This window comes from Podarcis muralis, chromosome 12, assembly GCF_964188315.1.
Source record: "Podarcis muralis chromosome 12, rPodMur119.hap1.1, whole genome shotgun sequence".
NCBI lineage: Eukaryota > Metazoa > Chordata > Lepidosauria > Squamata > Lacertidae > Podarcis > Podarcis muralis.
This window is the reverse complement of record NC_135666.1, coordinates 38,756,578-38,998,716: the sequence shown is the minus strand read 5'-3', so window position 1 is coordinate 38,998,716 and position 242,139 is coordinate 38,756,578. Positions and strand designations below refer to the sequence as shown.

At 42.5% G+C, this 242,139-nt stretch overlaps 4 protein-coding genes across 9 annotated transcripts; 3 read left to right on the top strand and 1 right to left on the bottom strand.

Moving 5' to 3' along the window:
• Positions 1 to 59,857: 59,857 nt before the first annotated feature.
• ANKRD28 (ankyrin repeat domain 28) lies at positions 59,858 to 146,558 on the top strand. 2 transcript variants are annotated; one of them, XM_028751589.2, is made up of 28 exons: positions 59,858 to 60,198; positions 93,846 to 93,929; positions 108,900 to 108,978; positions 110,685 to 110,755; positions 113,299 to 113,499; positions 114,276 to 114,363; positions 117,631 to 117,773; positions 119,793 to 120,005; positions 121,513 to 121,591; positions 123,119 to 123,233; positions 123,886 to 123,968; positions 127,774 to 127,837; positions 128,924 to 128,992; positions 129,391 to 129,531; positions 130,997 to 131,108; positions 131,921 to 131,947; positions 133,559 to 133,633; positions 133,882 to 134,083; positions 134,964 to 135,051; positions 136,393 to 136,510; positions 137,082 to 137,301; positions 138,017 to 138,104; positions 138,191 to 138,274; positions 139,871 to 140,016; positions 141,402 to 141,484; positions 142,722 to 142,804; positions 143,552 to 143,643; positions 144,609 to 146,558. In XM_028751589.2, exons 1-28 carry the CDS (start codon positions 60,172 to 60,174, stop codon positions 144,893 to 144,895), a joined length of 3,162 nt encoding a protein of 1,053 aa, XP_028607422.2. In that variant the 5' UTR covers positions 59,858 to 60,171; the 3' UTR covers positions 144,896 to 146,558. The 2 variants fall into 2 exon arrangements, with proteins under 2 accessions (XP_028607422.2, XP_028607421.2); XM_028751588.2 differs by lacking the exon at positions 59,858 to 60,198 and adding an exon at positions 91,582 to 93,020.
• A 451-nt stretch (positions 146,559 to 147,009) lies between these two features.
• BTD (biotinidase) lies at positions 147,010 to 167,356 on the bottom strand. Of its 3 annotated transcripts, none has more exons than XM_077937050.1 (4): positions 167,220 to 167,356; positions 153,022 to 153,247; positions 151,709 to 151,858; positions 147,010 to 149,693 (listed from the first exon to the last, which is right to left on the bottom strand). In XM_077937050.1, the coding sequence occupies exons 2-4, from the start codon at positions 153,241 to 153,243 to the stop codon at positions 148,545 to 148,547; spliced, it is 1,521 nt and encodes a 506-aa protein (XP_077793176.1). In that variant the 5' UTR covers positions 153,244 to 153,247; positions 167,220 to 167,356; the 3' UTR covers positions 147,010 to 148,544. The 3 variants fall into 3 exon arrangements, with proteins under 3 accessions (XP_077793176.1, XP_028605747.2, XP_028605748.2); XM_028749914.2 differs by lacking the exon at positions 167,220 to 167,356 and adding an exon at positions 165,124 to 165,259; XM_028749915.2 differs by lacking the exons at positions 151,709 to 151,858; positions 167,220 to 167,356 and adding an exon at positions 165,124 to 165,259.
• Positions 165,130 to 194,828, top strand: HACL1 (2-hydroxyacyl-CoA lyase 1). Of its 3 annotated transcripts, XM_028749909.2 has the most exons (17): positions 165,130 to 165,265; positions 170,531 to 170,635; positions 174,949 to 174,989; positions 175,667 to 175,747; positions 176,746 to 176,818; positions 177,958 to 178,035; positions 179,860 to 179,954; positions 181,793 to 181,905; positions 182,861 to 182,996; positions 184,980 to 185,085; positions 185,675 to 185,758; positions 186,866 to 186,967; positions 187,451 to 187,605; positions 188,705 to 188,863; positions 188,984 to 189,091; positions 190,667 to 190,853; positions 193,735 to 194,828. In XM_028749909.2, the coding sequence occupies exons 1-17, from the start codon at positions 165,194 to 165,196 to the stop codon at positions 193,765 to 193,767; spliced, it is 1,728 nt and encodes a 575-aa protein (XP_028605742.2). In that variant the 5' UTR covers positions 165,130 to 165,193; the 3' UTR covers positions 193,768 to 194,828. The 3 variants fall into 3 exon arrangements, with proteins under 3 accessions (XP_028605742.2, XP_028605744.2, XP_077793175.1); XM_028749911.2 differs by lacking the exon at positions 190,667 to 190,853; XM_077937049.1 differs by lacking the exon at positions 174,949 to 174,989 and having other exon boundaries at positions 165,222 to 165,265.
• A 4,258-nt stretch (positions 194,829 to 199,086) lies between these two features.
• Positions 199,087 to 238,522, top strand: COLQ (collagen like tail subunit of asymmetric acetylcholinesterase). Its single transcript, XM_028750865.2, has 17 exons — positions 199,087 to 199,464; positions 209,006 to 209,136; positions 214,071 to 214,169; positions 215,477 to 215,521; positions 216,950 to 216,976; positions 219,272 to 219,343; positions 221,234 to 221,296; positions 223,332 to 223,358; positions 224,443 to 224,487; positions 225,478 to 225,513; positions 226,074 to 226,154; positions 229,283 to 229,379; positions 230,922 to 231,061; positions 231,911 to 232,030; positions 233,543 to 233,663; positions 234,017 to 234,119; positions 236,259 to 238,522. The coding sequence occupies exons 1-17, from the start codon at positions 199,359 to 199,361 to the stop codon at positions 236,326 to 236,328; spliced, it is 1,383 nt and encodes a 460-aa protein (XP_028606698.2). The 5' UTR covers positions 199,087 to 199,358; the 3' UTR covers positions 236,329 to 238,522.
• Positions 238,523 to 242,139: the final 3,617 nt, after the last annotated feature.

Here is a 242,139-nt window from a genome sequence, read left to right as displayed (position 1 = left end):
TACCACTGTCTCCCTATGCTCTCCTTAGTTGGGAATATTTGGAGATATTATTTGCCTTTACCCATCACCCTTCTAGATGAGAGTCAAAACAATAATGTTTGCTCTGCAGACAGTTTTATGGGTCCTTTCTGCACTCGTTGGGTGTCATCCAGAATGATTCAGGCACACTTAGAGTCCTGTTGATTTCAGTGGGATGTAAGCATGATTAACTATCTTTGGCTAGTACCTTTTTGCCGTTGTTACCAAAATTGTGCCAATTCGGTATTCTGAGCAAAGACACATGCAGCATCCAAGCTATGCGCTCCTGTGAAATGGGAGCATTTCTAGCTTTCGTCCAGTCAGGGAGGAGCCAACTGGGAGGGGGAATGGGGGGCCATGTTGAGATCTGGGGAAACCAAGCTTCCAAATTTCCCCTCCATTTTCCACCCTTCATGGGAGTCTAGGAAGAAGGTCAGAATGATGTTCGTTCAAGTTCTTGATAGTTTTGAACAATATTTTCTCTACCTAGAAGTTCTGTGTGGTTGGATGTGTCATTCATGTGGACTGGGGAACAGATATGAAATAATCAAGGAGAGCCCTACCATGAGTTATCAACTTTATACCAACTATATAAGGTAATTTTATGTTATGAGGCAGTGTACAAATTATGTTAATAAATCAATGTGTCCTTGGCCCTACACTAGATCTTTTTCTTTTTTCACGATAAGAGACCAGAGTACAGTTGTACCTTGGTTTTCAAACAGCTTTGTTCTCAAACGTTTTGACTCCTGAACGCCGCAGTGACTGTTTTTGGAAGCCGAATGTCTGACGGGGCTCCTGCAGCCAATCAAAAGCTGTGCTTTGGTTTCCAAACGTTTTGGAAGTCGAATGGACTTCCAAAATGGATTCCGTTTGACTTCTAAGGTACAACTGTAGTTCTGACCAGATTACAGAACACACTGACAAGGCCCTGGCTCAGGGGTCCTGGTTTTCAGAATAAGGCACTGCTGATAAGTACAAGCAATTTGCTATTCAAGGGTCCCCAGCAGCCTGGCCCAGGGTCTGTAGCGATGATCATAACGCAGCAGCTTATTAAGGGGTCTACTGAGTCCCACAGCAGTGTTCAAGAGGTCCATGGAGGGAAACGTTTTAGAACAGCTGCTGTCCTCAGTTCAAACATCTGGATCTCCCAAGTTAAGCAATGGGTGAAACCAGAAAATCATATCCATTTACACTTCAAAGTCAGGCTCTGGAAAACAATGTCACTTTAGAATGGGCGGGAAAAGAACAATCTAGAAAGCTCAAGCCAGAATAAATAAATCCAGGCTAACTGAGGTAAGACTTGGCAGGTAGCCTACACCTGCTGTGTGGATACATTAAGTATGTCTCGTAAATGTTTTATATCATCCTGCGTTGAGTTACTGTACACTTTTAAAAAAGGAAAGTCTTCACGAACCATTTCAATAAGATAAATAAATGTACCCAACAGAGAAAGATTTGCACAAAGCTTCATATGCAGGGTGGAGCTGGCCAGTTTTTGTTGCTGCTGTTAGGTGAGTTCTGAATGGTATTATGATTATGATTATTAATTGAATTTGTTAGTTGCTTTATCCGCCCAAAGCAATCTAAAGCAACCTACAGTCAAACAAACAAACTCCCGCATAAAGGTAAAGGTAAAGGGACCCCTGACCATTAGGTCCAGTCGTGGCCGACTCTGGGGTTGCGGCGCTCATCTCGCTTTATTGGCCGAGGGAGCCGGCGTACAGCTTCCGGGTCATGTGGCCAACATGATTAAGCTGCTTCTGGCGAACCACAGCAGCGCACGGAAACGCCGTTTACCTTCCCGCCGGAGCGGTACCTATTTATCTACTTGCACTTTGAGGTGCTTTCGAACTGCTAGGTTGGCAGGAGCAGGGACCGAGGAACGGGAGCTCACTCCGTCACGGGGATTTGAACCGCCGACCTTCTGATTAGCAAGTCCTAGGCTCTGTGGTTTAACCCACAGCGCCACCCGCGTCCCACATAGGTACATTAAAACCAAAAGGGCAAAATACATTAAAAATATCCCACTCCAGTTTTGAATAGAGGGCTACAGAAATAGTTCTGTTAGGCTTACATTTGCCTTTAAAATCTAAAATGAATAATTAAATCGTACTTATTTAAATCCATATCGATACATTTTTGTTATTTTTATTACATTCTGGTGGAACCACTGAAGGGTGGCCTAAAAATATTTTAATAACATAAAAATGTACATCTTAATTAAGTACATAGTTTACGTATTGCCTCTGCATAAAGAAGAACTTCAAGAAAAAAAACCTCCTATTTATAATAAGCTGTTAGTTTAATGTTGCCTGTGTTGATTGATGGTTCATTGCGACTGCGCTTTTCTTTTTTTTTAACGAACTCAAGAGGCATTTTCAAATAAATATCACATTCAAAGAAAGAAGGGAGAGGCCTTTATGGTTACCAACTCTAGACATGTAAATTGCATGCAAGAGCTCAGTGTGGAATGATCAGTGATGCTCCCTGCTAAATTCCCACCCCAAAATGGCATAGTAAGCTGTACTGGGTGTGTTCTTTAGTTGGCTGGTTGAAAGAAGCATTTGCTGTTCTGGCTCTCCTTTAAGCCCCCCCCCCCCCCCGTTAATATGCAGTATTCTAAGGGGGAGGAAAAGGGGAATATAGAAGCGGCTGAAAATAAATGGGAGAAAATACTGAAATAGAAAAGGCGGTAGAGACATTTGGTGAGCGGTAAATCAGACATATTTATCAACAGCTGGACATTACTGTATGGCGAAGAGCTCATATATTTGATAAGATAGAATAAGAGCTGGCTAGGGAAAATGGGGGTTGGAATGAATTGCACTTGCGGGACAGTAAACTCTTCTCTATAGAGCAAGGCTGCATTAATCAACGTGGACCCTGTTAATAACACCAGGGAAGGAGGCAAAATATAATCAAGCGCTGAAAAATGACAAATGAGACAAGCTTGCCCAGTTCTTCTGAATAGTGTGGGAGCACGTTGCTCAACACTCACTGAAATGAAAATACTGAATCGTTATATTAATTTGCAGTCTGCCTTATGGGAGGGGGACCACCAAGCCACGTTTAATTGTTTTGCAAAACTGATTTCTGTAGAGACAGAAAGCTTTGCTTTGTCAGCCAGTCGTCCCTGTGGGGTTTAAAAGAAATATTTAAAAGCAATTAAAAGGGGAAAGAGCAACATTATTAGAAGACTTGGCAATGCAGACCTCTACTGCCTCTGCAGTAGTAATAGCAATTCATCTAAAGTTGGCTGCAGGAAGAATATTGGGGAGGCTATGAGTTCCTTCAGACTAGGGTTCGGGGTGCTTTTGGCAAGTATATTCTGCAACATGTAACTGATGCAGTAAAAGCGTGCTAGTGGAAGATTTATAATGGACTGTCCACACTTCATTCTGTAATCATCATCATCATCTTCATCTTCATCATGCTTGGCTATCAAGTACACTGAAGATCTTTTAAACTAACATTGTAGGTGCATTATTATGGGGGAGAAGAAGGGACCCTCTTTACAATACAGTGGTACCTCTGGCTGTGAACGGGATCCCTTCCGGAGGCCCATTCGCAACCTGAAAGGAACACAACCCACGCCTGTGCATTTGCGCAAGCGTGGGTTGCGATTCGCCGCTTCTGCGCATGCATGTGATGTCATTTTGTGCATCTGCGCATGCGCGAGTGGCGAAACCCCGAAGTAACCCTTTCCGGTATTTCCGGGTCACCATGGGATGCAACCTGAAAACGCTCGACCTGAAGCAAACGTAACATGAGGTATGACGTGTTTGAGTCCCAGAGTTTGTGAGTGCAAAAGGCCCCCATAATTCTTGGAGTTAGCAAATGCCAAAGAATACTAAATATTTATTTGGAATTACTAAATGCTTGGAGTCTTCGCCTGGGTGAGAGACGGCTTAGCAGTGCAAAAATGCAGGGTAAGCTGTTTTTTTCTGACCGGGGCATTTCCTGGTAAAGAAGCCATTAAGGAGAACGAAGGAAATGATGGGCAGTCATCAACCCATCAAAGGAAGAGCCTTGAGTCTGTGAAAACAGGGGTTGCCAGGAAAAATTGTGGCCTTTTGCAAAAGGCTTAAAAAGTGGGGCTGGGCAGACTCTTGGGGACTGGCTGAGACAAGCTGAGGCAGAGACACAGAGGTGACATTTTGGCTGCCCTGGAATCCAAAACTGCGCTCCTGCAGGAAGCAAGCCTCTCTCCAGATGGGAATGCTCTGAACTCTCTCCACAATAGATGCAGGTGTAACTAAAACCACATATCTTAAAGACACTACAGTCTCTGCTGTGCCTCATTCCAAAGCAAACGCAAACCCTGGTTAAGTACCAAGACCCCTGGAATCTTGCATCATGCGGCAGAGATTGGGGGTGGCCTGTAACACTACAATAAATGCCTCATGAAGAATCTGCTGCTCTAATGTTCTATTCTCTTCGGACTGAATTTCTGGTACCTGCAGGAAAATGTGCACCCACTGGGTCAAGGACGGGGAAACCATGACCTTTCAGGTGCTGTTGGACTACAATTCCCATAATCCCTGACCACTGGCCTTGGAATTGGGGAGTTGGAGTTCTAATAATAATAATAATAATAATAATAATAATAATAATAATAATAATAATAAAAAATTATTTATTATTTATACCCCGCCCATCTGGCTGGGTTTCCCCAGCCACTCTGGGTGGCTTCCAACAGAACACTAAAATACAATAACCTATTAAATATTAAAAGCTTCCCTAGACAGGGCTGCCTTCAGATGTCTTCTAAAAGTTTGGTAGTTATTTTTCTCTTTGACATCTGGTGGGAGGGCGTTCCACAGGGCGGGTGCCACTACCGAGAAGGCCATCTGCCTGGTTCCCTGTAACTTGGTTTCTCGTAGCGAGGGAACCGCCAGAAGGCCCTCAGCGCTGAAAGGGCCACTTTCACATCCCTGTTCTAGGCCGAGGATTAAGGGATTAAAGATATACAATAGCAAGGTTCCACTGAGATGCAAAGTACAACTTTACAGGGATCCAGGCTGGTGTACACAACCCTGCAAATTTGGAAGAGAAAAGGAAAATAGAAAACCAAACCCCCATTCCCGAGCCTGTCATCTATTGTGCATCTGATGTGATGCCTTGTAAACAAAGTTCAGTACGTGAACCTCTTGGTCACAAGCATCACAGCACAGAGGCAAGAGGCCAGGCTAATATTTCTCTCAAGATCATAAATAACTCTAAATGAATGCCTTCCCACTTGTTTATTCTGTGGTCATTCCAGTAATAGTTCCCTCCCCCCTTGAAAATCACAAGTACTCAGCAAATGCCTTTCTGTTTTTTTTTTTTTATTCTGTGGTCATTCCAGTAAGCAGAAAAACAACATGGTCCAGGAAAATGTCCTCATGTATTTGTCTGATGGAATGTGATACGAGATGAAGAGAGGAATAATCTAAAATGATACACTGGTCTTAGAAACAAACAAGAGAATGTCCCTAAATATAGACATATAATACAAGTATATTCTATCAGAGAGAAAGTGAAATGTTTGAATTCGGAAAATAGCTTTGAATTCTCTCTCTCTCTCTCTCTCTCTCTCTCTCTCTCTCTCTCTCTCTCTCTCTCACACACACACACACACACACACACACACACAGACACACAGACACACAGACACACACACAACCTTGATTAGACAAGGTCTTAAATCAGACCAGAAAAGTGCATCAGTGCTCAGTCTGCAAAGGCTTTATATGGGGTGTATGGCCATGCCAAAGTTGGTTTCTAGTTTCTTATAGAATATAGTAGCAGTCTGTGGAAGTCCGTCCGAAGTTTACAATCTGAGCCTGTTTATGCTGAAAAGATTAATGATGCTGTGAGGAACCAAATGTGAGTGCATCAGTCATCTGCTGCAAAAAGCCAGCCATGGATCAGTTCTTACCAGCAGAAGATGTGCTACTACCAGGGTGAGCAGCCCGATGCCTTCAAGAAGTTCTGGACCACAAATCCCATAAGCCCCAGACAGCATGGCCAATGGGTAGGAATGGTGGATGTTGTAGTCAAGATTATCTGGAGGACACCAGGTTGCCTACAACTGTGCTACTAGAATCACGAGTCACACACACACAAAAAGGCTGAGATCAATTTTGGAGAACCTATTCTAGTAATATCAAGGGCACCACCCAAACAATCCCTATGGTGTTTGTAAGAGGTGGGAACCTTTTGCAGCCCAAGGGCCACATTTCCTTCTGGTCAAGGTTCCAGGAGTCACATGCAGGTGGGGCTAGACACACACACTAACACACACACACCCTCTTCCATCCTGTCAACCAAGAGGCATTACCAAAGTGCAAGGTCACATTCCAATCAGGCAAAAGTATACAAAGAGGGAACAAAGCCGGGTTGGTGAGGTGTGAGGGTCGGGAGGTTATGTGACCTGGGGATAGTCCTGTAGGCCACATGGAGAAGCCTTGGAGGGCCTCATTGTTAGGAGCGAGCCAGCAGTAAATCACACCATGCAAGTTGGAGTTAACTCTTTATTAGCAAAAGCATGATCTGCACAGGAGTGTCAGGCCTAATGAGCATAGCAACCCATCACTGGTAGGTCTTGCCTCCATGAAAACCAGTTGCTGAGACTGAAGGTCCCCACCTCCTCACAGCAGCCTAAGTCCCCTCCTCACCAGGGTTTTTAACAAGCAATCAGAGTCTGTGACTGTGTGTCACCAATCTCTCCTCTGCCCTTTTTATGCCTCCTCTGGTTCTGGGAGACAAGGGGAGGGGAGCTTGTTGTTGCAGCAGGAGGAGGAGACAACAACTGTGCCTCTTCACCGGCCTGTCTCATCTCTGCCTCTTGGCCTCTCTCCTCCCACTCTCCTGCTTTAGAAGAGTTTGGATTTGATATCCCGCTTTATCACTACCCAAAGGAGTTTCAAAGCGGCTAACATTCTCCTTTCCCTTCTTCCCCCACAACAAACACTCTGTGAGGTGAGTGGGGCTGAGAGACTGCAGAGAAGTGTGACTGGCCCAAGGATCACCCAGCAGCTGCATGTGGAGGAGTGGAGACGCGAACCCGGTTCCCCAGATTACGAGACTACCGCTCTTAACCACTACACCACACTGGCTCTTTAGCTTCAACCTCTGATTCTGGACTTCTCTCTGCCACACTCTCCCAGCTCACTAAGCTCTGTTGTCTCCTCGGCTTCTGACACCTTCTTTTCCCTGTCTTCTTCCTCTGACCGCTCATGGTTGTCCCACCACAACCATGCCCTGGGCTCTGAGCTTTCTTCGCTTGGTGCACTGAAGTTCTCACCCTGGGCCAGCAGGGGAATACTGTAGATAGTTCAGGTCCACATATGCAAATAAGGGATCGAAAGTGACATTCAATGATTGGATAGTTACAGAAAGTTGTTACAGTTACGTTGTCCTGGAGCTCTATATAAGCAGGCTGGCTGAACCCTTCAGTTCAGTTCTGTTCTGGCCTGTGAATAAACAAGAGCTGTTTGAAGAATCGCTGTGTCGTCTGATATGTTCACTTTCTTCTCTTGGTGGTTCCCTTGCTGGTTCCACTGCATCCCAACCAGTCCATGACATTCATTTAGCCCTCCGGCTTGAGGTTTCCCATCCCTGCTGTATGCTTTCTGTAATACGTATGGGATTGCTCGTGCGTAAGCTGCCGCCTCTCCAGGCTAAATTGCCTTGTTAAACCTTTCTGACTGGACAGCCCTTCTCTCCATGGCTGCCTCAGTCGCTGGCAGAATCCGTCAGTGGGCGTTTCTTAAACCTCTTCCAACATAAAAGTTGTTTGACGCCCAGTCTCCTCCTACTCTCACTGCGTGGAAGTCTTCTGCGCAGAGAGGGCGTGGGTAGAGGAGGACCTGTGCTCTCCCCGCTGGTGTCCAGTGAAGAGTCCTGGAGCCCTCTCGCCGATTCCCCCCCTGCCCCCCTTTATCCCTGGTGTTGCGCTGATTTGCTTCCCCCTCTACTGAGCTGCCTCTCTCCCTGCTGGGCCCTTCTCCAGCATCATCTGAGAGCCTTCTCTTCGCCTCTAGCTCCGATGTCAGTTCCCTGACACTTTCCAAACCTCTTTTAACGCAGTGACAGATTATTTCTCCCCCTGGCAGTTTATTATTCTGGAGGGTTAACATCTTCTCATACTGCCTTGGGATGGTACTGCCTCTGGCCATAAAAACCAAAGCGGCGGCATGACGTAAACACAGCTGGTACAATTTGGCCATCAGTACAAATATTACACATCCATATATAACCCTCTCTCAGGCACTCTGGGAAAAGTCTCCACCGTCTGTTTCCTCCAGCAGGATATACGTTTTAGCATGACTACTAGAACTGAATGGTTTTCAAGGGATTTCGTGCAGATTGAATCATTTGTTTGTTTGAACAAAACATTAAGCATGCAAGCATATGACCATGTAACGACTTGCTGCATGAGAAACTGTCTTGTAGGAGGTGAACGCTCATTTGGGCTGCAGCTGAATTTCTAACAGTTTCCCCCCTATAAATCACCTCTTTAGGCTTGTGTAGTGTGCTTGGAAGCATGGCAATAAAAGATATTGAAACGGGGGAACTGACTTGCAGAGGCGGAACAAAGCCAAGACAAAATAATGCTGGGAAACGTTTCCAGAGGCAGGTCGCTGCTGTGTGCAATGAACCAAGGGTACCCCTCTATACCCCCACCCCCAAATCACAAAAGGAAGGCCAGAACGAAGTTATAAGCAATAGAAATTCTTATACCCTACAGTTGCAGTCAGGCAATCCAAACTTCGTTCATTCATTACAGACACAAAATGGGGGGGGGGGGAGTCTGAAAGCATTTATTCCCTGTGTCAAGGATGAGGAACCTGTGGCTTTCCAGATGTTTCTAGACTCCAACTCCCATGACACCTGAATACAGTGGTACCTCGGGTTACATACGCTTCAGGTTACAAACTCCGCTAACCCAGAAATATTACCTCGGGTTAAGAACTTTGCTTCAGGATGAGAACAGAAATTGTGTGGCGGCAGCAGCAGGAGGCCCCATTAGCTAAAGTGGTACCTCAGGTTAAGAACAGTTTCAGGTTAAGAACGGACCTCCAGAACGAATTAAGTTCTTAACCCGAGGTACCACTGTATAGAATAGCTGGGGTGTGATTCTGACCTTTCCCTCTTCCATCTATCAGATACATTGGCGAAATAGGGGCAGCAATTGGTGCCAGACATACCACACTAAATTCCTGAAGTGTTCTGTCACCCCTAGCAGAGTAACTGCCAAGTCTGTCCTAGCTTAATCTCACTCTATCAATGCTTCTCCATTTTGTAGCAGATCTGTTGTTGTGACCTAGCCTAAGAGGGGATTTGTTGCATCGACTCCTCTGATAATAATCTCCATAGAGGATCATCTGTCCAGGAGGTCTCATGACACCACTGAACCTAGTCTTGATATGGAACTTCACAAACATCTCTCTGAGGAGGAGGGGTGAAGTTACCAGACCCCCAGGTCTTGAAACTGCACCTCAGATGTGGTCTGAATTAACTCATCCATCAGCTGGGCTCACTATTTAATAAAGTGCTAAGTCACATGCTGAAAAAATACCAATAAGTCTCCGTCAGAGAAGACAAATGTCTCAGGACCGCAATACCTCAAGGATATAGACCTTCCCAAACTCTGCATTCATCATCTGAGGCCCTTCTTTGTGTGCTTCCTCCATGAGAGTTCTTCTGGAGGGTGGCAACACGAGAACAGGCCTTCTCTGTAGTGGCACCACGTTTGTGGAGTGCTTTTTTGGCACCAGGCAAAAAACCATTCCTCTTCAACCAGGCCTTTGGCTGATATATCCTACAACCTTTTAAATGTGTTTGTGGGAAGGGAGGGTTGTAATTGTTTTGCTGTTTTAATTATTTATTTGTTTTTATCCTGTATTTTATTCTGTGAACCGTCCTGAAATCTTATGATGAAGGGTGGTATACAAATCAAATCAAATCAAATCAATCAATTAAGGTAAAGGTAAAGGTAAAGGTACCCCTGCCCGTACGGGCCAGTCTTGACAGACTCTGGGGTTGTGCGCCCATCTCACTCAAGAGGCCGGGGGCCAGCACTGTCCGGAGACACTTCCGGGTCACGTGGCCAGCGTGACAAAGCTGCATCTGGCGAGCCAGCGCAGCACACGGAACGCCGTTTACTTTCCCGCTGTTAAGCGGTCCCTATTTATCTACTTGCACCCGGGGGTGCTTTCGAACTGCTAGGTTGGCAGGCGCTGGGACCAAGCAACGGGAGCGCACCCCGCCACGGGGATTTGAACCGCCGACCTTTCGATCGGCAAGCCCTAGGCGCTGAGGCTTTTACCCACAGCGCCACCCGCGTCCCTAATCAATCAATTAGTACAAGCCAAAACCATTCAGTTGGTGCCACAAGGCAGAACTCTAGAATGGTACCACTTTAAAGTCTCCATCATTTCACATGAAGGACAGAGCACCAGTAGCCATCAGGCTCTGCTTCAGAAGCCTAAGTACTAGGTTTTTGACCTTCTTGGACCAAGATCAATCTTACCTCCCTGGGAATGACAGCTCCCTGTATCCCCTGACCTGGACTCTGAACTGTGTTAACTCTTTTCACTGAAAGGCAGGCTTCTCTTTGCCTTGTGCTTACAGCACAAGGCTTACAGTCTGGCCCAAACAGGGTATTTGTCTGGGATATTATTATTTTTTCCAGCAAGTCAAGCTGCACATGATGTTGTGTGGATATGATTACATTATAGCAACCAAAGATCCACCCAAAAAGAAAGAGAGTAGTTTAGATTTGATAGCACCATGGGAAAATAAAAATATGAGAAGGGAAAGTCCCAATGAGTCATGGTGAGGAAGGTCATTTCCCATAAGACATTTACTGGGGGGAGAGAGAGCTAGAGAAAACATGTGGTTTTGTTGTGATTTAAGGTTTTAGTGGGCTTTTAAGAACACCAGCCTTCAGCAAAGAAATCCTTTCCCTGATTGAAAAAGCAACTCAGCAGAGTGGTTTGATCTGCCGTGTTTTTGGAGTTTGGAGTTTATTCTGCTGTGGTTTCCTTGGCTAATTCCCGTTGTTGATGTGAACCCGAAGCTGCTGGCAGATTTGTTAGTTTCCATTATGTAAAGAGGAAGGTGTTGGGGGGGGGGCAACAGGTATCGGTTTACAGCCAGCAGAATTTCTGATAGTTTCTAAGTCATGTACTGGGTCCCCAAATAACTTCTCCCCCCCCCATTAGTTTCTCTCTCGCCGCCACCTTCGCTCAGTGCAATAAACCCTGAGAAGTTCAGATAATTTATTTGCTTTAAAGTAACGAAATGAGCCCAAGGAGCATTCTGTTGTGTCATGAACTTGGCAATAATTTAAGAAAACAGCGAGAAAGAAGGCAATAGTAAAGGTATCCGCTACAATTGATGAAAGACGAATGTGAATGAAAACTATGATGGTTCTGAATTAGATCAGGCATCCCCAACCTTCGGCCCTCCAGATGTTTTGGACTACAATTCCCATCATCCCTGACCACTGGTCCTGTTAGCTAGGGATCATGGGAGTTGTAGGCCAAAACATCTGGAGGGCTGGGGATGCATGAATCAGATTTATTTTCACTGTACTGAATCCAGGCAGACAGAGCAATCCTAATCCCAAATCTGTGCTATTCAGATTTGGGGGAAGTGTCCCTCTGCTGGACTCCACTAGTGAGGGATCTGCCACCATCGAACATCCTGCTAAGCCACTGAAAGTATGATTGACCACATATCACCACCATAAGGACCTCCTCTGGGGCAGCTGACATCTTGCCCTGAAATGGGATGATTTATTGGTGGGGCAGTGACAGAGCAAAGCTGGTGATGGAGTCAATGGAGCCAAAGCCAATCCAGTTCCTGGGGACTGCTCCGACCTGGGGCCCTACATTGTACTAGCCTGGAATTGGCCCTGCACAATAAACACAAAACTGCCTTCCACCTGCCTGCCTAGCCAGGAAGAGGTAGCAGGGCTGCAGATGTGGCAGGGAATCCACCTCTCTGCTCCCCACTCCTGCCACCCCCTTAAAATTTCTCCTTAAACTAAGGTAAAGGTAAAGGACCCCTGGATGGTTAAGTCCGGTCAAAGGCGACTATTGGGTTGTGGCGCGCATCTCGCTTTCAGGTTATCTACTTGCACTGGTGTGCTTTTGAACTGCGAGCTTGGCAGGAGCTGGGACAGAACAACCAGAGCTCATTCCATCACAGGGATTTGAACTGCCAACCTTCTGATCAGCTAGCCGAAGAGGCTCTGTGGGTTAGACCACAGCGCCAACCTAGCAGTTCGAAAGCATGCTAGTGCAAGTTGATAAATGGGTACCACTGCAGCGGGAAGGTAAATGGCGTTTCCGTGCACTCTGGTTTCCGTCACGGTGTCCTGTTGCGCCAGAAGCGATTTAGTCATGCTGGCCACATGACCCGGAAAGCTTTCTGTGAACACACACCAGCTCCCTCGGCCTGAAAGCGAGATGAGCGCTGCAACCCCATAGTCACCTTTGACTGGACTTAACTGTCTGGAGTCCTTTACCTTTCGTTTCCTTAACCTAGTCATTCCTCAAAACCATTTATGGTGGACAACTCAAGTTCCATTGTTTTAAGCGGGACTAAAGTATGTCTTAGTCTGTATCCTCCACATTATATTCTATTCTTTAAACTGTTTTATTTTTTCCTGTGTGTGCTTTTTTTTAAAAAAAAAACCTTCAATGACTTACAAAATTAAATAAATATGTAAATTACAACACAAATGTATCTTCTATTTTAAGAAAGAGGTGTTGTGAATAATTACAATATGACCGTGTAATAACAGTAGATGCTTGTTCTTTTTAGAAGAATCATTTGTTAATAGGCAATGTTCTTCGAGATGCCTTATTAATGATGTGAACTATTTCTATTGCTGTCTGCCAAATACAAATAATTCAGATTTTTTTTAAAAAAGCATAAACGAAGAAATAGAAAATACTATGAGATTATAGATGCAATGTAGTGATTACATATTATCATTAGCTCCGTTTTCCAGAAACATCAGTAATAAAATAAGTCTGCCTTCCTTCATATGCTACATAATAGTTTAAATGAACTACTAAAATAATGTTCCATGTAACCAGTTAGTTACTGCAGACTATTTTTCTCGCCACACCACAGCAATCTTAGCCATGGGCAAAAGTTGGGTAATAGTTTCTAAATTCCCAACATAGAATTAAGGGTAATTGACTGAAACACATCATCTTGGACCAGTGTTCTTCCATGTTTGTTTTTGGTGTTTATTTTTATTATTATTATTATTATTATTATTATTATTATTATTATTATTATTATTATTAAAGAGTTTCCTCGTTTACATGCAATGTAATGCATATGCATTGTCTCTTTCTTCAGGTTGTCTTTTCTACAGATCAGTTGCTGGTACATTTGTTGTGAGACATTGATGTTATATGCAGTACTGTATAGAGTTGGGAAGAAAAGAAGTCCAAAACAAACTAAGGTTCTTCCATTTTTATTATTTGCTTTGGTTACATTCTCAAACCTGTGAGGAAACGGAACAATATGGTTAAGCACCTATTTCAGTATTTGTGTTGAATTAAGGTACAGTCATACCTCGGGTTACAGACGCTTCAGGTTGCGTTTTTTCGGGTTGCGGACACGCCAAAACCTGGAAGTACCGGAACAGGTTACTTTTGGGTTTCGGCGGTCACACATGCGCAGAAGCTGAATCTAACCCACACCTGCGCAGACGCGGTGCTGCGGGTTGTGAACATGCCTCCCGCACGGATCATGTTCGCAACCCGAGCATCCACTGTACATATTTTGGAGATAGAGGAGAAATGCCTGCTTTTTTACTGCATTCATCTTGTATGTAGGCTACTTTGTAAAAAGGTGTTTGCGTATACTTTGTGGTTTTTCTTTGGATTTTATCTCATCGTTATAGTGGAATGCAGTTCAAGAATACAAGCCTGGACAAAAGCTTTGTTTTAAATTCACAATGTACTGTCTCTTTACACAGATTGGACTTGATGATGGGCATATGTTTTTCTTCCCCATCTCTAAACACCAACTTGTGTAATTCAGTGGTACAGAGAAATCAATCAAGTTGATGGAACAGAGGAATCATTCTGGTTCTGAGTTAATCAGTTTTCCCTATCTGGTTATATGTATCCTTTTTATTTATTAATTGTATTTCTGTGCATTTAAAATATTTATATGTTGCCTTTGAAAGCAAACTTTTTCAAGGTGCTTTCCAATAGTATAAGAACACACAATACACTATATAAAACAACCAACCCACTCAGAATTAATTAAACTCGACTTAACCAGCAACAGCTAAACACCAATAATTAAACCTCCTTCAGGAGAAAACCAGAAAGAAAAAAAATTGTTTTAGATTCTCACAGGGAGTTTGCAAGGCTGTAGTAAAAAATAGCAATCAAGTCTCTCTAGAATTACTCAGATGGGCCTGAAAGGAACATTGAAATGAAGTTAAATTATTATTCTAATGATAGCTGTGAATTATAATGGAAGAAGTTACAACTGGAATCCCTGAGTATGTCTGGTAAAGAGCTACAATGAGAGAATAAATGCAGCAGGATTTCTAATCTGTGGGGTCTTGGTTGTATAGGATAGAGGTATAGGCACCTGTGGCTGATGTTGATTGCCTTCACTGATCTTCTTTTTTCCAAAGGAAAATCTCATTTTAAAAAATGTGAACGGTGAAGCACATCTTGGAGAATAATGCCAAAATAGGTGTTTTGGCTTGCCCAGTAAATGGCCCTGGAGGAAAATATATACATAATTTTTCCCCCATTTAGAAAATTCTCATAAGTGCAAGAACTACCCATAAAAGATGGTGCCCAATTATCTACAGTTATTTGGACAGTTATTTGGCATCAGCAGGATCTACGCCTTTATGATCATAAGCCAAGGAAGCCCAGATGTCAGAGCTGAATAAATCCACATTGAGCGACGCCAATGCCAACACCGCTTTATGATTTGTGAAAACACCGTTGACCTAAGTAGGGAAACTATTACCTCACACGAGTGCAGCATCTCAATCTATAGGAACAAGGCCAGTTGCCAGCTTAAGTCTGCGGTAGTGCAAGGAGTTGGAACAGCTCCGTGGGAAGAGAGGTGGATTGTTAAACCACTCTGGGAACTGTGAGGGGGATAGGGGTCTCCTGACAACTCTCAACATCCTACAATCCTCAGGCTTCTTAGGGGTGGGGTAAGCTATAACTGCTACAAGTGATATTATGCTGGCTTTAAATGTATAACATGGATGTGGCAGCATGCCTCTATATCAAGAGTCAGGAGCCCTTGTGTTGTGGTCCAGCACCAAGTTCCAGAAAGTTCCTCCACCCAAAGTTCCAGAAAGTTCCAGTTCCCTCCACCCAAAGCACCTGTCTTCATTCCTCATGGCCTTGACCTCCTCTCAGTGTGCAATGGTTCCTCTGTGCACCTTATTCCAGCCGTCTCTGCTGCACCTTCACCCAACACAGGTCACCCTCTCTGCACCCCAGCATCCCACATCCCCTCCTTGGTCTTCACAATACTCTTCCTCCTCACACCTACCCTGGAGAGTTGTGTCGCCACTTGAGGGCCTGCCTCTCTCATACCCCTCAACTGCCCCAGGAAAACTGGGACATCCTGTTTTCTCGCACGAGAGCACAGCGGCCATTTGGGGCACCCCAATCTCATGATCTTGCCCCCTCAAAAGTGCTTTTTTGGGGCGCCGATCTCTCGCAGGTTCAAGGGTATGGATTTATGTGTCAAGGTTCTACCGAGGCTTCAGGGAATTACAATTCCCCCCCTGGTGGCAGTCAAAAGGCAGATAACCGAAAATAGTTCTTACCATGTAATTTATTCAGTATTCACACAGAGAGACAAAGGAACAATGCCTCCGTTAATGATGGCGTTGCTCAAAGTAAAGTCCCACCCCTTCAGTCCCTCCTAATTTACGTAACTCCTGCACCAACTGGTCAGTGCTTTCTGTCTCTGAGATTTCTCTTCTATCACCCTCAGTGCCTGCCTAGTTCTGGGAGAGGGGGGCTCAGCAGTGCTCTCCAAAGACACTCCAAAGTCTGCCAGCTTACTCTCCCCTGGTGCTTCTTCTTGCTGCTGCTCCGCCTGCTCCTCCAATATTTCCCAGCTATTTCCCTCGTCAGCCTCTGAACCATGCCCTTCTGCAAACCACTGTTCTAAATCTATACTGTCCTCCTCTTCCCGGGAAGGTGCAGAGAGAGGGGTGACTCCCACCATTCCTCCTCAGTCCAGCCCCTGACATTATGTGACCCCTGAGCAAAGGAGATAAGTAACTATACAACCTTTAGAAGACATCTGAAGGCAGCCCTGTATGGGGAAGTTTTTAATGTTTGATGTTTTATTATGTTTTTATATCTGTTGAAAGCTGCCCAGTCAGATGGGCAGGGTACAAATACAATTATTAACAACAACAACAACAACAGAATACCCACAAGACAACATGGGCCGCAGCAGAAAAAAGGCTCCCCAGCCCTGCTCTCTGTGTTATGACATATTAAAGCAATTCTGGAAATTCTTTACTTCTTGGTGCACATAGTATGTTTCATTGTACGAAATAGTTCAAGACGCCATTGAGAGAGCACTTGAGACAAAATGGTAGCTAGTCGTTCAGAGGTAGCTTTAAAGCCAGTTGTTTTTTTTTTAAAAAAAAAACACCAACTATATATATATATAGATAGATTGATTGATTGATTGTAGTAAAACCTTTACAAGAAATATTAAAATTATCAATACGAAACAGAAACAACAGAAGTGAATACCCCTCATAGTCACTTGCATGGTGTATTTCCTGACACAGAATTTCCTGACATCCTTACTCATGAGAGAATATCACCCTTGGGCTGAAATATTTCCCTACCCCTGCAATATTGTAAGGCTCAAAACACAACCAATGACCTGCTTTCCTCGTTACAGATCATCTTACCTGTCCTATTATCCTCTTCCTAACACTATCTCCTCCATATCTTCCCCACAACCATGCATCAGTTACCTCCTAGTGATGCTAGGCCCTCAATCCGTTAAAATGACCAGATCGTTGAGGAAGAGGCTGAAGCCATCTTCAAAACTTTGTAGTTGCCCCACCAAGCAGATAGACCACGTAGGCCAGAACTGGGGCTCAACAGTCATAGTGACAGGTACTCGGGAGGTTAGGCATCTGGGGCAGAGATTTAAATTGATTCAAGAAGCCCTGCTAATCCGACAGGTTCATAATTTCAGGGCAGTTCGAATGTTATTTTTATTATTATTAAAGTTTAAAAGGGGAACAGAGTGCAGAGAAAGTTCAGACTTCAGAATAACAGCATTTTTCCAGGAAAGTGTTCTCTTTCATAACTCCTGCCGTCACCAGACTCCAAGATTCCTGAAGAAAACAGAGTCTAATCCAGCGTAATTTTAAACTCTCCCTGGTTTTCCAACAGGTGTAGTACATTTAGTCTTATACCCTGGCACAGCCTTGTACTCTTGTTCCAGGGCACTGAAATAAATAAGCTGTATTTCATGTGGCAAGCTATGACTGGCCTTAAGACATTTTATACTCTCAGCCTGGTTTGAGATTTTTTAATATTTTTTTATTTTAAAACAGCACACCAGTTAGGTAGGATAGTAAGCCAGCAAGGCATTCCTAAAGTAGCCCAAGAAAGTCGAAAGTGGTATAAGGTAGCTTTGCGTTCACAGGTTTGGGGAAGGGGTAATTTTTGGCAGAAAAATGACACAGGGAAACTCTCTCCCATTGCGTCATAGCCTGGATCCAGATTCTATCCTCCTCCCAAAATGCTTTAAAAAATAATAATCAAAGGGACATGGGCAGTTCTAAGCATGAGCCATTTAAAACAATGAAAAAATAATAATTTTGAGATGTCAAAAAGTAAAAGGCAGTGATTGCATCCAGGAAACACAAAGCAAGTTGATAACGAATTCTGGGTCGCTTATATAAACTTAAATTGCAAACGTATAATTTCTATAAACAGAGAAAAATGTTGAGTTAAAACCCTTCCATTTAAAGATTAGAGAGCTGTCTGAGAAATGGTGAGGCACAAATGATACTGTCTGAGGCCAGATGTTTATCTGGAGTTTGGTGGGTGTTCAATCTATAACCCAACGTTAAAGTTTTGCTAATCAGTTAGTGATCAGTACATTTTGTGTAAGAAGTGTGTAAATATGATAAGCTGAGTATATGTTCGCTATAATTAGGTGGTAGCAGAAGCTAAGATTTGTCAAAACCTCTAATTCAAAATTTAGAATCATAGAACGGTAGAGTTGGAAGGGACCCTGAGGATCATCTAGTCCAACCCCCTGCAATGCAGGGATAGGCAGGGATCGAACCCACAACCTTGGCATTATTAGCATCACTGAAACTATACATTGATAAACCCAGCAAAGCTTAAGTCCATAACAACAGAATCTCAAGACTTTGAGGGAGTTGTGGGATGCCTGAGATACTCGTACAAGTGGAACTCGGATGGTACAAGCCTCCCTCTGCTGCAGCCAGGATTTCTGGCATCTTCGTGTTTCTGCTTAGGGAGCTCCCTTTGTTGGTCTTTTGCTTTGTCTCCCACAGAGTCAATAAAGGAGTCAGGAGGGAGCACAATCTTTCCTTTCTCTCGGCAAACCTATACAAGGACGGCCAAAAAGACAGCACTAAATCAGGAGCATGAATCGCACCAGTTGCAACGCTGTCACTGACTGATTGCCACAGCCAGCTAAACTTTGACCCAGCCAAATATTGTTGTGCTCCTCCTCCTCCACCACCAATTCAGGCCAGTCTGTGTTAAGCCACTATTCTAATTCGCTAGCATGTGAATTAAATAAATCTCGCTTTACCAGGTGAGGTTTTCTTCATCCAATAGCAGAGCACTTATTGTAGACTGTGTATAGCTCCTTCCCAAGGCACCTCCTGCCGAATTGTATCCATCTACCAAAACTCGAGTCCTGCATTACACTTAGAAGTGAACAAGTTTGTAAGAACACATTGTTCCTTTACAATTTCTAAAGGATTGGTTGTTTCGTCCAGAGGAGTAGCAGACTTGCAGGGGCCAGCTGTCAAGGGACTCCGTCAAAATACAGCATTATAAATGTGTTATAGCACCAGATGGCGCTGTGGAGCTGAAATGACAACTCAATAATATTTTCAATTGTGAGCTTTATAACTTTTTTTTTTTGCAGAGTGTTTTTTATAGCTGTGTAGACCTAGCCAAGAACACAGTACAGTGGTACCTCGGGTTAAGAACTTAATTCGTTCTGGAGGTCCGTTCTTAAACTGAAACTGTTCTTAACCTGAAGCACCACTTTAGCTAATGGGGCCTCACGCTGCCGCTGTGCCGCCGCCGTGCGATTTCTGTTCTCATCCTGAAGCAAAGTTCTTAACCCAAGGTACTATTTCTGGGTTAGTAAAGTCTGTAACCTGAAGCGTCTGTAACCCGAGGTACCACTGTAGTAGTAGTCCATTTCCTGCACCAGCATGGGGTTGGACTAGATGAGCCCTGAGGTCCCTTCCAGCTCTCTTTTTCTATGAAACCTCACAGTGATTTGGCATGGCACTCACTGAAAACCCTTTGTTTGTTTTCCAGTGTGGAGAGATCAAATGCAATAGCAGAGGGGTAGAATTTAGAATAACAAAAAGAAACAAGCTTGTGCCAAAGAATTTGCAATAACCAATGCACACAGCGTTGCTCAGGCTGATGAAATGTGGAAGTACTTTATACAGTTGAAATAGTGATTATTTTGCCAAGGAATTCTGTCCCCATTGATTAAACTTTTTATGCCAAGCGGTACATCTTTACCAGGTTTGATTGTTTCCACCCCATCCCTTCCCCTCATCGTTCACTCTCCTCCTCTTGAATCACCCAGCTCCCATTTTCAGTCTTCTCCTCGTCATGCCTGGAATGTGCCTGATATATGTTCCAGAGCAATAGAAACATTCACAATCCGCTTCTTTTTGTTTTGATCATTGCTTGCTGTGAGATGCCAGAACTCCACCCGGACTTGGCTGAACATGAACTTGGTTGGGGAGAGAGACACTGTCAACAAGTAGCAATAGCTTCTAGACCTTATTCAAGGAAACGGGGGGGTTATGGAGGCGAGGAGGAAGTGGCCACAACCATTGGTGGAGAAAGGGGCTGCAGTAGGTGCGGCCTGCCCAGGGTGTCATCCCTGAAGGGGGGTGACATCGCCGCGCCACCCCCCTGGGACACTCACTGCAGGTGACGCCCCCCCTGGGACACTCGCCCTGCCCCTGGGTTCATAGCTCTAGGTGCTGGAGCAGCTAGCTCCGCCTCTGGCCAGAACATCCAGGCTTTTCTTCAAATGCACCCACAGTGCACTGCTCTCAGCATGACCACAAGCCAGCTGCAGCTCTTATGAAAAATAGCAATCCTGGTAGAAGCCAGTCATGAGGGAAGACCAAGTCTTGGATTCCACAGGGTCAACCTACTATTGTTCCTTGAGCCCCAAAGGCACAGCCAGCCAAAAAACGGAGGGGGACATTTCCATGGAATTCTAATGAGCTTTCCTCAACCTAATGCCTTCCATATGTTATTGGACTACAGTTCCCATCAGCCCCTGGTGGCATGGCCAATGGTCAGTGAAAGTGGGACTTGTGGGCCAGCAAAGTTTGGAGGGCACCAGGTTGAGGAAGGCTGGCCTAGATGAAGGAGACGCTTCTCATCGGAAAGAAATGTGTGTGGTTGGCAGTAGCAGCTAGACCAGGGTTGTGTCCTCGGAAGCAAGAGATTAATCAAGAGAAGGGAAGGGAAGTTGCTAAAGTGCTGGCACACCCACCCATTTTGTGGAGTTATGCCTGTGAGTCACCAATACTGCTGTCTCTCCCTTTTTAGAGTGCTTTTTTGAGGGAATAATAATAATAATAATAATAATAATAATAATAATAATTGTAATCGATGGATTGATAATATTTTTTAAAATGACATGTCAACCTTTCCTCTTCTCTTGCTTCTCATAGAAATATAGTTATAGAATTGCATGTACAAGTATTAGCTATGTGAAGATGTGATGTCAGTACGCTGTTAGTAGGCTCCCTGATTGGCTGGGGCAAAATCACACAACCTTGCCTACCTTTTCTGCTTGTCTTTCCACTTCTGTTTGCATCTGTTTCTTTTCCAAATGTGCAGGTTTTGCATCATGAATTAAAAAAAAGTAGAGCCTTCGTCTTGAGCCAGCCCAAGTCAATCAGGGATCTCACCGACAACACATTGACCTCACATCATCACACAACCATTCAGATTTGGCTCAGACATTAAATTCCTGCCCTCATTCTGGATGCGGGAACATTTTCACCCCGTTTTGCAAGCCCCTCAAACCATTCTGAAAAAAGACAGAAATACACACACACACACACACACACACACACACACAGCCCATTCCAAGTCATCCTTAGTTGCATGTAGGATTGCAAAGGCCCAGTAACCATGGGAAGGAAGCCACAAATCCAGGTGAGAAGAGAAACAAAGAGGCAAGGTAACACCCCATAGAGACAGAAGTCTTGAAATGTTTGTGCAGTTCCAATACAGCCATACATATACATAAACACACGCACACACACGGGTTTATAAAGAAAAATACAAAGATTATCATCAAATATCTTTTTTATTTTGTCCAAATTAAAACATTAATCTAAAGGCAAAAGAAAGAAAGAAAGAAAGAAAGAAAGAAAGAAAGAAAGAAAGAAAGAGAAAGGAAGAAATTAAGAAAGAGTACGAGAGAGATAAGGGACGCGGGTGGCGCTGTGGGTTAAACCACAGAGCCTAGGACTTGCCGATCAGAAGGTCGGCGGTTTGAATCCCCGCGATGGGGTGAGCTCCCGTTGCTCTGTCTCAACTCCTGCCAACCTAGCAGTTCAAAAGCACATCAAAGTGCAAGTAGATAAATACGTACCGCTCCGGCGGGAAGGTAAACAGTGTTTCCATGCGCTGCTCTGGTTCGCCAGAAGCTGCTTAGTCATGCTGGCCACATGACCCAGAAGCTGTATGCCGGCTCCCTCAGCCAATAAAGTGAGAAGAGCACCGCAACCCCAGAGTCGGCCACGACTGGACCTAATGGTCAGGGGTCCCTTTACTTTTACCTTACGAGAGAGATAGAGAAAAAGGAACAGAAAAAGATTTAAAAGAGAGGAGAGAAAGGTTAAGAAGCTAAAGAATGACTGATTCTTCGTCTGACTGCTATATACAAACATTATTCACTTCATCCACTCCAGACTTTTCAAATTAAGCAATAGTTTTTGTGTGAGAGACAAATCTAATGGAATTTGCTAGGATATAAAAGAGGGCAGTAAGTAAGACCTGAAATCAAAGAGCAGAGCAGAACTGTGAAGTGATGTTGCAAATTACTGGAATTCAAATAAACCTGCAGTACACCTGATGATTTCCCCACAGAGATCATTTCTGTGTGGCGAAAAGCCAGGTATGACATCATTGAAGAAATGAGATGGAAACGTTTGTTTTGCTACAACTTTAGGTAGATCATCTATGTGCAGAGAGAGAGAAAATGTATAATAGCCATATGATGCTCTTGCCTTTAAATAAGTTGCCTTTAAAGATTTTGTTTTTTACATTGTCACAAAATGTACTTTCTTTAAAACATCAAGTCGGGGCATCTACAATCAGTTTAATTGTTCACATGTGGAGTGGAGTTTGTGTGCAGTTTCAGCAAGAACAATGTGTGCCGGCTTTCACCTGCAGCAGAAACTATTCGGAATATTTCAGTATAGCCATGATTTTTGTTCCCGAATGGGCTGACAAGAATGCAATGAAAGAAATTCCCAGGCCTTGGTAGACAAACACAGCGTTCTTGATGTATGTCTGATCGTTGTTCAGTGCCTGAATAGCTGTAGCAACCTAGACATTCACAAGCCCTTCCTTAAGTACTCTTTGTTGGTTTTGTATTCATTGCAAAGCCCCGTGAATTTATTCAAAGGATTTTCAAGTCTTATCAACAGACTTCCCCTACAGTAGCGCAAGTTGCCTATATTTCTCCCTAGAAAGTCTTCCCTTGGGAGTAAAAATCCAGAACTAATGGTGGAAGGTAAAATAAAATAGATAATATAATTCCTAAATCAAGGATTAAAAAAAACAAAGCAGTATATGCATACACTTAAAAAAGAAAATTATTTAGAGTACGAAATAGCCATGATTTTCTGCATCTCCATTCTTGAAAAAGTTACTGATCCCAGGAGCCTGAGGATCACCCAGCAGATGCCACTCTGGGCAGCTTCCAACAAAATATTAAAATACAATAATTCATCAAATATTAAAAGCTTCCCTAAACAGGGCTGCCTTCAGATGCCTTCTAAAAGTCAGATAGTTGTTTATTTCTTTGACATCTGGTGGGAGGGCATTCCACAGGGTGGGTGCCACTACTGAGAAGACCCTCTGCCTGGTTCCCTGTAACTTCGCTTCTCGCAGTGAGGGAACCACCAGAAGGCCCTCAGCGCTGGACCTCAGTGTCCGGGCAGAACGATGGGGGTGGAGATACTCCTTCAGGTATACTGGATAGGATTTTCAAGGGCCATTGGTCACAGACCATAGGAAATGTCCAATGTTTGGGGGGCAGCAGTTGTGGATCCCTATTGCCTTCATGCTCTATTGTGGGTTTTTGGTTGACTACTCTTAGAAAATAGGATTGGGATTAGATGGAGCTTTGGTCTGCTCATGTATGGTTCTTCTTATGTTCTTAACCAGACCTTACACACTCCTGCTCAGTCCTTGTTGTGCACTGTGTTTGGGTTTTTTAATAGCTCAGCCTACAGGGGAGATAACATGTGCCAGATCCTAACTAGGGACAAGGGATTAGATTTGACGAGTAACTAGTTCATTTCAACTTTCTGCTTCCATGAAATAGGCCTTCCAGGGCCTGGTCTTGAAGAGTCCTCCTGCGATGGCTATAACTTCAGCTCTCGGGCTGGAGAAATGCCATCCGACTATTGTCTGACAGCATGTGCAATTCCAAGGTCCTGTTTGCAAGTCAAGAAAGTTGTCATTGTATCCAATGAAGTGTACAGAATTCATATGGTGTTGAGGCTGCCCTCGATGATTTGCTTGTGGGGTGGGGGGAAGCTTTCTAGCCCACAAGCCAAGTTCCCAGGTCCAGATCAGTTGGTTAGTGCACACTAGGATAAAGATAATATCGCACCGGATGATTGAGTTATCATTTGAAAGCCATTTCTCCCACAGACATAGAACTGCAGAATTTGCAAAGTTGGAAAGGACTTTGTGGTCATCAGACCGACCCATGTATCCGATAAATTGTCTAGACTCAAAATCTGCATGTGAGTGATATGTTTTAGTCAGCAAGTTGATCGAACCACTTCCTTGGGAAACTTCTTCCACTGCCAATTGGTTGTAACATTTTTCTTTGCTATCCAGGCTAAATCTACTGTTCTGCAATTTGAGACTATGCATTGCATTGTCCCCTTGGATGCCCATATAAACAGTTGCTCTCCCTTTTCTTGATAGTAGTGTTTTAGGTATCTGTGTGTGCCACTGGATGCTTCCCTTAACTTTCCCAGGAGCAAGGAACTGGAGGTCTCAATCAGCACAGAGCCACAGATCTGTGACCAAATTTCGCCTGTACTGCTGTTTGCAGCGTATCAAAAACATTTCTTGCTTTAGAGTACGCAAGGGCTGCCCCCTTATTAAAGACAAATTTATCATAGAATTTCATAAGTTTCAGTTGATTAATCAATCAGTTAAATTTGCCTGAATTTGCATGGGAGTAAAAGTTGTTCTGAAACAAAAGGCATCTCTTTTATATTTAAGATGAGATACATACACAGGCATCTTCCCAGAACAGACACTCCTTGCTGCATGTGACAGAAGGAATTGCCTGTTTTAAGGTGATGTTTCTTTCATTGCATGTCATTTAAACACACTCCCTACAATTAACCCCCCTATGTATACAGTACAGTGGTACCTCAGGTTACATACGCTTTAGGTTACACACGCTTCAGGTTACAGACTCCACTAACCCAGAAATAGTGCTTCAGGTTAAGAACTTTGCTTCAGGATGAGAACAGAAATTGTGCTCCGGTGGGCAGCAGCAGCAGGCCCCATTAGCTAAAGTGGTGCTTCAGGTTAAGAACAGTTTCAGGTTAAGTACGGACCTCCGGAACAAATTAAGTACTTAACCTGAGGTACCACTGTACATTATTCTGTACTAAGGGTGGTGTTTTATTTATTTATTTTTGTAAGTGTTTGTGCTTATTTATTTTTGAAAAAATACGCTGTCTGAGTTATGGGGGGACGACGACACTATTTTAGTCAATTGAAGTACAAGTGGAACCTACAATAAAATGTTGAACTGTGGAATATGCTGGTTCAGGGTTCCAGCCAGCTATGCCATCCCCTTTTCCAGGATATTCCATTCCATGCCCTGCCCTATTTCCTGTCCATCCTTCCTTGTGAACAGTCAGAATTACATGGCCAGTGAGCATACTCAGTCCTGATTTGACACAGCAGATACCATTTTGGCTTCACTGGAGCCACACTCAGGGAATGGATTTGCTAGTAGCTAGGATTTTAAATAACTAATCTAATTGATTCTGGTTGACTATTAAAAAAAACACACCACTGCCTGGCAGGGCATCATTCGGGGAAGAAAAAGCTAAGGAGTAAACCCTACAGAAATCGAGAGTGGAGTCCCTAACAGTTGGATGAAGCCAAGCTGCAGGCAAGCTGGCGTCAAATGCCTTGCTCTGCTTTTCTTTGGACTTCATCAGCGAGGCTGATTGTGTGTTGGGAGGGCGTGTTAGGTCTTGTCTAGGCAGCCCAGAACCACCAGGTTTGCGCCACAGAGGGGTCACTTCAGTGCTGCTAACACAGCAAAAACAATGTGGGAGGCAGCAGTTACAAGTTATGGGTCTCTGCAACCCCAGCAAGCGCTGTGATTCTCCAGTAGTTTGACTTGCTCCTAGAAGTGCATTCTATTGCCTCTCGAAGCAGACGGATGCCAACAACAACCCCAAAATGGGAAATGCAGGTCTGTATACAGTCGTACCTTGGAAGCCGAATGCCTTAAAAGTCGAACGTTTTGGCTCCCGAACGCCGCAAACCTGGAAGCGAGTGTTCCGGTTTGCGAACATTCTTTGGAAACCGAATTCTGCTGCTTCCGACTGAGTGCAGGAAGCTCCTGCAACCAATCAGAAGCCGTGCCTTGGCTGTTGAACATTTTCGGAAGTTAAAGGACTTCTGGAACGGATTAAGTTCAAGAACCAAGGTACGGCTGTACTAAGATTCCAAAAGAGAAACATCTGTACATAGTTTTGTTCATGGACTGGAATGCATACTTGGAGTCAGATCATACAAAAGGGGCACTGATCCATTACTAGGACAGTGGCAATTTGCTTGTTTTTCTGTCTGAGCAGCCACTTTAATATTGGACACCAATTTATTGCAATTTGCGTGAATATCAAAGACACTTTAAACTGTTATGTTTGCATTCTTCACAGTATACACCTGCCAAGTAGGGTTATTGTTGATTTCTTAAGTGTAAAAAGAACACCCAAATAAAATCAACCTGACAGAAAACTCCATGGTTTTAAGTGACATGTCATCTCGAATCTCGGGCTGGCTCAGCCTCACCCAAGTGTTATTTTTGTGGTTATTGGTTTCTCATATTCTTTCCACTGAGTCCTCGGAAGCCAACGCACACCCCATCCTGCAAAATATCTGTGAAGGGAGGAGAAACAAAACACAACAACTACGTACTACAGCAAACGCACAAAATTCAAAGTAGACACAAGGCTGCTTTTGGCACAGTTTTGCAGTTTCTGTCCTCAGCATTCCTCGAGGGATGGAGAAGAAGTTGAGGCACTTGTGTAACGTTGCAGCCAGAGCTATGCTGATCCATAACATACAAAAAGCAAAACAGGATGAACAATCAATATTGTTCATTCGGCAACAGGGGGGATGCCAAGGGACCCTCTGGCAGATCTAGCCTCATGCATAATCCAGGCTGGACTGCTGCAATGCTCTCTCTGTGGTGCTGCCTTTAAACACAGCTCAGATACAATGCACGGCTGTTCACCAGATGGTGATGGGACCATGATGGTCCAGAGCACATTACATCTGCCCTATAATAATTGTGTTGGATACCAATTTGCTTCCAAGCTCAATTTAAAGAGCCAGTAATAATGTTTAAAGCCCCCAATTTCCTGAAATAGGTTGCCTCAATGATTGGGGTGTATGGGGTGTTAGCGGAGGGCTTAGCACCTCTGGAGGGAGACATACCATGCTCCTCTGGGATAGTTTGTCTACCTTTGGTCTTTTATTTAGTGTACCTGCAGCTGCAGATTAAATATACAATGCAGACGGGTGATACTTAAATTGCTAATATGTCTTAGGACTCAGCTATACAGCTGCAGATATGTTTTAAGCGCATTATACAAATGTGACACTAGATGGCAGTGATGAGCTAATGGCAAATTCCATATATATTTCACAACGTTTTTTCTTTAGAAAAGCATTTTCACAGCGTGCGATATATATATATATCTGTGTAGATTCAGCCTTGTTGTTTAGTAGTTTAGTCGTGTCTGACTCTTTGGACCAGAGCACGCCAGGCACTCCCGTCTTCCACTGCCTCCCGCAGTTTGGTCAGACTCATGCTGGTAGCTTCGAGAACACTGTCCAACCATCTCGTCTTCTGTCGTCCCCTTCTCCTTGTGCCCTCCATCTTTCCCAACATCAGGGTCTTTTCCAGGGAGTCTTCTCTTCTCATGAGGTGGCCAAAGTATTGGAGCCTCAGCTTCACGATCTGTCATTCCAGTGAGCACTCAGGGCTGATTTCCTTAAGAATGGATACAGTTTGATCTTCTTGCAGTCCATGGGACTTTCAAGAGTCTCCTCCAGTACCGTAATTCAAAAGCATCAATTCTTCGGCGATCAGCCTTCTTTATGGTCCAGCTCTCAGTTCCATACATCACTCAGTATTTTTTTATTTATCTACAGCATTTATATCCCACCTTACATACAATTCAGCCTTACATGGATTAAACTGTTACAGACTACCTAACTCTGAGGCAGCCAGCAGCACAGCACAACATAGCGGCTGCTCTACCTGTTAAGACTGTTGTACCAACTGCCATAACTCTACAAACTGAAAATAACTGCCTCAAGCGTATGACATCGCAGAGTTCTACAGCTCTTGCAACTGACCATTTACAATATGCATTTGGGATGCTAACATCCCAGAAATTCTGCCCAAAGCAAACCACTCCCCAGCCACCTACTTCTGCCCCAAGGCAGATGTCAGTCAAGAGAGGTGCCACCTGGATCAGCTGCCCATGCTCCTGGTCCTTGGTGGAGCATCTTTTCCCACTGATGGGGACTGCGACTGCAAGTCCCCAAATCCCTGGCAGGAAGGTGATACTCTGAGCATCACCAGCAATAAGAATGCAAGCAACACAGGGACTCTTTTGAGTATTCACTCTGATGCTCCAAAAAGGCATCTTTTTCTCCTGGGCAAACAGGAGTTAGATGTCCCCAGCCCTATTGGATGCCTCATAGAGACATATTATAAACTCTCGTTTCATTAGAGTTAAACTTAACACAGACATGGTGGCTTATAGCCCTAAAAGACTTGGGCGCTGACAGATCCCAGCACTGCGGTTTTGCTTGTAGTTTCAGAAAAGATTAGATTTCTCATCAACACAAGTGTCTCAAATTAGTGTTCATGAATCACATATGTGTTGTATCACTTGAAATTTTCTTCCCATGGGACTCTTATGTGTCATCCTTTTCTTAAAAGCACGGGATAACCAGCTCATTATTTTCAATCTTTCTTCTCTCTTTCTTTTTTGCAAGAACCTCAAGACTCTGTTCCTCTGGCTCCCTCTGGTGTTAAATGTCCCATCACTGCAAATCTTTTTCTTTTTCTTTTTGTTCTGGTCTCCTCTTTCAATTAATATTACACCCCACTGCACACACAAATAATTTTTTTGTGGGGTGGGGGCAGCCTGTCTTGAAGACAAAGAAAATAATACTTATTTCTCAAGTTTGGTAATTTTTTTCCTATATAATTTTTAGGAGTGGGGAGAAAAATAAAAAAGTAAATGAAGAGAGTCACATACGCCACCTTGAACTCCTTGGAGAACTAGGTGGGATATAAATGCTGTAGATAAATAAATAAATACTGCTAATATTGTGGGGACTACAGAGAGCAAGTATTCTTTTGCCATGGTGGTTGGGTTTGGGTTGTTTTTATTTTTATTATGTATTTTGTGGTTTTATATCAGACATAGGCAAACTCAGCCCTCCAGATGTTTTGGGACTACAACTCCCATCATCCCTAGCAAACAGGACCAGTGGTCAGGGATGATGGGAATTGTAGTCTCAAAACATCTGGAGGGCCGAGTTTGCCTATGCCTGTTTTATATCTTGGTTTTATTCTGTGAACCGCCTTGAGACCCCCGGGTATAGGGTGGCATATAATTTCAATTAATAATAATAATAATAATATTGGAGGGGGGAGATGAAAATAATTTTTCTAGGTTAAAGACACCTTTCAGCTTGTACAACTTGAGGGTGTGGGAGACCTTGTAATGCACCCTAAGACAGATGGAAAGAGGTTCTTCATGTGCGGTTCTTCATGTGCCTGCCCTGTCCAACTATAAATGAATGCGTTGAAAGGGTCACTCCGGGGAAGGGTTCAGAATGGGGCTGGGAATTAAGTACCCTGTATAACAGAGAGACAGATGGTTCAGCTCCTTTCGCCCATGTGCCTCACTGGAATCAATATCGCTAATTTGATGAAAATTAATAAATGAATAGATGAAGAACCTTTTCACATGACAGACACAAAACCCTGCACATACACTATGCAAAAGAAGGAAACATCTTAACCTCACCTTCCTTTCTCCCACCTCTCTCTCCCAATATCTTTCTTCCCCTCCCAACCTCCCAATGCCTATGATAGCAATGTCCCGCACCAAATGTCACTGACTCTATGAACTGAAAACAGATATGTTATAGGTACCTTTTGTTATCCATGAAAAGCTTTTAAGAAAAGCAATTAATAAAAAGAAAGAAACACGTGTGTGTGTGTGTGTGTGTGTGTGTGTGCAGTCTCCCTCTTTATATATGCATGAGAAAAACAAACAAGGATCCCTCGATCACATCGAGTTTAGGAAGCAGGCGAACGCAGGCTGAAATTCCACCGACGCAGATATACAGCAACATGTTGGTTTCCCAAGTAACAAAGCAGGGTGCACGCAGGCTATTTTTAACTCCTTTGAGTGGGTGCTATTTGGTCTAAACTACTGACAGTAATATAGTTTGACACATGGAGGAGGGAGAACCAAAAGCATAATGCTTAATGGAATGGATGGAAAGCTCCACTCACTTGTTCAATCACCCATAAAACCTATGCATGGATACAGTGGCGGAGCAAGCCGTATTGGGGCAAGCCAAGGTCAGAGTCTGCCTGCCTCCTCCCACTCAGCCACCAAGGGCTGGATTTAGATGAAGAGAGGCCCTTGGCTACTCCACTTATGAGGCCCCTCCCCATCCCCCACCCTCACAACTACAAGAAAATGGAAGAGTGTTATAAACAAAATTGAGTGAAGCCAAGGATGATGACGGGTATTGAAAATTCTACAATTCACAATTTCTCGTTGAAAGGATATAAGATATTATTGTTAAATACAATGGTGATTTTAAAAAATGCATAAAATTAACAATAAAAAACTTTTGCAATAACTGAACTTTGTAAACCTTTTACGGCCTAGGCAGGCCTGGAACTAGTTCCCATGTCTTGTTCCTCTCTAAGGAATCAAGTTCAGCCTTCATGGCATTTGACCATGGCTCAGCAAGATTGGGTGCAGGCCTGGCCAGGACATAGACGTCCTGACTGTGACAAAGGTGACCTGTGTGCTTGCTTGCTTAACAGCTGTTGGGAACTTCAAGGTCCCTGCTCTCGCTTCTTATGGTCATTATATTGGTCCTGGAGACTCCAATAGAGAGCATTCCATGTCAAGAAGGAGGGCAAGTGGGCACCCTATCAAATGACAAGGCAGGAGCTACACAGAGCAGGGCCTTTTCACTGGTGGTGCCCATTGTATGGCTCACTCTTTCCAGACCTGCTCTCTTTTGGCCTGTATTTTGGAGCTTTATAATCTAGGAAGATTTTGGAATAACAGGTTGACAAGTCTTATCAGTCGCTGACGTATGAGCAGAATTTATTTGCTGTTATTCTGGGTTCCTGGTGCACCAGGCTTTACACCAGCGTAATAGAGTTGGCCAGGACGAAAGAAGGGATACAATTTATGAGCTTTCTCCATCATCTGCAGAGCAGGGGGTGTTCAGTCAACAGTTCAAAGGCTGAGCTGAAGTGTTTCCTGCTGGTTACCTGCTTTCAGCAATAAGGGTCGCTGTTTGGTAGTACCCAATTGGTTAGCTATCAGATTCTAGAGCTCCCTATTGGTGGCTCTTAGATAACTCCAAAAATACAGAGTCCATTAATAAAACTGTCAGGGGACTGGCATATGAAATGGGAAGGTGCCGCCCCAACTCACCACAGCTCAAGCCTCCCTTTTTACACATATACAGTGGTGCCCCACAAGACGAATGCCTCGCAAGATGAAAAACTCGCTAGACGAAAGGGTTTTCCGTTTTTCGAGCTGCTTCGCAAGACGAATTTCCCTATGGGCTTGCTTCGCAAGACGAAAAAAATTCTGGGTTTGAATTTTTTTTGTCATGGACACATCACGCATAATTTAATGAGACTGTCTTCCACTTTAAGAAATGCAAATGTAGTTTTAAAAAATTAGCTGTCCATGATTGCAGCAGAATAGAAGGAAGGAAGGAAGTCAGTGATCCCCATCTAGCGTCAGGCATTAATGCCATGGTGTACCTTGAGTCCAAATTATGGCTGTGTTGTGGCACATGATATACTATCTTGTTTCCCCCTCTGGCTGATGAATGGCACCAAGTGTAGCATGCCCATTTGCATCCTGCTAAACCTGTTCTTAGAGGGCAAACAGCCTGTTGACCTGATGGGAATTTGCTGAATAAGGTCTGCCTACATGTCCAATGCAGTTGCTCTGATGCAAAGCTTTAAAGCCTAAAGATTTTGTTAATAAGTTACCCTGCCCAATGGTGCAAGTGCCCAAATGCCCTCTGAGAGCCCTCAAGGTCAGGGAGTCAGCTGATTGCCAGGCCTTCCATACATAGGCTTCTTTCCAGCACAGAGATGAAGAAAATATTTGTACAATGTCACTCCTGAAGTGTTGTGAGACTATTTATTTCATCAGTGGCAAAACAAATGCTTATCCCGAGGACAGGTGTGTGGGCATGCAGATGGTTTCTCTTTCTTTCTAAAGACTTGTCACTGTTGTTACAGGAGCGTGTCAACAAGAGCTGCTTAAATCAGTCATGACAACTTGTTAAACTTACCTTCTGAGGAAGTCCTAGCGATGATTATGGTGAAGAAAGAACCAGAAAGACTAGCCAAAGAGGCCAGATTTTTAGAAGTCCCCTGTGAGTGATCCCAAGAAACTGGGCAATCAGAGAGGCAGTGTATTATAATGGTTAGAGTGTTGGGCTAGGACTAGACTCATGAAACTCACTGGATAACCTTGGACCTGTCACATGCTCTCCACCTTACAGGGTTGTTGTGAGAATAAAACAGGGGACATTCTACACTGCTCTGAGCTCACTGGAGAGACACAAAATGTAATAAATAAAGAGATAATCACTGGAAGCAGTACATTTCAGGGGGGTGTTTTCCAATCCGTTATGCATTGAAACATAGGAGGCCCAGCAGGGCAATACAGTGGTACCTCAGGTTAAGTACTTAATTCGTTCTGGAGGTCTGTTCTTAACCTGAAACTGTCTTAACCTGAAGCACCACTTTAGCTAATGTGGCCTCCTGCTGCTGCCGCGCTGCCGGAGCATGATTTCTGCTCTCAACCTGAAGCAAAGTTCTTAACCTGAAGCACTATTTCTGGGTTAGCGGAGTCTGTAACCTGAAGCGTATGTAACCTGAGGTACCACTGTAGCTGGGATGATATGAGCAGGGGGAGGGATGGCCAGCTTAGAGTACTTACTTTGCCCCATCCAGGATTTTATTTTGAAATCCTACAATCATAGAACTGTAGAGTTGGAAGGGGCTAGTCCAACCCCCTGCAATGTAGGAATGTTTTGCCCAACATGGGACTCAAACCCACAACCCTGAGATTCAGATTCTCATGCTCTGCCGACTGAGCTGTCTCCAACAGCCTGGGATCTAATGCTCGAAGGCTGGTTCTGATCCCAGAACAACGAGGGAAAGCTGTTCTAGGCATGCTCTAAGCAGCGTGTTCGTTATTATTGCTTTCTTCTTCCTTTTCCCCCATTAGATTTCCATTCCATCCTTTCTCCTGTTCTTCTTGAGTTTACACGGTTACCTGCCATTTTTATCCTCACAACAATTCTGTGAGGTTTATCAAGCTGAACAGTAGCGTCAGGCCTGAGGTAATCCTGTGAGTTTTCATGGCGGAGTGGGGATGAGGAAAAAGGAGCCTCATTTGACACTCTACCAAGGGTAACCAATATGGTGTCCCTCAGGTGCTGTAAATAAAGACCCCTCCATAATTTCTGACCATTGACCATGCTGGCTAATGGGACTTGTAGTCCACGACATCTGAAGCGAGACACATTGGCAAGTATCAGATGAGTTCAAATCTGTATTCAACCATGAAACCTGGGCAAGCTGAAGCTCCCAGGTCTGTGCACTGAGATTATTTCTTTTATTAAAATATGTGACATTATGTGAAAACTTACATTCTTTCCCCCCTTTTTTACTGACTAGCAGCCAGTGTTCAGCAATAAACTACTGCCCACGCTTCTCAGAATACCAAGATGCTTCAGCTTGAACTTTGCAAGTGCCTGTTTCAAACTCCTGATTATATTCGAATACCACTTTTAAAAAATCCTCCGTAAAATCAAAAGCACCAGATCGCCTTAGAAATGAACAATGAGTCATACAATAATGTCTGAAAACATTTCTATGGAACATGGTGAATGCTAGTACCTCAATTAAGTTTCTGAGCTACCACAAACACTTCAGGAGACTGGGCATAGGTTTGAGTTCTTCTTAGATGGTTTTACCTTTACCTACCTAGATGATTTTCATTTAAATTGAGAAAGCTGACAGTTCACCTTTTGTGCTTTCTTTAAATCAATATCTAAAAGCTCGTGTCAAAACATAACATTGTTAAGACTGCAGTTTGACACTTCTTAGCACTGAGCTGGATGTGACACTTGCAATCAACATGCAACAGATTTTGTTAGGTAAATAGCAGCTGTAAGGAGGCCCAAGCAACCTTGGAGGCGGGATAGTGGAGGAGAGTTTAACTCTTTCTGTCCCTGACACAGTCCTCATTCACACACCCAAAAACTGATCACACAAATGCACTTCAGCAAACCCACAACAGGGTAATATATGATTGTGAATTTGATTTTGTTTCCTTACCAAATGACCTCACTGATCAGGAAAATCTGAATCAAAAGGGTGGGAAGTGTGGACCGACATTTGGATGAGGACACTGCCCTGTGGATGCCACAAAAAGGTGCACTCGTGGTGTTATGTATTCAATGGTCTGTGTTTGCCTGAGCTTGAGTCTGGACTAAGGATTCTGAGCCCGTGTTCTGATTCGATACATGATATCCAATCACAGAACATTTCAGGATTTGGGCCTCTGCCTTTGGCCCTTAAACTCTGAGTCATGATTCGCAGCTTGGAAGTTTAGACAGCCAATCACGTTGGGAGTGGGAGTGGCCCAGGCCTTCAGAAATGTATATAAGCAGTTGCTTTGCCCCTGTTGTCCAGTTCTGTTAATTCAATAAAGGTTCTTGCTGTTATCACTGAGTCTTGCCGCATGGGAACCCACCTACACATCACATGGGATGTACCAAAACCACTTTAAAGTGTGTACAGAGCCACAGTCTTTTTCTGTTGGCTTTGCCAGTGGCAAACCTGCTTCTAAGGTTCTTGGCCTGATGTCAGAAAAGTCTCCTCCATATTTTTTAACATCCAGTACAGAAATTTAGCTACTTTTCCTAGGGTGGAGATGGGATGACAAGAAAATGAAAAAATGGGGGAGCAGAAGAAGCTTTTCCTTTTGGATTTCTGACTGGCAACCGCCAATAGCTCTTAAGAACTTTGGTAATAAAAGGTGACAGCTTTATTGGACGCTGAAAGCAGGTATGGTGATCCAATGTCGATCTTTTTCCAGATTTGAAAAGTGTAAGCGGGAAGCTGCTGGCTAGAATAGGCCTACTGAGTATAAATCTGACTTTTTTTTCAACCTATGGAAAAATAATTTCAAAGCCCTAGATTGTGCTCTTGTATGGCAGGAATGATATAGAGCTGTAGCAATTACTATAATGAGCTTAGGATGTTCCACATACATCTAGGAACAATGATAATTATTTGGTTGCAATAGCAAGGGCTTTCTTCCCACACGATCTTGAAAAGTGTGTCGCAAGGACTTGTTATCCAATGTGACAAGTAATTTTTCTGTGGCAATATTGCAATATTGTACCGCGTGTAAAAGCACCAACAGGGTTTTCTGGGCCCAGCGCACTGTATATGGATCGGGCCCTCTGTCCTACTTGCAAAAGAGGGTGCAGATTTACATAACAATTATATATGCAAATTTGTATTTTCTTTAGCAGGTGGAGTGGAGGAACCAAAAATCAGTGGCTGCACATGTAATGAAATGCCTGACACAGGTGAAGTCCCCCCCACCACGAACTGCATTTTTATACTAGGAAAGGCTAAACCTGCCAAATTTCTGTCTACCATACAGCTTGTAAAGGCACAAGAACTCTGCTTTTCCCCTAGTGCCAATCCTAGGCTGCAATCCTGTACCTGCCTACCTGGGAGGAAGTCCAACACAAAAGAGTCGCTTCTGAGTAGAGATATACACCATTGTACTGTAAGTAAGGGAGCGGGTGGCTACTGAGCCTCTTGGGCTTGCCAATCAGAAGGTCAACAGTTCGAATCTGTGCAACAGGGTGAGTTCCCGTTGTTCTGACCCAGCTCCTGCCAACCTAGCAGTTTGAAAGCATACCAGCGCAAGTTGATAAATAGGTACCACTGCAGCGGGAAGGTAAAGGGCATTTCTGTGCATTCTGGCACTCATCACAGTGTCCTCTTGTGTCAGAAGTGGTTTAGCCATGCTGGCCACATAACCCAGAAAGCTGTCTGTGGACAAACACCGGCTCCCTTGGCCTGAAGTGAAATGAATGCCACACCCCATAGTCAGCTTTGATCGGACTTAACCATCCAGGGGTCCTTTACCTTTACCTTTGTACTGTAATTTAATGATACATTGAGTTTTTAATGAGTGCACAGTACAGTCATACCTAAGTAGGATATGCAGAAAATAACTGCTAGAGTGTACCTCATCTCAGAAAAATATAGCTTAGGAAAGATGCACACTGGTTGCTAGTGAGAGGGAAAGCAAACTACAGAGATCTCAACATCTAGAAAATGAGACAGAAGCGGTGCACTAGGCAAACAACTGCTGTTTAGGACCCCACGAATTCATATTGCCTTGTATCCAAACGACCCAATTGTCAGTCATTCCACTCATTGGCTAGAAACCCTGATAGGTGGGAGCTGCCAGACTGGCACATTTTGCTTTATAACTTTCTTTCTAGACAGACTAGAAACTTACTTAAAAAAACAAAAACAAAAAAACACACAAACGCTCATATTCTTGGGTCCTTGCTGTACCCTCCTGGTAGCCCTGTGTAAAAGCTAGTGGAAAAACTATGGTATTTTTCTAGGTAGATGAGCACTGGACTCTTGCGTGGGAGCTGGCCGTAAAAAGCTGTCTTATACTATATATCCATCTAGCAAAGTATTATCTACCCTGTCTGACAGCAGTTCCCAGGCCCTTCACATCACCTTATACCTACCCCCTTTAACTAGAAATTCCAGTGATTGAATTGGGGCTCTTCTGCATGAAATACAGCCGCTCTATTGTTGAGTTGTGGCCCTTCCTTAACGAGGAGGGCTGAGCAGCTGGCAACGGCAGAGTATCCAGAGAATTTAGAACAAATAGAGAAAACAAAGGCTTGGGTTGTGTTGCTCATCGCTAACCGCTTCATAAACCATATGAATCCACTCAAACTGCATTATTGACACTCAAGCAACGACGTTCCTCACAGCAGTCGCAATATTCACGCATGCGCTCTCTGGATGAAGGATTAAACTTTCCAAGCACGCACAATTTGGCACTTTTAATGCTCTGAAAATATTATCTCCCCGCAACATAAGCACCACCTATGGGTACAATTCTCGGGATTGTGCACAGAAAAATGGAAATACATTTATGATACAAACCTGGACCCAGACCATATGGGGAAATAGTAAAAGTTGGTCAAAGATCGCAGTGCATGACAAATTGTGCTTGATGCAATTTTCCTGCTTAGGAGCTAGGAGCATAACATCTATCGTTATTGTGGTTACTCCATTTTCTCCACCGTTGAGGAAACTTTCCCCCTCCCCCTTTCCGTTCTTTGTGTGCTTCAGATATAGCTCCCAAGGCTGAGTTAGCGTTTGCTTTTGCTTAATACTCCTGGCAGCTATTCAACAGCTTTTAAATGCTGTGCTTGAAAGAGGAAAATGCAACACCTATATGTGTGGGGTGTGTGTCCCACTGTTGTTGGGTGTTCAGTTGCTTAGAGCACCCAAATGTCTTTCATTGTTCAAATGTTTCAGAAAAACAGGAAGAATGAAGTCCTAACGAAACAGGTATGAACACAGGCATGTCGACCTTTCTGTAGGAGTGCTTCGGTTTGAAATTTACTGATGAAATTTACTGCACACAATTTGGTACTTGATTTCTGAAGAAAATAAGAGAACATGATAATGTAAGTATGATTCTCTCCACAACAGGTGCCCAAGCCTGACATTATCAGCAGAAATACATCTTTTTGAGGATCATTATATCAATGTGCCAAATATGAATGCATAAAATAGTTGCTCTCCAGTGACTGGAAGCAGCATAACTCCTGCAGCTGTAGTCATTCAATAGATTATGTAGTTTTTGGTTTGATAATTTTGCATGCTTTTAATGATTGCAAGCTGACTAATGGCAGAGTTTGATATGTAATTCCTAATGTGCCATTCACAGATCCTTTGGCCTAAGGCCAGTCAGTTCCTGTCTCCCCACCGTGCCCTGATCCATACCTTAATATTTGCTGCTTGGAATCATGTCATTGTTGCAAGCTAGCATCTTGTATACTTGGTTTATTACAAAAGCTCATGATGGCAAAGGCTGATTAAAGTCTTATTTAGTTGTGACCATGGTCATCTGGTTCTGGCTACTAAACTGCAGTCGGCAGGTGTGGCCTTCCACATGTTCCACTACCATCAGAACTATGGTTTGTGGGAAAAGCAGAAAAGGGTCTTATCTGTGGTGTAACCCAAATACGGAACACTGTGCTGCAAGAAGAGTCATCTCTTGCCCTCCTTGAGAGTCTTTCATTGCCATCCAAAGACTGTTCAGTTTAAGTATGCCTTCAGATTGTACTCTATATAGTTCCATTTTCTCTCTCTCTCTCTCTGGTTGCCGCCGCCACTCTGGGCACATATAAAAAACATAGGTAAAGGTAAAGGGACCCCTGACCATTAGGTCCAGTCATGACCGACTCTGGGGTTGCGGAGCTCATCTCGCTTTATTGGCTGAGGGAGCCGGTGTACAGCTTCCGGGTCATGTGGCTAGCATGACTAAGCCGCTTCTGGCGAACCAGAGCAGCGCACGGAAACACCGTTTACCTTCCCGCCGGAATGGTACCTATTTATCTACTTGCACTTTGACATGCTTTCGAACTGCTAGGTTGGCAGGAGCAGGGACCGAGCAATGGGAGCTCACCCCATCGCGGGGATTCGAACCGCCGACCTTCTGACAGGCAAGTCCTAGGCTCTGTGGTTTAACCCACAGCGCCACCTGCGTCCCACACAAAAAACATAACCAAGCATTAAAACCTTCCCAGTACAGGGCTGACTTCAGATGTCTTCTGAAAGTTGTATAGCTATTAATCTACTTGACATCTGATGGAAGGGTGTTCCATAGGGAGGTTGCCACTGATGAGAAGGCCCTCTGCCTGGTTCCCTGTAAAGGGGGAGCTTGTAGCAAAAACAATTTTTTTAACATAATGTACTGATTACATTCGAGTAATTAACTTCATGCCTAATTTGTCCCTCACTTTAGAAACTTATTGCTATTAACACCCTCTGTTCTACCCACCCACCCAGTGATAGGAGGAATGAAAGTGGCTGGCAAACCATCATGTTATTCCAGAAGAGTAGTTTTGCTGAGTATTTGTCCTAAGTGAAATAACAGCTTGTGGGATTACAATAGGCACCTGGGGTGGATATGGGGCAGGCCTTTGGCCTGACCTAGTGAGGCTCCTCTTTACAAATATCCTCACCGTACAGGACAAATTTGCACTGCTATCCTGAGTTTTCTCCGAACTGACAAAAATAACAGGGAAAACGAATTAGTAAACTATAAAAATGTTTCTATTTCTGAGCTCTTATACAAAAAGGTGGTTGCCTTAGAACCACCCTGCAGTCTTCCTCAACGCCTTCCAGTCATGTGAGGAGCCTAAATTTAGAGCATTACGTTAGAAAATTGACTTTGATGCGAACCACTTAAAACTGAAAGAGAGGGAAAAAAGGAAATGATTGCAAGATAACAAGGAATTAAATGGGCCTGTTCCTCCCTCCCCCCTCTTTTTGGTCGTTTCAGCATTACACAAGATAGAAGGAATTTTCATTAATGAGCAGGGTTTAATGACCAAGATATAAACTAACAGAACACAAAGAGAAAGTTGTGAGTCTCAGAAATGAATTGAGGAATGCTTGACATAAATTAAATGACTTGGAGTCTTAAGATTTTTAAAACACCATCATAATCATTCTGCCCTTACCATGGGATAGTGGTGGTACTTCCTTTTACTACCCAATCCTAAAAGAAGAAAAGCACATGCAAATAGGCACTTGCATGGATCATAAAGTATCATACTGCAATAATCAGACTATGCTTGCTACTGTTTACTTTCCATTTGGTGGGTGGCGATAGAAGGCAAAAACGAAGGCTGAATCTATACAGATATAAAAAAACGCTGTGGAAATGCTTTTTTAAAAAAATGTAAAATATATGGAATTTGCCATTCGTTCGTTGGCACCATCTCGTGTCTCATTTGTATAATGCACTTAAAACATACTTAAACATACAGTGGATGCTCCGGTTGCCAACATGATCCGTGTGGGAGCCATGTTCGCAACCTGCAGTGCCGCGTGTGCACACATGCAGGTCGCGATTCTGCGCATGCGCAAAGCACGATTTAGCTTCTGTGCATGTGCGAGCACCGAAACCCAGAAGTAACCTGCTCCGGTACTTCCGGCTTCAGAGCGGTGCACAACCCGAAGACACGCAACCTGAAGCATCTGTAACCCAAGGTATGACTGTATTTGCATCTGTATAGCTGAGTCCTTGATCTGTTTCTCCACTATGTCTTCTTCTCTGAACAGATGATTAAAGCTACTTAACATAATATGATTGTTAAGGTGTGGGTGAACATATCAGACGACACAGTGATTCTTCAAACAGCTCTTGTTTATTCACAGGCCAGAACTGAACTGAACTGAAGGGTTCAGCCAGCCTGCTTATATAGAGCTCCACTAGAACGCAACAGTAACCATTTTCTGTAACTATCCAATCACTGAACGTCACTTTCAATCCCTTATTTGCATATGTGGACCTGAACTATCTACAGTATCCCCCTGCTGGCCCAGGGTGAGAACTTCAGTACATAACAATGATGGCTACTGAAGTGGGCTTTTAAGTTAAGAGAAACACACTCATTTCATCCTATGGGTTTGGGGTAACTGCACAGAGCATGCTGGTCAGCAAATCACACGGTTCAAAGTTAGAGTTAACTTTTTATTAGCAAAAGCATGATCTCCACAGACTTGGCTCAGTGTCAGGCCTAATGAGCACAGCGGCTCATTCCCTGTGGGTCTTATTCCATGAAATCACTTGCCAAGACTAAAGGTCCCTGCCTCCACACAGCTGTCTATGTCGCCTCCTCTCCAGGGCTTTCTCCGAGCAATCGGAGACGGCGCCTGCATGCAGCCAACCTCTCCTCCGCCCTTTTCTTGCCTCTCCTGGTTCTGGGAGACAGGGAGGAAGGAAGGCAGGAGGGGGAGATACCCATAACTCTTCCCCAGCCTGACTCATCTCTGCTTCTTGACCTCCTTCCTCCCACTCGCCAGCTTCAGCATCTGATTGTGGACTTCTCTCTACCACAGACTCTCCCAGCTCAGTCAGCCCTGTTACCTCGTCAGCTTCTGATACCTCCTCCTCTCCATCTTCTCCCTCTAACTACTTGTCATTGTCCCATCACAACTCCCCGGGCTCTGAGCCTTCTTCCTTTGGTGGCTCCCTAGCTGGTTCCTCCCACCGTTCCTCTGCATCCAACCACTCCACAACATCTACACTTATTTTTCTTGTGGTGTTTCTATGGGTAAAGGTAAAGGTACCCCTGCCCGTACGGGCCAGTCTTGCCAGACTCTAGTGTTGTGCGCTCATCTCACTCTATAGGCCGGGAGCCAGCGCTGTCCGCAGACACTTCCGGGTCACGTGGCCAGCGTGACAAGCTGCATCTGGCGAGCCAGCGCAGCACACGGAACGCCGTTTACCTTCCCACTGGTAAGCAGTCCCTATTTATCTACTTGCACCCGGGGGTGCTTTCGAACTGCTAGGTTGGCAGGCGCTGGGACCGAGCAACAGGAGTGCACCCCGCCGCGGGGATTCGAACCGCCGACCATGCGATCGGCAAGTCCTAGGCGCTGAGGTTTTACCCACACCGCCACCCGCGTCCCTATGTTTCTATGGGAGGGGTATCCAATTTGATGCCCTCCAGATGTTTTGGACTACAGCCCCCATTATCCCTCACAATTGGCCATGGTAGCAAGGGCCGATGGGAGTTTTAATCCAAAAGGACTAGGAGTCATCATACTGGCCAGCCCTGTTCTAAGGGTTCTGCCAAAATCATGTGTTTTCAAACAACTGAGTATGATAATTAATATTTAGAAACCGGAATGATGAGCTCTAGAAACCTGCCCTTCAAAAATAATAATAAAACCTCAGATGATCAAGATTATTTTAACAGCTGCTAGATCTCATTCTCCATCTCAGGTTATATCCCGCAATCCACAGTAGAATTGCAAACCATGCAAATTTCCAGTGCATGACTGCCCAAGAACGGTTTTAAAAAAAAAAGTCCTGTACACCACAACATGACAAAGTACATGAAAAGAATTGCTGCCAGCTCAGAATGAGTAATGCTAATCACTATAATTATATTTCTTAAAACTACACTGAACTGTGCCTTTCTTTCATTGCAGGAATGTGAACTAATGAGCTGTGTGTGTGTGTGTGTGTGTGTGTGTATCTCCTGAGGCGGAATTTTTTTTTGGTGTTGGGATGGTCAGCAGTGATTTCAGCAACTGCTTGTTTAATTATTTCTCACTTTTCTTGCACTGCTGACAGAAACAGAGGCTGCGTAATTATTGCCTTGTTCATTTAACACATTTTATTTAGGCTTTTCTCAAAAAGAGGCCAACACAAGATGCCTTGCCCGAGTCTCATACTGGGCTGACCCATAGCAAAATCCCCCCCCCCTCAAAACCCTAAATCAGGATCAATATACCCTTTGTTCTTTGAAATCCCAAGGAGATACATTTCCCCCCAAAGTATGTTAGCATTTCAAAAAATGACAACTCCCCCTGCCTCCCCCCCAGTTCTTTAATGGGGAATATACAGTATTTTTCGCTCCATAAGACACACTTTTTTCCTCCTAAAAAGTAAGGGGAAATGTGAGTGCGTCTTATGGTGCGAATGGCACTGCGCAGAGAGGGAGAGCTGCGCAGCACCTCTTTAGCGAAGCGGGAGGAGGAACGGAAGGGGCTCCTTCTGTGCAGCGCCCCTTCAGCGAAGCGCCTCTTCTGGTTTCTGCCTTAGCCACGCGCAGCCTCTTCGGGCAGGGGGAGCCTTCATCCCGCTGCCCGGGAGAGGCTGCGCACGGCTATCCCATAAGCCAGGACAGCAAGAGGGATCACTGCGCAGCAATCCCGCTTGCTGTCCTGGCTTCTGCCTTAGCCCCGCGCAGCCTCTTCCGGGCAGTGGGAGCCTTCATCCCGCTGCCCTGAAGAGGCTTGGTGCGGCTAAGCCAGAAGCCAGAACAGCCAGAGGCTATCCCAGAAGCCAGATCCCTCTTGCTGTTCTGGCTTCTGGGATTCAGAATATTTTTTCCCTTGTTTTCCTCCTCCTAAACAAGGTGCGCCTTATGGTCTGGTGCGTCTTATGGAGCGAAAAATGCGGTACTACTCAGGATCGAAATAACACTGTTGTGAGATTGCTGGATGATTACTGCTGATGCGAGTATCATTACAGCTCGTCTCTTGACTAAACAGTAAGTTAAAGGTAAACGTTGCCTGTCTATTGTGACAGATTCTAATTGTCGGGGTCATTTTGATAGCTGTGAGTTGCTGAATTTGCAGGAATGCCCTAAAGCACACATTAAACAAAATCCATAAATAGAGGGGGGTTTTTTCTGTCTTATGAGCCTAGTGCAAAGCATTAAAAAGCAAAATACAAAATCTTTCCCGTTAAAACAAACAAGCAAACAAACAAACCTTCCCTCACAAAGCATATTTGTACCATTGAAAATTAAATTATTCTCCTGGTTTTACGCTATTATAAACAGAGCTAGAATGAAGCCGCCACCCCCCCAGAGGCTTTGCAGCTGTGACATTGCCCCTAGATACACCACCCAGCTCTTTAGATGGCCTTTCTTGCGGCCTTGTCTGCTTGGATTTATTAATTTAGTTGTCTTTGATGCCAACAGGAATGTAAGAGGACGACCTGGCCTGCCCAGGCCCCACAGAAACACTTGAGAACCCCCAGAAAAAAGCACTGGTGCAGGTACAGTATAAAAACTGTTAAACCAACTGCATATGTAAAAACCAATTCATGTAACTGTTCGAAACAGAAACAGCTCATATATAAAAGCAATTCAATACTGATATCAGCTGACTAAGTTGTATACAATAGACATTAAGTCAACCTATTTAAGTTAATAGACCTAACTGTTTGAGGGAGGTCCATTTATTTCAATGGGTTCAGTCCCAAGTAGTCAGGCAATGTTGGGGTTTTGGTTACCCTTTGACCCCTGGGTGTGAGTGGCTATTGCTCCATTTGTGGAGCACTGCAAAATGTGGGGTTTTTGCTGCAAAATGCCTGCAAAACTTTGGCACTGGTTTTGAGGCGATCCCAGATATTGGTGTTCATAGTTAATGAAGCCATAGGGGATTTCCTTTTTCAATTTTCTCCCAAGCTTCCTATCATCTTCTCTGTAATTGTAACCAAACTGATGGCGATTATATACCTCACTGAAGACAATGTCAACACCCAGGTTTTCTGTCATTCCTTGTGGGGATGTAATTACATTTTCAAATCTGTTTTCTCTGTAAGCCACAACAAAACAAAGACAGCATCTCTTCAAAGTAGTAGTGGTTGAGAAGCTGAGGTTGGCTGCAGTTGTGATGCCTTGCTTACAATGTTTACACAGAACATGGTATCATGCCAAACCACAATGAGACCAGAAATTGGAAGTCAGTGATGGTTTGATTCCTGTCTTGGCTTGACTGTGCTACTCAAACAAGGGAACATGAACTTTAGTCAGCTGGTACTTCACTGCCTTTACACTGTCAATGTAGTTTCCCCAGCAAGTGTCATTTAACACCTTCATGGTCAGATCTGTAATATTGTCTGTGAAAATCCTCCATCTGATTGCTGATGCTGAAAACAGGATTTACCGTATTTTTCGCACCATAGGGCGCACCGGACCATAGGGCGCACCTAGTTTTTAGAAGGGGAAATCAATAAAAAAAATCTTCCCCCCCCCGACCCAAAGAGCAGCGTACAGGCTGCGCACAACCTCTCCCTGCCGGAGGGGTTGCGCGCGGCTATGGAACAAGCCAAGGCAGCCAGCGGAATGGATCCTTGAATTTAAGGTTGGGAAAATGAGAATCTAACAAAACTGAAGTGGACAGATCCTTCCATCTCTATTTAAAGGTAAAAGTACCCCCTGACCGTTAGGTCCAGTCGCAGATGACTCTGGGGTTGCGCGCTCATCTCGCTCTATAGGCTGAGAGAGCCAGCGTTTGTCTGCAGACAGCTTCTGGGTCATGTGGCCAGCATGACTAAGCCGCTTCTGGTGAACCAGAGCAGCGCACGGAAATGCCGTTTACCTTCCCGCCGGAGCGGTACCTATTTATCTACTTACTTGCACCTTGACATGCTTTCGAATTGCTAGGTGGGCAGGAGCTGAGACTGAACAATGGGAGCTCACCCCGTTGTGGGGATTCGAACCGCCGAGCTTCTGATAATCAAGCCCTAGGCTCTGTGGTTTAGACCACAGCGCCACCTGAGTCCCTCCATCTCTATTTAGGACTAACCAATTCAGACTGCAGTCTTGTATATACTTATCAGGGAGAAATCCCCATGGAATTCAGCGCAGCTCACTTCTGAGCAATATACAGTTATTGCATCACAAACTCACATTATAATTTGTGACAGCAGGGCCCCCTTCTGAACAATGTTAATACACTTTAGGTTCTAAGTGTTAATAAAACTACAATGTTTAATTGTCCACCGTTTCTTGGCAAGGGGGAAGGATGGGGAGAAAACCAGAACTTGCCACTGTGGCATCTCATTGGCCACACCTCTGTGACCTCATTGCAACCTCACCAGCTTGAGGGAGCACTAACCAACACAGTACAAATCAATACAGTGGCACCTCGGGTTAAGTACTTAATTCGTTCTGGAGGTCCGCTCTTAAGCTGAAACTGTTCTTAACCTGAAGCACCACTTTAGCTAAGGGGGCCTCCTGCTGCTGCTGCGCTGTCGGAGCACGATTTCTGTTCTCATCCTGAAGCAAAGTTCTTAACCCGAGGTACTATTTCTGGGTTAGTGGAGTCTGTAACCTGAAGTGTATGTAACCCGAGGTACCACTGTATAGCATTTGCCCACAAAGAGCGAAATGCAGAGGTAATTAACACATGAACAATGCAATAGTCCCTCTGAGTCCAAAGGGAAAACTAGAAGTGCATGGAGCTTCGTAAGCAGCCAATCCTAACTTTTAATAACAAACAAACAAACAAACAAACAAACAGCACCAAAGTAATGGGCACTTATCATTTGCCCCTTGAAGGATAAAGACCTGCAGCCACGACACAAATATAATAAATAATGCCATATGCACCACAAACTTTTTCTCCATCCCCCAGCTAATTAGTCATACATAGACATTATTTCCATTTTCATTATGCAAGGTAATAAGAGCTGAGAAATACTATTGAGCTTTCAATCCTTCTGGGCTGCACCAACCCACGCATGGGGGGGGGGGTTTACACTGACTCATAATTCCACCACCTCCAACACACTTCTAGATCAGTTAATTGCATCTAAAGTACAGATAAAATGGGGTACCAAATGACCTCATTAAAAACCTTGCGTGTGCAGGCTGATGCTAATCTGACTTTCACCAGACCTGCATTATCTACATCAGTAAGATGCAGGAATTGGCACAGGCCACCCTGGTTGTCTTGTGATGGGAACTTGGAGCTGTTGTGTAAGCAAGAGCTCTCCTAGGCACTTCAAGGGAAGCTTGGCGAGCACACAGGGCTGTAGATGCAGAGCTGCCCCCTCAGTAAAACAGAACATGGCATACATATTAAGAATTCCTCTTCTTGCAAGAAGCTGATTGATCTGTGTTGACTGCGTTGAAAGTAGTTCACTGGATTTTCTGATCTGTTTTATCTGAATTAAGCAGTTTAAAAAACAACAACCCTAAATGCAACAAAAGCTGGACATTCCAAGATGAACAAGGAAGGAAATGAAATCACTACAAGGAATCCATAGCTATATACTTCACATTCCTGGGAGCCAAACTAGGCTTTGGACAAAAGTGTTTGTTTCATCCTTAATAGACTATGGCTGCAGTCTGGAACGTATTTACCCAAGAGTAAACTCCACTGGAAAAAAGTGGGACTTTCTTCTGAGTTAGTATGCACACTAGCGCCCTCAAATGTTTGCATTGCTTCAGGTATGAAAGATAAAATACATCTTTTTCAGACAATAAATACTGTGATGAACTGATGAGGCAGTGTATTCTGTTGGGCAAGCAAGTCTTGAGAACACCAGAAGCAAGATTTGGAAGCATGCATTTTGTGACAGGCTTAGCCTTCAGAGGGAAAAAAATTAAATAAAAAATAATAATACATGTTATACTCACTTTTAGGAACTAACTGCCTGGAGCCCAAGAGGCAGAGGGTCTATGGATTCAGTCAATATTTTAGCTTTCGCACCATACGCCTGCATATTTCTGTTCAGTGACAATGCACATGGGACCGGACTTTGATTGGCTCTGCTCTCGCTGACAGCCTCTTTGTTCCTTTGCATCCTTTTTATGTATAAATAAAACGCCTGGCCATCGGACACGCTTCCTAGAACAAATGGGAGTTGTAGTTTGGCAACAACTGTGGAAGGCCAAAGACAGTCCTGTACAGGGAAGTTTTTAGTGTTTGATGTCTTACTGTGTTTTAATTTGTTGGAAGCCGCCCAGAGTGGCTGGGGTAACCTAGTCAGATGGGCGGCATATAAATATATGTGTTTATTATTATTATTATTATTATTATTATTATTATCATCATCATCACAGTCGTACCTCATGTTACGTTTGCTTCAGGTTGAGCGTTTTCAGGTTGCGTCCCGCGGTGACCCAGAAGTACCGGAAAGGGTTACTTCCGAGTTTCACCGCTCGCGCATGCGCAGACATGCAAAATGACGTCACGCGCATGCACAGAAGCGGTGAATCGCGACCTGCGCATGCGCATACACGCAAACACAGGTTGTGTTCCTTTCAGGTTGCAAACGGGCCTCCAGAACGGATCCCATGCAACCAAAGGCACCACTGTATTATTATTATTATTATTATTATTATTATTATTATTATTATTATATTCCCCACACCTGCATTAGTGCAAGGAGTTCCACATGTACAACAGGACTTCTCCCACTTATCTCTCCACCCACCTCACACACCTCCATACCTGTTGTAGGGGTTTCCCCAACCATCCAGAGCTGGAGGAGGGGGAGAGAAACTCCTTGAGCACACAGGATGTCTTCATTGGATACACCCCACAGTGTTTTAGGCTGCAAACCAATTCACATTTACCTGGTGGTGTATCCTATTGATACAACAACAAGGCTTACTTCCGTGTAGATATGTATCTGATTCCACTGTCAAATAGATGTTCTATGCCCTTTGAGAGAGATCGCTTTTTAGGTGCTGTATCTGCTCAAAAGCTGATTAGAATTTAAATCAAGAATGTTAAGTTGTCTGACATCTAGGCAACTTATCAGACATCTTAGGCAGTTTTTCTCAGACAGCTACATACAGTAAAGAAGGAAATGTAACAAAACATTTTTACAGCTAATTGTAAATGAGGAGGATACAGAGATTTTGATCTGATCCTCCCTTCTTGTTTCTGTTCGGCGTACTGTTAAATCTCTTAGCATGAACAAAGAGAGATCATTGTGGAAACAGGAACAGGTTTGTCAGGGGGGAAAACGCAAAGATAAGTAAAAATGGTTTGTCTGCTTGCCTGTGCTGCCATTAGTCCCCCCCCCCCCCCCGTCATGGCAGTGCTTTTATCTTCTATGAAACTCCACACAATGGCACCTGCTTGACAAATAATATTCATCATAGACGTACATTTATAAGAGATGCCCATCTTTTGCCAGAGGCTCTTTAGCTCTTACGATCGTATTTATCTGAGAAGACGTACAGCAGTGTAACTCTGTGCATGCATAAACATATTTAACAGTTTCTATCAAGAAAAAATGGCACAGTTTTGTTAACAGTGCAACGCTATATGTGTCTATGCAGAAGCAGGTATGGGATTGTAGTCTAAATATCTCTTCTTGGTGCTATTGTATTGTTATGTGCTAGCAACTTCTGTGCACTAAGAAATTCTGGGGGTATTGTTACAGGGCTTAGTTTATTTGGATGGGAGAGCACAGCAGTCTCTTTGTAATTATTTATTTTACAGAACTACAGAGAATAGTGGAAGCAAACTGCACTCTACTACAAACATCAAATTGCTGAACTTTGCATCAGAATTCCAGAGATGGACCGTCTGTTCAACTTCCAAAACGTTTGACTTCCAAAGCACGACTTCTGATTGCCTGCAGGAAGCCAATCAAAAGTCGTGGAAGCCCCATCGGACATTTGGCTTCCAAAAGAACGCTTGGAAACCAGAACACTCACTTCTAGTTTTCAATATTCGGGAGCCAAAACGTACGAGTTCTGGGGCATTCGAGAACCGAGGTACGACTGTATAGGTTTAGAACAGTGGTTTGCAGAAGGACATAGTTCAGAGGCTGCAGAGGGGAGAAGCTGGGAAATATTGGAAGAGGAACAGCAGGAAAAGAAACACCGGAGAAGAGAGAGAGCTGACAGACTCAGTGTCTTTGAAGAGCATTCCTGAGCCCCCTTCTTCCAGAACTAGGCGGGCACTGAGAGAAGCCAAAGAGAAAGCTTAGAGACAGAAAGCGCAGATCAGCCGGCCCAAGGCTAGCATAAGAGAGCTGAAGGGGGGGGGGGGTTGGGCTTTACTTGGAGCACCGCCATTTCTAGAGAGAGACAGCATTCCTTTGTCTCTCGCTGTGATTATTGAATAAACTAATAGGTAAGAACTCTTCTACTTTTATATCTGCTTCTTTGCTGCCACCGATTCCCCAAAGCCTGACAGCACCACAACAAAGCATGCACTACAACCTACTTACTCTACTGGCTGCAATAAAGTGCTTCTTCGATGTGGGAAGAAGGTCCTGCGGACACCAGGGAAGACCTGTGCAGGCACATGTGTGCCAACGAGCACCATATTGTATACCCCAGAAAGCACCGAAATGGATGGTGTAATTGTCTGATTCAGCACAACAGCTTCCTCTATCTCCATATCCACAAGCCTGCACCCCAGTTTCCATCTAACCCTGGCGAGAAATGTTCAGCTCATTGCCCCTTCCTCTCTGACTGCTTTTTGGTATTTCTTTGCCTGTCTACTCACTTGAAAGGGCGTCAGTTCTGATGGGTATATCGCTTGTCAAAACCTAGAGAGCGCTCCCAGCTATCAGGAGACTTATTTCATGCCATTATTAACTATTGATGAGACGTCAAGAGGTTATATATTATCCAGCAATCAGCCTTAAAAATATATATATATTAAAAAATCTGTAGCCATAAGACTACCCCCTTTCCAGAAAATGTATTGCTAACATTCCCATATGGCTGAAATTATTTGTGGCTGGAGGTTTTTCTAAAAAGAAAAGCTCCATCATCCTTTCGCTTCAGTTATATTTAGTGACTTTGTTACTTAGGTGGTTTCAAAGCACAACAAAAAATATGCTGTTTATATTTTGGATTCTACAACTTAGTTAATGTGTAGATTTTGTGGTTGGGAGTTAGGAAAGGGGACAGAGGTGGGCGAAAGAAATGCCCCAGTATATTAGGAAACATCATTAGGAAAACAAGCGTGACCACCAAAGGCTAGACTGAATGTCTCTTGTAATGCATACCAGCCTAATGACCATCTCCACTTGGAAGCTCAGGCTTTGACTCCCGCATTGAATTTCACAGGTTTTGCACACCTTTCAGCATCTCACCTGGCAGAAAAGAACTTAAGTCTTTACAGTCCACAGAGCTTTGTTTTGGGAAGAGAACACTAATTCCCATATACAAAAATGATGGACCTTGGTTTGATTAAGACAAGTAACACATAGTGAAAAGGTGCTGCTCTGAAAAAGGCATATGAAAAGCTGACAGATTTGACCAAAATAAAGATAAAATAAAAATGCTATTATGGTCTAGAGACCCAATGTAATTGGAAGGTGTTATGGTACAGACCCCATTATAATTGGAAGCTATGAGTGTCAAAAGCAAATTGGTGGAGCCTCAGAAAGCAATCGCTGCGCTGGAAACCACTGTCACTTTGCAGAAAAGGATACCATTTGAGGGAAACACCCCCCCCCCCGCAAATTGTTACAAAATTAGAATGCCTTCCCTGCAAAAAAGCACATCTCTGACAATGCAACTACGGTGCTTTACTGATGAATAAGTCATTACAGTGTGTTTTTTTAAGAGTCCAATTTTAAATATGGTCTTATTATGCAAACATGGTTTCTCTCTGTAACTCGAAAGAGGAATCAAACCGTTCTCATATAGGCTGCTAAACCTTTGCAGAAACAACGTGGGTGAAAAATATAAATGCTATATAAACAATATTTCCTGTATTCATGTGTTTTGAACAATGGGCAATTGTCATCCATAGTATAAGGACAGCATTACTATATTTACTGCGCAGTTCTGTGTATGCACACACAGTAATAAGTTGCAGAGTGTTCAAAGCAATTTACTCCCAGCTAAGTTGTGTACACAGGATTGTGCTGTTAAACCAATTTGTTGCGGAAAGAGAAAAAAAATCTGAATTGCTTTGAGAGCCTTATATTTATTATTTATTTCTCTGAACTTTCGGGAATCAAGATACACTAAAAGTGTCTCACAAATATTTACAATACACAGTAATCAAATAAAACAACAGACAATTACAGCAGCTGATTTAAAAATGAAGTCCTATGTGTTCTTATTCAGAAGTACCGTAAGTTCCACTGTGTCCAGTGACGCTTCCTCCTTAGAAAGGATGGGAGAGAAATTTGATTTTGTTGGCATTTCATGAGAAAATATCTAATTCATACTTCTCAGACCACAACGTGAGCCGAAGCACAACTGTACTTGGCTGTTTACACTTCTCTGAATTTTGAGATGCAATTCTCCTACCAAACAGTGTTTATATTAGGGGAAATATATTGCATATATTAGTGAAGATAACATAGAAAAATGCATTACATTAAGAAAAATTGCTTGCAAAAATGTGTCAATCCCTCAAAACCGCATAAAAATATATGCATATTGGGAGGAATTTGCACTAAATGCTGTTAATTTAGTCACTGACATACTGATGAATTTTCATGAAGATTTAAAAACAAAACAAAAATTGCAAATTGCTGCCCAAATGTGGATAACCGACTTTAAGGTTAGAAAATGAGAAAGTGAGATGAACCGAAACCGACATATTCATTAATCTCACACCTTAGTATGTGTGTTTAGGACTGTGGCCAAAGAGAAGGAACTAAAAGATGCCCACTGAAGCAAAATTGTTTTTATACCCTGCCTTGAAGCAGAAAAAAGAAGGGGCCAGGAATATAATTATTCGATGGCCATTCCACAATCTTGGTGCCACCACTATCTTTTGAATCCACTCAGTGCACATCTATCTGAGAGGCAGACCTTAGATGTGGCACACAGTTCCTGGACAGGTTTGTCCAGGGAGAGGTAGTTCCTATGATTATCTGGTCCCAGTTTAATGCTTTCAAGATCAAAGCCAGCAAGTTTAATTTATCCCAGAAATAAATTGGCCACCAGTGAAATCTGGTTTATATCAAGATCTGGCTTGATAGCAACAGATAGGAGTGAAGAGTCCCAGGGAAAAAATATATACAAAAACCCTGGCAGCTGCATTCCAGACCAAGTGAAATTTCTGGACTTTCCTGAAGGGCAGCCACGTTTCAACAGCTAGTACTAAATAAAAGGTATAATAATAATAATAATAATAATAATAATAATAATAATAATAATAATAATTTATTATTTATACCCCGCCCATCTGGCTGGGCTTCCCCAGCCACTCTGGGCGGCTTCCAAAAAAAATATTAAAATACTGTAATACATCAAACATTAAAAGCTTCTCTAAACAGGTACTATTAATTCATAACAAGCCTATAAAACCATGCTGTTTACATAAATAAATACGAACTGATGGGCAGACATTTTGGGTTCAGTCTCAAAAGTTGTGTCGTTGTCCCGTCCCGTACCCTGCCCCCCGGTCAATTGTAGTATATATAATCATTTTTTTCCAGTTGTAGCACACATTGATTAAGGATATCTGCAGAAAGAATGTCTAGCCTTTTGCAAAAATTTGTGGATCTGTTCTACTAGGAACACAGCAGTTTGCTGAGTTTTTGGCAGCAGAACACATCTGCCTATGGAGTAATGCATGTGGAATGATGCATGTGCCCCATGTGGCAGCCAGCACATAAGCTTAAGCACTGAAGTCCATGTGAACAGCCTTCTGCAGCTTTCAAGACTGACCTGGGCATCATGATAATGAATTACACTGGTCAACAACAAATTTGTTGTCTGCGTTTTTTCAGCTGATTTAGGATGAATCTGATGCGCTGAATCCAAAAATCACATTGGTTTTGCTCAATCAGGTCAAGTTTTTGAGCTATGGCCACATGTCTTTTTTTACGTTTTTGTTCACATGTACGCTTGTGTGGAGCATTTTAGAAGAAGTTGGTGGGGGTAAAATGCCTTGTCAAATAATTGTTTTCATTGGAAATGATTATTTTAATGACAAGAAGTATTCAGGTCCGATAGTTCTGGTTGATTATGTCGAAAAGGGATCAGTTTGAAGTCATAAAACCTCGAAATCTTCCATAAATTGGTCCAGCAAAGCATAAAGTTGGGGGATCAAAACTACGTTAATGGGGCAGCCGCCCCACGAAGTATCCTGATCTTCAATCAGCACGTCGTCCTGTAGCTCATTGTGATGAAATTCCAGTGCCTATCTTCGGAGAACTTCCTGACATTAGTGACGAAGATGCCTCCAGTGTTGAAGGACATGAAGAAGAAGTGGTTCTTGAAGATGATGCTCCACATCCATTTTCCCAAAAGGAGTTGAATGATCTAATTCGCGACCTCAGCTTGTCAAAGGACTCTGCCGAACTGTTGGCATCCAGATTGAAGGAAAAAAACCTCCTCTCTGACAGTGCTTGCATCAGCTTCTTGCGCAACAGGCATCAAGAGTACCTCCGTTTTTTCTCGGAAGAGGAGGACTTGGTGTACTGTGCAGATATTGCGCAGCTGCTGTTCAAGCTTGGAGTGCCACAGTACGAACCCAAAGATTGGAGACTGTTCATTGACAGCAGCAAGCGATCACTGAAATGTGTTCTGCTACACAACGGCAACCAGCTTGCCTCTATACCCCTGGCTCACTCGAGTACACTGAAGGAGAACTATGAAGCGGTGAAGTATGTGCTGGAGAAAATTGGTTATGATCAGCATAAGTGGTTTATTTGTGTTGACCTGAAGATGGTGAACTTTTTGTTGGGACAACAGTCTGGCTTCACCAAGTACCCATGTTTTCTGTGCATGTGGGATAGTAGGGACCATGCTCAGCATTACACGAAGAAGGACTGGCCTGTGTGGGAGGAATTGGTGCCTTGCAAAGAAAGGAACGTCATCAACGACCCTCTGGTGGACAGAGACAGAATACTCTTCCCACCGCTGCACATCAAGCTCGGCTTAATCAAGCAGTTCACCAAGGCTCTGGACAAGGATGGTGACTGCTTCATTTACTTGTGCCAGGCTTTTCCAGGATTGACCATGGAGAAGTTGAAAGTTGGCATCTTTGACGGTCCTCAGATCCGTCAGCTCATCAGAGATCCAGAGTTCGGAAACTCAATGAACGAAGTGGAACTGGAAGCGTGGAAGGCATTTGTTCTGGTAGTGAAGAACTTTCTTGGCAATAATAAGGCCAGAAACTACGCAGAACTTGTCAACAACATGCTGACCTGGGTAGCTTGTAGCCAGAGCTGTTGCAGCAAACAGCTGTGTAAGCCTTTGGGAGGAAGAGGGCATCAGAGGAGGGAGGAAAGAAAAGAGGGCCAGGGGCCAGCATTGCCCACAGTACCCCTGACCATCATTCAAGGCACCTCAGGGTGCCCCGGCACACTGGTTGAAAACCACTGACCCTAGTATCTATTAAAGGAAATGGGGACCTGGATATTAATTGTAAGCATGTAATTGTGATGAAGATGTACATTGTTGTACGATTACAAATTTGGATAGGAGAGGGTTAATGGAGCCAGAAATAATGGTCCTAGCAAATCTGCCAGGCGTAATTTTGGATGGGAAAACCATGGATTAATAGCCCAGGATATGCCTGTGATGTGCCTCCATGGGAGATGATGATTATACAATTTCTCTTAAAAGCTCTATTTTCCTTAAGTTTTCTCAATAAGGAAAAAAACAGACCTTGCCCCCGTGTCCCATTGAAGAATGGCGTAATGTGAATGATGTAATATGTCACAGGAAAGGGAGCAAAGGGCAGACTGCAGTTTTTGAGTGCGACACAAAGGCAAAGGCAGAGAGAGCGTTGGGTTTTGGTGGATGTAAACTAAAAGCGGCGGGGGGGGGGCTGCCTCTCTGGATACGAGATGTGGGGCAGTGGATTTGTTGGGAGTGTTAAGCTGTACCTCCACCTATGCTCAAGCTGCATTTACTACCTGACTCCACAAACTGCCCTCCACTGAAGGAACACATTTGTTGTCTCCAGTCCCAATGTCCCTGCTTCTCCTGGTGTCTCGTCCAGACCCCTCCGTTTGGCAGTAGGTCTGTAGGGAGAAAGTATGCAGTGACACAGAGGAGCTAATGGCCACTCAGCCAAATGCAGCAAAGTCCCTCCTTGAGAACTTTTGTCTAGGGCAGGGGTCAGCTCTCCCCATTCCTCCTCCACATGTTTGGAACATGGGGAGGGCAAATTCTGAAGGGGCTTTCAATAAAATGTTTGCAGGATGTGGCTTGTGGTCCTTGTCTACGCTGAGAAATATTTTGTGTTGGATCCAAGTGCCTTGTGAGACTCTACTATTTATTCTGGACCAGAGTTCAGCTGCACAGTGTTGAAATGTATCCTTGTCCTTGATCAAAACAATAAGAGCCTCCTGCTGAGCAGTCCATGGTAGCTGCTCTTGCTTGTATTAGCATGGTGAATCAGAAATAAATGAAGAGTGAATGTGGTTATATCCTTTAAGTGCCCAAAATAAAGAATTTGATACAGAGCTTTATTGAATGTGTTGATCCCGGAGAAGGCCAGAAACAAAGAAGGTAAGGTGATACCTGCAGACTAACCTATGGTGGTAAGAGCAATTAAAGGTATTATCTTACTGCCTTTGTGTACTCTCAGAATCCAGCAAACACAGACAAGTAAAGCTAGAACTAGACTTCGGATATTTTTTTGCCTGTAAAAGAGCCTCCAACTCTTTAAAGGCTGATTCCTCGAACAGGATTCAGAACTTCAGTTTTTAATTAATCAGGAAGAATTAACTAGACACTGTTGTTGTTTTTAAAATACATTTTATTTTGTACTGTAGAACTGTAGAATAGTTTGGATGATATGCCACCTTGGCACCCTTGAATAATTTGAAATTATCAAGGACAACCAACTTAGTTTAACAACTAAACTGGGGGGGGGGGGGGAGAACAGGAAGTACCATACACTACTGGGATGGGGACGCTGGTGGCACTGAGGTCTAAACTACTGAGCCTCTTGGGCTTGCTGAAGGTCAGCAGTTTGAATCTGCGCAACAGGGTGAGCTCCCGTTGCTCTGTCCCAGCTCCTGCCAACCTAGCAGTTCGAAAGCACACCAGTGCAATGAGAAGGTAAACAGCCTTTCCGTGTGCTCTGGCTTCTGTCACGGTGTCCCGTTGTGCCAGAAGTGCTTTAGTCATGCTTGCCACATGACCCAGAAAGCTGTCTGTGGACAAATGCCGGCTCCCTTGGCCTGAAAGCGAGATGAGCGCCGCACCCCATAGTCGCCTTTGACTGGACTTAACCGTCCAGGGGTCCTTTACCTTTACCTTACCTTATACACTACAACGTGTTTGAATGTTTCATTATATTTAAATTTCCTTATTTCAAATACACATCACTGAGCAATTTTTTTTAAAAAATGGCATTTTCCACATTTTTTACAGGTGAATGAGATTTTTTTTTTAACTTGCAGTTTTACTTGCCCAGAAGAGCATGCCACTATTCTGCAGATCACCCAGAAACCTAATACTGTATATCTTGACCTACCTTCACCCACCAGTCTTCCTTCTCCTGCTGTCAACCAAAACTGCAGAACAGAACTACATTCAACCTTACTTATTCCTGGTTTTTCCAGTTATTCATTTTAGACTAATTGCCTTTGAACATGACTACATACATTGCTTCCCACTCAGGATTCTCTGAATGGCAACAGATTCCAGGGACAGCAGTACTTTAATTCTGGTTTCTTTTCGAGGACAGCACTGGAGAGTTAGTTAGTGTTTTGAAATATTTGCCCGTTTACAGATATACAAATAGAACAGAGGTCAAGGCAAGCAGCATTTCATTCGTGACAGCAGATGCACTACCAACAGATTATTTTCCTTCCTTCCTTCTTAATATATGAATTTATATTTTATCCTTCAAATAAATGCCAATGCTGTTTTACAATATAAAACACCAACATATGCACTAGATAAATCTCATTAGGAAGAGTATTTCATAATCAGGACACCACTTATTAACTTTCACATATAGCAGGGGGAGCTATAGAAGGATCTCAGATCAAATACTGGAGCCCTCACTGTATCCATGTGATGACATGCATACAGAGCGTTCATCCTGTTTCACTTGCTAAGCTTTCAGAGAGGTTAGATTATATATGGTCTTTTATTGAATTTTAATTCTGATTTCTTTACAGGAAGATTATGGAATAAGCATTCATCCTGATTTGCTTCTGAAGTGTTTAAATGTCTTCCTGTTAATAATTTGTTCAGCCTACAATTCTATGCATTTTCTTGTCACTTTCCTAACTACATAGGGAGGCATAGCGGGTGGCACTGTGGTCTAAACCACTGAGCCTTGGGCTTGCCGATCAAAAGGTTGGTGGTTCGAATCCCCGCAACTGGGTGAGTGCCTGTTGCTTGGTCCCAGCTCCTGCCAACCTAGCAGTTCGAAAGCATGCCAAAAAGTGCAAGTAGATTAATAGGTACCACTCCAGGTAAACAGCGTTTCCATGCGCTGCTCTGGTGTCAGTGTTCCATTGCGCCAGAAGTGGCTTAGTCATGCTGGCCACATGACCTGGAAAAACTGTCTGCGGAGTGGACAAACGCCAGCTCCCTTGGCCTGTAAAGCGAGATGAGTGCCGCAACTGGAGTCGTTTGCGACTTGACTTAACTGTCAGGAGTCCCTTTACCTTTACCTTCCTAGCTACAGAAAGCTTATTTCCATAAAAGTGAGTTTGTTATAGTAGGGCAACAGAGCACTTTAATACAATTTTGATTGTGCAAACCTACATCTCCAGGCATGCACTTGAAGGCCTTCTGCAAAATACGGACAGTCAGCAGGTGCTCTCAGTCTATTTACATAAAGGTAAAGGTACCCCTGCCCGTACGGGCCAGTCTTGACAGACTCTAGGGTTGTGCGCCCATCTCACTCTAGAGGCCGGGGGCCAGCGCTGTCCGGAGACACTTCCGGGTCACGTGGCCAGCATGACGAAGCTACTCTGGCGAGCCAGAGCCACACACAGAAACGCCGTTTACCTTCCCGCTAGTAAGCGGTCCCTATTTATCTACTTGCACCCGGGGGTGCTTTCGAACTGCTAGGTTGGCAGGCGCTGGGACCGAGCAGCGGGAGCGCACCCCGCCGCGGGGATTCGAACCGCCGACCTTTCGATTGGCAAGCCCTAGGCGCTGAGGCTTTAACCCACAGCGCCACCCGCGTCCCTATTTACATACAGTACTACAATTTATCATGTGTTCAAAGGAGTTTACGGAAAATAAACTCTGTAAATCCAGGCAGTCACCCCATGTTTTTCCAAGGTGCTTACAGCATTGTTGCTGCCACGTTTATTTATTTCACATATATACATACACACATCCAAACTTGGGTGGCTATTACAATCCAGTTACGGTATCTCAGGATGAAGAAACCACCTTCTAAGAATTAGAATTATTAAAACATCCACCCAGCCATTTCCAACCTACCCACCAAATTAACATGATCACAATTCTCACATGATGATTTCAGCTCTCATGGGGTAGCCTGGCCACTTGCAACTTTAATAACCTATTTCGGCTAAGCTTTTTCATCCCGTGTGGAAGCAGTAGCTGCCATCAGCCACAGGGAAACTCCTATCATCTTGTGCAGTTGCTAAAAATACGTTCTCTTGGGAGCCATAGCGAATTTTGACCGAATTTCCATGAGTCGTGCTTTTAAAACCTGAACTGAGACCTATCGATTTCCAGCTAGGAAACCATGCACTAACTATAACGAATCAGCTGCAGAGGTATGAATCGGATTCTGCCTAAACCTGGATAGGGAGGCTGCAGGCAATAATACATTATTTAGGGTTCCACGGTGAAGCCCAGGAAAGGGCGAGACATCTCCACCTTGCCCTCACTAATCTCACCTCCCCAGCCCTCCTTCTCCCAGAAGCCACTGGCACATCTTTCGCGCCCAGCGCGCGCACTCTGTCTCTCTCTTTCTCTGTGCCGACCCTCCTCTCTCCCTCACCTTCGTTCCTGCCAATCACACGCGCACTCCCACCCGCACACGCCAACCTGCCTTCCAATCAGCCTCGGCGCTCGCCGCGCCGCGCCCCGCGCCCAATCACCGCCGCCTTTTGGTGGTGAGTGACGGGCGTCGCGACCCTCATCGGGAGGGCGTTAGGGAGAAGAAAGGGGAGGGGCGGATCAAATCGACTCGCTCTCCGTGCCACATTATACCCTTTAGTGAAAGGGCAAGATTGAAAGAGAGAGACTCTGTGTGTGTGTGTTTTAGCGGACAGGAGTGGAAGAGGAGAGGGGGCGGGGCGAAGAGGTACCTCGCGCTCTCGCCCCCGCCCGGCCCCATCCGCGCGCCTCGCAGCAGAGGCAGCCGCCGTCGCCGCCGCGCCAGGAGGCGGGGGCGTGGCAGTGGGCGTGGCCTGCCGAGCACGGGCTGAGCGGCCCAGGCGCTGAGGAGGCGGGGCTGCCGAGGGAAGGAGTCGTTGGCGGCGGCGAGGAATAGCAGCGGTGGCCCGTGAGGAGGCGGGGTAGTAGTAGCGGCGGCGGCCTCGCCATGGTTTTCCTCAAACTACGCGAGCAGGTGGGTGCCTCAAGCGCGGCGGCGGCCTTCCCTTCGCCGCCCTCAGCCTTAACGTTTTCTGAGGGGGCGAGTCCCCCTCTTTGGTGAGGGTGACAGGCTGGGGGGCGGGAGAGGCACTATGGCGGCATTAGGGGCGGACGGAGGTGGGTGGGTGGGGATGGCGTGGCCCCGCCGTGGCCCTCTCTCTCTCCCTCTCAAAGGCTTCCGGCGTGGTGGTGACAGGGTGCGTGTGTGGCTGAGGGAATACGGGCCGGAGGGCGTTGCTTCTCCCTCCCCTCCCCCCCGTGCGCGCGTGTGTGGCGGCAGTGTGCGCGCCCGCCTGCTAGGAAACGGCGGGGGGAGTGGTGCTGCTGTTGCTGCTGCTCACTCCTCCCCACCCCCTTTTCCCTTTACCTCCTGGTACCTCCTGGCTCCTCCTCCTCCTTTCCCAGGTTACTCTGTGGCTCAGGCCTAACAGGTGGCAGCGAGTCGTTTTTCCTCTCCACCCCCCCCCTCCACCGCCACATTTCTCCTCTCCTTTCCCGGTATACTCGTGTGCTGAGAGCCGCCGCCCCCCCAGGCACATGCACGCACGCCCCCTTTATTATGCCGTACGGCTCTGCCCGCCAGCTCCCTGCACACACACACACACACACACACACACACACACACACGGTGTATAAAGGTGCAAGCAGACAACACACACACACATCTCTGTATCTATATATGCATTTCGGCGTTCTGTGCTTGCATCTTTATGTACTCCTCTGCAGGCGGCTGCGCAGATTGGACAATGTGGTACCCCTTTGCCCTACATGGCTGTGGCTGAAACTGTGCTGGGAACACTAGGAAAAGCCCTGGTGGGTCTCAGAGCAAAGGTCCGCCTCGCCCCCACTCCGTTCCAGTGGGGGCCAATTAGGGGTCTCTGGGAATGCTGCTAATGGGAGCTTGTTCTATTTCTGACATAAGAAAGGGTTTCTTCCATCCCAGTGTCCGATATTGGAGGACCCCGCCACAAGGAACCATTTAATTTAACATCGACAGTCTGATATCACTCGGTGTTGTACATGTATCTAAGGGGCTCAAATAACATACTGGCATGCCTTCCAGCCTGATCTATTTAAAATGATACTCATCCTTCTCTCTAGCATTCATGCCCTTAACTCTCTCATATCCTAGTCCATTTTAATATTACATTTGTGGCCCATCACTCAAAGGCCTTGATTTCGTGTAGCTTACAAAGGCCCGTTTCATTTTGTTTTCATTGCAACCCCCTGAGAGAGATCTGGCTGGCTAAAATTTAGTGACTTGTGCTGTCTACACACTATACCTTTAAAACATATGCTTTCCCTCAAAGAATTTTCAGCACTGTAGTTTAAGGGCTGGTGGGAATTCTGAGGAGTAAACTACACTGCCCAGAATTCTTTGAGGGCAGGAGTGTGCTTTAAACGTATACTGTGTGTACACAGCCTTGGCTGTTTTGTGTTGACTTTTGTGGATGAGCAGAGATCTGAACCCAGTCCTCCCTGCTGCTAAGCCAGCATTAATCACCACACTCACTTCTACCACAACAGCCATATCTGCTTCTATAGTTTCCATTTGCAGAACAATATAATTCTATATTCATTTCCTTAGCTGATGTATGAAGGTCAGAAAGATCAAAATTTTGCAGTGTTTAAGTGTCTGCTTGTCTCTCTCTGCCTCCCATTAATGTACCTTTTGTAAAGTTTTTTCCTCAGAAGTTCTTTCCTAGTGGGAAGCATTGGCTTGGGTTTTTTCTTGTTAGATTGTAGACTCGTATCTAGATAGATTTGCTACATAGCAAAGATTTTCATTTATCACAGCCGTGCTTTTACTGCGTATCTCACCACCTCCTTTTCTAGCCTTGACTTGTTGAATGTTGGCTTGCTTATTCAAAGTTGTTACAGCCTTCTGGCCTGATTGCTATATTGCCTTTTAATCTGTAAAATACATGTTTGCAGTATACTAGGGCTCTTTCTAACACTATTCTGCTGATGAACAATTGCTTAGAATATTCCAAGATCTGCTTAATGGTAGGTTTTTGACTTGCTGTTTATAATTCTCTCTCTCTCCCCCCCCCCCCCCGTTGTGCAATACACATCCTTACTCATAGGCACAAGAAGTACTTAAAATATGGAAAAGCTCCATTGCACACTATTTATGTCTACTCGTTCCTTCACTGTGTTCTTATTAGCTAAAATCTTATACATATATTTATGGATTTAGAAACCTAAATCTATTTTCATGTTAATGTGCCAATGTAGCGGTAGTGGAAGAATTAGTCCCATTTGGGCAGGGGGGCGCGATAGAAAATATATCAAATTATACGTATATGTATGAGGTCATGAGTTAGATTTCAGGCTAATAACTTCATATATTGAATACTGTAATGCGAGCTTTGGAGGTTCAGTGGCGCAGGTAGTCAAACCCTGAGGAGTGGGAGGAGCTTGGGGAGTTTGATCTGTGTCTCTCATTACCTACCTTCCAGACACTCCTCCCATAACTTTTCCAGCTGGTGAGCCACCTCTGGCACTTCCTCCTGTTATATAGGAGCCTTTGTTCCCCTCCACAGGAAGCAACTCGGACTAAATCTGATGCTGCGCTGGGACCCGCCCTGCCTCTACCACTAGGATACGAGAAGCCAGCATGCACAAACCTCACTTTGCCAGCCCACTAAAAGGAGTGCCTATTTGCTTGGGACTCCAGCTGCCTTCCAGACTACATTCTGTGCTCACCCCGTCCTTCAAAAGAAAGGTGCAAGGGCATGTGACTTTCTGGTTCAGCATCTTAGCCCACAAACTAGCCATGCCTTCCACCTCTCATGTAACTGCTAATCCTTGCAATTTTTGATGTGTCTTCTCTACCATTCTAATCTGAATGCCTTTGGCAAAACTGGAGTCATGAGCTCCAGCATCGGTTGGGGAGAGCCAGGACAAATACTTAGTATTGTACTTCCTGAACTTGTTCATTTCACAAAAAGTCAAACATTAAACAGTAGGATGGAAGAAACCACCTGAAGTGCTGTTAAGGTACTTGGTGATTGGAACTGCAAAATTCCTGGTATTAAATGGGTATTGGAACTTGTTAACAATTTGATGACATAGTGTAGGTGTACAATGGGTTTAACTGAAAGTAGCAATAAGGAGATTGCTCTGTCCGCAAAAGCATTTCTGCTCCCTGATGGAATTATCTTCCTTCTCTCCCTGCATGCTGTTTTGGGGATCTCCTGACCCCTTAGAACTGATTTGAGGGGTGCAAGGGAGGAGTTGTCAGGGGGTAGCCCTGTTGCACTAGTGGGACTCGTTTCACTGGAACCAGCTAGCACAAGTATTTACAGTGGTACCTCGGGTTACAGACGCTTCAGGTTACAGACTCCGCTAACCCAGAAATAGTACCTTGGGTTAAGAACTTTGCTTCAGGATGAGGACAGAAATTGTGCAGCGGCTGTGTGGCGGCAGCGGGAGGCCCCATTAGCTAAAGTGGTCTTCAAGTTAAGAACGGACCTCTGGAATGAATTAAGTTCTTAACCTGAGGTACCACTGTAGTTGAATACAGCCGAATTATTTATTTAAATAATTTGTAAACTGCCCACTATTCAACAATACCATGATGCAAAAAAGAAAGAAAAAAAGATTTGTAAAGGTGCAGGAGCCTTGTGAGGAAATGAATGTGGCAACTGTACAGAGGAATGGTTGGATGCATACTATCCATTGTTGCTGGTCTGCGTTGCACTGGGAATCTTGTTGAAGAGCTGCCTCAAAATAGCCTAAAAAGACACAGGGACTGTAATACATAATGCTTGCCAGCTCCATAGGTGGTAATGAGCAACTGAGAGAAAGCTCAGTTCTTATTCCTCAGCCATACTCTCCACACTCTTCTTCTGTTAGGAGAAGGACGGAGGGTTGAGAAAATGGTCACTCAACTCAAGGAATTGCAAGGCAGTGCTGCTTGCACTTTTTGTTTCTGCTCTGTGTGCCCAGTTTGTGATCCTGTAGGTGAAAAGTTGGAGTGGTGAGCTAGGTGTTCATTAATAATGAGCTGATCCGAATGTCCCCACCTAGGCATGAGCCCCACCTCCTTTTCTGTGCAACACTATTAATGGTTAAAAGTGAAGTGCCTGCCAGTCAGGGTCAGCCTTTCTGCTTAATGCATATTGAACATGTATATGAGAGAGCCCCCCCCCCTACTTCCTATGGAAGGAGGAAGGTTTGATTAGCCAGTGCTATTTTTAATAGGAAGTTGATAATGAGATGTGATGATGATGATGCATGCATTTATAGCAGTCTTCATTTGAACCTGTGCATCCCCAGAGCAGAATAAGTCATTTTGGGTGTTTGTGTCTTCGGGTCCCTGGGAAAGTGTATCTATCTATAAGCAGGGCTTTTTTTCAGCTGGAACTCAGCAGAACTCAGTTCCAACACCTCTCTGGCACCATTGCTATTATAAGAGAACAAGGGAGGCATTCATGGTGAGTTCCAGCACCTCTTTTTCCAGAAAAATAGCACTGCCTATAAGGGTTCTATACTTATACAGGTGGCGACCATTTTGTATGCGTTCAATTGGTGCGCTACTGGTGGAATGGGAAGTTTTTGGCCCCGGAATAGGGTTGGAATGGGGCAGGCGCGGGGTAGGCTTATGGTAGGTTTACATGTGCTCCACTAATGCATACAATGATCCAGAATGCAACTCCCATGCAAATGGGGGCATGCCTGTATAGTAAATTTCTAGCTTGCACTTCATCACTGATCTTAGAGGGAGTTACAAATGATAAAAACCTCTAAGCTCTTAAGCAAGTCAGTATAACCTCTGAAAAGATATATTACAGAGTGCTTAATTGCTGAAGGATTAATTGAGTTCTGTTATCCTATAAAAGCCTGGATGAATAGGTACATTTTCAGTTGGTGTCAAAAAGCAAAGCGAGCAATATGTTGTTATATTCTGAGGCTGAGCTTATGCAAAATACTCTGTCGTCATCTTTCCTATTACCAGTATTCTACCTCTTGTGCTCTTGGTGTAAAAGGTGGTTAGACTGATACATGCATCCTTATAATTTTAGCTATGCATTCTGCGGCAGGGGTTTATATGTTGGCAGTAGTCTGCCATGATTCTTTGCAGGGTAAGTTAGAATCCTGTCCTGTTTGCTGTAGAAGTAGAGTGGGAGGAAATGGGACCAGTGTTTGCTTTCCTGAAATGTAGCTGATGGACTTGCTACAAACTTTAATTTAATTAAACTATAAGTTTAAATGTAAACTTTAGTTGTGCTTTCTATATACTGTTTACACTGTACATTTGTATGGACTGGGAGTTGATTTTTGTTGATCTTTGAAAGCATGGAAGCAGTTAATGCATAAACTCTAGAATTCAGGGGGCTGAGAATTTCAGTTTTGGGTGGTTTCACGCTCCATTGTTATGACTTGAAGTTCTCTTTCCCTTCCCACATTCAGTCTGCAGCAGGGGTGTCAAACATAAATGTGTTGCAAGACTAAATTCCTTGCTCAGGAGCTACACCCAGAATTTTGCAACAGAAATATCAGTTTCACCTGCTTCCAACCAATTAGACATTTTTCTTCAAATAAACACTAAAAAGACTTCTTGCTTCTTAAAACATTTACAGTGGTACCTCAGGTTAAGTACTTAATTCGTTCTGGAGGTCCGTACTTAATCTGAAACTGTTCTTAACCTGAAGACCACTTTAGCTAATGGGGCCTCCTGCTGCCGCCGCGCTGCTGGAGCACGATTTCTGTTCTCATCCTGAAGCAAAGTTCTTAACCTGAAGCACTATTTCTGGGTTAGCGGAGTCTGTAACCTGAAGCGTATGTAACCTGAAGCGTATGTAACCTGAGGTACCACTGTATAGCATGAATACAAGCAGAATGTGTGTATATAAACAGAATTGTCTTGCTTTGCCCTCAAGAATTAAGCTTCAGTAATGTAGCTGCCTTGAAGATCAAATATTTTCCACCCATCGTCCCACAAAAGTTAGGCTTCTGTCAATGCTGTGTGAGAAATGAGTATTCATCCTCATATTCCACACCCCCAGATTATCACCAGCACTTAGGTTTAGAACAGGGGTCGGCAAGGCTTACCGGGCATAGGCCGGATCACTCCCGCAGAGATCCTCCGTGGGCTGGACTGGCACAGTGCGACACTGGAAATTGCATCTGCGCATGTCCGTGGCGCTGGAAATCGCTTCTGAGCATGCCCAGATGCCAAAAATTGCCCCTGCGCAGAAGCAATTTCCGGCATCTGGGCATGCACAGAAGCAATTTTTGGAGCCACAGAAGAGAGGCGCTGCACTGATTTAGCGCAGCGCATGGGGACTTGCCGAGCGGGCGGCTTGGTTCGGGGGCAGCTCATGGACCGGTTAAGCAATCCTCATGGGCCGCTTCTGGTCCATGGGCCTTAGGTTGCTGACCTCTGGTTTAGAAGGTTACAGTAAGTAGAACTCAAAATTGGCAGAATTCCCCTGACAGGGCTATATATGCTTTGTCCCATGCCTTCCTCACTTGCTTTAGGATTTCCTTTTTGCAGTAGTACACCCCCTTGTACTGCTAGGTTCTGTATGCCATGGGTGGTGTATGCAATGGCCTGATCTGGTTTTCCTTGGTGGTCAGTCCCAGTCTTTCACTGGTGGCAGCACTGCCACTTGGGAGATAAAGTGTGCAGAGCTCCAGCAATTGTGATTTCTCATAATTAACCCTGAGCAAAGGGGTTTCCAGTCTCTCCACCCAATCCAGTGGCATAGTGGGTATGCAAATGTACCCTCCCCCATCTAATTGATCATCTAATAAGTGGGAGAGGGAGCAATTGTCTTTCTAATCACAGCAGTTTTTCTCACTGCCTCCTGGATTTCTGTAGGGTGGAATTGTAGTGTTGGAAGGGACCAACTCCCTGGCCATCCAACCTCTGCTTAAAAACCTCCAAGGAAGGAATGTCCGCCACCTCTTGTGAGACTGTTGCACAGTCAAACAGCTCTCACTGTCAGAAAGTTGTTCTCATGTTTAATCAGAATCTCCTTTCTTGTAACTTGGATCCATTGGTCCTAGCCTTCGGAGATAACAAGCTTGCTTCATGCTTCATGTGATAGCCTTATAGATGGCTATACTATTTCTCTCAGTCTCCCCTATACCAGGCTCATTAGGGGAAGAGATCAAAAGCTTCCAATTTTGGTTTTGAATGAAAATTGTTGCATAATACATCCAAACTTGGAAACTCTGGTTTATTCTAACTGGTTACTGCAAGAAAACCAGGATGAAGTATTAGTTTCAGATGCAACAGACAGTTGCAACAAACTACAGTTGGATTAACTGTATTAACTGTGAGACCCCCGGGTTTACTTTGGCAGGTCTACTAATGCTAAACCATGAGTGCTGATCCTTTTTTTCTGTTGAGGACTGCATCCTCTTGGTGGTAATCTGTTGGGGGCTGTTTGCTGGTAGTGAATGGGATTGCTGCCAGGTGTAGGCATGGCCTGAGCCAAAAATAGGTAGAGCCATCCATTTTGTCTCTAATGCTCCTCACCATGCAGGCTGCTCAGAGTGGAACAGATTGCTTTTATAGTAGGTCTGAACTAATTACTTGGAATGGAATTTCCCTCCTTCCATGATTCCATCCATTTTGCTTTGCCCTCCTTTCCTTTGTGAGTTTTCGTTAGTATAATGAAACTAGGTTGCAGGTTACAGGTTGTACACCTGAGTGCTAAATCATGATCTGAACTGGACCAATATGTCCTTATAGCCCATTTGTACCGGGACATCTTCACTTGGTCGCTGTTGGCCAATAGCCAGGTGCAAAATGCCGCCGTCTAATTTTGAACACCTGTCTAAAATCGACGTGTAACTGTGGAGTGGGATCATCCAGTGTTTGGGACTGCTTTGTTTTCAGTGTGCTGATGGCATTCAGCTCTATCTCTCCTTTTAATCTTCAGGCAGTGAGTCAGTGGATGTGTTGAATTGATGCCTGGCTTCATTAGTGGACTGGATGAAGGCCAGTTAACTGAAGCTCAATCCTGACAAGACAGTGATGCTGTTAGTAGCTGGTTCTTCTTACTGGATGAGGTTGTGCTCCCCCTGAAGGAGTAGGTTTGTAGTTTGTGGGTTCTCCTGCATCTTATCACTGCTTTCTATTCCTTAATCATGAGGATGCTGGCCTGGTATGCATTACCAAGATAGGGGAGCATATCTTACCCAGCAGCATCAACCCAGGCTAGAGGGTCTGGGAGCTGGGGCTGCTGTGAGTGCTCTGATGGAGGACTTTTGGTGGTTCCCCATACCACTGAGATTCAGCTGGCCATCAGAAAGGACCATCCCTACCAGCAGCCGTTGGTGACAGCCATCCTTACTTTCATTAAGACGTCTCTTGAAGACTTTCATATTTGGACAGGCCTTTGCAACATGAACTTCCTTTTTAATCCTGTCATAATTTATTGATGTTTTAAATTATGCTTATGGATATCGTTTTTGATGTTGTATTCCACCTTGCTATATTTTTTATTGAAAGTGTGGCTTATAAATTCATTCATATACTGTATATGAGAACACAAACTTGGGACTTGAGGGCATGCTTTTTCTGCTTTAGAGAACCTTTGCCTTCAAACTATGTATGCTTCAATGCATGCTTTATTAGTCAAGGTAACCATGAGAATTACCTTAATCTTACGTAGCATGCCTACTGTTGAAAGTCACAACACTTACGGTCTTTCTATTAAGCTTTAGCTGTGGTAATATGATACAGTACTTGCATATTCTAACCTTGGCAAGTGGAACAGAGCCAATCCAGCTTTTCTGCCTGCTTGAGAAACTTGTTTTATTTTATTTCTATAAAACCACCACCAACAATTTTGAGGGCGTCTCCCTCTTCACACCTTATGTTTTTCAAGTTGTGCTTTTAAAATGTGCTCATGACCAAAATTTGTATGTGTGTATATGTAGCTGTGCATAGGATACTGGTACATTCTAGGGAATAGAGATCATATCCTCTGTGCCTATTTGGTTTCAGTGGGCTTATGGCATGCTGGATTTCTGAGCCCTGCCCCTTTTTAAAACGGTTAGAGTTATTTGATTTCACTTACATTCCATTGAAATCATTGTGGGAAGTTAAATCATGACTAATTTAAGTCCCACTGATTTCATTGAACTAAGTACTGCTTAGTCTGGAGCTATTCCTTTATCTGGTGTGTGCTTTCTCTGTTTTTATTTTTAATCTTGCTGTTTCTGTTTTTAAATTGCATTGATTGAGCACCATCTTAGGCATTCTCACCTTGATGCCATGTTAAATTTCAATTTGCATAATATATGGTGATTGTAATGTTTTCCAGTTGTAAATAACCTGTATTACATTTCAAAAGTTTGAGTTTTCGTTTTAGTTGGTAACAGTATTAAGTTATTTAAATAGTATTCACATTGCAATAATTGTATGCTGCTTTACATTACTATACATAGGTTAACTCCTCCTTCATTGCAGTAAATTCAATACATATGGCATAATTTGTCTTTTTTGTTGTTGCATCATGCAGAATGCATTTGTATTTATTGATAAACTTAATGCTTGATTTTAAATAGTAGTAATTATAAAAGAAGCTTTTCTTGTCCCTTTTCAATATGGCTTTTTAGAGCTTTTATATAGCTATTTTAACTGGAGAGTCAAACCAATGAATGCTTTTGTTTGGTTCCAATTTGATTTTGAGTGAAGTTGCTGTGATTCAAGGCAGTAAGGGTTTCAGCGGCTAGTTCAGAACACTTCTGGAGCTGGTTGAGTCTGGTTCACACAGGAAAGTAAATACAATTCACACTACAATGCTATTTCACTAAGTGGAGTGGTACAATTAGTTGAAAGCCATAACCGACAAGTACTTTGAAGCATGCATTAAAAAACCTAGAACATCCAGTATTATAATCATAACATGCTCTTATTTTGTACTACGGTATTTTGCTTCCTGCTTCACAACCCTTTAAGAAGACAGAACATAAGCCAAGACAAAGACAAAAATATGTGAAAAACTGTGCCTTCCTCATTCCTTCTGGATGGGGCAGTGAATGTGCTACTTAAAAAAATAAACGTTGAACCCTTATTCTGAACTGCTAACCTGCTTTTTAAGAAAAGGATACAAGTTCCACAAACTTTCAAATAGTCTTCACATTCAGGAAAAAGCAGTGGTTTAATGCGGTCTTTCCTGCACATAAGAACACCTTGGTTTGCATAAGGTTCAGTTTTATCATGATACAAAAAACTGTTTTAAAAGAGTAGACGTGTGTGTAGTTATTTGCTTCAGATGCAGTTCACATAAGGGTATATTAAAGACTGTATCAATATTGGTTTGTGCTGTACTGTATATATCCTGGAGAGCTTCATAAACATGCAGTTGCCAGTGGCATCGCTATTATAGCCTAGTGACCATTTGCTTGAGCACTTTGTAAGGTAAGGACAGATATTGTCTCTAGGATTCAGAGGCACCTGAAAACAACAAGATGACTTACTAGTGAGCAGGGTGAATTTGATTTAAATCAAATCGATTTAAATAATGATTTAAATCACTAGTCAGTAAGACTTGATTTAATTATTATTATTTTTTTACAGAAAGACTTATTCTTGTTGGTATAATCTTAATATTTACAACCAGATGAAGGTTTCATTTTTGGAATAATAAATTTTCAGAATAGTTATATCAAAAATTACTGATTTGGTTATACTATTAGAAATACATTGACAGATAATTATAAAATTATTGTGAGGTTTAGTAAGTTAACTGTTTATATTTGGGCAACTTTTCTTCTGTACTTTATTGGAAGGAGAAAAATAATCATTTCCTTAATAACAATTTAAACAATTTATTTAACCAAAACAATAACATTATAGCATGTGTATCCATGTTTGTTAACTGATGTGGTTAAACGATTTTTTTAAAAAACAACAACCTTAGATTGAGTTTTAGCCCACATGAAAAACTTAAAACAAACCATTATTTCCTAATGAATAGCCCTTGGACCAGGGGTCCGCAAACTAAGGGCCGCGGACTGGATGCGGCCTGTCGGGCTTGTTAATCTGGCCCCTGAACATTACAGACCGTGCCGCCCGCTCGGTCAGTCCCTGTGCTAAATTGGCACAGCATGGAGGCCTCGCTGTGCGGGGACTGACTTCTGCGACGCAGCTTCTGATGGGCTGCAGGAAATTCCTGCAGCCCATCAGAAGCTGCGGACGCCTCTGGGCAGGTGGCGGTGCTGGCGCAGTCTTGCACTGCCGCCTCCTCCTCCCTCAACAGAAAGGAAGGGGCGGCACCCAGAGGTGGCCAAGCAGGAGGAAGTGGCCAAGCAGGAAGAGCCGAGTGGGAGGAAGCGGCGGCGGCATGGAGGCTGCCTCTGCTGCCCAGGCCAGTGGCATGGGCCCTGTGCTCCGCCAAGACACAGGACGATGCTGACAATGCCAAAGACGAGGCAGCATTGCCAGCTGCGGTGTGAGTGGCATTGGCGGGGGGAGTTCCTTTTGGGAAGAGGGGTCCTTTCGGGGGGTGCTTTTGGGAGAGGGTGGGTCTGGTCCCCCACAATGTCTGAGGGACAGGGGACCGGACCCCTCCTGAAAAAGTTTGCTGACCCCTGCTTTGGACTATAATGCAAGGCCCTTTCCACCTGGCCTAGGGGGCGGGGCCCAGACTTACCAGTTCTACTAAACAGTCTCCTCATGAGGCTGGAGGAACATTGCTTGGCTATTGTTTTATTGTTTTATTGGTTTAATATTCTAAAAACTGCTTTGAGATTTTTATTAAAAATATAAAGTGGTATAGAAATTTTAAAAATAAAATAACAATAATTATAATGTAACTTTAATAGAAAACTATCTTTAGAAGGATTTCCCCCCCAAAAAAGCATTTTATTTTAAAAATCCAATTTAAATAAAAAATTCTGATTTAAATTAAAAAAGCTCATTGTGATGTTTGGGATAAGATCCCGCTCTTCCGTTGAGCTCTCAATGTGGGTTTGGCAGAAGCCACAGATAACAGCTAATTACTAAATTACTAAATTACTAACTTTACCACAGATGATGGAGCTAAACTGGCATGAATCACTGGGTGGGCAGTGGGGCTTGACCCAGCTTTGCCCACTTATGTACTTGATGCAGCACCAGTCTAGGTTAGGCGTGTGGGGTAGCAGACTTGCTGTGGTCCACAAAACTGCTTTTTTATTCATCAGGAAACTTCTCTACACTTAGGTAGGCTATTAGGGCTTTTATCTGATGCTTGGCCAGCAAGACAGACTGGGGATGCTGTTGGTGTACTGCCCACCCTGCTGCCCAACAGCTGAGCTGGCAGAGATATCCCAAATCTGGTGTCATGGAATCCCAGCACATTGATTGTGGGGAACTTCAATATCCACACCAAGGTCGCCTTGACTGGGCTGGCTTTTAGACTTTGTGATCTCCATGACAACCAGGGGGCTGTCTCATTGGACACAGGGTAGGCCATACCCTTTATGTAGTCTCTGCCTCGGGGTGTGAGGGCATGGTTCGGAAATTGGGATGGTGGGGGTTAAAATTATCTACCCTATTGTCATTGACTGCACTATCTGAAGAAGTTTGGAGGGCAGGGAGATTCATAAAGATGATCTGTCTCTGAATACTTAGGGAGTTTGGTGGATTCCTCAATATGATGGGAACTTTTCCAGTGGCCAAAGTTCACTATGGAATAGTGAGACTTGATGGGAATAGTGAGGCCTGATGGGTTCTTAGCATAATTGATCCTTAGTGTCCTCTCTGGCACTGTGAAGCCCAGGTTGCTTCCTGAATATATGAGGGAACTCAGGGTAACCAAACAGACTAGAGTGCAAGTTGCATAAGGTTCAGTATAAAGACAACCAGTCAGGTCATGTATCCACAGCAGGGACCAGAGGAGAAATGACTGCTGGGAGGAGCGCAGAAAGAAGAAATGCCCTGGTCTACTTGCATCAGCACCACCAGGCACCTTCGTCTGTCTCAGCTGCAGCTAAGCATGTCTCTCCCATATCAGTCTCTACAGCCACAGCAGGCACTGTAATTTCCCAACAGTTTGACTTCACCCCCAAAGGTGCACTCTTCCATTGTCTCCCGAGACAGACTGATGCCAACCAAACACAACCTGACACATGATATAGCACATAATTGCACCTGCTGCATGGAGTGAAAGCAGCAAAGAATATTTCTTTTGCGACTTTCATTTCATTCTCAAGTTGCTGCTCAGCAGAGCTCTTCTTGGTTGTGCAGGGATTCTTGTTATCTACCCAAATGTGGCAAATTTGCTAGGTGCTTCAAAGATTAAACTTTGTGTCTCTATATTGTTCTCACAGTGGCCAACCATTACCTATGGGGAGTCTGCCTGCAAGCTTGATATGAGTGCAACTGCACTCTGCCTACCAGCAATTCTAGCAGATCTATCCTTGTTCTATAATACATTGTACTCTGATTGAAGGCCAATTTTTATATTTATAAGGATTTGTGGTGAATGAGTGAGAAATACAGTGGTACCTCGGTCTTTGAACACGCCTCGGAAGTCGAACATGCCACGCGGCTTCCACTGAGTGCAAGATCCTGAGGCCTGGCTGTTGGTTATTGGGTTTTTTGTTTTTGAACGTTTCAGAACTCGAATGGTATACCAGAATGGATTACGTTTGAAAACCGGGGTATCACTGTACTTTAAATGTTTATTCTGTGCTGCTTTGCCTCATTTGACCTTACATTATAGTCAGTGTTCGAAATTCCCCAGGCACCAGGCACGTTTTGCGATTGGCATGGGTCCGATTGCAACCATGTGGAGATTTGTGGATGTCAGGTTGGTGACTGACATGTCCATCTGGCTGGTCTCTCTACCTTTCTTAAGTAAGATGAAGAGCTTAACTTACTGCATTTATATCCTACCTTTTCCCCCAAGAAGTACATGGTTCACCCCTCTTCTTCGTTAATCCCTACAAAGACCCTGTGAGGTAGGTTAAGAGGTTGTGATTGGCCCAAGGTCACCCAGTGAGCTTCATGGCTGAGTGAGGATTTGAACCCTGATCTCCCAGATCACAGTCTGAAACTCTAACCACTACACCACAACTGGCTTCCTAGAGTACTGCTATGGGGCAGCTGTATAAATTAAGTAGGTAAATAAATATGGGGAAAGCAAAATGTCACTTAGAGAAGGGTCTGAAATAGTGTCCTTGTAGCTTGATTTTGTTCTGGATTGTTTTATTTGATGTTTTAATGTTTGTAAACAGCTTTGAGTTTTAGTCTTTAAAATATAAAGCAGTAGAGAAATGAAAGGTAAGTAACATAATAAGCTCCATTGTAAAAATAGTGAGTAGACATTCCTTGTGACAACCGTAACTTAGGTTTAAGGTGCCATTTGGCAATTAGCTTATACATCTGAGATTCTAACACTAATATGGCCTGGCTTAGATGAGAATGAACAAGTCTTTGCCCATGCACAGAACTTTCTTCCTCCTCCCTTCTTGTGAGCCATAATTATAGTCAGATGCCCCAATTAAATATAGCTTCTCAGTTTAATACAGAATGGGAAACTGTGGTTACCAGCTTTGGAACAAGCAAGGGTCTAAAACCATATTCAGAACATTGTTTAAGGTCCTCTCTTGATCCAAACCATAGTTTTCTGGCCAATGAATTCCTGGTTTACTTGCGACTTGCACAAAGGAAGGAGCAAGGAAGCTACTTGCTTGGGGGTGGGGGGGTTATTCTCTGCTTAATAAGCTGGTATACATTTATCCAAATGCAGCTAATATGCCATCAAGGAAATATTTTATTTTTGTATTTCATTATAATTCTCTATCTTTGCAAGGTTTGTCTGTGGACTGAGATTGCATAATTAACAGAGACAGATCTGTGTCAAAGTTCCGCATAGGACTAATTCATTTAAAAACATTGTGACTATGCGATGAACATCAAGTATTGAGGGAAATTGCAGAGTTGCAAATCTACTGAAAAAATCAGGGGTGTACTACTACATGCTATTGCTTGCTCTTCCATAATCTGCTTACTTAATAACTGTGGTTGTGGAGTCCCTTGACAAAGGATAGTGTTTGCCTAGTGGAGCATGTAGCTACAGTAGGAAAAACTAGTTATCTATAGAGCATTAAAGATCAAATTTCATCAAAAATATTCTTCCAAATTAATACTCAGCAGACAACTTCTTCATCTTGGAAATATATGAATTAGTTTTCACCAGTATTGCTGTTTGAGTGGAAGTGAGTAAGATAAATTATTAGATAAACTCTGCTAATGCTCAGCATTTGACACCTGATTCTATGGGCATGTTAGATTCTTCTACAATAGTTGTATAAGAATGTTTTATGTTATGCTTAACAAAATCTCATGCAAGAATGGTCTGTATTTCTACCACACATGTCCAGTGCAATTTATCATAGTTGTGTATTGCATGACAGCAATTTAACTGCTCTAGTCATTTGTAGCATGCTCATTACTGTGATCTTCGAGTTGTCAATCACTGTTTGAGACTCTGTGCCAGCCAATCACATGAAGTACTTTTACTATTGGGAGACCTGGTAACAAGCAGCTTTCAGAGTTTGTGCTTTTATTCTCAATAACTGTTACGAAGCGTAACATAATTAGTAAGTATTGATACTTAACCCATTTTTCTTTAAAGTTGTACATTTCAATATAGTTGAGAAACATTTTTCTCCAAGCATGTCAATGAACATGTAGGTTTGTGTCTTGAGTTTTATTAGATTTTCATCTCTCTCCGAGTCTTGTAGTTCATTCAGACGAAAAGGAGGTGTTTTTTGCCTTTTACTGTGCTCTACAAAATATTTTATTTATCTGTAAGTTTGCAAACCCTTCTCCTTTCCTCTCTAAATTAGCAAAAAATTCAGTGAAATCTATTAGATATTGTGGCCCTCAAAATCTAAAGTCAAATAGATTTGTCAAATTGAAATCAGTGAATTTAATTGTGATCAACATTAGTTTGAATAAAGCTCATAACCTTTTACTTAATTTTGACATAGCTAACATTTGGAAAAAGACTCAGCAAATCAGCAGTCTCAGTAACCTTTATGATAAAAAAATAAAAATGTACTTAAGAATCTGGATAACAGTACAGTTCTGTCACACCCTGAATGGGTTTTTTTGGAGTGCAGGAATAGGGCACACAAATGAATGTGCACCAGATAACTGGTGGAGCCAGAAAAGAGAGAAAATTGTCTTGATGCATGAGGGTGAACACTATTCTAATAGTAGAGTTTACATAGCACAGACTTGACCTGTGATTTGAGCCGCAGAAGGAAGTTTATTGGGTGTCTCTCTCTTTGGATTCACTTTATGCTTCTACCACAACCTTGGTGTTATCCTAGACTAGCTTTCTCCACTCCAGTGATTTCCAAGTGTTTTGGACTCCCAACTCCCTATCAGTCCCAGTCTGAAGGTCTGGCATGATGGGTGTTGTGCTCCAAAACATCTAGAGGGTGCCAGGTTGGGAAAGTCTGTCCAAGACAATGACATTTGCCAAGCAGATTGCTGCAGCCTAGAGCAGCTTTCTGTCAATTACATCTTGGAGGACATGGCCATGCCACATTGAACCATGCTTTCATAACTTCCAGGCTTGTAATGTGTTTTATGAAGGGCTGACTTTGAGAAAAATGATCCAGATGCTTCCGCTGCTGCAAAATTCAGTAGCCTGTCTCCCTTTAAATGAGACTGTGCATGCTACTAGCATGCTACTGAGCCAAAACCAAGGTGCTGGTTTCAACTTATAAATATCTACACACATGGGATACACATACTTTAGAGACCACATTTCCCTATAGCCACCTTTTCACAATCTTTGTTTCTGAACTTGGGTCCTGCTTAAGTCTGATTGTGCAGAATAGTCCCTTTGAAGCAGTGCCTGAGACTGGGAATATGCACCTGATACTTAGGCATTATTTCTCTGCCATTGCATTTCGAAAGAGAAATCCTCAGTCTAGTTTTTTTTAAAAAAAAAACAACCATACCATGAACAGGCACCTCAAAAGCATACTTTATTAAAGAAGTTGCAGTCGCATCATTCTCTTTGGTTTGAGACTGGATAAGGTAATGACTGTACAGACTTACTGTAGCCTTAGAACAGAAATGGGGAACCTCTGGTCCCCAAGATGTTGGAGTACAGCTCCCCAACAACACCTTGAGAGCTATGTCTGTGCCCTAGGGGGGGGAAAGGATGCACGCAGTGTGCTAGTGCCTTGTGTAATTTCCGTGTGTGCCTTCAACATTTAAATAAAATAGATTTAAACTACAGTAGTGGTAGACTCGTGTATGATTCTTTAAAATAGCATTTGTTACAAGTGAAACAATATTTAATGTATGCAATAGTATAAAATAAAACTGATTTAAAATGCAGCTTTAAACTTAAACCTTACTTTGTCTCTTCTTCTCCCCTCCCAAATTACTTCCCCCCATATGCTTTTCTCTAAGTAGATCTTGTTGGGTTGGGGGACATGAAGCAGGGGATCAGCACTGCCTCCTGTTCCTTTTCTTTCCTCTTCATACTACACATGGTGGTTCTGCATCCACATTTTAGTTAACAATAAGACTTTGCTTTTGGTTTTCACACCGTGTTTTCTTTTTGTGTTGTGCCACCATGTGGCTCAACTATAAACTACTGTCATATAAGCCAAATAAAAATAAAGGAATGTGATATTACATGTAAACTGTTTGGAGTAAATGCTGGTAACTGAATCGATGGACTAGTTTCTCTAACTGCTGAAAATGGGTTTTTCTAAAGTACTTGTTGGCTGATCAGTAATTGTTCAGACTAGTCAGAACTGCATTATGAAAGCTCTTGGAAAGTCCCTTTTTAGCAAATTTGGGTTCTTATATTATAGGATTTAACATTGGTTTCTGCAGTATCCTTTAATTTCCTGTTGTTTCATACTATTGTTGTAAAGAACCTAGAAATGTAACTTTTAACTGTTGCAATTCCCCCCACCCCATCAGTTTAGCTACACAAGTCTATATCTGCAGATTCATTTGGATTTCTGTTTTGGATTAACTTCATTTTATTGTACCATCTGAACTTTTGTTTGACGTTGGTTTGTTTTTACAAGCCATAGTTAAGATTATGGTCTAGGTTCAAATATAACAAGCTGCAGTTAATTGAAAATGGAAGTGAAAGCTTCCAAACTGCTTTTCATAGACATGCAAAAGGAGGAGTGAGGATGAGGAAGCATGTTAACCTATGGCTTGCTGCAAGTTGTTCTTGTAAGGTTAACTGGTTGTTTAGGGTTACATCTGAATGAGGCTATAATGTTAGAGTTAATTCCCCTGACAGCCTAATGCTAATCTTGGAATTTATATACCTTGGCTCAGGGGTCAGCAAACTTATTCAGCAGGGGGCCAGTCCACTGTCCCTCAGACCTTGTGGGGGGGCCAGACCATATTTTGAATAATAATAATAATAATAATGAACGAATTCCTATGCCCTACAAATAACCTGGAGGGACGCGGGTGGCGCTGTGGGTAAAACCTCAGCGCCTAGGGCTTGCCGATCGTATGGTTGGCGGTTCGAATCCCCGCGGCGGGGTGAGCTCCCGTCCTTTGGTCCCAGCTCCTGCCCACCTAGCAGTTCAAAAGCACCCCTAAATGCAAGTAGATAAATAGGTACCGCTTTCTAGCGGGAAGGTAAACGGCGTTTCCGTGTGCTGCACTGGTGCCAGCTCGCCAGAGCAGCTTCGTCACGCTGGCCACGTGACCCAGAAGTGTCTCTGGACAGCGCTGGCCCCCGGCCTCTTAAGTGAGATGGGCGCACAACCCCAGAGTCGGACACGACTGGCCCGTACGGGCAGGGGTACCTTTACCTTTACCTTACAAATAACCTAGAGATGCATTTTAAATAAAAGGACACATTCTACTCTAAGGTTACCAGATTTTTTTTAATGAATCTGGGGACACTTTTGAACTTCAATGGATTTTGTACGGGGACTGATTTGTAAATCCAGGGACTGTCCCCGGGAAACAGGGACGTCTTATAACCATATTCTACTCATGTAAAAACATGCTGATTCCCGGACTGTCCGTGAGCTGGATTTAGAAGGCGATTGGGCCTGATCTGGCCCCCGGGCCTTAGTTTGCCTATCCATGCTTGGCTAGTATGCTAGGCTTATTAATTTATACCCATTAAGTATTAAGTGATCATAGATGGAACCATTCAGGTTGGCCCTTAGCAGCATATACATTTGTTGCTGTTTTGGCAGTTTTAACTCTGGGCCTGCCTGGTGGGTAATAATGCTTCTTCTGATCATTGTGGATATAGGAGGGCATGTAAAAAATGGAATTAATTTGTTTCACCAAAATTTTGGAATGCATTACATATTTTTTTATGTGAAAATGGCTTCCACCAGCCACCCCACATTAGTCTGAGTGTTTTTAAAAGTGACTTCTGTGATTTGAGGGACAGTGAAGAGATGGATGACACTGATACCATGGAAACGTAGGGGGCAATTGGTGGAAATAATATAATTGGGCTTGTTGGTGTGACGTAAAGTTAAACACCACAACCTAACTATACCCAGCCGTTTTGTCGTAGTCAGGCACTTTGCTAGTTGTATGTTCTGTGATTGACCTATATGAGAGGCAGGGGTGGCTAATTCAGAGATTCATTTCCTCTGCCTTTCTCATCAATGAACACTTAGGCAGCTGCTTTGAACATTTGGCACCTATACTGGACAAAGAAATGGGAACATTATTTTTTGTGTTAAGTGTATGTTGCAAGTTTCTTCAGATTATTTTTTGGACTTTTCACTGATGCGTCCTGTATATAGTGCAAAGTAATACACTCTCATTCAAATGTCCTGCAGCTTTTAATTTTCTGTTCCCAAGAGAGTTTCCTGTTTTACTATGTGTGAATTTTTAAATTTTAGTGCTGCGTGTACTTGCAGACTCTAGTGATTATCATGCTGTTACAAAGTTGCTCTGAAGAACAATGTCTTAATTGCACAATCTTAGATTGAAATTTCAGATACTGTTTAGAGTGGCTTCTTTCTTTCCTTTCAGGCAACATTAATTAGCTAGAGATGTGATATTTTAAAATCAGGCTTTTAAATATAGATAGGAAGAAGAGGATTGTTCTGGGTTGGTAATTAGCAAATCTGTCTGGAATTGTCAGCCTGTATTTCAGTATATCCATAGATGTAATTATTGGAATTGTTTGCTAGACTGGATTTAAAATTCTGATTTTGTACCCCAGGGGGCAGTAGTTTACTTTATATAGTGGCTTTTTCATTAGCTAGTGAAACTGTGCTAAAATATATGCATTCAAAACTTGCATTTTAGATTATGGATTTTTACACACAGAACCCAACAGTCGAATAGAAACCTATAGATTAAGAAATCTCTAGAGACTATTACTGCAGAAATGGGACTGTGTCGTAATGACCTCTGTTGTGAGGCTGGAATAATAGGCTAATTTTAAACTAGTGATTTAGATGAACTTTCTGTTTGAAAAGTTTGCACTTTTAAAAAAATGCCATTGAAGGATAGTTTACACTTTAAGATTGGTTGTACCTGTTAAACTTTATGTATAACATAACAGATTTATACACATCTAATTTGTACAGTCAGTTCACATTCTAATCCACCCAACTAATGCATGCTATCAGCCTTTCCTATAGAACATTTTGATGGAGTCTCATGATAAGACAAAAAATCTTGTTGCATGTCAGGACAAGAATCATCCTTTTTATCGCTCACTGTCAGAATAGTTGGCCCTTTGTGGGTTCCATCTCCAAAGTAGATTTAGGGATTTCAAATCCAGCCATGAATCATGGAATAGGTACTCATTTCAAAGACATAAATTTCTTTTCAATGCAGCCCCTAAAGAGGCTGACAGCAACAAATAGCTGTGGGACAACACATGAGAGTGTTTGTCACTCCAGGTAGAGAGAGTTGTGTTAGGTCAGGTCCATCCATCTCCCTCTCCCCAGGTCTCGATTATGCAGATCAGGTCAGCCTGTTTGTTCACAATAACATTATGGATCTTAGGAACTGGGTTAGTGTTCAGTAACACCACCACCAGACCTCCAGTGATGCCACGGGTAAGAGGTCAGAGCGAGCATCAGAATGCAAGCTTCTGTAAGCCTCCCTCGGACCCAGCCATCCTCTAGCCCAGTGTTTCCCAACCTTGTGCCTCCAGATGTTTTTGGCCTACAACTCCCATCATCCCTGACTAGCAAGACCAGTGGCAAGGGATGATGGGAATTGTAGGCCAAAAACAGCTGGAGGCACAAGGTTGGGAAACACTGCCTGCCTCCAGTCACTTGAATAGTTGAGACTTCTTTGCAAGGCCTCCCTTCCAGGCACGTTTTTCAAGGACTCTCTCCTCCATAACCACACACTACCCCAGGAGCTCACAAAAATAGCAGTGCAGGCCATAACAGGAACTATATATTAACAGTATCATCAGCACCTCAGTTAACCTGAGAAATATCAGTAGCATTCACATTTCAGATTGAATTTATTATCGGTTTTGAAATGTAGCAGTGATCTAGCTAGCACAATTGTCTTCTGAAATGTGTTATTTGGTGAGAAGGATTGGGTAATGAACAAACCAAGAACAGCATCTGAGTTTAGCCATAATGTGGACAGTGAATAAAGACATGTAATTTATTCCTGTTCCGTATGTTTACTAATTTGTAAGCATATACATGAACCCCAGAGAGTCAGATTTATCCTGTTCTTACTCACTTGAACTAGGATTTTAAATATTCTTTCAGCTTCCAAAGCATTACTTTGGAAAATCTTTCTTGAGCTGGTATAGGACTACATATTCCTGATGAACCTGAATCTCCCCCAAGGATTTTTAAATAAATAATTAGGCACCATGCATCTGATTTAATGATTAACCTTGATCCTGGCTAGTTTTGCAAAGTCAGATTGTGCAGATGTAGTGATGATGAGTAATTCTTGCAGGAGTCACATTTTTTTAGATAAAAAAAACGGTATCCATGGAAACTGTAATTCAATTCTTTCACATATGCAGTATGTCTGTTCCTAACCGCTAGAACAACAAATAGTATGTATGATTAGCAACCTAGTTATTTCCTGACATCTTAATGCATATGAATTTTGAGAAATGTATTCATTTGCCTTTGGCCAAATCTATAAGACATTTTAAAAAAATCTTTTGAGAGCTAAAATTCACAAAACAACAATAGGAAAAAACAGCCTCCCTCTGTCTTTTTTGGTGTCTTTCATGAAGGATCTTGTAAACCTTGCTAAACTAGCTGCACATGCTTATTTTGGCGTTCTCTTTCGCAGAAAACTCTTTGCCAAACAGGCAGCATTTGTATTTCTACCTTTTGTAATTAAAAAGACTCATGTATATTATTTGACAATAAACTTCTGGAAACAAAACAATCTGAATTTTCACATACTTGAACAAGAGTCTATTTGTAATTTTCAGGATGGAAGAAAGAACTAGAGAATAGTGTCCAAAAAGGAAAACATAGCATCTCCTCTCCTTTGAGGTGGTAAAGAAACCTGGATAGATTTCTCTAGTCACCTGATTTTAGCTGATCTATTAATACCCTTCAAACCTGAATGCTTAATGGTGCAATCCTATAAATATCTGCTCAGATGTAAGCCACATTGAGCTCAGTGGGATTTACTCCTAGGTAAGTTCATATAGAATTGCAGCTTAGGTAACTTTGCCATGTGCTCAGTTCTGAAAACTATTTTGTCATACGTATATTCTAAGAAAGAATGGGTTAGATCTCTTCAATTTGTTCTTCCTCTGAATAATGTAACGGAAGATATTACGTTGCCAAAGAGGCTGGAGTTGGAAATGCCCTATACCAGTGATGAGTCACTGCTGAAGATTTTAAATAGTTGTAATCAGTGTGTTGTCCACACCCTTCCACAGGACAGAATAATATGAATCATTTTCTTCTGTGTTTCCTAAATAGTTTGAGAGGAAGTAGCATGTATTCCTGTAATAAGTTGTAAAACGCTGGTGGTATCCTCCCAAGTACTGCTGCTGATAGACACATGGGATTTTCAAAAGAATTTTCAAATGGTTTTGGTTTGACTACTAGACAAACATTTTGTAACCCTAGCAACTTACTTTAACCATTAAGATTATTTCGTATGGCTTTCTGTTGCCACAGATAAATATAACAAGGTGCTAAATATTGATATGTTTGAATGCAAACAAATTATGTTTTTTAAAAAATAGTTGAAGACTAGTATCTTTGAAAACTATATTCAAAATTGTCATCTCCCCCGCCCCCCCAGTTTATTCAAAATTATAAATAGTCAAGGTAGGGCTTTTTCCTCAGCCAAGGAATAACAAAAGAAGGACTAATGCATCCAGCTCAGATTGTGCTTCCTGAATGAGCCAGAGCCTCCATAATGTATCTGATCCCTGACTCATGTTTTGACTGGTAACTAGTATTTCAAAATTTGAGACTGTGAGGAAGCCAGTTAGGATGTTCTACGTTAAGGAAGCCTTGTGCCCCAGGTGGAAGAAAGAAGGCTCTCAAAATTGCAGTGAATTTGTGTGTCTTGTTTTTTTTTAATGAAGATACTTGCAAAATAGTCAAATGCTCCACTTCCCTAATAGTCACATTGCTACTTTACAGCTTTGCTTCCTTCAGCAGTTGGAAATATGTGGAAGCTATCTTATTTTTGCTGGGTATATCCTGGGCACTTATTTTCTGTCTGCCTCTTGTCTAGTGAACTGTGGGTGGGAAATCTTCAACTGCTTTTGTCACACACAGGAGATATTCTCAAATAAAAAAACCCTAGAAATAATCCAAGACTACCACTTAGACTCATAGAGAACACACACACACACACACACACACACACACACAATCTATATACTAAAGAATATACTCCCATTTATCACTTACTATACTTCTTACGTTAAAGATTAGATACCTCTCTATTCTTCTGTGTAAGTGTTCAGCCTCAGTGGCAGTTAATTTCTCCTGGTATATGAGATATCATGCATATCAGGGAATTATGGAATATACAGTCATCAAATGTATCCCAGTTCTGCCACATCAGTAGTTCTATTCCTTTTTAACAAGGTTACTTGATTGTAATGTTTAATCTCAGAGTCTTGGAGGTTGGCTCTATAACAGGGGTTAGCAAACTTTTTCAGCAGGGGGCCGGTCCACTGTCCCTCAGACCTTGTGGGGGCCCCGACTATTTTGAAAATAAAATAAATTCCTATGCCCCACAAATAACCCAGAGATGCATTTTAAATAAAAGTACACATTCTACTCGTGTAAAAACACGCTGATTCCTGGACCGTCCACGGGCCAAATTTAGAAGGCGATTGGGCCAAATCCGGCTCCGGGCCTTAGTTTGCCTACCCATGCCCTAGTCTAATTCCCTGTGTTGTGATTTCTCATATTAATGTCTGCTGTTCCTGCTAGAAAGTAAAGGCTGCCTGTGTGATTTGGGTTTGCAGTGGTGATGGTAGTGCTTCTCAGCAAGAATTCATAATCCTGGACTTTTGTCACTTTCTTCCAAGAAAGAAAATACTATTGAACTGTTCTGGACTTTATTCCCAGTAAACATAGAATCATAGAATTGTAGAGTTGGAAGGGACCTCAAGGTTCATCTAGTCCAACCCCCTGCAAAGCAGGAATCCCGATGATAAGGCTCCTTCCGTGTCAGATTAAAATTGAGCATCAGATGCACTTTGAAAGCAGGCTTTCCCTTTTCAAAAAGCAAATAAATGTTGTACACTGATATTTACCTCCTTTGATGTCTGACTTATCATATGATGGCTTTCTATGAATACGGTCCTTGTCTTAGCTTCATTATTCAGCGTTGTGACTAAACGCAGTTGGTTGGAAACTTCACATCAAATAGTCAAATTCTTGAAGCAAAATGTTACCCCCCCCCCTCAAAAAAACACACAACTTAGATCACAATCTGTTGTTGTGCTGCTGCTATCACTGGTTTCTTCCTATGAAGTACGAATTATCGGGTGTTAGAATTTGTTTTTAGTGATTTCTTGTTGTTAAGATGCCAACTGGAAAACTCCAGTCTGACAGCATTGTCTCCTGGCTACTGAATGATATGAGTAATCATACTTGTTCCCAGAGTCATATGGGATCTGGAATTGCACATGTGTGTAGAAGGTGGTGAAGATGACAGTGTCTCTTTTCTGCTGTTTGATGTCAGTCTCTCAGACCTCATGGCTTCAACCTTCAGGATAGGAGTTTCTTAGGGGAAACATGGGGAGCTGCTGCCACAGTGATGGGAGTTTAACAGGCCCTGTAAGCAAGCTGAATCAGTGTTGTGCCTCTCGGAATCCCACCTACAAGAAGCCTACAACATACTATTCTAAGAGAAGCAAATCCTATCGTTTCTGATAAGCTGGAGTCAGTTTCCAGCAGCTGTGGTGTGTCCTCCTTGGATTTCCTAGTCAGAAGGGCTCATACCAGGAGAGAACTTTGGAGACAGTGGAATCAAGAGTTAGTGTTGTTGAACGACAAAGAACTAATGGTCTGAGAAACAGGTATTTTGAAGGAAGTACAGTCAACAACCTTTTCACACAGAGGTTATGTTCCCCCTGCTCCGTGCGCATCAGCAGAGAGTGTATAAGCGTGTCCCACTCCATTATGCCCTGCGTCTTTTGGTTGTTGCCTGTACAGAGAAGGGAGGCAAAATCCTTAAATGATTCAGATAGAATAAGTTGAGGACAGTACTACAGAAGAGATTCACTCAAACTTAGAAGAAGTAGGATATGATCCCTTCATGTTCTGTGACAGTTATAATTGCTATCATTAGCTATAATGACATAAGGATAGCTTTTTATTATCGCCCCAAAATATAGCACTCTGTGTCCATATGTTATATTCTATGTGGCATATGGGTATAGTTTGTAATTTGCTAATTATACTTTCACATGGGTGGGCAGTAGCAGAATGTCACTTTTAAATTCCCAGGTAATGCTGTGCTGTATGGAGCTGATTCTCTTCAGATGAATTCTTCCCGGAATACGTTTGTTTCATACTCTTATAAACAATATTGTACTTTCAAAAGATGTTATTGCAAGGCAAGTAGTGATTCTGTAGGTATATTTAATGCATATAGAGTCCTTTTTAGTAGGTATTTCGGTATTTCAGTGCTTACTGTAACAAGATAACAAAATTAGAAGTACATTCATTTTACATGTCATTTTCCTTGTTCTCTGCGATTTTTAAATGACAGACAACTTAATTTTGTTTTTAATATTAATTTCTGCAACCAGGCATGGAGTTAAGATGAACTTGTGAATTTTATATGGATGAATTTGTGACATACCTAGCAGCTGTGTTTCATGTAGTACCTGATGTGCTTATGCTTTTTGAAAATATATTTATGCCAGCTTTCCTTCCTGCATTGTTAGAATTTGCTTAGAGAGGGCTTGTAGTCACTAGAAATATACAACATTTAAAAAGATATTGTATTAAATATATTTGCAAACACACATTTGGGAATGTTCTGTTTGCTTTCTTGTGATATATAGGTGCAGCCATTGCTTTCTGTGTTTCCTACCCCAAGCCAAGTGTGGTATATATAGCAGAACTTTACCTGCATATCTTGATAGGCAGGGTTCCTCCAGAGGCTTGCCCTTAAATATCAATTGGGACAGTCCCTTGTGCTTTCCAGAACCTAAGCCCATTCTCGTCTTTTCTTTCTTTCCTCCTGCTCTGAGGGTTTTGTTTTGTTTTTACAATCAAGTTGCATATAAGATTTGTGAAATAAATAGTTTAACGTCTGCATCACTGTGTCCCAGTACTGCCTTATAACCTTCCATAACACCCCCCCCCCAAAGCAATTCCTATTGAAAATTAGCCTTGAGAGATGGTGAAAACCAGTGACATTTCATACACCCTCCTTTCCTTGCAAACTGGAACAGCTAGCCAATTGGGACCCAGTTATTTGTAAAAAGAGGGACATTTTGTGACAGGTACCTACAATTAATTCCAAGCACTTGATTGTTGACACCTGTGAATCACACACAGAGCCCGCACCACTGATGAAAACAGCAGCAGCGAGTGACCTTGTCCCTATGGGACACTATCAGTTCCAGGCTTTGAATAGCAAGGTATATTTAACTTCTTCCTCTCCCCCCTCCCACCTCTGCAATTCCAGTACAGACAAAATTCCAGTTCAGGTGATGGGAAGTCTATGTCAGTGTTTCCCAACCTTTTTTGGGCAAAGGCACACTTGTTTCATGAAAAAAATCTTGAGGCACACCACCATTACAGCCCCGTGACGTCAGCGCGCAGCGTCACGCCGGGAGGGACATCAGTTGCTAGCAAATTACATAATCACCTCCTTGAGGGCTGGCTCATCTTCTCCGAAGGCAGAACCCCATTAATTAACAGCACAGACTCACACCATAGCCAAGACGAGGGGGGAAAACCTCATTCATGCACAGTCATGCACATGTGGGGGCTAAATGAGGACGAAGACCGGGCAGAGAGCAGGGTTCAAATCACCCCACCTGGCCAGGACAATCCCTGGGTGCTCCCTTGGGCCACTCGCCTGACCCACCTCGCAGGGCTGTTGTTGCGAGGATAACACGGGGAGAACCACGCGTGCCCCCGGGAGCTCCTTGGAGGAGAAAGCGGGCGATGAATGCAATGCACGAAATATATGAGAGGCGACCAGGTTTTGCAGGTGAGGGGCCCCCGCCAGCCTCCGCTTCCAACACCCGGCGCAACGACGCCGAAGTTTCCCCCCGGGCTCGGCTCGGGGAGCAGCGCTGCTCCCCCCCGGCTCCCCTTCGCCCTCCCGGCTCTCTCTGCCGCCCACTGGGGACCCCCCTCACCTGCCAAGTCCGGAGCGCCGGTGGAAGTTGCATGCATGCATGCAGGGCGCCGCGTTGCCATTGCATTGCACTGCACTCCATGCAACGCCTGCACGCATGCATTGCCTTGCACGCCCGCCAAGGGGTCTCCCTGCGGTCCGATGCGTCCCCTCCGGCGCGGATGCAGCATTGCAAAAATAAAAAAACCCCGACGCAGCCCTACCTGGGGGGCAGCCTCCACCTCCGCCGCTCCGCCTCCGCGGGGATCCCCGGGCTCCATCCTGCTGCCCGATCTCCGGGGGGCGCAGGCAGGCTGCGCGGGGTCTGCGCGGAAGAGCCCCTGCCCGCCCGGCCGCCGCCGCCGCGCTCATTCCATGGCCGGGAGAAGAGCGCTTCAAACAAAACGCCCGGCCCGCCAGGCCACGCTGGGAAACGTAGTTTGTGCACCCCGCGCGGGCGCGGAGCCCAAGGGCGAGGGGACTACGGATCCCGGCAGCCCCCGCGCCGGGGACGGAGGGGGAGAGGCCGGGTGCAGGGATGGAGGGACGGGTGGGCGAGTGAGTGAGTGAGTGGCAGCCGCCAAGCCTTGGCCGAGAGCCAGGAAGGGCCTCCCCGGAGGAGGAGGAGGAGGAGGGAGGCGCAGAGCGGGAGGGAGGGAGGGAACCCCAGGGGTCATCTAGTGACGGCGCCCCAATCGAAAATTTGACCTTAAAAAAAAAATTTAATTTTTCCCGCGGCACACCAGGCAACATCTCGCGGCACACTAGTGTGCCGCGGAACAGTGGTTGGGAAACACTGGTCTATGTGACTCTGTTTCTTTGTTACTGCTCACTGAAAATGTAGTTTTTGGGGCTGCTGAAAATTGAGTGAATGTTTATTTTAATGCCTGGAGCTGGCCTCCAACTTAAATCTTGTGTTTTTAGGAAAGGTGTGCTTGTTGAATATCTGCCTCTCTGCAACTTTTAAAGGCACAGGAGCTCTGTTCAGAGAAAAGGTAGTAACCATGTTGTTCCCTGCAGACATATGCTCTGAGGCATCTAGACTAACACTAGCAGTCAGATTGCTAGTTTTTATTTTCTGGGTCTGCTGTTTTGAGTTTACAAAAAGCCATATATGGAAAAAAGAGGGGGGACACAATCCTGTGCACTTAGAAGCAAGTGCTGGTTTAGCTTTAGAAGCTCTGGCTGGAAGCTGCTTCACGTACCACCGATATAACCACGCTAAGAAGACCTTTACCTGATTAATTTTTGCGTGTCAGGTTGCTGTTAAAGGCATAGGAGCAGGGCCAGTAATAAAAATGGGAACTTCTAAAACTGCCATCTCCTATACTTTCTTGCAAGCAAGTCTTACTGCATTCAGTACACATTCTAAGTAAACATGCATTGGATTGGGCTGCATGTTGCAAAATAACTCTGGAGGTAATATTTGCATTATACTTCTGTAAAGGAGTGATGTATTTTCACTACCGTGTAAATACTAATTATATTGATGAGGTATGACTTGGCATTGATTACTTTCACAACCCTATTTTTAAAAAAATCAAAAGCAAGACTTGCAGTGTCCATTGGGATTTATTCTTATATGAGCGTGCATAGGATTGCAACCTTGCAATGTTCCATCTACCATTAGCTCTGTTAGCCTTAGCACTTCTTACCATAAGCTGCCCATCCCTCTGCCCCACCAGTCCCTATAGGTGTTAGCTGCCTTTGCCCTTTAAATAGAAAAAAGAAGGGCAATGTGCTTCTAGTTTTCATCAGTTTTAGATAGCTTCAGCCCAATCCTATGCATGTTTACCCAGAAGTAAATCTCAGGAGGCCTTTTTGGACATAATGTTCCAGACTAAATAAAACCATAGTTCTGTTGAGCCAGGAACATTATGTTCAAAAAGACTCACAGAAATTTACTTCTGGGTAAGCATCCACAGGGCTGGATTGAAGTTGTCAAACCATAGTATTGAGAACATTGGACCTGCATGTTCCCCCTTCTCCCCCCCCCCCCCACCTTTGGCTCCTTTACCCACTGATCTCAGTGTCCTGATACGTTTAAACCAGAGCTCCATGTTGCTTCTGAAATGGGAAACTCTCATTTAAATAGAGAGGATGGAAATTTCAGAGCCAGTGCATAAAGGGGAACATGGTGAGCCTCAGTGCTCATTGCTGACTTACTAAACTATGGTTTAGTAAACTAGGAACATTATGACCATACAAGATCACTGTGTTCAGTGTAACGTAAGGTAAAGGGACCCCTGACCATTAGGTCCAGTCGTGACCGACTCTGGGGTTGCGGTGCTCATCTCGCTTTATTGGCCGAGGGATCCAGCGTACAGCTTCCGGGTCATGTGGCCAGTATGACTAAGCTGCTTCTGGCGAACCAGAGCAGCGCATGGAAACGCCGTTTACCTTCCCGCCAGAGCTGTACCTATTTATCTACTTGCACTTTGATGTGCTTTCGAACTGCTAGGTTGGCAGGTCAGTGTAACTTATTTCTCCCAATTAAGAATTCATGGGATAGCAGACTTAAAACATCTAATGTCCAATTTTGAATGCATTGTTTTAACCAAGTTTCATTTAAATAAATGGGATTAATTTACCAATATGAGGAAATGACTGAGGCGACAATGTAAACAAAAATGGTTTCTAGCTAAAATTTCAAAATCTCCGAGCTGAGGACAGCTGAGTCAGTCACTTGGAATTTTGTTTAAAAGTATTTTTCTTCTGAAATGTGAATCTTGCTTCATTGTATACTGCTGAACTTATTTTTCACCACAGAATTTGAAAATACCAGTGTTTGGTTGATACCTTAAAATTTTGATACTTAACCCATAGGAATATATCTACAGTATTCATATCCAAAGCAGTTTACAAGATACTTCAGATATCTCTTGTTATGGTCATTCAGCGCATGTCCGTTGAAGCTCTGCTAAGTCTGTATTTTAAGACCTGAAATTGAGAACCTTAAAAATGTAAGGTTACTTAATATGAACTGAAAGTACTGTTCAGTTAAAAAAGCAACATTTCCAATACTTTGGGCATATGACCCATTTATATAATACACCCACAGATCACTGCTACAGCTCAGCAGATTCAAACCAAAGCTGTAAATTCAGATTACTGGATGACATTTTTTGTTAGTGTTTCTTAATATCCTCACTTTTCTTAGGTGCTTGTTAGCCTGCTAAATATGTCTTTTAACAGCAACCCAAATATTTCTGGTAAGCAGCTATTACTTTGTATAATGGATTGGTTTTTTTTTAAAAGGCTTTTTAATTCCTAGTTTATAAAGACTAAAAAGTTTCATGGCCATAGAGGGTTAACTGAGACTGTTCTGAGAATATGGTAACATATGAAAGCAGTTATGGGTTGGAATTGTTTATTTTCCTACATTGTTAGTCAGCAGTGCCAGTATACGAGTTTCCTTGTGGCTTTTAGTGGAAAATGTTAAAGGCTCAACAGAAATCTTACGTTTTAACTGAATTAGTCACACAAAACTGGCATCGATATTCTGTGAGGGCTGCCCCAAAGCTGCTTTTTTCCCTCCCCCTGCTACAGGAAGTTGCATCCAGAGCAGTAGCTCAGTTATTTGGTAAGTGTAACATGTGAGCATTACTAGGCATTTCATTCTGCGGATCTATTGCTCTGTTGGAATACTGCTGCGGGTGCGATTTTTGTGTCCTGTTAATGTGTTCTGTAATGACCTTTTTAAAGCACTGGCTTTTTATACCGTTTGCGGTACCATCTGCTGCATGAAAAATCCTAACTTAATGACAAAATTTGGATAAATAGAGCATTTAACGTGAAGAACCACAGGACTTGCATAGACACAGATCTTCAAATAAAGAAGTTGGCTGAAAGATGATGCGTGGAGCCTGATTTTCTCCCCCCTCCCCCCTTTTTTACATCGGTCTGAATGAAGGCTATAATGGAACCTCTATTCACACAGTGATCAAAAGAAGCGCTCGAGTGATGAACTACTTCTGCAGGAAAAGTCTAAAGCAATAATTCAAGTGCTTGTGTTTGTGGTGTTTTGCTAAAACGTTGTTACCGGCATTTATATCTTACGTGTTCGTTGTTGGAGCAGCTAGCTAGAGCAATGGTCTGATGATGGAAAACAAATGTTCTGCATTTCTTTTCTGACTGATGGAGTAGCGTTCTGTGTTACGGTCTGTTGGGGAATCTAGATTGAAGAAGCAGTATTATTTGAGTCTCATTGTCCTTTGTTGTCTGACTCATCACATGTAAATGTACTGCAGCTTAGCTGTACATTGCAGGCATTTTTACATGAAGAAGAAATGTCAACCTTGGAGCTTTAGTGCTGAATAACTGTTGAGTTATACGTTGCTTTTTGTGTGATGGACTTTTGATTTTAAGGCAGTAGCATTTTTAATTGCAGAACGATCATGACCTGGAACACTTGGGGCAGTCATGTATGCCTTTTTCGGTAGAAATCCTGCTACCGTTAACTGGAGTCTGACCTTGCTGGAGTGGGGAGAGCTGTGATCATCTCTGCCAGAGCAATTGTCTCTTGTTTCGTTCTATACAGAATGGTGTTATGTCGTCTATAACAATGATTTTACTGTTTAGGTAGCCTTATTCTGTAGAAATTAAACAAAAGCAAATTGGCTGGTGAAAGTTCAGAATTTTTATATATACTGTTGTAATTTCTACTGTAAGAGGATATTTTAGTAATTGAGTGCTATAAAGTAATAGCAGAACTATTTTAGCAGAACTTTTTATGGAATATTTTGGAAAACTTCATTAGCTGAATAGGTTGTTGAATTTGACAAATAGAATATAATTTAAATTATGCCATTTTAAGTATTTCAAAACAAAGCACTAGTGTTTGTAAATTATGTTTGAGAGGAAAAGAACTTTCTGTGCTGTCTTGGCTATCCTTGGGACAAGGCTGTTACAAATCTAATTTTCTCCTTCAAACGGGTCGAATGAGTCGTGTGTGTATTGTTGTTTTGGAGGAGGTGGAAGATGATTCTCCCACATTTATTTCCAAACTGCCTCAGGAAAGCATATCTCTACATCCTTCAGCTTCAGGACATTGCTTGGTAAGAGGTTCTTGCTAAATATGTCCTGTTTGTAATTGTGGTTCAAGGCTCCGTTGACTTGCCATAAATATGAAACTGTAGCTGGTATTTATTTTGCTGAAGTAGTTAATATGGTTGTGTAGATTCACTTCTGTGTCTAACGATAATCCTAATGAATGAAACAAATTCTCTAGATTGTTCCTTTTCAAATCTTAAGGAGTGCTCCAATCATTGCCTTCAAAAGTAAATTGGCAAAGAAGTGAATTTTGTAGCAAATTGTTTCTAACACAACTCCTAAAATAATTGGTTATGTAGTCTTTCAAAAACCATATAGTATATTCTGTAGTAAAGCAAGTCCCATTCTTTAAAAATATGGAAAATAGATCATGTGATGCAGGGCTACTAGTCCAGCAGCATTATAATAGTTGGGTAGTTCTTATTTATTGCTTTGGCAATAATGCTTTCAAATGTTTATGGTGGTGGTTAGCACATGTAGATATTTTTAGAAATAGATGTGTTTGTCACCGATCATTTAGATGTACTGCACTTCCTTATTTGTCTATCACATTGCATGCATGTGTCTAGTTGTTTTCTGTTTCTTTCAGAAGGCATTCTGCAAAATTAGTATGCAATAATCAGGTATTTTTTTTATTTTTATCTTGTATAGATAATTAGTGCAGTATGGTTGTTTATGTAGAAGAGCATTTTAAAAGAGTGCATTAGACAGATTTTTAGTGAAGTATTTGTGATATGGAATGTTTTGGTACTCATCTAAAACTGTGGTGGAATAATTACACCTGAATAGCATTGAAATTAAAATGCTCTCTCTGTTTTCTTATATTTTAGCCACCACTTGTTCAAGCTATATTTAATGGGGACCCTGATGAAGTTCGTGCACTAATTTTTAAGAAAGAAGATGTTAACTTTCAGGTAAATGCCTTATTTTTTGCTCATAGATTTTATTTTATTTTGTTGTCTTTTTCTTCTTATCTGAGACACTCCAGAAGTCTTTGTAATAAATTTATTGATTTACAAAATATAACTTACCCTACTACTATTCTGCCAGATTTTACCTACATTTGGTGGTGAACTAATTAATCTGTTTAGTTTAAAGAAACACTTGCCTATCTTTCTTCTTAAGTTTTTAAGATACTGTAATAATAATAAGACTGCACTAAATTGCAACAAAGTTACCAACTCAAATATGGTTTCTCCACCATATACCACTATCCAGCCTCTAGTTACTAATAATCCTTACCCACACCCATAATTCATGTTGGTGTTCAAGTCATCTCATTTTAGCCCTTTCATAAAACCAAGGAAAAAGATGGGGGACAGAAGAATGCCAAAATATTTCACTTTTTATAGCTGGTAAACTGGATCAGGTTTCCTGCTACCATGTTGGTTGTCCAAACTACTCATAATGTGACCTGTTCTTTGGCAGCTGGATAGACAATTGCAGGCCTTTTTTTCTGTAGGTGCAAGAGGCTTTTTAATATTGCAAAATCAGTCTAGTGAATTTCCCAGCAGCCACTACGTTTCATGTACAAGCGGGACCTGCAAAAAATAAATAAATGTGGCATTGTGGAATTTATTGTTCAGCCACCCCTGCCTTCTTCCTTGATAATTCATTCCATTTCCCCTTAGTTTTCTCTCTTGTTTGTATTCTCTTCCCAACAACCAGTCAGTATTCCATGCCCACTGAGCATGCTCAACCTGCTCATTGGAATGTTTTGTGAGCTGTTGTCCCCTGATACTTCTTTCTTGTGCCTGAGTGGTGCTGTTTTGGCTACATATGAACTGGCATTAGGAGAATTAAGATAATTATATATGACGATCCAGTTATTATATTCATGCATCACAATTCTTTGTATATTCACTTGGAAGTGTCACATTTAGTTCAGTGGGACTTACTCCCAAGTAAGGGTGCATAGCCTTGCAACCTTAGTCATGCAGTTATTATGATCATGCTAATTATCTGATGTTATATGATTTATCGTCTGACTGCTGTTAGAAACAGGATGCCTGACTAGATGAGCCCTCAGTGTGAAAATAATTCAGTGTTATACATGCTTACTCAGGAGAGAGACCTGTTTAATTCTGTGGGATTTTTTTGCTAGAAAAATGTGGCCTGTAATTCTGATTCCAATTTTCTGGGAGTAACATCCATTGAATTCAGTAGGACTTGTTCCAGAGTAGAGATAGACACTGGGCTTTTAGTCTATCAACATTCCAGAGGGATATAGTTTTAAGTACTAATCAGGTATTTAGCATACAACTTATTTTTAATGCTGTTTTACAAAATATGATGGGAAAATTATGCTTTATTATGACTTTTAAAGAAGTTCTTACTGTATATGAGGAAAATAGTTATAGGTTTACTGGCGAAATCTTGGTTCAATCTCAACCTGACTAGAATTAGTCACTGAATTTAGTGGTTGTTACTAGTGGTTTTAAAACAAATGTATTCTTTGTATACTGGGTAACTTTTGTCATGATGGGTGTTGGCTGGTGAAAATGTGTAATGAAAAATAAAATGATTGAAATCAAATGTCATTGAAAGAGGGGTGCTCATTAGAATTTTAAACCAATGTTTCAAATGCAAGATCTAGTGTACAGTAACTCTATTATAGTTGTGTGAGCCAGAGCACAAGATGCTTTCCAAAAGAACACAAGGATTTGGTTGTAATAAAGCCTACAGTGAGGATAGGCTCTGTTCTAGTTGTATTCTTCTTTATTCTGCAAGTTATGAACAAAACAGGAATTGAGTGAGTTGTGATCCAACATGTGTAATAAAATAATACATGATTAGGGTCAAACCATTCCCAATTTGTCCTCTGTTCAGTTGGGGGTACAGGCAGCCTCCTGTTTACATGTGTTCCATATGTGTGCAACCGTGTATACGCACATCATGCTGAACCTGGAAATGTCATAAAGACAGCACTAAAAAGATGGAATGGGGTGTTTGCAGGCATTTTCAAGGGGTTTAAATTATACGTGATTTCACTGATGCGAGCAGTGTCTCAAAATGTAATCCTTGCATAAATGGGGGGCTGCCTGTATTGTAAGTGTTTCAGATTTTCACCATGTTAAGTAGTGTGTTATTTTGTAAAGTAAATAATGCTGGAGTGCTAATTGATGGTGGCAGACAGATTACAGTGAATTATAATGCTTAGTTGCTGCAAACCTTCCTTGATGGTTGTAGGCTAGAGCTCTAATCCTAGAGTGTGTCCTCTAATATGTGCACAGATCTTCTGTGGTTGGGGATCTTCATTGATCGACGCATGCTGGGGAATTTTGATAAAGTTTATCTGCTTATAGTGATAGTGCAAGCCATTTGTGGAGGAGGAGCTCTTAGAACTCCCAGGTCTGAAACAGACTTGTGGATGAGGGTTGTGATATTTTCGTTTTGGGGAAATGTTACATTCTTCACTGTTTCGGTTGTCAATGAACTTAATTTAGTCTGGAGTAAGCAGGGTTTTAGTTGAAACTTTGGAATAAATAGAGTTCTCCCCTGCTAATTATGAATAAAACTTGACAACATCCATAGGAATCATATTCAAGTATAATTGGTGAAGATACAGTAAAAGCACAAGCAAGTGCAGTTGCTTAACTTCATTGGCTAGGATCTGTAGAGCTTGTTCATGAGTGGAATAAATCCTGACTGGGTGTGTGTTGAGTATTTTCCTTCTAGCTGCATCCTGGAAGGAAAATACAAGGTAAGGTGTAAAGTAGGAAGGGGTGTCAGCTTCTGGGTGCATGTGATGTTCCTCCTAGTTCTCTAGATCCTGGTCACTGTGCAAGAGTAGCAAACATCCAGTGCTCTGCTAAGGTTGAATAATAGTTAAACAGTAGTCTGTTAAAGTTGCTTCCTGCCATATGCCTAATTTTACTCATTGTTGTCCACTCATCAGCCACTGATGTAGTTTCTGGGGAGGTAAAATTTTGTTCTAAATTTTTACCGTGTTTAAGCTTGAGGCCATGCTATTTTGCATTTTCTTGGGAGTCCCCATGCATGCTCTATAGTTATAGAAACAAAGCGGGATGGAACCATGTGCAAAGGCCCTCCATTGTGCATTGGTAGTTCACTAGCACAGAAGAGACATTTCTAAAAATAGACACTGACCAACATAATATTTCTAGACAAACATGATTTTTCATTTCCTTTTTATGTAAAGATGCCAACAAACTGATGAGCCATTTCCTCCCATTTAGTAATGTAAGTTTGCACTTACTTAGAAGTGTTAAAATAAAAATAAAAAACTGTCCAGTAGCACATTAAAGACCGGGGCGCTGTGGGTTAAACCACGGACTTGCCGATCAGAAGGTCGGCGGTTCGAATCCCCGCGACGGGGTGAGCTCCCGTTCCTCGGTCCCAGCTCCTGCCCACCTAGCAATTCGAAAGCATATCAAAGTGCAAGTAGATAAATAGGTACTGCTCCAGCAGGAAGGTAAACGGCGTTTCCGTGCGCTGCTCTGGTTCACCAGAAGTGGCTTAGTCATGCTGGCCATGACCCAGAAGCTGTACGCCAGCTCCCTCGGCCAATAAAGCGAGATGAGCGCCGCAACCCCAGAGTTGTCCATGACTGGACCTAATGGTCAGGGGTCCCTTTACCCTTTAAGTTTGTTCTGAGTATAAGCATGCACACGAAAGCCTATACCCAGAACAAACTTAGTTGGTCTCTAAGGTGCTACTGGACAATTTAAAAAAAAAAAATATATTTTCTTTGACTGTGTCAGACCAACATGGCTGCCTACCTGAATTTAGAAGAGTTAGAAACTGAGATATATATGAAAGTTAGGAGCTAATGTAATTCCTTGTCGCAAAATGCGCCTAGAACAATGGGAGTCTTGGACGTTGTTTGCACTGTTCTGTGTGAATAGTTGAGTATTTTTCTAGAGGCAGAGAGAGTCCTCCCCAGTTTCCAGGATGGGATAGTTCACACATGGTGCTAGGCTATGATTTAACTCTATGTGGAGAAAACTTGGTGAATCCAAGAGACTCCTGCACTCTCCCTTCCTGGAGTGCCAGGACAAGGACTTCTGCTGATATTACTTTCTGTCTCAAAGAATCTCAGCTTGTTTATTTACATTTGTATCTCACCCTCCCCTTTAAACAATCCTGGGGTAACAAACATCAAATGCTATACAGTACAATTTAAAATAAAATTATTTTTTTGACATATTTTAAAACATTGTAAAGCCATTTAAAACATTTATAATATCTAAAACAACAACCATATACCCTCAACGTTATTAATTTCACATTTACCATGGCTATTTTCTATCACTCATCAAATGCCTGGGTAAATATGAATGTTTTAACATGTGCCCTGAAAGCCAGTGAGGGATATAGGTGCACCTTACCAGGAAGGCCGTTCCACAAACGGGGAGCCATCACTGAGAAGACCCAGGATCCTTGCAATAAGATGAATCTTCACATTCACGAAAGCGCAGCACTTACAATATTTTGAAATACAGTGGTACCTCTGGTTACGAACACTTCTGGTTACGAACACTTCAGGTTACGAGCTTCGCTAACCCGGAAGTAGCTGCTCCTGGTTGCGAACTTTGCCCCAGGATGTGAATGGAAATCACGTGTCAGAGGTGCACGCACAGCAGGAGGCCCCATTAGCAAAAGCGCATCTCAGGATAAGAACGGTTTTAGCTTAAGAATGAACCTCTGGAACGAATTAAGTTCGTAACCAGAGGTACCACTGTAACTATCATTGCAGTATTACTTGGGCATGTCTAAATTAATGGTAAGCTAGATTGTGGAATAGTACTGATCTGAGGCATGTGTAATTTTCATCTGATCTCCCCAACCTTGCAGAGAGTGCAGATATTGTAGTGTTGCTGGAAATTGTTTTGGAATGGAAATGAACATGCTTACCTACTTTTGTGCTACAGAAACAAATAAAGCATATATTAAAACCCCTCAGTTCCATTGTTAGACACACATTCATTTCTTCTGATCGCCCGGCTGTGAGGCGTGAAGGCTGCTCCCTGCAAGGCCCTTTCCACCTGGTCTAGGGGGTGGAACCCAGATTCACCCAGCCCTACTATTTTAAATATGTATTCTGTAGTTGACCTCCTTTGTAATGTTTTATTTTGAAATCTAAGATAATATTTTAGTTTTCTGTTATGTTGCTTTGACTGTATGCTCTATATTTGACTTTCTTCAGATTGTTTTATTGATTTAATATGCTGTAAACCGCTTTGAGATTTTTCTTAAAAATATAAAGCGGTATAGAAATTTTAAAAATAAAATAAATAGTAAAAAATTGTTGGTCTTATCCTTGATGATATATTTCTGCAACCTCAGCTACAGTAGTTTTTAAAATGACAAATATATCACAATAAAATCTGTTTTCGCTATATTTGTACTTGGAACTACTTTCACCTTACAGATATAATCGTTTTTTAAATGACCAACTAAGTAATATAGAGAGGGACGTGGGTGGCGCTGTGGTCTAAACCACAGAGCCTAGGGCCTGCCAATTAGAAGGTCGGTGGTTCGAATCCCCACAACAGGGTGAGCTCCCGTTGCTCGGTCCCTGCTCCTGCCAACACAGCAGTTCGAAAGCACGTCCAAGTGCAAGTAGATAAATAGGTACCGCTCTGGCGGGAAGGTAAACTGCGTTTCCGTGCGCTGCTCTAGTTTTGCCAGAAGCGGCCACATGACCTGGAAAAACTGTCTGCGGACAAATGTCAGCCCCCTCAGCCTGTAAAGCGAGATGAGCACCACAACCCCAGAGCCATCTGCAACTGGACTTAACAGTCAGGGGTCCCTTTACCTTTTAAGTAATAAAGAAGCTGAAAACTAGAGCCAGGATTCAAGAACTTTAGACTATGTGATGGGGGATTGAACAGCTGATCCCTATGTTTTTTAGTTTCATGCTCTTTAGCTCCTGGTCTATGACCTTGCATCCAGGGTAAAAGGGAGTTTTCCAAGAAGAATCCAGTTGTTTTTAGATAGAAGACATGCTTTGAAATATGAAAGCACTTTAAGGAGATAATGAAGACCTCTGTATATGTCATATCTCTGTAAAAGTGTAGATGTTGCCACTCTTGTACTTGTGAAAGCTATAGCCTTTGACAGTACACACTTTTCTTTCTTTCTTTTTTTACTTTTAAGAAAAGCACAGAAATATATGCCAGAGAGCCAATTATAGCTTTCCCCTGGTGTGCTTCTGTAGTGTACATGAGTTGTTTCAGGGTTTTTAGGGGTTTTTTTAGTTGGCATGCATCAGCTTGTATGCAACCAAATAGAAATGAATTAAATAAGGAAATCTAGCAAAACACCAAGCAGAAATTAATTAACTTCAAAAGTAGATACTGCTTTGGTCTTTCTGTTTTTTGAGGCATTAATTATTTAAAAGATTAGTGGATAATTTTCTTTTGCAACTGGAACCACACAAGCAGAGATGTCATAAAAAAGAAAAATGCCTTGTTAAATTGTATTCTCTTCTTAGATAATATTTCAATTAGTAGCTTTCACAGATGTCAATGTTCACTGATCACAAGGTGCTGCTTCTGGCAACATTGCTTCTGTGTGTCTTGCAGAGTTTGTGAAACATCAGCTTCACTAGAAGCAGCCATGTTTGAATGTGGTATACTGTATACATTTTTAAATTAAACAGAACATGTCTCTTAGCCAGAGTGCATGATGTTTGCTGTGTTGCTGGAAGTACAAAGGTATATATGCCTGTAAAAAGCTATATGCCTGTAAAAATTCAGTGATATAAACTGCCCCCTGCTCCTCCTATAGCTGTTTGCCCCAGCCTGGACATGCAACACTGTCAAGTTGTGTCAGTGGCAGCAGCAAGACAAGTTCTGCGAAACAGCTGCATTGGCTCGAAGCCTTAGCCTGGGGTGATCAGCTTCCATTGCAAAAATGAAGGGGAAATGTGTGTGCGTCCTATGGGACGAATACAGGCTTTCGCTGAAGCCTGGAGAGCGAGAGGGGTCGGTGCGCACTGACCCCTCTCGCTCTCCAGGCTTCAGGAAGCTCTGCGCAACCCTTGGGAGCCCGGCGCGAAGCCACGGGTTGCGCAGAGCTGCATGCGCTCCCGGGCTCGGTGCAGCTCCGTGCAACCCTCCGGAGCCCGGCGCAAAGCACCGACCCCTCTCGCCCTCCAGGTTTGAGGAAGCTCTGCGCAACCCTCGGGAGCCCGGCGCGAAGCCGCGCCGGGCTCCCGAGGGTTGCGCAGAGCTGCCTGCGCCCCTGGGATCGGCGCAGCTCCGCACAACCCCCCAGAGCCCGGCGCGAAGGCGCGCCGGGCTCCCGAAGGTTGTGCAGAGCTGCCTGCTTCCCGGAGTGTGTGGCGCGCTGAAAGCAGAGCACCAGGCGCTTCGGGAAGACATCGGGCAGCCCCACAAACTCGGGGGACAGCGGGGAGGCGCAGCGCCGTCATCCCCCTGTTCCCCGACCTGGTTTGGATTCCCCAACCTGGTTTTGGGGAGGAAATAAAGGGGGGGAATTCCTTTCTCCCCCCCCCAAAAAAAACTAGGTGCGTCCTATGAGCCGGTGCGTCCTATGGGACGAAAAATACGTTAGGTGGAGGAGCTAGGTAGAGTAGATCTGACCCAGCTGTGCCCATCTCGACAACAGCTTGGGGTCAGTTTACTTGAAGCTTTGCCTAATTTTATTTATTTAGCAAAAATTATATACTGCTTGCTTGTAATATAGAGAACCTCTAAGTGGTTCACAAAAATAGAAAGTAAAACATTATTGATTAAAAATGAGTTATAAAACATTCAAAAGATGACTAAAATCAACATGAGCTAAAACAGAAAAATACATGCAACTTCTACATGTCTAGATAGGCTTACCTAAGCCAAAATGTTATAAGCAGGCTTGTGAAGGTGCCTGTCTGATGTCAGTGGGCAAGGAATTCCAGAGTATATGCTGCCAGACAAAAAGATTAATTTCTTACAAGTTTGAAATGAGTATTGTGTGGCATCTGTAACAGATTATGGGATTAGACAGGTAAACTGATCCCAAGCAGTTAAGAGTTTTATATATTTATAGTATCACCTTGAACCTGAACCAGTAGCGAATAGACAACCACTGCAGATCTTTGAGGAAAGGTGTTTCATGCAGGCAGCTTCTCACTCCTGTCAGCAACTGTCTACAGCAATTCTGCAATGACTGCAGCTTCCCAATCAAGTGCAAGGGAAGCCCTGCATAGAGTGCACTGAAGTAATTCAGTCTTGAAGTCACCAGTGTCTGAAGTGCTGTGTCAAGTTTTCCTGGCCCAAGAACAGCCATAGCTGTCATACTGGTCGCTGCTGATAAAAGTTACTTCTAGCTACTGAGGCTACATCCTGAAGCACTCCCAGACTGCTTACCTGGAGGAAGCACAAATGCTCTCCATAGCAGACAGTTGATCACTTTCTCAGACACAGGAGCCAGTCGCTCACTGTACCTTTGCTTTGCCAGGATTCCAGCTCAGCTTATTTTCCCTCATCCATTCCACCACTGCATGCAGGCACTGGTCCAGGGACCTCATGACCTCTCCTGACTCAGATGTTATGTGGAATGTCAGCAGTGTACTGATGTTAATGTGCCCCCAAACTCCTAATGATTGCTCCCAGTGGCTTCATGTAGATATTAAATAGCATTGGGGGTAGAATAGTGCACTGCGGCATCTCATAGTATAACCACCAGCGGTCTGGAAAGCACTCTCCTAATGCTGTCCTCTGGACTTTGTCCTGTAGGTAGAATGGGAATCTCTGTGACACAAAGCCCTCAATTCTCATTCTCACAGAGCTAGTACAAGAGGATACCATGGCCAATAGCATTGAAAGCTGGGGAGGGACTGAGAAGCAGCAGCAATGTCACACTCCCTGGGACCCATTCTGTGTAATGGTCATCCACCAGGGTGACTAAGGCCAGGTCAGTCCCATGGCTAGGCCTAAACTTAGTTTGGAACAGGGTTAAATAATATGTGTCTTCCAAGAATGTTTGCAGGTGCCCCACCACAACTTTCTCCACTACTTTTCCCAAGAAGAAATATTTGCGAGCGGTTGATAGTTATTTCAGTCCAATGGGTGCATGGCTGGTTTCTTTAGGCGTGGCCACGCCATCACATCTTTCAAGACAGCAGGTACCACAGTCACCTTGCCTCATATGTGTCTATCTGACCACTTTGATCTTCAGAACTTGTACTTTTACAAGTGCCACATGATGTTTATTGCACATTTGTGAGAAGTCTTTTAGTGTGGCAGCACCAGGGCTTTTGGAGCTCCCTGCTTGTTAACATTAGACAGCAGCCTTTGCTACAATGTTTTGATCATCAACAAGCCTACCCAGACATAGTATTTAGTTACCTGTATTAGTTTAAAATGTTTTACTGATTTTGTTTGTTTTAAATATAATTGGTTTGCATATAGTTGTTTAAACCAGTTTTGTAGATTTTAGCTGGGTTTTTAATCTACAATTTTACTATGCACAACACTTTTCAATCAGGTAGTTTATACATTTTTCTATGTAATAACAAATGTAGCACTACCACCAATAATTTATTACTTGTACCTGCCCATCTGACTGCTGTATTTTTTCATGTGTAAGACAATATTTTTTCCTTATAAATAATAGACAAAAATTGTGGGTCTTATGCATGGATAACAGAGGGGGGATGTGCGATTGGTGGCAGCAGCCAGCAGGAGATTGGCAGTGGTGACTGGGCATGTGATTGGTTGCTGCGGCAAGGCCTGTTGATGATTGGCTGAGGATGTTGATTTACGGCAGCGGCAAGGTGTGCGTGCGGCGAGTGGGCAGGTGGGCTTTTGTCGGCAAGCGTGCAGACGATTAGAGGCCGCGGTGTTACGTGCAATTTGCAGTGGTGGGCAGGCTGTAGAGCATTTGCCAGCGGTGACACCCCCCCAAAAAAAGCTCAATAACTCTGGGCAATTCCCCCCCCCCCAAGTTTTTTGTTGCAGTCCCAAAAAATAGTCTTATACATGGGGGCATGTTATACACAGAAAAATATGGTAATCTACCCTAGTCACTCTGGGCAGCTTTCAACAGAATACTGTATAGCAGAACATAGCAAAACAGAATATAGCAGAACACAGCCCTCCCACCAGATGTCAAAGAGAAAAACAACTACCAGACCTTTAGAAGACATCTGAAGGCAGCCCTGTTTAGGGAAGCTTTTAATATTTAATAGACTATTTTATTTTAATATTTTGTTGGAAGCCACCCTGAGAGGCTGGGGAAACCCAGCCAGATGGGCAGGGTATAAATTATAAATTATTATTATTATTGTTGTTGTTGTTGTTGTTGTTGTTGTTGTTGTTGTTATACGTCAGACATTAAAAGGCTGGTAGGCTGGTAGGTCACTGTGGTCCATAAAGCTTCAATCTCCCTCACTAGGAGACATCCGAGTGCCTTTTTCAACACCTTGGAACACTGTAGGTGCTGATACAGAACAGGTTCTGTATGTTTCTAAGAGATTTGTTGATGACACCAATATCAAGTGTGTAATCTACCCAAACCTTGACAAGAACTATTTTTAGGTCCATCAGGATTTTACTTGATTTTAATGTGAACACTTTATTAGCAGTACAGCTTGAATAACACTTATATTTTATTGTCTCAGAGTTTGTGCTAAGTAGAAAGAACTGGAACTGAAAATATAAAGGGACTATGCAACTGTTTTTCCAGCTACAAAAAAGTGCAGCACCACTTTGCCAAATGAGATGCCAAGAGAACACACACACACACACACACACACACACACCTTCTGTTTGCTGTGATTCTAATATTTAAGGTCTTAATTAGGCACCTCTTTTGTAATGCATGAAAAGACAGCCCTTGTTCTCTGAATTTTGTTTGCTGGGGCCTGTTTTGGTTTGTTTTATTTTATTGCTTAGTTGCATAATATGTTCAGTTTTGAGCTCTGTGTGTTCCAGAAGATTCAGACTTGTGGAAGCTAGCACTTCTAGCATATTGTTTTTAAAGCATGTTGAATTCAAACTGTAATGAAAGAAATTAACAAATTTTGAAAACTTCCTATATTTGGGTGAAAGTTACTTGGACCTGTACAGTTTAGGTCTACAACAGTGAAGGGGAACCTATGGCAAATGGGCTTAATTATGCCTGGTCTGGGTCCTAATTTGGCTCATATAGCTTTCCCCCACAGGTCATGCCTACCTGTCATTATAATGTGATGCCAGGTGTAGGGCAGGTACAGACATGTCCACAAAGGAGCTTGGCGAGTGGGACTTGTTGGATTCATGTTGAAAGCTCCAATTTAAGAAGCAAGTTTCATTGATTAGCACTAAGAACACTCCTTCAAAGGAGCTTGCTCCATTCAGTCAAAGGGAGGCAGCACCTTTGAAGGGTACACATTCAAGGGAGTTCACTCTGATCACTGATCAGCTGATGAGTGTTTGCAGTAACCCCCTTTGAACTTTGGCAGGTGTCCTTCCACATAGGTTAACTTGCGAAAAATAATAATAAATACCAGCATATATATATCAGCGCCTAGCGCTTGCCGATCGAAAGGTCGGCGGTTCGAATCCCCGTGGCGGGGTGCGCTCCCGCTGCTTGGTCCCAGCGCCTGCCAACCTAGCAGTTCGAAAGCACCCCTGGGTGCAAGTAGATAAATAGGGACTGCTTACTGGCGGGAAGGTAAAGGGCGTTTCCGTGTGCTGTGCTGGCTTGCCAGATGCAGCTTGTCACGCTGGCCACGTGACCCGGAAGTGTCTCCAGACAGCGCTGGCCCCTGGCCTCTTAAGTGAGATGGGTGCACAACCCCAGAGTCTGTCAAGACTGGCCCGTATGGGCAGGGGTACCTTTACCTTTACCTTACCAGCATAAAAGTAATATTGTTGTATCCATTCAAGTCTAATGGTGCTTTCAAAATATAGCAAATATCTAGTTGCACCCAAACATGTGCCTTGGAGGTTGAGTTGATGCTTCTTTAATAAAAAATGTGGGTATTTTATGGGGGAAGCAGTGGGAGAATGGATCTTCCTTACGCAACAATAGCGAATCTCCTTGCATCTTAAAGAGTGGCAGATTTTTTATTATTTAAGGTACAACAAAATTCCGTTTTGTTTTTGCTGCAGTTGTGGAGAAAATAACTCGCGAGGTAGTAGTATTGAATGGAAAAAAGCAACCAGACGTTTTCTATGCTAGTTGGTGGCCATTTATTACACATGTTAATAGGTCCGCAATGCAGAACACCTGTGTTGGCTGCATCAGTAGAAACCCGGGTTTCCTGATTGGTTGCACTTTATTAAAACTATGTTTGTGTGTGCCCTATCTCCTTTGGGTGACAGAGACCAGGATGATATGATATGTAAGAACCCTGTTGAAGGAATGACAAAAATAGATAGTAAACAAACATAAATGGAAGATCATACAACAGAATATGAATAAGAATACTTGCCTGGCTTGCTGTGTTTGTGTCCAGTATTTTAAGAGTGATGAAGTGAAATATCTTTTAAAGTAGTGTTTTAAAACAATGTTGTTAAAAGATATTTATTCTTCTGTGAAACTCCTAGATAAGATACTAAAAGTTAGTGAGGATAGTACTGCATTCTGTCAGGCTGCGAGCAGAAGGGCATTTGGGGAAACAGGGTCATTCCATCCGTTCTGTTGAGAGACTAGCAAGTCCTTTCTCCTTTCTCCTTTAACTTTTCATTTCATCTGGTTGCTAGACTTGTAGTGTAGACCTAGTGCCTGAGTGTAGCTTGCCCCCTGCTCCCCCCCCCCATATTTCTTTTATTTCATGTCTTTTGAAGAGTGTAAGCCTGAGGGCAGGGACTCTTATTAGTGATTTTTTAAAGCCGGACTTGGAGCATTTTCACTGAAGAGCACATGGAAAATACTAATGCTAATAATAACATTTGTCTGGATTAGTAAACAATGACATTCTTAGGAAGAAACTAGGAATTTACAAAGCATCATTCAATATAGTGTCAAGGCCTCTAGCACGTAGCCTTGGGTTTTCTTGTTTCTCATCTGCGCTTTGTGAAGTAAATTGACTTATATTGGAAGATGCATGCATACAGAATTCAGGAAACAACACATGGAAATGTTGTGAAGCTTCTTTTCATTCATGTCTGCCTTCCATTTTCTGGTTTGTGAAAACTGAAACCATTTTCCCCAGTCCTCCACACTACAGTTTAGAACATCAGGAGAAAGCTTAACTTCCTTCTCTCTCACTTTTCCTGATTTCCCCACATCACAGTTTGTTATAATATCCAAAACAGCAAAGTGGTTTAAGCAATATTACTGTAATTGGGAAGGAACATTCAAAGAGCAGTTTGCATATTTGGAAGTAACAGCACATTACAGTTTGAGGCAGTGATGTGAGGTGTATCATTTTCTATATGGACTATTTTCCAGTTTTAGAAATGTATTTTCATCAAATTAATTAGGCTGCAATCCTGTATCCACCTTCCTAAGGTTAAGCCCAATTGAACTCTGAGACTTACTTTGAGTAGACATATGTAATGAATGGACAAAATTCAAGTCAAATTCAGCAACTGGAATGCATACAATACTGGTAAAAACTAGAATAAATCATAATTTTTATAATGATGTGACAGTCCTTAGGGAGTACATATGCACCCACAGCTCTTCTAGCATGCTAAAATGAGTAAAATGAAGTATTAATAGTTCATTTTTTTCTTAAAACTTAAATAATGGTATGCTATTGAGTGGACATACTTAATATATTTACAAGTATTCCAGTAAAAATAAATTTTGGGGCTTGTTTCAATATATAGCATTTGAATTGCACTAAGGCTGCCGTTCTACACCCTAACGTGGGAGAAAGTTCCATTCAATTCAGTGGTGTTTACTTCTGAGTAGATATAGGCTTGTACTATAAGTGAAACTTTTTTTTAAAATTCAAACAAATATTTATTTTGCTCTTTAATTAATTTGCTTGTAACTGGTAGCCTTGCTCCATCCTCTCATGAAGGGTTTTCCAATTCTATTGGTAAGCATTAACTGGAAATCCATACTTATGGATTATAAAAGGGAGAATGGAGTATTTTGATTGGCTGCTAATCTACATTAAGTGTTCTTGGTTATGGAATGGACATTTGTACTCATCACCTAAGATGTTTAACACTGCTACGGTGTTAACTGTGTTTCTTAAAAATATAAAATACAGTACTTGAAAAAGAGCTTTACACTAGTGATTACCAACCTTTATGGACCACTGGGCACATGTTGAATTTTGAGAGAGTGCTGCTGATGCTAGCCACAAAATACTTGCCATGAGGGGTGGAATAACACAAAACGGCTGCCATGGGGAATATCATATAACAAGATTAGATAGCCACTCCCAACAACTTTATGCTTACAATGGGAAGTCAGCTAGGACCATGGAGATCACACCATTATACAATATTGATTTCACATGCACACTTTGATGCTGTTGCTATCTAATAGCAACAGGGAACATTTCTCAGTATCATGAAAATGTATCAGGTGGCTGCAACACACACACACATTTCTCAGAAATTGATTAGAAGATACCTGTACATTTTGGCCCATAACTTCATTTCTAGGAGGGCTAAATCCTTTTTTAAAATGAAAACTCAGAATCTAGGACACCTGCCCATGGGCACCAATTAAAGCCTTTGTGGACACCAGGGACTCAGCTACATTGGCAAAGAAAAAACGCTCTACAGTATATGTGTTGTTTATGCAGTCTAACACTGTAACACTCCACGCTGTGGAGTTCTGTTTTTGCTTACCCGATTTTTCATACAAAGTTTGCAACGTGTTTAACTGAAACGCTTCTTTGATGTGTGTCGATCCAGCCCAGGTTGCTGACTGCTGCTTTACACCATTTTTAATTGATTTGTAGGGAATGCTTCTACCACTTGTTATTATTTATTAAATCTTTCCTCCTCTTGCAACAGGATAATGAAAAGCGGACCCCTTTACATGCTGCTGCGTATCTGGGAGATGCAGAAATTATTGAGCTACTTATTTTATCTGGTATGGTGCTTTTCTTGGTTATGGACAAGATGTGTGACTGGAACAATCATTTTACAAGTTCTGCAAATGTGATAAGAGATATGAACAATCCGTTTATTGAATTTAACCTTTCAAGTGTTTAATGTACACACAAAATTAAAGTTTTGGTCATCCATTTTTGTTTTGTGAATAACAGTAGAATTATTAAAAGTATTGCATAGCTAGCTAACTATTTAAATACTGCTTCTATATTTAAAAAAAAATAGTTTCCAGTTTTGTTTTATTTAAATCATTCCTTTTGTAGCTAATTTTACATATGAACTAAATAGAAGATATACTATTATGGAAAATAAATTGTTTCTCTGTTGCTAATATGCTTTTAGGAAGGCTGGGCCATGCCTATTTGTGAACATTTGTTGAAATTGAAATTTGAAATTACATGAACGTCAGTCATGAAGGCAACTTTCAGTATTTTCTATTATTGCATAAATGAAAGCTTGCTAAACATCGGTTCAGTTGAAGGGAGCTGAGGTAATGCTGGCACAATTGAGCAATATGTGCCAGGGAAGTTTACTTCTGTTTGTCTTCGATGTTTCACTGATAAGTAAGCTGTTTAGGAGAGGGGTTATAGCTCAGGGGTAGAGCACATGTGTTGAATGTAGATGTCAGGATGAATATCTAGAGTTTAAAGTTAAAAGAATCAGATAGCTGCTAGGCAACACCTCTCCATCTGAGACCTGGAAGAGTTCTTGCCAGTCAGGGTAGACAGTATTAGGCTAGATTGACAAATAATCTGATATGGCTAGATTGACAAATAATCTGATATGGCAGCTTCCTGTTTTCCTTTTTTTAAAAGTGTTTCCCCTTTTTTCTGTTCCACTTCACCTGGTGCAAATCGTTATTATATTCAAGTTTGAGTAGTATGATAATGTGGAAAAGGATGGTGCCTTTCTTGGAACAAATACCCAAGGAAACAGTTTTGCTCCTTTTTTCTTCTCAGGCCACCTCTAGTATATTTTCTTTAACAGACATACCATTTCATCTCTAAATGTTAGCGTAAGATTAATGCATGCATCTGTTCTAGTGTTATGCAGGCAGTCCATTAACTAGTTCCCAGAGGTTTTTCTGATAATGTAATTTATACTCTGGGACACTGAGTACTACTTTCATTTTAACGTTGTAAATGCTGAAATTAGTATGTGTATATTTCTGTTAAAGAGTAGACTTGATGGGAATTGACATTGACGCTGCTGCTAGTCTCTCCTTCATAGGCATAGAATGTGTAAATGTGGGAGAAGGTGAAGCCAAACAACTTACTATTCTTCCTCTAAAATTCCTTGTCTTCTAGTTTGCTTTCAGTGTAATGCTATGCATGTTTACTTAGAGGCAAGTCCTATTGTGTTCAGTGGGGCTTATTTTCCCATCTAGTCAGGGAAACTGAATAGGTAGGGATAACAAGCATACTGGCTTATTTACTGCTTTATGTTACTACTTTCAGTACTGAACAATTCAGGAAACTGGCCGGTGGACAAATAAAAATTCTGGTCATTGTCAGGGAGAAACAAAAAAACTCCAATATGCAAAAACATTTTGTTTTACACTCAGTCTGTATTTACTCTGCAGGAATATTTTAATGTTATTTTTCTGAATCTTGAATGGTCATTTAGATATTTGAATTTGTATCAAATAATAATCCTTTTTTGTATTTCCCCCACCCCCATTTGCAGGAGCTAGAGTTAATGCCAAAGACAGCAAATGGTTGACTCCTTTACACAGAGCTGTTGCATCATGCAGTGAGGTATGGGTTTGCTTTAAAACTCTTCAGTACATTTCATTGCAAAAGAATCCTGCAGACAGTGACACTGTTAGTACTAGACTTTGAGGCAGAAGTATAAGGACCCATAAACTCTGCCACCCCAGCACCACTTTTTGTTCTCTTTTTCTCCTGCAGGTTTTAAAAAGCACTTTTATAGGGCAGCATAATGCAAAGCACTATTCAGCTCTAGTTGCCTGTTGTCTTCATTTTCATTGCTTCCCAGACCCATGTGAGGACTGGAGGAATTCAGTGGAAATAGAGTTGCTGGTTGCTGTGGTTGTAGCAACCAGGTAGTGCTTTGCTTCCCAACATACCCAGGTGCTCTTGTTGCTCTTTGCCACCCAAACTTTTACACAATTTTTGCAAGCAGTTATTTGATCAAGTTCAGTTGAAAACTGTTCTGTCCTGAAATGGGGAAGAATTCAGAACTGAAATGAAACAAGCTTGAGGCTCTTCAGTGTTGCCGATGCTTCTCAGCTTCCCCTCCAACTCTGGTGCTTGCCCTGAGCTCCTTGTTCCCTCCTCAAGCCATCTTGTCTGCCCATCAGTGCACGTGTACCTTTACACTTGACTGTTGTCTTTGTTTCCCCGCCCATCCTACTTGCCATGTCACCAGCTGAAGGCAGCGTATGGGTGCTCAGAGCTAGCCTCCCAGAGGATTAATAGCTCAGTTGGTGGCAGGAGAGAAGCTGCTTGTAGTCAAAATCTGCTGGAACAGGAACATGGATTTTTCTCAGAGCTTGGCCAAGGGAGCAATCTACATGCACATCATGTCTTTATTCCGGAGCTTTTTTCTTGCTTAAAGGTGGAAAGAGAGGGAACCTACAAAGGCTCCCCGAGGATCTGTGACAAACATTCATAAAATGACTATGATTCTTATGGACATAAGAATCCACTGTTGGTACTTTCAGTGGATTTTTTTTTTTGCCAAGCTTTTCCAGCTAGATGAAAAAAAAACTTTTCAAAAGGCCTCTGTCCTAGATGTTTGTATATATTTTTATTAAACCCATATGTAGTTGGTTTTTTGAATTGTTTTCATTGTATGACTGTAAATCGCCTTGGGGATTCATAAATTAATAAAATAATATTCTGCCAATTTTTGCACTAAAGGTTTTTGCTCTGCACCTTTGTGCTGGGACATCATTGCAGTCAAATGCCTCCTAAACTGCTTTTGCCAAGGTCACACAAAAGGACAGAATGCAAAATACATACATAATGCCTCCTGTTTTGATTTTTTTAAATATTATTTATTATGCATGCATTATTTCTAAGAGGAAAAGTTCTGAAGCTAAAACATTCCTGGGAAACTCATGGTCTGAACTGGATGTGTTTCCTCTTAATATCAGATAAAGTTTGATCAGTTTAGGCTCTACTTGGTGTTATGTTGGTTTCAGATGACACTTAGGACTGCTGACCCAGGTTTCATTGTATGAAATAATAAGAGGAGTGTGTCTAGGTACAAAGAGCCCTTCGTTCCACCCTGTGTAACCAAAATTCACAGTGTAATCCTTTACATATCCACTCAGTAAATTCCACTGATTTACCTGCAGTTGGGCAGATAAAGTATTCCAACCTCAGTCCCACACAGGTACTGCCTTGATGACCAGGGAACCAGCCAAGGTTCCCATAGGGAAATGTACATGGTTGCAGATGCTCATTTTATATTTTATTATTTTTATTATAAACACATATTATCAGGGGTTCCAAGCTGGCTATTATTTTTGTGTTTTATGGTTTTAGCTGCCCTGACCACTTAAAAATTTATGTGGAAGGCTGGGCTACGCATTTTGTAATTTATAAATGAAAAAGCGCAGCATATATAGATTTTAGAAAAGGAGAAAGTAGAGGTCAGTATAGCCAGAAAATAAAACACATTTGTAAACATTAATAATCATTGCTTTCTCATTAGTTTGTAGAAGGGACTCGAAAAAAGTTATACTTTGTAGGGGGGGGGGGTGACACAAAAGAGGGCATGAGGAGAGAACTCACTTTCACTTGACTTCATACCCAAACATATTATTATATTGCCCACTCTCACTAAACAATCTTGCAACTTAAATAACACAGGACCCCACAACCTTCTAAATCCCTCAATCAATGGGAACAATTATCAATGCTAGTTTTATGAATACTAGAAAGAATTTCCCTGCCTGTCCAAAAGGACAACTCCTCCTTCCCTGCTGGTGCTGGCAAGGAAGTGGAGACAAATAAAGGGGGAACTTGGTATGGAAGCTGTCACACCCAGTCACCTGTTGCTTGCTGAAAGGCGTTCATTAAACCTTTTATAAGCCTTTGAATAGAGATTTGATCACATGCTCTGGACACTTGGTTGCAGAGTATATAAGAATTTTAAATGCCAGTTTTGATTTTTGTCCATAGGAAGAATACTTGGGTAATTGAAGTGGGAGGCAGGTTATTGGGGTGGGGGTGGGGAGTTAAGATAAGCTGCAAAGGAAACAGAATTGGGAGGTTACTTTGCTAATCTTTTTTATTTATTGGAAGAGTGTGTGTTTTATTATTTATAGGATGCTGTGCAGGTGTTGTTGAAGCATTCAGCAGATGTCAACGCCCGTGACAAAAATTGGCAAACACCCCTACACATAGCAGCTGCAAATAAAGCTGTCAAGTGTGCAGAAGCCTTGGTGCCACTTCTCAGCAATGTAAATGTGTCAGACCGTGCTGGTAGAACGGCATTACATCATGCAGCTTTCAGTGGACATGTTGAGGTACAGATGACTTCTTATATTTGACTCCCCCAAGCCAGCTGTCCCTCCACAAACAGGGGTCTGTTTACCTAATCCCAGTGCTACATGCAAAGAAAACTGCAACATGCTTACTTTAGCCTTGCAGAAATACTGTTCTTTTTATTTATAGTATGGAAAGAAATGTTTCCTCCTTATTTAATTTAAAATGATATGTTTATCCCGCCTTTCTTGCATTGTGGAACTCAGGGTAGTAAACGTGGTTATCAGGCAGTCAAAATCCAAACCTACTTAGCTAGAGCAAGGTTCCTGTGTCATGTGCCTTCATGACTTTCTTTCTACTTGAAACTGTTTAATGTTGATTAAGGGAAGACATACATTATAGTTACAAACCAATTAAAGCCTTTTAGTCTCCATCATATGTACTGTAGCAAAATGTTCATTGGTAATAGTCAGTTATTAATGTAATACATAACCATCAGAATCAAGTTTTTGATGACACACCTAATTCTTCTCCTTTTTCAGGGTTGCAAAAACTACTTCAATAGTGACTTTTAATACAGTTTTTGAAAAGTTGTTCTAGTGAAAATCCAAATAGCTAACTAAACTGATTGAAGCTTATTTATTTTGGTTATTTTAATCCTGCAGTGATCACATAGCTTATCAGTAACTTTCTCCCTCAATGTAGATGGCATTTTAGTTTTAAGTGCTGTTGCAGGCATTAACTTTATTCAACTATGATTATGCTTTAAATTAATATAAATATTTATGTATATTAATATAACTTATCTTCATTTTAGATGGTCAGTTTATTATTGTCTAGAGGTGCCAATATCAATGCCTTTGACAAGAAAGACAGACGAGCAATTCACTGGGCAGCTTATATGGGTATGTAAAAGCACTTTGTTCTTCCGTACTTGACTTCCGGCAGGAATTTATTCATGCCTGATTTCTTTGTTTCAGGGTTTTGTTCTTAAAACAGGCTTCTGCATGCTGTTTCCTTCCTGGATCAGGAATCTCATAGGCAGTTTGAATGCACATGAACACAGAGCATCCAGTGCAGTCCTTGTTTGGTGTGGATAAGAGACTGGTCTTTCCACCAGCCTTGTCTCAATTTTGCATAACTATGTCTTGTTTAAGGTTATGGTGGTCTTTTCTCCTGGAAGAATCCCATCTAATATTAGAAATACATCTAGCATGTTCATTGTGGATCTTTCACATGTAAAAGATCACCTAATGGTACTAAAAAGAAATTATTTTCTGAAGGAGACAAGCATTATTGAATTGGTTGGGACTCTCCACCACTAAAGAACAATTAATTAACTAAATTCTTTTTAATCAATTGTGATTGATCAAAGTATTCATTAAACATGTCTATGTTACTCTGGTCCATGGGGTCACGAAGAGTCGGACACGACTAAACGACTAAACAACAACAAATGTTACTAAATAGCATAGGGACATTTCTGAGATATTGAAGAAAGTATGAGATGAAGTATAGAAAGAAAATCAGAGCTGTGGAATGGCTTTTGATCTAGTCAAGGTGTCTGCTAATACAAGGGTGGTGATTTTCACTGACTCCACTTTCTGCTCCAGCCCCCTGTGACCCCACACTCTGTTCCAAAGAGTTGGGCAACCCTCCAGAACACCATAGAAGGTGGTGCAGAGTGCAACCAATTCTGCCTTTATGACCATACATACATGCACATGAACCCAGAACGTTCACAGAACAGATCTTTACCAGAGATGGTTTCATGCTACAGATCAAATTGCATTTGCTACAAATACCTTGCTTATGTCAGGGAATTTATAATTACTGTCCTTTCAGAGGAGCTAGCGGTAAGAATAGAATGGTTTAAAAGTAAATGAATAGCTTTGTGGTTTGAAGTGCCTTCACAGAAACATACAGGCAAAGTAAAAAGGGATTATACTACATAACCACTCACCCTATGTTAGTAGAGCTGACTGCTTTTAGGCAGAGCGAGGCAGTTGCCTCAGGCAACTTGGGTGTTGTCTGGACTGTATGTTTAGTTACTGTTGTAGAGATAGGGAAGAAGAAGGCCGAAGAGAGGTGTCAACAGAACTTGATGGGCCTTGAGTACAATGCACTTTGACTTAATGGGGGCGGGTAGCATACGCTGCTTCACTGCAGGCAGTAAAATTAGTTGGGCTGCCCCTGTCCCAAACCATGAGACCACCTTACCCACCACAATCCTTGAAAAATTAGGGAGCTTCAGAAAGTTAAGTTGCTTACATTGTCCCCACCTCTGATTTACATCTCCAATGTATTATATGTGGTGGGAGTGTAAGGTGGTCAAACAATTCTGGATTATGGTACATGAAGAGCTCAAAAAGATACTCAGGAGTTTAATCTCTTAAAAAAGAGGCATTTCTGCTGAGCTTAGTATTGGCGATATCCCAAAGGATAAAAGGAATGTATTCCTTTACGCAGCAGCTGCGGCCAGAATTCTAGTGGCGAAAAATTGGAAAACAGACAAAATACCAGAATTACTAGAATGGAGAGCCAAAATTTGCGAATTTGCGGAAATGGCAAGGTTAACAGCATCAGTTAGAGGTGGTCCTAATCAAAAAATTAATAAAGAGTGGGAATGCATAAAGGTTTACATGAAAAGAGTTGGTTTTGGAGACTAAAAATTAATATGCAATAGCTTAAAGGGCGCAAGGAGAGCAGATAATATCATAATAAAGATGGAACAATAAATATAAACAGTGAGTAACGCAACAATAAACAAAAATAATAGTATGTAAAGAAGATTGCACACGGGTGGAGAGAAGTAATGGGTCTCAGGGGAGGGAGATGAGGGTATTAACTGAAAAATTGTTAAAGATATATATTGGATTTAAGAGATAGAAAATAAAGAATTAAAATAAGGTGACAAATATTAAGGAATACTAAAGTAAAGAAATATGAGAAGAGATTAGTACAAATGAAAACTTGAGACTCAAGGTTTTGCCATATATGATTTTATTTTGGATGTGAAGTCTTTTGTTGTAAAGATTGTATATTAAATGAAATAATGATGATGATGATGATGAAAGTTAAGTTGCTTTAACCCCTCCTTAAGTTGTTCCTCTTTATTTTTTTATTTGGCTTCCATTGAACTCTCTTAGCCTAGTGCCTCTCTGCACAGGAGTTTTGACTAGTCCATTTCTGAGAAGAAAATAGACAAGTGTGTTTCAGAGAAGGAAATCAAGATGGGGTGGGGGAAAGAGAGAGAAAAAGGACAAGGAAGGGATCTAGCAAAAAATCAGAAAGAAGTGAACTTACCACAGTGGTATGATGTCTGGAGAATAGCAGCATGGAGCAGACTTCTAGGGAGATATGAAAAAGCTGAACAATCTCTGGTTGCAATATGGATCCAGTTATAGGAATAATTTATCAGTGAACATCAATATTCACAAAGGCCTGGGCTGAACAGTGAGCCCATAGCAAAAGACACGAGTAAGTTTTCCTGGGGCAGCCTGAGTTGTTTTAGATCACCACAGGACTTAAAATGGCAAAGGTATCTGCAACATTAATATGTTGCTTTTAGTGGCGTGGTCTTGCCCCCTCTGAAGGCAGCCACACTTGGACCTCTCACAAAATGCAGACAGGTTAAAGCAAATCAAGGCAGTATATACTAAGTGGATGATATCCAAGTCACAAGGGATGGCTAACAATCAAATCAGAGGTGTTGCTTGCATTAAGTGTGGCAGTTGCAACCTTCTAATTGTGGCTGGTGTGTGCGGGGTTTGGATTGCACCAGTGGTCCTTCCTTTAGTTTACCGCAGTGAAGCACTTATTGTTCAGATTAAATCCAAACTGCACTATCAATCTTAGGGCCTGTACACTTTCTGTTGAACCAAGCTACTTGGGAGCAAGGGAGCTGCAAAAAGGAGAATAAGAAAAAAATGCTGCCGCCCCCCTTCACTTACATTAGCTGATGGGTCTGGTAGATCAAAAGGACTGGATTTCACTTTTAAAATTTAATGAATAAGACCCGCAACTCACTGTTAAAAAGAAGGGCAATCTAGAATGTGTTCATCTATTATCAGTCATCATAACACCACAATAATCTCAAACATGTGACCTTAACTCTGCCCCAGTTAAAAGCTTGCAGTATAATAAATGATATAATTATTCATTTTTTTCAGGTCATATTGATGTAGTAAAACTGCTAGTAGCCAATGGTGCTGAAGTTACATGTAAAGATAAAAAATCATACACACCACTACATGCTGCAGCTTCCAGTGGAATGATTAGTGTAGTCAAGTATCTTCTGGATCTTGGAGTTGATGTGAGTAAGAGATGACTCTAAATGGTTTCTCATTATTTTGTACATTGTTAAGACATGAATACAATTTTTTGCGGATTTGTATGTAATATGTACTGGCATAATATCTAGTCTGTTCTAAAAGGATGTTTCTGGAATAGCTAGTGTTCTTTATATAGAACATTTACTTCCTAAATTGTAGAATTGTAGAGTTGGATCATCTTGTACAGCTCCCTGCAACGCAGGAATAGGCAGCTGTCCCATACGGGGATTGATCCTGCTTTTTCAGATTTCTTTTAGAAACCAGTTAAGAGTAATCTACTCTCTTCAATTGTGATTTATGATTGGTCCTGAGTGCAATTCTTAATTACCACAGAAATGGTTATATCAGCCTAAATAAACAAATGATTTGTACTGTGCTCATCGTGGTTATGATTCCATTGTAATATATGAATAGAACTCTCTTAACAGTTGATTTGTCAATTCGTTTTTGCCTTGATATCAATAGACGCAAAACTATATTACATAGAAAATTTATTAAATTCATTTGGGATTATGCCAACATTGCCATACTCCAGCACTATAATAATATTTAGTATTCTACAAGGCTAAGTAGTCCATAAAGAGAATCTAATATTATTAATACATTTTTGTAAGATTTTAAGTTCACTGAAGACTGATATCAAGAATATTAAGATTCCCGTTACAAAAGGTTGATATTGGAAGTGGGTCACCCAGTAGTGTGGAGCCACGATGCTAACTTCCTAGCCACAGGCTGAATTCTGCATACCAGAATTGGTGAGAAGGGTGGTGCAGGGTAGGTGCACAGGTGGAAACACAGGGTTGGTCTGGTGCACTTGAAACGTGCTGACCTTGCCTCCTTGCGCCCTCCCTGCCCAGTAAGTGGCAGCAACCCTGCTACCAGGAAACAAGTGTTGCGGCTCTTTTATGCCAGGTGAACCACTTCTGGTTGGTATTCTGTCTAATTTAGGATGTAGTAACCATCATTTGGATGCAGGTGGCGCTGTCGTCTAAACCACAGAGCCTAGGTCTTGCCGATCAGAAGCTTGGCGGTTCGAATCCCTGCGACGGGGTGAGGTCCTGTTGCTCGGTCCCAGCGCCTGTCCACCTAGCAGTTCGAAATCACGTCAGAGTGCAAGTAGATAAATAGGTACTGCTCCAGCGGGAAGGTAAACAGCGTTTCCATGCGCTGTTCTGGCCACATGACCCGGAAGCTGTCTGCGGACAAATGCCGGCTCCCTCAGCCTACAGAGTGAGATGAGCATGCAACCCCAGAGTCGTCCGCGACTGGACCTAATGGTCAGGGGTACCTTTACCTTTAACCATCATTCAGCCTGAAGGTGAACATTCAGGGGCTTCAATATCCAGCTTTAAACGCTTCAACAACTGAGCACAGTACAATTAATTTTTTTAATTGCAGGCCTTGCCTTCTTGTAGACCATCTTAGTATAAAACAGGCAGCCTATGAAAGAGAAATAACACAGCAGGGAAGGGATTAGGAAGGTGACAAAATAATCTTAATTTCTGCATTGTTGCAGCCTTGTATGCATCCATATATTTATAGTTTTACAACTTGCCTAGGGTAATCAGAACTCTGGAAGAGTACTTTACAGATTTACTGATTGTATTATATTTTTATGATGGAAGAAAGGGTAATCACGTGTCAATTAGAGCTAAACTCTTGTAACTAATAATTGAAAATCTGAAGGTTTCTAATGAATCATATACCATTGTTCATGTAGTCTAGTGTGGTCTGCTTCACTTAGCTGCAGCCTTCCTCTGTCCTGCAAATCTGAGGTCCTTTTAACTGGAATTAAACTTGTGACTATTCGTTTGTAAAGTGCATTTTCTGGTACTGGACCATGGTCCACCTTGATTCAGATTCAATGAATAATTGTCATTTTTATTGAACAAGTGTATTGTTCATAACATTTGCTGAATATAAATTATTATTGTGATGGACTAAAAGTAGCCTAAGGACTTAACATTTGAAAGACTCCCCCGTCATATTTTCCCCTACAGATGAACGAACCAAACGCATATGGAAATACACCTCTTCATGTCGCTTGCTTCAATGGACAAGATGTTGTAGTAAATGAACTGATAGACTCTGGTGCTAATGTAAATCAAATGAATGAGAAGGGATTTACACCTTTACACTTCGCTGCTGCATCGACCCATGGAGCATTGTGTTTAGAACTTCTGGTTTGTAATGGCGCAGATGTGAATATGAAGGTAAAATGATCTGAAAGGTGAATTTTAAATGCTGTAACAATATTTATGAACATTTTCTCGGCATCATCAATATGCACGTCGTCCTAAAACGCAATATAAAATAATATGCACACTGTTAATATTCAACCAACGCATGGCTCAATGCATTTTACTGTGTGAATAAGTGGGAGAGCTTGTAGGATTATGGTTCATTGGTTTCCAGGATACTTTCTAAAGCCTACTTTCTGCCCGAGGGGCTCTGAGGAATCCCCCTACTTGATCAAGTTGTCCACAGAATCACCCATGTAATTGTGGTTCACTCAATGAAAACAAAGCAGCTAGGGTTTGTACTTGATCCAAAATGTTTGAGAACCACTCATACAGGTCACACAAAAGGGACTAAAAAGAAAGTTTAATAATTCAGAGCGCTTTCAACTGACTATTGGAAAGTTATGAAAAATAACGTTAGACAAAGCTGAACATTTTTTAAAATCTGCACCTGAGCATATTGCTCGGATAAAGAACCCCCCCCCCCACACACACATATAACGCAAAATAATTCATTGAAATGGCCTGTGTTTTACTTTGTAATGATGATCAATAGATACATAGAAATGTAAGCCAAAACTAAAGAGTGCTGGCAATATATTTTACCATTCTTTGTTCCACAATTGTCCCCCAATCCCCATTCTCTTGAGATGGGGAAGAGAAAAACACATGACTCTCTGAATATTGAAATGGGATGAATGCCAGTTTGTTTGCTTGCTTATTTACCTACATGTTTAACTTTGTTTATGTGCTGTCTTTCTGCCAATTCTCTCAAAGCAGTTTACCATTTGAAATGCTAATATGTGCAGTATTTTAAATAATCAGAATTTTTATCTTTGTATTTTATTATCACATTGTCTATATTAAATGTATGAAAACGTTTCTTTTTCTGACCGTTCTGTTCATGTTTGCATAGCTAATCATGGCTGCAGATTATAAATGCTTGTCGCAGTTCAGCAAAAAAATCGGAATTACCTCATGCATTAAGGTTGACCTACTTCTAAGATGTGATTGTAGGGGAATGGTTGCATATAAAATATACAGTATCCTCCAGAATGGAATAGTTCCGTTGAGCATTGCTTCTGATTTGCAATGAATTGCTGGTGGGTTTCTGGTCAACACCAAAGTGTCAGGTGACACAGGTGAAATATTTGTGTGTAACAGATTTGGGTGTCTTAGGTGTACGTGAAAAGCTTGCTTTAACTATTTTGGCATCCTTGCTAGGTGATAAAGATTGTCTGCTGTCATTGTTGTATAAACAGCAAGTGCCCTGAACATATAGTTCGGAGTGGGCTTCACTGTGTTGTTGTGTGCAGTTATAATGCAAATATTTACAAAACTATAATGTTGAAAAGCCTCTAGCACAACGTTACAATAGTGCAGGAAAGGAATATAAATGAACCAAAAATAAAACACTGAAGTTGTCTATCTAATGTTGTCAATTGACTTGGTAGCCATGGGTTGACTTCTTTTTCCCCAGAGTAAAGATGGAAAAACACCATTGCATATGACAGCAATCCATGGAAGATTTTCAAGATCACAAACAATCATCCAGAATGGTAAAAGAAAAGAAAACATATTAAAATATTAATGTTTCTGTCACTGTCATGCGATGCATATGGTTTGACAAATGTAAATAAATTAGTTAATTTACTTACTAGCTTTAATCTTTTCATCTGTCTGCCTTGTATGCTGAAATATGAATCTCAGAAATTTGAAGTTTCTGTTTCGGGAATCTTCAGGTTACTAAATCAATAGCAAACTCTTTCCTTTATTTAAAAACCTGTAATTCCAGTATGCTCCATCACCTTTATAAGTCTAGATTCTGTTACAGGCTTATAACACTAATCCCACATTTTAAAACACTAATGTTAAAGTCGGGTATATAAAGTCATTAATTTAGTGCTACAGCACTTAAAAACTGATGGGGGAGAATTCTCTCTAGGGAGACAACCACTTATTTTTCCCAGGTTTGCCAGTGCTTGGGTCAAGCAAATAAGTCTGCTCTGAGGGCCTGCCCTCACTCATCTTTTAGTTGGCTTTATCATGCTGTTAACCTGTGTTTTATGTTTTACACTGACAGCTTTGCTTTCAGAGTAAATTTCTCTGGAACTCTGAAATTAGCCCACACAGCCCTGGGATCAAAGAAAGTACCACAAAGTCACTTCCATTTTCCTTTAAAAACACACGCACAAAAAACATAGTGCTGCTTTTCTCATGGCAACTATATAGATAACCCTTGGGGTCCCTTCCCATTCCGCAAGTCTATGATTCAGATTTCTCCTATAGTAAGATCTGTGACCTCCAGAAGTCTTCTGATACTTGCTTTGAAAGTAATCATGAAGTCTCATTATCAGCATTAGCAGGAAGGAAAGGGAGTTATTCGGTTATTGAGGGGGTATTGTTTTTATTTTGATTGTGTATCTCATGTTTTTATGTTGTGATTTTATCCTGTGAACTGCCTTGAGACCTGCGGGTGGTGCTGTGGTCTAAACCACTGAGCCTCTTGGGCTTGCCGATCGGAAGGTCGGTGGTTCGAATCCACACAACGGGGTGAACTCCTGTTACTCTGTCCCAGCTTCTGCCAACTTAGCAGTTCAAAAGCATACCAGTGTGAGTAGGTGAATAGGTACCAGCATTGGTAAACAGCATTTCCGTGCACTCTGGCACTTGTCACGGTCCTCCGTGCACCAGTAGCAGTTCAGTCATCCTGGACACATGACCCGGAAAGCTGTCTGTGGACAAACGCCAGGTCCCTCAGCCTGAAAAACAAGACGAGCACCATACCCCATAGTCGCCTTTGACTGGACTTAATCATCCAGGGGTCCTTTACCATTATAGTGTAGTATACAAATTTAATAAAAACAACAACACATACTTCTTGTGCTTCCACTTTCTGCCTGTTCTTAACATGGCAAATGGCCTTTAGTTACACTTCAGGATCTTCAGACACCTTGGACTCTGACATTTTGAACATTTCTGAGTTTTCTGATAATCTAAAATGTGAATTTATTTGTTTAACAACCTGTATGCTGCTGAGCACACATGCATATATGGTTACACTTTATTTTACATTTACTTTCTAGGAGCTGAAATAGATTGTGAAGATAAGAATGGAAATACACCTTTGCACATAGCAGCCAGATATGGCCATGAACTGCTCATCAACACATTAATTACAAGTGGTGCTGACACTGCAAAGTAAGAAACACTTATAATACATCAAAATGAAATATATATCAATTAAAAAGGTCATATTGGTGTGGGGTTTGTGTGTGTGTGTGTGAGAGAGAGAGAGAGAGAGAGAGAGAGAGAGAGAGAGAGAGAATTCTAATGATGCGTCTTAGTGTAGTAGTATTGTCCCTTTTTAGAACATGAGCAAGAGATACAACTTTATCCCATATAATGTATATAGTCGAAAACCGGTCAAATTGCCTCTGTAAAACCTCACTCAATATTATACAAATAAATAATACAGAATTTGAGCAATATTACAGTGTTTACAGAACAGTAAACATCTGCGGAGAAGAGTTTGCATAAAGGTCTTAATAAAATTTCTGTAATTCAAACTTTTTAAAATGCTGCATGTTGCTTTGTGTATGCTGCTTAAAATAAGACAGCCTCTGTATTTCTAATGTAAAAATAGATAAGGCTCAATTTTTTATTTGGCTCTCATTCTGAATGAATGCTCTACATTTAGACTGAACCGTTACATTTAAATGTATTAGTTACTTTCTTTAATTATTTGAACAAGGGCAGTTAAATGCTACCTTATATACAAGGAGTTTGGCATGACATCTTGGATCACTTCTATTGTAATGAGACTGTGATGTCTGATTATGGTGTATCTTAGGCGGGGTATACATGGAATGTTTCCTCTCCATTTGGCAGCATTAAGTGGATTCTCAGACTGTTGCAGAAAGCTGCTGACTTCAGGTAGGCTCTTCAAAATAATCTTAAACCCTTTTCCTGTTAACCTTTGGTTGTTTGACATTTTAATTCACAATATAATGGTTCAAGGGGTGGACTCATAGTAGCAAGGTTTTGGTTCAAGTTCTCACTCAGCCATGAAGTTCAATTTTGTATGCTGATGCACCAAAAAGTACTGTACTACATCTGCAATTAATTATAGATAATCTCATTAATACTTTTCAGGCTATAACAAATTCCAGCTCTTGAATTTTTCAGATTCTTCATAGATCAGTTTAAATGTAAAAGGTGTGAACACTCACTGTTTACACATAAAATGTCCAGTGGTGGAAATCTGCTTTGTTTTAGTTATGAGACAGAATGCAGTATGCAATCTTTTTCAGTCTTGTCCTGCACCCAGATATATGGGGGTTTGCATTTGGGGGGGGGGGCACTGTGGTCTAAACCACTGAGCCTCTTCGGCTTGCCAATTGGTAGGTCAACAGTTTGAATCCATGCGACGGGCTGAGCTCCTTTGACTGGACTTAACCATCCTTTACCTTATACCTTTTATTTTTTGAATGATTGCCCAAGTGATCTCTATGCTCTGTATTAGTCAGTTAAGCCGCTTCTAAGCTGAGCAAGCCCTCATGCTACTCTGGCTCACACAAGCTGCTCAGCTACGGCAAAAGCAGTCACATGCCGCTCAGCGGAGCAGTTTAAAAAAGTTACAGTGGTGCCTCGCAAGACGAAATTAATTCGTTCCGCGAGTTTTGTCGTCTTGCGATTTTTTTCGTCTTGCGAAGCACGGTGTCGGGAAAGTTTTGGAAAAGCTTCCAAAATCACCAAAGTCTTTAAAAACCTCAAAAAAGGCTACCACACCGCGTTCTATGAGTTGCTCCTCGAAGTCAAGTCGCAACTGTATTAACGGTGTTAAGAAAAAGGAAACAAACTTGCAAGACGTTTCCGTCTTGCGAAGCAAGCCCATAGGGAAAATCGTCTTGCGAAGCAGCTCAAAAAACCCTTTCGTCTAGCGAGTTTTTTGTCTTGCGGGGCATTCGTCTTGCAAGGTACCACTGTACCTGCCTGTGCATCAGCTGCCTTCACACGGGCAGGTGGGTGGACCACCTCTTCCTCCCATCCCACACCTCGGCAAAGGCAGTTGAGGTAGCCTCATGAACGGAGCCTGACCAAGGCTTCCTCTGGCTCATGAGGAGATAACCTCTTTGGGCTCTGGAGTGTGTCTTCTGAGAGAGGTGCCTTCCAGCACCCTTTGGTTTAAAAGAAAAGCACTGATGATAATTTATGTATTAAACCTCTGAAAAATTTACATCCCTTATATTATCTGTGATTGATTAGTTTCATTAATTGATACATTAGATAGTGTATCCCATATTTTCTTGTGGTGGGATGAATTCAATGACACAGAGAAATGTTTCATTTGGGGTGAAACTAGTTTGAATTTAGGAACTTTAATTTTCAATGATAGATAGCTATATGTTGTTTAGATTTGTAGATTAGAATGGTTGCATGTTCCCCTGACCCTGAAATGCCTACATTATATGTATGTTGTTAGTTTTGAGTCTGCTATAGCTATGAAACAGTTGCAGTTCTGTACAGTTGTCCATATCACTCATTTTGAAATCCAATATCTTGGGGAAATATGGTAGGTCTTAATAAAACGAAAACAAAGCAAATGTTGTGTAGTCCTGTGAATACATACTGAGTAGTTTTATTGTGAGGTAATGTACTCCATCGTTCTAAAGCTTTCAGTCAGATACATATTTTTACTGGTTAGGCAGAGCCTGTTAGATATTTTTGGTCATTGATATTGGTGCAGCCTCTGTTTTTAGTAGAAAATTATAACTGTTGGTAGAAAGAGTGTACGGTATTACTCTTCCAAGTCTCTTCACACTCCCTGATAGGCATAACAGAGTTATTGTTTTGGTGTTGGAAGCTACAATTTTTATAATATAACTAGAGCCGTCAGCAGATCAAGGACTATTCTATGTGATGGTATTTTTAAAATTAACTTTCTGAGGGGTATGCATGTAATAAAAGTTCAGTAAAGATATATTTTTGCTGATAACATGAATGCTATTTTAACAAACAAAAGCAACAGTTAATCGCTAAAAGGAAAACCCATCTTCAGTGTTTTTTTTCTGTTTTAATACTCTTTTGAACCACTACACATATAAACTCTGAAGTGTGGGATATAAACTCTTAACTAACTAAGGAAGATAAAACTAAGGAATAGTGGCTATTCCATATCCTGATAACACACACTGTAGTGAAAAGTGATTTAAAATAGACTGTGCCTATAGTTAGATGATTTTCCAAACCATGGTTTGGAGGATTGTGAGCAATCTCTGTCCTCATGCAGTTCCTCTACTCTACATGTCTTGTGTGTGGGGTTTAATTCAGTAGTTGAAATCCAGCATTGATCACACTCAGAGTAGGCCCACTGAAATCAATTGACTTAAGTTTCTTGGTTTTGCAGCCCTGATAGGGAGTTCCACCTTAAACAGGTGCCAACTAATTTTAGCTGGTCTTGTTGGCCAACTAAATTTTTTTTGTCGCTCTGTCTCCCCTCCCCACGAGAGTGTTTTACCTATCGTCTTGTACTTAACCTCTGAAATGCACTGCAAGGTCAGAGGAAAACTTGCTCCTCCTCGTATGCAGCGTGATGCATAATTCAATGAAAATCAAGTGACTGCCTTTATTATAGTTTCGTAGTTCAGGGTCTGTTCAGTGGGTAACAGTAAGATATTCTGGTCTGTGGATTGTCCTAGTTAGAAAGCAACATCTGCTGACTCTAGTCTTAAGTTCCTTGCAATATCAGTCTGGAAGCTGCTGGAGGGTTGTACCCTCTAGAATGATGGAACTCTCACCTTGCCTTTCTTTCGTTAATGGAAAAGTTATTCCAGAAACATAGGTGCCCTTCTGGCATGTAATGGAATCGAAATTCCCAAGAAATATTTCCCCTTCATCTTTAGTGTGCAAAATTCAATATCCCCCACATTATATTATGGTGTAGACATTTGGCTGGTTTTGAATATTTGATCTTATTTTACTCTGAACCTCTCTTGCTGATGGACAATGATTGTCTGGTTTGGAAACTTGATTTCCTCCCCCCCCCCTTTTTTTTTAAACACATCCAGTCTTTCTATTTTAGGCATCTTGTGCTAGAAATGTGATAATTCCCAGATATCTTGCTTTCCATGTAAAGCAGTACTTGCAGCAGAAGGAATCTGAAGGCATAACTGTTTTCAGTGGGCCAGGTTTACTGTTATGCGTTTCGTGTTCACATGCTTTCCTCATCCCCACATACCTCCTCTGGTGCAGCTATAAGGAAGATTTGCTTCTGATTTTAAACTAACCACAACACCCTGCTGCATGCAAACTCAGGAAAAATGTGTTTAATTTAAACTGTGGTTTATGAGCAAGTCAGGATTATAAACCACAGCTTGAGCCTAGCTTGCTTGGACATTTAGGGAGCTGCACATTAGTTTAAAGGGAAAAAGTTGATATATTGCAGCTGTGCCAGAGGATAGCAAGAAATGTGTTACCCTCAAGCTTTTGTGCATAATGCTAAGACATTGTTTAACACTATGTCTGAGAAGGCTCAACAGCAATGCTACAAAAGTGGGGATAAAGCTAGCTTTTTCATACATTAACAGAACATCTTTGGGGGATTAATTTATTGTGTAGAAGTAACAATTCATGCTACAGTTACTATATAAGGAAGTTTGCTTCGTAGCATACTCTACCAAACTGGACAGAGAGACGCATTTTATAGGTGATTTCACAGAATAATGCCTTTCTTTTGTAGGCTTTGACATAGATACTCCAGATGATTTTGGCAGGACCTGTCTTCATGCTGCTGCAGCTGGAGGGTATGTACAGTTCTAGCAACTTCTTAAAATTTAGGATTTTCAGCAGCAGCAGAAAAGTTAGTCTGTCACATGATCTGTACTACCTGTGTAATACTTGGAAAATATTATTTTTCTGTGCTTAAGAGGATTTAACATGTTATGGACAGCAATAAGGGGTTTGTCTAGTATCTATCTCACTATACTTAATGACGTCTGAAGTACTGGATGCACTCTTCCATGAACTCTCAGGGATACCATCAAAGAATAAAAAATAATACAATATCACATATTATGGGTTTAAGTAGCTATGAACAAGTGCTTCTTCACAAACTCCTGGTTTTGAAGCATTGTAAAACAAAATCAAGCCTAAATGATCTAGCTTATCTGGGTCCTTCTCAAAGGCCCTTTATTTCCCTTCCATGATTACAGGTCTTTATTTTGCTTGCTAAATTCCTAACAGCCGTCCTCTCGTACAAGAGACGGAATGGAATGTTAGCTGATTATTGATAGTTATAAGAATTTTCTATAATGACATCAGATATTGATTTTAGTGTAGTGCCTAAAATTTTTAATCTTAATCTTAAACTTTTCTTATGAATGGCTAATATCTGTCCTTGTGAGTTGTGAACTGTGTTATACTACTTGTGGCTTGTACGAGTCCGCTGTTTTATTTGATTTGATTTGATTTGTTGTGTTGTGTTTCATGATGGGCGTAAAGCCGAATAAACATTTTGATGTTAAAAGAAGTTAAAACTATATATTGCATTATTTTATTGGTAGTTGTTTGATATTGCTATTTGGTTAAAAGATTCCTTACAATGGCTAAGAGCCTAAAATTCCGAGAAGCCCATGCACAAGCAATTTTCCCTTCTGGTCTCAGTCACTTCTGCCATCTCCCCCTAAGGTTCCTTGGTGGTTGGGTGGAGAGCTTTTAAGGAGGTGCCATCCTAGGGAATATGGCTGAAAGACATATGGAACACTTTGTAATCCTTTGGATCCTAGCCTAGTTTCATAGAAAACTACAGATTCTGATTTATCGTGGGTGACATTGCATGGGGATGTTTTTAGAGAAGTCTGACTAAGAGAAGCATGTTCTAAAACTTTCAGGAATTTGGAGTGCCTAAATCTGCTGCTCAACACAGGTGCAGACTTCAATAAGAAAGACAAATTTGGAAGGTAAAACATGATGCTCCTTTTGAATGTGCAGGATATGTTAAATAATAAGCATAGTTTGCTTACCACCAGTGTATGCTCTTACATGCTCTTTCCCTTGTTTATGAAAAGCACTGAAATGGTCACTTCCACCCTTGCACTTAGTATTGTATCTGCTTTTATATATTTATATAAATGGACACTCATTTACCATTGAAATCTACTTGTCTGCAGTGTAATTAGGCTCTTGGGGTATGTCCAAGTATTCTGATATTTACTGGTAAATTTCAAGACTGAACAAGTACAAAGTTTCAGACTTATTTCTACCCTTTACTGGAAATATAAAAATTTACCATGTCATATTGATAAATTTTCAGTATAAATATTGTTACAAATAACATATCCGATATCTTATGCCATAGAACTCCACTCCATTATGCTGCTGCCAATTGTAATTACCAGTGCCTGTTTGCCCTTGTGGGTTCTGGAGCAAGTGTCAACGACCTCGACGAAAGGGGTTGTACACCATTGCACTATGCAGCTGCATCAGACACTGATGGAAAGTAAGTATGGTACTATTTAGAAATCTTAATATTCAAACCCCTTAGTAGCATGAAATTTGCCATGCAGGGTTTTTTTTGTTTTTGTTTAATGGGGATATGTTGTTAGAAGGGATTAGTAAAGACTGATAGTCAAGTTACCGTATTTTTCACCCCATAGGACACACTTTTCCCCCTCCAAAAATGAAGGGGAAATGTGTGTGCGTCCTATGGGGCGAATGCAGGCTTTCGCTGAAGCCTGGAGAGCGAGAGGGGTCGGTGCGCACCGACCCCTCTCGCTCTCCAGGCTTCGCGCAGATCTCCGCAAAGCGCGCCCAGACTTGGCGCAGCTCTCCGCAAGGCGCGGGAGCCCTACACTGGGCTCCTGCGGCTTGCGGAGAGTTGCCTGTTCTGGGGTCGGGGGAAGCTTGGGCTTCCCCTGCCCCAGCCCCGCGCCTGGGGGGGAAATAATTCGCCCCCCTTTATTCCCCCCCCCCAAAAAAACTAGATGTGCCTTATGGGACGGTGCGTCCTATAGGGCGAAAAATACGGTACTTTTCACCCACAAATATTGATCTGTTTTGTTTGTGAGTAGCTAAGTCATGGGACGTGGGTGGCGCTGTGGGTTAAACCACAGAGCCTAGGACTTGCCGATCAGAAGGTCGGCGGTTCGAATCCCCACGACGGGGTGAGCTCCCATTGCTCAGTCCCTGCTCCTTCCAACCTAGCAGTTCGAAAGCACGTCAAAGTGCAAGTAGATAAATAGGTACTGCTCCGGCGGGAAGGTAACTGGCGTTTCCGTGCGCTGCTCTGGTTTGCCAGAAGCGGCTTAGTCATGCTGGCCACATGACCCGGAAGCTGTACACCGGCTCCCTCGGCCAATAAAGCGAGATGAGCACCGCAACCCCAGAGTCTGTCACGACTGGACCTAATGGTCAGGGGTCCCTTTACCTTTACCTTTATGCTGTGTATGTGATTTGGACTCTAGAATAGGGTTAAAGATCTCCAGCTGATCAGCTGTCTGTGGTCATTGACTCCTTCCTCCTCCATGCCCATGCCTTCCTGGGGCCTCTTTCCTCTGCCACTGTTTTGAGTCATTTGTCTCCAATCATTTTTGACAGTGCAATGTTGCCCTTTCATAAGGGAGGACTGCTTTCAGTTGGCTTGGTATGGAATTTACTGCTGGGCTTAATATGTATAAATGTTTTGAATTGTAATTGTTTTTAGAATGTTTTAAGCATTTAAAATGTTGTTTTGTTTTTCTTTTAAGCTTGTGTATCTTTTTTCCATTCTGAGCTTTGTGTGAAGGAAGATTGGGCTACAAATTCAATAATTGATGATGATGATGATGATACATTTGTTATATAATGCTTTATAGTGTATTGTTTATGACAAACAACAGTATCTAAATATATTGAATGAGTGAATCATCTGTGTATGGGGAAGAAGACATTGATTAAAGATTAAAATGGCATTTCATTTTGTACAGGTGCCTGGAATATTTATTAAGAAATGATGCAAATCCAGGGATTCGAGACAAGCAAGGATACAATGCAGTTCATTATTCTGCAGCTTATGGTCATCGCTTATGCCTTGAATTGGTGAGATAATTTACTGTGAAGGACATTGACCAGTAAATAAAGATTGTGTGAGAAAGCTTAGGAAGTACATGTAGGTCAGTTTTTTTAAAAGACAAAAAGAGATAATCATGAAAAATAAAATTTATTATCTTATCCTTGAGCATTTACAAAGAAAATCAAAGAGTGAAAAGCTACTTTTAGCTTTCTCTGAAGCCTTAATTATTATTTTATTATCATTTATTAAATTTGTATGCCACCCTATATCTCAAGGTGGTACACAACATTATATATATATATATCACACATAACAAAAACAAAGACAATCCAGTAATCCCCTCTTCCACATTAAAAAGGTGTCAGCAAAAAGCTTGGTTAAAGAGGAACTATTATTTTATTAAGCAAGTTGACGTTATTTTTTTCCTTTTTCTTTGAACTGTAGACCCCAATACCATAATACAATCTGCTTTTGAATATTCCATACATTTTGAAAAGTGATTGCCGTGTGGCATGCTGTTTAAAAAACAGAAGCCCAGAACAAGCATTGTTCTTTGAATCTTGGCCAATATGTAAAGTCCATTTCAAACAAAATCATTTGGATTGTTGCCTTTAACTATACTGAGGATATTATAGATAGTTCCATGCATGATTTGCATACCAAACCTGGGATACGAAGCGTAATACATATCTTCAAAGATATGTACCTATTTGAATTACAATTGCTGTTTTATAAACTTAAATTCCGAACCATGAATTTTCTGAAGAATAGTAAAAAACTTGGAGCTTTGTATTCACATTTTTAGCAACTGTTATCTAAAGTGTGGATTTCATTGCAGATTGCCAGTGAAACACCTCTAGATGTTGTAAGTATAAAGACATTTGCTGTAAAATATTTATTGCAAATATTCAGAATGCTTTATAGCCTAATTTTGTTTGACATTTCACTATTTATACTGGAAATTCAGCAGATACTTAACTAAAAGTTGAATGACTCAGAATAAAACATATGGCTCTTCTAGTTTGTTTTCCACAGGAGCTAATTAGTAACGTTCAGATAGCTTTTATGTTGTCTACTGTGATCCTGGTGATACAAGTAGGCAAGTTAAAGAAACCACAAATTGCTGCTTGTTTCTCATTTAGCTCAGTTTTCGTGATGTAGTTTTCTTGCTTCTTTAATTCAGCTTGATTCCTTAAAGGCTGCATTCACACACCATGCTAAGCCAAACCATAGCATAGCAGCTCCCAGGGAGGATATTGCAGCTACTTTGATCCTCTAGCTTTTAAAATTAATGTGGCACAGCAACTAAGCCAAGATTTGGCTTAGTGTTTTGTCCAAAGCTGGGATCATAATTACCGTATTTTTTGCTCCACAAGATGCACCTGACCATAAGACGCACCTAGTTTTTAGAGGGGGAATGTAAGGGAAAAAATATTCTTTAAAGGGAGCACTGAGCAGAGCCTGTATGCATCCCAGGCTCTGCTCAGCGCTCCCTTTCACGAGCCGCATGCAGCGTGTGTGTGGCGCTTGCAGCCTTTTCCCCGAGGAGGGAGAAAAGCCCCCAAGAGTCGCACACATGCTCCGCGTGGCTCTTTAAAGGGAGTGCGGCTCTTGCGGGCTTTTCCGGGAGGTGGGGGAAGGGACTGAGCGGCTGCCATCTGTTACTTCCCTCACCTCCCGCAAAAGCCACGCGCTCTTTAAAGGGAGCGTGCCTCTTGGGGGCTTTTCTGGGAGGTGGGGGAAGGGACAGAGGGGCTAAGCCAGAAGCTAGAACAGCGAGAGGGAGCGCTGCGCAGCCTGCATTCGCTCCATAAGACGCACAAACATTTCCCCTTTTTAGGAGGGAAAAAGTGTGTCTTATAGAGCGAAAAATACAGTAAGCATTCCCCTTGTAGCAGAGGGTCATCTGATGGTTATAGGCCTTGGTTAGGGAGAAGAGACGTTTATCACAATCCTGGCTTGGGATGACATGCTGAGCCAAACTTTGGCTTAGCTTGCCATCCTTTGGTGACCGAAAAAGCCTGGGGGATCAGGAAAGTGGGTGTCAGCTCCTCATCAGGAGCCAGCATATTCATCATGCAGTTACAGTAAACCATACCCTGTCTTACTGTGACATGTGGACCAGGCCAAGGAACATCCTTCTCATATGCTTCCATTTCTCGCCCAGTCTTTTCCTGGAGGCTTATAACCATTAACTGATCCTTAAAAAACTAAAAAACTTTGCTAACATCAAGTCTTTCTAAAGTGTTTTATAGTATGTCGGGGGGGGGGGGAACGGGACTGAAAAGTTTAAGTGTAAGCTCTTTGTTTTTGTTACAAGAGCCTAACAAGTATGTTTTTATTTTAAAATACAAATTCATCACATTGGTATTTTCCCTCTGTTAACGAATTTAGATTGGGACAACCATGCATTGTTGAAGTATGTATGTCAACTTAAAAATAATTTGACTTTCATCGTGTATATTTTTCTGTTTAGCTAATGGAAACATCTGGAACAGACATGCTGAATGATTCAGACAACAGGGCACCAATTAGTCCATTGCACTTAGCTGTAAGTATTTAGTTCACCAAATATTGATTATTGGCCTTTTAGAAAATAAACATACCTTTGCATTGGGTGATTTAATGTAATTTTGACTTGTGCTTTGAGTTCGTCTATGCATCAATAATTATTTACGCTTGTTAAAACCTGGGCTACGTTTGATAGATATCTTTGTAAAGTGTACATTTTTGTCTCAAATCTGATTCATTTTTATCACTGTAATGTCTCCATCTATCTAAAATTGTACCATTTCTCAGGCCTATCATGGACACCATCAAGCTCTGGAAGTATTAGTGCAGTCTTTGTTGGATCTTGATGTCCGGAACAATAATGGTAGAACGCCATTGGATCTTGCAGCTTTTAAAGGACACGTTGAATGTGTTGATGTACTAATTAATCAGGGGGCATCCATTTTGGTGAAAGACTATGTTGTAAAGAGAACACCAATACATGCTGCAGGTAAGACCTTTAACACTTCATTTTTAAATCATAGCAGAAAAGTAGTAAATAGGGTAGAAATTTCTTTATTTTGTTTAACAAATCCCCCCCCCCCGCTTAATTATTATTATTTTTTAATCAAGTGGTCTTACAAATAGAGAACAGATTATCTAATTCTGTCGTTTCTAAAAAGCAGATAGTTACAAAAATTGCTTTCAATATGTTATATTGTTCTTACTCTGGTTATTTTATTTAGTTTTATTGGACCCTATTTTATGACTAGAGGTGTTAAATCCAGGCCTCCACATCTCTAACTACATTGGCTTGGGAGCTTGTTTCTCCTTCCTTTCTTTGTCCATTTGTTTTTGCAGAGGTTTTGAGTTATCAAAAATATTTAGGCACCAAGAGCAATGAATTGTATGCGGTTATATTTTCTGGTCTCCCTTAAGGTTTGGGCTTTGATGGTAGCCTTGCATGGATAACATGAAGAAGCAGCCCAGCACATAAGATGTGTGTGCTTTCTGGGTGACTTGCGATCCTCAGCCTATTTTTTTATTTAGTTTATTTTTAAAGATTTATACCCAACCCTCTTGATCACATAATCCCCACCCAGGCAAAACAAATCCTATAAATTGCAAGTTACTCCCTTATGTGATGTGAATCTCAGCCATTCCCTCTTACCCTCTCCACTAAAGCCTAAGGTCTTTAGTTAATCCAGATTTGTCAGCCAAAATTTGCATTATTTCACCCTTAGGATAAATGGAATGTGGTTGCATCACTGGCAAAAATGTATTTTATGCTTTAATGCAGTAATACCTTCTGACAGTCTTAAAACAAAAATTATAATTTTTCAAATTTGATGTTTAATGATTTTAATGTTTTATTTGTTAATATTTTACAGCTACAAATGGTCATTCGGAATGTCTGCGGTTATTGATAGGAAATGCAGAACCACAGAATGCTGTTGACATCCAAGACGGAAATGGACAGTATGTCTCAAATTGCATTTTTCTCTTAAAATGAGCTTGCTAGTGCTGGGCTGACAGTGCTGGGCTGACATGAGCATGAAATCAAAATAGCATTTTAAAAAATCCTTTAGGACCATGTGATTTTTAAAAAGAAATATACTCATATTTGCCTGATATTTATTTGCTTTGAACACATACAGTAAATATTTCAGTAGACTATGAACCAAATAATGAGGTTTTCTTTAATGCCTAAATTGCTTTTTGGTCTTTTCAGACTTTTTTTTACTAGGCTTTCATGGACCCATTTGCATAGTGAAATAATGACTTAGCATGAATGCACCAGGACCTGAGAGGAGATTTCACCATTTGCTCCTCTTCTGGCCCTGCTGCCGTTGCTCTGCTCTGAGCTAAGCCAATGCGGTTTGGCTTAGTGTTTCATCCGAACTCAGGCTCATGGGTTGTCTCACTCCAGACAAACTCGAAGCTATAACCAAAGTTTGTTCTTGGATTTCTAGTTCATGGTTTGCCTGGAGGAAACAGATTCAGATAAAGAATGTAAATAAATATATTTGATCATTTTCATAATAATTTATTATTCCCAGTGGCCATGTTTTCTTCTGGATAATGTTTATTTTCAAATTAAGATATGCAGTATTGAACAATTACCTCCAGCTGGCCTTTTATGAAACTCAGTGCTGAATTATTGCAGAGCATTCATTATTTAAAAACCCATGAAATAGTTTATTACCAGGCAGATTTTGGTAGAAATCATTCTGCAAATAAAATAAAGAACAAAGGGCTAAGGCATTGCATACATTTTTCAGGTTGTGGCTTGCAGACAGTTAGGAGGCAACAACAGTGAAAGGTGCATCACAACTGTATTTTGACCTGGCATCTCTATCCTACTCTCTTTAACAGGGGTCAGCAACCTTTTTCAGCCGTGGGCTGTCCACCGTCCTTCAGACCATGTGGTGGACCGGACTATATTTTGAAAAAAATAAAAATAAATTCCTATTCCCCACAAATAACCCAGAGATGCATTTTAAATAAAAGCACACATTCTACTCATGTAAAAACACGCTGATTCCTGGACGGTCTGTGGCCAGATTGAGAATGTGATTGGGCCGCATCCGCCCCCCGGGCCTTAGGTTACCTGCCCCTGCTCTTTAATATATGGTATGCTCCTTTTAAGAAGATTTGTCTCTGTCTCCATTCAGATGTGCAGCAGCCCTTCCAGTCTATGGACTGAGTCAAACTAGGATTTGCTAATGTTTCTGTTTACAGTTGCCTAGCTTGCCACGTGAGCAGGTTTGTGAGCTTGTTAACATAGAATGTATGGGGGTTTTTTTGTTTCTCTTCCAGGACTCCTCTGATGTTGTCTGTTCTCAATGGGCACACAGATTGTGTCTATTCATTGCTTAATAAAGGAGCAAATGTAGATGCCAAAGATAAATGGGGAAGAACAGCATTGCACAGAGGGGTAAGTGTGTCATTCATTGTCCCCTGCCTCACCTTTTGCTTCAATAGGTAGCATCGCTGAAGTTTCCCTAGAGAAGCATTTCTTTAGATATAGACTGAATTAGTTATGCTTAGAGGTCTTGCTGAGCTCAGCGCAAAAACCAAGTCATGACTAAAGAGTCATTGATTTCAATGGAAACTAAGTTCAAGTAACTTAGTCTGGATCCAGAACGCTTTATTTATATGTTATATATCCCCCCCCCCCTTTTAATAGCAAACTGTTACAAAGTGGCTTACAATTTAAATGCTGTAGCATTAACAATACAGAAACAAATCCTGTTTGGAAAGTGTCCTAAGACATGCAAAATCAGCTCTCAATAGCTTTTGAAGCCTACATTCTTAGCAGGCTCCATCTGCCTTTTTGTACACAAATGTCCATTTATCGATGTGAAAACAGACTGGGCTGATATGGTAGTGAAGCAATGGATGGATCACATAACTGAGGAGACCATTGATTTCTTCTTCTTCTTCTTCTTCTTTGTGACTATATACACGTTGACACATTATATGCTTTCTGTGTTACATTTTTCCAGGCAGTTACAGGACACGAGGAGTGTGTAGAAGCTCTGCTTCAACATGGTGCAAAGTCCATACTACGAGATTGCAGAGGACGAACACCTATACATTTGTCAGCTGCATGTGGACATATTGGGGTGTTAGGAGCACTCTTGCAGTCAGCAGCATCTGGAGATACAGTACCTGCCCTTGCAGACAATCATGGATATACATCATTGCACTGGGCCTGTTACAATGGTAAATAAGACATGATCATTTCTTAAGAATAAATATTCTAGGGGAAGGCGAAAACTTGGCTGGTGTAGAATCACATGACTCGTACAAGCCGCCTTGCACTTCCAATCTCCTTTGCCATTCTCAGATCAGACAGTGCTAACTAATAAAATCCTAAAATGCACCAGGAGAACTAGAGAAGGATTTTGGGCAGAGGCAACATATTATCTTATGCTCCATACTGTGAAGATTTACACATGCAAAAATACCTTAGGAAGTTTGTAGCTGATTGGTCCCAGAACATGTGACTAATTAGAAGTGTCATGTGTCAGGATGTCTCTGTAGGAAGCAACCAATTGCCAGGCCACAGAATGGGTCATGGATAGCAAATAAACAGATACAGGAAAGGATAAATAAGTGTCGGAGTCCACATGCACAAAAGACACACCCTATTCAATATTTCTGCCAATCCTTCCTCACCCTCTGTTGGTTTCACCTCATTTCTATTATAGTAGCTGTGTGACAGCATCGTAACCATGAAAAAATGGTACCTATGGCTACATTTACCTGATAGTCAGGCGTGTTCCAAAATAAACATCAGTTTCCAACATGTGACACATAAGAAATAAACTATACATTCTATTTATCCTTTCATAATAAAGTATAATAATACTTTCATAATAAAGACCTCTGATTTGTATTATTTTTCATTTGCTATCTGGCATTTAAACCATTTTAGGTCATGACAGCTGTGTCGAACTTCTTTTGGAGCAGGAAGTTTTCCAGAAAATGGAAGGAAATGCTTTCAGCCCATTGCATTGTGCTGTGTAAGCAACTTCTACATGGATTTCATTATATCTTTTTAACAAACTGCAGCTTTTCTGGAAGTAATTCCCTTTTAAATTTCTGATAGGATTAATGATAACGAGGGCGCTGCTGAAATGCTAATTGATACACTGGGTTCTAGCATTGTAAATTCGACAGACGGAAAAGCCAGGTAAGGTCTGAAGCACATTTACTAAAAAGAATGTTCTGCATTTTCAGTTCTGCTTAATAGGTAGCCAGAGTTGTTGCTTTATGTGTTCTCTGACTGTTATCCCAGTAAGGGAGGTGGGGCATGAATATAATGAAGTATTTTGGTAGAAAGCATGGCTGGTTAGAACCCTGGAAAGCAGCATGCCAACTACAACATTTTGTCGCAGGTTTCATGTGTTTAATCTAGATTAAGGCCCCATCTGCACTACGCATTTTAAATAGTACCATACTTTAAACAATCATGGCTTCCCCCAAAGGATTCTGGGAACTGTGGTTTGTTCAGGGTGCCAAGAGTTGTTAAGAGACCCCTATTCCCCTCAAACCTACCCATTCTTAAGCAAATCAGCCCTGAGTGCTCACTGGAAGGACAGATCGTGAAGCTGAGGCTCCAATACTTTGGCCACCTCACGAGAAGAGAAGACTCCCTGGAAAAGACCCTGATGTTGGGAAAGATGGAGGGCACAAGGAGAAGGGGACGACAGAGGAGGAGATGGTTGGATAGTGTTCTCTAAGCCAGTGTTCCCCAACCTTGGGCCTCCAGCTGTTTTTGGACTACAATTCCCATCATCCTTGACCACTGGTCTTGCTAGCGAGGGATGATGGGAGTTGTAGTCCAAAAACAGTTGGAGGCCCAAGGTTGGGGAACACTGCTCTAAACTACCAGCATGAGTTTGACCAAGCTGCGGGAGGCAGTGGAAGACAGAAGTGCCTGGTGTACTCTGGTCCATGGGGTTACAAAGAGTCGGACACGACTAAACGACTAAACAAATTCCCCTCATGGAGCTACAGTTCCCAGAGTTCCCTGGGAAATGGAATTGGTTGTTAAACCAATCTGTAGTTCTATGAGAGGAACAGGGGGCTCTTAACAGTTCTTAGGATTCTTTGGTATGATGCTGCTTTAAATATATAGTTCAGATGGGCCTTAGTCTAGATCTGTGTGTTCTAATTTAAAACAGCTGATGTTTTAATATCTTTAAAAGCTTAGTATTTTACAATGGTAGGTTAACTATTATATATGTTCTAGCTAGATTTAATACTTGACTTAGAATTTCAAGCTGACTGGACTATTCCCTTCCCTATGCATTGCAGTGATATCTATAATTTATAATACGTTCAGTAAACAAAGAAATAAAGCTGTGTGATCCTACATATAACTATCTGGAAATCCTTCATTAAACTTATATAGGATTGCGCTTTCTTTACGCAATAAACCAAAACTCTTTAAAAAACAATTTATGATATGAAAAGAAGCTTTGGATATTTTGGGCTGGGATCTGGGTTTGGACCTCTTTTGTAATATCTGCAGTGCTTTTCCCAACCCCACTCTTTCTATATCTCCTGCCCCTTGTTATTCCATGAAAAGGACAAGAGGGGAAATGAAATGTATATAGTTGACTCTAAAGTGCCGAGATAATTCAAATTCACAAATCATAATCTTCTAAAGCAGTTTTTCCCCACAACTGCTAGACGGGTTATGTTTTTAAGTAGAATCGTGCATATGATACTAGTTGTTAGCCTGCTTTTTATCTACAAAGTGCGCTCTTTTTCTTCTCCCCAGAACTCCTCTCCATGCAGCAGCTTTTACAGACCATGTAGAGTGCTTACAGCTTTTGCTCAGCCATAATGCACAAGTAAACTCTGTAGATTCTTCTGGGAAGACCCCTCTGATGATGGCTGCAGAAAACGGACAAACAAATACAGTTGGTAAAAAGAGAACTCTTGTGTATTTTCTCTTTCATTACTAATAACTATTAATTGCGTGGGAAGTCCCCTCCCCCATGTGAAATAAAGACACTGGACACATTATTTAAGGTTAATGGGCATAAAAAGGCCACAACTTTATTGATTACAGAATTGAAAGGTATTGGCCTTAGGCATTGGCTCCTATCGACTACCCGGCATGGAGACCGGGAAGGGTTATCCACAAGCCATGGGAGTCCTGTTGAAGTACGCCAACTGGGATCCCACGGGTGTCACCGCTCAGGGGCGTGCCGGAGGCCCTTACCTCCCTAGGTTTCGGACAAGGCAACGCCCCCCGGAGTCCTCTACCGGACTACCCTTTCCTTGGGGGAAGGTGATGGCGCTTCCTTCCCCCCCATTCATTTGCATAACAATTAACCCCTGCCAATGCCTAACCGCCAATACCGCGGAAGTTGTGACGTTTGCTACGAGGTAGGCGAAAAAACCAAAAGGCTGAAAGTGCGCCAAATTGGAAAAATTCCTACCAGGCCCCTTGCGGCGACCAACCAGAGTCCATAGCAAGCTCATAGCTAGCTAAGCCTAAGGGTGGGTGGGATGGGAAAACCACTCAGCTGGAAAGGGGAAAGAGGGCGGTCCCCGGGCGTGCCTGGCCTTAAGTAGGCTAGGCCACGCCTCCCCAGCCCGCCGATTGACGGGCTGGGTCGAAGGCACGCCCGGGGATTCCTTGGATCTCGCGGGGGCAAAAGGCCAGCCCCCGCATATGTGGGAGGGGGTAGCCCGCAACCCCCTCTCCTCCCAAGCTATACTAACGTAAAAAGCCTGCATTAGAACTGCATAGGCCATTTTAAAAAGCAGATTTGCAGATTTCAGATTGATCAACCAAGCAACTTTCTTTGGTTAATATTTTTATTAATCAACAGAATTGGATTCAAAAGAACACGCATCCTCTTAACAACCACAGTAGTTTCATAATTTCATTCACAGGATAAGCCACAGTGTAAGTCAGGCTACCTGTCGAGTGACTTAAGAGGATAGAAAAGCATAGGATGATGAAACATGGGGCAGTAGGGAAATTTGCACACACAAACCAAAAAATGTTACCAACGGTTACTTGAGTGGCGGGAGAGACTATTGCATTCAAATCATGCTTGAGGGATTCCCAAAGGCATCTGGTTGGCAACTTTGTGAAACAGATCACTCAACTTGAAAGGCTTTTGATCTGATACAGCAAGCATGCTCTTATGTTCTTAATCATGTCAGGCCTATTTACACTTCCGAGTTGGGAACAATCTCTGCTGATGAGATAACAGTAAAAAAAAGTTGTACACTATAAAGCTTCTGCCTATAAATGCATCTTTTCAATTAATGTAACACTTTACTTCTTTCAGAGGTGTTGGTTAGCAGCGCTAAAGCCGATCTGACCTTGCAAGATAAGTGTAAAAACACAGCACTGCATTTGGCTTGCAGCAAGGTATGTATCATTTTCCAGATTGGAGCTTCTGTGATTTATTGCTGGTCTCGTCGTGGTTTTTCATCATTTATCCATTTGAATAAAGTTGGTCTAGAGCAGCAATGGTGATGCAGCAGTCTTTTAAATGCACTGGGAAAGAACTACACCTTGAGTGGGGTGCCAAGTTCTTTATCATGCTTGCTTCATTCATAGCTGCATCAACACTGAGCCAGGTAGCAGATTTTTAACAATGGCTATCTAAAGCAGGCATAGGCAAACTCAGCCCTCCAGATGTTTTTGGGACTACAACTCCCATAATCCCTAGCTAACAGGACTAGTGTTCAGGGATGATGGGAATTGTAGTCCCAAAACATCTGGAGGGCTGAGTTCACCTATGCCTGATCTAAAGCTAAGACAATGAAGTCCATCCGTTGAGCTTTTTAAGGTGTCCAGTGGTCTGGACTCTCTACCAGAACTATTCCATCATTGGGCAGATGAAACATCATCCCATATACTGGATCTGCGTGGAATACAGAGGGCAATTTGGCAAAGGGCTGGGGGGAGAAGATGATACAGTTCAGAAACGGAATGAAGGAAGACAGGCAGCAGTGGGTACAAAAATTGTAGACACTGAAGTAAAAGACAGAAACATGCAGTCTTCACCACTATAATACAGTGGTGTCTCGCAAGACGAAATTAATTCGTTCCGCGAGTTTTGTCGTCTTGCGATTTTTTTCGTCTTGCGAAGCACAGTGTCGGGAAAGTTTTGGAAAAGCTTCAAAAATCACCAAAGTCTTTAAAAACCTCAAAAATGCTACCACACCACGTTCTATGAGTTGCTCCTCGAAGTCAAGTCGCAACTGTATTAATGGTGTTAAGAAAAAGGAAACAAACTTGCAAGACGTTTCCGTCTTGCGAAGCAAGCCCATAAGGAAAATCGTCTTGCGAAGCAGCTCAAAAAACAAAAAACCCTTTCGTCTAGCGAGTTTTTTGTTTTGCGAGGCATTCGTCTTGCGAGGTACCACTGTATCTAATCATATTGGGCTAAGTATCTTGTGTCCTTCTGCATACCATACTTAGTGCTAATAAAAACTCTACCTACTAGTTACAAATCTCTGTTGCTTACATAATCTAAAGAAAACGTGTGTAGATTGTTTCAAATATACATGTTGAATTTGCCAAGGTTTAAAATAATAGATTTTTCTTTTTAAGGAAGAATAAAGAATCTCTTTTTCCTTTTCCTTCCTTTTTTAAAAAGGGTCATGAAACTAGTGCCTTGTTAATACTGGAGAAGATTACAGATAGAAATCTCATCAATGCCACCAATGCAGCCTTGCAGACGTAAGTAGAGCTTCATATAGCACTGAAAATCTATTATTGAAGAAACTATATTTAGGTGAATGTAGTGGAGTGGGAGCAGGGAGATTATGGGGGAAAGTGCTCACTAAATATTTTTTGTGTGATAATTGGCAATATATGAGCTTAATCTATACAATGTTTTAAGAAATGGTCTTCATGGAAACATTCGGCAAAGGGCAAGGCAGAACAGAAATATTAACAGTAAACAAAAGTAGCAATAATGTACAGGTCACAAGGCAGGAGAATAGTAATCATGCTGGCTTAAAACAAGGGACAGAAAAAGGATGTTTTGCTAGTTACTGACACAGTTACCGTACTCTGATTCACTTTTGCTTGGAATAGGATAAGAGTGAGTTCACACAAAAAATTACAGGTTACATGAGAACCAAAGAACTGCTTAGTCTCACACCATATAGATTCTGTATTTACACCAAGGTTGGCTAACCTTTGGTCCTTCAGATATTGCCGGACTATAACTCCCACCCTCTCTGTATTGTAGTAATAGATTAATTCTACAGATACGTAACAAGTTACTTACAAATATTTAAACATGCTCGAATGTTTGGATATCACTTTTTCTACTCTAGAAATTGCAACGGCTTGCTTTAATATGTATACAATTACCTCTTCACAGGCATAGAAATGAAAATACTAATATAATCAGACAGTAATCTTTGTATGCATTTTGAATGTGTTTGTTGTAAGATTTGTGGGTGGTTGTCTCTGCAGACCGTTGCATGTTGCTGCTCGAAATGGATTAACGGTTGTAGTTCAAGAACTTCTAGGAAAAGGAGCAAGTGTACTTGCCGTTGATGAAAATGGTAAGTAAATTTAAACAGGGTAAAGTTGAATCAAAAGAGCCTGCATAGCACTTCCTTGCCCAGCAGTGCCATATTGCCTCCAAGAAGCCTGGTATTCAAAGGTATGCTGCTTCTGGGCATCTATTGGAGTCTATTTTCCATGAATTTGTCTAATGCTATTTTAACAAACCATCTAAATCAGCGGTCACCTGGTTCGCCTGCAATGCTAAACCATGGTTTAGCGTTATGTGTTGCTGTTCACCTTGGGCTTGCGTGCTCCCCACCTTCTTCCCACTGCAGTTACAAGGAGATTGGAAAGTTCAATATTAGTTTAGCCACAGTTAAGCATTATATCCAAACCTTAAAGTGCAGCTAATTGCTGAAAATTAACCACCTTTATAAACTGTGGTTTGAAGTTGACTTGTTTCCGTTCAGCACAGTTTGGATGTCACACAAGTTGTGGCTAGTCTAAAACAAGCTGCGCTAGATCAGGGGGGTGGCACACTAACTCAGAGTCCCATTGCACAAATGGAAACCCATTCCCACTTGGCAGCCGGACACAGTTGTCTGTCACCCACATAATCCAGTTTTTAATTAGTACAATTATACTTTGGTTCTCGAACCTTTTGGCTCCCGAACACTGCAAACCCTGAAGTGAGCGTTCCGGTTTGTGAACATTCTTTGGAACCCAAACGTCCGGCGCTGCTGACGCGGCTTCCGATTGAGTGCAGGAAGCTCCTGCAGCCAATTGGAAGCCGTGCCTTGGTTTTCGAACGTTTTCGGAAGTTGAACGGACTTCCGGAACGGATTTCGTTCAAGAACCCAAGGTACAACTGTATAGCATAACAAAATCTGTACCAAGTGTACAACTGTATAGCATAACAAAATTGTACTTTGCTGCTGTACCAAGTGAATGGACTTTGGGGCGATATCTGAAATTTTGGGTGTGTCTTAAACTAAAATTTATGATTTTATTCTGACTCTAGGTTATACACCAGCTTTGGCCTGTGCTCCCAATAAGGATGTTGCTGATTGCCTAGCTCTCATTCTGGCCACAATGATGCCTGTTTCGTCAAGCACCACGCTACCTTCCCTTACTTTCAATGCCATTAATCATTACACCAACACCTCAAAAACTGTCACCTTTGACTCCTTGCCTATTATCAGGAGTGAACACAGCTCTTACTGTAGTTTCAACAACATTGGCAGGGAAGATGGCTACCCATATACGGAAGAAGATGAACTTAATGACTCGGATTCTGAAACCTATTAAGAAGCTTCCTTGGAGGTCAGAAGAGGAACTCACTTGCTGAATTTCAAGATTGTGTTGTTGGAGAAAGCAGTTTCTGAATATAAAAAAGGGACACCCAGAAGAGGGTTGTTTTTTTTAAAACAAACATGGGTGCACATGAAACATTTGTGCAACTTCCCAAAGGCTTTTAAAAGCAGGTTATGCAAAGGAAATGCTTCAAATCCATGGTGCAAAAGAAAAGAAAAATTACACAAAATGTTATTTAATTGCAGTGTACTAGGTTGTCCATGGTGCCATGAAGAATCCTAAAAAAGGCTGTGCACCATTGTCTGTCTAAATGAATAAACAAGTTAAACAACAAAGAAGACAATAGATTTAAATCTTACCAAGATCATTTTTAAGGCAATAATTGAGTTTGGTACAGAAGGCGTTGTTTGTGCAGCAAATTGCCAAAGGACCAAATGAATAACTTAGACTTTTTTTAATTTAAAAAAAACAAAAACTTTTTTTGAAAAGTTGAATAGGTTAAATAAGTAATAGTCTTAACCAACCCCTAAATTACTTCTGACAATTAATGTTAGATTTGGTTTTAAATGTCTTATTTGTTTTTAATCACTTAACAGCCTCCCAACACAGTTAAATGTACCATGGGGGGAAAAAACCTTAATTTTCAGTTTTGTTTCTCTGAGAGGAAATGAAAAGGAACTTGTCACAATCTTATAGTAGTGAAGCTGTACTGGCTTAACCAGGAGTAGTCAGGGTGAAACTTGTACAGTAGTATAATAAAAGGGAGATGAGACAGCGATGCAGTATTTATTGCACAGCTTACTTTTACGAAAATAAATCTGTTTTAAATATATATTTTTATTCAAAATACAGGAATGGTAATTATCTGGATGAGCAAAACTGCATCAAAATAGAGAATTGTAAAATCCTGACACCCTGCTAGGCTGCCTTAGGGAAATGGCATTTTCTACAGCTTGCCCAGTCTTCTACATCATATACAATGACATGAGATTTGTGCCTCTATGATGTATATAATTTTTTTAATTAAAAAAAACACCACCTAAGCTTTCATGGCACAGGATGTGACTGGGGGATGGTTAAAATGGTTTCCCTCTCATCAAAAAGGTACAGTGATGAATCTTTGGAAATGTATTCCAAGTCCTTCAGCTAGAGTTACAGCTTGCCTTGAGTTTGTCTAATTTATAACAGGCTACTGTAAAAAAAATGAATAAACTGAAAAATGGGATACATTTCTCGATCCTAAAATGAAATTTGTTAAAATAGAGGTATTTACTTTATTTGGTTTTGCTTTAATTGAAAAGTAACATTTTTAATTATAACTTGCTTATGTACATGCAAGAACATATTCTTGCATGTTGAGGTAAAACACAAATGACTTGCTATAAACTGACCCCAACCTTCTTTTATCCTTTTTGTATTGTGAAACTGGAAACCTTAATGCCATTGTAAATTATCAGCTTGTTTTCTGAACATAGTGTGGAAACACAGGACAGTATTTTGATCTATTTGATAATTTTGTGGGTTTTTGAAGAATTAATGAGCATGTACATATAAATAGCGACTGCTTGAATACTGTATTTACCTGCACTCTTTGAGTACATCAAGATTCCTGTGTATATTTTACAGAGTATAATAAAACCCAGATGTGAGAGTTGTATTTAATGAATAATCCGTGTATCTATGTGGGATAATTGTTAATTCCTTAAAGGGCTTCTCTTCATTGAATACCTCAGATTTATAAATCCTATTCTACAAAACCTTTTTGGTCCTGTTGATTCTAAAGCAAAGATCAATCATTCAGATAACTAAGCTATCTTCCGGAGGCCTTTTGATCATTGATCATATGCATTATTACTGTTGGATAATTTGAAAAGCCTGGGGCCTTTGCTTTTCCATATCGTTCTCCTTAATGTGCTGTGGCATTGCATAAAATGGAATGGATGGCTTACTAATTGATCGAAAGGACTGTTAATTCCACCAGAACTTGGTAGCATTACCACTCTAGCTGTGAAATAGCTGGATATTGTCCGCCTGAAAGTTTTTGGTAAGCCTCTCTTTCCTAATGTAGGTAACTTGCTGTTCCTGGTGAGTGATGCTGACATGCTACAACAGCGAACAACAGTGCTTTTATTTATACATTTGTTTTGCATTTACTCATAAATTAGCAGTACATTTGACATTTCTCTTGTTTCCTCAAGTTCATTCTTTTAGGCAGGAAAAAAAAGATGAAGTGCAAGGTAAAACTGTTGTTTTTATAAATATCTTTCACACTGGAGTCCTTTAAAGCTTCTGATGTTTTTTTGGGGGGTGGGGTTCTGTTATTGAAAGTGGAATTAGAACACATCACTTAATACAGTATCTTATTAATATAGTGACATATTATTCTGCAACATCCTTTCTGTTCACTATAAAAGTCCTTTCTACTTGGTATTAGTATTATTCAAATTTGTATACTGCCCTTCATCTGTCAATCTCAGGGTGGTTCACAAGTGTTTAACCTTTCCACACTGGGTGCAAAGACCCAGCTTCTTTTTTTATATAAGAGTTACAAGCTTGGTAGATCAGAAGACTACTGTGGACATAGTGTATATTAAGTTTAGTAAGGCTTTTGACAAAGTCCCCTAGAATATTCTTACAGAGAAGCTGGTAAAATGTGGTCTGGATGGGGCAACATTTAGGGAGGAAGAACCAGCTGCACAAATATAAGATGGGGGACAACTAGCTTGCCAGTAGTACATGTGAGAAGGATCTTGGGGTCTTAGTAGACCACAAGCTTAACATGAGTCAACAGTGTGATGCAGCAGCAAAGAAAGCTAATGCTATTCTAGGCTGCATCAACAGAAGTATAGTATAGTGTCCAGATCAATGGAAGTAATAGTACTGCTATATTCTGCCTTGGTCGGATCATACCTGGAGAACTGTGTCCAGTTCTGGGTATGACAATTTAAGGAGGATATTGACAAGCAAGAACATGTGCAGAGGTGGTAGCCCAAGGTGAAACCAAGCTTCATGAGGAACAGTTGAGGCAGCTGGAATTGTTTTAGCTGGAAAAGCAGAGACTGAGAGGCAATATCACAGCCATCTTCAAATATCTAAAGGGCTGTCGCATGGAAGATGGAGTGAGCTTGTTTTCTGTTCTGCAAGATAGGACCTGAACCAATGGATTCAAGTTACAAGAAAGGAGATTCCAGCTAAATATCAGGAAGAACTTTCTGACAGTAAGAGCTGCTTGACAGCAGAACAGAGGTGGTGGACTCATTTTCCTTGATTTCTTAAGCAGAGGTTGGGTGTCCATCTGTCCTAGATGCTTTAGTTGAGCTTCCTGCATTGCATGTGGTTGGACTAGATTGACACTTGGAGGTCCCTTCCAACTCTATGATTCTATGTGACAACAGGCACCTAGTTGTATGTGACAACTCTAGTGTGATGTCAGAGCTAAGAACAAACCCTTTTGAGATCAGCCAACATTTGTGGACCCTTTGAATTGATAAAGAACCTTTATGAATTCATGCAACCTAAAATTACTTTTCAGGTATACACAGTTCAAGTCAAGAACTCCATTGGACAATAATATCCTTTTTTTAAGCAAGCTCTTGAATCATTCATTTTGACACATGACTTTTGGTTGCGCCAAATGCTTGTTCTAGTCCTTCTCATACCATCGTCCATATAAACCAGCCGTTATTAAGCCAGAAGATGCTCCCTTTTTCTGCATGACATAGTGGTTCTTTTCCCACCCCAGATAGTCCGCAAAGTCCAGAGTGATGCCAGACTTCAGCAAGAGAGGGAAGACAAAAGCAGTGCTGAAATTCCCTTGCAGCTGAAAATCTATCCGTTCAGTAGCCTTTGTGACTTCCTGCCCGCAACTCGTATAGTCCAGGGTGCCGCACTTCACTAACGCACAAGCTTGTACATAGTATGTTCCATGAACTGTATGAAGGCCATCAAATACTCCTAAAGCATAGAGTTCCTTTGATACAAACAGTCTCTGGTAACTTAAGGAACAGCACAGAGTATTGGAACAGACCTGGATCTCTCCTTCAGCTTCCATTATGGGCATAAAAGTGAAATTGTCATACATCATTTCGCCATGAAATATAGGTGGAGCTTCCTGAGCTCCTGTCTCAGCTTTTTCACAGTGGGCTTCTTGATCCTCCTTACGACAAATCTGATGGTCCATAGGGGAGTTTGAAAAACTTGTTTGCATGTTACTGTTGGTTTCACGCCGTGGTGTAATAGGGATTTTGGCCACTATAAGCTTGCCTTTATCGTCCTCCATGTTATAATAAATGAATGATTCTGATGCTGTGTATATACCACTCCCTGTCATACCCAGGTCAGGACGATGGATATTCGCTGCCAAAAGATTGATGTTGAAAGCAACTGCAAATGCTTGTTGAAATTCTACAGCAGACAGCAGCGGAAGTTGGTTCATCCATGCAGTGGGATACACAGCCTGTTTTAAATTGTGTTCCTTGATAAGCTTCACAGTTGGCTCATAGAACAGGATGTCAAAGCAAGTGAAAACTCCAAATTTGCCTGCAAAAGGCGTATTGAAAACAGTGTAATCTACCTCTGGCGGAGTATCAAAGGCACGTTCAAAATACAGGTTTTGTTTTCGGTATCTGGCTATGAGTGTACCACTGTCACTAAATACTACGTTCGTGTTAAAGTGGTATCTCCCATCTGGTGGGCAGCGGCGATCACTGTGATTGCAGGGCTGCTTGGTTCCTAAGTTTACCACTAAAAACACTTGATTCTTCAGCGCCATACAGCTGAGTCGGTGGAGAACCTAGGGGGCAAAAAAGTAAATACATATTCTGTTCCATCAATAGATATAAGCATTGAGCAGTCCTCTATTAATTGGCTGTTGGATCAAACACAAATTAAACATGTATACTTGTATATATGATTCTGCCCCCCCCTTTATAATGGTTCCCTATGAAAAGATGTTCAGTGCTTGTGAAAGATTTAGTCTTGAACATCTCTACTCAGAAGTAAGTGTGCAGAGGTGACTGAAGCCTTCAGTGGGTCATTTCCTGATTTTGGCAATATGTTTTGGACTTATCTCCAAAACATTAAATCACTGTGCTGAAACTTCTCTATTCATTAATTACCTCAGAATGCTGTTGTTAGAGGGACTGTAATACTGAGAAATTAAAAGCACTGCATTTTTTTTAGTTAAATAAATTTTAAGTGGCTGACAGATCTAATTTTGGCACCACCGGAAGAGGCAACATCTCTCTCTTTAGGTTGTATTCAGGAAAGCCATTCTGCAAGTGGAACAACTTCCGTTTGTGCAATGCAACTTTGGTCTCTCCTTCCCTCACAGAGCCCCCTCTGCATTTGCTCTGGGTCCCTCACCAAGCAGATTTGGGGAGGGAACAGATGGAAGGGAGAGAGGATATTCCACTGCACATGGGGAAGTTGTTCCACTCATGCAATGACTTCATTGGAGTCAACCTTGTGACAGTAGACGCTGTTGTTGTTGTTCTTAAAAGTAGGGAAACTTTTAGCAAATGCAAGTTGGAGGAAATCTAAAAAGATTATTACTTTTTTTTTATTCAACTGATTTTGAAAGAAAATGCAACATTTGGAACACTTCAAAACTTGAAACTTTAAAAGATCCTGCATATTCTGCCAGCAATATAATTGACACTGCGGCTGTATACATCTCTGTTTACTAGTAAGCCTCGATTGGTTGGAGCAGGGTGCTGATAATGTCAAGGTCGTGGGTTCGATCCCCATATAGACCAGCTGCATCACAGGGGGTTGGACTAGATGATCCTCAGGGTCCCTTCCAACTCTACAATTCTATGACACTGTGGGTTCGATGGGACTTATGCCAAATAAGCATGTGTAGGATTTCAACCTAAGAAAGCTATCTTCTTATCAATTCAGCTTACTCTAGCAGGGGTGAGCGTTATACAAAAAAATCACGTTCTGTGGGGTAAACCAAACCCAAATGTAACATTTGCAGCGATGTGCTTTGTGATCTGTAGGCTATACACATTCTGATCGAATGTACCAACCGTACATTTTGACAGCACCCTGTCACCTGTTTGAAGAAACTGAATCCAGGTCCAGCTCAGGAAGTGATCAACGCTGCCACAGCTGACAGAGTTGTCTGTGATCCTTGTGCAGTGCACCATACAGAATTTCTTCTGCTGCACACAAAAGACCTAAGGCTTGGGTGGAGTCAGGATAGATTTTCCAGAATTATAACGATCTAAACCACAGATTTCTTGAAAATCGTATTATACTTACTCATAACAGTTGTCTAGCTTGGAATAAGAAAGTTGGGTTTTGTTTGTTGTTTTTAATGGAAACCTACATATGTAGTTTGAATGTACAAAACGTTGTTCTGTTCAGAAACTGTTGTGTTAGCTCCAAATACATTCTAAATCTTCAGGGGAAAATGTGTTACAGCAATTCCATCTTAACTTAGTTGCAGCTCTCTGCAAAAAGTAAGTTTAAATGTGATTGTGCTTGGTATCTGTAGCAGGTAGGAGATCTATTAACAGCCAAACATAGTTAACTGATAGAAATCAATGGGTGTGCATTTACAGAAATTGGCAGTTTGATTGCATTTACGTTAACCTTAACTTCATACTTAGAGATTGAAATTGACTGTAAACAAAAATGCTTTGAGATGCAGGGCCAATATTGCATCAGGCAGTGCGACAGAAAGCACTAGTGAAATAGAGCAGCAAAATATCATTAAGGAACAGAGTGTCACTCTATATATTCCACTAAAGGAAAGAATATCCAGTTTTTTTCCAGCTCTGCAACAGTTATAACAGATACCTCTGTGTCATTGAACAAGTATTCTTCTTTGCATGGATTCCATGTCACAGAGTCAGGGTATGGAATGAAATCCAAGTAAGGATAAATAGAAGTCCTGGTGAAGTTGAAGCCCTGAATTCCATCTTCAGGAAAGACAATTATCTGTGCTCCCTGATAGCAAACAAAAATAAAATAAAGACAGCTTTCAGTCAGAATTAAAAAAAAAGGAAAGGTGCCTTGAAATCTCTTTAAGAAGACTTAAACACTTGTGCAGATTGCATTAATCTCATTCAAGTGTTACTGATAATCAAAACACACAAGAACACTGTGTTACTTCCATTTAAATTGTGTTTTTTTTAACGATAGTTGTAAGACCTTGAACCTACTACTGTACTATGAATTAGAAGATGATATGTGGAAATGAGGGAATGACAACAAAACACTCTCCAGTTTCTTTTTGGGTAAAATCCACAAACATCTTGCCCAGAAGCAATTTCACCAAAGCTTTGGGGATTTACACCAGAACTGTTTGGAAGTGTGAAATGATTCAACTAGATTGGAAGGAAACATAGCGTTTAGACACAGACAGCTGTATCATATGCAGATTTTAAAGGGGATCCTTGCCTTCTTGAAGCAGTGTGGCGGCTGCTTTAAGATGGGGCTAAAGGATCAAAAGCTCTCTATTTATGTAACATGTCTATTGACTTCAGCAGCAAACGCCACACAAGTAACTGTGTGCTGGATTCACTGGGTTAGGAAAACCTTCAGTTGCAGGGCATCCAAGCAAGATGTATGTTAGGGGTCCCCAACTTTCTTTAGGCCCGTGTGCCCATTTGGAAATTTGAAACTTGTGGGCACTGCTGCAATAATCAATATGTAAGTTGCTCAGAAAAACTGATCAAAGGCAGAGGTTAGGTCTGAGCCTCAGCTAGCAAACCACCTACTTGCCCCCATAAAGCACAACAAAATGCCCATTTCACAGAAGTAAAATCAGGAAGATACTTCAAAGGTAAGCACCTTCACAGGGGAAAGTATGAGTGCATCCTGTTCAAATCATCACATTCTCAGTCAATCTAAAAATTAAAAAGCTAAGATAAGATGCTGTCTCTTCAACATCCTAGTAGGTTATTCACTAATAGTTTCAAAAGAAAAGCCATTATAGAAGAAAAACACAAGAGCTCTGTGACTCTGGAAGAACTTGCTCAAAATTCTGTTTCATCCAGAACCTCCAATACAGTATATATGCCTACAAAAGCTCCTGTAACAATAAACCAATTAATCTCTTAGGCACGCGTTACTTAAAATGTTCGCAAGGTGATTAATTATTGTGGTACCTGTTTAACAGCAGCAATTACTTGCTCTTCGTAAATGTCTAGGTTTCTGTTCATCAGCTGTAATGCAGACCGTCGACTGGTAATAGCTGCTGGATTGGGATTCAGGATGACATGATGTTCGTACACAGCAGCAATGTAATGTCCTCTGTGAACATCTGCGGAGAGAACTTGGAAGCAGACCAGGACGAGCATGCAGCAGCTGCCCACAGGGATGTCAGCCATGAATCTAAAAGAAAAAACCCAACATATTTATGTGGAACATACTTGAGTAAAATCATAGAGTTGGAATGAGGGTTTGCATGTCTTTTGCCCAATGCCCTGCCCAGTGGATGATCTACAATGCAGCTGCAGCATCAGTGACAGATGTCATTGATGTCCAGGACGGTGGTACCTTGGGTTACATACGCTTCAGGTTGCAGACTCCACTAACCCATAAATAGTACCTCAGGTTAAGAACTTTGCTTCAGGATGGGAACAGAAATCATGCTCTGGCGGCGTGGCAACAGCAGGAGGCCCCATTAGTTAAAGTGGTGCTTCAGGTTAAGAACAGTTTCAGGTTAAGAACGGACCTCCAGAACAAATTAAGTACTTAACATGAGGTACAGTGGTGCCTCGCAAGACGAAATTAATCTGTTCCGTGAGTCTCTTCGTCTTGCGGTTTTTTCGTCTTGCGAAGCAACCCTATTAGCGGCTTAGCGGCTTTAAGAAAAAGGAAACAAACTCGCAAGAACTTGCAAGACGTTTCGTCTTGCGAAGCAAGCCCATAGGGAAATTCGTCTTGCAGAACGACTCAAAAAAACCGAAAACCCTTTCGTCCAGCGAGTTTTTCGTCTTGCGAGGCATTCGTCTTGCGGGGCACCACTGTACCACTGTATCACCTTATATGCCTCTGGTGAAAGAGAACTCTTAAGATTGAGATGAAATCTAAGCCTGAAATTTCCACCCATGGGTTCAGCTCCTGCCCTCTGGAACAACAAACAACATGCTGTCTTTCAGATATTTGTATATTGAAAGCAGTTAGAATTTAATCTTGTCCAGGACACATATACATCGTTCTTCTAAGCATTCTTCATCAGACTTAGTTTCCAGATCCTCACCAGGTCACCCTCCAGTCACATTCCAGTTTGCCATTGTCCTTTTTAGAAAGTGGTGCCTGGAATTGGACACGGTACCCCAAACCAACAAGACAAGAAGATGCATTGTAAGCTTCTAATGTCTATTGCTCCTACCATAGTGAACTGAGAGCAGAGTGATGAGATCCACTTGTAATACTCAAACTGGGCATTACAATTGCTAGATTGCATGCCCCCCTTTTTTACAGGATGGTCCATAAATATTAGCACCTATTATATAAGGACCCCTGACCGTTAGGTCCAGTCGCGGACGACTCTGGGGTTGCAGCGCTCATCTCGCTTTACAGGCCAAGGGAGCCAGCGTACAGCTTCCGGGTCATGTGGCCAGCATAACTAAGCCGCTTCTGGCAAACCAGAGCAGCACACGGAAACGGCGTTTACCTTCCCACCGAAGCGGTACCTATTTATCTACTTGCACTTTGACATGCTTTTGAACTGCTAGGATGGCAGGAGCAGGAACCGAGCAACGGGAGCTCACCCCGTTGCGGGGATTCGAACCGCCGACCTTCTGATCGGCAAGTCCTAGGCTCTGTGGTTTAACCCACAGCGCCACCCGCGTCCCTCTGACCTATTATATACTAATTGATAAAAATGTGCATAAGTCATGTTGGAGCTATTCCGCTTCTGGGAGAGGATAGCACCTACAGTAGATAATTTAACTATCTCTAGGTAATACTGTCACAGGTGTTAAAGCAAACCCCAACACTGTATATGTTCTGATAAAAGGGCAAAGTCAGAATCATAGAATTGTCGAGCCGGAAGGGACTACGGGGGTCATCTAGTCCAACCCCCTGCAATGCAGCAATCTTTTACCCAACATTGGGCTCAAACCCGCGACCCTAAGTCATGCTCTACCAACTGAGCTATCCCAGCAATGGCACTTTATTTTGGAAACAGTCGGCCCCTCCTGGAAATGTCCTCTTTTAGTAATTTACGAGTGCATCTTGCCATTTCTTAAGAGACGATTCAATTGCAAAGAGTTTTAAGACAGAGCCATTCTACAGCTCCAACTGTTTTTTCATGGGTGGTGTCTATTTAAATGATGCACACTGTGTTTGGGGTGTGCACAGGGGTTTGTGGAGTTCTAATTCTTGCAAGAACTTACAAAAGCAAAGCTTACAAAAATACATTATAATTAATAATAATAAAATTTATTTATACCCCGCCCTCCCCGGCCAGAGCCAGGCTCAGGGCAGATAACACCAATAAAATAACAGTAAAAACATAATGGGGGGGGGCAATTTAAAATACAGGTTACATAGACTCTGCGATGAAGTGTAAGCTGAATCAGTTTGTGCTTATTTTGAGTGATAGATTCCATTTAAAAAATCCTAGCTGATATGAAAAGAGGATCCACTGAGCTAAGTATTTTTTTTACTTATATCTTTGAATATTCCAGTAGCTTTTGACCTGCCAGTTTGATTTTGCCCCCTCCCTACCACTGCAAAGTATTATTAATTAATGTTTTTGGTGGGAGGGAGCTTTTAGTTGATGACCATGTTTACTCTTTGTTGTTTTATATGTATTACTGGTTTGTGTTGTTTTTTAAAAAAAATATTGTCTTAGTGTTAGCCACTTTGCTTTCTCTTTGAAGACAAAGTGGGATACAATTTAAAACAAATACTGTTGTATCAACACTTACCCTGTCAAATCCAATACTGTATAGAATGTACAAAATGCAGTTCTACAAGTTGCAAATCTGCACACCAACTCACAATACAGTTGCTAAATCGCCATTATGTTACTAGAAGTGTTTGCCTTGTTACTGTACAACAAATAGTTTCAGGCTAATGCCAAAATTATAATGGACCTAGCTTGTTTTGAACATTAAAATACGTTCCAGCAACATAACTTTGCTGACTCCCAAGGTGGCAGGTTATTTGGCACCCAGCAAGTCAAGTCTAAAGCGCCATCATCTCTGAAGACAATTAATGTGACACATTCTGCAAAAGATGTCGAGGGTTCTGGACATGAGGCTGCTGACACCAGCTTTTCCTGACAAGCCCCAAAATGGAGGCAGGGAAGGTGGGAGGGAATGAAAAGTATGCAGTAGTCAGCATTACTTCTACTGCAATGTGCAAAAGATGTTCCTTGGACAATGAAATAGTTCTTTGTAGAACGAACAAGGCCTGAAGCAGTAGCCTGGTGATTATTAAGAGGATCTGTCAAGCAAGTTGGAGAGGTAGAGGTCAGCTTCAGATGTGCTTGGAGAGACTGACAGTCTTGACCCATTTCATTCTCGCTTTAGGCTCCAGTTTGGGACCAGATCGGCCTTGGTCACCTTGACTCCTTAGTGTCAAATCTCAGATTCCGAACGCCTCCATTTTGGAACGTTTTGGCTCCTGAACGCCAAAAACCCAGAAGTAAACACTTCGGTTTTTGAATGTTTTTCAGAAGCCGGACATCTGACACAGCTTCTGCTTGAGTGCAGGAAGCTCCTGCAACCAATTGGAAGCTGCACCTCAGTTGTTGAACATTTCAAAAGCTGAACGGGCTTCCGGAATGGATTATTTTCGATAACCAAGGTTTAACTGCACAGGGTTTTTCTTTTTCCATCCAGAACTCAACTCAGTTCTGGCACTTCTCAGATGGACACCATTGCCATTATAAGAGAACAAGGGAAGCTTTCCTGGTGAGTTCCTCTTTTTCTACAAAAATAGCAACGACTCATTACATCCTTCAGGAGAGAAACAGCAGGAGCACGACCTGGTTGATTTTCTTGGCCCTCTAAGCAGTTTTGGATATTGTTAACCATGGTTCCAGAAGATGGCAATGTTTGACTACATGACTCTTCATTCATGGAGTCCTTCAAAGTTCCAACTTGGGTTGGAGGAGGGGAGATCTCCCCTTCCCACACCATCTTCAGTCACTTTGGGAGGAGGAGGAATGACGGCAGCTCTCTCCTCTGGAGCTCATAGCCTTTGTGGAGGCTGGTGAGGGCTTCGACCAGCTGAAGGGGGAGGATGAACAGGAGGAGGTTGTGACTGAACTGCAGCTAGAACAGGACGGTGCGTTCTTGTCACCTAGAACCAGGCACCACCTTTGCAAATGGGAGCAGATCCACTCGCCCCAGCAGAAAATGTGCTTGGAATATTGGCATTCTCGCAAGGCAAGGGAATCCTTTGAGTGTGTGTGTGTCACACCTTATCTTTAAAAGCTTGGCAGTAGGGGTGTGGGAACTTCTTGGGACACCTTTGTTCCTTCTGAACTTCTTGCTCCTGAACTCCTGAATTGTGCTACTGAGCTTGTGCCTGAATTAATATCTCTTTCTTATAAGCAAGAGCCTCTGGCTGCATGCGTTGGACAATAGCCAGGACAGTGCCCACTGTTAAAAGCACCAATTGTTCATGCATTTCTGTTTGAGAAATTATGTCAGTTATCAGATTCTGTACGAGAGTTGGAAAGCTGAGAGCGTCAGTTGCCTCGGGAAGCCAGCAGTCAGTCACTGCAAAATGGACAGATATAAACGGCGTGCATTTGGCACAGTCCATCAAGCCGTTTTGCAGCCTCTTTCATGTCAATAGAGTTAGCCCAAACACCATTGACACAAATGGAGGTTAAGTGGCAGCTGCAGTGGTGGCTGCTTGTCCCGGAAGGGTTATAGTGTTTAGCACAGAGTGTCATGTCAAAATTCCAAGGGCAAAAAAATAACAGGAAAAGAATAAATACGTTGTAATCAAGATTCAATTTAAAAGGGATCCAAAAAGCTTTATGTTAGCAAAGGCAAAACGTTTTGATACATGAATATCGACAAACTAAGTAATAAAGTTTTGCCTTACAAAGAGAGCTGTATAGATAGCAGCACATCAGTACACCCAAGTCAAACTGAAATGCCCTTAAAAAAAAACAATCAGTCCAGAAAAACATTTTATCAATGCATGTCATTGTGCTTTGTTCTTTACCAGGTGTCAGCCAACTTTTTCAGCAGGGGGCCGGTGCACTGTCCCTCAGACCTTTTGGGGGGCCGAACTATACTTGGGGGGGGGATAAATGAAGGAATTCCTATGTCCCACAAATAACCCAGAGATGCATTTTAAATAAAAGCACACATTCTGCTTATGTAAAAACACACTGATTTCCAAATCGTCTGTGGGCTGGATTTAGAAGGCAATTGGGCTGGATCCGGCCCCCGGGCCTTAGTTTGCCTACCCATGTTCTTTACTATTGAACTATGTTCAATTCGATCAACTTTTACCACTGAAGCATGGAAAATGCTGGAATATAATTCTAAAAGGGATCTGGGAAGTGAACTAAAACCTGGCGCTATTACTAGCATTTGGCCCTTGGAAGTTTTTCAGTTATACAAAAATACAAATGACCCTGCGTAGGACCAAAGGCACGGACAAACACCCAACATCCAGTCCTGCAGGATAATGTTATGTTGCGTGCCAAAAAGTAATACAGAAACGTACGTGTGTGTGTTGCTAAGTTAACACCCATGGATGTAGCAAGATTCCTTTCATCAGCTTTGCATTTATTTGCTTGCAGATAAGAAAAATGAAGCTGATTTTTAGGGATGGGAAAGCATATATTCCTGTATGGTCCTCTTATATGCAACTCCACTGAAAAAAAGTATTGTGGAGGATACAAGATTGTGGGAGATTTGCAGCCAAACTTAACAAAGATAGTTAGAACATGAAGGGTTTAAGGACCAGTTAAGGCTCAGTGAAAGGGACGAGGTAAGACTTGTTTTGTGTTCTTTTCTTTCCCTGCCCCCGTGCTCTCTCTCAGCATTGCAAACAAGGCAGCAAACGTATCTGAAGCTGTCTTTGCTGAATTTCTACCCAAGAACATTTACCTGTATTTTATTTACTGCTAAGGACAATGCATGCCTGTAAGTAAATTATATTTTAAACTTACTTTAGTGTGTGTGATCTCTTTCTTTGCACCAGGATTAAAAGGAAGCCAGCTGCCTCAAGTAGCTAGAATGTTTTAAAAGGCTTAAAAGCTTGTTCCTAGACTTCACTAAATCTGTCTAATGATGGGATTTAAACTCTGCTACTGGAGCTCTTTATTTGCAAGCCCTGCATTTTGAAGAACAGGCACAAGCCATTTTTCTTTTGTTTGCTAGGCAATACATGTGGGTCTGTAGAGGATTAAATATAATTAATATATCCTCTTAGCAATACCCACTTCAACCTCCATGTGGGATGGGCAAATGGTTCCCTTTTGGACTACTATAAAGCAATAGATATTGTTATCCCTTCAATAATACCAGTGCCCATTCTCCAGCTACTGATGCCATATTCCTTTCCAAGCAAAATTACAAGAGCAGACCAAATACAAAACAAGTCTGGTCTTTTGTGTCTGACAAAGGCCAGATCCAGATTATCTAGATTCTAGAGCAGGATAGTTCTGCCTCTGTAACAGTGGTGAATAGCTGGAGCTTTGCCAATTGCATATTAAACATGTCTGGCAAAAGACCAGGCATCTGGCCATTTTGGCTCCTAATAATGTGATGTCTGCTAATAATATGAAATATTTTTCGGTCTGAGCTAAAATCTGATTCTAGTCTTACTTTAGGACCTGGTAAAGTCACATGATTAAAAAACCAAAACTTTAAAAACCGATGTGATAAAATTCTATTAAGAGTGATTTTGTAAAAATAAGTGATCTCCTAGTGGCGTTGACGTATCAGAAACACAAATGTACAAATCCGCCCTAAGACTGGGCATGTTCCTCTTATCCTGTGACAAAACATTCTGCATGAGAACACAAAAAACAAAGAAGACTGTGTTCTTGTTCGCAGACAAACTGCAAATGGTAAATGGCTTCTCATTCTGAAGCCAACTCCCAACGGGAAACCGAAATGAGCTTTGCCTGCGCTCCAGGAATGAAAACGAGTTCTCCTTAAACTCCTTCCTCTCCCCCCGCATGCAGCCCACACATGCCCTTTAGAGGGTCTCCAACCACTTACTTTCTAACCAGACTACAGTCTGAGTTACTAGAAACAAATGCTTGTAATAAAACATTTTTGCACTCATTCCCTCTGCAAAGTTCTGTACTACAGAAGTAACACAGAATACTTGTCTCCTGAGATCTTCAAGAAAAACTTCTTTTAATGCCCCTATCATTTGAAGTGTGTATTGGGGGAAAGAGCCTACTTGATGGTGGCACCCCATAATGACATACTCTCCCCAGGGAGGCTTGCCTGACACCGATCTTGATGTCACTTCAATACCAAGCAAATACCTTCTTCTTTTACCAGATTCTTTCATCAGCAATACATTTATTTTATGTTGCTTGGTTTGGTTTTTAATTCCACTGGCTGCTTTTATATTTTGGTGTTTTACTGTTTCTGTTTTAATGTGTTTCACTGTCTTTTTAACTTTTTGTAAGCTGCCCTGAGAACCTGTGGAGAGCTTAGGCCTTAAGCCTTAGAACCTTCCATCATAATGACCGCTCCCCGCTTAAAACGGGGGGCGCCCTTTGCGTGGACGCGCGCAGCCCCTAGATCTGGAGCGGCCCCAACAGCATAGGCTTGGCTTTGCCTTCCCTCAGGTGGGATACCTGGAGGTCTCCGCCTACCTCAGTGAGCTGCCCAATCCCACCTGGGGGAAGCGTTGCCAAGGAGACCAGGCCAGGTAGGGGAGGGATTACCTGCCCACACAATAGAGGGAGGATCTTACCTGGGAATCCCACTTGGCTCCAGAGCTTAGGCCTTAAGCCTTAGAACCTTCCATCATAAATCAATCAACATACATACATACATACATACATACATGAGCACGCTGGGATCCGAATCGCTTATTTAAGCACACCAGGGTCTCTTTTCTTTGATTTGCAGACTCTCACACGATATTATAAGCAGCTTTCAAAAGTCCCTTCAGTTTCAAAGGGTTTTGCCACATGGTAATTATATTCAATAAAAATAAGCCTAAAGCCCCCTTGGACACGCAGAACCAGTGCTTTTTTTCTGGGGGAACGCAGGGGTACACATATCCCTAAACATTTTGTGAATCGAAGTATGGCCTCATGGAGGGGCAGCATTTTAATATTAACAGGAAAATGAGAGCACCCCTAAACATTTTTTTAGGGAAAAAAAGCACTGTGCAGAACTAAGCATGTGTTCCTATGAATCCCAGGCATAATACTCTACAACACGGCCTTAGAAAATGGCAGTGCTACCCATCTATACCACACCCATGCATTTATTCATGATTGCTACATTATTTTCATAATGCAGAACAGACAAAAACAGAATGCTACGCCTTGAAATAATAGACTGGCTTCTCCAGTTTTTAAGTGTCGTCATATCTAGAAATAATTTGCAAGAAAGTTGTGAGAGCTTCGTGGGGAAACTTCAGTTTCTCACCATACTCCGGCTGCTGGCGCAGCTGTTGAAAGACAAGATACAGATGGGGAAGATGTAATTCTTATCACTAGGAATCTTATACAGTGGTTTAGATAGATAGCTTGACCATTTAAAATATCCCTTTTCAAGTCTGTTTTTTTTTAAAAAAAGAAAAGCTGTAGTTCAAGAATAGACCATGTGCATGCAGAAGGTCCCAGTTTCAACCACTGACATCTCCAGGTAGGGCTAGCTGGGAGATCCACCTGTCTGAAATCCTGGAGAACTGCTGTCAGTCAGTGTAGACAGCACTAAGCTAGCAGGACCCAATGGTCTAATTCGGGATAAGGCAGCTTCCTGTGTTAAAAACGGTACCAAGTTTAACAAAGAGGCACCTGATAATATAATTATTTTTTTTAAAAACCAGCTTTTCGAGGTCAGGTGGCTTCTCAAAGCAATTTGCAGTAGCATTAAAACTTTTTTTTTTTAAGCATTCGATAAAAACCTGCAATGGAGAAAACATCTATAAAAGCTAAATAAAAACTTGAAATTGATAAGAGCAAGGAGTGCAGTCCCCCTTCTCCACTACAAAGCGCAACATGTCTGTTGTTATAGGAAAACATCCTGAGTTGCTGCTAATTTTTCACAGCAGACACATTTTGTTGTTGTTGTTTAGTCGTTTAGTCGTGTCCGACTCTTCGTGACCCCATGGACCAGAGCACGCCAGGCACCTCTGTCCTCCACTACCTCCCACAGTTTGGTCAAACTCATGCTGGTAACCTCAAAAACACTGTCCAACCATCTCGTCCTCTGTCGCCCCCTTCTCCTTGTGCCCTCCATCTTTCCCAGCATCAGTGTCTTCTCCAGGGAGTCTTCTCTTCTCATGAGGTGGCCAAAGTACTGGAGCCTCAGCTTCACGATCTGTCCTTCCAGTGAGCACTCAGGGCTGATTTCCTTAAGAATGGATGCATTTGATCTTCTTGCAGTCCATGGGACTCTCAAGAGTCTTCTCCAGCACCATAATTCAAAAGCATCAATTATTCGGCGATCAGCCTTCTTTATGGTCCAGCTCTCACTTCCATACATCACTACTGAGAAAACCATGGCTTTAACTATACGGACCTTTGTTGGCAAGGTGACGTCTCTACTTCTCAAGATGCTGTCTAGGCCTGTCATTGCCCTTCTCCCAAGAAACAGGCATCTTTTAATTTTGTGGCTGCTGTCACCATCTGCAGTGATCATGGAGCCCAAGAAAGTAAAATCTCTCACTGCCTCCATTTCTTCCCCTTCTATTTGCCAGGAGGTGATGGGCCCAGTGGCCATGATCTTCGTTTTTTGATGTTGAGCTTCAGACCATATTTTGCGCTCTCCTCTTTCACCCTCATTAAAAGGTTCTTTAATTCCTCCTCACTTGTCAAGAGAATAAGCTGGTCATCACAAACACGCTTTTCCAACAACACAAGAGATGACTCTACACATGGACATCACCAGATGGGCAGCATCGAAATCAGATTGATTATATTCTCTGCAGCCAAAGATGGAGAAGCTCTATACAGTCAGCAAAAACAAGACCTGGAGCTGACTGTGGCTCAGATCATCAGCTTCTTATAGCAAAATTCAAGCTTAAACTGAAGAAAGTAGGAAAAACCACTGGGCCTGTAAGATACAATCTAAGTCAAATCCCTTATGAATACACAGTGGAAGTGAGGAACAGGTTTAAAGATTTAGATTTGGTGGACAGAGTGCCTGAAGAACTATGGATGGAGGCTCGTAACATTGTACAGGAGGCAGCAACGAAAATCATCCCAATGAAAAAGAAATGCAAGAAAGCAAAGTGGCTGTCCAACGAGGCCTTACAAATAGCGGAGGAGAGAAGGCAAGCAAAATGCGAGGGAGATAGTGAAAGATACAGGAAATTGAATGCAGATTTCCAAAGAATAGCAAGGAGAGACAAGAAGGCCTTCTTAAACAAGCAATGCAAACAAATAGAGGAAAACAACAGAATGGGAAGAACCAGAGATCTGTTCAAGAAAATTGGAGATATGAAAGGAACATTTCGTACAAAGATTACCATAATAAAGGACAAAAGTGGTAAGGACCTAACAGAAGCAGAAGACATCAAGAAGAGGTGGCAAGAATACACAGATGAATTATACCAGAAAGATATGGATGTCTCGTACACCCCAGGTAGTGTGGTTGCTGACCTTGAGCCAGACATCCTGGAAAGTGAAGTCAAATAGGCCTTAGAAAGCACTGCAAATAACAAGGCCAGTGGAAGTGATGGTATTCCAGCTGAACTATTTAAAATTTTAAAAGATGATGCTGTTAAGGTGCTACACTCAATATGCCAGCAAATTTGGAAAACTCAGCAGTGGCCAGAAGACTGGAGAAGATCAGTCTACATCCCAATCCCAAAGAAGGGCAGTGCCAAAGAATGCTCCAACTACCGCACAATTGTACTCATTTCACACGCTAGAAAGGTTATGCTTAAAATTCTACAAGGAAGGTCCAAGCAGTATGTGGATCGAGAACTCCCAGAAGTGCAAGCTGGATTTAGAAGAGGCAGAGGAACCAGAGACCAAATTGCAAACATGCGCTGGATTATGGAGAAAGCTAGAGAGTTCCAGAAAGACATCTACTTCTGCTTCATTGACTATGCAAAAGCCTTTGACTGTGTCGACCACAGCAAACTATGGCAAGTTCTTAAAAGAAATGGGAGTGCCTGATCACCTCATCTGTCTCCTGAGAAATCTCTATGTGGGACAAGAAGCTAGTTAGAACTGGATATGGAACAACTGATTGGTTCAAAATTGGGAAAGGCTGTATTTTGTCTCCCTGCTTATTTAATTTATATGCAGAATACATCATGCGAAAGGCTGGGCTGGATGAATCCCAAGATGGAATTAAGATTCCCGGAAGAAATATCCACAACCTCAGATATGCAGATAACACAACTTTGATGGCAGAAAGTGAGGAGGAATTAAAGAACCTTTTAATGAGGGTGAGAGAGGAGATCGCAAAATATGGTCTGAAGCAGACACATTACACAACTATATAGCACAGGAACACCCATTAAAGCCATTAGCGTCTTATCCTTTTGCTGGCAGGTGAAGACCTTCTTCCAACAGGTTTTGGGGACCTGGCTGCTTTTAATGAGGGGGCTGGTGTTTTTGTTTATTGTCTTATGCTTTAATAGCGCGCGCACGTGTGTGTGTATACACACACACACACACACACACACATATATATATTTATACATATATGCGCATATATACGCGCGCGCACACACATATTACAGATAGATAATTTCAAATCTATTAATGTGTGTTTTTAATGGTTGTTTCTATTTGTTCTTATTTTATCTGCAATCCGCCTTGAGTCCCTGTCAGCAAAAAACCTCAGCCACGCATCTGCCTTCCCGTGTTCCCGTTTTTGCGGGCTCGGATTGGCTAAGCAAGTGACCAATCGAGAGCCTTTCTTCGCAGTGTTCCAACCCACCCTCCCCCCGCCCAAGTCTTCTCCATCAGAGTGCGGGGTGGTTTGAGGCGGGCTGCTCCAACGGCCCCGCCCATTTAATTTTCCCCACCTATCAGCTAAGCTCGAAGCCTTTTCCTATTGAACGGCGGCGCGCGTCAATCACGCGGTTAGCGCTTCCCTCATTAGCCGATGGAGCCTTACCTCAGCGTGGTTTGAAGGTAGCCTGCTGCTTGTCTCTCCCTTTCCTCGGGAAGAGACGGTTGTAGAAGCGATGGCTCCGGCAGGGCAGGAAGAAGAATGTGTCAGCGGGGCTCAGGTCATCGCGGAAGCGCTGAAGATGCAAGTAAGAAACGCTCTTGGGTGACCTTTGAACCCCGGCAGCCAGCCCGGAAATATTACGCGTTTCCTACGGAGAGCGGGAAGGAGCATTTCTTTCGAAAAAGCGTAGTTTTACGTAAAGGGTTCTAGTCCCTGTCGAGGACGTGTAGCCCTTAATGCATCTGAAAGCAATCCTGTTTAAGGAAGTTTTTAATGTTTTATCGTGATTTTAATACAGTATTCCGTTGGGAGCAGCCCAGAGTGGCTAGGGTATAAATAAATTATCATCATCATTATTATTATTATTATAATTACTACTACTATTACTATTACAGTATTATTGTTGTTGTTGTTGTTGTTGTTGTTGTTGTTGTTGTTGTTATTTTGTTGTTGTTGCTTAGTCGCTTAGTCGTGTCCGACTCTTCTTGACCCCATGGACCAGAGCACGCCAGGCACCTCTGTCCTCCACTACCTCCCGCAGTTTGGTCAAACTCATGCTGGTAACCTCGAAAACACTCTCCAACCATCTCGTCCTCTGTCGCCCCCTTCTCCTTGTGCCCTCCATCTTTCCCAGCATCAGTGTCTTCTCCAGGGAGTCTTCTCTTCTCATAAGGTGGCCAAAGTACTGGAGCCTCAGCTTCACGATCTGTCCTTCCAGTGAGCACTCAGGGCTGATTTCCTTAAGAATGGATGTGTTTGATCTTCTTGCAGTCCATGGGACTCTCAAGAGTCTTCTCCAGCACCATAATTCAAAAGCATCAATTCTTCGGCGATCAGCCTTCTTTATGGTCCAGCTCTCACTTCCATACATCACTACTGGGAAAACCATGGCTTTAACTATATGGACCTTTGTTGACAAGGTGACGTCTCTACTTCTCAAGATGCTATCTAGGCCTGTCATTGCCCTTCTCCCAAGAAGCAGGCGTCTTTTAATTTCATGGCTGCTGTCACCATCTGCAGTGATCATGGAGCCCAAGAAAGTAAAATCTCTCTCTGCCTCCATTTCTTCCCCTTCTATTTGCCAGGAGGTGATGGGACCAGTGGCCATGATCTTCGTTTTTTTGATGTTGAGCTTCAGACCATATTTTGCGCTCTCCTCCTTCACCCTCATTAAAAGGTTCTTTAATTCCTCCTCACTTTCTGTCATCAAGGTTGTGTCATCTGCATATCTGAGGTTGTTGATATTTCTTCCGGCAATCTTAATTCCAGTTTGGGATTCATCCAGCCCAGCCTTTCGCATGATGTATTCTGCATATAAATTAAATAAGCAGGGAGACAAAATACAGCCTTGTCGTACTCCTTTCCCAATTTTGAACCAATCAGTTGTTCCATATCCAGTTCTAACTGTAGCTTCTTGTCCCACATAGAGATTTCTCAGGAGACAGATGAGGTGATCAGGCACTCCCATTTCTTTAAGAACTTGCCATAGTTTGCTGTGGTCGACACAGTCAAAGGCTTTTGCATAGTCAATGAAGCAGAAGTAGATGTCTTTCTGGAACTCTCTACCTTTCTCCATAATCCAGCGCATGTTTGCAATTTGGTCTCTGGTTCCTCTGCCTCTTCTAAATCCAGCTTGCACTTCTGGGAGTTCTCGATCCACATACTGCTTATGCTCGATCCACATAATTATTATTATTACTGTATTATTATTATTATTATTATTATTATTATTATTTTCCAACATGCAGTGCCAGATTTACGTATAAGCTAAACAAGCTATAGTTTAGGGCCCCACTCTCTTGGGGGCCCCCATAATAAATTAAAGGAAAAAATTCCAAAATATAAGATAAAAAACAAATAAAACAAAACCTACATACAGCAACAGTGTTTTGTGTTATTTAGGCTCCTATCTGTTATGTGCAAATGGCTTTAGATACCCATTAGGTCCATAAATTACCATACAGCATATATTCAACCCAAAAAACAGTGACAATTTGTTGTTGACAAAAGACAGCTGGACAAATAAAAGGCCACATTACCTTCAGTCGCTTAGGGCCTCATCAAACCTAAATCCGGCCCTGCCAATATGCAGTGGGGGGCGAAACAGCAACAGGAGAGCCCCAGGTTTGGTCGTGAATTGTCACTACCCTGTTGTTTACTACCCTGTCACCTGCTTCTCGGGTTCTCAGCATGTACCTGTCGAGCTGCTGTGCTGGTTTGGCTCTCGTTACACAAGAAGGTGTAGGGAAGATAAAAAGAATTAGTTAATCTGGGAATGGCATCAAGGATTAGTGGATTTAGGTAAAAGATCACAGCATGCCAGGAGACGCAATAGCAGAGTGGCAAAGAGCACGGGATGCCCCATGTCTGCCCGCCCTTCGAAAAGGTTCTTGTAGGTGGGGATGGGGCACAGATCCCTGCCTGGAAACTCCTGGATAAAGTTATGTAGACAATATTAGGCAAGACAAAACCTTTTGACCTGGTGCGAAGTGGCTTTTTTTTAAAGTTTTGTCTTTGGACAAAGTAATAATCATAAATAATAAGAATAAAAATGTGCACCCCACCACTGAGACTATTCCATTATAGCTATCCAACCACCCAAAATTTCAGCACCTCCTGTGATGGTTTGACCCCTTTCCGTTTTAACAGTACAAATTCTACTCCTTAGAACAGGCTTCCTCAACCTCAGCCCTCCAGATATTTTGAGACTACAATTCCCATCATCCCTGACCACTGGTCCTGCTAGCTAGGGATCCTGGGAGTTGTAGGCCAAAAACATCTGGAGGGCTGAGGTCAAGGAAGCTTGCCTTAGAATAATTTCTCCTGTATATTCCTCGTCTTACCTTAATGGTACATGTTAATTTATCATTAATAGCTATATCCCACATCTCTTTATACCATTCTTCCATTTTATATCCCGCTTGTCCCTTCGACTTCCTAGCTGCAACAATTCATGCAATAACGTTCCCACATCATCAAGGACCCAGTGATCAACCATTAACTAAAGCTTGAGTAAAATCAAATTATAAATGATTTTCCAGATAATGCTTCAAAAAAGAAGACATTTTTGCTAACGAGGCTTCCCTCTTAGGCCCATTGGTGGAAAGTCCATTGCTTAATAAGTTAATCATTATATGCAATCGCTTCAGCAGAAGAAATTCCCTTAGCTCAGGGTTTATTGCCCTTTGAAAGTATCACATTGTCAGCAACCTGGGCATGCATGTGTAACTGCTTTCAGTGAACTCTGCTTTAGCTGACATGGCTTCCTTCATATGGCCTTGTCTTCCTTTTGGTGGCCCAGATTACCTAGATGACATTGTACATACAAGCCAGAAAGGTACATACTGGCAGTAAACACCTATATTATGTACAAGTTTAGTATATATTGGCATATCATACATAACAGCTGCATTCAGGAAGAATACCAAATTGTGGCTTGGGCCTTTGAGAAGCCTTGGGTCCTTTCACAATTTCCTCATAAACCATAACGGCTAAACCTACTTTTTTGTCCACGCAAGGATTCCAAACCAAGATTCACTGTGTGATCACTCAGAAGAGCATTTCTTTTGTATAAAGAACATCCGTATGCTGATCATCAGCTATGTTGCCTAAATTTCTGGCAACCCCACATACTGTTTTACTGAAGATGAGAATAATCTACTTCATACAACATCTGGAAAGCTTTTTGTGCTGTTTCCGTAGGAAACTGGGTGGTTGCATGTATTAGCTCAGGGGTTGGCATTTTTTTTTAGCAGCAGGCCGGTCCACTGACCCTCAGACCTGCCGCCGCCGCTGCTTCTCATGGGTAGGCAGAGCGAGCTCGTCCACTCTGCTCTCTGGCCCACAGGAGCACCAGGGCAGTGATAGCGACGGGAAGAAGAGGCCGAGCAGCTACGGGAGGAAGAGGCCGAGTGGCGGTGGCTCTACCAATCAAACGCCGCGCCTGGTTTACCTCAGCGTGGCGCGGGGACATCTCTGCCAATCAAACGCCGCTGAGGTAAACCAGGTGTGACGTTTGAGTGGCAGAGCCACTGCCGCTTGGCCTCTTCCTCCCGTCGCCATCGCTGGGAGTCTCGGCTTTGCGGCGGGTTCTGGCTTCCTGGCACGGGCCTGATTTAAGACCCAGGTGGGCCTGATCCGGCCCAGGGGCCGTAGTTTGCCGATCCCTGTATTAGCTGCTCAAGTGGTGTAGTGGTTAAGAGCGGTAGTCTCGTAATCTGGGGAACCGGGTTCGCTTCCCCGCTCCTTCACATGCAGCTGCTGGGTGACCTTGGGCCAGTCACACTTCTTTGAAGTCTCTCAGCCCCACTCACCTCACAGAGTGTTTGTTGTGTGGGAGGAAGGGAAAGGAGAATGTTAGCCGCTTTGAGACTCCTTTGGGTAGTGATAAAGCGGGATGTCAAATCCAAACTACTATTCCTCCTCCTCTTCTTCTTCTCAGCTCTCCTTGGTCATGCATTCATACACCAGGAGTAGCTAACATGGTGCATTCCAGATGTTGGGCCAACTCCCATCATTCTTGACCACTGCTCATGCTGACTGTTGCTGATGGAAGTCCAACAACAGCTGGAGGGCACCACACTGGCTACGCCTAGTGTAGACACACACACACAATGTGTTAATCAGCCATCATATCCTAGGATAGCAGTAACAATTATAGTGATCATGATGTCTCTTTATCCGGGCAACCACATGGGAACACAGTTCTTGTTGTTGACATGTTCCCCATTCACAAACCTTATTTGTCCCCATTCTTGCATATCTGGGACTGTGTTTGTAGTAAAAAAATGTGTGAACTACCCAGAATGTTCATAAATATACATTTTATTAAAGTACCGTACTTTTCCGTGTATAAGACTATTTTTTTTACTCTAAAATAATGTTCAAAATCTGGGCTCGTCTTATACACAGATAGTATCTCCCCCCCCCATTTTCTTAAATCAGAGTCCCCAAAAATACATGGGGGTGTCTTATAGATGGAAAAATACGGTAATTGTTTCTTCCAAATGATGATCACATGTTTGTTACAATTCCTTATTTTTAGATACATGGAAATGTCTGTTTAAATGTATTTTTGTGAAAAATAAGTATTCTTTATAAGCATTTATTGACTGTTGCACTAATAGAACCTTGGGTATATAGTATCATCAATACAGGTATACCAGCTGCAGTGGTCTATGCATGGCATTACTAAAATCCTAGCTTGGGTTGAAGCTGCAAGTATTTAGTTGCAGTTCTAACTTTCTCCTAGAAATCTTGACCTTAAACGAACAAAAAACCTAGTTAGATAATAGAAGATAAATATTTTGGGGAGTCAGCTTATTTTTTTAAAAAATGCTATTTATTTCAGAACATCGAATATATGTTTGGCATTGTTGGTGTTCCAGTGATCGAAGTAGCAGTTGCTGCTCAAGCAAGTGGAATTAAATATATTGGAATGCGCAATGAACAAGCTGTAAGTATTTTCAGTAGCCTTGTTTGTTAGCCAGGCCTCAATCTGAGCCTATACATAATCTGAAAATGAGAATGATGCACAGTTCTCAGGCACGTATAGTCTTTCAGCAATGTTTTTTATATGTGGTTGTGGAAGCTGCAATCTGTTACAGGAAACCCAGCATAGGGTGGGACAGAGGGCTTCTTAACATTTTCCTTGTCTTGCATCCTACCCCACAACAAAATATTGCATCTTAGTTGCTTCCCTTCAAGGGAAAAATACTGTCATTTGACCCTAATAGTCCCCCCCCCCCAAAAAATGAGTATGAATGTAACGTCTCTGGTGGGGTATACTCTGAGAAGTATCATGTGACCACAGATTTTCTGACCCCTCTGAACTCTGATCTCATGGCTCACCACCTCTGTTTCCAAAATGCAATGAATTGCCTTTGTGCTACAAATATTCTCGATTACAAAAAATATATAAGTGTGGTATATAATATGTACACACATGCACGTATACAGAGAGAGAGAGAAATTACCGTATTTTTCCATGTATAAGACTAGGGTTTTTTTAACCAAAAAATTAGGTTTAAAATTGGGGCTCGTCTTATACGCGGGTAGTGCTGAGGGGTGTTTTCTTAATTTGGAGTCCCCAAAAACAGGGGTCGCCTTATACATGGGGATGTCTTATACACGGGAAAATGTGGTAATTTACCTGTAAATGGTTTTGAGAACTGTCTCATGTTAATAAAGGTTTTAACATTTGAAGAACCCAAACTGACAACTTGGTTATTATCAGAGGGCAGAGTAGCAAGAGGTATAGTTTGTTTTTTGAGGGGGCTGTGGCTGAAGCTTTCCATAATTCTTCCCGGTGGTGCCACATGGCAGGATACTGCATGTGAATTTCATTGAGTTACAGCAGCATAAGTTTAAAAATTGCGTAACCAGAGGCAGTGCTGACAAGATTGCCTAATTGCAAGGGGAAGTGCCATTCACTCTACCTGCAAAGTTTTGTGCGTCACTTTAGCTTGTCACTTTCTTTGACAATGTGTCTTTGCCATGGCACCCTGCTTGGGAGGTACAAAGAGCCTTCCTAATGAAACGCCCACTCCGTATATCTTTAAACATTTGTACGTTGCCATGTTTTTTTTTTCAGAAGGAGAAGGGAAACACATGTCACATTAAATTGCCTTCTGGTTTCTGAGTAGTAATCATTTTCTCCCCTCTTATGTTCGTCAAAGGTATTATGTAAAAACTGCATTCTCACCCACCAAGTTGAATCTAAATTGCTACCTCAATATTCTACTCCTACGCTAAGCGCCATGTTGACTATTCATTCCTATGCTTTCTGGACTTACCTATTATTGGTTATTTAACCATCCCTGCTCATCCCTCCTCACATATGTGCATATATTTTGGGGTAGGGATTGAGGGCTTTCTATATGTAGAATATATTTACATCTACTCTAGATAACTGTTGTGGGGAGGATTAACCCCTTTCCCCAAATTATCAACCAAACTGCTTGAATATACTTTGCAATGCCATAGGCTCTCATATAAATTGGTGATATTATTAGTTTTGCACAGTGCATAGATTCTTGTTTTGGAATATGACACATCTAGCTCAGGAGAAGTTGCACACCTCACGATTCTGCTAAATTTGCTCCTCATCCCACCTGCCCATAGCTGTCAACTTTCCCCTTTTTTTAAAGGGAAATTCCCTTATTCCGAATAGGATTCCTCGCAAGAAAAGGGAAAAGTAGACAGCTATGCACCTGCCAGAGCCTGATGTAATAGAAATTCTAGGCCACTGAGGTGAAATTCTAGGCCGCTAAGGTGAGGAGCAGGGGTGTGTTTTCAGTTCACATAAAGCCATGCTTATAATCGAAGAAGGCATTTAACCTCCTTTTTATACATGACTGCAGCAGCTAGAACAGTCTATGCGAAAAAGTGCAAAGAAAAAGAGGTACCCACGAAAGAAATCTGGCAGAATATACTGATAGAATTAGCAACCATAACCACGAAAATAAGAAATAAAGATGAGATGCAGCTAAGAGAAGAGTGGAAGCGTTTTGGAGAACATCTTAGAGGCTACTATACTCAATTTAAGCTGCAAGTAGGAGTTAACATATGAGCAGCAGATAATACTAAATAAAGGAAGATTAGAGACAAAAATGGGTGGATTATCAGAATATGCAGAAGATCAATGTTAGCATGGAGAGATGGGAGTCTTAAGGAAAGAGATAAGTGATGGACAATGTATTGTATGTATACAAGTTGTATAAATAACAATAAAAAGCCATGCTTTTCATGTTTAACTATGGCTTAATGTGAATGAGCACCATGCTGTTGCACGATCTAAAAATTTCCCCTATGCAGCTTCCCCACTCCTGGCTGCACTGCTCTGGAAGTGACAAACCACAGGCCTAGGTTGTGATGCTTTTTGAACCCAGACTTGTGGTTCCCTCCATCCCCCAACAAAGCAGTAAACCAAGAATAAACCTCGGCTTTCACTCGGGGTTTGTTTGGCAAAAACCATGAGTCTAGGTCCAGATGATATAACAAGCCAACACTTGTGGCTTGTCGCTCCTGGTACAGCTGAGGAGGAATGATGTGGGAACTTGGAGCAGCCTTCAGTAGCATTCTTGTTGATTTGTGTCAAACCATAGTAAGCATTAACTACGGTTTAACAGGAGGTGCAAACCAGGCCAATGACAAATGATAGTTTAAAACCAATATTTTTGTGCTGGGGTAGAAGGAAGCTGCCTGCTCTTTTTAGTATTGTGATGAAACAGATGGCATAGAAATAGTGGACAGGAACGACCCTTAACATGCTTTGGAAAATTACGTCAGTCTGTCTTCGGTGCAGTGTTTCCCATTAATTCAGTGTGGCAGTTTCATTATCAGTAGTAAATAAGTTTGACATGCTTGCATGAATGTAACCATGGTATAAATGGGAGAACTGCTCTGGCAAATTTTTGTTGTCATAATAACATACCAATTCCAATGATTTAACTGCATTCTTAATGTTTCCTATGTGAACATTGAAACAGAAAAAGTGATGAGTGTGTGTGTTTGTGTTTGCAACCATTTCACACCTTTTTATTTTATTTACATCCTTATTTTATTTCTATAAATCTGCCTGGTAGCACTTTTTACTGGATAGCTTACAGCATAAAATAGTAGACTACAGTTTTAAAATGTGGTATAAAAAACTTCCAGCAGAGAGAGAGAAACAGTGGTTCAGAAGTCAGGTTTTCAAGGGGCCTGGGAGCATGATAGTGTCTTTACCTGGGGGGTGAAGTTACTATAAAAAAAGCACAAGGCAAGCCTCTCTGGGAATAGTGTTGCACAGTCGGGACGCCACCACTGAGAAAAGGCCACCCATTTCACTGACAAGACCTCAAAAAATGACCTCAATTTTCTTTTAACCTCAATTTTATTCCTCTGAGCTGTGTCCCAATCTGAGATGCATCAAGTTTAGTTGTGCAGTTTCAACTACTCACAGAACAGCTGGAAAGCAAAACAGGAATTGTTGAGTGTTCGGTTATAAAAAAAAGTAGCCCCAAACTGAATTCATTTGTTGCACCTACTTTAATATTTCTGTAGAATAAGGACGATTGTAATGAAACAGATAACATTCTCGTGTAATAGTTTCTAGACTGAAATAGCTGCCCACTCGAATCCAAGTAGTGCAGTTTTGTTTCTGCAGTGCTGATGGAGCATTTTCTACCGTCCCCGTCCCCCCGCCTTGTTTAATTTCACTACTGTTTCTCTTGGATGCCACCTGCTGGCATATGGGAAAAAATAGTCATAGAAGTAGTCCAAAGTGACTTTCCATAATACTGGTTGAAAAACGTGCAGAGATTTCCATCTGTGTGCTTGCATAACACTTCTTTATGCAATGCTAGTACAAACAGTAGCACCTGGAAGATCTGCTTTCAGAGGAAATGTTTCTGCTCTGCAAAATGTTGGGTGATCCCCTTGACTGGACAAATTTCTGTTTTTGTAAAGGATATGGGTCATCTACATGGTGCACATGGGAGTGCGAAGGCATTCCCTTCTGCCCGTAGGTTCCACCTCCCCAGCTGAAATAGTCTTAAAAGAACCTTTCTATTGTAGCTATGAAAATCTGAGTTCAGAAGCTGTGTCAATTCTAGTTCGCATGTGGACATCTTTGTGTGCTGAGCATAGTCCATTTACTTCAATTGAACATCCGTAGGAAGTCCTCTCAGCTTACTTGTTGGGGGTGTTTAAGGGTGACTTTTTGTTATAACTACCAAACTCCCATTCACCAGCTTTCTGATAAATATTTCTTTTATTTTTCAATAGGCTGCCTATGCTGCCTCTGCAGTTGGGTATCTGACGGGCAGGTAAGGTGCTTCCTTGTGTTGGTCTTCAGAGTCAACAATTGTTTGAAAGGCAAAAACAATCCTGGTTCTATCATCATCATCATCATCATCAGGAATTGATTTCTAGGACTTTGTAGTTGCCTTCCAGAGTTACAAGCTTTCACTGTTTGTACACCAGTGTTTTGCTATCTGTAATCCTCTATGTACTTGCCACTTTGCAATGTTTTCTCTAATGCAAACCTCTGTATATGTGCAGCAAGGGTTTCTCTCCATTAGTAAATAAAAGGCCACTTTTAGAAAATGTAACGTAAACAAAAAGGATGAAAAGGAAATGGTTGCTGAAGGTCCTGAAGTTTTCCATTCTACAAAAAGAATATGCACTTGCACATCAGCTTCCATGAGAATTTTTGGGGTTGTGGCCAGTACTAAGGAGATACTTTGACAGAAAGGAGTCACACCCCTTCTCTCTTACTCATATGCGCATACTTCCCCAGAGCCTCTCTGACTTTCCTGTATGGTTTGTTGATTAAAATTTGTAGCCTGCCTCTGTCCTTCCAAATTGATTCTTCAGCATGATGTCCTATGACAGTGTTTCCTCATGATGCATTTAGAGTAATTTGCTCCCCTGCCTGCTAAATCTGTGTGTTCATTCCATACATTTTTATATACCTTCTTTGTTTTTTCCCCTTTGTCTCTAGGCCTGGCGTGTGCCTTGTAGTTTCTGGTCCTGGCCTCATACATGCTCTAGGTGGAATGGCAAACGCAAACATGAATTGCTGGTAATGAACTTACGTGTGTGTTTTTTTATCGACCGTTAGTCCAATTTCTAATTAATCTGAAGTTACAATACAAATCGTGTCATGAAAGCCAGATAAAATGTCATTTTTCTTCTGCTTCTTTACTCTCTCTGTGTGTGCCGTTTTAAGCAGGTAGGGCATTGCACTAGGACAGCATATAAATACATTTGGTGACTCGTCCATAGATTTCAGATCTTTTTTACAGCAGCCAAGTTCATTATCATACAGGAAAAGAGTTCGATACTTTAGGAAATCCATCAGCTGTATCATGTCGGCTATGTGACCAATATAATCACACCATAACTTGGTTTAAAGATGTTGTTTATAGCAGCATCTTATCCTTTAAGTGCAGTGTCTGTAGCACATGATAACATTATCGCTTGGTAACTATCACATTATCTGGTAGGGTAAGAGGCATCTTGTTTATTCAGTCATAAAAGAGGAGGCAAAAATCTCTTAATCTTTTTGCAGAACCAATTCAGCCTTTCTCTGTGTGTGTTTCCCTCTCAAAAAAAACCTGCCGTCTGTAATATTAGGCAAACTGGTGATATGTTAACTTGAGTCCTGTATGAATCTTGTTTTGAAGTGATGAAAGCTTGTAAGGCCAAATCATAAGTAAGATAGTGAGATTGGGCCCAAAATGGTGATGGTCCTAATTCAAAAGATCCTCCCGCACAGCAGCATTAATTGGAGTCATCATCTTGGAAGTGCCCATTACCTGTGTTGGAAGGCAGGACTAGATTCAGCCTTCTGTCTCCCCTTTCCTCTGACTCCCCCAACAGCTGGTGAGTCTGTCAAAGCTGAGCATGCTTACAATTTCTTAGAAGATTCCTGGGCCCAATCACCATGGACTCCTGGGTACCAGATGCTGGGGTTTATACCATGCTGCCATTTTGCAGGATCAAGGTGAAACTGTGTGTCGGAGTCTTGATAATTCATGACCCCTGGTTCCAAGAAATGTTTTTCCCCCCTCTCCACAGGCCTTTGATTGTTATTGGAGGTTCCTCAGACAGAAATCAAGAAACGATGGGAGCTTTCCAAGAATTTCCGCAGGTACACAGCTTGGTCACTTTTTCCTCCGTAAAGGTGTTGCATGAAATGGTATAGGGTATTTGATCTGTGGAACTGGCATTGCTCCAAATGCCACATAATACCCATTCCACATATGTAAGAAATAGATCTTTAAGTGTGATATCAGGTAGGCAACTTCACTGTACTGTTTTTGGCACCTGCTGAAACCATTTTTGTTTAGACATGCCTACCCAGATATCTAGAATGCTGGTGTGTTTTTAATTTAAATCATGGTTTTAATTTTCTGAATGTTTCACTGGATTTTACTAACAATTTTATTGGTTCATTCTTTTTGAAACCGCCTTGAGTTGTTTTACAATCAAGTGGTATATAAATGTTAGAAAATAAAATAAATATATATGAAATTAATGATTGAGTTTATTTATTTTATAAAATATTTTGTTATTCACTGTTGCTGTTTAATTTATGAATCATTTTCCTTGAGGCATCCCAAAACAATTTACAATACAGCATCAACATGTATAAAACTGTTGCATGTACAAAACCAATTTAAAACAACTACCATCGCAACACATATATAAAATCACTTCAGATCCAATACAGATGCCAGCTGGGATAAAGATCTCCACTTAGAAGGCTTGTTGGAAGAGGAAAGTCTTCAACAGGTGCCAAAAAAGACAATAGAAAAGGCACCTATCTGATGTATAGTGGAAGGGAGTTCCAAAGGTTAGATGCTGCAGCACCGAAGGCCCGATTCTGACATTTTGCAGAATGGACGTCCTGATAGGATGGTATCTGTTGCATGCCCTCTCTTGCAGAAAGCACCAATTGGTTGGATTTAAAGGCTGTTGTGTTTTTTTGTAGAATCTTTCTTTTACTGAATATTGCATGTTAACATAGCGTTGTCTGGCATCAGCTGTGATGCCTAATTTTAGAGGCTGCATGGCACTGAATTCCAGCTCCTGCAGAGCAATAGCCAGTGAGGCCCACTCCCGTCATTCCCCACTTGTGGGCTTTCCCTTTGGACACCGGGAAACAGGATGTTGAGCAAACCTTTGGTTGGGTCCAGCCGAGCTACTTCCTTTCAATAAAACTCACGCTGTGAGAAAATGAGAAACAGGTAAAAGTTGGCTTTAGCGTATGTGTTTGCTTGAATCTAGGTTGAAGCTTGTCGGCTGTACAGCAAATTTTCCGCCAGGCCCAGCAGTCTTGAAGATATTCCTGCTGTGATTGAGAAGGTATGACGCAGTTGAAAAGCATTGATCCTTGCTCCTCAGTATTCAACTCTGCAGGCCAGGCAACCAGCAGTAGAATACAGTGGTACCTCGGGTTACATACGCTTCAGGTTACAGACTCCGCTACCCCAGAAATAGTACCTCGGGTTAAGAACTTTGCTTCAGGATGAGAACAGAAATTGTGCTCCAGTGGCGCGGCAGCAGCGGGAGGCCCCATTAGCTAAAGTGGTGCTTCAGGTTAAGAACAGTTTCAGGTTAAGAACGGACCTCTGGAACGAATTAAGTACGTAGCCAGAGGTAGCACTGTATTACAGGGGCAGTGCATTATAGTAGATCGTAGGTGACATCTTGATAGAGTTGGCACACCTCTCACTGGTACATGTGTTATAGGACTGCAGCCTAAAAGTGTAAATAATACTCCATCTGCTCTTAGAAAAACAATTTTTGTGAACACAGCATTATTCTCCCAAAATATACCGTATTTTTCGTCCCATAGGACACACCTAGTTTTTTTGGGGGGAAATTCCCCCCCCTTTATTTCCCGCCCAAAAGCAGGTCGGGGAAACCGAACCAGGTCGAGGAACAGCGGGATGGTGGCGCTGCGCCTCCCTGCTGTCCCCCAAGCTTGTGGGGCTGGCCAATGTCTGTCCGGCGGGTGGGGCGCTCTGCTTCAGGGTGCCCCGCACGCCGGGCAGCAGGCTGCTATCCGCAGCGTGGGGAGCCCTGCGGGGAACTCCTGCAGGGCTCCCCACGCTGCGGATGTATGCCCGGCGCGAGGGGCGCTCTGCTTCAGGGCGCCTCGCCCTTCAGGCGGCAGGCTGCTATCCGCAGGGCTGCTTAGGCTGCGGATGTGTTCCCGACAGTGGCGTAGCGTGGGGGGGGCGGGGGGGGGGCGGCCGCACCGGGCGCAACATCTGGGGTTAGGGCAAATCCACAGGTTAGGGGGCGCAAATCCACGGGTTAGGGGGCGCAAATCCACGGGTTAGGGGGCGCAAATTACTTGCCTTGCTCCGGGTGCTGACAACCCACGCTACGCCACTGGTTCCCGAAGTGCCGGGCGTTCTGCTTTCAGGGCACCCGACGCTCTGGGAAGCTCCCGCAGGGCTGCCTAGGCTGTGGATGTCTTCCTGAAGCCTGGAGAGCGAGAGGGGTCGGTGCGCACCGACCCCTCTCGCTCTCCAAGCTTCAGCGAAAGCCTGCATTCGCCCCATAGGACGCACCCAGATTTCCCCTTCATTTTTGGAGGGGAAAAAGTACGTCCTATAGGGCGAAAAATACGGTATATCCTATACAAAACAAGCACGGAGTGCTTAACGACACTCTATAATCCTTCCAGTTACTCTCTCAAGGAGTAGCCTTGCAGGTTTATTTTTGTGACTGACACATTTATTCTCTAAACTTTCCAGGAAACAGTTCTGTAAAGTTCCCTGCTACAACTGCCACGGTTGTTTGAGCCACCGTTTGAGCCTTTAATCAATAGGAGTTTCAAGGAGTGTTGGCTCAGCCTATGGCATGCGCTGGAACAAAAAGAATCCAGAGAAACTGAAGAACAGCTCCGGGGCATTGACATGGGGGTCATGTTACTTAAAATAGGCAGTCAGCAGGAGATTTTGACTTGGTTACTCCAGATATAACAGTGGCTACAGATGGCTGCAAGCTGAATCCAGCTGCTTTCTTGTTCTCCAAGCTGGATAATAAGTTTAGCCATTGCCTGCAAATTTGGAATGCATTTTATGAAATGTGGTGCTGTGTTTTTGTTTTGTTTTGTTTAAAAAAGTTTAATTATTGTAGCACATTTATGTTCTTTTCTCTCTCTCATCAATCTAGGCTGTCAGAAATAGCATCTACGGTCGCCCAGGTGCCTGTTACCTTGACATACCAGGAGACTTTGTAAATATGCAGGTGAAGAAGAGCTCTGTCAAGTGAGTCCTTTATTATTAAGATGAGTGCTTGTTTCCTGTTTTAAAAAAAGGGTGGGTGGGTGTGCTCGATTGTCATTTTTCCTGTGTTTGAGACCCCTGCAGGAGTGTATTGCTAAGGCAAAGCATAAACTCTACATATTGAAAAAACACAAGGAATTCCTCATAGTAAAAGACACTGAAGAGATATGGATGTGATTAGGCAGTAGCTTCCTGATGAATTGGGATGTGTTCAATCCAGCGGATTCCAGTTTACTTTCCTGAAATAGCTACTTAGCATACGCCTTTTAGGGAAACTCCCATATTGATCACCCTTAGTCTGGTGCCTTCCAGCCGTTTTTGTCTACAAGTCCCCCCTGTGCTACCTGAGACCATCCAAAACATGGAAGGCACCAGGTTGGGAAGGCTGATCTAGAATAAGACCTGGAAGAACTGAGCTCACCATTATTAGGAAGAGTTTTCAGATCTGGAAGAGTCTCAAGCATATATGCCAGTGAACCAACGTTTAAATGGCATTCTGTTAAATGGTGAGACATTGCTGACAGGAGATGCTACAGATTAACTGTTGTTTTGAGTCCTATATGATAAATCTAGGGTGAGGAAGCTTTTCTGGCAAGTGGGCCTGATTCTTATCTCCCTACCCACACCTGTTGGTCATCAAGCATCACAGTGACATCAGGTGATGCTGAGCTTTGAAGGCCTTGAAAGCACGGTGTAAGACTGTTTGGAAGTAGTGTCATGCCTTGCTCAATCTCCCACCCCACACTGTTCCATAAACGTCCCATTTCAGAGGTTTAAAGAAGCAATATGGACCAGCTTCTCTAAACTTTTGATTTTGAAAGTTTAAAGGACCATGCCAGTGGGGAGTATGCCTTGCTCCTTGCCTACCTTAAGGTCTTGCTTGTTTCCTGCCCTTAACCACCCCACATCTGACAGCAGGTATGATGTCAGGCTTAGGGCACCTGGGCATGGCTTCCGCAAAATGGGGAATGACCATTGGCCATTCTGGCTGCAGCTGAGGAGAGTTGGAGGGCCACAAATTCCCCATCCCTCTTAGCACCCAGCCACCTTCCGACTGCAGTTCTGAGTGCTTCATTGAAGGTTCTTCTGGAACATTCCCTGACTTCAGTGAAGGCCTTTATGGTGGGGGAGGGAGACATAGGAGACTGCAGTGGGTCTCTCTCACACAGAGAGCCACCTTTTGCAGCTCTTTTTACAGTCTTGTTTCTTGAGGAATCATTGTGAGGGGGAAATAACCCTTGCCTGTATTTGACAGAAGTAAGCAAAGGAAATAGTGGGAAGTTGAAACAACAACAAAACGCTTACTTTGTTGAAAATGTTGTGTTCCAGCTGTTTGAAAGAAATCTGCTTAGGAAGGAATGTAGCTGGTGCCTGCTGGTGCCATTCTGCATGTGGCTTCCCACATGTTGCGAGGTAGAATGTGCAATCTGTATTAACCATAGACTGCGCTGCAAAATTGCTGGCTGTGGACTACTAGAAACTTATTACAGGGTAAGCGTTTGTAACAAACATATAATGAAATACTTGAGTTTCTTTTGGAAGCCATTTTTGTACATTGGTAGAACAATGTTGCTCAGTAGAACAACATCTGAAGTAAAACACAAAGCAAAACTCGTCTTTAAGTTCTGTTTTTTTCTGTTTAAAAAGTGACTATAGTGACTCTTATTTTCAGGGTTGTGAGTTTGAGCCCCATGTTTGGCAAAAGACTCCTTCATTGCAGGGGGTTGGATTAGCAATTCTTGTGGTCCCTTCCAACTCCGCAGTTCTATGACTTCCTATTTCTTTTTTGAAAACAATGGCCTTTTCATTCTGCCTTCCAGATACATTGAGTGCTGCTCAGCACCTCCCATCAGCATGGCTGAAGTGGCCGCTGTTTCCAGGGCGGCTTCATTCATTGCACATTCCAGAAAACCACTCCTAATTATTGGCAAAGGTAATCCTCTTTCAAGCTTACGGCTGGTCGTAAAGTACAGTGAGGGGGGAGTTTCCTTCTGTTGCCATGTTTTTATTATATCACAAAGTAAATTCTTCCTGAACGTTGGAGATGAACCCCCTTGAGAAAAATACAGCGGCCTCTATTCAATGTCCCTTTGTTTATGCAAGAGACGTAAGACGAGTCCTATTGAATCACACCAAAGATCCTTGACCAGTCAGATGCCGATGGGAAGCCCTCAAGCAGGGCACAAGCACAGTAGCCCTCTGCGCTCTTATTCCCCAGCAGCTGGTATTCAGATACAGGTAAAGGTAAAGGACCCCCTGGATGGCTAAGTCCAGTCAAAGGCAGTTGCAGCATTCATCTTGCTTTCAGGCCTAGGGAGCCGGCGTTTGTGGCCAGCATGACTAAACCTCTTCTGGCACAACGGAACACTGTGACAGAAGCCAGAGCGCACGGAAACGCCATTTACCTTCCCGTCGCAGTGGTACCTATTTATCTACTTGCACTGGTGTGCTTTCGAACTGTTAGGTTGGCAGGAGCTGGGGCAGAGCAACAGGACCTCACCCCATCATGGGGATTCAAACCTCTGATCTTCCGATAAGCAAGCCCAAGAGGCTCTGGTTTAGACCACAGCACCACCTGCGCCCCGATTCAGATATATAGTAATGTGCAGCTATTGCAACTAGTACATATGGCTAACCTAATCCTCCACAGCTAAAACTGATCACTGGCTAACTGAAAATGGGTTTGCTGTGAGGAACGTACGACCCGGAATGCTGCAGCTACCTTTGCCAGTTTTAAAACTAATTGATTTGTCAGTATGCGGGACTTCAGTGACTTCTGATTCTTACACGTTGAGCAGGGGGGGTGGGGGTGGGAATTCTTCATCTGACAGGTGCAGCTATGTTAACAGTGTCAAGGAATCTCTTGTGGTGGTGGGTGTCTTTCTCAGGTGCTGCTTATGCACATGCTGAAAACAGCATCAGGAAGTTGGTGGACCAATGTGGGCTTCCATTTTTGCCTACACCAATGGGGAAAGGAGTGGTTCCTGACAACCATCCATACTGTGTGGCTGCAGCCAGATCTAGGTAAATATATGAATCAGATCTTCCCCTCTTGTCCAACACCGTAAGCTAAAGCATATATTTCTCGAAGATTCCGCTCTTTAAATGATCCCTTAATATAAAACACCAATTGCTGCTGCTTACAGCTGAGTGTAAGGAAAGTAATCCAAAAAAATTCAAATGGAACCCTTCTGAATTTCTTTCAGCCTTACAAATATGGGACTTATCCATGGAGATGAAGAGTTATTTTAAGCATAGTCTAAAGCAGTGTTTCCCAACCTTGTGCCTCCAGATGTTTTTGGCCTACAACTCCCATCATCCCTGACTAGCAAGACCAGTGGCAAGGGATGATGGGAATTGTAGGCCAAAAACAGCTGGAGGCACAAGGTTGGGAAACACTGGTCTAAAGCAGGCTTCCTCGTGCTCGGCCCTCCAGATGTTTTTGGCCTACAACTCCCATGATCCCTAGCTAGCTAGTGTCTTTTTAAATTTTAGTTCTAACGTGTACAAAAATAATAACCATCAAATTGGTCAGGGATGGTCAGGGATGGTCAGTGGTCAGGGATTATGGGAACTGTAGTCTCAAAACATCTGGAGGGCCGAGGTTGAGGAAGCCTGGTCTAAAGTATGAATTGGAAGGTGTTTAGTATGTTCAGTACACTGTCCTCAAAGCTATGAAATCATGACTATTAGTTGCCATTAGGTTGGGAGGAAATTTCCCAGTGGCTCTGTAACTCAGGCCCTCTCAGATAGACAGTTGGGATAATCAATTAGAAGTTATTAGGAAGGTATAGGTCAGTAAAGAAACTAAGATTAAGAAACTGACAAGAAAAATTATCTGAAACCATAACCTTGTTGAGGCTTATAAAACAAACTTGCTTATTTGATTTAATGTTAACAACTGTCTGGGCTCTGTGTGTACCCGAGTGAAATGGGTTGGTGGCAGTGGAGAAGTGATCATAGTGGTGGCACAGGGATCAATAGACCGTCAAATATCCGGGGACCCTTTGTGATCGCCACACCAGTCATTTGGGACTTCAGTGCCTTGCATCATTCCTTGTCCCTCTCTATAACTAGAAAAAAAGGGGGGGGGGTTGCAACGTATACAGTGTACAAAATCCAGCTTTTCTTAGTGTCAAATTCGGTTTATTTTGGTAGGCTTTTAAGACTGTGTGTGCAGTCTGAAATCTTGTGCATAATATTTGCTGTGCCAGTGAGTAACTGGCATTTACCTTCAGTTTCCTGTGAGCAAACTGTTAAGTGCCTGTCTTTATTCTGGTTGATGTTTTTACCCTCTATAATTGGTTTCTACGATGCTTCAGTAACATTTGAATGACTGAAAGGTTAGAGGGACATCTCGCTGTGACACAGCATCTGGGTTGGCAGAATTGGTGGCTGGTGAAGCAGCAGCCATGTGTCTCCCTATAGCATGGCAGTGCAGTCTAGGAGGTGGAGCCTGAATGAGTGACTGTAACCTACAGATAATGTGCATGGGAGTGGGAAACTCTTTTCCCAGGGTAAAGGTAAAGGTAAAGGTACCCCTGCCCGTACGGGCCAGTCTTGGCAGACTCTAGGGTTGTGCGCCCATCTCACTCTATAGGCCGGGAGCCAGCGCTGTCTGGAGACACTTCCGGGTCACGTGGCCAGCGTGACAAGCTGCATCTGGCGAGCCAGCGCAGCACACGGAAACGCTGTTTACCTTCCCGCTAGTAAGCGGTCCCTATTTATCTACTTGCACCCGGAGGGGCTTTCGAACTGCTAGGTTGGCAGGCGCTGGGACCGAGCAATGGGAGCGCACCCCGCTGCGGGGATTCGAACCGCTGACCTTTCGATCGGCAAGCCCTAGGCGCTGAGGCTTTTACCCACAGCGCCACCCGCGTCCCTTTTCCCAGGGTAAAAGACATCAAAATTTGAACTTCTGATTTTCCAAGTGTCTTTTTAAATTTTTGTTCTAACGTGTACAAAAATAATAACCATCAAATTCTTTTCTTTGTTTCTAACTATTAGGGCATTGCAGGGGGCTGATGTTATAATATTACTGGGTGCCAGACTGAATTGGATTCTACACTTTGGTCTTCCTCCAAGATTTCGGTCGGATGTAAAGATTATCCAGGTATTCAAACAGAGCCATAATAAAGAATCGGTCAGGGGTATGGCACAGTCTAGGGTGACTGTTATTCTACAACTAGGTTAGTGGGATTTTTAGTTATTACGTTTTTATCACATCCTCCATGAGGCTTAGGGTAGCATATACACTTAGCTGAGCTGGAGAAGAAAAGTCCTCTCAAGTAATTAAATGAAGAAGTAATGTATTATCCTTGATGTAGAGTTTCCTTGAAATGCATCGGGAGCCGGTTTCATTTGCGCAACTGTTTCTTCTTTTTCCTGCCTTTTTCTACTGCCAGGTTTGAGCCTTCTGCATTTTTTGCTCTTGGGGGCAGTTTCTCTCATGCAGCGTGGCGGTTCTTATTACGCTGGGTTTAGTACAGCAGGTCCAAGCAAGGTATAGCAGCAGAAAGTTAACTTCTGTGGGGAAATAATGAGTGCAAACAACCTGTTTGTGTTCCTTGCTGTGAGCTGAAAAGAAATGCGAAGAGATGCATTCTAAGAGAGAAATGTTAGTGCGAACATTACCTTGTAACTCTTTTTGCTGTTCGCTGTAATCAAACCTATGTTCAGGTTGTTGTTTTTTTACTTGACAGGTAGACATTTGTGCAGAAGAGCTGGGGAATAACGTGAAACCCGCTGCAGCCTTACTGGGTGACGTGAAAGCAGTGACGGAGCAGGTAACACATGAACACACAGATACCTTTTTATGTTTGGCTGGATTTAGGAATTTATAGCTTGATTTTGAGCCATTTTTGGCTAGTGTGCATTATCAGTTACCGTATTTTTCGCTCTATAAGACGCACCAGACCACAAGACGCACCTAGTTTTTGGAGGACCAAAACAAGAAAAAAAATATTCTGAATCTCAGAAGCCAGAACAGCAAGAGGAATCGCTGCACAGTGAAAGCAGCAATCCCTCTTGCTGTTCTGGCTTCTGTGAGCCTGCATTCGCTCCATAAGACGCACACACATTTCCCCTCTCCTAAAAAGTGAGGGGGAAAGTGAGTCTTATAGAGCAAAAAATACGGTAATTTCTTGGGGGCAAACCTCACGCTGATATATTGGGCAGGAGCCGATACCCATACATCATAGAATCATAGAATTGTGGAGTTGGAAGGGACCTTGAAAATCATCCAGCCCAACCTTCTGCAATGCAGGAATATCCAGCTGTCTGATACCGGGATCAAACCTGCGACCTTGGCATTATCAGCACCACGCTCCGACCAATTGAACTATCCAGGCATGTTAATATCCCATCAATATATACCTCATCAACGGGGTAGAGATGGGGTGGCTAATTTGTGGCCCTCCAGTTGTGATTGGGCTTGGTAAATCCCAGTCGGAATGGCCAAAGATCAGGGATGATGGGAATTTTGTTTATTTTACTTCTATATCGCCCTGCCAACCTAGCAGTTCGAAAGCACGTCAAAATGCAAGTGGATAAATAGGTACCACTCCGGCAGGAAGGTAAACAGCATTTCCGTGCGCTTCTCTGGTTTCGCCAGAAGCGGCTTAGTCATGCTGGCCACATGACCCAAAAGCTGTACGCCGGCTCCCTTGGCCAGTAAAGCGAGATGAGCGCCGCAACCCCAGAGTCGTCTGCAACTGGACCTAACGGTCAGGGGTCCCTTTACCTTTATGCCGCCCTATACCCAAAGATATAAGACAGCAACATCTGAATTACAGTGTGTTTGTATATTTTATTTAAGGTGCATATCAACAACAATTCAAAGGGGCAAAAAAGCATGATGCTGTTCCATGGTAACAGTTTCGCTGTTCTCTTAGCTTTTTGATCAGCTGAACAAAATGTCTTGGAAATATCCTTCTAGCGCAGAGTGGTGGAAAGAACTACGGGCAAAAATGAAGAGCAACGAGGAAGCATCCAAGGTACTACTAGCAATTTGTATCAGTAAAAATATATTAGGGTTGTTCTTATGAAATTAAAACTGCAGTTCTGTTAATCTTTGTGCACTGTTTTCCTGTATTAAAAAATAAATTAAAAAATTCAGTACCTTGGAAGTTGAACAGCTTAGTTCCCGAATATTTTGGGTCCCAAACATCGCAAGGCTGTTCTGGTTTGCAAACTATTTTTGAAAGCCAAACGTCCAACGGGGCTTCTGCTGCTTCCAATTGGCTGCAGGAGCTTTCTGCAGCCAATCAGAAGCCGCACTTTGGTATTTGAATGTTTTGAAAGTCAAACGGACTTCCGGAACGGATTCCATTCAACTTCCAAGGTACAACTGTACTTCAAGTCTATTTCCCATAAATGAATCAATATCAGTCATCTTTTCACAATCCTTACAGCTACAGCAGCCGTAGGAGCAGTAGCTCTTCAGAAGCTCTTTTATTTGCTTTGCTTTCCCCATTAAGGCATTATCACTACGCAAGCATCTGCCAATGAATTACTATCAAGTATTCCACCATGTCAGGGAACTTCTGCCAAAGGACTGCATTCTGGTTAGCGAGGGAGCAAACACTATGGACATTGGGCGCACTATGCTTCCAAACTATCATCCTCGCCATAGGTAAAAAAAAAAAAAGTTTCCTTCTGTGTTTTAATTACAGTTCTAAGCTTGGGCATTATTTTATGGCTCCATCTTCAGCATAGATATTCATCATTGCGGTCTGTGGGTCAAATGAAATCTGGTCTCGGGCCAGTTTTTCTGCATCGTATAATGAATTCTATTGGCCTAGAGCAAAAAAAATCATGCTCCAGGGTATAATACTTCTAAAAATCAATAAAATGGGTACTTTCTTATCTTAGCAACTGAAGAATCTTCTTCATTAGCTTTAGATCTACATACCAAAGTTCTGAAAAAGCATCAGAATGTTTCAGTTTAAAGTCCAGCATCTGCATGCTATATCGTAGAACTTGAACAGATGCTTTCTCTCCGTAAAACTTGAATTTTGTAATGAGAATTTTGGGAGAAACAGTGGAATAGCTTGGAAGAAATCTTTGTGGAGAAATGTTTGTAGCAAAGATATTTCTTTGCCATGACCTTCATGTATTGTGTGTGGCTATTTAAACACAACAGATCTCTTAATATATATATTTATATATATTAATAGGTATTACAAGGCACTTTTCTTATTTCAACTTTAGTTTGAAAGCTACAGTGCTAATGCCATTGCTTTTCTGTTGTGTTCAAGCTCCCAGCTGATTTTTCCAGGGCATTACACACGGAATAGATTTCATGAACCTTTTTGTTAACGACCCGAGAAGCCTATGAAATTTCCCTAACTATTGACATGCTTTTATTTTCCTTGTGGTACAAATCTCAGAGGGAAAACAATGGTTGCACCCGAGCCTTGAGCAGCTTAATCCAAATAATTAGCATGTGCTTTGAAATGCCAGGAATTTAACTCTGAAAACAGCTAAAATGACAATGTTGTAACTTAATGACTGTAAAGAGGCCCTTTCTCACTACCAATTCAGTGTAACATTCATTTATCACACATTTACAAATCCACACTTTATTCACTTCTGCTTGGGAATACATGCTGTATCTCTTATTTCTAAAGATATCCTGTGCCACTTTAATAAGGCACAAAGGATTTGAGTTAAGAACAGCTGGCAGAAAATATGTGTTGGAAGAAAAGACGACAGACTTTCTTTCTTTCTAGGCTTGATGCTGGTACCTTTGGCACCATGGGAGTTGGGCTAGGTTTTGCAGTAGCAGCTGCTATGGTTACTAAAGACCGTAATCCTGAGCAACGTGTCGTCTGTATAGAAGGAGACAGTGCCTTTGGATTCTCTGGCATGGAGGTAGAGACCATCTGCAGGTAAAACCTTTGTCTGATTCAACTTTTTAAAAAATGTCTTATGCAGAACAAGTGGAGTAGCCAAGTTTCCCCTGAATATGACACCATTCTGAATGCGTTTCTCTTTGGGATTCACTGCAGATATCATTTGCCGATCGTCATTATCGTAGTCAATAACAATGGGATATACAGTGGCTTGGATCAAGATACGTGGAAGGAAATCTTGAAGCTGGGAGAACCTTCTGTATGGTGGGTACTTCTGTGCTGCACTTGCTCAGCTGATTTATTAATGTTTTCCTGTTGGAAATTGTGTGTATGCCAGGGTTCTAGTGTAAAACGATAATCATGGTCGTACATCTGTAGGCATTGCCATTTCCATATAATAGAATCTCCTGGGTGTTACCACCCCTAATCAAACTCCAGTGAGATAATTGAGGTGTTGGGCTCCCATGATCCGTGTGGGATGCACGTTCGCAACCTGCAGCGTCCGCAACTCGCAGTGGCGCGTCTGCACCATAGCTGTCAACCTTCCCTTTTTTTGTGGGAAATTCCCTTATTCCAGCGCTGTTTCCCGCTGCTTCCCGGATTGTTCGATATCCCATAGACTGTCTCCGGGACAGGTGAGGCTGTTGATCCCTTATTTTTGAGGCTGCTGATCACTTATTTTCAAATCTGAAAGTTGACAGCTATGGTCTGCACACACACGGGTTGCGATTTGGCGCTTCTGCGCATGCGCGACCGCCAAAACCCGGAAGTAACCCGTTCCGGTACTTCCGGGTTTCGGCAGTCCGTAACCTGAAAAAATGTAACCTGAAGCATCTGTAACCCGAGGTATGACTGTAGTTGTGTAGATGACAAGGTGGTGCCACAGACTGTGGGAAAGACAGCAGTACAGTGCACACTCACTCATTCTAGTGAAAGGTGACTGTGGTTTCTCTGGGTTATTCTCTGCTATTGGGAAATCGAAAGAAGAGCATGGGCAGCCAGGGAGGAGGACTCTGGCAGCACAGGTGTGTTGAGCTCTTAGTGAAGCGCATCCTGAGCTCATAGGGAAGTATTTCCATAAGCTTTGTGCCAACATTCCAGAGGTGAAAAGTTACACTCTGTTTCCAAGCATCCTCATACAGCAAAATGCTCAAAGGGCAGAAAAGGAAATGAGCACAGTCATGCCCACACAGATAGAAAATTTGAGAGCCAAGAGTGTGAGACAGATGCCCACCATAAGAATACCACAATTAAATCTTTAATTATGCTGGCTTTTGTCCAGTGAGGCACTATTTCAGGTTGTCTGGGAAAGCTACAGAGATGTGCTTAAGTGCTTTGTAGAAATCATCCAGAATGCTTTGCAAGTGAATGGAAGAGATACAAGGTCTCCATTACAGTGGTACCTCTGGTTACAGACGCTTCAGGTTACAGACGTTTCAGGTTACAGACTCTGCTAACCCAGAAATAGTACCTTGGGTTAAGAACTTGGCTTCAGGATGAGAACAGAAATCGCACGGCGGCAGCAGCAGGAGGCTCCATTAGCTAAAGTGGTGCTTCAGGTTAAGAACAGTTTCAGGTTAAGAACAGACCTCCGGAACGAATTAAGATCGTAGCCCGAGGTACCACTGTACTGGGGTTTCCTATTCCTGGCTAAAACCTCCACTGAAATAATCCTTGAATGCTTGCACAGTAATTAAACAGGCCATGATCTATCTCCCTGAGGCACGAAAACAATTAATTTCTGTTGCTGGGCGCATTTATCATATCAACAGAGTGACCTTTTATGATGCCAAGGAGCTTTCCTTGGGCAAAGCTAGACCTCTTTTTGCTTCATTTCAGCATTCCTCCAGTGTCTCTATTGCCAAACGCTCACTATGAGCAGATTATGTCTGCCTTTGGTGGCAAAGGGTACTTTGTGCAGACACCAGAGGAACTGCAAGCTGCCCTGAAAACAAGCCTGGCGGGAAGGGATGTGCCTTCCCTCATCAATGTCATGATCGATCCACAGTCAGACAGGAAGAAGCAAGTGAGTGTCCATTTTGTTCTCCCATTCTGTGTAAGCAAATCATCACTTCCTGTGTTAAATGGAGTAACTCTTTCGATAGCGAAATATCTGTGTTAAAGATTCAACGGCATCTTGGTAAGCTAAGCCTGCTGCTTGAGATTTCAAAGTAGAAAAGTTGGCAGAAAGCACTACAAAGCAATATTTACTCTCAACAATCTCCGTTGTTAAACCAGCAAATAACTTGGGAGAGCAAAGGGGGACTTGATAGCAAAGACCTTCCTCAGCCTTTGTAATGGGAGAATAACGTAACAGGTCAAACCTCGGCTTCAGTTTTGTATGAATTTCTATTTTGCACAATCCATATGCCTGCCAGACTTGATTATTATTTTATTTTAAGGAAAAATTATAAGCAGTTATGACTAAGAACGGGCACTCTGAGGTCTCTTATGGCCGGCTGATCTCCCTAACTTGGATTTCCCCAGTTCTGGTCACCATTCATTATGCTTCTTTAAAATGCTTCTAGGCTAGAGTATCTTGTGGTCACAGAACAGCAAAGAGAGGTACAAATGCACTGAACAACAGCATTCCAAACCTTGTAGACTGTATACTAAAACATTCATGTGCACATCTGTCTGTGTCTGAAAAAGGGCCGTAGTTCTGTCTTTGTGTGTGTGTGTGTGTGTGTGTGTGTGTAATATAACGTGTACAGACACTTGTCCACTAGGGTTACTTTTCATTTCATTCCCCTACACTTCCCAGGAAGTATCGTGAGACAGTTTGGCCACAGCTGGGCATCCATGGGTCAGGGCTACATCGAAAAGGAGCTGCATTCATTCCTTCAAAGGGAAATAAACACAGGGAATGTTCAATTCACGGCTTTTTATTGGAGATTAGGTGTTACAGCACACCCTCATTGCCCCAGCCAACACTGTGATGCCTCCAAAGACAATTTAGCACCCAGGAAGTGCAAACCAGCACTCTGTACTTTTCCAAGCCCTTCCCACCATTTTGGGATTGAGTCAAAGAAACACACCAAAGGAAGTCTATTTTGTAGTCTGGTTGTTGATTTAGAGCATGGGTAGGCAAACTAAGGCCCGGGGGCCAGATCCAGGCCAATCGCCTTCTAAATCCAGCCCACGGATAGTTTGGGAATCAGCGTGTTTTTCCATGAGTAGAATGTGTCCTTTTATTGAAAATGCATCTCTGAGTTATTTGTGGGGCCTGTCTGGTGTTTTTACATGAGTAGAATGTGTGCTTTTATTTAAAATGCATCTCTGGGTTATTTGTGGGGCATAGGAATTTGTTCATTTCCCCCCCAAAAAATATAGTCTGGCCCCCCCCACAAGGTCTGAGGGACAGTGGACCAGCCCCCTGCTGAATAAGTTTACTGACTCCTGAGTTAGAGTGACCTACAGCTAAATGCCTCTCTGCGTTGACAGCCGGCCACTCAAGCTCCATTCAAGAATTTTCTTCCTGCTTGCCTTTTGCTTGACTGGGATGCCAGCCAACCAGCCCCTCTGATGCCAAGCCCCTCCCTTCCTCCAGAGTCTCTCTCAGAAGCTGCTCTGACGTCTCAATGTCGGCAGCTGTTCTGGCTCCAGCTGTTTCCTATCTGACTTGTCAGGCTATCCAGCAGGGAGGGGAAGCTACCAGCCACTTCTGCCAGCAGACTCTCCTCCCAGGCACCGCTTTTAATAATAATAATAATAATTCATTACTTATACCTCACCCATCTTGACTGGGTTGCCAACAGAATATATATATATGAAAACATACAATACACCAGGCATTAAAAGCTTCCTGATAGAGGGCTGCCTTCAGGTGTCTTCTAAAAGTTGTGTGGTTATTTATCTCTTTGACATCTGATGGGAGGGCGGGTGCCACTACTGAGAAGGCCCTCTGCCTGGTTCTCCGTAACTTCCATTTCTCTCAATGAGACAAATGCCAGAAGGCTCTCAGAGGTGGACCTCATTGTCTGGGCTGAACAATAGGGATGGAGACACTCCTTCAGGTAAAGGTAAAGGGACCCCTGACCATTAGGTCCAGTCGTGGCCGACTCTGGGGTTGCGGCGCTCAACTCGCTTTACTGGCCGAGGGAGCTGGCATACAGCATGACTAAGCCGCTTCTGGCGAACCAGAGCAGCACACAGAAATGCCGTTTACCTTCCCGCTGGAGGTATTTATCTACTTGCACTTTGACATGCTTTCAAACTGCTAGGTTGGCAGGAGGAGGGACCGAGCAACGGGAGCTCACCCCGTCGCAGGGATTTGAACCACCAACCTCCTGATTGGCAAGTCCTAGGCTCTGTGGTTTAACCCACAGTGCCACCCGCATCCCAGGTGTATATCCTTCAGGTATACAGGGTCAAAGCCATTTAGTACCAATGCTTCGAAATATGCTGGGAGCCAATGTAAGCCCTATTGATTGCCAGCAAGCCCTATTGGCTGGGGGCCCTGAACCTGCCTCTAAGCAGGTGGCAAACCCTGGATGTAGCAAGGCAGCCCCTGGGGTCCTTCACAGCCACCCTCCCCCTTTCCTTGCATGGTGCTCTCTGTTACTCCTCTTAAGCATCGCTACCTACTTTTTGTCCTTTTTATTGTGCTAACGTGATAGTGTTGCTTTATTTTATATATTTTTAAAATAAATTAATATTTCATTAATCAAGATTTTTCAAGATAGCCTACAAAAGAGAACCATAAAGCAAATAGAAAACATCAGAAACAAAAGCAATTTTACTTTTGCTACGATTATAGTGTTGCTTTATTACCAGTATTCTACTGCTGGAAAAATAAGATTGTTCTTTCTGTAAAATATTTTAATCTGCTAGCATAGCCTCTCGTTCCTGAATGTTGAATATTGTTGTGTGCTTTTTTTGTTTTTTGTTTTGTTTTGTATTCTTAGGATTTTCATTGGTTGACCCGTTCGAACATGTAGCAGAAGCTGCAAGGACTGGAACACATCAGCAGAAGACCACTGAACTAAAGCGAATGAACGTTCGGATTCACACTAATTCTTCATGTAATTTGAGGGTCACACTTAAAGTATTGGTAATATAGATTGGGGGAGGGGGCTTTTTTTGGCTCCATGGACCAGATTTGACAGGTGGGTGGGTGTCATATGGTGTTGTTATGATATCACATGATTGACAGGTGGGCAGCCCTGCCCACGTTTCAAAATCCCCCGCTAAATGAGCAGGGAGGTACTTCAGAGAGCGGTTTGCGAAACAGCTCACGTGCTCCCTGGCAATTGGCTATACTGGCTGGAACTGATCAGGCTTGGAGTTCCAGAGCATCGGAAGAGCCCTTGCTTCCCCAGCCCTGTTTCAAAAGGCTGATAGCAGCCATAGTGCTGCACTATATGTGCTTTTCCATACAGTGCAATTTCAGCGCTGTTGCAGCTGCATTTAGGGCCTCGTGTCTACATTTATGGCATCCACGTTGCAACAAATTCCACCTTGGAAGCTGGACTTTTGTTGTTGAAGTTAAGGTGTAAAAACACCTACAACTGAGGTGTCAACAAACAGTAATTTAGTTTAAAACAAATTCAGAGTCTGTGCGCAGGTTAAATAAAAGCCACTGAGCCTGGTTCTGAATTTCAGTGTGCATTTACATTATGGCAGTAAATGGACATAGTGTGATGAGTTCTGAATATATAAAGCTGCTCAACCATTTTTAATAGCTTCCTATACCTGATATCCACCCACTTTTGAAAAATCAGTATTCTGTATAATTCATTTTGAAAACAAATGTTTGTTTAATCAGTGCCTCCATAAAATCACCAGAGGGCACCCTTCATTCACGATTCTTTGTTCCATAACTATATACTATGCAAAACTTGGATTTTTTCCCCCCAATGGAATTTTTCAGTGTTTTATTGGGTAGGGAAACTGCTGAATTATAATTGAGCCATTTCATAAGTGGTTTTGAAAATATGTCATTAGCTGATAAAATGCTGAACAAAGTATCAGCATACCAAATACAGAATTTTAAATAGTGGAGCTTGTGTTATGTCTGTCATTTTAAAAGCATTTTAATTGATTTAAATCATCAATATGTCCAGTTTTTCGTTAGACTAAACTCTCTCGCTCTGCCTATGAAAAAAGCAAATGGATCCTTTGTGAGTTTAATGAAGTCTCAAGAAATGGGGGGAAATGATGCACAATTAAAGTCCTGAATACCTGAGACAGGCCACACATTTCAGTGGGGCTTCGGACGTAACCTGGATTAGAACAAATTTCTAGGTTTCAGCTGTGGCCAGCCAGCTGAGTCGGGGAAAGACCATAAAGAGAGCACGGAGACATACAGTGGTACCTCGGGTTAAGTACTTAATTAGTTCCGGAGGTCCATTCTTAACCTGAAACTGTTCTTAACCTGAGGTACCACTTTAGTTAATGGGGCCTCCTGCTGCCGCCACCGTGTGATTTCTGTTCTCATCCTGAAGTAAAGTTCTTAACCTGAGGTACTATTTCTGGGTTAGCAGAGTCTGTAACCTGAAGCATATATAACCAGAGGTACCACTGTACTTCCAGTATTTGCTTGTGTTCCTGCTATTCAGGAAATCGTTATAAATAAAGCAGTTGATTGACTGATTCTTCATGAATTGGTCTAATCCTCTTTTATAGCCTTCTAAACTGGAGGCTTAGATTTCCATTCTTAAGGAAATCAGCCCTGAGTGCTCACTAGAAGGACAGATCCTGAAGCTGAGACTCCAATATTTTGGCCACCTCATGAGAAGAGAAGACTCCCTGGAAAAGACCCTGATGTTGGGAAAGATGGAGGGCACAAGGAGAAGGGGACGACAGAAGACGAGATGGTTGGACAGTGTTCTCGAAGCTACCAGCATGAGTTTGACCAAACTACGGGAGGCAGTGGAAGACAGGAGTGCCTGGCGTGCTCTGGTCCATGGGGTCACAAAGAGTTGGACACGACTAAACAACAACAAGCCGGAGGCTCAATACTGCCACACTTTTTTGGTGAATTCCATAGATTTTAGGTATTATGCAAAGTTCTGCCAGTAAGGCAGTCCAGGTGTGAAGTCCTTTCCTGATCAGCTGGCAGTCTTGGGGTCCTTGTATGTTGAACAGGAAGATCTTAACGGAGAATGTTTACATGATAAGGTCGACACACTTAGAATTCATACAACGGGGGGATCCTGGTGGCACGGAGGATTCCAAGTACATTCTGTGAAAAGTGAAGATTCTGCTACTGTAGACCTTGCAGCTCGGTTAGAGGTGGAGGAGATGAGGATGGTGCGAGGTGCAGCATTTGTCATACCACTCCTCCCTCCACACACCCTGAAAACAGAGGTGACCACCGGAATTGGGGATTGGGTTGGCTTAAATCTGTTGCCATCAATTTCATTACATTACATTTACGCGTTGCAAGGGGTCAGACTGGATGAACCTTGGGTCCCTTCAATAATAATAATAATAATTAATAAAAATAAAAATAAATTTAGTAATATCCCACCCTCCCTGGCCAGAGCCGGGCTCAGGGCGGTTAACAACTGTAAAAATTACAATAAAAACATAATGGAGGGGGGATCCAATTTAAAATACAGGTTAAAATGCAATTTAAAATGCAGCCTCATTTTAAAAGTAGCCCATAGATCAAAACCATAAGGGGAGGGAAACATAAGAGTCAAACTGAGTCCAAACCAAAGGCCAGGCGGAACTGCTCTGTCTTGCAGGCCCTGCGGAAAGATGTCAAGTCCCACAGGGCCCTAGTCTCTTGTGACAGAGCGTTCCACCAAGTCAGGGCCAGTACTGAAAAGGCCCCGGCCCTAGTTGAGACCAATCTTGTGACTTGGGACCTCCAAAATATTGTCATTTGTGGACCTTAAGGTCCTCCACGGGGCATACCAAGAGAGGTGGTCCCGTAGGTACGTGGGTCCTAGGCTGCATAGGGCTTTAAAGGTCAAAGACCCTAAACTCTGGGCTTATATGGGATGAAACAATCACAGAGATGACTAGAGCGCTGGTGGCAGAAAACTCATTCCGAACACTGGTTAGAGCTCAACATTGGGACTGCCAAGTGGTGACGGCGAAGAAGGGTCTTCTTCGCTACCTCCGTTGCATCTGCAGAAAACAGTACCAGGAGACTCAGGTGGTTTGTAGTCTAACAGAAGCACTTTTGCCACTGGACTCCAAGATATCTTGCAACAACTTTTTAAAGGGTTTTTTTGCAGATAAAATTGCTCGAATTCAGAAGGAAGTAGACCCCACTGTGGTAGCAGAACTAACTTTCAATATAGGACCTCCAAACATAAATTCTACTTTATGTAGGCCTATTTCCTGAATAAAATCCAGTAATCAACCACACAATCTGGGCCCATGCATGCTGGCTATAGTCAAATGTTATGCTTTGTGTGGTCATCCAGGATCATCAGAACTCCGCTGGGGCACTGAGTAGGCCAGGCAAAGGTGTGGCTTGCTCTCCTGTCGTGTATGGGAGAAGCTTGATCCAAGCTAGCCCTGGAAGAAGCATCTCAAGAGTTTGGAATACCCTCTTCAGAAGTGTTTCTCAGTTACTCAGATTATTTTGCAATAACTGCCCCACTTTAATAAAGCCTTATCCCAGGGGTCAGCAAACTTTTTCAGCAGGGGGCTGGTCCACAGTCCCTCAGACCTTGTGGGGGGCCGGACTATATTTGGGGGGAAATGAACGAATTCCTATGCCCCACAAATAACCCAGAGATGCATTTTAAATAAAAGTGCCCATTCTACTCATGTAAAAACACGCTGATTCCCAGACCGTCCGCGGGCCAGATTTAGAAGGCGATTGGGCCAGATCTGGCCCCTGGGCCTTAGTTTGCCTACCCATGCCTTCTCCTCAGCCAAATACTTATTTTTCCAGGCTAATGGTGAAAAGGACCAGCCTCACTGAAAACGTGTCTTTGAACTGAAGCTTAATTTATGAACTTGCAGTTTGCTTCCCAGAACGCGCAGCAATGCAGGTTTTTTGTGGTTTTGAGGACTTCCCCTACCCTCCGTTTTGGCTGCTCTTTCACTGCAGTTAAAAAGAAGTAATGCAGTGAATCAGTTTGTGGACAACCAACAGCAACCCAACTTCCCTCTGCAAGAGAATGTGGCTTGCAGCAAACCCATCAAACCTTTTTCCAAATCATCTCAAACTGCACAGCAAACTGGATACAATGAGGACGGGTGCATTAATTTAAGACCAGTTTAGATCAGCAAAGTGCAGGAGGAAAAACAAAAACCTGAATTCATTTAATTAGTGTAGGAATTGGCTTAGAAAAATAACATTTATAATTCCATTTTCTTTACCAGATCAGCAGAATATTAGTGCCAATTTAATAAAGGGAGCTGATTTTTTTATTACCAGTACCTTGTTTTCTTCTAAATGTCTATGTAGACACTTTTCTCTTGTTCCAGAAAGCAATTAAAATGGATCAAGTATTTCACTAGGAAGTTGAGGTAACATTAATATTGTGGGTAAGCTGCCCAAATAGTTATGGAGACACACCTATTTTTCCATTTCCATGCTTCTGATAGCAGAAAGGTAAGTGAAAGCAAGCTCCACAAGTTGGTACATTTTAATGCATTCCTCCCCAAATTATTTCAGAAAGGGTCCTGTGAGATGGGGAACAGTCCTAGAATGTATGTAGGAAGTACACCCTGGTGTGCTTTAAAACATGCCTTCTTTGAACCATCCTAGAGTCATCTTCGGTGCTATTTGACACACTCTGTACCATCTCATTGTCAATCTATCCATTAAGCTACTGAAGACCCATAACGCTTGTAACAAAATATGGGTGGTTATTTCTGTGCCATTAAACTTTCTAATGATCATTACAGCCATAATAATGTACAATATTTAACGGCGCATGGTTTGTTAAGCCTCCCGAGTCCATGTCCTCCAACGTTTCTCCAATGAAAATAGCGACGCCCTAAAGAAAAGCGGGACATTCCGGGATCAAATCAGAAACTGGTACGGCTTCTGTAAATCCAGGACTGTCCCTGGAAAATAGGGACACTTGGAGGGTCTGTGAGTCCTGAAATGAACTATATAAAGGGGAAGCAGAATATAGAAACAAGGTGTTCCTATGTCCATATCCCTAGTCAGGAACCATTCATTGGCCTGGTCGGGCCGAGGGGTGGGGTGGGAGGAGACAATGAATGAATGAAAGGAGCTTTCTCAATGATTGTCTGGTTATCAATCAGATATGTGGTTCCCAGCTCAGCTTGAAATCAGCCTCCTCCTCTTCATTAGTCCTCTGACTATGTTTTAATAGCTGGTATTTGTGATGGGGGCATCTGATCCAGCGCTTGAGTTAAATATAGCCCTGTCTAGTGTAAGGAGAAGATTTAATGGGAAATGGTTGGCATTCTTTCTTACTAAAGCTCACAGAGGGAGAGAGGCAGAGACAGAGAGACATAAACATACCCAACCAGTGAGGGAGCGAAAGGGGGAAAGCAAGCAAACAGACGAGGCAGGCAGGCAAGAGAAGACCGTGGACAAGATATCGGCGCCTTGCACATTGGAATTGTACAGCTTGCAGCCAACATGGTCATCCTCAGCCGTATTGCTTTGGGATTTTATCTCCAGCTCCTTTTCTGCTTTGCTGTATCTCAGTCCTCCTTTGTGGACAGTGTCTTCTCAATTTCAGCAGGTAAATTGCAACATTGATTTATCTCTTGGTGACTTGCCTTGCTTATCTCTGCGTGTTTAGATTTCCCTGCTGTTCTAAGCACTCGGAATCGTGGTTGGGAAATACTTAATCCCAATGCATGCTGAATCACAAAGCAATAAAAGCCAGAGGCTTCCCACTCCCCCTTTTCAAATCTGTTCTTATTTTATTATTCCTGATCCTGACGTCAAGAGGCTAACGTCTCCTGTTTAATACTAATGGGCTGTATCGCCACAAAACAGAAACTTCGTTGTTAGATAGCTATCCTGCTTTATTTCAGGAGCAAGCGATGGCTTGAAGGTCTGCGAATTTGCAGAGACGCAAATGAAGTCGATGAGAGGAGGGTGAATCACAATGTATGTCCGTTTCTGTTAACACAGCCTTGACCTCATCCAGTGTTGCTGGACTTGTGCTGGATGCTAGCACAGTAAACATCTTCTGGCTAGCACAGTGGCACTAACAAATACTCAGATAACTTTCATAGCAAACAAAAGCCCACTGCATGGGGGGAAAAACACACCCCGGGTTGGCAGGAGGCAAAGGGTATGGATTGCCTGACTGCAGGGAATCCTATTTTCCACTTTAATCCAACAGGTTTCCCTTCAGCTGTGCGTTCTGGGACGGAGACCAGGAGGCTTGCCGCAGGTCTGTACATTTTAAAGGCAAACTTCGCAGCAATATGAAAGAGACAGCTCTGTCTTTTTCCAGCATTCCTGTTACTGAATGCAATGTTATTGAAAGGGGAACCCTTTAAAGAATCAAGTTTGAGGTGGCTGTTGTATAAGACTTTAAATTAGGTGGAATGCTAGCCCTAGGAGACCGAATGTGTCCCTACCCTCAGGCCTGTCTCCAGACCACATCACCTTTTCCACACGTCAGACCTCTCAGTAGTCCTGCTCTCAAGTGTGTTTGCTTGGCTGGAACGAGATTGTGCCTCTTGTTTGCCTGCGTGGAGGTGTGTACATAGAAACCTCTGTGTTTTGTGTAGCTTATTGTGTTGTACAAAGCTAAGAGTCACATCAATTCCTCCAGCTCACGGTGTCTCTGGCCATTTGTGCCTCTGGCCACACCAAAGAATAATCTGTTGTGGCTCTTGCCCAGGAGAGAATATAGCCCTCAGGCTGAAGAAGGGTCTGCATTCTTGCTTTAGGTTTCTAGCATTGTTCTTATAGGATTGTGTGCTTTTTAAAATAATAATAATAATCCGGGGACTTTTAAAACTGCAATAGGATGACAGTGCTACAATGATTTAAGCTTCCCTTTGCTGCATTGTATTTAATAGATCTTTATGGAGATATGATAATTCAAAACAACGAAAACACGTGTCATTAGAAACACAGTGAAAATAAATCCAGAACAAATGCAGCAGACTGAAAATAGTGATCTAATAGGGCTTTCTTGGAAGACATTGATATTTGCACCAGCTATGTAAAACAGTTGTTTCAGCCAACCGCATCCTCCTATTTGGTGTTCATTCACAAAACTTGCGTGAACGTTGCAACAGGCAAGAGACAGAAGAACTGCATTGCAAGCGTTGGAGAAACGGGGATTTGGCGATGGTAAGGATGGACAACTAATAGCCCTGAGGTTGAACCCAGCTTCAAGATGTTTCCCACTCAGCCCCCAGCATAAATCCAATTCCCAAGTATCCCCCACATAGACATAGACAAATGGCTCTTTGCCATCTTCTCCTACCCACTGTGATCAGCAGGATAGATTATTCCTCTTTATTATGTGACTCGCCCAGTTTCTCCTGTGCAAGTGACACAGGGAAATTGGCTCTATTGCTCTGAGAAGAGAAGGTGTGGTAGGTGTGGTAATGCAACCTCCTATGTGTTAGGTCAAGTTCGGGCCACCTGTGTGCTAGCCATGAACCCTCCTGTTTCATTGCATATGGGTCACCAGAGTACCAAGGCAATGTATGTGCTCTACAATGATGACAAGGGCTCTCAGGGGTGATCATGTCAATGGCTCTGGGCATCTCACAGTTCCACAAGAGGCTCAACAGGACTAACCATGGTACCCGTAGCAGCAGCGAAGACGCAGTGAGATAGAGAAGTTTAACTCTTCCTGCCATACTCTTTCTCTACACACACATGCTCGCGCACACACAGACACATCATCTCATAGATTGCAATCTGTATTTTAACGGATGCTCCCATTATTTTCAGTGGAGGCTTCCCTTGAAATGCAAACGGTAAAAATATAAAGGTAAAGGACCTCTGGATGGTTATGTCCAGTCAAAGGCGACTGGGGTTTTGGTGACCATCTCGCTTTCAGGCCGAGGAAGCCACTGTTTGTCCACAGACAGCTTTGCAGGTCATGTGAGCAGCATGACTAAACCGCTTTGGTGAAACAGAACACCGTGACGGAAACCAGAGTGCACGAAAATGCCGTTTACCTTCCCACTGCAGCAGTACCTATTTATCTACTTGCACTGGCATGCTCTTGAACTGCTAGGTTGGCAGGAGCTGGGACAGAGCAATGGGAGCTCACTCCATCACAGGGATTCGAACCACTGACTTTCCGATCGGCAAGCCCAAGAGGCTCTGGTTTAGACCACAGAGGTGATTTTTAGGGGAGGGTGAGAGAGAGTCCTGAGGCTGCTCAGATTTCCCTGCAGCTGTTATTTACATAGCAAAAACCATGCACATTAATTGCAAACACACCATTAACATCACGTCTAGTTTTTGACCCTTAGTCGCTGGGTGAAGCCAGTGGTCCATCTGGATTAACTCAATTCAAAATGTGGCTTCTGTTTTTAAAAAGGGAGTTGACGACCAATGCTCTGTGATTTATGTCACAACAGGTTTTTTGTTTTCCTATTCATTGAATTTGGAGTAAACAGCAATCCTTTTGAGGCCTTTGAAAGTGCATCAACTCATCTCATGGAGTGCAGAGAAGGATCATGGTGGCAGACCTTGTCTGGTGTCAGGATAAGACCAGCAGGCGCAATTCTGATTCTCTTCCATTTGTCAAGTCTTTCATAACATCTTCATTAGGATAATTATTGTTTTATGTGTACTGTGGTACCTCGGGTTACATATGCTTCAGGTTACAGACTCTGCTAACCCAGAAATAGTACCTCGGGTTAAGAACTTTGCTTCAGGATGAGAACAGAAATTGGGCGGCGGTGGCTTGGCAGCAGCGGCAGGCCCCATTAGCTAAAGTGGTGCTTCAGGTTAAGAACAGTTTCAGGTTAAGAACGGACCTCCGGAATGAATTAAGTACGTAACCAGAGGTACCACTGTATTTGGGCTTATCATCTGATAAATGTTTGATGTTTTGTAGTAGCTGTCACTCAGCAGGAGGGGAGACTCTGTTTATTTTAGTGTGATTTCTAGTATAGTTTAATACTCACTTGTGTCTTTCATTGGCATGAGCCTTGAGTCCCAGATAATTATTTCTATCTGGCAACTAAAGGAAGCTTCCTTTTGGAAGACACTAGTTTAAACACTGCGCTTGCCAAGGGTAAGCCTAGGGTAAGCCTCATCGTACGAAACGGCCACACCATTCCTGAATGATGACTTGTCTTTCCCATCGTTACAAAAATACTCTCAGCTATTTTCCAGATATAATTGAAAACCAGTGGCCTTAGGGGCCTTTTTATTATTGTCCCCTAATGTCTCCCCATGGCAACCTAGGTCACAAACAAAGAGGCTTCGGCCACGGCATGGCGGTAACTAAGTGATCAGAAGAAAACAATATGGGAGCAACCGAGTTGTTGCTTTGCATGGGGTGTCACTGTAAAGAAGGGGGCATTTCGGTCTCGCTCTGGAAAAGAAATGTGCAAACTTGCAAAGTATACTTTTCGTACATTTCACCCGACTCCACCTCTCTGGCAGGATATGGCCAGGCTGTTCCTGGAAATGATCCTCTCAGCTCCGGCCAAGTGGATTTCTTGCTGCTGCTGAAGCATCGCTTTTAGAGGAAATGTTTCTGGGTGTTATATATTGCAAGATCAAACACATGACTGCGAGTCTGTGTTTCCACATGGTTATGTAGCAGTTAGCAGCAGTTGGGCGCAAAACAACAGGTCCTGAGGTGTGAACATGCACAGACGAGCCTTTTAATATATTTTATCTGGGGGGCATCTCTTTCTAAAAATATAATCATTACGGTATTGTACCTTGATGGTTTCTTCATATGCGGTATTTTTTAATCCTGTGGTACATGGTGCTATGATCCATGTTATCCTGTTATGTAAAATGATTACAAGAGATGCGATTGAGCAATTTAGGACATTTTGCACGGGGACAGGGGGCTTGACGTGGGTTGCCCAGGCTGAATGTCAAGAGGATTCGCCAGAACAGTGGTGAAGCAGCCATTTTTAAAATTTGGTTTAGGATTTTGAGGGACTGGTCTGATTATGAGGGACTGGACCAATGCTGCCTGGCTGTGTACAGGCTGGTGGGGTCATGTAATGCTACCTGCTGGTTTTTATATACAACCAGGGTGGATAAAAATCAATGGTTATTTTTAAAAAAAAAAATCGGATTTTTTGATTTAAATTGAATTTTTTAAATAAAATGCTTTTGGAGGAAAAATCTTTCTAAAGATAGTTTTCTATTTAAGTCACATTATAGTCCAAAGGCTATTCATCAGGAAATAAGGATTTAAGTTTTTCATGTGTGCAATTATTTAACAACATCAGTTAACAAACATGGATACATATGCTATAATGTTATTGTTTTAGTTCAGTAAATTGTTTAAATTGTTATTAAGGAAATGATTATTTTTCTCCTTCCAATGAAGTACAGCAGAAAAGTTGTCCAAATATAAACAGTTAACTTATTAAACCTCACAGTAATTTCATAATTATCGGTCTGTGCATTTCTAATTGTATAACCAAATCAGTAATTTTTGATATAACTGTAAAAACTGCTCTGGAAATTTATTATTCCAAAAATGAAACCTTCATCTGGTTGTAAATATTAAGGTTACACCAGCAAGAATGAGTCTTTCTGTGTAAAAAAAAAATATATTAAATTAAATCAAGTCTTACTGACTAGTGATTTAAATCATGATTTAAATCGATTTGATTTAAATCAAATCCACCCTGAATACAACCATACATGACAAAGATACCCCAAGTCTCTAGTGTGCTCTCTGTCAAGGAAATCTCACATTTGGAAGAGGCAGACTTTAAGGAGGAGTGGAAACCTTTGCTTGGATATTTAAAGAATATTTAAAGAACAAACATGTAAAAACGCAGGTAGTTTTAGAAAGGTAAGGGTGTGTTCACTGGGCTCTAAGGTGGTAATGTTAAGTTGTTGGATATCCCTGTTTCCTTTTCCCCTAGCTGCTCACATCAGCAGGGCTTCATTGGCACGAGATTCCTTTCTGTTTATGTTCACACCAGGGCACATTGACAGGGTGGGGATGTCTTTAAGCCACACCTGATCAATGTGTGCTTGTGGCATTGTCATCAATGCATGCTCACTGGTGTTGAGGCGAATTGAGGCACAAGAGGGCAAGAGAATGTCCAGGTTTCTAATGGGAGGTAGGGATAGCATGTTGTTTGTGTTGGTACAGTATGTATATTTATGGAGAGAGAGAGAATGAATGAATGAATGAATGAATGAATGAACGAATGGACAATTTGCTATTACTTACTGGCTGCTGACTTGGCTGTCTCACTTTGTCTAGCAGTTTTGGCCTTGTCATAAAGGCCCTCAGGAAGGGGAGAGATGACCTCTTTCACTTTATCCTTTGTCCTTTTCACTTTATCCTTTGTCCTTTCCTTTATCTTTTTTTTAAAAAGCTGTTTATTTGAAAACCTATTTTTCAAGTATATTGATATACACTATTGGCCAAAATTGTCCTTTACCTTATCTTTTTTTATTATTATTTAAAAAAAGCTATTTATTTGAAAACCAATTTCTCAAGTATATCGATAGTGGCCAAAATTGTGGAAACTAAAGAAACTAATTGAGGTAACTAAAGAAACTTGTTAGTCAGAAGCAACCCAGCAATAAAACCCAATTAACAGAGGCAATAATTCAATCTTGGTTTCACATTATTAAAGCTGCAGAACAAAAAAAAATTGGTTCACTCCATGAGAAGGCATTGTAAAGCCATAATTAAAGCTAAAGGTTATCCAGTTAAGTATTAACTGACATGCTGAGAATTTTTGTACATCTCATTTTTTCCCTATGTGTTTCACGTTTCTTCTTTATGACTGCTGTTGTAATAAAGTATGGCAAAAAGAAGCAGATGGCGCAAATCGTGACTGCCGTGGTCAAGTGTTCCGATGATGAGCGGCAAAACACCTGGATTATTGATTCTGTATCTTGTATATAGTAACTTGTGAGTCTGCTGTAGCTGGACCATAAAGAAGGCTGATCGCCAAAGAATTGATGCTTTTGAATTATGGTGCTGGAGGAGACTCTTGAGAGTCCCATGGACTGCAAGAAGATCAAACCTATCCATTCTGAAGGAAATCAGCCCTGAGTGCTCACTGGAAGGACAGATCGTGAAGCTGAGGCTCCAATACTTTGGCCACCTCATGAGAAGAGAAGACTCCCTGGAAAAGACCCTGATGTTGGGAAAGATGGAGGGCACAAGGAGAAGGGGGCGACAGAGGATGAGATGGATGGATAGTGTTCTCGAAGCTACCAGCGTGAGTTTGACCAAACTGCAGGAGGCAGTGGAAGACAGGAGTGCCTGGCATGCTCTGGTCCATGGGGTCACGAAGAGTCGGACATGACTAAACGACTAAACAACAACAACAAGTAACCAAGTTACTAGTGAGCAGCATTTTGTTCCTGTTCATCCAGTCAGCTTGCAACCAGATACTTCCAGAAAGTCTGCGTATGCTCTACAATATTCAAAAAGGAAACACACTTTTCCCAAAAGGATTCCACAGTTTTGGCCACTGGTGTAATATTGCAGATAATACTGTAGGAGCTGCACTGTAGCTGCTACAGCAAAGTTGCCCAGCTATAGACCCTTATGCCCATCCAGCAAGAAAAGACTATGGTTCTGCACAGTGCCAGATTTACGTATAAGCTATATATATAGCTTAGGGCTATAGCTTAGGGCCCCACTCTCTTGGGGGCCCCCAAAAATGTAAAGGACAAAAAAAAAACTGGATATACATTTCCAAAATATAAGATAAAAAAACCAAATAATATAAAACCTACCTACAGCAACAGTGTTTTGTGTTGTGTATGGACCTATTAGGCCGATAGATTACCGTATAGCATATATTCAACACACACACACACACACACACAAAAAAAAACAGCGACAATTTGTTATGGACAAAGGACAGCTGGACATATAAAGTAAAGGGCCCCATTACCTTCAGTAGCTTAGGGCCTCATCAAACCTAAATCCGGCCCTCGTTCTGCATAGTCTGTGAGAGAACAGTAGGGCAGCATCTGAGATAAAGGCAGCATTTCTTGTCAGGGAACTCCTGGAATTGATACTGAGCCATAGGGAAGCACAGATGCTACTGAGTACATGATCATAGCAGTTATATTATACGTTGGCCTTTTAATAGCAGTTACTCATTTGTCTTGTGACTGCACTGAATTTCAGCTTGGAAAGGTTGCCGGGGTTTCTCTGAACAGGTGGAAGAGCTGAAACGATTTTTCAGTGATGCTTTATTGCCACGGGCTCACCGAAACTGCAGCTCTGCACAGAGGCCAAAAATCCTGGTCCTACATTCTGGCTATAATTGAAAACAACAAGAAGTGGGCCTGGGTAGTAGGCATGCATGACAAAACCATAACACATTTCTTTTCAAAAGTGTGTGTGTGTGCAATCTGTCGGTATTTTGTGGGAGGGATTCAAGTGTATAATGGAAATCTGGGTTTAAGCAAATAAAATGGATTTTGAAGCACTCAGTTGCTTTGGCACAACAAAGTCTCCTTATCTCCCCACCATATCCCCATACTTTTTGTGGTTAGTAAAGTGCTGGAAGAATGAATGAAAAAGTGTGGGATGAATGCAGAAAGATGTATAAATACTACACAAGCAAATCAAGGTGGATTCAGAATGAATGGTCATCATTGTATAACCTCCCCACAAACAAATCAGAACAAATGCTCGGTAATCTAACCTGCATGTAGGGACGTGGGTGGCGCTGTGGGTTAAACCACAGACTTGCCGATCAGAAGGTTGGCGGTTCGAATCCCCACGATGGAGCGAGCTCCCGTTGCTCGGTCCCAGCTCCTACCCACCTAGCAGTTTGAAAGCACATCAAAGTAGAAGTAGATAAATAGGTACCACTCTGGCGGGAAGGTAAACAGCATTTCCGTGCACTGCTCTGGTTCGCCAGAAGCGGCTTAGTCATGCTGGCCACATGACCCAGAAGCTGTACGCCGGCTCCCTCGGCCAGTAAAGCGAGATGAGCGCCGCAACTCCAGAGTTGGTCATGACTGGACCTAATGCTCAGGGGTCCTTTACCTTAACCTGCATGTAAACTTTGTGGAAGCAATTCAGGATGAATACTGAATAACAGGCTGTCTGGAGATGCCCTTAGTAACTCTGATCTGTATTGATGACAGCGCTGTTGCTGTTAAGAAAAAATAAAAAATATATATCATTTCAGCTTGGAAAGGTTGCCGGGGCAAATATTCCAGAAGTGTTGTAATTCATTTAATCTATGTTTTGCCTTTCTGTATAAAATATATTCCAGGGGGCTTCCAAGAAACACAATTGAAGCAAGTAAACAATACTAAGCAACAATGCAAAACAACAAGAGGAATTTCACAAAATGTGGGTGATAGCCAATGTTTGTCATACTCACAGTCGACCCATTTAATCGACAAGCTTATGTTGATTTCAGGGGTCTGCTCTGAGTGTGACTTTGTTGAAGATCACCTACTATCATTTTAGGCAAAGAGACAGCTGGGGCAAAACTATGGTTCCTGTCTGAAGGGCAGCAATGACAGGGTCAAGATTATGGTCCTGTGGATCTCAGGAACAGCGCAGCAAGACTTGGCTGTAGCAGAGAGGGCGCCATTTGCGTTCAGAGCTTGCCAATCAGAAAGTTGGTGGTTCGAATCCTTGCGACGGGGTGAGCTCCCATTGCTCTGTCCCAGCTCCTGCCAACCTAGCAGTTTGAAAGCATGCCAGTGCAAGTAGATAAATAGGTACCGCTGCGGCGGAGAGGTAAATGGCGTTTCCGTGTGTTCTGCCACTCGTCATTGTCTTCCATGCACCAGTAGCAGTTTAGTAGCTGGCCACATGACCCGGAAAGCCGTCTGTGGACAAACGCCGGCTCCTTCAGCCTGAAAACGAGTTGAGCACTGCAACCCCATAGTCCCCTTTGACTGGACTTAACTATGCAGGGATCCTTTACCTTTTACCTTTTCAGGTAGCAAAATATTGTGGACTGTCACTGGAGGATTTCTTAGCTGCCATAGTTGGCAAAACCTTGAGTGGTGGGAGTGCATTTCTGTGACGCAAACATGCTGAATTTTATTGTGCTCAAGCCGCCTCCTTCATTCTTTAAAGAATCGTAATTAATTCTTAGCCCGTAATTAATAGACAAGTATTTTCCCCCCAACAGCCTTCCCTTGCTTGAACCAGAAGAAGCAGGTTAATAACAACAGAGTGTGCTCGTTTCTTGCCCTTCCTCCTCCTCCTCCACCGCCACCGCCATTATTTCCTCCACCACACTTCAGGCAGGGATGGAATTCTGTAAGTATGGCTTCAAGTGTTTTTTTTCCTGTAAGCTTATCCTTCCTTAGCAGTTGCAGTAAACTGCCCTGCCACAGAAAGTGTGACATAACTCTTGGTGACCAGAGATGTAATGTATCAGAGGTGCAAAATGCAATCTGTTTAATGGTCTGGGGTTGCTTGTGGGCACATCTGGAATTCTGAGAGAAAACAAGGATAACATTCCCACTGGCTGCCTTCACCCCCCCCCCCGCCCCAGACAACTAGAACATGGGTAGGCAAACTAAGGCCCAGGGGCCGAATCTGGCCCAATAGCCTTCTAAATCCGGTCTGCGGACGGTCTGTGAATCAGCATGTTTTCACATGAGTAGAATGTGTCCTTTTATGTAAAATGCACCTCTGGGTTATTTGTGGGGCCTGCCTGGTGTTTTTACATGAGTAGAATTTGCGCTTTTATTTAAAATGCATCTCTGGGTTATTTGTGGGGTATAGGAATTTCTTCATTATTATTTTTTTCAAAATATAGTCCGGCCCCCCACAAGGTCTGAGGGACAGTGGATTGGCCCCCTGCTGAAAAAGTTTGCTGACCCCTGAACTAAAAAGACAAAGTGTGTTCACACATGCACAGAAAACAGAGAGAGAAAGAGACTTTGCTTTTCCATAGAGTGGGCAAAATGGATCCTCTTTAACTGATATGATTTTACACAGGGTGTTAAAAAAATTATGATGGGATTTAAGCTTACATATGTAGATTTCACAACAAAATCTGTAGATCCAGTGCTTGCCAGCACCTCCAAGAACAAGGATCCAAGGCACTGATACTCATGGATGTTGTTGATTTTTACATACCTAAATGTTGTTGATTTTTACAACAGAACCAACTAAAAACCCACCAAACACATCTGTAGGCAACAACATGACCTTGGATGGTATTTTGAGGCGATGCAGTTCTCTAGGCAAGCTGTGTTTACAAAAATGCATATATTAGTGAAAATTATGCATAAAAATGAATGTTTTAGTGAAAATAACGAAAGTGCATTATATGAGGATAACTTGCTTGCAAAAAAATGTGTATACTAGTTAAAGCTGCATACAGACATGTGTTTATTGGAGAAATTCAAACTAAAATACAGATGAATGTTTATGAGGATTTTCAAAAAGGAAATTCGCAAATTGCTACAGAAATGTGGAGAGCCAATTTTAAGATTGGAAAACTGAGAGAACTGAAAAAACCAAAGCTGATAGATCCTTCCACCCGTTGCCAGGCTTCTTGTTTCACACTAATGCTGTACTTACACCCACTGGTGCTGATGCCCTATCATCACCCAGTGAGTGTCATTATCAATCAATCAATCAATCAATCAATCAATCAGTTTATTCATTTATTTATTCTGCCCTACCCATCTGACTGGGTTGCACCAACCACTCTGGGCGTCTTCCAACATAATATAAAAGAACACAACATAGCATCAAATACAGTGGTACCTCGGGTTAAGTACAGTGGTACCTCAGGTTACATACGCTTCAGGTTACATACGCTTCAGGTTACAGACTCCGCTAACCCAGAAATAGTGCTTCAGGTTAAGAACTTTGCTTCAGGATGAGAACAGAAATCGGGCTCCGGTGGCGCGGCAGCAGCAGGAGGCCCCATTAGCTAAAGTGGTGCTTCAGGTTAAGAACAGTTTCAGGTTAAGTACGGACCTCCGGAACGAATTAAGTACTTAACCTGAGGTACCACTGTACATAATTTGTTCTGGAGGTCCATTCTTAACCTGAAGCACCACTTTAGGTAATGAGGCCTCCTGCTGCTGCCGCGCCGCCGGAGCACGATTTCTGTTCTCATCCTGAAGCAAAGTTCTTAACCAGAGGTAATATTTCTGGGTTAGCGGAGTCTGTAACCTGAAGTGTATGTAACCTGAAGCGTTTGTAACCCGAGGTACCACTGTATTAAAAACTTCCCCAAACAGGGCTGCCTTCGTATGTCATAGAATAATTTATCTCTTTGACACCTATAGATAAGATTGTGCCGCAAATGTAGAAGGTACAGGTTTGAGGATCGGAGGTGGGTCAAAAAATATGCTTCATGTCATGTATACATGTGTACATGTAGCTGCCATATATTATAAAAACTTCTTGTGATTCCTGAGGCTTCCTACCCTCATAACCCTACCTTCCCTCAACAACTTTCAGTACACGGTCCATAAAAGTTTGACCTAACATACCTAACACGTCACACAATATAGCATTTGTGTTGGTCATTAGGCTTCTAATGTATACCACTGGTGGGGGGATGACATAGACTCAAATTCTGTTGGCACATGGATCTCCAATTATTGGAATACCAAGGTGACCCTGTTTCTTGACAAAATGTTCTGTGAGACAGTCCAGCTCCTGATATATTTTGCACGGTTGCCTATTGGAATTTCCCTCACTCCCTTATATGATGTTAGTTTTAATACCTCAAGAGCCACAAACCTGTTGTGTAATTTCCTGGCAGTCACTTGGCATTTTACTGCAAGTGAAGGCAGATGACAAAGAATTGTACAAAATCAATCTCTCTCCCTTTTATACCACTCAATCAGTCACCCTCGCTGTAATTGCTAGGTCGAAATTTAGAGCATACGTATTGGGAAGAAGTCCAGTAAATGAAGGAATGCCATTCTTTGTAAAATCTGTATAAAGAAGCTGAGAATTTCAAGTCAGACAGCATCGTTGAACTTTGTGCCAAGGGTACATAATGTGAAATAAAGCAAATTAAGATGCAACTCAAAAGCTGGCTGCCGAGGGGTTGTTGAATGTGGCTGTGGAGTACGTGCCATTGCTGGAGTGAAGAGGGAGGTGGAAGTCTGGATTTGGCCACCGAGACTATTTAACACCGGTCCTGAAAGACCTACATTGGCTTCCAGTACGTTTCTGAGCACAACTCAAAGTGTTGGCGCTGACCTTTAAAGCCCTTAATGGCCTCAGCCCAGTGTACCTGAAGGAGCGTCTCCACTCCCATCATTCTGCCCGGACACTGAGGTCCAGTTCCGAGGACCTTCTGGTGGTCCCCTCACTGCAGAAAGTGAAGGTACAGGGAACCAAGCAGAGGGCCTTCTTGGCAGTGGCGCCCGCCCTGTGAAACGCCCTTCCATCAGATGTCAAGGAAATAAACAAATATCTGACTTTTAGAAGACATCTGAAGGCAACCCTGTTTAGTTGATGTTTTATCATGTTTTTAATATTCTGTTGGGAGCCGCCCAGAGTGGCTCAGGAAACCTAGCCAGATGGGTAGTGGTATAAATAAATAAATAAATTATTGTGTGTGTGTGTGTGTGTGTGTGTGTGTGTGTAATTTTTCATTAACAACTCCAATATGGGCCACATTATTATCATGCCAAATCATAATACAATTTATACAGCTAATTATACATTCCAAATTCAACAAATTCAGTGATTTCCCGTGTTCTGATCATCCGGAGATAATTATTCCTAAATCCTGCATATAATCTCATATATAATCCAAATACAGCAATTCTGATCTTCATCCTTTCTTCTATTTTTGCAGCCACTGATGTAATGACTTCCCTCGTATTCAAAAAACCCATCTCCATTAACTTGCAAGAGGGATTTAAAGCCTGTAGTTTTCTGTGTAAAATATTTTATTATTATTATTATTATTAGTAGTAGTAGTAGTAAGTGGGGTCGCACTTAGGCCGTCAGAGACCTCCAGTGCACCCGCAAAAAAACTCCATAGGTGTTCCACCAATGGAGGGGAGAGGGGTAGCCTTGAATCCACAGAACCTAAAGTCCCAATTTTACCCTGATGTTCCTGAAACTACACCAGATCTGGAAGGGAGGAGAGAAAAAGTCAGGTCTCCCACGTGAGCAGCCATAGCTTGGGATACCATAGAATTTCCATCCAACTGCTCTGCCATTTACCCCACCCAAAAACATTTGAACTCTTACCAACTGAGAGAATGATAATACTGTGGTTTTCTCCCACCTTTCGGTACATGTTTCGAGAGGGTCCTAAGCTGCTGTTGGAAATGAGAGATGGAGTAAAGGATGTAATTTTGTGTAGCCATCAAGAGGGAATCCTAAAGGCATGGAGCATAGGATTTTCTGCTGTGTACATTTCAGCTGCAGCAAAAAATAATAATTATATAGCACAGCTGGATTTGTATGCAGTCTTCTCGATGAGCAAACACTAGCGGTTCAGCAAACAATAACTTGTGAGGGGGAATAAAATCTAGGTCTTGTGTCCTTTCTTGTTTTATATATATATATATAATTATACATCCTATAATTGCTATTTGATAGATGGAATAATTTGATTTAGTTTCTGTGTTTATCCACCATCTAATACAACTTCTTCCCCACTGGCTTTGCCAAGGAGCAGAATTTGGCTTCTTTTAGTCATGCAGTCTGTGTTGCACTCTCATGCAGTATGAATTATTAGGAGAAGCTATTTCTGGGAACATCTGCTACTTGGAAATTGAGCTAGGAACAAAATAGCCTTGTGTATTACTTGGGCTGAGGAGGATGAGCCATATAGTACTGGAAAGACTAGTACAGTGGTACCTCGGGTTACATACGCTTCAGGTTACAGACTCCACTAACCCAGAAATAGTTCCTCGGGTTAAGAACTTTACCTCAGGATGAGAACAGAAATCGTGCTCCGGCGGTGCAGCGGCAGCAGGAGGCCCCATTAGCTACAGTGGTGCTTCAGGCTAAGAACAGTTTCAGGTTAAGAACGGACCTCCGGAACGAATTAAGTATTTAACCCGAGGTACCACTGTACTGGAGTACTAGTACTCCTTTTGCAACAGTACTGTATGGAAGATGGAGAAGTGCAGATGAAGAAAATCTAGTTCAGCCATGCAAGAGGGTGTTTAAAAAATGTGTCCTTGATCAAAGGTTTACTCTTCTGCTGTGGTATTTAGTGATCTCTCTCCCTTTTTAAAACTTCTTAGATGTTGTCTCTGAACCTGAAAAACCTATGTCAAGAGCTTCAGATAATACAATCTCCATGTGTAGAATCTCTGTGCCCTCCAGGACCTCCTGGGCCACAGGTTAGTACTTCCTTTTAAGGTAAAGGTAAAGGGGACCCCTGACCATTAGGTCCAGTCGTGGCCGACTCTGGGGTTGCAGCGCTCATCTCACTTTATTGGCCAAGGAAGCCGACGCACAGCTTCCGGGTCATGTGGCCAGCATGACTAAGCTGCTTCTGGCGAACCAGAGCAGCACACAGAAACACCATTTACCTTCCCGCCGGAGCGGTACCTATTTATCTACTTGCACTTGACATGCTTTCGAACTGCTAGGTGGGCAGGAGCTGGGACCGAACAATGGGAGCTCACCCCGTCACGGGGATTCGAACCGCCGACCTTCTGATCGGCAAGCCCTAGGCTCTGTGGTTTAATCCACAGCGCCACCTGCGTCCCAGTACTTGTTTTTAGAACACCCCAATTCAGATCCTTTAGACAGGTTCCTCAGTCTTTCCTCTTTCCATACAGTTGAGAAGGCCTTCATTCTTCAATACTGTGGCAGGTTAGAACATAACGGCAGCTGGGATTCCTCACCCCCTGTGCAGTATGGTACCTCATTTAAATATGCATTACAAGTGACTTCTGGATTAGTAATGATAAATAAACCAAGGCTCATTAATGGCAAGGTGTATTATGTTGCTTCCACTTGAATCCTTTCAGTGTGACGTAAAAGAATGATGAGAAAATTCTCACTCTCCCAGTCTTTTCGCAGGAGACCGTTTTTTTCGGAATAGCTCACAGAATAGCTTTATTTAATTCAAAGCCAAGATTGGAATATTAAATATCATCCAGTATTCAATAATATAGAGAAGACAAAAGAATATAGAGAACCCAGAAGAAATTTCAGAGGTAAAATTAGAGCATAAAACTACAATTCCTAGGACTGTATCAGGTCAGATGGATGGAATCACATTTTTGATTACTCTCACACCTTCTTTCCTAATATGGAACGACTTTTCTTCCAAACTCCATGATTGCTTTTCCATTATATCCTTCCACCCCTCATCACCTGACCCATCGCTGCGCCTCATTATCTCCTGCCTAAATGGAACTGTAGTGCGTGCAGCTGAAAATTAAATCCAGCTAGACAGTAGAGACTGACAGATGTGAACCCTCATGAACTGAGCTTCGTGTGAGAACTTCGGTCCTGATCTGAGATGGGCTGAAGAGGCTGAAACATGGTAGAGATCCTTGGCAACAAAAAAAGTAGGAAGCCTTCTGATTACTTTGTCACAACTGACAGGCGAAAGACGCTGAGGCGAGCAGAAGAACAAACGAGGAGTGTTATCAGCAACGTTGAACGTCCCATTTCTTCTCTTTTTTATTTTTAGGGCCCGCAAGGCGTTCCTGGCGTGAAGGGACCAAAGGGGGAAAAAGTAAGTGCCAGGGTTGGTTTTTGAACTGTGATAATTGGTGAGCCTTTGGAGGTATATGCATTAGATGTAAGGTCATTTCGGAACTGTAGATTAATTACCAGGACTGGTATCAGCTTTGAGGCAAGGTCCCACCCAGCGACACCCTAGTGGCATCCCCCAGCTAGTGTACCAGAAGCTGAGGTAGTGATGGGCAGTTTAGCATAAGAAAAGCAGATGAAGCAGCTGCTGCAGTCACCCCCAGAGGCATTCTGGGAAAATTAAGATGCTTTGCTTGAATCTTTTTGTTATGTACTGAGCTGAATCCTACAACAATAGGATCCAGAAAACAGCAGTCTGATTGGTCCACAGGAGCCACCCAATCAGGCTCCTGGATGAAGTGAATCAGCAACCTGATTGGCCTGCAGGAGCAGCCAATCAGGCTCCTGGATGAAGCGAATCCGTAACCTGATTGGCCTACAGGAGCAGCCCAGAATTAGCCAATCACGCGGGGCCCATTGTGTAAATAATATATATATAGCTAGACGTTTTGGGGAAAGATTCATTCATTGCTACTACAAGCTGAATAAAGAGCATGAAATTCACACTCGACTCTGAGTATATTTCACTTTTTAAAGCAGCATTTATATATAGTTTGGGGGGGGGAGGAGTTAAAATTCCTAAAGGGATGCTGGCATCAGCTCTGGTGTGCCCTCTAGGACCTGAGCACCCTGGAATTTGCCCCATGCTGCCATGCCTGCTGATTCCAGACCTGTAATGTCTGTGTGTACGATGACTGATAATGGTATGTTTTTAGTGGCCTCTCGTTTCAAAGCGGAATTTGCAATATCTCATTGTCTCGTTACCTGCTTTGTGAAGGCTTAGGCTATGAAAAGCAGGATGCGCCAATAAATGTACATGCCCGCAATCCCCACAAGCCAGAAACTATTGTGCTCCACCTCTAAAGTTTACCACGAAACAAAACTGCACATCTATCCCCATGGCAGTGTGCTGTAGTGGTTAGGGGTTCCCTGGGATACCAGCCTTCTAATCCTCACTTGGCCATGAAGCTCACTGGGTGAAGCTCACTGCCTCTCAGCCTAGTCTACCTCACAGGGCTGTTATAGCTGTCAACTTTTCCCTTTTCTTGTGAGGAATCCTATTCGGAATAAGGGAATTTCCCTTTTAAAAAGGGAAACGTTGACAGCTATGCAGGGCTGTTGTGAGGATTAAATGAGGAGGGTGGAGAACCATGTATACCACCATAAAAGGGTGATTGAAATGCAGTGAAAACAAACAAATAAATGTGTTTGTGGTTTCTCTTGCCTTCCCCCCAGTTGTCTTTAGCCTGTCACAAAAGATTATCGTATGCTACTTGTGACCTGTTTTCTACCTTCTCCCATATTCGTGGGTTGTTTGTGTCTCCTACTGATGCATTACTTTATCTTACAGGGTGAGATTGGCAGACCAGGAAGGAAGGTATGAGACAAATCGCATAACACCCTTTACAGCATTGTGCCCATTCACATGTTAAAAGAGATTTTTCCGTGTAAGGCCAACTGCAATGGAAAGAGTTTGAGGAGAAGAGGGGCCAAATGGAGCTCTTAGTTCCCCGCCTCTTCCTCCTCTGCAGTCACATAGAATTGTTGCTGCCAGGTAACAGTTGAGGGATGGAGGTGTCTGAAGGTGTTTGGCTTAGCAGAGTCAGTTGACTGGCTCTGTGGCACATCTCTCTCCCTCTTCTGCAGCCTGATGGAATAGCTGCTGGCAAGTGAGCTGATGCAAAGGAGGAGCCTGATGGAACTGGCTTCTCAGCACTGCCCACAGAGTGGTCCTACTTCCCATCTCCTTCTGCTTCATGTTGTTTAAACAGAATATTTTTTACCATCACTGTCATAACTCATCAGTCGATCCCACTTGCCTGCAAAAAAATCCCCACACATTGTAAGATATTTTTTAGAATTGAAATGCAACAGGCTGTTGGAACTGATGCTAGTCAGCTGACCACAGTACCAGGCCCACCTAGTGGTGTTGCTTGGGGAAGACCAGAGGGGCAGTGGCCCTGGGTACACGGGGGTGTGTGCATTTTGCTCCTCCGGGCTCTGTCAGCCCTGTGCTGCTGTGCCCCTGGAGTGCTCTCCCGCTGCCCTGCCAGGCCTGCCCTGCTTTGCGTGGCGAGTCCCCGCCTCCCACCAGTAGAAATAAAGACACATGACACCATTATTTTAGGTTAATGGGCTAAAATTGGCCACCACTTTATTGGTTACAGGTAAAGAGCGGTATTGGCTTAGGCATTGGTCCTATCCGGCTTCAGCCTGATTGCTTGAAGACCGGGAAGGGTTAACACCAGCAGGGGGAGCCCTGCTGATGCACATCAACTAGGGACTCCCCCGGGGTCACCGCTCGGGGGGCGCGCTTTAGGCCCTGGCCTCCATAGGCTTTGGACGAGGCCACGCCCCCTGGAATCCTTTACCTTCAATATTTGGGGGAGGTGATGGCGCTCCTCCCCCCCACCACATCTACATAACAATACCCCTACCAATGCCTAGCCGCCAAAACCAAAGGAGTTGTGACGTTTTGCTACCAGGTAGGCAAAAAACCAAATGGCCGGTGCCAATTTGCCAAGTGGAAAAAATTCCTACCAGGCCCCTCAACGGCGACCAACCGAGGTCCATAGCAAGGTCAGAAGGGAACCTTAAAGGGCGGGTGGGTGGGAAACCTCAGCAGCTGACTGGGACCAAAGAGGGAGATCCCGGGGCTGTGCTTGTCTTAAATGAGGCAAGCCACACACCCCGAGCCAGCTGATTGGCTGGCTCAGGGGATGATGCGGCCCGAGGATTCCCCTGATCACGCAGGGGCTGGAAGCCAGCCTCCGCGCTCGTGTTGTGGGCATGAAGCCCGCAACATCATCTCCTCCCGAGGTCGGAAGTGGCTTTGCGACGTTGCAGGGCTGCATGAGGAGGGCGCAACAGGCATGCACGCTGAACAGGAAGGGCGAATGCCTGTAGTGTCCTCCTCACACAGCCCTGTGGCATCGCAGAGCAGAGTGGGGCTGGCAGGGCAGCGTGAGTGTCAGGTCAGGGGCGCAACACAGCCCTGCTTTGCTCCAGGAGGTGGGGCGTTGGTGGCAGGGGCTGGGCATGGGCTCTGCTCACCCTCCACGCCCCGCCCTGCCCCCCTGTGTGCATGGACCACCCCGGAGTGCCCACCTACCCCAGGTGCTAGCAGCACATGCTATGTTCCTGGGCCTGCTTTGCATGCATGTAGCAACTGTTAATTACTCTGACCGGTGTCATAAGCTAGATGGATGCTGGCCGGTATACATACAACAAATGGGGCCACAGCCCAAAATGAACAATCATGTCCCAACACTATCACATTTAATGTTCTGTGGTCAGGAAGAACTTCCAAGGGTGTAGCTGGGTGCCTTATTATCGTTCAAAGAGGCTTCGTTAAACCGTATTGGCCCGAATATAAGCCACACTTTCCCCCCAAATTCCAACAGTGAAAAGTTAAAGTGCAGCTTATATTCACAACCTTTATGCTCCCAGCAAAGCGGCGTGGCTCCCGCCCCCCCCCCCCCCCCGGAAGCAGCTCAGGTATTGTCTCCCTTCCCCGCCCTTCAATTTTAAAGGTGTGGCTTATTTGCGGGTGCAGCTTATATTTGGGCCAATACGGTATCCAGACATTACTGCTACCAATGTTGATGTTATTGCATCTGATTTTTTTCTCTTTCTACTTCCTTCCCTCCATCCCCGGCCTCTTTTTTTGAAGGGCAGACCAGGTCCCCCAGGTGTCCCTGGACTTCCAGGACCTATTGGATGGCCTGGCCCAATAGGACCGAAGGTAAGATTAAGGCACCATTTACTAATGTGGTCAAACCTGTACTGCAAATTAAGTTAAATCCATCTTGTCGAATGGAGCCTACTTGTGGTAGAGTGAGCTTGTAAACGATTGCGCGCCCCTAGGTTCCTAAAGGCATATGGCTTTCGGACCCCAATGCAATGGAGAGGAAGACTTCCAGCTCAGAAACCCAGGGTTTCCTGAGGTCAGGCCTCTGTACATGGTTACTCAATCCGGATTTGAATGCTGCACATGTTTCTTGAGCAGTACAGTGGTACCTCGGGTTAAGTACTTAATTCTTTCCAGAGGTCCGTTCTTAACCTGAAACTGTTCTTAACCTGAAGCACCACTTTAGCTAATGGGGCCTCCCACTGCTGCTGCTGCTGCGCCGCCGGAGCACGATTTCTGTTCTCATCCTGAAGCAAAGTTCTTAACCTGAGGTACTATTTCTGGGTTAGTGGAATCTGTAAACTGAAGTGTATGTAACCTGAAGCATATGTAACCTGAGGTACCACTGTACTGGAATGTGAAGCCGTCTTTACTTCTGAGCATGTGCAGGAAAATGTACCACAGAATGATAGTGGGAGTTTAGAGTATGGGAAGATGGCAGAATAGACCATAGTGGTATCCGTGGGGTGATAATATTCTCTCTCTCTCTCTCTGTGTGTGTGTGTGTGTGTGAATGATGTCTCATAGCCATCATTTGCTATGGACATTTCTCCTCTTATTTCCCCTGCCTTCTCTTATCATGCCACTTCTCCCATATTCTTTGTTTATTCCTGATAACTCTCTTCCCCATCACTTGGCTACAGGAGTGCCATAACGTGGACATGAAACATCACACACACACGCCTACACATACAGTAGTGTGTACGATGTCCCTCATCTACGTGCAGGGGTGTGTGTGACATCCCATGTCTGTGTTGTGGCAGCCGGTGGCAGCGACTCCTCTTCCTTCTCTCCTCAGCCAGTGAGGCACCCGTTTCCACCCTGCATTCAAGGCCCATCCCCCACCAAAAGGGTGTCTTGCTCGCTGGCTGTGGAGGGCGGAGGTGAACTGTTTCTCTCTCGGAGGCAGCACCGCTGCTGCCTGCTGGCTTTTCTCATTGACTTTGTGGGTGCCCGACCCCGACAAATATATTATTGCGGGTGCAGAAGCACCCACAGCCCTCTGGAGTTGGCTCCTATATTATCTTAACAAACACTTAGCCTACTAGATTTGATGATGATGACGATGATGCTCCCCACCCCCAAATCACCTGCTTCCTCATTTTTCGCAAGCAAAAATTTTTGCAAGCGAAACTGGGTAGACCAGTAGCCAAAACTGACAGCCCAAGTGGACTTCAGCAGCTGATACTGTAAATCAGAGAGACTAAGTTGGCCCAATCCAAGAGGCAGTACAGGCAGCTGCCTGGGGCACCTGAATGCAATAGGTGCTGGGATGCTCTGGGAAAACCCCAAGTACCTTGGGACCGCAGGGTCTGAGGCTGGGAGTGAGCAACAGTCTCTACCCCGCACCCTCCTGCTTTCTTAAATGGATCTCCTTCTGCAGTTTAATAACACTAATAATTTAAGAAGGGCAACAAAGGGCAACATTCCCCTAGAGTAGCAATATAGATTGAGCCAGAAGTGTTGTGCAGTTGCTTGCGGGTCTCATTGTAGTGCTGTTAAATGACCATCTGTTGCAGGAGATGATATTAAGAGACAACACATTTCTTTACAATTTAGTCTGAATTAGCTGTATGAAACTTCGTGCTGTATTGCTGCTTGAGGAATCATAGGACTGTGGTCTGTTTCCGCTCTCTCTGATTCCAAACCAGAACAGTCTGCGTTCCAGTTACTGACACCTTTCTGCAGCCACAATGAATAACTTCTTTTTATTGACCTCTCTAGGGTGAAAAGGGAGATTTGGGTTTGATGGGATTGCCAGGTACAAGAGGACCAACGGGCTTTAAGGTTTGTTTCACCCAGCTGCTATGTCGTCCCCATCTGGCTGCTTACAGCTGCTTCCCTGGTAACAAAGTGCTTGTGTATATCGTTTGAAGATAGCAGCAGTGTCCGTGGGGAGAAGGAATAATAGGAAAAGACAGGATTTCCCCAGGATTTTGTTATTGGTATGAGCTTTCGTGTGCATGCAGGTATGATGTTAACATATGAGAGTGCTGGAGGTGAAATAGTTAAACAGGTTAACCAATCAGAACCCAGGGGGGTGGAGTCAGAGGGACTATAAAACCAGCTCTGGAAGGGGCGAAGGGGGGAGTTCGTTGGGAGTTGGGTGGTTGGTTGGTTGGAGTGGATGTGAATTGGGAAAGAGTCTGTGGGAGGGTTGAGTTAGTGTAGCGAAATAAGCCGAGTCAGGAACAGTTAGGAGCTAGGAAGACAAGTAAATATCTGAGAGGTGGTTTAGAGAGTGAGAGCAGGTAGTGGAAGTTATAGGTCTGGATAGGCACCCCATGATTTATTTGACAGATAGCGTTTATGAAACCACACGCTTGTTAAACTGCAATAAATAAACAGAAGTTTATGTTCCAACTTAACCCTGTCTGGACTCAGTATTTTACCAGGTAGGGCCTGGGTGGTGGCAGCGAGAAATAAAGTGGTGGGACAGGGATCAATAGATGGTGAAACGTCCGGGGACCCTGTGTGATCACCACAGCAGGTATCAGAAGTATCTGAAGAAGTGTGCATGCACACTAAAGCTCATACCAATAACAAATTTAGTTGGTCTCTAAGGTGCTACTGGAAGGAATTTTTTTACTTTGTTTTGACTACAGCAGACCAACACGGCTACCTACCTGTATCCAAATCCAGACAGTTATAATTCTCCCCCCCCCCGTTCCTCCTGCCACCCTCACGTATTAGATGGTGTGTGTAACCTTGGTCCAAGAATAGGATGAGTGGACTCCCCTTTCTGCTGCACCCAACTTTTATGTCTAGGGTGCTGGTTTTTGTTTTGGGTTTTCAAAACAACATTTGACATTTAAAAATGGTTAGTGGTTCCGAAGCAGCTGGAATATTTGCTAAAGGAGATTGCTTTATCTTCTTGTTTTGATAGATGGGCTGTACTGATGGAGTACTAGTCATTTGGAGCATGACCACAAATCATAGTCCTGCAAAACATCCCACATTAATTTATAGGCGCCGTGCCAAATTGTGAATTGTGCTTGTGCAACACAACTTGGATTATTTTCCTGTGCATTGGATGTCTTGCGGTGGGTGCAGGACCATGAAATCCCTCTATATTATCATACTAAAAGTGCATAGGCATAAGACATTAGCAACTTCATGTTTAGCAGAAGATGAATTGATTACAAAGGGACAAAACTAGAGTACTGTCTATAGCCAAAGGCGATTTAAAAAGAGAAAAGAACCTTTGTTTAAGCATCATTTGTATCCAAAGCAGATACATATTGAGGCTATATCTCTTTAATGTTGATTTATTTATTTAATTGCTTGACAAATGGTATACCACTTAATCATTAAAAACCACTAAGTGGCCTAGGTATTTACATCACGCAATTGCAGCTATAATTTCTTTTAAAAAATCTTAAATGTCCATGGGAGTTGCTACAAAAGAGTTGGGTCTAAGCTGAAGTACAGTCAAAGTAAACACCAGAGAGAGAGACTTGCCTTTGCTAGATAAGAGGAAACAGCTGAAGAATATGGCTTAAGGCATTTTACCACAGAGACTGCTTTCAATTATATTATTATACTGAGAATTATAATGGCTTTCTGCTGCTGTTTTAATTTCCAAAGCAATTTCTAACAAGGCTAGCATGCTTTTTCTGTACCAGATTTATTTGTTTCTCATGTCTGCCTCCAGGCTGAGGCTTAAATGCTCATATTTGTGATTTTCTTCCAACGGCTGCAAAGGAAAATGTTGCTGCAACTTATTGCGGATTGCTTTTCCAGCCTGATTTTAAAGTCCATATGTTACTATGATGTAATCAATAGCAAGCATGTAAATACCTGCCCTTTTCTCTTCTTCTAGGGTTACCCTGGAAGCAGAGGAGAAAAGGTTCGTCATGCAAAGGACTCTTAGTTAATTCCTGAAAAGCATTGCGACCTATGTTCCTCAGGCCCCCCAAAATGTGATGCTTTGGTATGTTAGTAATAACAGGATCAAGGGACGCGGGTGGCGCTGTGGGTTAAACCACAGAGCCTAGGACTTGCCAATCAGAAAGTTGACGGTTCGAATCCCCGCGACGGGGTGAGCTCCCGTTTGGAAGAACCAATTAAGGCCACTTTATGATGTGCATTCCCCACCCATTAGGAATAGTATCAAGAAATGGGTTATATGTTCTCATACAGCCACAGATTAATAGCCACTGATAGGCTTAGCAGCAAAAGAGAAAGTTTACATATTTGGCCAGGAATCATCTGGACAATCATGCACACGCCAGCAGGCAAAGTGCTGGGAATACAGTACATTGCTTTATTCTATTTTCCTCTCAGTTCTCCCCCCTCCCGCTCTCTCTCTTTGTCCTGTCCTCTCGTCCCCTTTAGTTCATTTCATTTGTTAATGCATAGAAAAGGCGTAGGCGGATGTGACGTAAGGCTCTGCCTCCCCCACAACCTACATTTCCATTTCTGAAAATACCTGTAATTTGTACATGTTCAAGTTTTGACACACAGCCAGCTCTCTGTAATCAGGAATGCTGCATAGGGAGGGCTGGGGGGAGGAGTGGGTCAAAGCACAGGTTGGGGGTTAGTACCTGCTGTGCTTGCTGTCCCTGCCTGCGTGTGTCATTTGTCCGCACATTAATGTCTGAAAAGGGTTTTTAAGCAAACAAAGGGTACCCATGCTGAATGTTGGTACAATCTACATTAGCTCAGAGACTGGCTTAATTCAGGTGACGGCCCACTAGCTGAAGATCAGTAAATGACATTTAACTTGAAAGTCGTTGTGTTCATTACATCGCCTGGAATGTACTGAGGATGGTAATTGTGGGGGAACCAAGAATCTAGCAAGTGTTCTGTATACTGAACAACTTCATTTTGATGGGCTTCTGTGTTTAATTCTACATTCAGCGCTGAAAGAAAACATCGGTATTTGAAACGCCGTGCTCTATAGCTATTATCTCCTGTATGGTTTTCCACAGGGAACTCCCGGAGAGAAGGGCGACAAAGGTAGCAAAGGAGACAAGGTAAAATTACCTTAATAGAGCACCTAATTCGTGTTGAACGTAGCTTGGTTTGTGGTTGCATTCATAGCGTAGTTGTATGAGGATGGAGATTATAGATGCAGACTTCGTTTAACTTCCGTACGCAATCAGCTATGCTCATTGCTAAGACAATAACACAAATCTATTTGGTTGAAGGTCTGGTGAACTATAGCCCTTATCTGTGAAGTCAGAATTGGTCAGAAATATCTGCAATGGTCTATGACCTCGTATTTTCCAAATGACATCATTTTTTTAAAAAAATTATACATTTGCTGTATTTATTTACTTACTTACTGATACTTACTACTTGCATTTATAGCATACTTTTCCTCCAAGAAGCTTGAGGGGGTTCTCTTCCTCCCCATTTTATCCTCACAACAACCCTATGTAGTAGGCTGGTTTAGGGATTGTGACTGGCCCAATGGGAGCTCCATGGCCAAGTGGGGATTCGAACCCTGATCTCCCAGGTCCTACCTAGTCCAACTCTTTATTATTATTTAATTGAATTTATATACCACCCTATATTCGGAGGTCTCAGGGCGGTTCACAGAACAAAATCAAAAATATAAAACCACAAATATATTATCAAAATAAAAAACAACAACCCAATAACACTCCCCCCAAAACCCCCACATTTTAACAGGGTAATCACTACACCTCATTATAAAATAATACATTATTTTACTGATAGTACTTTATACATTTGTTTTAAATGGTTTGTATCTTTTGCTTATTGTATGCATCCATCTTGGGCTTCTATGCAAGGAAGGGCAAGGTAAAAAAAACAAAACCGCAACACATAAGTAATAGTTTTCCTGGTGATTTATTTTTATTTTATTTTCTAATTGCAACCATCATCATCATCAAACTGAATCAGTGACTCGCATTCTTTCTTATCGTGTTTATACAAAACTCAAAGGGATTCATTAGAAAACAATTTAACTTGTGTCTTTCCCAACATTTTCCTTGCAGGGACACATAGGTTTCCCTGGAATGCTGGGGCAGAAGGTACGTCTATAGGAAGCAAGAAATTCTCAGGCTGTCCACCTGCTTGGCTTATGTTGGCATTAATATTTGGGAAGCCTTTAAAAAGTGCAATCCTTCATAGATTTACTCAGAAGTAACTCCCACTGTGTTCAGTAGAACTTAACTTTCTGTGCACACTTATGAGGGGATAAGCCCAGTTTCACTCAGAGGAACTTACACCTCAAAATATACACATTGCACTGTTAAGACTCCTAAGTGAAATGTATTCTGCATGAGGTTTATGCTGCCTGGATCTGTGAATAAGTGTGGGGAAAACTATGTCTTAGGGACAGATTCAGCCCTTTGCTGAATTCCATCTGGGCTCCCTGAGGAGGTGTGGATTTGAAAGACAGAAAGCTGACTGGATCCATTTTTACGTTTGAAGGGACAGATCCGGCAAGCTGTCAGCTGCCTGGTCCACCCCTTCAAAGCTCTTCCTTCTCAGGCGGGTGGGAAGCTGCCCAGGGCTGGGCTGTAAATAATAACCAAGTCAATATATTTGTGCTAAAGCTCTTCTCTTTGTCCTTTCCATCCCCGTTAAGGGAGAAATGGGCCCAAAGGGGGAATCTGGTTCATCCGGACACAGAGGTCCAACTGGAAGACCAGGGAAAAGAGGCAAACAAGTAGGAATCCTGAACTGTATTTGCTTTAACCTGTTTCCGAAAATATTTTGTCTGTGGACTGCATCTCAGCAAGGGATGAGGGATGAATTTGGTTCATTTGGCATGTAAAGATGATTATTCTCTAATTCACACTTTCTGAAACAGTACTCAAACTTCAACGCAGTCATCTCTCAAAAAATCTCCACATTTTGCAATAGAGTTCTTTAGCTGAGCGATGGATACGAAAATGCATATTCTACAGCTAAGTGTGCATATAATATGTGTATGTTAGTGGAAATAGCATACAAAAATGCATTATGCCTGGGGAAATTGGTTTGCAAAAATGAGGATATTAGGAAACATCACATAGAAAAAAAATGTTTATTAGGGGAAATCAGCGCTAAAATGCTGGTTAATTCTTTAGACTTTTTTTTTAAGATCACATGCAGATGTGGAAATGTAGGAAACTGAACTTAAGAGTGTAAAAATGAAACAATGGCACTGGCAGCATTAAGGTAAATTCAACAGTGTAAATAAGCTTTGATGGATGCAGTAATGGAATACTGAATGGAATAGCTTTTGTAAAATATGCAGGGATTTACGATATGTAAAATGAAACATGGGAAGAGATGAAGGGAAGTTATTGATATCTTAAAGATGTAAAATGAGCATTTTAAATTGTAAAACAGAATATTTAATAAATATATATATATAAATAAAATAAAAATGAGACAATGGGAGAAACCAAAATTGACAGATTTGCCTATCCTTGGTTAGACTCTACGTTTTTGGATGTATAATTGGATCTTCTGAACATCCTATTTAAAAAAAAACCAGGCCAGATTTATTGTCACTTGTATTAAATGCCATGCAAAGGAACAAGGATATCTGATTATGATTCATAATAGGGCATAATATCGCCAAGAAAGGAGGAAATAGAGAATATAAGTCAGTTCAGAACAGATAAAGACTGCTTCATCCAGAAATATGGCAGATGACAAAACATGATATTTAATGCATGAAAAGCAGCGATGCTTAAAGGTGGACCATGGAATCATGTCAGGTCAAGGAGCTAGCACATCTCTATACCCTAGAATATTGCATTAATCTCTTGGTACAGTACAGCACTGTTGCTTCAAGAAATTGTAGAATGTAAAATGATCTGCAGTCAGAAATAATGCATCTAGAAGGGAAAATGTAATAGCTCTAACTTGGTTTTACCACCATTAATTCAAGGAGCAGTGACTATATCTATGTAGTCCTGGTTCACACAATATTTTTCTCTATGTAGTGGTTAGTCTGGAGATTGCTGGGAAAGGGGGAAATGCTTGTTTGAACCACTCCTTAATGTCCATTTGCTTTGGAAAGGAATTAAAAAAAGCAGTGGAGATGTTACTGAATAAAATATATTATGGGGTTCTCTTAGTTTTTTCTCCCCAAAAGGCAATGTTTTCTGCTTTCATAATTTTGACCTTTAGAAGAATGATGACACTCCCGCTTCAGCAAATTCTAGCTTCAGAAGAGAAATTTCCCTCAGGAAACAGTCAAATTCCCCTACCATGCCTACTCTGCTCCCCTTAATACACAGTACACATGGAGAGATGCTTAAATTTACAAACATATTTCTGCATACCTAGAGAGTCCCCCAAAAGTATCAAAACAACTGCCCTACTTTGTCGTGGCCCCGCATACTAATAGCATACCCAAGTTCACTCTATATAAAGTTATTCAGTATAGAAAGAGTCTCTTGGTAAGAGCTACAAAATAAATAAAGCAGTATATTTTGCTTGAAAACTTTTATTGATGGAGAAGCAGACGTCCTGTAGGCATCTGGTCTGATGTTCTTACAAGTGTGGATGTCTTCTAGAAAACATAATTGTTTGTGAGGCGATCACTTTCTTTGATGTCTGCTAGCACAAAAACCTTTGCGTACGCTTTCAGCAAGAGAAACCAGGCCCAACATGGCAATAACTAGAAAATATTACATGTGCTTTTCTTAAGGGTGTAGCTGAATACAAATATGCTTGCCGATTGGTTCCCGTTGATTCTGTTACAGGCCTAGAATTTCCTAAAGTCCAAATGTTGTTTTGAAAAACTGAGTGCCGTGTGTACATAGCTGTTTGTAATAAGAGGGGCCACTTTTCACCTACTCAGTCATTTCCTTTCTCCAGAGCCAGCTGACAACCCCATATAAAATGCCTGCAGTGGCAGCTAATTTAAGAAGGTGTTACTTCCTCTTCCATTCTGAGATCCATCTTGCTTAGCTCATTTGACTCCTTCAGGTTCATGAGGAGTCTTCTCAGGCTCCAGTCATTCAGTTACAGTTACGCCAAGGCTGGCCTGTGCAACTCTGCCGGTTTCAACCTTACAAGTGCCACACTGTGGCGGTGGTGATGATGATCATAAACAACATTTTTTGGTCTACAGAAATTCACAGTAAAATGCTGATGAATTTTATGAGGGGGGCGAATATGTATATTGTGGAGAATTGAACTTAAGGTTGGAAAAGCGAGAAACCGGGGGGGGGGGGACGGGGACGACCCAATATTGATAGATTTGCCCATCCCTACACTTGAAGAAATTTCCTCACAATTTTTCTCTCTGAAAATTTGGTGTAGTCCTAGCACAGTGGAACCTCAGCTGTCGAACACATTCATAATTGAATGTTTTGGCTTTCGAACACTGAAAACCCAGATATAACTGCTCCGGTTTTTGAATGATTTTCGGAAGCCGAACATGCCACACAACTTTTGTTTTGAGTTTCCCTATTGTATTGAGGCTTCCGTATTGAGTTTTCGGTTTTCGAACGATTCGGAAGTCGAAGTGTCTTCCGGAACGGATAACGTTCAAAAACCGAGGTTCCACTGTAATAAGTCATTCTGAAATGTGCAGAACTGGGAAATTTATGGGATTGTTCAGTAATATTTTATATAATATTATATATATTTTTGTTGGGGAAATGCATGGATTTGCCATAATATGTATAAGGTCCTGCAGATTTAATTTGCAATTTTGGCATTTCGATCTTTTCTGTGTAGTTGAAGCGCACGCTATTTCGACCCATGAAGCCATAGGATTTGCACTATAGCAGAGTACCTTAGCTTATTAGGGAATGTTATAAAGTAACAGTCCTTTCTTTTATATACTAGGGACAAAGGGGAGACATAGGACCTCCTGGTGCCTCAGGCCCACCTGGAAGACCTGGCCCCCCTGGTCAGCCTGGTCCACCAGGCCCTTTGGCAACAGGTAAGGCAGACCTTTCAAAATGGCCGCTCGTTCCCTTTCCCCCTTCAATTTAATCATATTGAGTTGCCTCACAGAAAAGAGGCATGCGTCCACGAGGTTTCTGCCGAACCACTAGCTGAGGGGGGAATCACACATTTTTAAGATAAGGTTTTAGTGTGGGGTTGGACTTCTTTTGCTCTCAACTACCCCTTGCACCCTGAAATAAGGGCCCTTCTAGACTGGTGTCATATAAGCCAACTCCTAGGGGCCGAGGTCCCTTCACCCCCACAATAAAATATTTGAGGTGGCTGCCCCCCCCAGTTGATGGGCATTGTCATTCAAAGGGTGTGTGTGTACCATGCAGGATGAGGCTTACCCATTCCGCCCCTCCAATACTTTATTCAAGTTTGCACCCCTGACTGGTGGTGTTTTGTGGGTGTATTTTGCAGCAATCCATACCCCACCAGTCTCCTGAAAAAAAGAGACATCCCATTTTTTTTCAAGAGAGGACAGTGGCCATTTTGAGCACTGTGATCTCTCATGATGCTCCAAAATGGATATATTGTGGTGCGAAATCACGTGAGACCTCGGTGCCCAAAATGGCTGCCATCCTCTCACAAGAAAAAAACAGAAAGATGGTGTCCCAGTTGTTGCCTTTGATGTGTTGGTGGGAATGGACATGCCATTGATTCAATAATAGTGAATAAGAGGTGGATTTAAACTGGGCCATCTACATACACTTCGACTTCATTAGTTGCTTTGCGATGCTTCCAGATTGTTTCCATGTTATTACCACCTGGAGAGATGTATTACAGAACAATTAAAGTGGGACAAAAAATAAACTGGAACTTTTGTGGTTTGAAAAGTTTGGGGATTTCAGCAGTAAGGTATGGAACAGAACTTGGAAATGAAGCAGTATGCCCACCCTGAAACTTTTGCAGATACAAATAGTATTGAAAGTGGGATCATGTTGAACTGCCCCAAATACCACCTTGAGCATAAATAATAGTTCCTCTGCAAATCTTCTGCTGAGATCCAAAATAGTTATTCACTCATTCACATAGCCTGGTCTTTTGTTAAAAGGCAATGATAACGGTGCTTCCAGATGGGGCTTTAATTTGCAAATGGGTCATTGCTAAAGGGTTTGAGTGTGTGTGCGTTACTTATTGGATTTCCCCTGGAAAGGGCAGAAGGATCAGTCTGAAGTTAACGTGGAGGGGGTTTAATGGGTTGGCATTTAAATGCCAATGACTCAACTTGCATGCATGAAGGGCACAGAATCCACAATAAACATCCATCTGGAAACATCCCAAGTTAAAGACCAATTTAATAACCCATGGAGATCAAACAATGATGGCAAACAATATACAACCACCCCCAAAGTTGGAAGGCCAATAATATTTGACAAGTGATTGTACAAGCCCCCAAAGAAGCTTACAGGTGTCAAAGACAGCTTTTCAATATGAGATGCTTAGCTCGCAGGCAGGGACTCGATTTTCCCTTTTCAGTATGTCTTTATCTATTTCAGCAACTACCTTGCGTGTCAAATCTGATGTTTTCTAGGGCAACTAACAGTGGGGACAAAAGGAGAGAGAGGACTTCCTGGACCTCCAGGAAAATGTCTCTGCAACGCTCCGCAAAACGGGAATATCCCACCCTATGACGAGCCACTGTTTGGACAACCTTATTCAAAGGTTCCTGCAGTAAGTGAGGCTGATAGGAGTTGATATGGGCATACTGTGTTAACGGATCCAGACCGCTGGCATGAAGTAGCCGCTTTGGTCAATTTGATCCGGGCTGCTGTGGGTTTGTCAGTGAAGACAATACAGAGCTAGATGGATCAATGGTCTGATTCGGTATGGGGCAGATCCCATGTTCCTTAACTTACGGGCAACTGTGGAATGGTGCCTGTGATGTGACTATGATGCAACCATAACTACCTCCTCCCCCTGTCAATTCTGGAGTTAAACAATTTAGAACAATTAATTGCTTAAGTTACCTCTTCGTTTCTCTCAAACTTTGGAGGTTGTTTTCTCTCACCTTCTAGACATGGAGCACATCTCTCCCTCATTCTTTTTCCTCGAAGACTATTCTACTTACAGAAAAGAGTCTCTATTTTCGCTTGCATGAGGATGGGCAGATAGCAACACTGGTTACGTATTAGGCTAGGCCTAGGAAATCTGTCACCCTCAAAATTTTGTCAGGCAAAGCTTCCATCATCCCTAACATTATTGCTGTGCTGGTGGGGGCTGATGGGAGTTGGAGTTCAGTGACATGTGGAGGACAATTCATTCCTCACCCCTGGTTTTCATTATTAGTGGAGTGTGCTCATAGTATCGGGTTCCTGGTCCCTTGATTAGAGCAAACAGTACATTCCGCTTAATTACAAGTGGGTTTTTGAGGTCAACGGGGAAGGTTTCAGATAATGCAAACCCTTCAGATTTGGAACTGGTCTCTAAATTTCCATCGCCACTTAGTATTCTCTCCTACAGTAGGTGTTGCGGCAGCCTTGTGTCTTCTCCGACTCCTACTTTTTTATTTCTCTTTTCCAGATTTTTGTAGTGAATAATCAGGAAGAACTGGACAGGTTAAACACAGAAAACGCCCTAGCGTTTCGTAGAGATCAGAGATCTTTGTATTTCAAAGATGCTTTTGGATGGCTTCCAATTCAGGTAGGTAGGTAAATAAATGATAAATAAATAGTGCAAGTTTTGTAAGCATTTCATTCCATTGGAACTAAAAAAAAATTATGTTTAAAATATTTATTGGGTGAAGTGAATTTCTGCAGCAGATGAACTCTCAATTGTCCCCCCCTCCCCCCGAATATATATCAGAAAAAGCAAATATCACTGAACAGAATATGGCAGACATAAACAAAACAAGTGGTCTATACCAAACCCCCTCCCCAACATTTCTCCGATGAAAATAGGGACGTCACATTCCATAATGATCATTTTACTATTTTTACCTCACACATCTTACTGGGTTGCCCCAGCTGCTCTGGGCAGCTTCCAACATATATAAAAACATAATAAAACATTAAACAATTTTTAAAAAATCTTCCCTATACAGGATTGCCTTCAGACGGCTCAGGGGTTGGATAACTCTACACCCTCCAACATTTCTCCAGTGAAAATAAGGACATCCTAAGGGAAAGTGGGGCATTCTGGGATCAAATCAGAAACTCGGACGGCTTCTGTAAATTCAGGACTGTCCCTGGAAAATAGGGACACTTGAAGAATCTGCTATACATGTATATCTGTATAATGTGAAAGGGCAGTTTGCAGGGCGATCCTAATCCCCAGATCTATTGGCTGGAGGGAGTTAGCATGGGGCAGAGAGTTCCTCCAGCAGAGCAGAGGGCACTTCTGTGGGCATAAATCTATTTCTGCCAGCAGTAGGCCCTGAAACAGGCATCTAGCAATTGGACATGTATGTGTCAGACCTGGCCTCGAATCCATTGGACTCAAATTCCCTTCATTATTCCAAGAGGCTTCAGGATCAGGAGCATCAGCTACACCATTCAATCACACACACACCCCGACACATACACACACTTCAGATGCAATGAATTATATGCCATTTCACTCCACCACACTATCCTGCCTGCGATTTCTCTGCCCAACTGCAGAATTGTGTAGATAAATATCCCATGCTTATCTGTACCGCAAACTGCAAAAACCATTGTCCTGTTATGATACTCCTTAATCAGTCTTAAGGGATACAGACTGCAGAACAGTACGCTTTTTCACCTCATACTTAAGAGTGAAGCAATTAAGGGAGAGACTGATTAATCAATCAGCAATATTACGTCTGTGCTAGTCCTGAGGGTCCATGATTCTATGATCATGGGCTATGCAAAAAAAAAGGAATGGGTTTTAAAATACACACCCTTCAACCTAAATTCACTGAACTCCTCAAGGGTAAGTAAAGACCTGCCATAAAATAAAATGGTTTGCATTCTGGTTTGGATGTAAATTGTTAGAGGTTCTGGAAGTATTCGTACTATAGCTGTGAGGACTCTGACACAAACATTTCCAGGGGATTGTGCAGTTGGCTGAAGTGGCAGGGCAGACACCTAATCTTCAGCAAGTGAGAACAGGAATCACATGTTCCTTTGGTGCCTCCTTTTCCAAGATGTTTATAGTTCCGCTCAAGTATCTGTTTCGTGTTTATTCCAGCAGCTCACGCCTTTTTATCCTGTGGACTACCCGCTGGAAGATGGCAGCACCTGTGGAGATGGGGTCCTCCAAGATGGTGAAGAATGCGATGATGGCAATAACATAGTGACTGATGATTGTATAAGTACGTTTGATGTTACCAATTCTCGTTTTCTTGCTTTAATATACACAAGGATTCTCAGATAAATGGAAAGCCTAATTCATATACTTCACTGTTTCCACATGTGATCTGGATAAAAAATCAGCAAAACACTCAGGAAAAGCTACTTTCATTAAGTGGGAAAGAGCTGGTATTTTACTTTTCAACAGATAGTTTTGTAAACATACACAGGCAAGCAAACTGATTAATCTTGGAGTTAATGGGTGATGTGGACGAAAGTTCACACTGTCCTCTGACACGCAAGGAGCTAGCTAGCAGCTGCAAATAACCCCATTTATGTATTTATTTACCTTTCTCTTTTATTTCGGGTTTATTAGAATGTCGCCATGCTTATTGTGGAGACGGCTACCGACATGAAGGTGTAGAAGAGTGTGATGGGAAAGATTTTGGATACTTAACTTGCAAAACGTATCTCCCTGGGTAAGGCAAACTTAAGTTATTTTTGTCACATCATGGGAGAGTATGATTTGTTTTTAAAATCCACAAAAGATTGGACTGGGAAGGAAGATGGAGGCAAAGGTCTGTTTTCATTGCTTTGCTCCAACAGGAACCAATGGATGGTTGGTTTTAGGGGGGGGCTGATTCCTGTGGCCCCAATCACATGTTGTCTGTGTTGCTTGAAGACAAAGGGAGGGATCCCTCTTCACCTTGAATTAATAGTTGTAGGGAAGTAACTGGCTGTGCCTCTCTATGGTCACCCCTTCTTCCCGGTGGTCATTCAATGATGATGATCCAATCTCCCTTTGTTTTACCTGGTGGGGAGGAGAATTGGGCAGGTGGAAGATGGGGTAGAAATATTCTGAGGAAGTGGGTACAGTGGTACCCCGGGTTACATACGCTTCAGGTTACATACGCTTCAGGTTACACACTCCGCTAACCCAGAAATAGTGCTTCAGGTTAAGAACTTTGCTTCAGGATAAGAACAGAAATCGGGCTCTGGCGGTGCAGCGGCAGCAGTGGGAGGCCCCATTAGCTAAAGTGGTGCTTCAGGTTAAGAACAGTTTCAGGTTAAGAACAGACCTCCGGAACAAATTAAGTACTTAACCCGAGGTACCACTGTACTTTGGTACTAAAGCTGTTGGGACACAATAGCTAACTCTGCAGATATGACCCACCATGGGACTTCAAGAAACCACTGGCTAGAAAGACCTAGGGAGACCTAGTTCTCATGCATCAAGGCATCTTGGGGTGTAGGGACAACGTCCCCAGATTTGTTTCACTTGGCATCTCTAGGAAACTGAGGAGGAAGAGGAGGCTCCACCATCATAGTACTCTTCTCTCTCATGCACCCAAAGCTAGTTACTTACAATTACCTTATGTTGTTGGGAATATCCCCAAGAGTCATGAGAGACTCATAGATGCATAAATGTTTACTGAAGCAGATGGAGAGGCCACCTTTGTTTTTGTGCAAGTGTAGGACGTCTCTACTGTTTGCAGATTCTCTCCCCACCCGATTTAGGCACCCATGAAGTCTACACTTGAATTAGAAAAGAGCTAATTAAGGCTGTGGTTGCTGTTAGCCATCAGTTGTACACTGGAGCGAGCTAAAAACATATTCATGCGGTACAGAGCTGTAGTGCTTCTCTTTAGGCCAGCAGGAAATTGAGGTCACACCCACACCATACATCCATGGCTTCCCCCAAAGAATCCTGGAAACTGTAGTTTACCCCTCACAGAATGACCATTCCCAGCACCTTTAGAAAACTACTGTTCCCAGGATTCTTTGGGGCAAGCCATGCGCTTTAAATGTATGATGTAAATGTGACTTTAGCTGGGGCCTTTGTTTGCTTGTAATCTGACTTGCATGCATTGGTATTAATAGCTTCTTCTGGTCAGCAGTATTTTACCTGCAATAGCTGTAGCTGTCAGGTATCATTACGATCTTACAGGAAACATTCCATTTGCAAATGAAATTATCTGCAGAGTTCTCATGGCTCCTGAAAGAGTAATGTGTTAATTGGCAGGAATAAAGAAAACACAAGAGTCAGTTCTGCAAACCCTCGTCTGTATTAACTCTCAGGATGTAATTTAACTCCTTACAGCACCTTTTACATCAATGGGACTCTATAAACAGACATTTTAGGAAAGCAACCATAAGATGTATACACGTTAAAGGTTGATATTTGGTCAAGATTTTGAAAACCGAGGCCTTTATTTCAGGGTTTTCAAATTTCCAGACATGACAGCAGCTGTGATAATTGTGCTTTGTGAATCTGCAAATAACTTCATATTGCCCTTCATATTGCATCCTGTTAATTGGATGCATAATGAGATATAGGTTAAAACAAAGCTTGATATTGGACTGTATTGATTAAGTGTTCAGTTGGCAATGTTATTGCAAATTGTACTTTATTTTGTGCCGCAAATCATGTCTCTGCGGCAAATGTCTCTGCGCAGCCTTTTTCGAACATCCCTCTGTCTAACGTATTTGCCTCGCTGCAAAACGCTGCCTTCAAAATCCATCTGTGGACGCCCTGATAGAAATTAGATATAAAAATCAACTGGTAAAAAAAGTGTCATGTGTAATAATGACTGGTGTGTGTTCATCTTCTGTCTTAGGTCTTATGGAAAATTACGATGCACTTCATTTTGCAATATTGACTCTACAGAGTGTCGATACTTTACATGAAAAGTGAGCCCTGTAATATGTGAGTATCCCACGTACAACATCCATACATCAGGTGCTATGTTACCATCAACCCAAGACTGAGCAATAGACAAGCAACCCATCTCTATGATAAAAAGCAACAACCAATGTCCTGCTGCTCGTGGTGATTGGAGATGTGTTTTTAAATTGGCTCACACTGGAAGAAAATAGGACCACTGAATCCTGTCTTAGTAGATAAATGTCACGCAACATTCACAGTTAAGACTTACCTTTTCCATGGCTGCTTACAGGAGTTCCTCTTCACAACAGGAAAACCAAATAACCGGAATACTGTATTTTACTTCAATACTGTTACTTCATAAAAACACAATTATACCTCAACTTGGCACTCCTAGTCCTACAGATAAGCTCTTCGGGTGTTTTTGTTTTTTAAAAAAATATTTTTTTCCAGTATAAACACAAAGCATATTCTGGTTGCAGTGTTTATAAGGACTATTTATGGGGTTATTTTCATTACCATGTGAACTCTGTACATGCTTTAGCTGCATGAATCAATCGTGTTCAAGTGAGAAGTCCCGGGTTTGTATATATTGACTTGGGGCAATTAGGCTGCAATCCTATGAGCACTTATGTGGGGGTAAGTCCCATTAAACTCACTGGGACTTACTTCTGAATAGAGATGCATAGGATGGCACTGTTAGTTAAGTGGAAGAGAACCAGATTGAGGAACTGATTAGCTTTATTTACACTGCAATTCTATGTATGCCAACTTGGAAGTACTCCCAGGTTAAGTGGAAATAGCCTTAGAAACAGAAATTGTATAACCACGTGAGAGATGTAAATAGATTGAAATATATCGAGAGTGACTGAAATGGAAGAATTCAAAAGGGAGTCAACACTTGTATATAATGAATTCTTCAGCGTCAGATTATTACTTTGGGATGCTTGACTCATGTGGGGCAAGCTCTCGAAAACAAAGTCCTACTGCCCCTTACACCATGTTCCTGCCAAGTTCGTAGACGTATAACACTATATTCTGTGTCTAATACGCCTGAAATCTGCATTCTGAATTATGCAACAGAATGGAGGTTTGCACCTTGAAAAGCTTAGAATTGCCTTAGAGACTATTGTTGCAAAACTGCTACCATCAACTTTCCTGTTAGTTGTTATGCCAGGAAGTGTTACTTGCTTTCTCGTGTACCTGATACTCAGTTCTACTGGTTTCTACCTAGAAATTGCTTTCCAGTCTCAGCTTTGTACAACAGTTAGGATTATTGGCCACGTTCATACATCATCATGGTTTAGTGTGACCTGCATGAGCTGAAATGAGCCCAGGTGATTGTTGGGTTCACACATTCCCTCCATTTTTCTGTCTGCATGGTCTGAGGGAGGACTTCAGCAGTGTTTACTTTCTCTTAATCTCAGGTTTCCATTGCACGTGAACTGGGGATCGTGGTTTGCACTATGCTTAGTTTAAACAAGCCAGCTTTATAACCCATGGTTTGAGTTTGGGTGGTTTTTGAAACTGCCCTGGGTTCATATTCCAGAACAAGCAGAGTTTAAAAGGAACTGAAATTAATCACTGCTGAAATCCTCCCTTCAGGCTAATCAAAGGTAGAGAGGGGAGGGAAAGCACACATGCCCAAATCTTGCTCAGGATCCTTCCAGCTTCTATTTGTCGTGCTAAACCATGGTTTAATGTGAACACAGCCACTTGTGTATATATTCCTATTTGTATAGCCGATAGGAGTCATCCCATAGCGTGTTATTCAGATTATATGTTGTATAGATTTTGTATGTATATATGCATATATATATATATATTCCAAGTGGATTGGTCAGAGATGGTTATGTTATCTTTGAAAGCATTTGAGATAATTACTGATTTCCTTTCTAACAGATACTAAAGAGCAAATTTCATGTTGGAAGTATACTGAGTTAGATACATGTGGAAGTTACCTTAAAATTAGACAAACCTCTGAGTAAATTCTTCATACAGTGACGTGTGGATTCAGGTTTCAGAAAATTAAGAAAGGACATTCTTTTCATATCCGTCAATATTCCTGTTTTCCTTTTCTTTAACGGTCTAAAATGTTTGTTTGAAGTACATGAACCCATGTATAACAACAGCTATCGTTGTTATGTTATGTTACTTCCATAGGAGTTGAATAAGAAAGATATTATACAATTATAATAAAAATTAAAGTAAAACCAACAGTTATGCAGACATTTTTACCACATGGATAGATGTGTGGATTACAGTGTGAATGCAGATTTATGCTAAAGTAATGTGGTAAGAGTTTTAAAAACAAAAGACAGTGAGTTAATTGGGATGGATATTTCTTATCTGAATTGCTTACAGTATTGTGAATTTTAAGGAAACATAAGTCCATGGAGCTCAGCAGGACATCATTTAATTCCACTCTGAATTTCAGCAGTTTTCAGTGTGCCAAATTTTCCCTGGAACATGCCCAACGATGCTAACTTGCATGGCCACTTGGGGGTGACATGTCTGCTGTACGTGCAGAAGAAGAAACAGGGTGTCCATCAGGACCATCCTACTCATGAGGCAAAGCGAAGAAACCGCCTCAGGTGGTAGGATCCACAGGGGCAGCAGATCCCGATGTGCATCTATATTCCCTCCTTGTTCCTGATACAGATCTATGCCTATCACTTCTACCCTGCCGGGGAGGGGAGCATCATTTGATCATTTGCATCAGGTGCAAAAATGTCTTGAGCCAGCCCTGGGGTCCCTACTGTGTAAACTTGAACAAAGGAGGGTGGGGGGGAGGGAAGAGTAGACTAGATTCCTTTCTGGCTCCCTCCCAACTCACCACTGAGCAACGGCAGCCCCGGGCAGGTCTTGGAGCAGTACACGAAGTGGTCTAAGCCTGCACACAGAGTAGGTGTGGCCTGCAGCCTGTGTCCTTAGATGTTCTGTGAGAGACGTGGAAGGTTGCCCTGCCGCCTTGCTGTGTTCCAGCATGGAAGTGGCACGGCCAGTGCTATTTTTATAGAGGAAGAGGTGCCAGAACTCACCACGAACACCTCCCTTGTTCTCTTAGAATGGCAATGGCACCCACCTCAGAGGTACCAGCAAGTTCCAGCTGGAAAAAAAGCCCTGGGCATAGCATCTGAATGGACTCTGTGGGAGTGGTCATTCTTTGTTATTTGGTTTATGGAGTCTGATGCAGCAGTGCTGGATTTAGGATGGTGCGGGCGGTTCCAGCGCATAGGGCACTGAGCCAAGAGGGCACAAAACAACAACAACCACCACCACCACCATGGCCCTTTTTTCAGCCAGAACTTGCTGGAACTCAGTTCTGGCACCTCTCAGGTGTGGCCATTGCCATTATAAGAGAACAAGGGAGGCATCCATAGTGAGTTCCAGGTATATAGGAACTCTTACAGGTATAACAACACCTAGATTTTACAGGTATAATAATACCTAGATTTATACAGGTGTTATTGTGAAAATAAGAAATATTTAGGTAAAGGTAAAGGGACCCCTGACCATTAGATCCAGTTGTGGCCAACTCTGGGATTGTGGCGCTCACCTAGCTTTATTGGCCGAGGGAGCAGGCGTACAGCTTCCAGGTCATGTGGCCAGCATGACTAAGCCGCTTCTGGCGAACCAGAGCAGCACAAGGAAACACAGTTTACATTCCCTATTTATCTGCTTGCACTTTGACATGCTTTCGAACTGCTGGGTTGGCTGGCAAGAGCAGGGACCGAGCTCACCCCGTCATGGGGATTCAAACCGCCGACCTTCTGATTGGCAAGTCCTAGGCTCTGTGGTTTAACCCACAGCGCTACTCGCGTCCCACAGTGCCACCCGTGTCCCAAGAAAGACTTAGAGGGGGAGCCAAATTTTGTCCTCACTCAGGATGCCGTATTACCAAAGGCCACCCCTTTGGTATTTGCATCATATGATTAGATTAGCCGTTTTTATTTTAATTTCTTCAAAAAGCAAAGGAACTAGCTCTGTCCTTAGTGTCACCCAGTAGTAGAAAACACATGATTTGCACTCAGAGGTTCCTAATCCCTTGGCCTCTCTAGGAATGGTTAAGGAAGGCTAGAGGTTCTGCTAGTCCCTGCAGGGCACCAGGTTGGGAACACACAGGCAGCAGTTTCCTCAAGAGCCATTTGCTGCAGAGTAATTACATATTCCCGGGAAACATTTGATTAAGGGCTCAAGTTACTGAACCTTCGCTATGTGCTGCTGGCAGAAAGACGGTGTGAAGAAGACAAATGTGAAATGTGAAGTCTTTGTCAGTTGACCAGTAGTGAATAGCGGATGTCTGCTAAATCCATTAGAGAACTCTGCAATTTACTTTGCCCAGACAAAAGCAGCTCAGATTAGAAAATGGGAGTTAGTGGTAAATGCAGATTGACCTCCCTCTTCCCTTCTGTCTCATTTCTAAGGTTAATGTATTTGTACAGTACCCCCAGAGATGTGCACAAGTCCTATTCTCCCCCTTCTCATTTCTATATTGGTGTCTGGCAACACTCCAAGTTCTAACAGGCTGGAGGAAAAAAGTCTTGTGGCATGTTTTGATTGCATTTGCGATCACTGAGCCAGTTAAGAGAGAAGACCTATGGCCAATTTGTTCAGCAAAGGAGATGTTGTGTCTGATAGGGTCAGCCAATCGAAATTGTATTAAGGGAATGCACTCCTACTGGAAATTACATTACAGATTTATTTTATTTAATTTCTGGAAAGAAATCAGAAAAGAATAACTTGGTTATTTATGCTTCTCTTCCCCATTAGTTTTTTTAACATTTTTTTGTTTGTTGTTGTTGTTGTTTTGCTTTTCCAGCAACTTGTGTATATGTGTTTCTATATGAAAGGATGAATCCTCAGTGAGTCTCCCTTGGGAGACGGCAAACTCTTCTTCCTTGGAGGTTTTCAAGCAGAGGCTGGATGGCCAAGCGTCATGCATGCTTTAGCTGAGATTCCTGCACTGCAGGGGGTGGACTAGATGATCCCCGGGATCCCTTCCAACTCTATGATTCTATGTTTCTAGGGGTAGGTAGCTGGGGAGGACAGGGATCCAAATAAATGCCATATATCTGAATGTGTTTCAGTCTAACTCTAGTGCTGCAGTTTCTCCTTTCATTAGGAACCAGGAGAGGAAAGAAGGAGACTTTCTTTGCTACAAGGAATAACCTTGTGGTCCAGCTCAAGCTTAACAATATAAAATTAAAGGTGACAAGAATGAAACTTGCCTGGAAATCACACCGTTTGATCCAGCTGCCCTAATTTTCCTACTGTACAGGGGTAGATGGTGGTTGGTTACTGTCTAGTGAAGAAGCAGCACACTATCAGCTTATAGACACTCTCTCCTGGGGGACTTTCTAGAACTGGTCTGAGTTAAGACCTACATGGTTTCAAGCATAGGAACACAGGGAAGTGCTATATGCCAAGTCAGATTTGGTGGTTTCTGTTGGGAAATTCCATTCCACCTTTAGTTGCAGACATGGAACTGTTACATGTCACATGTCTGTTTACATACCAGCACAGTCTGCTGGGAACTTCCATTGTGTGTATAGCTTTTGCTTTAGACTGTCTCTCTCGCCGAGAAGACAAAGAGAGAGACGACATGTTTCTTTGTCCTGATTTATGATTAATAAATCCGTAGTTGTAGTATGCTTCCACAAGCCTCACGCCTATGCTGTGTGCACAGTTTGCTCTGCTGATATAGTGTGCCCTGGCTTTGAAGCCTGGGTCACTGATTTACGTCAGAGCAGAGGCTGATGGGTCTTCGCAGCAGGACGGCTGGAAGGAAATGACCCAGCTGGGGCTAGCCAGCTGGTCTTTCAACCCTCTGC

Bases quoted from the DNA above. Each gene is read 5' to 3' on its own strand.
- BTD (XM_077937050.1), bottom strand. From the start codon at position 153,243: ATGGCTGACATCCCTGTGGGCAGCTGCTGCATGCTCGTCCTGGTCTGC. The intron at 151,859-153,021 runs GTACCACAATAA...GTTTGCTATCAG, and splicing joins TAATTGCTGCTGTTAAACAG to GGAGCACAGATAATTGTCTT. The intron at 149,694-151,708 runs GTATCTGTTATA...TTTGCCCCCTAG, and splicing joins ACTTGTTCAATGACACAGAG to GTTCTCCACCGACTCAGCTG.
- HACL1 (XM_028749909.2), top strand. From the start codon at position 165,194: ATGGCTCCGGCAGGGCAGGAAGAAGAATGTGTCAGCGGGGCTCAGGTC. The intron at 174,990-175,666 runs GTAAGGTGCTTC...CTTTGTCTCTAG, and splicing joins GTTGGGTATCTGACGGGCAG to GCCTGGCGTGTGCCTTGTAG. The intron at 187,606-188,704 runs GTAAAAAAAAAA...CTTTCTTTCTAG, and splicing joins AACTATCATCCTCGCCATAG to GCTTGATGCTGGTACCTTTG.
- ANKRD28 (XM_028751588.2), top strand. From the start codon at position 92,904: ATGAGTCGTGTGTGTATTGTTGTTTTGGAGGAGGTGGAAGATGATTCT. The intron at 138,105-138,190 runs GTAAGCAACTTC...AATTTCTGATAG, and splicing joins AGCCCATTGCATTGTGCTGT to GATTAATGATAACGAGGGCG. The intron at 142,805-143,551 runs GTAAGTAGAGCT...TTGTCTCTGCAG, and splicing joins ACCAATGCAGCCTTGCAGAC to ACCGTTGCATGTTGCTGCTC.
- COLQ (XM_028750865.2), top strand. From the start codon at position 199,359: ATGGTCATCCTCAGCCGTATTGCTTTGGGATTTTATCTCCAGCTCCTT. The intron at 214,170-215,476 runs GTTAGTACTTCC...TTTTATTTTTAG, and splicing joins CAGGACCTCCTGGGCCACAG to GGCCCGCAAGGCGTTCCTGG. The intron at 225,514-226,073 runs GTACGTCTATAG...ATCCCCGTTAAG, and splicing joins CTGGAATGCTGGGGCAGAAG to GGAGAAATGGGCCCAAAGGG.